Source organism: Pezoporus flaviventris, unplaced genomic scaffold (assembly GCF_033815535.1).
Source record: "Pezoporus flaviventris isolate CSIRO_AGI_PZ_B2104156 unplaced genomic scaffold, CSIRO_AGI_Pfla_v1 ptg000100l, whole genome shotgun sequence".
Lineage (NCBI taxonomy): Eukaryota > Metazoa > Chordata > Aves > Psittaciformes > Psittacidae > Pezoporus > Pezoporus flaviventris.
The window spans coordinates 3,759,876-4,020,071 of NW_026892648.1; the positions used below are offsets into that span (position 1 = coordinate 3,759,876).

The window sequence follows — 260,196 nt, forward strand, 5'->3', positions numbered from 1 at the left end:
TGAAAAAGGCTGCAGAGAACAGTAACACTGACAAATCTCTTTTCATCGGCTGAGAACAAACAGGGCAAAATAACCCAGACAGGATGGTTACGGAGATGTGGAATTGAAAAAGCCTTTCAATTCAATAATCCAGGACATTGTAAGGAATTTTAAAAAAAGAAAAAAAAAGTTTCTTTGGAAAAAGAAACCCTTATTTATTTAAACCTGACAACAATTCTGAATTTTTCAGGCAAAAGATGTCATCAAGCCTAAAAGTAGGTGGCAAAAAGGCCTACAGGAGTAAATCAAAGCTTGTGAATTAGCACTGGAAGTTTACATTATCACATAGTAGGGAAATCTGCAGTGCTGGTGTCATTGATAAATGACATTATTTAGATTATTTCATTTATCTTAAGTTCTCATATTACACCCTGTCAATCACCATTTCACTTAGATCTTTTTCTTTTTAGACTACCTCTGTCTCAGAATTATCTTTGTAAACTTTTTTTAGGCTAAAGAGAGCATTGAAACAAATCACTTTGTTTCACAAGCTTGTGAAACTTGTGTCACAAGCTGAACCTACATGTCTTTTTTTTCTTCACATAACTAGGGCATGCAGACACCTCAATCAGGATCCTATTGTACTTGGTGTTATAAACCCCCAAAATAAGTGAGCACAACGTCTCATTTGCAACCCTTGCTGCTGCTGCTTCAGCTGCAGCAGCATGCACCAGCAGGTTTTAAGGCTGCATTTCTCTTAGGTGAAATACACAGTCCTACCTATCGTAAGGTATACACACCTTTGTATAAAGACATACAAACCTTTGTAATATCTGATGTCATACCCGAGTCCAATGATCAATTACTCTTTATTTACTCAGTGCTACCCAGTGCCATGTTCCACCCACAGCTTCAGGAACTTTGCCTTTTCACTTACAGTTCTTACTGAGTACATGAAGCACACCAAGACATGCTGTAACTTCTGGACCGCATTCAGTGTACCTCTGCACAGGTTTACCTCCAGATCCTGGAAAGCGTGGTGTTCCCTAGTGAGATTTGTGGCCGAGCTGGGGAGAAGCCTGGTGTGCTCTGCAGAGAAACCACCTAGGGATTTGAAAAGAAGCTGCAGCTTTCTGTATGGTGCTGAAAACAATCCCTTCTGCTGGTCGTGACAAACAGCTTCAGGTACAAAAGCAGACACACAACAGCCAGGTAGGACCATTTCTTCATTTCTTCTTTTGGGAGAAAAGTGAAAACTTGGACAGGAGCCCAGATTCAATCTTTTATTTTCCTGTTTATTTTTTTCCCTTTTGCATACTGGATTATTCTGCACCTGTAAATACTGGTTCTTAATAAGGGATCTACGTATTCTTTATATAGTGCCAGCTTTAGCGAGTCAGTGACACTCCAAGGTAGAGCAAGTTGGGACCACTGCCACCAAAAGGAGGTAGACTTTGGAGGCTTTAGCAAAGCTCTCCAAGGTGAGTGGGAAAGCACATGTCCATTTTACTGGCTTTGGATCTAGGCACCTCTTTTTGCCCTGCTTAAAATTCCTGAAGTGAGAGCCAGGCTTCTCCTTCTCTGTGGAGGAACATTTTACCCTCATCATAACGGGTTTTGCATCATAACTGACTGTCTCTGGAGGAGAGATGTTCTAGCTCAAACTGGTAGGTGGACGAGTTAACGAGTGTGGTTTTCTGGCCTGTTGGAGTGATACTGGTCTCTCTGACAACTTGAGGGTGTGAGACTGAGACGGAGCACTTGGCGCCGCTTCTTTAAGACCCTTATATAGAAATTACAACATTAGGTTATTTTTGTTTCATTAAACTAGTATGTGACACAACACAAAAAGGCAAGGCCAAATCATGGACGCCCAAAGACTTCATGAAGGGGGGAAACGGAGCAGACAAAACACCTCCAATGTACCTTCTTAACTACAGATAAAAATAACCCTTTCCACCCAAAATCCTTGCTTAGCTGACATATGAAATCTTCCAGTGTTCCCCCATACCTGACACTGGTTTGACCTCTCAGCTGAGGAGTAAGACTCTCTAGCATGTACTGAAGGAGGATTTTCACAACAAAGCATTGCTCTTCTCTCTCTGCCCATGAAAACATGATTATTCAGGTGTCCTGACATAGGCAAAAGTCCCACAGAAGCCAGCAGGAGATTTCCTACATGTGGTCATCTGTGGAGGAAACCTTCTTGTTTTAGCTAAGGTGACCTTGCTGCACTAACCTATGCCTCTGCAAATGATAAGTTAGTTCAAAAATAGTATTGAAAGGAAAGGTTAATGCCATTCTATTGGCAATAAAAGCACTTTCTCTTTGCTGACTTGGTTGCAAACCGTCAGGGGAAACTAACACCACAATTCACGTTACAGAAGTAACTGTTTACTTCCTTTGGAGTGAATGGGTTACTTTTCTTAGGAATAAAACCCCTCTGTGGATCTCTGTTTAGTCTGACTTTCTGCTCTTTAGCTTTGGTTCTAGGTGTTAGCTTATTCATGACCTACTTATAGTTTAGCGTTACTGAAAAGTTTAGCGTTACTGAAAAGTTTAGCATTACTGAAAGTAATCCTATTCCATGTTTTAGGAAAAAAAAAATAGCTGGAAGGAAGGGAACACTGAAATAAGCTACTCTGCTGATACCAAGTAAATCATGCTGTTTGCTGGAAGTAGGGCTCTTTTCAAGTCAACCTGGAAAATTGCTTTCACTTTGAATGGGAATAGTAAATCATCATGGAACAAGACTTCCAGTATCTGAAGGGGGCCTATAGGGATGCTGGGGAGGGACTCTTCATTAGGGACTGTAGTGACAGGACAAGGGGTAACGGGTTCAAACTTAAACAGGGGAAGTTTAGACTAGATATAAGGAGGAAATTCTTTCCTGTTAGGGTGGTGAGGCACTGGAATGGGTTGCCCAGGGAGGTTGTGAATGCTCCATCCCTGGCAGTGTTCAAGACCAGGTTGGATGAGGCCTTGGGTGATATGGTTTAATGTGAGGTGTCCCTGCCCATGGCAGGGGGTTGGAACTGGATGATGTTAAGGTCCTTTCCAACCCTAACTATTCTATGATTCTATTCTATGATTCTAAGACAGATCCACAGGGTAAGATGGGTTGGTTTTCTGCATTAGAGGGACTACTCTGTGCTCACTTCATGCATTTGGCATGGTAATGTTTAGTCTGTATTGCCTTCCAGTTCCTTACAGTCATGGGTCCACTCTAGGACTCCTAGATGATTCCATATGGTCAGCATTGGCTCCAGGAGGAGCAGAATTAGGTTCTTGCACACGTGCAAGAGGTGCCATCACCTCACACATACAGAGGTGGTGAAGAAAAGCACCTGAGTCCCTGAAACCTGAGACTGATGCAACAGGAAGGCTGGAAGAGTTGAGTTCTGCTTTACTACCTGTAGCTACGTATATATTTAAATATGCTTATCTATTTAAAACCGATTTTCGCATCTCAAAGGTTTAACATGCAGGAGCACTGGAAAGAGGAATGCAGGTAGATAACAGTCTGTTCAAGACTTTGCTTTTCCCCATATGCTCCAGTGACAAACAGCAGCAGTTGAGGGTTGGGCAACACTATGGTGGATCCAAGGTCAAAGGTGGGTGCATGCCCTATAGACAGGCCTGATAACTGATCTGTAGATACACAAGACTCATTTTTCCTTCTCAGGGGCCCTGTACAGCTCCCTGCCTGCCCCCATGGGTTATTCAGTTATTCATTGCTTCCTTCCTACTGCATTGTTCATGTGATCCTGAGTTTACTGGGACTTGCAGCTACTGTGGATTGCAATTTCAGTGGCAATCTGAATTAACTACTAGTTTAACCTTAAGACCTTCGCTTTCTTTCCCCTGCCCTTTGATAAGAGCTGTTGTGTGCAGTTTATACTCTTGCTTTCGTCGGGAATGTTGCCAATGCTTTCCCCACCTGCCATTTCACTTCATGGACAAACAAGATTTAGTTTACTTTTCCACCTTAAATGTACAGCTTTGGCTTTACAACAGTACAAAAGATATTGATACAGGTGTGAGGGCAGTGAGAAAAATGGTTTTGCTTAGTTTATACTTGCCTGCAACGGAGTGCTGTCTTGGGTTAGCGTTGCTCTCCCAGCTATTCTCTTCTAGAACCCTTCACCCTTTGCGCTGTGTTCTTAGGTAGTCTCAAGGTAAATGGTCTCTGTCTCTGCCCAAAGGCAACAACCTCACTGAAGGCTGCTCACCCATACCAAATCCATCCAGGCTGGTGTGTATCTCCTCCTGAGTTGCTGTAGTTTGTAGGAACCGACATGTGAGCATAAACTGAAATTGATGGTGATTTATATTTATTTGTGGGGCTGTAAACCATGACTGCTCTGATAAACATCCTCTTCAGCTGCTTCTGAGGCAGATCAGCCAAGGCCTCAGCTGCTTGTGTTAGACTTCCAAGGTACCTTATAGGAACCCCCAAGCTCCACTCATAGTAACATTGGCATCTACCTGAAAACACATTAAACTCACTGTTTTCCAATGCTTTTCTTTACCATTTTATCTATCAAGCAATGAGTTTGTGTTTCAGTTGAGGTCTGACTCTAGAGCTGTTTTACTTCCTCCTAGTACGTCCCTAAAGTTTCTTTTTCTCACTTGTGAACCCTGTTGCTTCTGCTGCCTGGCCTTTGCAGCTCCATATAAGTGCCCTCCTTCTTCTTTTGAGTCTTCTCCTTCAAGTGCTGTAAGAGCCTCCACAGAGGCCCCTTCTTGTTCTGTTAACTAGAAATGCAAGCCAGTAAGCTGAACAAAATGGTAGGGCACTTGCAGGATGAGCTGCAAACTGAAACCAGCTCCCGAGAAATCAAAACCTTTCACTCGAAAACTTTCCTCCACAAAAGATAATGATTAAAGTAATACATACTTCGGTCTCTTTAAATTTCATGCCTCACTGGCATGGCTGCCTCATGTCATGAACATTTTGGGGAGTCTCAAGGTACAGATGTGCACCCCAGTACAGCTGGTCACTGGACACTACTTCTCACTCTGCTTGCCAGAGATCACGATTCTCTGGTTTGCCTCTAGTTTCCCTTTCAGTAAACCCTTGCTGCAAAGATGTGCTGCAGGTGGGCTGGCCAGGCTAATACATGCCTTCTTTATTTGGTTTACAAACAAAATTTCTTCTCAGCATTTTTTCCTGGAGTAGTGTAAATATGCTCTTCCCAAATATGCTCTGCAAACTCACTTGGGACACATCCTTTGCCTAACTCCTTTGTGCTTTATGCTACTTTTTCTCCTATGACCAAAAAAAGCAATCAGACTGCAGGAAAAAATTCATGCCCATGCCTTTCTGGGCAGACAGAACCTGTTCAGCAGATGGTATCCAAAGAAACATTCAGACCTCTGTCTGAGCTGTTTACCTCTCCGTACCACACTCACCTCCAAAGCTAATCCAGTCTCTCTTTTCCTAAGAGAAATCATGACTTTCATTTACTGACACAAGGCATTTATTCTGTTCTGATTACACCATCTTTGCAAAGGTCTTTAAAGATTACATGGGCTCTCTAGTACTTTGCTTCACTCCAGGGAACCTGACCAGGTATTAACGGCCCATAGAAGACATTTCTTCTTCACTCAAGCCCTGCAAATATCAGCTGTCAATCTAGCCTAAGCAGTTACATGGGCAGCAGTATGCCTAAGGGTAGCCTAAATGTGGAGATGGGTGATAGGTGAAGCATCAAAGACTTCTCCTTTTGAGATGTGACACATCTTGGATGAAAAGTGCTTTGTTGCTTGCCAAGATTCAAGGCAATAGGAAAGTTTAAAATGCAGATCTGGAAATAATGGAACATGGAACAAAAAGGAAACCAAAATAAAGCGCACCCTGAAGATCGTGCTTATGAGTACAGTTTCTTATTGGCTGTGCTAAGCCTCATTTTGCTTTCACGTCTCCTATTATTTTTTCATTATTCATGTCTCCTTTTATTATTTTAGACCCTGTCTATCTATCTTCTTGGGGAGAGGAGGCACCAAAAAAAGGTTGAACTTTTCTTTCTGTGCCACAGCAAGATAGAGGGCCGTTGGTTTTGTGGGGGGTTTTCACTTCTTTGTTAAGAAAACTCCTTTCTCCTTTCTTTATTTCTCATGACTAGGCGTTTGGTGCCACAAAGTACTGCTGAAAACTGACTGAATTCCCTTTAGTCTGTTAGTGTCTTTGAGTAAGTTTTCTACTGTCTGCCTTCATTAGCACATTCCTAGTTTCAGGCTGTGTGTCACTGCCTTCTGGAGATAGAGCAGTAAAACCTTGAAACAGCAAACATTCCCTCTTACGGGGCCCACAACTAATTTTACGCTGCAAGCAGCACATGAAAACCAAACATGCTAGGACAAATGGTAATGATGGGAATAGGGTACTGAATTTAAATACCTGCCTCCATTTCCATGTATCCCTTTGATTTTTAAAGGTCCCAGGTATCAGCGCTAGAATAATATGCTCCTGTCCTGTTTCGGAACCATTCCCCTATAGAATGTTGGTGCTGCTGCTGCACATCCCTAAAACAAACAGCAGCCTATTACCACTGAGCTCCTTCTGACCTCCCTGAAGCAGGCCGTCTTACCATCATTTAGCCAGCAAAAGCTGTAATAATATAATAAGGACCTAATGCAGAAAATACTGCTAGAAAGTTTACAAAATATAATTGAAACTAGAGAGAATTTTATGAAAGGCAGCAGGTTGCCTCCATATTTTTCCTGACAGGATAGATATGATTGTAACCTGGAAAAGAGACAGTATTAATATACATGCACATGGTGTATTTAATTTGGTATTATGGCTAAAGTGTTTATGGGCATAGTGGATGTGACATGATATTTAAAGGAATCCTTTCAGAATGCCACTGTTTGGTTTTTTTCATGTAAAGGATAATTAACTGTCAAAGCAGTATGCAATGCAAATCATTTATTATAAATAAATAAATCTCAGATCTCTTCTGTGATGCTGTAGGGAATGCAGAAGCAATCTGCTCCCCACAGATCCAGGGATCTCCCATCCTCACTACACATGCTTTGTGTAGAAAGCTGTGGAAGCGACAATAGGGACAGGGCTGCATTGCAGCAGTAGGAAACAGTCTGATGAGCCTGGTGAATGCTGCTCCTCAGTGTCCCCTATGCCTGCCATCTGGAAAACTGAATGGCAAATCCATTGCAGTCCAGCTCTACTTTGCATGTGGAGCTCTCTTAGCACGTGGCAATGATGTTTACAGAGACTAACCAGGACTAGAGCACCTCTGGGAGACTATAGGAGCTTAAACATTGTGTAGACGTTATGCAGCCCTTCTGGTGATGTTACACTGTGCCAGAAGTACAGTTTCTCCCACGAGTGCAGCCCGTTTTTCCCATATGCACAGCTCGTGGGAAGACTCTGTAAAATGCCAAAGCCTTTTGTTGGCTCTGCATGGGTTGGATTTCCTCTGTGTGTTTAATCACGGGGTCCCACTGAGGGGCATCCTAATTCCTCAGTGGTATGAGATGTTTTTTTTGATGTGTACTGAGGAGCGTGCATGTGACAGTGTTTGAAGTGTCACCAGATACAGCATATGTATTTGTGGCAGCTACTGCCTTGCAAATAACAGCGGGAGGTCTTGTGTAATACCCATATTACAAAGGGCAGTTTAGTTGGAGGCTCTAACAAGCTGGGCTGTTGCTTTGCCCTCAGCTATTGATTTTTCTATTCATCTAGGCATGATTATCTCTTAACGAGCCCTTCGAAGCATCCCCCCTGAGATTCCACTTTGTTCACTGATGATGATTAGGAAATATGTGCTAAAAGCAGTGTGCACACATCTGGGGTTTGGTGCAGCAGCTGATTAATCCCTGTGCTTTCCCCTTGCAGTCAGGCATGTGCAGGGTCACAGGCAAAAGAAGAGACGCAGATTTATAGTTCAAGAGTATGATCCTGAAACAGGTGGATCTTCATCAGGTCCCACTGACTTCTGTGTCCATCAAATCACCCAATTCCTCATGGAGTCACAGCAAACATTTCAGGTGCTTGGGAGACTTTCCCACTTGCAACAGTCCCTTCCCTACTACAGCAGTGAAATTTTTGGCCAGAAGGGAGTTTGTAAACACATGATCCCAAATCTGGTGGGAACTGAACCTCAGAGATGACACAATCTTGGGCCTTGTTCCCTGCAGAATTGAGCTCAGCTTTATCTCCTCTTCAGTGTAATCTGAGCAGATGAACGCAGATGAAAGCACTTTGACCAAAACGTTTTCATTTCTGCTCCATCTCCTATGGGCTGCACAGGGGACAATAAGAGACATCTTAATTTCTGTTTAAATCATCATGAGGTATCACCTTTGCAGGTGTTGGTGCTAGGAAGATGCTGCTGCTTTCTTTTTACAGGCAAGAGGCTGCCTGTTTGTGGATTTATGGTTTTCCCCAGCTGCTCATTGTTTGTTAAGGGTCTGGAGTACGGGGCAAGGGGCTCAGATGGAGAAAGGGAATTTGTAGCCACACAGCTTTCATTCCCTGCTGCAGGTAAGTGGCACTCCACTGAATCCTGATCAGTATGAGTCATGTTATTCTGCACACACCCACTGAAACCACGTTCTGACTGTTTCCGTTCGGCATGTACCCTACAGCCAGCTCCCAGCTGCTGGAGTAACCGGTGAGGTATGGGGATATTTTTGAATGAACTGCTAAACCTGCACACTTCGTTTCAGATCACACCCAGGAAGATGGGTGCACATGGATAGGAATCCAGAGCATCCCTTCAAACTGAGCTGCTTTGGATCAGTTCCTTGGAGATGCAGTTAAATGAACGTGGCTGAGGAGCTCCCCACAGGCAAGGACAGCCCTAGAGCAACTGGTCACTTCATGACACTGCCTTCCTGTGTCCATTTTGTTTTCCTCCCACAGTCTGGCCATGGTAACAGAAACATATAGGATTTCTTTTTCCCTTCCTCTGCACCACTCCATTGTGCTTTCTGCTGCCATCTGGACAGTTTCACCTGCCACATCCTCTGCAGGGATAAAGGACACTGCTCACACACGTCATCTTCCCTCACCTGTAATACAGTGTATTTTGGGACCTTTGGTCTTTTGATATTCACTTTATGATTGTGCTGGTGTTTCCTGGACTATGGCAATTTGCAGATTGGATGTTCCTCCTATGCTGTATTTTTAAAACAGATCTCTGATATTCAAGGGGTGAACATCAATGTCCCTGTTCATTCCTTTCAGTCCTGCATTTCTTATCCACCCTACCCTGACTTTCAACAACAAGAGGATGCAGGAAGTCTCTCATAGCAAGGACAGTTTGGACAAGATGCCCATCTGACCCCTTGTAACCATTGCAGGTGCTCATAACAACAGATATGTCAGTGGTCCCCAAAGTGAAGCATGCTCCTTATCCTTCACCTACACAAGGAGCAACTTGTTGGCCAGGATTAGTTATGAAATGGGAGAAAAGTTGGGATAAGTAAAGAATAGGCTATGGGAGGAGATTCGGTCATCTAACACTGATGCTTGGGGGTTTGTGAGGAAAACCTGTGACACCATGTAGAAAGGCTTTTCTGGAGTAGTGACTCCCATGGGTAGTATGAGCAATGCACTTGTGTTGCTGGGTGGAAATGATCCTTGAACACTGCACCTTGCTGTGGGGGGAGCCCAGCTTGGCTTGATCAGACACAATCAGCTCTTTGCAGTCAGAGGTACCAGCCACGGTAGAGCAGATCAAGCTTCAAACCTTGTAGTCCAGGAGTAGCAGGCTGCAGTTACAAGACAGTAAGGGAAAGCAAAGATCGTCAGTGCTGCTTTTGAGCTAGATAAGGTAGTTGGGAAAGCATCTATGTTGACAGTAATTTAAAAATAGCACTGACATAGGGAGGGCTTCTCACAAGGACTGATATTTATTTGCATTCTGCGCTGTGGAATGCTGCAGAGTATATTTCTCTCCCACTTCTTTCCTAACCTCTAGTTACCCTCTCCAGTTACCCAGGGGCATATTAAGCCATTCAAAGCCTTACTAGGTCACCAGGCATATTTGGGTCCCATGTGCTCCAGAGAGGGTCCTCTTCTCTCTCAGTTTTGCTGTTTAGAGGGAGAGCGTATCTGGTCCGGAGGATGCACTGAGGGCATCCCTTAAACATCCATGTCAGTAAGTCTTCAGGGCTGTATCTTGATCATAGCTGAAATACAGCACAGGCTGAATGACTGGAAGTCATTCTCCCAGACACAGTCCTAAGATAAGGTCTTAATGACATGAGTTTAAATCCATCCCGCCTCTGTAACTAGTTGGGGAAGTGGAGGGATCAAAGGTGAAGCAGCATGGTATGGAAGTCGCAGCCTGGCCAAGAAAACAGCTTGTTTACTGGAAAGACAACAGACTGAACTTCTTCCCAGAACTGTGGGTCACTGCAAACTCACTGCTGCCTTGCTGCAGCTGACCAGCTGAATCTTTTCCCAAGTCACGCTGGCTGCAGTGAGGGCTTGGACACCCAGCATACATGCACACCTCTTCTGCAGGCAGTGAAATTTAGACAACATCACAGGCTGCAGCCCTCCCTGATGTATTCAGAAACTTGCAAAGGAGGATGCAAACGGTGTGCTTCTTGAGAAGATGCTACCCAGGGAACAAAGTGTAAGGCAAGGACAAGAGACCTCAGGGCTCTGTTCATAACACTGAGTCACTCCTGCTCTTCTGAGTGCTCCTACATGTGCTGAGCTTCCCTACACAAGCAAGTTCTCTGAAGTCCATAGGGAAAGCATAGCTGAGGGAAAAAGTAATTGCCAATGTACGTGAGGTGTATTTCAGTGCCAAGAAAAATCATTAGCAAAACAGCCTACCCAACTGTTAACTATTTTAAAGTCTAGACAGGCCCCAAGGCCAGATGATTTTATGGTTGGGTCCGCTCTCATGTCAAAAGGAAGGAGATGAACTTAAGTCGAGGAAGGCAGAAATGACTGTCGCCAAGGTCAAGGTGGCAACAAGCAAGTACAAACAGCAGCAAAGACAGTGGGAGTAGTGAGGAATGAATCATCAACTAATATAGTGAAATGGGGGGGAAAGGCAGAAGAAAGGTCTAAGAACGGCGAAACTCAAGAATGAAGGAAGAACGAGAGGTTCTCCAAATATGTAGAAGGACCCAAATTAATCCCCATCCCTGTACTTCTGATTGCAAGAAAAAACATGGTATACGTGGCTGCTGCTGTTGAGATGAGGTGTTGGTGGTTAGAACATGAGAAATTACTAGCACAGGGGAAATTCATTATCAAGGTAGATGCTTTTCAGTTCAAAACCATCTGAAAATGACCTGGGTCATGAGGAGGTTAGTCCTACATGTCTTGTCCCATGTTGGCTGTTGTATGGATGTGTTGGAATTAGGAAGCCAATTTAATAAATGTTGTCTCAAATAGGTGTAGCCTGGAAGAATAACCCTGGAGCCATAGCAAAGGGACATGGGCTCTTGCTCCTTCAGAAATTGCTTGTGGTGCTATGGAATCCTCCTCATTGCCATTTTGCATTTCAACCTTTGTGACAACTGGAGTACTGGCATTGCAGCATCCAGGGTCCTCCATAGCTTTTCTCTTGACAGAAAATGTCACCTTCTAGGAAACACTCTTTGGCAAAACCTTGATTCTCATGCTACTATAATTACTTTGCTGATTAATGCGTTCAAGGGTTTGTGGGTAGGTTTGAAATTAATTCCAAGAGTGCATATAAAAGCAGTGGGGAAATACAGAAGATGAAGGAAAAAAAAAAAAACCAATTATAAATACATACAGAAATCTTTTATCTTAAAATTTATCTTGCTGCCTGAAACAAATTGGCATGTTTCTGGCAGGCATCACTGTCAACACAACTTAGGAAAGAATACGCTGATCTTACAACAACTGCAGTTCACAGGTATAGGGAAGTAGATGGATTAAGCTCGTAGTTAGCCCAGTTAGTCTTGTAGTATAGGTAGGTAGGTAAAATGCCAGGGGACTGGCACTGTGTTTTGAAGGGTCCAACTATTTGGAGCAAAATGAATGTCTGGTTCATTCAAGGTGGGAGAAGGAGTGGGAAGGTTTGGAGGCTCCTGAAGGTGCTGAGGGGTTTTGGTGAGGGGGTCCCCTTGACATCCGTGAGGCCAGTTGTGTGTCCCTGCGGGCAAGGGGAGGTCACGCTCTCAGGGATGAGCAAGCCCTGACGTTTCGGCTCCGAAGCAATCCTCCAGCTGGCCGAAGGAAGCTCTGCGGTTGTTATGCAATTCTGCTTTTTCTCTGCAGACTTTTTGCTACTCTCAACTATTGGAAAGTGGGTGAGGTGGAGACTTGGGATCAGCTCCTAGGACAGTGCCTCTGGGTTTAAGGAGTCCTGGCTGACTCCAGCATTACAGACTCAGAGAGAGGGGCTTCTCCTGGGAAATGGATCCCTCACCAAGTTCATCCTTTTTTAAAGCAATTTGATATGTTGGAGTCTTTTACTCGCTTGGTCTCCTTCTGAAAGCTTCCGCATCGGCAGGAGGTAGGTAAGGCAAGCAGCAGTTGCCTCTGGAATTAATCGGGGTGCCCCGAGCCCAGGTGCTCTGCTTTTCTGTTTTACTCTGTCACAGCGTGTTGGGCTGAAAACATTTTATTTTTAAGGGATCTACTGCACTCTCTCTATCTACGGGAAACAGAATTAAACTGAGGAAAAAAAAAAAAGTGAAGAATTTGGCAAGGAGCCACACAGTGACTAAAGTAAGAAGTGGGGAAGTTGCAGTAAGTTTAGTTACCAGGACATTGCATGGCAGAGCAGGTCAGTCCTGGATCTTTAAGAGGCTCAGAGACAAGCACGGGATGCCCTTCCTACAGCGCAAAGGAGCTTGGCTTCCTTAGGTGAATGTCCCGGCGCTGCGACTACGAGTGAAGCTGTTGGTCTTGGGAGGGGATAAAGCTGCGTGTAAAAATGAGAAGAGAGGAGTGTACCAGAGTGCTATGGAAGGCAGCAACTCTGTTGCTGTGACTTTTCTAAGCCTTCAAGGGTAAGATTTAAACGCTTTCCTTCCACTTGTTTGTTTTCCCCGTCACTTTTCTGGGTGCAGAAAACTTGCCCTTTTTTTTTTTTGGAGGTTTTCTTTGTCAAGAGTTTTGCAAAGCTCAACCAAAGCGCTTGGGGTTGAGCTTTTTCTCCGGGCGATCCGGTCGGCTTCTGGGTGGAGTGAAACGAGCTGTGCATGATCCCAAGCAGCAGCAGCAGCAGCTCGGGGAGGCTGCTATTGTTTGCGTTGTTTCGGGGGGGGGGGGAGCAGAATGCAGAAACCGGCTCTGCCTCGGCGGCTCATCGGTAACTTGAGCGTCACAACTAACTTTTGCTGGATGCAAATGTTTGACTGCCGTTCTGGTGTCAGCTTAAAGAGCATTTTAATGAAGACAGATGGCGGATATTGGATCGTTGCTTTAAAACGTGGCAGATAACAGGCTGAAGTCTGTTTCCCAGCAATTACAGCTAATTGCATTGGCACATTGCAGTGCAGGGGTAGGAGCACACAGTTTCGTGGGTTTGTGTGCGTATAGCTTTGAATAGCACCAAAAAATAGCTGGAGGGCTTGCTCACCTCACCCAGGATACCTCTTCAGGTGTTCAAAGAGCTGGGGAGGTTTCAGGGTTACATTAAAATTCTTCACACTAGTAGATTTAAACCAGTCACTGCTCCCTGTAAACCCTGATGCCAAGAATGACCATTTATAGCCTCCTAAATTTACACCAGGTTGAATTATGGCAAATGTGATTTCAGCCCTGAAGGAGTGTTATTCTGGGATTAAAATCTCACATTTTTCTTGTCCATGCTGCAGCTTGCTGTGTTTCCCCACTTGTAGAGCTGTGTGTGAGTGGTGCAACACGTGGTATTCCCTGTTTTGCTCTTGAGGTATTCAAACAGGATGTTAAAAGGGCTGGAGAAATACAAATGCTAATGCGTTTCACAGTTAAAATATGATTAGTACTAATTATTTCTAATGGCTGAAATTTTGTGTTTGCTTTCAGTAAGGGAAAGCAAATACATTGTGCACTTTGGATTCAAAATTTGGACATTTTGAATGAAACGGTTAATACAGCAGAAGTTTAAAGGGGTCCCTTTGCAAACATGCCTTTGTGATACTGTCCTGGGTTCAGCTGTTAACAGTTGTTTTTCTGCTTCTTAGTAAACAGCATTACAAGGTCAGTCTATGCCAGGTGTGCTAGGACTTCACATATCTCTGGCCAGAGCATTAGCAAACATTGCTCCAAACTGTGATGTTCCTCTCTGCGGTACCTGTAGTAAATGCTTCTTTCTTTAGTGCCTCACCTGCACCCCCTCAGCAAGTGTGCAGTGAAGGCACGGAGAAAACAGGGGGTTGAGGACCTAGTGTATTTTAAACCATGGATGCTTTCCAGTTTTGCCTGCAAATCCATTTTAAAGCAACAGGTTTTCAAAACTTAGGAACTTAGATTTGTTTCAACGCATGGTATTTAACAGTATTACTCCACCAAGGGCACTCATCAGCACAGGCAGCCTTGCTGTCACAATGCCCAATGCTTGGGAACTACTTTATCGTATACTGAGTCTAGCACTTCAGCCTGTGACTGTTCAGTGTTTGTGATTGTCACATCGTCTAAACATAGATAAAAAAACAGCAAAAAAAAAAAATTTAACTTTGAATCTTGCTCATGTGCAAAACCAGACCTGACTGGGAGAGCTGGTGACTGGATGTAAGGTATGCATTTTGGCTTATTTACCTGGGCACGGCTATTTAAGCTTTTTAGGGTGCATGCATACCACACTATGTGTGGTGGCAAAAATGACTGGATAAATCTTGGTTTACTGCCTAATTCTTCTGGTCCTTTGGTGCTTCCTTCTAGTATTCAGCACAATTTCCTGACTCCTCAGATCTGCTTTTACCACTGCTTGGGCAGGAATTTTGGTCTGTACTGAGCTACACCCTATGATCCAGATTAAAATAACCCTTCCAAAAATGATTGTGTTCAACACAGATCATTTCACAGAGCCTGGGAACAAGGTGATGGGAGCAGAAGCATCAAGTATTTTCTGATTCATATTTATCATTGTATCTGATGTGCTGTGTAGCTTTGTCCAGAGAAGAGAGGCCAAGAAACTAGCCATGTTTTCCATCTGTAACATCTGCTCTCTGTTCGTCTGAGTTCTGCTATGTTTTGTCTCATTTTGACTCTCACCACTGTGGTGGTGGGAAGTGCTTCCTTCCATATCCAGTCTGCAGTGCAGCCCTTAGCAAGCCATGGTTTTGGATTAGGCTTTAGCCCTAGCAAATTCCATGTGCTGTAGCTCATTGCTACCTGCCTCTCATGCAGGAGAAGCTTTTTGCACTTGTGTTCTCAAGCCTAATCTGGCTCTTTGTCTCTCTTAAATAAGGCTGCATTTGGTTTACAAGAAAGCATCCCTTCCCTATTCAAGATCTGTCAAATTAGCTTCTTGCTGTGGATATTAAATTGCTTAGAACCCATGATTAAACTGTCAGTAGCCATAAAGGAAGTGGATTGTCTTTGCAGAAGTGTAAGCCATAGCTAGACAATCTGTAGATAGAAAAGCCTTCTATAGTGAGAAGGGATAATTTATTCTTAGCTTATACTCCAAATCCTCATAAATGAGGAACTGTGAATTTGAACTTTAAATAATTTTTGCTATAGGCTCTGAAAACATGGGGGAGTAATGTGTCCTGTAAAGCGGGACCTGTGTAATTATTCAAACAGAAATAAAAATAAAAAAAAAACAAAACAACCATAAAATAATTGAGTGGAAAATGGAACAACAAAAATGTTCAGAGGGACTGTCACAGACTGTGGAAGGCAACTTGAGGAGATGGAAGCAGTGCTTCACTTTGCCTCTGAAAATAGCTGGTGCCAGTGAAAATGAAGGCAAACAGGAAATTGTCTTTTTTTCTGACTATAGAAAGTTTTTGTGTGCTTGATGGGTTTTCAGGAACAAGAGGCTTTGAAGGCATCTTACCAAAATTTGAGAAGTACTTCATGACATGTGGAAATGAAACGTGAAAGAGGTCATTTTATTCCAGAAAGTGCAAAGGGAAATTAAAACCATAGCAATGTATGTGAGTGATATTGGGCTGAAGACCCTTTGTTATAATTTTGGGACTGAAACTAAATACTACGTTTAAAAAATAGAGAGATTCATAAAGAAATCTGATCCAGGACATTAATTTTGATTGCAAGTGGAATCTGGGGAACAAAAAAATACTCTGGTGGAGATTGATAGATACAGGTGCAAAGTTGTTTGATCCTGCAGGTAGGATGGAGAGTCCAGAATACCCCAAGGAAAAGACCTGGGACTGGAAGACAGGCAGAGCTGAGGCCAGCCAAGAGAGCACATCTGTCTGTAAAAATCGTGATAACCAGCAGAAATGAGAGCAGTACCTGACTCACCCCCAAAAGGGACAAGGCCACCATTTGTCTATGTTTGTTCTCATGTTTGTAGCTGATGGCCAATGAACTCCCGGACTGAAAACAGATGGAAGTGTAAAGGTAAAAACGAGGTGTGAGCAGGCAGGCCCACACAGGAGCTATAGCCACCATGAGAGTAGTTTGCTAGGTGAAGGGGTATGAGGATTAGGTGTGTGAGTCAATAACAAAGCAGCAAAGGAAGATATTTGCAATATTATGAAAATAAAGGGTACACCTCAGTGCAATAGGGGTGTGTCAAGTGCTTAATGCCACTGTGTGTGTGCCCATTGAATACTGACACATTCTCATATGACATTGTGGTTTGGGCAAGCTAAGAACTGAGATTTGCATAAAGTATCGTGCCAGCTTGGGAAGGATTCATAACTCCTAGGCTTTAACTAAGTAAGCGCTATGCTAAATCTGTGTGATGGTGTACTGGAGAGGTAACTGGTACAAATGGATGTGACAAATTTATGACCCATATCTGCCCTAAAAGACAAGGCTTTGTAGGAATAGTGAGCCTGTACATATTTGTGCTGGCCATGGTGGTAATTTAAATTTGCTGCTGAGTGAAGATGTTCAATGAATGCAATGTTAATCAAACCCCTTAAGAATCTGAAGGAATTAAAGATGCCCTCCATGCCCAAATAGCGTATTGTTGCAGTCTTGTTGTCATACTGCAGTCACACCAGAAACCAGTGATTAAAGAATCACAATAATTAGCAAAAGACGTGTCAGAACTGAAGGAAGTTTCAGGTTTTTGTTTACAAGATGAGGATCATAACTCTATTGTTTCTTTCATGTTGTCACTGCTGAAAGGCGGCTTACAACAACCCTCTCTTCCCTGTTCCCTCACAAATGTAAACATCCTTTTTTTCCCTCTGCTAAAATTATATGCCTTGTCACTTGAGTACACATCTGGGAGAGGTTTGGTAGCTGGAGATAGCTTTTCTAAAATGTTTGTAAAATACAGCAAGATCTGGAGTTTAGAAGGATTGCCGTGCAATGATCAGAACCAGCCAGCATTGTGCATCCTTGTGCTGCCAGGGATTATCAGATCTGTGGCTTCTGGTGCTCTAGGAAATGTGAGGTCTTTATCTCTGGGTACGTTGTCTCACCTCTTCCACCATCTGATGGGGAGCCTTCAGTCCTAGTGAAGAGACTTTTGTAAGACATAATAGTAATCCTAAAACATGGTAGAAATATGTTGAAAATTATAGGCTGAGGTCAGTTAGGGGTGGAAAGCAAGGTTGGTCAGCAGGGTTGAGAAAGCTTTAGGTTGTGACATTGAATATTGTAACTTAAGTGGTTTAGTTCCATGGGCAGAGGACATTTTGGGGAGAGATGTTGGCAAAGCATTTTTTCTGGTTAGCAGAAACAATTGGATCTACATGAGTGAATAGAATAAGGGTCTCCTTCAAACACAGGGCACAGAGGGGCTCCCAGACGTCACAATCAGTGGCAGGCAGCACTGCACTAGGCTCAGTGTGTAGAATTTAGCTGGCTGGCTGGAGCTTACCTGCTGCTGTTTGCCTTATCTCAGGCCCATTGAATTGCAGCAGCTAAATATAGCATTGTGTTAGCATCTGGAATAGAGATCTGTGCAGAAATGTTTGACCTGTGCAATGATTGTGGTGCTTTCCTTAAAGTTTAACTTCATTTTATGAAAAGACATGAAGCCCAAGCATCACCAGGCATGGTCTGGTGATGTTGTATAAGGTTTGTGTTTGGGCAGTGGCATAGCCTGTATTCGCATCTGTGTGTTTCCAAAATATGGTATGCTTGTTACAGTCGTCTCCTTAGACACCTCTGCTCTGCACAGATAGCATAGGATAAAGTGCAAAATCTTCATTCTGTCATCTAGAAAACTTGTTCCAGATAGATCACTATTCCCTCAAATGTCTCTGCTTGGCGCCACTGACCAGTTAAGTAACTGGTACAGAATTCTTGTTGATTCAGGCTCCCAGTCAGCCAGGCATTCCAGGCAGTGCCAGCTAGAACTGTGCCCGTGGATCTTCACAGGCTGTCAGCATGAGCATCTCCCTTACATCCTTTAAATAAACTTGGATGCTTGGAACTGAAAGTTCCATTACCGACAGGTTTTGATGTGATTTTGTTTAGTTCTCAATTCCTCTGCATATCAGGATATACTGAGTGCCTTAAATGCATTTCTGTGCCTGGGTTTAGGCTTCTGGGCCAGAATTTTGCAGCTGATAGGGAGAAATTTTACCGAGAGCCATACAGGTTAGTCCACCCCAAGCACAGAGAGTGACCAGCAGATGGACAACAGTGTGAGCCAGCACATGTTGAGCACAGGCAGATGTACAGGAAACCTGTGTTTCCTGCTGCTTCCTCCTCTTCAGGGAAGCTGATCTTGACCTGGGTAATCACACAGCTCCTTTGCACCTTAAGGACAAGCTCTATGCATGCATTGCTCCTTATCACATCAGACCAAGGTTATAAGAATGTCTTTTTCAGCCTCTTCTTCACAGACCCCTTCTTTGTGCCATGTCAGGAGATGAACAAAATGTCCCAGGTAAGGTAGCCCACACTGATGCAGTGCAGCTTGCAAACCCGAGATGGTTTTGCATTTTAAAACACTCTATGTGATAAACTGCAGCTGTTGGCCACTGTGCTTAGGATTTGGGTTTTCCCATTTTATGGGTGCAGAATTACATGTATGTGTGGCATCATGTCATGCTGTGGGATAGAAACCCCCGTCGTGAATTGCTGTCTCTTTTCTCTTGCAGAAATTCCATGGATTTGGACTGAAATAAAGTTTTGGGATGTCTCTGTTTGGATTAAAATTTGGAAAGAAGAAACTGAGAGGTGAGTGCAGTCTGGTAAAGCCATTGTTAACTGGTGACAAAGTAAGGAATGTAAATATAACACAAGTGTGAGCCCTTGAGGTTGTGTTTGGGACCATGTCTTACACCTGCAGAGCAGGCAAGCAAAGAAACACTTCATTTACTTTTCCTGCATTTCATACTACGTTGATGAGTGTGTGGACTGTGTGCTAGTGAACGGGGGCACATGCTGTGTCATGGCACATAACTGGCTTGGGGATGTTGTGCTTTGGTGTTTCTCCTATGAAGATCTTTTTCGAGAGTCATGGGTGAGCAGTGCATACTGCCCTCTCCCAAGCAGTTTATAAAATATGCTAGAAGCAAGTTAGTGTGAAGGTCCAATGCAGCCTTTTGATGATGAAAGGCATTGATGTACTCCACAAACTGCATCAAGTTCTGGGCCCCTCACTACAAGAGAGACATTGAGGTGCTGGAGCAGGTCCAGAGAAAGGAAAAAGAGCTGGTGGAGGGTCTGGAGCACAAGTGTGATGGGGACCGGCTGAGGGACCTGGGGGGTTTAGTGTGGAGAAGAGAAGGCTCAAGGGGGACCTTATCACTCTCTACAGCTGCCTGAAAGGGAATGGAGTGAGGTGGGGGTCAGTCTCTTCTCCCAAATAACAAGTTGTAGGACAAGAGAAAATGGCCTCAAGTTGCATAAGGGTGGGTTTAGATTGGATATTAGGAAAAAAAAGTCTTCACTGAACGGGTTGTGAAGCACTGGAACAGGTTGTCCAGGGAAGTGGTGGAGTCACCATCCCTGGAGGTATTTAAAAGACATGTAGATGTGGTGCTTAGGGACATGGTTTAGTGGTTTTCTTGTCAGTGCTCATAATTTCTCTGTGTGTGGTGCATATGACATCCAGATAAATGGGTGTGAAGGTAGGAGCAGTCATTCTCTGCAGCACAATCTCACTTTTCAGCAGAAATCCCTGAAAAGATGAACACCTGGAGGAAGTCCAGCAGGAGGGCTATCCTTGAAGTGGGCTAGCTTCCTACAGCCTCTTAGGGTGCATCTTCTTCAGACTTTGCAGCAGGAGCCACTGAACTGAGTCTCGTGTTCTATCACTTTGCCTCCAGGCCCTGGGTGTGATCTCTGGTCAGGGAACAGGTCTGCAGACACTGTGAAGAGAAAAAGTCTCTAAACTTTCCTTTCCAGGGTGTTTCTCGCTGTATTTGATGAACACAGAGATTAGTGCCCTACTCATATTTTGGCATGAAATTATTTTTTCCAAACCTCTTTGAGCTCAGCAGACTGAACAGATTTTTTCCTAAGGGTTTATTTTTGCAATTGTCCTGCTATTTCCCCTTCCTGGCACAGGGCAGACTGTGAACCCTGGTGTTAAGATGGGGCATCCGTTTACTGCTCTGATAGTCCCAGAAGAGGAGGTTGTCTTTGCTCCTGAGGAATGATCTCTGCCAGCACCAGGTCTTTTTCTCCATCTTGGTTTTGGAAATGAGGGAGCACAGGCTTGTCTGTGAGCCGCTGTCCACCCAGGGCATCTCCACTTGTAAAGGGGTAGCTGTTCTGATTATCAGAAAGATTATGTTGCTGTACTAGGAAAGTTTTGTGGTTTGCGTGTCCTTGGGTTTTAGCAGAGAAGTGTTCATCTCCCCTTTCAGCCAGCTGCCTAAGAAACTCAGATCTTCCTAGGTGTAAACCCCATAATTTATAGGGAAAAATAATTTATTTTCACATTTATGCACATATTTATCCCCAGTTCAAAACCGATGAATTCAAACTGGAGGAAGTTCAGAGAAGGATAAGGGAAGCTGGAGTGATCAGGGAATGATGTGCTTCCATAACAGGAAGCTAAAGGAGCATTTTTTCTTTCCCTTTTAATTCTTTTGCCTTGCAACCCAAAAGCTGCGATTGCTTCTTGCAAACATTTCACTGGAATAAGTGCCAGGTTTGAAGTGCTATTTTAGTCCAACAGCTTATAAGCCTTTGTTTTGGAGGAGTCTGTAGGACTGTGCTGCCTGAGAGCCGGGGAATATCCCATGCACTCATTGGAGAGACAGTACTGCTGATGGGAAGACCATATCTCTCTTCTAAAAACAAAGCTGAATGACAGTTAACCTTACAGAAGAGCCATGATCATGGTGTGACTTCCATGGGAGGGGATGGATTACCTCAAGCATCAGCTGTTGAAACTGAGATCAGAATTGCTCCCATGAGAACAGTGATATTTTTCTGTTTCTCCCTAGCAAAGCATGTCTGTTTTCACATGAGCTGGGATGCAGGCAAAATTGGTAGTTTTTCAGGATAGGTATGGTTTAACAAGGCAGGGTACATCCTCTGAATTTCTTGGAGATAAAGGGTTTATGCAGATGTTCTTTATACAAGTAACCAGGGATGTAAGTAAAACTCGGCTGTGTATATCATGTCAGAGCACAAACACTGTTAGAGGAAACCAGTTCCTAGATGATCAAACCTTATGAACCTATTCAAGCTGAAGTGGGGAAGCACAATTTTTAGGTAAGCAGCAGTAATATTTCTCTGTAAAAGATGCCCAAAATCCTTTACACTGAGGTTAACCTACAATGAACATTGACGAAATGGGAGAGGAATGGGGACACTTTCGGTTCATGGTGTGTGTGGAAAGAAATAAGGATCATGCCTTGGTGATGGCTGATAAATGTGGAATGTGTCTGATCACTGGCTTGATCCCAAAGCAACTTAACTCAGGAATGTAGCTTTGTACCTTGAGGATGGGAATGGCTGAGCACTATCCATGAACCAAACAGAAATAGGGAATGTGGAGAACTCATCTACACAAATAAACTTACCTAAAGGTGTGTGCTTCCAGTCAATGGCAAGAGCAGTCATTGCTTCAGCTTCACCTGCAAAAGCCCAGCCTAGGGGCACTGTAGAAGGAAGAGGACAGATATAAAGCCTGAGCCAGGGCTTTTGGAAAGCTCCACTGGGTTTTAGTTCTTGCTGCAAGGGACAGCCTGCTCTTCAGAGTAACTTGGTTTTGAACATCTCTGGGCAGAGCTTGGCAGGGGAGCAGCTCCCTACAGAGAAGACAGCCCAAGACTGGCTCTGCAGACATAAAGCCCGGCTGCCTTTTGGGACTCTCATTCAGATCTGATAGGAAATGTCAGAATCATAGAATATCACTAATGTTATCAAATAGGGAAAACAAATAAATTAATCTAGCAGCCATCAGCATAGGTTACAGCAAAGGTGATGCTGTACAAAAAAAAATTGCTAGAAAACAGTATGCACCATACTCTTTCTCCAAACCAGTAAATGTTACTGCATACAATGCAAATGTAAAACAGAGTAATTTCCTGCAGGTACAGAAATGAAACTTCTTTTCTCAATACTGTGGATAAACAATTATTTTTTCCTTGTAATAGTAATGTTTCTATCGACCTATTACAGAGTGGGCCAGGAGAACATTAATGAATTGAGGGGTGAAGCGTACTCAAGGTCTGATCAGAAATGGTTACTTCAGCCAAAATAGAGGAGAAAAAAAAGAAAAAAAAAGAGATAAAGATGGAACACGGAAGTACAAGACAAAAGCGAATGAGACTTCTCACAAATCTTAGCAACACTTAGATGGAAATCAAATCTAAATGTAGTCCACTCTGCTTTTGAAGAGGCTTTTGTTCAGCTCCCAGATCTCGATTGCTTGACGCAGCCTCCTATGAAAGAATACTCAGAAGATGTCTTAAACAACACACCTATTTTTAGTGGTGGAGCCACTCTTAGTAGCTGTGTCTGCATGGGACTGATAACCAATCACTATCTTTGGAGGAAGTCCTAATCTTCCTTTGTATACTCTCCCTATATGTGTAACAGCATCCCTGTTTTCACATTCAGTTGTCCATATTGCTATTTTATCACCCTTAGTTCTAACATTAACAACAGCACCACATGCATCATCACTGTAGCCACCAAATGACTCCCCAATAAGGCGCAGCAGTGTCTCTAGCCAGAAGCGATCGAGGTCACTTCGCCTCTGCTTTTTGCTCAGTGTAGTTAGCCATCGTCCTCCTTGCTTGTTCTTTTCATCTTCCAACATGGGTTCAATCCTGTCCTTAAAGAGTGAGCAGTCACAACCAGGCATTAAATTACTAGAGAGCTGGATACGGTTGTATAAAGCTCAAAAGTCTTCAACAGTATCAAACCTTGAGATAAGACGAAGATTTGCTTGCCAAGTTTTGCTGTTGTCACTTTTAAAAAACTAGAGTGCCCATCTGTTTTGTAGTGGATGCTTAATATACTGCTCAGGGCTGGCAACCTCCTGACTAGGTGCTGCTGGCTCAGTTTTCTCCTCTTCTGAAGGCTGAGGTTTGGAAGTGGTTTCTGGTTCCACCGCTGCCATTTACATCTGTCTGTGGAAATGTTTTACCACAACAGACATTGAGTATGAAAAATATATTTATTTTCACATAATTTCCCATGAGGGAAATAACTGTGAATAGAAAAACTTCTCAAAGTTAATTTCAGAACTGTATTTATTTGTATGATTTTTGCAGCACTTCCTATCGCTGTGTATTGCTGTTATTAACAACATGTGCAATTGTGTCAAGCTGTGGCTTGACATGCCTAGGAGATACTGTTTTCTAGTAAAGGAAATTATATGTGACAGCCAGTCACTGTCAGACTAGTTTTTAAAATAAAAACAAGTAACTATTTCAGCTGCTTTATTTGGCATGCTGATATTCATCAAAATATTGTGAACTACAATTACAAAAACCAGGATACAAAGTGATTCAAAATTCTAACCCAAATCTGAAAAATAAACAAACCCCTAAGCTTTCCAAAATGAATAAGAAACAATTTCTACAGCTAATATATTTGGAAAAAAAGCACACTTTCATTCTGAAGCTGAGTGAAAGCAAACATGAGAAGGTGTAGATGCTTCTTGAGAAATAATCTGTTGCAAGGCACTTCTGAGATGTGTTGAGTCCCCACCCCTTGCCCAAAGCCAAAGCAATTGGTGAGATGTCAATGGGAGGAGGTGAAGGAAAACCAGGACAAGTATTATTGCAAGAAACGGGGAAAGTGACAGAGATAGCCTCTATCCCTCCCCAGAATAACCCAAAAGGGAATATTTTGTTATAAGTTTACATAGCACTTCTTCCATGCCTGTGTCCTAAGAGTGCTGTTTGAACACGAGTGTTGTACGCACTCTGAGGCGTCCTTTTGAGCTCTCATTTCATGTTTTCTCTCTCCTTAAGGTGATAATATCGAATACTGCTTTAGAAAAACGTCAGGATATAATACTGAATATTATGTTAATATTACTGGGCCTCAGGCAGAAGTAATTCCAGCTCACCCTCAAGGTTTCTGATTTCAGACCTTGTATCTGCTCTATGAAAATGAAGGTATGTCAGTACCTCACCTAAGTAAGTATTTTGTTAGTGATGACGGAAAAGAAACAATTTTGCATTAATACCAGGAGCATCTGAAATGTTTTACCTGTGTGAGAAATTCCAGTTGCCACGTGGTGTTTGTTCAGTGCTAGCAGAATGCTGAGCTCCCCACCAGGCACCAAAGATGCAGTCCAATGACCACAAAAGTGTATTTCTTGCATTTCATTTCTTCAGGAGGAAGAAGGATTCTTGTTCTTGGGGCAAAAAAAAACATAATAAAGAAGATCTCTGTTTACTAATGGAGGAACAAGCAGGCCAGAATAGGGCTAAACTCATTTATGGTGGTGTCTCTGAATGGTTTTGCTGCAGGGGTTTTTTTAAGTAAATCCCTCCTATTCAGTGAAAGCTCCTCCGTTTCAGAGGCGAAAATGCATGTGATCGCCAGCATAAATCCTCCCCAGCCACAGCAGCCAGAGAGGCTCCGTAGAAAAGGGGCATCTACACGTGAAAAGAAGTGAGGGTTTGGAGCATGGAGCCCTGGAGAGCCCCTCCTTTGAGTCAGTAATAAAAACCACATTTGTTTGCCAGGCAGCTGAGCATGTTCCTGCTCCAAGCAGGGCTTGGCTGTGACCTTCCCCTTGCCCGTTTTCATCCCACTGGGTTCTCACGGCTCCTCCTTTCCCAGCCATGCTTGCTGCACCCTGCCAGGCTCTGGCTGCAGTTCAGGGCAGGGATGGGCTTTGGTTTCATGTGCAGAACAGCAGGCGCACCAGCACCAGGCAGGTTGCAGTGTTAGGTTGACACTTGGGTAGTGAGGGTTCTGCTTCTGTCTCTGTCCCCAGCCAGCTGTGAAAAGTAGATCTCTGGGCAGTGTGAGCCTCAGACCTGTTGTACAGCTCATCCCTTCACCCACGTATCCTCTGATCCATAGCGAATGTTGACTTCCTGGGTTAAGATCCCTGGCTTTGGTTTCGGGTACAGCTCGCTCAGTGCAGCTCTCTTGCCAGCAAGGCACTACTGTATTATGAATGTGAAATCTGGTGATATCGCCACTGTAAAAAATAATCCTGCTCTCTTTAACCCAGTGGTAGGGACTCTACCCAGGTGCACCACATATAAATCGAGAAACTTGTTCCATGGTTCCTTTACCTCTCATGATTGAAAAAAGCAGCAATTATTGCTTTAAGGTACAAGGAGATTTTGCCTATTGGCTTGTGAAATCACCTCCCTAGGAACACCAATTTTAGTTGCCCAGTGTAATAGACATATAACTTGCCCTCTCCCATGGGGTTGCCTTTCAATGAACACCCTCTTTTTTTGAGGGGAAGATAGAGATACTGACACACGTGGTGGGTTTCAGTTATTTGTGCACACGGGGTAATGGTCTAGCAAAGACCTGGGAAAGGATCAGGATTCTCTGCTAGTGAAGGGATGGGGTGATCTCCTGGGTGCTGGATGCAAGGTGGCACTTTGTGCCACTGCTGAGAAGCGATACCAGAAGCTGGGTCATGCAGTGATGATGAGGTGCCCAAAAGTAAGGTTAATAGAATCGGGGGGAGATGGGATAGGAGGAGCTGGAAGGAGACACATCATGAGATTTGAAACAAGAAACATGCTGCAACTGGTGGAGGTCTTTTGAGACTGCTTATGGTCTGTTGCAGGAGAGAACTGAATTACAGTCACAGGAAGGTCAGGTATGTGCCCTTGGGAGCAGAACAACTGTTTTTCAGCTTTCGCAGTGTGGTATTGGTAAGGTTAATAGCTTTGCTAAGAACCACTCTACAAAGAAAGCTGGGGAGGTGAGTCTAGCCCCTGGATGCCACTCTGCAGCTGGTCCAGAGCAGCGTTCATGCTCCTGAGGTCACTTGCTTAAAGGGTGGAGTGGAGATTATTATGTCTACACAGTTTATGTTGTCTCTGTTCTGTTGTCAGGCTTAGTTACGCTGGCAGTCTCCCTGACTGGGCTGTGTTCCTTACATGCATGAGGTATCAGGGTCTAGTTTGTATATGACTTGGCAAAACCAGGCAGATCTTAACCTCCTCTTTCTTGGAGCTTCAAGACTTAGTACCTACGAAACCTTTCCAACAGCCTGCTGAAAGCATTGCTCTTGGCACATGCTCCTTAGCATAAACCAGAAACTAATTTCCAGGCTGTCTGACCAGTCTTGTATCTAACCTCTTGCAGGACTTTTCCATGCAGCAGTCCTAAGCTGGTGGGCTAGCCAGTTACATTTATAGCTGATTTTTGGCATGGGTTTAATTTGATTAAATACAGATGTTATTCTGTGGTTCAGCTCCTAAATCTGTCTGCTTGAGAAAACAGCCACTTTCCCAGTGAGTTGGTCTCAGTGGTTAGACCAAGAACTGGGCACTAAGCCATATTTATGTACACTGAGTTTCCACTGATGAATAATCTAAAATAGTTTTCAGTGGCAGTGGAATGATAACTTGGAGCACAAATCCCATTCCTTCTTTCCAGTAATTTGTGACTGGAGTTTGCAAAAGCCGATAGTTTGAGTTGCTTGGAGATAACAAAAAAAATTTTAAGAAATGAAAAATCTTTTCATCTGATAGCCCTTCAGGTTTCCCCTCCCTTTTTCCTCAATGCTTTCAGAATCAACAGGGCATGATAAGACATGCATGCCTGGATCTACAGCCAAATTACCCCAAGCTGTGGTTCCCAGGTGAAGCTGGTGCAATGCTTGACTTTTACTAATTTTTTGTTTATTGTGATCATCCAAGAGGCTTTATTTCAGTCCAAACAGTTCCAGAAACAAACAAGAGTTGTCTGTCATGATAGTTGAGAACTGTTGGTTTAGGAGGCACAACAGTAGGATAAAACCACTGAGGCAACATTGCCCTGTGCATGTGGTCAGTGGTGGTTCTCCTTTGGTTTAGCCTGACGACATGCTTCCTGATGTTGTTGGATGAGGTGCCCTTTGCAATTCACCGTGGTGGTTCTTGTTTTAACCAAAGGTATTGGATGTTATCCAGTAAGGAAAATGAAAATTCCTTGTATTTCGGCCTTCTTTACACTGCCTCTGAGGGAAATGGATGGCTACAGCAGGCCAGAGACTTCATTCAGTTTTGAACCAGGTTCACAGCTGGAGCCTTCAGAAATGGGTTGTCTTAGAAAACCTGCCCTTAGGTACTGCATGATCAGTCGCAGGAGGGCAATACTTTGAGTAAGTTTCATTTGCTGTTGTTTTTAAGATCCCTGCTTAACGTGAACTGCTTCATGTTTCTGTGCTATCCCTAAACTCTTTGCAGCTATTTGTGTGTCTCACATAAAAGCCATTCCTCTTGGAGAGTGCATCTCTCCCCACGGTGACAAGCCAGGCTGCTTTCCTCACCGGAGCAGATATACACGTTCTTTGTTTCTGGGAGCATGTGAGAGCCTTGAATTCTAATGCATGTGTTAAGTGTCTCTTCCATGGCGACATGCACCCTGGAGCAGGCTAAGGAAGGAGGACGGCTCCTCACTCCCCCAGTGAGCTGGGAAGAGCAAAGTTGCTCGGGCATATCCAGCCACTGCCAGTAGCACATGGATTTCTGTTTCTGCAAGCTGTCCCCTTGAGGGCTGCCCTGCTTACAGAAAACAGAAAGTTATTGAGGACCTTAAAGCCTTTCAGAAGCTGATGCATGATGCCAAGGCTCTGCCATGCCCTGTGTCTCATGTGCTGGCAAGGGAATAGGTACCCAAAGGGCTCTAGCCTAGATTAGCAGTTCTGGATGCCTTTGTGCCTCTCTGTCAGTCATGCATTTCTGTAGCTCATTCTGGTGAGGCAGTTGGGCAGGCCTGCTGGCTGGGAGCAACATGGACGGTGGTGTTGTCCCCTGTGAGAACCAGCCTTTCATTTCATCGCATTGCCGCAGGTTTTTGGTTTGCCTGTGCTACTCCACTTAAGAGCATGGCGCATGCAAACAGCTTTGCCTCTGCCTGGACTCTGTGAATGTGCCTCTCTAGCCTGGTAGGTTTTCAAGCTTTGTCATCTATCCCTATTTACATTAAAGCTGTTTATCTTTTCTGCATTGTTTATTCCAGGACTAGACTTGGAGACCCTGGGGAGGGGAAAAGAGTAGCACTTACTGTATGGGAGGAAATGTGTGAGTGTTGGGAAGTTCTTTTTTTAACAAATAGCTTTATCTTTTGACTGCTTTGATAACACTGGTTGCTCTCAGAAAAATTCCTGAAGGGGCACATAACACAATAGGTGAAGCCCTGCAAGCCTGGACCTCTTTAGCTCTGCTTCTGTTTTCCTCTGGGACACCAGACAAGTTACTCTGATCTCTCTGTACATTGTTCTCCCTATTGTGAAAGATGAGAAAAATGTGTCTGAGGAAAGCAGTGAAGGATTAAGCACTTTGAAGGTCTTGAATGAAGCCTCTGTGGTTGGTCTGAATCACTGAGTTGGGGCAGATGGGAGCTGATTCGAAAACGCCTGATGCAGCTAGATGTGCCAGAAGAGGGGGAAATCACATTTACCTGCTAACAAAGCTTTACATTGGTAATTGAGGCCTTGATGCAAACAGCTCACAGACACAAAAACAATGGTGATCTGGAAAAGGGCCTAAGAATTAAGGATGATGTTTAACTTACAGGGTAATTGGAAGGAAAGGAGGAAGGATAGAAGTTCAATACACTGAACAGCTTAGACGCTTGCTAATGCAAGAGTGAATAAACAGGAAGAACTAGATTTCTTAACACATCATTTAATAGGTGTAGTAGACACGTGCTGAGATAACTCATGAGGCTGGAATATTAATAGAAAAGAATTATTTCTTTATTCTGGAATGGTAACAGAGGTTTTCCTTGTATGTCTATGTGCTGAGATTCAGCATGGAGAAAGAGATGAACAAATTGCAAATCTCTGAGTAATGCTACAAGGATAAAGACAGGCATAGCAAACCAAGAAGGAAAGTGTTCTGTGAAAGAAACCAAACCAAACCAAAACACAGTTTTCTGAGAAACACGGAATGGTGATAAATGAAGAATTCTGGCTATGCAGAGGCAGAGCTGGAGGGGAACTTAGGGGAACACGACGTGTGCAGCTGGCACAGCATTTTCGTGCAGAGGTGGGTGATTTTTTGGAGCTAGAGAGGAACTGCTTCCCTCCAACAGGGAGGAGCTGCCTGGTGAAAGCAGGAGGGAGTGTAAACAGGAATGATTATGAAATGATGGTAAGATACTTAGGAAAAAGTGACAATAGCAAAGTGTTTAAAATGGACTTCAAGAAGGATATCTTCAGTAAATGTGAAGAGCTAGTAACTGAGATCTCATGGGAAGAAAATCTGGGGTTGAGGGAGAGTTAAGCAGAGCTGTTGCTTCCTTAAATACTTGATATGCAAGGCAGTTAAAAGTCACCATCATCCAGAGAAAGGCTTAGAAGGGTGAGTGAAATGGAAAAATCACAGACTCCTCATTCACTTCAGGCAAAGAAAGGATGCCCCTAGAAGGTGTAGAGTAGCTTGTTTTATCCAGCACAAACTGTGTGGCAAAGGTGAGAAAGAGCTCATCTTGCTTTTCTTAAAGCAAGAAAAAGCTATCAGGGATCTTAAGATCCTTTCCAACCCTAAGTATTCTATAATTCTGTAATTCTACATATAAAGGGCAATAAAAGCTGTTCTGTAAGAGTTGGGATCTCTGGGGTTCTGTAACACTCCTAGTAAGAGGGAGATCAAAGATGGCTTATGTCTGCTACTCAGTGAAAAAAAGCCTAGCAAATAATGCTGAGAAATCTGGGAAATGTCCTTTTTTTTTGGAGGAAGGAGAGTGGGGGGTGTGGAGGTAGGGGTTGATTGCTGTGTTGTTCTGTTGTTTTATTTTTATTTGGACATCTAACATAATAGTTGCCAGAAGGACAGGAGCAGGTGGAAGGCTTTGTATTGAAACAGAGTGGGAATAGGATGGCTAGGAGTGGTAGAGCATAGCCTGGAGCAACGCTGCCTTTGAGAGTTTCTGATGCACGGACAGATAAAGTTCGAAAGACAGGGAAGAGAGCAAGCATAGCATCTATCTTGAAACGGGGGGGAAAGAAAACCTGGGCAATTATAGATATATTGGCTTCACTTCTTGGTAAAGGCTAAAATAATCTAACTAACCACTTCAAAGTAACTGTAAGTGTGTTTGTGGGGAAGAGATGATTAACAGTCAGCAGTCATGAAAAGCTGCAATAAACCAAAATGAATTCTGTATTAGCAGTAGCCAGAGGGCTAGAGAAAAAGCCTTAGATAACTGTCATGTATCTTGACTCTCACTTGTGGCATATTTACAAGTAAACTGGAGATACATGCTTGAGGTAGAATCACCATACAGTGTTTACTAGAAAACAAAATGCACTGACAGTAGTTATCAATGACTGATTATGAAATTTGACAGATTCATCAGGGATGTATACTGAGTCTGGTACTCAATATTTTCTTCTGCTTCTCGGCTTGCATAACAAAGAACACACTTAGCGAATCTGCAAATGGCACCGTGCAGGCAGGAGCCAAAAGCACACTGAAAGATAGGGTAAGAATTGACTAGTTGGAAAAATGAAAACTTTGGGTGCAGTTCAGCAAGGACAAATGACAGATTTGCATTGCTTGATGAGGCATTAGCTCTGCCAGAAAGTGTCTGACAAAATGGATCATATTCTGGAGCGCCATCAGCTGCGTGCTGGTGGTGACTAAAGATACTATTTTAAACTACTTCTTGTTGAGTTCCTATGTTACATACACATTGTCTACAAGATAGGTGGAGTGTCTCTTATGCTTTGGTCAGCTTGGTAAGGCTTCAGCAGCAAACTATGGCCCATGCTGGCCACTGTGCATCTAGAATGAGGTGAATTATCTGGGAAGCTCATTGGAGAGCCACGAGTGATGCTACTTCTGACTGATTGACCTGTAAAAAGTGACTGAAGAACCTGGAGTTGCTTACCCTTGGGAAAAGAATGCTATAGTAAGGCATTACAGTCTTAAATACATAATGAACTTGTCTATGCTCTGTGTCCCGGGGAAGTAGCACAAGGAACTGAGGGGGAGTAGAAGAGCACATTTGACCATCCCAGAAGAAGACATAATTTATTTAAATTGGAGTAATGACTTTTATGTTAAATAGTGGGAGAAAAAATTCCCCCAGGAGAAGGACACTGCAGTCCTGGAAATAAGCAGCCTGAGCAACAGCCATCACTGAAGCTTTCTAAGACATTTATTGGGGGTGACAGGCACGACGCTGTCTGGAGGTAGAGGATAGATCTGATGGTCTTTCAAAATCCCTCCCAGTACTTTTTACTTTCATGATAGCTATGGTGGTGATGTCCCATCTGTGGAATGATGCTAGGAGATTCACTTGTACTGGAGAAAGGGCACTAACAGTAACCTGATGGCAACAGCTCCAGAGGCTTCAGGGTGAAGAGATGGAGCAGGGTAGGAGTAGTGAGCACCACTAGTTAAGTGTCATTCTTATCCAGGAGAAGCTGAACAACCCGTTAAACCAGTGCTGGCATTCCAGTGAGTGGAGGGTTTAAGTGTGCTATGATACCAGTCCGCAGTGCTGCTCTATTAGGGTCACCAGCCTCTCCATTTGCCTAACATGGGGCTGTTAGCCCAGAGCACAGATTTCCTGTGACATTACCTTTTGTATGCTCTGCTTGCACTTTCTGATATTTCATTAACACTTCTATTGACCTGCTTACCAGCAAGTATGCCTGATGTTTTTCCTCTTCTTTACAGAGGTAGAGAGACAACTTCAAGCAAACAACCGGGATTTTAATCTGCAGTTTGAATATGCTGTAAGTAACCAACATATGTTGTTTCATGCAGATGTAGTCACAGATGTAGCTTCATCTGCTTCATGTCTTGAATGTTGTTTCAAGGGAGGTGACGTGACTGCATGCTAATGACAGCCCTGCAAGCTAGGCAGACATGTGCCAGGTAAACCACCAGAGATGGTTCATTGCTGTCAGCCACAGGGAGCTCTGTCTCTGGAGTGAACACTGCAAATAGGCATATAATGCTGGAAGAGCATAAGGTGGTGACTTTACACACTTCCAGAAAACTATTTGTGAGTCAAAGCATTTGCAGGATCAGACTCCAAAGCCTTTCAGTAATGGAACCTGGGGCCAGTTTTCTGTTGGAAAAGTGTCTCCATTTAAAGTAAAACATGTAAGGAAATGTGTCAGTTCCTCAGCTCTTACAGTGAAATCCTCTCTGGCAGGAAGGTTTTGAATCTGGCCTTTGTGGCTTCCTGCCAGCTTTATTTCCAACTCCTTTAACAGCCTACTTATGCTTAAGTTGTACCATGAAATCATAGAATCATAGAGTAGTTAGGGTTGGAAAGGACCATAAGATCGTCTAGTTCCAACCCCCCTGCCGTGGGCAGGGTCACCTTATGCTAAATCATATCACCCAAGGCCTCGTCCAACCTGGTCTTGAACACTGCCAGGGATGGAGCATTCGTCTGTGACTCCAAGGAGCACCTCAATATAGGCTGTGACCCAAGTCTGCCAAGCTACAGTGCCAGAGAGCCCCTCGGGCAACTTGATTTTCAAAGGCTGTGGACCATTTGCTGATACCATATGTGAAGGAGAGAAAGCTCAGCCAATGGACCTGTACTGCTTGGCTGCAGGGTCAGCTTCTCAGTGAGGTGATCCTGAAGCTGCATTCTTTTAGTTGAATATTTCAGCTAATATTAAGATGTGTTTTTGAATTTTTGTCCTCTGCATATCTGAATTCCAGTGGTGAAATTCATACTTCAGTTTTACTCAGGAGCTCCTTTGAATCATGTTTTGGTTTAGGAACATCACAAGTGGTTTTTTGGCAAGAATTGAAAAAAATGAACATTTCAGAACACTGTGATTCCTTGTGAGATAGCAAGTCTGACTTGCCAACAGCTTTGACTAAAGATCTTGATGCAGCTGATCTGTTGGCAACAAGAACTAGGTGGTTTTCAGGGGTCACCTTTCATCCCTGACCTACCCAACAGAGGTTCGAGACTTCCTGGGCCCAGAACCCATTTCATGTGTCCTGAATGTGAAATGTATTGTAGTTAATATATGTAAAGGACTATGCAGCATGAATGCCTTATCAATCCTAGTGATCTGAGACTCGGAGAGTGCATTTGATTTGCACAGAACCTGCCAGTGATGTACTGGGGTGGGTATGGCCACTACATATGGATTTGTGATCTTTCATTGAATGGCTGCAGTGTTGACTATGTGCAGCAGTGGGGAGAGAAAGCAGAAGGGAGATGTACAGTGATGTCAGGGTAGGAAGAATAAGCAACCCTTCTGGTTCTGAGCCTATTTCTGTGAAAAGCCATTTCTAAGGCTGACTTATGTGTCACTGCTTCCCAGCTCATTGCTTACACCCCAATGATTTGCAAATAACCAAAGTTAAGGAGAGGACCATAAGATTGCTGGAGGGTTTCCATGAGTCTATTGATTAGGTGTGAAAGTGGAAGCAGCCAAAAAGCCGGCTCAATATAATCTGTTAAAACTTGACAGTAAGTTTCAGTAATCCTACCCGTCATTTTAATCAGCTGTGGCTAATGATTTCTAGAGTTGAGAGTAGATTGAGAAACTGTCCATAAGGAGTGAGGCTTTGAAGTGGTGAGTGGGTGATGAGGTATTAGAAGACTTTAGGTGATGATGCAAGCTTTGCCCTAACTGTATAGTTGTGCACATCATGTCCCAGGCTTCTTATTTCCAATAAGTCCTGGCAAAAGTTCAATTTGTTAAACCCACATTATCATGTTGTATGAAAAGGACAAATCTTGCTCATAAATTACTTCATGTCCCATGCTATAGTTTGCAGGGTGCTTCTGGAGATGCCAAAAAGGGAAGTAGGTCTCCTGGTACTCTTCCATCAACATAAGCATGATGCTCCTCAAAGTTAGCTCTTCCAGTCCTGTAGTTCACTGAAAGCGTCAAACCTGGCCCCTTCCCCATGTTCAGATTTGCCTTAACATGGTCGAGTTGCTCTGCTAAGCACTAGAATGTGGTCCAGTGAGGGACTAAGACCGAATGCCGGAGCCTGCCCTGGGGTGATCAGTCAGCTATTAGTTGTTAGTCTCAGCTGCCTCTTGGCATGCTGACATTTTCTAGACAGAGTAATTTCTGTCTCCTGCAGCCACAGTCCTCCCTCAGTATATTTTCCCACCCTCTCTTTTCTTTTTTTTTCTAATTTGACCTTTATACAAGCAAACAACAGAAGTGTTTGTACTGTCTGTTCTTCGTTGTGGTGCTCAGCTCTTTGTGACATGAGAATCAGCATACAAGGGCAGCCACGCAGTGATTTGAAGTCTTCCTTATAGGGCCATAGACCAGTTCTTGATCCCACAGCAAAGACCACTAATCCTTGTCCTCCTGCATACTTGTCTTCTCTTGAGGCAGAGGAAAGGTTGCACCAATAGGTATTGCAGCCAGATAAAAGGGACAACGGCCAGAAACTCTAAGGAAAAACAAACAATATAACAAAGCTTTGAAAACATTTTAGACAGTGAAAGCCACAGGAGTGAGGTTTAATTTACTTGGTAAGTTAAGGCTGTGTTAGCCATAAAATCTATAGAACCGGTTCTTGCAATAAAGCTAGGGGAGGCAACGTATGTTTCCTTAGGGTGAGGCAGTTGCTGAAAAAGGCCAGTAAAGAAAAGAAAGGGAAATGCAAACAGAGGTGTAATGTATTGTCTTACTGCTGCAGCCAGGCTGTATGCTGCAGCTGGTGTTCCAGGCTTTCACTAAAAAGAGTTTCTGTTATGTAGGTATTGATCAAAGGTACAGAGGTGCTTTGTCCTAGTTTAGTCTCAGTGAGAACAGGGAAGTGGAAAAGTACAATCAGAGGTGGTTGTGTTGTCCACGAATAGATGATGGTTATCGTCCCTTCCCAGTGCAAAGTCTACAGGATATCTGTGAAATGAAAAGAGAGTAGCTGAGAAAGACTTGAAAGCTCTATTGCATGTGGAGTCTGACATAAGTTCTGGCAGCTGCTGAAAGCTGGCCCTCCTGGTATGAAGCAAGACTCCCAGATATGCTCAAACCAGCTTTGCAGGAACGTGGTGCTCCACCGTGGAAACTGTGTCTCCCAGTGCGTGCAAGGGCATGTCCAGATCATTCAGGCTTGGACTTGGATAAGATTTGGGAAGGCAAACTGCCTCCCAGATCTGGGAGGAAATACATGCGATGCCAAGTTGCAGTGTGTCCCTTTAGCTGAGACGCTGCTGGGCAGGAGGGTTGGATAGTGCAGGAGGCTGTACTGATAGGGTGGGATAAGATTAAGAGGTGCATAGGAGGGTGCACATAGTAGAAATCACCTTAACACAGTCTTCATGGTGAGAATGAGGGACAGCTTCAGAGGCAGAACCTAATGCACCCTTGGCATATGAGATGTGTCACACGAGGCTGGAAGATTGGGGTGGTATCCTTCATCTGTGTGAACAGGCAGTAGAGACTGAGGGAGATAAGGGAAGATTTTCCTATCCAAAGAAGCATCTTATGTGTCTCCTGACAATTTTTGCTGTGACTAAATAATACGAGGTCCTGTGGTCAAGGGCAGCAGCTTCAAGCACTGGCAGTACTTGGCTAGGTCGGGATTTATTTGGACTCAGTGTGAAAAATAAAGCTGAAACTAGAGCTCTCAGACTAGAGTAATGCCAGACATCCTTGGCCTTATCCTGCACAGCGAGAACACCATAACCTAGAAAAAGAAAAGAAACTTTAAAACAAAGTGCTGTTCAGTTAACTGGAAGGGCTGAGTGCGAAGGTATGTACTACCCACCAGCTCACAGAATTAGTTAGGAATGACTCAGAAACCAAGTGTGAATGAGTGGTATGAAAAGGCAGTGCAGCAAAACACGGACTCAGTATAGGTCAGTAAAAATGAAAAGTCAAGTCCTTATCCTGTGTTTACTCACATTGCAGACAGGAAGATCCTTCAGTAAAAATGAAAAGTCAAGTCCTTATCCTGTGTTTAGTCACATTGCAGACAGGAAGATCCTGACTTCAGTAAAAGAGTTGCTTGTGTAAAGACTGAAATAAAGTGAAAAGCAGGGTGCCAGGTATGGTCCAGCAAGGTTTAAGGGCTTTAATAAAGTTTCTTATCTGAGGCTGTTCTGTCTGTCTGCACTGTCCCCAGCTGAGCTGCAGAGGGGACTGTCTCTTGTGGGTCCACCAAGATGGGCTTTCTGTCTGTCAACACTTTGCAGAAGAAAATCTCTTCTGAAGGCCTTTAATGTTTGCTCTGATCCCAATTCCCTTTAATTTCTTTGCTTTCACGTTGGAATTTAGCACAGCTGCACTGGGACGTCACAAAGAGCTGCGAAAACAACTTTGAAATTGGCTTTTAGACAATAGGAGAGGAAATGCAAGGCCCATGAGTCAATGACAAATTTCATCTTGGATCAGGATCTAGGGCCAAACCAGCATCCTTTCTATGGGACCAGAAGAGGATGCTGCTTAAGACTCTGCTTTTGTTCTCCCTGGTCACCTGATGAATTCTCTAGTGAAATAGGAGTGATGTATATAACCTCCTATGGCCAATGCACACTGCCCTGGGCTGGATCAGCAGCTGCATTCTTACCTCTGAAGTTTAACTGAAGAGCAAGTTGCTGTGGTAGTGTGCTCAGACTCTGCTCCACCTCTTCTGCTTGTGTGCTTCAGTCTCTGAAGGATGCCTGGTGCCTTACCCTCAAGGACCTTGTCAGTGTGGACAGGAGGGTGGCAACAGCTGCTGTCTTTTCCAGTCTCAACCTGCAAGTGCTTCCCAGGATTCACCATGCTTAAGGCTGAAGGGAGCGTTGTGTTGTCTGATCATGTGAAAAGTGGCCTGAGTAGCTTCAGAAGGAATAGTTGCAGCAGCACAGCACTGCTCGTTCTGCATTTAGGAAGGTGTCAGCTGGATTCTCCCAAAGACAGGCTGAAGCATTGTCAGGGAGCAGCAAGAGCAGGGCTGCTCTGCAAGAGGGGATGAGCTGTTGGCTGAGGGTGACTCCAGCACAGGCAATGCCCTCACTGACGAGGGGGTCAGCAGCAGTCCTGCAGCATCTGGTTAAGGGGGTACAGGGCAGGATGCTAGTAATGGGGCCCACCCTGCCCATCCCAGACAAGGTGAGTTGATGAACCAGGTCCTCCAGGGTCCATCTAGGGAACCCAGCCAGGGGCAACAGGAGATAGGGCTGAAGACAAGATTACACCATAGGTCCATAGAGGAGGCAGAGGTGAATAGGTCCACCTGGGAAACTAGGACAGATGTTAGGCTAGAGGCTGGTACTGCTACAGCATAGCTCAGGCAAAGGCTGGAGGCTTAAGTGGATGTCCTGGACAGGCAGTGCAGATGGAGATACCAGGAGAGGTCAAGGCCCACTAAGGCATATTAAGGCCCTGACAAGCACAGAAAGGTTGAGATGTGCTGGACATGAGCTGCCGTGTGGTCCATGGACTTCTTTGGACTGAGTCCTCCACTGTCTGTCTTAGCTTCAACTTCATGGAGACAAAACTTCTACCATACTGGTTGGGAGTCTGGTTGTGTCAGACCTTAACGATCAGAGTATGGTAATTTGGAGTTTGCTGACTCTGCACCACTTAGTAGTGGTCTTCTTGACGTCTTGACTTCTCCCTGCCCAGCAGCAGCTTCAGCAAAGTGGAAGGAGAAGTCAGTGTAGTTGAAGAAGACAACTAAGAGACAAGACCTTTAGATCCTGTACTTGACCTATCTGTGAGCAATGGCAAAAGATTGTCAAGCCATGCCACCTCTGTCTGCCTCCATGTCCTCAACTGCACCACCATGATGAGGACACTCACCGCAGTGATGATTAATGGGGGTTAATGAGTAATGGGATGACACCAGGAAGAAGAAACAGCACAGAAAAACACAACCAGTGACCACATTTTCCTAGAGATTTTCCTGGAATACCCCATGTGTGATGGGATCCTGGAATTAATTTCATTATTGCTGCCAAGAGGGGTCAAGAGGTTACAGATGTAAGAAATTCTAGCAGTTGTTAAAAAGAAAGAAAAGAAGAAAAGATAAGTAAAAAAAGAAGAATATCATGTGTTGCGTACAGATCTTTTTATTTCTGGTGTCTGGCCAGTCTTTTAGTTCTGGGAGTCAGGATGAGATCTTTATGGGGACCAGATGAACCCCATCGACATCCTGTTGGCCTTTTCAGTCTTCTGTTGAGCTGGGGCTGCTGCTCACTGTCAGGAACAAAGCAGCGAACTTGGTAGGATTAAAACTGATCTCGTCTGACTATTCTATATTCCTTGTGAAAACAAAGCCTTCATGGCACCACATGCACTGTTGCATGAGTGTAATAAATGTGTCCTTGAGCATATTTGTAGCTCTCTGTATGGTAGCTGCATGCTTTCAAATTGCACCGCTGCATTTAAACAAAGTGCCATTGAATCACACTCCTGCTGCACTTTGCGAGGCTTTATCAAAGCACTTGGGAAAGTCATTTCTGTTTCTCAGCTGCTTCATCAGGCTGTACTTTGTGCTACCCAGGCACCAGTGAAATTGCCATGTGCCATGGCACAACACCTCCCTGTGGTTTTCCCAAGGGTTTGCTAGGATTTGCTTTGGGCCGGGTTGTCCAGCTGCTAGGAACTAATATGTCACGGAGCCGGGGGTATAAATTCAGATAGTCAGTTCCTTGCCATACCCTGCCTTTTCCAGGGATCACCCTTTAGTCCCTGTAATCAAGCCACAAAAGCAGCAGTGTCTTTCATTTCCAGTGACTTTCACATCAAGGAGACGATTTGTTTGCTCAACGAACAAAGGCAGGAGCCATCTGCTGAATTTTGCTCGTGGTCGGACGTCACAGGCAGGCTTCTGAAAACACCCCCAAAGTAACAGCTCATCCACCAGATCTGGACTTGTGTAACTGTGGCGCGATGAGCACTATTCTTAGGGACAGCATTTCGGTGGAGTCACACCTCCAGGAGGTGTGAATCTAGCCCCTGAAAAGAGCAGATGAGAATAATCCATCACCCACAAACAACTTCGCTCTCATGTCAAGCTTCGCATCTGGAGAGCTTGAGGCTGATGGTAGGTAACCACACTTGAGTCTATTTGTTTAGGACCCAAGTGCACATAGGGGCTGCTCGCAGTCAATCAGAAGTCTAGGGCAGACCTGGGAGTAAGTATAAAGCTCCTGATTCCTGTCTTTGTGCTTGGCCCATAGAGCTGCTTTTCTTGTATGTTTGATAATTGTAAATCTGTAGCAGAACCAGAAGTTTTGGTAAAGCCTCTTAATACTTAATTCCTGCTTCTAAAATATTTGCTCTCTATCACTTTTCCTATATGGGAGTGTTCCTCACTGAAGGCAGCACAGAAGAGGTAAGGCAGGTGATATATTGGAGGCATTGCTTATAAAATGGTGGCTACATATGGACTGTTGAACACACTGTAGTGCTGCAGGTTCCCATCGTACCCCTCCTGCTGCACAGTCAGGCTCTATTACAGCTCTAAAGGAGTGACAGGGTGTGATAGTGTTAAGCATCGCAGAGCAGCACAAGATCAAGTGCAGAGGCCAACTGAGATTTCCCTGTAGTCAACTGAGAGCCTGAGCTGTCAAAGCGTGCAGCCCTGGAGTATTACAAGAAAACATAAATGATATCTTACACAGAGCTTCAACTGTATCAGCGATGTGGGAATGCAGAGCTTTGAACTGGAAAGGCTGAAGTTTTCCCTTGTTTGTTTTTATCATTTAATATTGATATTTGTTTTGTCCCTGAGGGCCATGAACAAGTTACTTGCTGAACTAGAAATCTTAGTGATTGTGAGGAATTCCTTTTTTTGGTGCTGAGTTTTGATTATAGATTCTAAAATAATGAGAAGATCCACCATAATACTCCTTGTCTTTACCCTGAGGTCTGTAGTGTGCCAATGTCACAAAAGATGGTGTGTGTTAAACAATATCATGATCCTGAACTAGTATGAAAAAAATACTGGGTGTCCAGATTTCTGCAGTTAAGCCTTTGGAAGCTGTTATGTCTGGGGTTTTTATCATGCCTAATGGCAATAGGAAACAAAATGAATGGCTTTAGTTCATTCAATGGTTTTCCTGACGTAATTAATGGACAGAAATAGAAGGCAGGAATTGAACTAAACCACTCCCATTCTTTTCTTATCCCCCTCTGAGATTTTTGCAGGCAATGATCTATAAACTGTGTGAGTGTTTACTGGGTAGTTTTTCCCATGTTATATATGACCCTCAGAAGTCTGTTGATGCACAAAGGTCAGGTCCCCTGCACTTACTCTTTCCCGCATTACTGTCTTTTCTGTTTTTTAAGTAAGTGACCATGATATTTTTCTGAAGCTTAGTGGTCAGGGAGCATCTTTAGAGCCATTTTTAATCAGAAAATCTGCCATTCTCTGTGTCTGGTGGACACAGATTTGTCAAGCAGTTTGGTTCTCTGTATGTTGGGTTTCAGAGGATGCTGCTATTCCATTGCTTCTGTTTTAACAGTGTCCATAGACCCTGCGAGCAGCACATATCCCATGGTGAAGAATTTTGAAATGAACCGAATCGTCAAATGAACAAAATGAACAAAAATCTAAATGAACAAAAATGTCATTTAGATCCACACTAGGACATGGCTGCATGTTGCCGGGAGATAGGCAATATCATTCATATGATGATTACTGATAAACATCTTTTCTTGCTGGAGTGCAATCAATGGGAGGATTTGGCTAGCTCTTCCATGAAGGGCGTTTCAATCTCTGCTCCTTTAGAGACTTACTCATTAGATTGTACAAGGGGTAAAACATGAAGTTAATGCTGAAGAATGTTGCCGTACTTTGTCTGGACATAGCAAAATCCAGTAGCAGCCTAAAATGGAATAGTTTCCCCCATGTACACATTATGGTGGTAGTCTTCAATAATTGGTCTAATGGTGGAAACACACTAATGTGTTTCAGTTTAGATTGTCATGATCCTGGATAATGCATGGATTGGAAATGACTTATGATTCATACTTAATAGCTCCTGTCCTCCCACCAGCTTAGCAATATCTAAAGGCCATTAAAATACTATATCTGTCCTGTTAAACCAATGAATCTGTTCCTGAATGAAGGTGCAGTATGTAATATCTGCCTCCTTGTGCTTTCACACCTTAGGCCCTGGGAGTGGGTTAATAGACATCTTCTAGAGACCTTCTAGGAGGGAAATTTTAGATGTGCTGGCAACAGATGGCATACATGCTTCCAGGACTAAACCAGGATGAGTGCTTGATAAACTTAATGTGAAAAGAAAATCTAGCACACCTTAAAAACTGACCGGATAGCCCAAGCTGGTGGGCTCAGGCTCTAAGCGAGCCTTTCTCATAGGTGGCAAGAGTTGGACCAGAATGTGCTTTCTTTGAAGAAGAAAACACCCAGTTCTTTAATCTCAACTGTGGGTCTTTCTCTGGTTTGAAGAAGACAGAGGGAAGCAGCCACTGCTTGTGCTTGGAGGGGTGTCTGCCTTAGAAAAGGAAACTGGAAATAGGGAACAAAACTGCAACTTCTTACTGAAATGGTGAGTTCTTGTATTAGTGGTGGCTTGCACAACACCAAAGTCAAGTGATCTTTGTGGAAGAGAAACAAGCCACCTCTCTGAGCTGCTGAGTTGAGAGGCTGCTGAATCAGCTAAAAATAATAATGTCATGTTCTGCTCCTGGGAGGATTTAACAGCTCCTGTGGGGTTGTCCAGACAAATGGTGCTTCAAAGTCTCAGGCGAGTAATAATTATTGACCTAGCATGTGTTTTCTAACACTGCTTTGTAGAATTTACCAACAAAATTGTTGTCTTCTAGATAGTGTTTTTAATTCTGTTTGTGCACCATGTACGTAGGAAGACTATTGATAAAGGGAAGATGCATCTTTGTGAGTGACTACATATACCTGTATCTACCTGCAGGTGCACTGGCATAAACTTAGAATCGTGTTTTCACCAGTTCCGATTGGAATTGTGTCTGTTTATCCAAGCTTGGCATGGTTGTGTGGGATAAAGGAAATGTTTATTGCACTGCTGATAGAAACAATGCTATTGCTAAATATAAGCAAGTAAAAACACAGTTGAAATGGGTTGTGCTGTAATTTTGTTTCCTGTTTTACCAATTCTATTTATTTTCCTTATGTCCTACAGAACAATTCAATTAAAACATCGAAATACAACTTCTTCACTTTCCTGCCTCTCAACCTGTTTGAGCAGTTTCAGCGAATAGCCAACGCTTACTTTCTTTTCTTGCTGATTTTGCAGGTATGAATTCACTGTGCTTTTTCTAGAAGACTGCAGTGTCTGTTATCAAAGCCTGTGTGTTGATAGTTGTAATAAAGTTCAAGCTATATCCCTCTTGTGAATTAACATCTTAGCAAAACCTTAAAGTATATAGAAAATAGGTCGGGCAAAAAAGCAATTTCCTCTCTTATCTTTGGATATGAGGGTTTGAACTAAATGAATAAAAAATGTAATTAAAGTTTTCAACAAATTGTGCACCTTTTTCATACCCTGTCCTACCACCCCTTTTTGTCTGCATCTGAGTGCTCCTGGCTGTCCTTGGATTTCCATTACTTATTCCTCCTGTAGTACAGAAGGAGGTTGTCTCTTATCCATAGTTTTAAAGCCAAGTTCCACTGGCAGTCTCAAAGAAAAAAGCATGAAGAACAAATTTGTAACCTGTACTGTTTTTTTTCTGGGAAGGAAGGAGTTAACCTCAGGGAGGCTCAAGACTGGAGCCAGTTTGCATGAAGCTGAATATTGCTGCTGCTGGCTCATCAGGGTGAGCAAGGTGTCTAACATGGAGCGTGCCACACACTGGCAACTCTGTTGAGCCCTGTGGCTCATAATGGCATTGGGTTGCACTTTGCCCATCATTGTTGGTAATACTACTCTGTCTGAAAGCTGAATACACTGGAGAAATTGATATCAGGGTTTCTGCCCCTTTGCACTTTGCTAGAATATGGATAAATGTAGTGTGCTCTGTTGTTACTGAGTCATACTGGGATGCACATTATCCAAAAAAGGGTATGATGTTGATTATGTTTCAAGTATGATATTTTGAATTTTATATTTTCAGTGCACACAAGTTTTCAAAATTACCCTTTTCAAGTGCTCTTTTTCAATTTCAGCTCAAAAAAAGCACAAGCAGCATGGGTTTTTTTAAGCTGTAACAGAGTGCATACAATCTTCTTTTCTTATTTACAGGGAGTGAATTTGGGAAATTTCAGCCCTCTTCAATTTTTCAAGAGTCTAGTTAAGGTGCCTTTTCAGCTAAGCTGACAGCACTATTCCTGTGTTGTTGTACTGCACTCTAGCTGTTTGTCTATCAAATTCATAGCATTTCAAACTATTTGCCTTAAATTAGTTCACTGTCTTTTGCTGAACCATCTAAGCACAACTGTATATAAAAGCATACAGCTTTTTCTGCTAGGTGCATCAAGGTGGGCTAGAGAGGGCAGCCATTAGTCTTTTGTGTTTGCATATTCCTCCACTTACCATTTTCCTCTCTTTCCACTGACTCCATCTCTCTGCCCCTGGAGTTCCTCTTCCTGCAGCAGGAGTGGATGTGATGGGGAGGCTGTGGGAACTCTGCAATCCACTGGGGACTTTGCAATTCTAATTTACAAACAACAATAAAGGGCAACCCACTATGCTTCCTTACAGCTCCATGTTTATAATGTACATTACAGCTTGTTTTTAAGCAAAGCATGGGTTCTCTTGCTCACCTATCTCTGTGGAATAATGTATACGTAATAGAGCTGCATTTCTGTCCCTATTCTGTGTTCAAGTACCATAGGAAAATGTTGCCTGCAGCTTCCACAGAAAACAGTGGCTTTTTCTGTCTTCCTGTCTTGGCAGGAAATCTCACAAGTCATATCTTTTCCTCCTACAGTTGATTCCTCAGATTTCCTCGTTGGCCTGGTTTACAACAGTGGTGCCCCTAGTGCTGGTGCTGGCTGTATCGGGAGTCAAGGATGCCATCGATGATTTTGTAAGATCTATATTACTGACCTGTACTTTGGAGTTTGCCTGTGATTCGTCAGCACAGTGACAAAAGCAAATCACTTAAAACAAAGCTAGTGGCAGGCAGCTGGAGAACTGGTCTGTGGCCAAGATGGGGTCTGAGACTAGATCCCCAAATCTATCATTTTTTACCTAAAAAGGAAATAGAATTTCCAAATCACTGAGCACACCAACAGCTGCATTTACTTTCTTTGAAACCACTCATTGTGTCTGAAAATGTGGTCACTGATAGGTATGTCTGTACACATTCATGAAAGTCTGATCTTAGTCTTCTACTTTGGAGAACTCATCCTCTGCCACCTAGCTGCAAAGCAGGTGGATAAAAACATGTGGTAGGAAGTAAGCTTCCATGTGGGACTTTTCAAACTTGTCCAGCTTTGGCAGTCTGTTCCCATCAGAGCTAATGGTCAAAGTCCCATTGACTTCATTGGGGTAATGTTAGAGCTGAGTTTGGCATCTGATTTTCTCTCATAATTAAAATAATTTTGATGCTCTGTGGAGACTTATTTCAACTTTGCAAGTAGGGGAGTGAGAGGTGGTGAGGTGCTCTCCCAGGAAGCAATGCTGGAACATCTGTGGCCACTTTCCATGTCAGAGCAGAAGAATGGATTTCTCTGTTGTGTTGGCAAAACCAACACCAGCTGAGTCAAGACTGTGCTAAGTGGCATACAAGGCTCTACTCTCCTTCTGCCCTCCCAGAGCGAGCCCTGTGTTGCCTGCTGCTCTTTGTAGCCCAGTTATGCCTTATGTTACTAGTGTAAATATAGGGTGGACTATGACTCAGTTGTAACTAATCTGCCGGACCCTTTCAAGCCAGCTGTGTGAAAACCTAAAACGTTAATGAACTACAGCTCTTGTGCACTTGTTTTCTTGGAAATACCTTTTAACATACTGATCAAATTTTCAGAATCGCCACAAAAGCGACAAGCACGTCAACAACCGCCCAGTCCAGGTCCTGATCAATGGCACGTAAGTCCTTTTTCTTTTGCTGCAATGTTGACTGGGAAGAGCACTTTATTAATAATATATATATTTATGTGTGATTTCCAAGGATCACTAAACAATTTAAAATTTAATTGCCTTTCACACCATTAATTCACTGTGCAGTTCTGGACTGTGTCTGGTTAACGGCTCCAAGGCACAGTACCACAGTCTGTACAGACGTCATGGCTGTGACTTTGCACTGACAAAAGGCAAGCTCTCTGTCTTCCAGGGTATATATATGTTTCAATGAGTGATACTTTGAGACCACTGCTTTATTTTATGCCTGACCCCAGAAGTGACAGATCTAATGAAAGGTGTCCCTGCCCGTGGCAGAGGGATTGGAACTAGATGGTCTTTAAGGTCCCTTCCAACCAAAACCATTCTATGATTCTATGACAATCAAGGTTATCTTCCTATATCCACTTATATTCACAGCATTTATTTCTGCATTAGGCAAAACCAGGCATTATCAACAAAGTATTTTAAATAAAGAAGCAGGAATAGCTTCCTTATACATGCCGTAATACTTTGAGTGTGTATAACAGTTCAGACTTAGATGTACTGGAGGCCCTTCAGCTGTGTGCTTTGGACATCGTACTGCTAGCACTGTCCTTTCCTGCAGAAAAAAATAGCAGAGGCTTTGGCTTTTGTGGGAGACAGATGTGCTGTTTACTTGAGGCTCCATGGAGCTGAACTGTGTGCGGGACACAGCTGTAGACAGCTGTGAGGTCTCTAGTGACTTTTTTTTTCTGTGCTATAGATAGCAGTATGTTGTGCAAACTCAGATGATCAGTTAAGAATATAACTTGAAACCAAAGAACAGGAACATACTTTTTGTGCTTTCTACTAAGTAAAAAAATTTTGTAGTTTCCTGTGTATTAGTTACTGTGTCTAGAAAACATACATTGAAATGGAAATCTTCTAATATTTTGCCTTTGTTCACAAACTGGAAGCCATAGGTACTGCCCAACTCTGGCCAACACTGAAAACACAAGGCTGAGCTGAACTCAAGCTTGTATACCTGGTCCTGTTTTGATACAGCTCTTGATACTTCTCCCCTCACTATTAGGCACATGTAAGCAAAGCATCTGCATTGACCTTCCTGACAGCCAAGCCCACACAGAGTCAGATCTCTTGTTCTGGCCCTTAGTAGCACATAGAAAAACTAACCCAACTGGCAATTATCCCAGGTGTTTGTAAAGTCTGTTATGCAAAGCAGAGAGTTTTTGCCAGAGAGAATGTAAGCTGTTTAGAAGAAAGAAGGGACTAGTCAGTCATAGAATTGTAGAATAGTTAGGGTTGGAAAGGACCTTAAGATCATCTAATTCCAACCCCCCTGCCATGGGCAGGGACACCTCACAATTAAACCATCTCACCCAAGGCTCTGTCCAACCTGGCCTTGAACACTGCCAGGGATGGAGCATTCACAACCTCCCTGGGCAACCCATTCCAGTGCCTCACCACCCTCACAGTAAAGAACTTCTTCCTTATATCCAATCTAAACTTCTCCTGTTTAAGTTTTAACCCGTTACCCCTTGTCCTATCACTACAGTCCCTAATGAAGAGTCCCTCTCCAGAATCCCTATTGGCCTCCTTCAGATACTGGAAGGCTGCTATGAGGGTCTCCACGCAGCCTTCTCTTCTCCAGGCTGAAGAGCAGCGCACACATTGCTATTGTGGCCTACAGTCTGGCTTCAGGAGCCAAGCTGAGTATCCTGTGTTCCCTAAGTAGTATTTGCTTTATGTGCCTACTTACTAGGACCTGTCTTGCAGGTTAAAGGATGAAAAATGGATGAATGTCCAAGTGGGGGATATAATAAAACTAGAAAACAACAACTTTGTGACGGTGAGTACAGCTTTTCTCCATCCTGCTCTCAGTCAGTCTCTGTAAATCTCTGTAATTACTCTCACCACTCAAAAGAAAATTAGTCAGTGGTGATGATAACTGCCTCGGAGACCTGCAGTGTGCAGAAACCGCAAGTAGCATTGCAGTGACATGCCTTCTGACCATGTGAATTCATGCCCAGTCTGTCTGTCTGTGTTCAGGCTGATCTACTGTTACTGTCAAGCAGTGAGCCACACAGCCTGACGTACATCGAGACAGCTGAATTGGATGGGTAAGTAAGCCTGGCTCTTGAGTGCAACCACTACTATCAGTGCAAGATCAAATCTCTGGTGACCCTGGGTGCTGCAGGCTTACCTGCAATATCTCTGGTAGCACACATTTCCTAATACATAGGATAAACTTTGGGTAGGTATCTTGAAAAATAACATCTTCTGGTGGATACTTTTGGCCCCTTTCAGTGCAAATACCGTGTGAGGAGGGGACTTTATCATAATTTCTTCTAACACAGAGAGTTAGTTAGAAACCTGTTCCTGCAGTATCACCGATCACTGGCAGAAGCTTTCTGTTTCTTGTATTTGCCCCTTAGTCTTTTCTCTTAGCTGGATTATCCTGGTGAGATAATCACAATGAATACCTCCAGTAATCTCCTTTGGACCATAATATTATAATATTAATGCGTGCACACTGCAAAGGCTTCCAATCATTGCTTGCTCCAGGGCATAACTGGCCAAAAGGCAGAGAGCTGCAACTGATTTATATAGAGCTCTATTAATTTATATAAACTGGAGCTGACCATCTTTATGGCCCAATTTACATTACCTTTTCTGCATTGCCTGGACCTAGCATCAGCTTGAAGAACTAAACAAGACCACAGATATCAAAAGTTGTGTCTCTCCTAGGACTCTACAGATACCCCTCTGGATTTTCCCTATCTGATTTCTGCTGAAAAGGAGCTTGTAGTTCCTGGCAGATGATTTGTGAACACTGAACAAATGCTGTGTTTCTTTGACATTGCATTTCAAACCTCCCAGCTACTCAGTTTCAGGATCCAGGATCAGAATACCGTAGGAGAAGATTCAGAGCTCTCCTATATGCTCAGATACCTCAGGATTCAGTGTGGTGTGAGTGGCAGGATGGACAGGGAGATAGATGCTCAGGGAGCTGAGATGCCTGGTCTTGTATTTGTGAAAAAGAGAAGACAGAGCCACCCTTTTTGGCACCATGGTACCATGTTCAGAATTCCTCTGGACCACCTGTCTTTGCCACTGAAAAAGACAATTACATCCTTTAGCCGCATAAAACAGGTACATGGTGGCATGGTCCCATCAGATGTCTCGGGAAGAAGGCAGTCCTCAAGAACAGAAAGTAGCTCTCGGGGAGCTTTCAGTTCACGTATGACTTTTCAGCTCATGTTTCTGTCTCATGTTATTTGTTACAGTGAAACAAACCTGAAGGTGAAGCAGGCATTGACAGTCACTGCAGAGCTTGGAGAAGATCTTCAGAAACTGACAGAGTTCAATGGTGAGTCTATATAGAAAGTTCATTTTCCAGAAGGTCTGCAGAAAACACCAGATTCCAAACAGTTCTTGGGAGTGCTGCTTCCTGCTGGGACTCCTCTGGTTGCAGGAAACTAAATGTAGTCTGTACAACAGATACCAACAGCATATGTAGAGAAAGAGGTCCATCTTTGCTTGCAGGTCTCAGTGCTGGGCATGGCTATAACCTGAAACTGCATTTGTGGCTATTTGTCTTCTGGCTGCACACTTTTCTCTATCATTTCTCTGTACATGTTGAAACTGCCCACCTTGAACCTCAGTAGAAGAGTTCCTGTAGTTGCACAGTGGAAACTGTATTCCCAAAACTTCATGCTTGATCTCAAATAATTTCATACTGCACTTTTATATTGATGCAGCAATGCTGATTCATCAATTACATTTAAATTCTGAGCAGGGGCACTTCCCAGACACTGTGCAGATCTGAGGACTAACTCTGTGCACCCACGACAGACGACTGCTTTCCAGCCTGATGCCTCACCTTGCCAGCATTTCTCTTCTTTCTCAATGCCACAATAAAGACTGCATTTTGAGATATTTAAAGACAAGCAGTGCAGATGTGGTTAATGGGCAATGTGTCCTTTCTTAGCACTGTTTTGTATATCAAAGTAGGACAGGACAGGACAGGACAGGACAGGACAGGACAGGACAGGATAGGATAGGATAGGATAGGATAGGATAGGATAGGATAGGATAGGATAGGATAGGATAGGATAGGATAGAAGGGGATGGGATGGGATGGGATGGGATGGGATGGGATGGGATGGGATGGGATGGGATGGGATGGGATGGGATGGGATAGGGCGGGATGGGATAGGGTGGAATGGGACAGGATGGGATAGAACAGAATGTTTCAGTTGGAAGGGACCTGCAAAGATCATCCAGTCCACCTGCCTGACAAATTCAGGGCTGATGAAAAGTTTATGTTGTTAAGGGCATTGTCCAAATACTTCTTAAACACTGACAGGTCTGGGGCATCAACCACCTCTCTAGGAAACCTGTTCCAGTGTTTGACCCACCTCTCAGTAAAGAAATGCTTCCTAATGTTCAGTCTGAACCTCCCATGGCACACCTTTGAACCATTCCCACACATCCTGTCACTGGATACCAGGAAATATATAGCAGCACATACACAGAAAGAAGCCAGACCTGTTTAAAACAGAATGCTCCATGCTCACACATCATCTGTCTGCAGAGAGAGGATGGGGGAACAGTCCAAGTGGTGTTAGTCATGCTCTGCAGTGCCCTGGCTTAGATACAAGGGCACAATTATGGGAAGAGCAAGTACGGAATGGGTGGAGTGAGTGCTGCTGTCCTTGGAACATCTCAAGGACTGCAGGATCTCAGGAAATACTTTTAGATAAAAAGCAAGAATAATTTTTTTTTAAATTATTTTTGAAATAACCAGGTGATTCCAGGACACGTGGTGGGGACTGTTTATGGTGAAATCATGCAAAGGCTTTTCTTATGCCTTCTACATTGAGGTTTTACACAATGGTGTGCATGGTCTCAGCTGAGTGTCAGCTCAGTAAATCAGAATTTCTCTAAAGTGACAGCTGAGTTTCTGAGTGTTGAAGGTCTTGAGAAAGATGGTCTTACAGGTGCAGTTAGATGCTTTAGGTTAATAGTGTCATGGTTTAAGTCCGGTCTGTAATTCAGAACCACATAGTCGCTCGCTCGCTCCCCCACTTCCTTCCCCCCCTAACTCCTGGAGGGATGGGGAGGAGAATGTAAAGAATGTAACTCCCATGGCTGAGATAAGAGCAGTCCAGTAACTGAGGTATAACACAAACCACTACTGCTGCCACCAATAATGATAATGATAAGGGAAATAACAAGGGAAGAGAATACAACCACTCACCACCCGCCGACCAGTACCCAGCCCGACCAAGCAGTGATCGAGCCCTTCTGGGTAACTGCCCCCAGTTTATATAGTGGGTATGACGTGCTGTGGTGTGGAGTACCTCTTTGGTTAGTTTGGGTCAGGGGTCCTGTCTTTGCTTCCTCCCGGCTTCCCCTCCTCCCTAGCAGAGCATGAGACTCAGAAAGTCTTTGGTCAGACTAAACATTACTGAGCACCAACTAAAAACATCGGTGTTATCAGCGCTGTTCTCAGGCTGAAATTCAAAACCACAGCACTGCACCAGCTCCTAAGAAGGAGAAAAAATGACTGCTACTGCTGAACGCAGGACAAACAGAGTGGTATGCCTTCATTATTTTTTTAAGGTGCTGCACTGTCAATTTGTAAGCAAAATCTTTAGCTTCAGTAATTTTTCAAACATTTTTTTGCATAATGCTTATCTAAGGGTACATCTTGAAAGTACGTAACGAAAAAAATGTTTCAAAATCTTTTGGAAAATGAAAACCTTTATTATCAGGTATTTATTTATCCTGTAAGTCTCTATTTTAGTTGTTTTGTAAGTAAAAGTGGCCTCTTCACAATACTTACACTGAGTAAAATGTTTCCCAGGATTATTTATGTTTAGCAGAGTACTGGGAAGAGTGCCTGGAATCATACCCAACAGTGCATTTCCCTTAGCAAACGTCTGCAGAAGTATTTAAATATTTATGTAACTCTTTATCTAATTATTTCTTAAGACAGGAAGAGAGGAAAGGGTTGAACAGCTAATACAGGCACTCAGTGGAATGCTTAATGTGAGTTGTGATCTTTGCTGACACTGTGATGGTTCAGATAAGGAAGATGCTTGCAAGGCACTGAACTTCTTTATTTGATTTTGGGAACTGGGACATGAGAAAGGAAAAAATACTTTCCAGTTACCTACTGCTTATCACATGTAGAACTGGTGGTCCTTAACACTTTTAGGTGAAATGCATTCCAGATTCTTTCTTGCTGTTCATGGGAGGAAGAGACATGAGGCATGGTACCTTGCTGAGGTACCTTCAGCTGCAGGTTGCCTGGGGGCAATGCAGGTATTTTGGGTGAATCTCCAGAGCTTCTCACTTTTTTATGACTAATGTAATAATCAGGATCTCTTCTGATAAAAAATCAGCGTATCAGTAACCCAGACTCAGCTACTTACTGGAAAGCAGACATAGATGTTGGCACACAAGGTACTTGCATGGGGATTGTCCCACAGCTGGGATTAGGAGATGTACAGTCTTCCTGGTGGGGGATCACACCAAGGGCTTGGTTCACCAACCTGTTGTTGTGCTGTGCTTCAGGTTGCACCGCAAAGACTGTTTCATCTGTGCTTTTCAAAGGGTTGCAAGGGCTGCAGTGGGACAGGCCTGGTTACTATAGACTTCTAGGAATGATGGAGCACAGATCTGATTGCTGTTGGATTAGCTAAGTGATAAAACAGAAGACCAGCATAGTCATTAGTATGAGCTCTGATGTCACAGCTGTCCCTGAACTTACTAATCACTTCATCTTTCACGTCTGATGATTTGTCTGAGCTAGGGTAGACCTACTTCTCTATGGAAAGAACATCCATTCTTGATTTCAAAATCTGCAACAGTGGAGACTACCACAACACTTAAAGTTGTATTTTTCTTCTGGACTTCTCTAGGTTTTGTTTCCAGTCTCTTGAGCCTGGTGTGTTTTCCCTGAGAACAGCTGGAAGAGCTGTATTCTCTGCAAATGCTAATCCTCATGCAGATATTTGCAGCCTGAGTTCAAAATAACTTTAATGTTTCTGCTGATTAACTGAACAGATTGAACTCTTAGATTCCCTTTCAATAGGCATATTTGTATTTTCTAGTTCTTTTCAATACATACATAGGGCTCTGGTTTGAATCATTAGATATCAGATGTAAATATTGATTTGAATAATATTTTTTGTACCAAAGTGCCTGTGTTTACAATATTGTGTGAAAATGTTTTATTACAAGAAATAAATATAAAGCATGGAGATAGAAACATGGTCTCCAATCACTTACAGCATCAGATACATTGCCAAAGAAGGTAGCAGTATTTTTTTCATTTGCCTCTGGGAGTTAAGTTATAAAGCAGGTGAAACAATAAAAAAAAATAAAGTGAGCAGAGGCACCTCACTTAATTACTCTTATGCAGCATTCAGGCTATGACTTTTCTCACTTGGACTCCCGCATAGAATCATAGAATCATAGAATAGTTAGGGTTGGAAAGGACCTTAAGATCATCTAGTTCCAGCCCCCCCGCCATGGGCAGGGACACCTCACACTAAAAAGTTTTAAAGAAAATGCAATAGGAATTATGTGAGGTTAACACTTAAAGTTATCCAGTGATATCCCACCACTATGAACTTGCTGGGAAAGGACTAAAAGTGCATTGCTGGATCAACATTTCTTCTCATCCACAAGAAACTGTAGAAACTTTGTTTTGGTATTCTACCAGTAAAATATTGCCATGTTAAAAGAATAGGATAATTCCAAATTCATTGCGATCCTTTAAATAATGACATGAATATGAGGAAGAAGCAATATGCCAAAGCATCAGTAAATACAAGATGGAAATGGTAGGGTCAGGAGTGGACTGCAGCTACCGTGTGAGATTTGGAACAGCTGAGAATGCAGTATTGACTGATATCTTTCTGGACCAAGATTTCCATCTTTGTCTGTACCTTCTTTTTATAGGTGAAGTAAAATGTGAGGCACCAAATAACAAACTGGATAAGTTCACAGGAACTCTTACTCTTCGAGGAGAGAAGTATGCCCTGGACAATGAGAAGATGTTGCTGAGGGGCTGCATTATTAGGAACACAGAATGGTGCTTTGGCCTTGTGATTTATGCTGGTAAGTAGTAAAAATCAATATGTGAATTGCAGAGCACAGCAGGAGTAGTAGGGAAGTATATCGCACCCAGCAAACACGAAGGAACCAGGTATTTTCCTCTTTAGGAATTAGGTTTCTACCAGGTACAAGAAAAAAAGCAAAACAAAACATGAGATCCCTTGGCTCAACTCTAGGCTGGAAATTGTGCATATTACAGGGGATTTTAATCTGACTTTTTTATAATGATCTATAAGAGAAAACTGGATTAAAAATGCTACATTACAACATCCAATTGATTAAGTATTTAAGGAAGCAGAAGTAGTCTTTTATTTCAGAAATGCATGCTGCAAAGTACTTGAGAGAAATCTTGGTCCATCAGCTTGAAAAAAATAAAAGAATTAAATCTGTTTAAGAATTAAAGCTGAATTATATCAGCCTTTGCTAGCACAGAGTGGGCCAACTGGAACTTTTCTTTCCCCCCACACTTGTTACAAATTTTTCACTCTTAACTGTTATTTGATTAAAAAAATCCCTATCATTTCTATATGATTGTAATCCATACTGGGATATCAGTTATCAATAATATTATTGTAGACCATTAGATCTATGCTTTTTACAAGCATAAACCTTCTATTGTTTCTCTACTGCTGTAGACATGTGAGATGGTGTATAATATGTCACCAATAACAGAGCATTGTCAGGTATTATGTGAAAAGTAATTAAACCTGAAAGGGAGGCTTGACTGCTGAAAGAAGAGAGCAGGGTCAGAATCCAGAATTAATGGCTATATGTGACTCTTCATACAATCTAAGGCAAATGACCTAACCTTCTTTGCCTAAGTTTCCCACCAGCACTGTAAGCTGTATGTACCTGCTTTCAAGAAAGCTGTGATGGGTAGTGATGCTGTAAAGTACACGGGGGTCTCAGAAGGAATCAGCTTTATAACAGCTAAGCTTTATTACCAAAATTAAGGGTGTGTTTCATCTCCAGGGCCAGACACCAAACTAATGCAGAACAGTGGAAAAACAACTTTTAAACGGACAAGCATTGATCGGCTCATGAATGTCCTTGTGTTACTGGTAAGTCTGATTTATGTATCTTCATTTCTTCAGATGTATTCATAATTTCGAGGTGCTCCACCTGTTTTTCCACACAAATGAGGAAATATCAAAAGTGACTAATGATAAAAAGAAAAATTATGTAGTAATTTGTTAGCAGCCTGAGTTCTGCAGCACCTCTGCCAGCCCATCTTGGAAAGCAAGGCTGTTACATTGGCAGCACTGAGGACCTTCTGAGCTTGTAATTTACTCTGATTTTCCTTGTTCTGCATTTTTTTGTGAGAATCATTTTGAAGACTCCAAATGCCTTCTTTCTCTAGTAGTTCTGTCATGTTCTATTTAAATGAACATTAGCAGTTCTCCCTCTTCCACCTGATTTCTTGGCATCTCTGCTGACACCTGCACAGGACTTGGTAATTGAATTTGTTAATTTACATGATGTAGCTCTGACTTAACACATTATGATAAAATAATAGACATGGTCTCATTAATACTCAAAAACTGGTGTTTTTAGCAGCTGGGAAATTTGAGAACGCTAATCTTACATAGCAGGCACTCTCCTCAAACTGGAAAACAGATCTGATTTGAGGGGAAAACTTGTCAGTGGTTTTAACAAATGGCAGAGAAATGGAGTAGAAGAAAACTGAATAGGGAATTTGGAATTTAGTGTTTGAATATGATTTGCCAAATCTCCTTTCACAAGTCAAGAGTCCCACCCAGAGATTCCAGTCTGCTTGGCCTCACTTCATGAACACAAACAAGATGAATTTACCTCCTGGCTCTGTTTAAAAAACTGAGCAAGTTGCAGCCAATTGCATCAGCCTCTGCCTGGGTTCTTGGGCTCTGATGGAGCTAAGGGTGTGTTTTTCTGCTTTACGCATTCTAAGACACCTAACATTTTGGTGTCTGAGTAAAGCTCTGTCCTACCCTCAGCACCAGGCTCTTTGCACGCCCAAGGGAATATGGCATCAGGTCCTTCCAGCTCTTTGGGTGTTGAAGGTCACAAAGCATGGTCATAAAAAGAGGCAGTATATTTTGCTCTTGAGTTTAGAAATATAAAGCTGCCACCACTTGCTATAAATAGCTTATTTTAAGTGTAATGAAACTTGTTCCACATTAACACAGACAAAGCTGTTTTGTGGCTAATTGTTGATAGAACTCCCAGGCCCAAAGCCGTATTTAAGCCGGGCTCACCAAAGAAGTCCTGGTTAAATGTTGTCCTGGTCTATCCCAACAAGGGTTAATGAGTGAATCTTTCCAGATGGCAACCATTGATGTTTGGAAGTGTTTCTCAGTGATCTAAGAGAGAAGTGAATGCTCCTCCACTGGGAAAGCACTAGTCATCTCCAGGAATTCTTTTTCTTCCAGAACCTGGTTTTCAGGAGGCCTGGGGGAGCACGTTTTCAGAGAAATAGGGATGTCACTTTCATCTCTTAAATAACTTTGTGCTTCAACACGAAGTGCCAGTAAAAAACCTGGGACAGTCCAACAGGAAATGTTTGTTGAAAGTCAGCTCCTTTACAAAAATCCTACCCAGTCCTGCAGAGGATTTTTTGCAGGCAGTGCATGGGCAGGACCAAGAGAGGGATGATGCTCATGCTGGGAAAACCCATGACCAGGCACAAGCCTATGATCAGGGCTTTTTTCACATCCTTCTCTTGCAGGGCTGTGGTTATGATTACAACACCCTGCACGCAGTTGTTTCTCCACACAGAAATTAATCTCCAGGGCCACTGTCAACTGCTCAGTTTTTTGCAGTTGTCTCAAACAGTACGTTAGTGAACTTTGTGTAAGCATGATTATTGCACGCGAGTTGAGTGTGCCGGATGATTTGACACGCCAAATATATATAAACCAAAATGTACATAAAGCAAGTGCGCCTGTAGGCAAGATCTGCTATGATACGGGATAGTTCAGCTGCTGTCTTGCCCTATATGTATTTCTGTTGCTGAATCACACATGATTCATACGTGTACTGTGATATTCTACAGACTGAAAATTTTTAGCCTGTAGGGCAGTGTGGAATCATTCAGGGTACAGTAGTAAGATCTTCTAATTAACTTCTTTTACAAGAAATTTACAGACAAGTTCTGCAGAGAGAAGTAACAGTTTTTACTTGACCAACAGAAGTATCTATTAAAATAGATAGAAATGGTAGGAAAAACTATGATACATAGTATGGTTGTCGTGGTTTAAACCCAGTCAGGTAATTCGTTCGCTCACTTCCCCCCCCTTTCTTGCCCTCCCCCTGCTCTCAGAGGGATGGAGAGGAGAATCGAAAAGAATGCAACTCCCACGGGTTGAGATAAGAACAGTTTAGTAACTAAGGTATAACACAAATCACTACTGCTACCACCAATGATAATAATGATAAAGGAAATAACAAGGGAAGAGAATACAACACCTCAGCACCAGCTGACCGATAACTCGCCCCCCAAGCCCGACCAAGCTCCGACCGATACCTCCTCCAACCCTGCAGTCTCCCAGCCCTTCCGGCTAACTCCCAGTTACATCCTGGGCATGACGTGCTGTGGTATGGAATACCTCTTTGGTCAGTTTGGGTCAGGTGTCCTGTCTCTGCTTCCTCTCAGCTTCCCCTCCTCCCTGGCAGAGCATGAGGCTCACAAAGTCCTTGGCCAAACCGAAACATCATTGTTATCAGCTCTGTTCCCGAGCCGAAAGTCAAAACACTGCAATGCACCAGCTACCGAGGAGGGGAAACATGACTGCTACTGCTGAACCCAGGACAATGGTACACAGTACCTGGAGGACCAGGTAAGGTCCTCCAGGCAGTTTCTATTACCAAGTTGCAGCCAGATATTTGAGGACCCACAGCTCAACTCTATTGAGATTGGATGTTCTGAAGCTATCTGCCCATGAGCACCTTGTTTAGGTGTCAACTTCAGACTTAAATCCCATGCTGTTTGAGGTCTTGTGTTACCAGATTGCCAGACTCTGCACTGTGTAATTTTGTCCTTGAAATAAAAGTGTCATAACTTCGCTGGTTTTCTTCTTTCAACCCTATGAACATTTTCCTGTGATTCATGCTGTCCAATCCAATTTCATAAAGGTCTTCTGATTAACCTGTATGTAATGAATTCCTTGTTTCTAAAATGCAATGTTTCCTTTTTTGTTAATTTTTTTGCTTGGTTTTTTTTTCACAGATCTTTGCATTTCTAGCACTGATGTGTCTTATTCTGGCCATTGGCAATGGCATTTGGGAGTATGATAAAGGCTACTACTTCCAAGTCTACCTGCCATGGGCAGAAGGTGTCAACTCTGCCTCCTACTCGGGCTTCCTCATGTTCTGGTCATATGTGATCATACTAAACACAGTGGTGCCCATTTCACTCTATGTCAGGTATGTGCTAGGAGCTCCTTTCATGTTTCATCTTAGAATTTAGACATTTAGCTTTTTGCCCTAGTTGGGAGCAGCATTTTCCCTAAACACAAATGCAACCTCATTGTGGATGACAGCACACAACTACAGCAACACTTTTCTTATTTCTGCTGCTTTGGAGGTCTGTAATAGGGTTGGAGAAGGGAGAGAAGTGAGTCCTGAAAGAGAAGATGGTTTTACATTTAAAGGGTAGGTGTAGGTTTAGGATGCTATAGGAGTAAGTCTGAAACCTGTGGTTAGCGTCTTGCTCTCTCCCACTTGCACTGCCAGAACAAAGTGAATGCCATGTTTTTTGCAGTGGTTGTAGGGCTTGTGTGAGGAGTGGATTGCCAGGTAAGTACGTGAAATCAGGTTGAGAATCCATAGTACTTGGTGCTACGTGAGCAGAGTGAATGCTGCCACTTCCTGGAGGATATAGTGCTATGTTGGTTATTGCAGATAAGCAAGTAGTAGTAAAGAGCAGGCAATGTGTCCATGATGCTCTCAAAACTTGACTGTAGGGTGTAGGCTAACTAGACCGGTGTAGTTTATCATTGGACCTAACTCTTCAGACAACTTTGCTACTAAGACTTTCTTTTGTTTTGGTAAATATGAGGAATTAATCCCGTTTCAGGTCAGTATGTCAGCCCCAAAGTGTAAATTCATGTAATCTGCAAGCTGATGTGTCTTCTTGGTTGTACTGAGCTACACAATGATTTGCTTGTTGTAGAGCTCTGTGTTGTTTGAGCTGTGGCTCTGCTCATCCCCCAGCCCTGGGGTCAGCCCAGCTCGGAGCCCTGCTGGAAACCAACCCCATCTAAGCATCACTCCCAAAACTGCACCGTGTGAAACCCATTGCTCCTGCCTTGTTTCTCAGTCTGGAAACTTCAGAAACTCTTCAAATACATTTGTAAGATGTTGCTTTAGAAATAAGGAATTCGCTGTAAACCTAACAGATCATTTCAGCGTGACATGCTTCATCATTGCATATAAATTGCATGGCTACAAGCCATTTAAAGACAACCTGATGAGTACACCCTGTCATTACTTTCAAAACTGTCTTCTAATCGCAGTTGTTAATGGTCATGCTGAAGATAGTGTCCCTTAAACTAATCAATATTCCATCACCTTCTCTTTCTGTTTCACCAGTGTAGAGATCATACGCTTGGGTAACAGTTTCTACATTGACTGGGACCGTAAAATGTATTATCCACCGAAGGACACACCGGCTCAGGCCCGTACCACTACACTCAATGAAGAGCTGGGGCAGATCAAGTACATCTTCTCAGACAAAACAGGAACTCTCACTCAGAACATCATGTGTTTCAATAAGTGCTCCATCAACGGCAAATCCTATGGTATGTCGTCTATCCATCTTATTCTCCAAGTTTTATTCTGTTGTGTGCCTCTTTGTTCACAGAGACTAAGTGTGATATCTAGAAGAGAGTGTCTTGAAAGAAGCTGCAGTGATCAAGCGAAGGGCTGACCATCAATGACATCACTTGCATATCTTAATAACCATTTTCTTATCCCTTGTTTCTCCTTTTTACCAACTTTTTACCTCCCTTTTTCTGCCCCAGTAGCATCCGAACTAAAGAACTAGCACCTCATTACTTTTTCCTCATTGGTCCCAGTTTTACTACACCTGTACTCAGATTTGGGTTTTTTTCTGATATGACTACCTAGGTAACAGCCTTTTATGGTACTGTTGACATGGTTACCCAGGTATTGCTAAGCTCAAAAAGCATAAAGGGGAGTAACTAACTCCCCCTTAACCACTTGTGAAATCAGCCATTCCTCAAGGGGTTATCTGCAAATTTTGTCAGCCTCTCACACTATCATCTCTTACATTCAGCAATTTCTCAGGTCATGAGGAGAGGTTTTCCACATCCCGTTCAGGAAGCTGAACCTTTGGTCAATGGCCTTGTCCTTTGGTTTTAAGCCCTGACATACTTCACCTACCAGAGAGAGAAAAGTTTGTAGGGAGCTGGAAAAAATGGGAAACAAAAATTCTTAGTTCTGTTAGATCCTAACAGAAAATGACTTAGAATGGCTCCCACATTGTATGGCCCCGGGCAGTTTTCTTCATACTGCTCAAGAAGTGCTAACAATTCGCAATCTGACTAATTGGCTATCACCATTAAATTCCTCAAGAGAAATTAGTCACATCTTATTCAGAGATTGATGCTTGTTTTGCCTGTGTCAGACCGACTGATGACTAGTGTACCAGAAAGCATGTCTTTTTTTCCTCAGTGCTATCAGCTAGCCTAATAAAAGAAGTCGTTTCTTCCTATAAATCTTGTTTTGTGTGTATATTTGGAGACCAGCATATCTCTAACATCACTACTATGCTAGCCAACATTAGTGCTGCTAAACAGTCTGAAAATACTGTCTGTTCCTTCATACGTTCTCAGTTGATGTTTCCAAAGCGGATGTCACCACTAGGATAGATATAGGGATGGGATTCAAGAAATGAATGGCAAATATTTAGAGGGCAGAAGGTCTACTGCATATAGTTTTTTAAATGCTTAGCTTCTTCTTAGGAATGTGCTTTGAAGCTGCTACTCACAGGCATATGGAAAGCCATGCCAGAAAGTATGAGTTAGTCCTGCTGCCATGGAAGGTGCACCGGAAGGTTGAGCTTCCTATTGGGAATGAGGTGTCCAAAAGCTTCTTAGTTACAATTCTCAGGGAATCAACTGATGTGCAGGTCTCAGGAGATATGACTTCTCTCTGTAGATGAGTTTCTTCTACACTCTCAGGGCCTTTGTGAAGAAGTACAAGTACCTACAACTGACTTCGGTCACATTTGAGGTTGCTCATGCAGATATGGATCTATCATCCATGCAATTCCCTGCATTTTAGACTTACTTCAATGCAGTGTTGAATCTGGCTGGGCTGAGCAGAGTCTAAATCTTCCAGGTGAAATTATTCTTCAGGTAAAAGAAGTTCCATTAGTGTTTTCTGGAGATGGCATGTCTTCCATGATGCTTGAAACACAGTCTCCAGTGACTATGTCAAGATACTTACACTTACTGAAGCTTTTCAATTAGACACTAGCTTCAACACACTTTGACCAATTTTTGCTGTAGAGAAGCTCAGAGACTACACTTACCTGGAATTTGCGTCTATAACCTGTCTTTCTTGATTGCAGGTGATGTGTACGATATGTCTGGGCAAAGGATAGAAATAAATGAGGTAAGTGCTAAAGTGCTATCAGGATCTGAGCTTTCACTGAACCTGCTGCCTGCCTAAGTGCTAATGGACACAACCTACACAGGCATAGTTCATGCTCTTGACCCTCCAAGAACTGATGCTCTTGACCCTGACAACAGGGATGTGTGTTATTATGGATGTCAGAGGATTGCCAGCATTACATTCCCTTCTAATGTCATTCAAACCTGCAGGCTGGGTAGCCTGAGTGCCCACTGTTCCCTTAGCTTCACACGACACCCTTGTGCATGCACAATTCCTCTTGAATATTTGCCCTTTGATGTTTGTTGGAAACTTGAACATTGGTGAATTTTATTATCCTTGGCAGTTAATTAAAGCTTTTGTTGGGAATCAGTGAGTTTAGTTCATGTTGCTAACAAGTTAACTGTCAAATTGCCCCTATGTCTGGGCACTGGGAAGTTTGAAAATAAGTGACTTTTCCGTTTCTCTCTGGCCCCTGCTTGCTGGCACAAACCCACATGTCTTGGATTTCTAAAATGTCTGAAAACTGCAGTAATCCAAGTAACAAACGTCAAGATGATGATGAAAATCCCACTCCTTATTCCAGTGCTTCATTTCCAGGCCATTTAAACCTTAAATTACTCAGTGAAATTGCCCATTTGTGCTGAGCTCTGTGCCTCCAGACTACCCTTTCTCAGGCAGCAAAAGGCAAAGGGCTGACTTGCTTGGGGAGACATGCTTGTCTCCTGCCAACTGCCTGCCCAGCAGCTCCTCCTGCCCATGATACTCACGGGAGCAGAGCCCTGCTGCCCACATGGTGTGGCAGTACCTGGACCTTGCTGCATAGGGGAGTGTGCGTGGGATGGGTCTGTGATCTTGTGGTAAATCTCAGCTTGCAGAGGTCAAAAGGATGCCTCCCACCCTTGGAAACAATGAGCTCATAGGGGATGGGGTGAGAGCTGGAATTGTCCTGGGCAGGCTCGACAGTGCATTCCTCCATGACACATCATGCTGTGAGCTTCTGGCCATTTCTCCAGTATGTTCCCCCCTGCTTGTTTTCAGACTAAATGTGCAGTGCCTGCAGAGTTGAACATTCACATCACTTCTCTGTATAACTATTTTTTCTATAACAGGATTTTTTCTTGCTTTGGTAGAACGAGGTGGAGAGCACAGCCTTTTGAATTGTTTTAAATTGGGCTTCCATGTTCCACTATCACAGGCAGCCATTGACATCAGGAGTATGATGCCTCCAAGCAGTCATGTGTTTAAGGCAGGCTTTTCTTTGCCATGAAAATCTTTTGTTGGGGAGTCTGTATCTGTAGGAGCATTTGCTCTTATACAGAGAGGCATCTTTCCCTAACAAGATTCTTAGTCTCAGTGCTGCTCTGAAAGGCACCTCAGGTGTTTGTCCTCTCCTGTTATTCAGTAGCTTTCCAGTTACTTAGGCTCGCCAATCTCTGTCATGAACAGCCCTGCAGGAGAGGGCCCTTTGTAAATATAAGGCAGAGAATGGGGTTACTGTGGGCAGGTATTGGCTTACAGACATATGAAAACTCGACAAATAACACTGAGCCATATTTTTGCAGAAGACAGAGAAGGTTGATTTCTCTTACAACCAGTTAGCTGACCCGAAGTTTGCATTCTATGACCATAGCCTGGTTGAAGCAGTGAAGCTGGGTGACATCCCAACACACAGGTTCTTCCGGCTACTCTCACTCTGTCACACTGTGATGCCAGAAGAGAAGAAGGAAGGTGAGGACTGTTGAAGACACCAGACTGAATGGTTATGTTCACCTTGCACCACAGTATGTCCTCTCTCCACAGAAGCTGTTACCGGTCCTTTTGGCTTCCTGATAATTTTCTGTAGTATATGGCTGCACATAAATCAAAGTCTTTGGAGATGCCACATGGGAAGAGAAAGGACCGGGGTCTCCATGCTCTCTGTGTTCCTGTAGTGGAGCTGACACTACTGCAAACACCACATCTCTGGAGTGTGGAAACTGCAGGTGCCACAGCTTCCCTGAGGTGGCATGTGGCTTGCTGCACTCTTTCTCTACTCTGTGCCAGGTCCCATAAAGTAAAGAACACAGAGTACCTATCTACTGGAGACTCAGTAGCTCCTACCACTCAGTGTTCCCACAGGTACTGAGTCAGCCTCCTGACATCCCAGACTGGGTAAAAACTGTGCTTTAAAGGCTAGAATCATTAATTGATACATATAAGCTGAAAAGACTGGTGAGACCGATATATGCAGATAGTTATACATGCTGGATAGAAGAATACATACGTAGTTGCATATGTAACCAGAAGGGGGTTAAACTCAAGGAAGTTGTCCTCTGAGAGATAATCTATTGGACTCCAAAGGGAGTGTTACACATCCCAGAAGAGCCTAAGGGCCTTCTTGCACTGGCCTGGTGGATGGGTTAATGGGACTTGATGGAGACATGTGGATTTAAGGTGGTTTTTTGTACTGCACCTCTGGGGATAAACAGAAAAGCAAGGGGTTAACTGCTATATAATGTCTTTGATTCTGTATTTGTCTAGCCTCAGAAACAAGGCAGAAGCCACATAACATATTTCTTCTTGCATGTCAGGTAACTTGGTGTATCAGGCCCAATCCCCTGATGAGGGAGCCCTCGTCACTGCTGCCAGAAACTTTGGATTTGTATTCCGGGCTCGCACGCCAGAGACCATCACCATTGTGGAAATGGGAGAAACAAAAGTCTACAAACTCCTGGCTATTCTTGACTTCAACAATGTTCGCAAGAGAATGTCTGTTATTGGTATGTTCCCTTTGCTCCCTTCTTTTCTTTCTCACTTTTTAGGCTCTCATACCTAATTCTGCTGTGATGCTTTTTCCTCATTCGGAGTTCTTTCTGAATAAGATTTACTTCTGAGCTCCTCAGATGGGCTGCTTTGACCTTTCAATTACACAGCAATAGTGCTAGATAAAAACTTAGGCAGGTGGGGAACATCGTAACATTAGGGCAACAGTGATGAAACAGACTTCTACAAACTCTACGCTCTTTAACGTGTCTTTCTTCCCTCATTACAACACAGGAAAGGTCTGCTTTCTAATCAGCTTTAAAATTATAATCAAAATCTAAGAAAGTGGGAAAGGAGAAAGCAAGGATGAGTAGAGAAGCACCCTTTCCTGGAAGGAAAATGCATGAATGATTCAAGAAATCTCATGTAGCTTTTATCAACCCTCCAGCACCCTCAGCTATCTCAGGAACTAGAATGTCATAACTTTAGGAAGAGAGTGGCGTTACCTTGACTGGCAGGAACAGTACGAGCTGCAGGATGAGTTCACTCGGAACAAATTGTTCTTGACTTTTGAATGCGGATGTCCAGCCTAAAGTGCTGCCTATAGCAAATGCATAGCTCAACCGAGCATCTGCTCAGATCAGTGTAATATGGGTACAGTTTTCTGTGCTGCTACAACTAGTGTGGACAGCAGTTGCATTATCTTCTTTTCTAAGCAAAGCTTGTCCTGATTCCTGGGAGTCTTTGTAAACCTGATGGAGTTTAGACACTCCTGAAAACCTTTCTTGTCCTGACAGAAGTGCTTTGAATCCTAAGTGCCTCCATCTGGGATCTGTACCATTTCTTTTTCCCTTCCTCATAGTGCGGAGCCCAGAAGGTGACTTGACTTTGTACTGCAAGGGGGCTGACACCATTCTTTATGAACTGATTCATTCATCCTGCGACTCTCTAAAAGAAGAGACCACAGAACACCTGAACGTAAGTGTTTTCCTCCACAGTACCTCTCTGCATCTGACGGTTTCCTTTTCTCTGGATATGGAAATGTACTTTGTGTCGAGATAAAAAACAGGTGCCAGAAACAGCACATAAGCACCAATTTTTTAATTGTGGAATGGAGAGGAAAATTAATGTATGAAGCCTTAGGTCTCAAATCAGTTGTCTAAGCATGGGCATCAGGTGCCATTTGAAATGCTCCAGGACGTCTGAATGGCACATACAATGCAGGGTGTTCAGAAGACCTGTATTTCTCTGGAGTAGCTAGAAGCCAGGCAGGATAACACATGAAATGAAACGACACAACTAAATTCCCTCTAAGTCTGCTGTTACACCATGTACACCCAATGCATGCCTTAGATTAGTGTAACTCAGGTCATCAGCAAAGTGCCACAGAGCTATTCACCTTCTTGTATACAACTGAGATTTGCAGTGATTGTGATCCAAGAGGTCTCAGTTAGAAGGGATCAGGTAGATGCTGGGACATATTCTCACTCACCTTCCGTTTTTCCTGATTATATAGCAGAATATTGACTGGGCAGCAAGAAAAATGCATCACTCAAAGTTTTGGCTTTTTACATTGTTGATGGTGTGCACTGGGAGGTGGTTACTCATGTAAAGGGATGCTTCGGCTGATATTTGCTCCCCCTTGTGAAGCCAGATCACGCTGGTACAGTGCAAAGCATGAAGTAACAGAAGGTTTTGCCAGAGGGGTTATGCAGTAGGAAAACCATCTCTGCTCACTGCCTGGGGAAGCCAGATAATGTTGCTGGCAAGGCAGAGGGCAGAGCGGAGCTGATGCACCTTTATGTCAAGCCTGGGGAAATACCTCAGTTTTCACAAATGGGTCTCTGTTATTCCAACACTGAAATCCATACCGTCAATCATACCTCCACAGAAAGCAGTTAGAAGGACTTGCTGAGAAGGACTTCTAGCAGTTAGAAGGACTGACTGTGCTCATGCTGTGGATTTCAGTCAGCATTTATACACTAAAAATTTTGAGCCCACGTCTAAAATTCAAGGGTGTATTCAAGGATGTTTACTTAGCTTCCAGTGTTCTGAATCTTTTGTTGAGGAATATGAACCTGGAAAACAAGTGCCTGGTCAATGTAAAGCTTTAGAACCAGAAAGTAGGAAGGCCCTTTTGAATTTGCTCTTCATAAGGACCATGGATAGCAATGATAAAGTGGTCTGGAACTAGTCTTCAAAGAGTACCCCCTGGTTTGTAATCTAAGGTGTGATTTTTTTCAGCCGTCCTCTGAGACCTTAGGCAAGAAGCTTTTACAGATAGCTGCTTGCTTTCCAAGGGTCCTTTGTAAGCAGACTGTCTTTCTTTGACCAATTCTGCCCTACCACTGTGTCGCAGGAGTTTGCTGGTGAAGGTCTGAGGACACTCGTGGTGGCTTATAAAAACTTGGATGAAGAATACTTTCAGGACTGGATCAGGCGTCACCATGAAGCAAGCACTGCCTTGGAAGGACGGGAAGATAAACTGTCGGAGTTATACGAAGAGATTGAAAAAGACCTCATGGTTGGTGTTTCAGGGAATCTGGGCCAAGCCCTGGGGGAGGCAGTGAGGATGGTGGTTTGTCAATAAACTGCTCAGTATGACTTCAGTAAGCATTGCTCTGCAAACAGCTCAGTGGGTTGTGTGACAGGAGCAGTTAAGAATATGGCAGTCCTGGGTTTTCACTGGCACCTCCATCAGGAGCCTGTAAGCAGAGTGTCAGCCACCAGTGTAGGGGAATGGTTTTATTTTAACTCATGTGGGTGTCGGAGTAGCTTTCTCGTGATATAAGTGACATACCAGAGCCTGAGGGAGATGACGTGGACACAAATATTTCATAGATATGCTTTGTATGTGTGAATGGCTGATCTATTTATTTTCCTGTTTTTGAAATGGCAGGCAGTGAATAATCCCCAGTGCCCTTCCATTTCAGAGAATGTCTTCTTTGTTCTTGCAGCCCTGGGCAGGATGGGAAGATGATGTCCATGAACATGTTTGTGTCAATTTGGAATAGGGCTAAACTGTGATCTTCAAGTCATTCTTCTCTCCCTGAGTGTTGTTACATCTTTTTTAATGCCCTGGGGAGGTCTGCCTGTGTTTTAGAGCTGTGAATAATGAATGAAAAGGATGTGTGGGATCTAAGGGGAAGCAATTCAGTTTTTGCACTAGCAGCAGTGCTTTCCTGAAATCCTGGAAATCCAGGGAGCTGCACCTTTGCTCCTTCCACTAGCTGTATGCTCAGGATGCCAGCAAGGCCTGGGATGGGACTTCGATGGGACAAAGGAGCTGGATGGGACAAAGGACCTGGGACGGGACAAAGTCCCAAGCCTGGGACTTTGAACAACGTGGTCTAGTGGAAGGTGTCCCTGCCAGTGGCAGGGGGTTGAAACTAGGTGAGCTAGGTCCCATTCTAGGATTTCATGGAGAAGCAAGTGCGAGCTGAGGAAATGCTGACCTGCAGAACTCTTATAGTCCATGGGGCAGAGCCTGCTGCCCTTCTGGGTCCCAACAGAGTAATGGAAAATGCTGATCCTCCAGTCCAGACAATATATTGTGCAAATGTTCTATGGGTCATGTTCAAAGCATGAAGGACAAGGAGATTTAGGAGGTTAAGGGCGTCAGCTGCTTTGCAAGAAAGGGTTATGAAGCTCATGGCTTGGATAAAGGAAAGGTCATGTGCTCACAGGAGGCAGAAGTCTGGTTCAGAACAGGTCTGGCTCACTAGACCTTTGTACTCTGTACAGGAGTGCCTTTACTTCATGAAGGTGGTCTGGGAAGAACAGAGAGTTGGCGTAGGAAAACCTGGCTTGTGACAGAGGATGGGTGTGATAGCCAGAGTTAGCAAGGAAATAGATGGGTGTAGAGGGCTGCCAAGCACCTTAGTCTGGTTGATGGGCAACAGAAGTCCCTGTGTGTGGCAGGCTCATGCTAGGGGCCCTGAAGGGGAGTAAGATAAAAACACAAGAGAATGGAACATGGTTGGATTTACAGAATAGTAGTAAAAATATTGATTGACCTAAAAACTAAGGAAGATCCACAGTGAGGAAGGCATCACGACTGTTCCTCCAGCTGCTCTTACGCCAGGTCATGGGCAGCTTGTCAACAGTATTATTGTGCCTTTCTGCAGCTCCTGAAAGACAGTGGCTGTGGGGAACGCAAGCCCTTATTCTCTCTTCCTGGGCACGTTAGACAACCGTGTCCATCTTCGGCCTTTCACCTCAGACTCAGGCTGAGGGTGAGGAGTGCTCCCAGGAGGTGGCTGTGTATGCTACAGGCATTTAAGCTCTTGCTAGCTTAATATACCAGGGACTGTTGCTGTAAAAAGTGGACCATGTAGTTTTGAGGACCCTATAATGAAGTTCTGTCAGAGCTGTTGTCTACGCTGGTAACATTTATAGCTGGTGAATGATGAACATCCCAGGAAGCCAAAAGGTATCTTGGGCTTAAAGCCAGCTTCTGAACTGAGTCTCCCAACAGCAGGAGGTAGGTGGTAGCAGATGCCGTCTAAATCTGAGCTAGCACTGAAACACCTTCATGCCCTTCTGACAATAGGTTAAAACCACCAAGTGTCTCCAAAATGCAGGAAAAGCAGTAACTTTAAAATAATGCAGGTTTGTGTCCTGAGCAGTCCGTGGTTTAGTTGTGTGACAGTGTGGAGCAGGGCAGGGACAGCTCTATTATGGGATAGAGACGATGTTCAGCAGCCATAGGACAGCTGCAGTCCAGTATAGCTAGGAGCAAGCTCCACGTGAGAGGATGTATATGGAGGTTTGGGGACACAGATACACAGCTGTTCCTGTCCCTCAGTTAAAGCTCTATCTGCTGTGAAAGCAACATGTGTCCCCTTCACCCTGTGGGTCTTCAAACATGTTGGCAAACAACTTCCTGCATGTTCATGGTTAGGGCTGTGCTCCGTACAGTAAATATGCTGAAGAAGAATGAAAATCAGCACAACCGTATTCCTGGATTTGTTTGCTTGAGTCATTACTTGGAAGTCTAATGCTTTCTCCTTTGCTAGCAATGGGAAGACTTACCAGTTCACTGACATTTTCTGTTAAGCTTCTAGGTGCTACAGCGATTGAGGACAAGTTACAGGATGGAGTCCCACAGACAATTGAGACTCTTGCCAGAGCCAGCATTAAGATATGGGTTCTCACTGGAGACAAGCAAGGTAAAGGGGCTACAGCTTTGGGTGTTTCTCTTCTCTCCGACCGGTGGGATGGTTCAGCTAAGACCCACGTTCTCATTCTTTTTTCTTTGAAAACTGCACAGAAAACAAACTTACAAGGCTTTGCTTCATTGGCAGCTTGGCGAATCTCTAGTTATCTGTAATTAGACCAGATAACTGTAGCTACTGCTTGTTCTCAGTTCCCATCCTGAGTCTGGAAGGAGTGTGAAGTCATCATCCTTTGCCTTAGGAGAGGTGGCAGAGAGCATCCCATAGACCCTGTCATGTGCTGTGAAAAGTTCTCACTTTAGTAGTCAGCCATCCTGGTGAAGAAGGTGGAAAAAAATCTTTCCCTGCTTTCCAGGAACTTATTTGCTAAAGTGGATGTTGGGTCTGTCTCAGTTTTGTCCTGGCGTTACTGATCCAGAATAAAAATGGAGGAAACCTAGACTTTTGGAGAAAGCATTCAGTTGGAAAGAATGGTAAATAGACTCAAGTGAATTCTTTTGGAGAAATAGTAACTTTGCTGAAACAGCAGCATTTCAGGGAGGCCAGAAGTGTTTGTGAGTAACTTAATCCAAGAAATGGGCAGAGAATTTTTGTGAAAAATGAAACATTTCATTCTGTTGTGTTCCAAATGCAGTAGTTTTGCTTATGATATGCCAAAATTATACTCCTTTTTTTTTTTTTTCCCCCTGAATTTTCTGAACAAAATGTCTTGATATTCTGCTTCAAAACTATAGTTTGGGGCTTTTCTGTGAGTATAGGGAGGGAAAGTTAAAAATCCTGAAAAATTTTTTTGGAATCAACTTGAAATACCTTTTATTGCTACACATACATTGGCCAAAGTGTGATTTAAGTTTTTTCTTTTTGGTTGGATAGTTTTTTTTCTGTGGCCTTTTGAAGCCCACTTAAGAGGAGATTTGCTGCAATGTGACTTTCCTTGCTGTCTTAAACTGTTAACTCTGAAAGGCTCAGAGCTCTTTTGGGTGAGAAAGAGAGCTTTCATCATGTGTTTCAAAAGGCCACAAGCTGGTAGGTGAGTCTGGGGCTGCTGAGATGATCCTCTTCCTGGTTTGTCTTTCCCAGAGACAGCAATGAATATCAGTTACTCCTGCAACTTGCTGAATGATGACATGGACGATGTTTTCGTTATTGAAGGCAGCACATCTGATGACGTGCTTAAGGAGCTGAGGTAAATGGCTGAAATACATGGTTTTACTGCTGCGCACTGGCATTCTGTTTTGTATTATTCCACATTTTTTTTCCGATGGGCTCTACTTGTTGCAGTTCATTCAGGGACCTTTGATAATCTCCCTGGAAGATCCAGCAGCTAAGCACAACGTAGAAAACTCATCTGAGGATAAACCCTGAATCTTCTTGATCCAAAAGGTCAAGTGTATATAAACGTGTAAGAAAGTGGAGTTAGGCAAGCAGTATCAGCTGGTATTTGACAACTGATTTAGAGCTACAAAGCCTTTAGCTCCGGCCTTGAGATATGCTGTTTCTCCACTGCTATTGCCATTCATAGAATACACAATTCATTTTGTCCCTGCCCATGCCAGTAGGTTGGAAATAGGTGATCTTAAGGTTCTTTCAAACCCAAACCATTCTATAATTCTATGATTCCATGTTACACATTTCAGTCCTGTGTCTGGATATGGTCATTTCCTAGTGTTATCTGGAAACCTACCTACCTTCTTCCCTGGCCTCAACAGTAGGCATGATTTCTTAGGTGGAAAATTGGATAGTTTTTTGGTCTTTTTCTCTTTAAGTAGGTGGTTGCCAGGTAACTTGTACAGATAATTTGGATTCGTTTTGGGATGTAGTCTTTCATGACACTCAGGTGACTCGTTTGACTTTAAATCAGCACAAGTTTAGCACACTTGTTAGAGTTTCAGAAGCATGGGATGATCTGCACAAACAGCAGCAGCTAAACTATGCATGTTGTTGTAGGGATAAAGGAGAAAGGGTAGCATACATTTTTTATTTTCATAAATATGTTTTAATAAAACATAAATACTTTATAAGCCTTTCATTATTATTCTGGAATTTTTTTTTTTTCTTTCAGGGATGCAAGGAAAAAGATGAAGCCAGACTCCTTCCTGGACAGTGATGAAATCAACATTCAGTTTGAAAAATCATCAAAAATCCCCAAAGTTTTACCTGATGAGCAAGCAAACGGGGTGTATGGTCTGGTTATCACCGGCCACAGCCTGGTAAGAAAAGTTCAGAGGCATGTTAGGGCTGAGTTCTCTGGAGAACTTGATGTGAATATCAAAAAGATGTGGGATAACCCCCTGCAGATGCCACTTAGTTCTTGACATGCTGGAAGTCTGAAAATGCTTCCTAAAAGTTATTCCTAACAGAAGATTAGATCCAGTGTTTTTTTGAGACATTAAAGGTGATGGGCAAGATTTCAGAAGACTGGAACACTAAAGAGTTGGCCTGATGTTAGGTGAACAAGAGGGGTTGAATAGTTGGATGAATTTTCATTTCCAGAAAGATGCTAGAAGAATAATCAGGTAATTTATGGCTGAAGCAAGCAGATACGATAACATCAGACATGGGTTTCAAGTATGCCAAGAACGTATTCTACTACATATATCCACATTTAGTATGTATTTAGTAAATGTAGCCATATTTAGTATTATAACAGACAAGTTTAACAGATAGAATATACATCTTATCACTTAAGTAATAAATTGTTTGATGTTCTCTCCCATGATGTTCTTCCAAGCAAACCGAAGTAATATGGTCCAGATGAAATTGTTAAGTGGCAGATGGAAGACTGCTTGGAAAGTGTAGCTTTTAAGGGCTCACTGTTGATCTAAAACAAGAATTAAGTGGCATCTGCAGGGGGCTATCCCACATCTATTTGATATTCAGTGCTTGCATTAAATATTTAAAAAAAGAGCAGATAATAGAAGGCTAGGAGAAACTGAGGCATGATGGATTTCAATGTTAGGTTTGAAAGCAATTTTAACAAATTGGAGAAAAGGAGAATGCAATTGAGTAAGAACAAAAGCCTTGCTCTCCACTTTCACTAGACACAACATAATCAACCAGACACATACAAATTCAGAGATTTGTATTTAAGAGCATCATCCATCCGTAAAATTTGTGAAGAAACCCTCCTGCTTCATTTGGCATCAGTAAAGTATTAGCTGAAATAATTACATTTATTTGGGCCATTTTCTCTGAGAAAGTGTGAACCAACTAGAGAGAGTACAAAGAAAACTGCAAGAGTAGTCATACATGATCTGGAAAGCAAGGGGAGAACTGAGAAAGTTAGGATTTCTTAGCCTAGAGAATACTGATCAGTCTTGGTAGTACTCTTCAAATAATAACAGGTAAATAAAAAAGCAATGGAATTAAACTGAGATAAGAGAGTTTGGAGTGAAATGCCTTCCTGGAGAGAATAGCGAAGCACTGGAATAGGTTTGCCATCATTGGGAATTTTTTAGACCAGATTAAAGAAAAAAAACAATTTAGGTACGTTCCAGCCTGTCTGTGAGAAAGGCTTAGACAGATCAGGTTTATTTGTGTCTTGTATTTTGCTTTCCCACACTGCGGGGAAAGTAAAGAGGTAGATTTGGAAAGAGACGGGAGGTGCTGCCTTTCAGAGACAAGATGCTTTTGTTCCCTGTGGTTGATACCTCTCTTGATGGCAGTCCAGCAAATCTAATCCGCAGCTCTTATACCAGCCCAGCAAATTGCTATATAAAAGATCTCATTTTACTCCATCTTTGGCCTGTGTGCCATGTATAGACCCTGGGCTAGATGGGACACTTCCAGGCAGCGTCTATGTTGTCAAATACCCTTTTTTACCCTAGCTCCCTCTTTAACTCCAGGGCTCTAATCCCCTTTAGGACCCCACTGCAAAACAGGCAAGAGCTCTATCACATCAGTTTGGTGCACCTGCATGGGCAAATCCTGTGACATCCCAGCCAGCCACAAGCCCCTGCCTGTTCCTACTCCATCCCCTCAGCCTGCAGCACAAGATCCCAAGTGTGGGATCTGCAAGCACCACTTGCAGCAGTGACAAAGCCTTCTTCTTATTTGTGGCAAACCTCACACTCACCCATAACCCTGGCAAGGAGATACGTACTGCACAAAGCAAATCAAATGTGGCCTGTGTGGGAGCAGCTGGTCCATGTAGCCCATAGTGGAGTGGACACAGCAGTTTCACCTGGACCATGGCTTTCTGCTGGGTGTCGACCACAAGGACAGCATGGACAAGACTATATGTTATTTATTTATTTCTGTGAACCTAGAGCTTGAGTAATGGTACTAGTGCTGAAACTGTCCCACTCAAACGCAGCATCTGTTCAGTGCCATATCCCTGCATGCATATGAGTGGGATGGCACCACTGGGGCTAGATGTGGTATCACTTAAGCAGAGCAAGGGAACACCAGCACATTAGCATCTGTAATGGCATCATCATGCAAGTTGACTTGTGTGCAGTGCCATTAATAGACTACATGTTAACATTTTGCTAGTGCTGTTGTGTTTGCGAGGATGTTGTGGCAAAAGCCATCTCTAACTGCACTGACTGGCTGGTACTAAAGCTGAACCACAAAAAGGTCTTTCTTATTGAGCAAGCCTGCCTGCCACTGACTGATGGGAGGAGAGCAGGACAGTGGTGACTCACAGCTATCTGTTTGAAGAAGAAAGAGTATCTGACCTCAGGATTGTCTGCCTTACGCAGACAGGGCCTGCTGTAATGGAAAGAGGAAAGATGAGGAAAGAGCCCTGTAGATTCCTCCCATGCACATTTACTAAGAGAGACCAAAGAACAGAGCCAAAAAGCATGATCTGAAAGAAATATGAAAAGATAACAGTGCTCCCTCCTCCTCATGCAGACCTGGAGGGGTGACCAGACATCCAATTATCTCTGTGCTTGCCAAACAGAAATAACACAGCTGACTGGTTTAGAGGGTCAGCACTCAGAGCAGAGTTGTGTTTCCTGTGGCTTTTTGTTTTGATTTGTCATGCTTACCTGAGCTCAGCTTTTTCCATGTGTTGTTTTAATTAACTGCTCCCTATTTGAAGCCTGTTTATACCACAGATCTCCTAGATCTTAAAAAATAAACCAAGAGGGATGAGCAAAGACTCTCCCACATGAAGATACGCAAGGCTGTCTCCGGCCCAGCATCAGCTTTGTTAATTTAGTGGTCTTGCCATTTGACACTTCCAACGCACCGCCAGGTTACATCAGCCAGAGCATCTGTTGTGCATATTCAGCTGTGGTGCATCCAAGATGCAAGCCCATGGGTGCACACCGTGTGGCATGATGCTGTGCAGTCTGGATGCTCCCTGCAACTGAATGGACAGATTCGCTTAGGGTATATCATGCCTTCCTCCTGCCAATGGAATAACTAGCACATTTCTCATTTCCTTCCCACTGCATCCTCTTTGTCAGGCCACGAGTTGCTGCCAGTCTGATCTGAACACTCCCTTTGCTCCTTCTCAGGCTTACGGGCTGGAAGAGAATCTGGAGCTGGAGCTGGTGAGAACTGCTTGCATGTGCAAAGTGGTGATTTGCTGCCGGGTGACCCCACTGCAGAAGGCCCAGGTGGTGGAGCTGGTGAAGAAGTACAAGAAGGCTGTGACCTTGGCAATTGGAGATGGCGCCAATGATGTCAGCATGATCAAAAGTGAGTGATGGACAACAGCTGGCATGCTCTGGCAAACTGATGATGTATTCAATGATGTATTTGCTCTCTGAGGTGGTCTAGCAGCAGGAACACATCTGGCTGCCCTCTGAACCATCTTCTTTGTGGCACCAAGGGGCTGTGTCTCGGTTTGGCAGGCTTCTACAGAGCACCATCACTATGGGCTACTGGTGTCTCCTGCCTTCCAGGACACACAAGAAGGGCCCTTTGCTATGCTCCCACCACCAGGATGCAGGAAGCCAAGGCTGCACTTGCTGGCCTTTTCTCTCTTTCTGCCTTAGAACAGACTAAAGCCCATAGCGGCTGTACCATGTCCACCTATGCTTCTGCATGACCACTGTCACAAGTGTGATACAAAGAACAAACAAGTTTGTTTCACAGTGGGCCTGTCTGCAATGCAGAAAGAAAAATCTTCAAGCCTCTAAATAGTCTGTATAATGTTACATGATTTTTTTTAACATTTCTGTGTGATAGAGGCATTTGTCTGTTACCTCTTCAGCTATAAATTATGCTCTTCTAGGTGCTTTCGTCCTTGAGCATCATTTGATGCTGCACTACCTCAGTGAATTTATCATTAAAATCCCCTAACTAGGTATAATTAAATTAAGATTATTCAGAAGGGCCTGTGCTAATCTTCCATGTGTTAATTTGCAAGAATTGATTAACTAGAGCCTTTTAATTAAGAAAGAAAAGGCTTAGTAGGGAGCTTCAAGGAAGATAAGTCAGGCAGTCAGTAAAGAAAGGGTAAGGAAAGTTAAAGTGTACATGATAATTAGAAAAAGACCCACTCCCCCAACGGAAGGGATGGGACTTTGGGACTTTATCAATTCACTGTTCCATGGAAAGCTCAACCTCCAGCCATCAAGATTGTTCTCATTAGTTAAAGCTGTATAATTAGCTGTCACATTAAACTTATGTCCGTGTTTAATAAACCCAAGTTACTATTTAAAAAGAGGTGGCTCTTCTATCTAATTATCTGATTGAACTAATGAAGCCCAGGACATGTAAAAAGGCTACAGTCTGCCTTGTAGCCCTGTGTCTGAGAAATCTGCAAGGAGTCTGAATATTTTGCTTCTCTAGAGTGATGTTTTACAGCTGCTAGAAGGACATGCACGCATGTAAATATGAGTCACAAGTCAGTACAAATTGAAGTTATTTTTTTGTAACAGTGGCTGTTGTGCACAAAAGCATTTATACTGCTGGAAAATGTCCACAAAGAAAAAGCTAATTGTCATGGAGGGTGTAATATCATTGAAATAACAAAAGCCCAGTTACTGGAAATGCATCACTACAGCCAAAATCACAATGCTGCTGAAAGAATTAGTGCTTCAAAGTGTTTTTTAATGTTTTTAAGAAAGAACTTTACAGATTACTTTCTATGAAGGCTGGGAGGCAATTAACACAGTGTCCCAGTGCAGGGAACTCATTTAAAAACCAGAATAATCAAAACTCCCAGTGCAATGACATTATCAATAACCTTTTCGTTGCAGCTGCCCACATTGGGGTTGGTATCAGTGGCCAGGAGGGGATGCAGGCAGTCTTGTCCAGTGACTTCTCCTTTGCACAGTTCCGCTACCTGCAGCGCCTGCTTTTGGTCCATGGCCGGTGGTCCTACATCCGCATGTGCAAGTTCCTCAAATACTTCTTCTACAAGAATTTTGCCTTCACATTAGTGCATTTCTGGTATGGATTCTTCTCTGGCTTCTCAGCACAGGTAGGTCCAACTTCTGTTTTATCATCATCGTGCCCAGCATTTTAAAAGGAACTAAACCAAGCTATTTTGCCTCTCAGTAGCAGCACACAGGTCTTTCTTCTTCAGCTGTACAAACACAAGGCAGGTACTGCTGCCTTCACTGTGCCTGAAGACATTTAGTTGCATTACAAAGCACATAGGTCCCTTGTGGGGTTTTCAGAAGGTTCAAAGTGGCTACAGCCATCAAACAAGGATACAGATTAGACAGAGGCCTGACTAGAGTGGGGCAGGTCTGTGTAAGACTTCTGCTTGCCCTGTTAGCACATTTAAAGCAAACCATTTAACCCTAGGATGTCTGTGTGCTTCAGCAGCTTGCAAAGAGGGGCAAATCTGCAGGGAAAAATGTGGTGTTAGTTGAAGACAAACCAATCCCCAACCAAAACCAGCCCCTGGGAAGCACAGATAGCTCATGAGATAGCCAGATGGGAACAGTCAGGATGCTCTCCATCTGCCCCTGTCTGCTGCTGACCGCTGCAGAGCATGGCCTTGCTGGGGTTGATCCTGCTCCTGCTGCTGCTGCACTGGGTGCAGAGCAAATCCAAGAGGGCTGGCCTGTCATGATCCTTACCCCATACACTCCCACATCTGGGCTGGTGAGCTTTAGTCACCTTATAGTCTGGTCTTGATAGCATCTCAAACCAAAATGCTCCATAATTTGTGTGTGCTGTTGAAGAGATGGAAAATGTAGCTTTCTACTAATGCCATGCTCTGTTTTGTTGGTTTTTTTTTAGACTGTCTATGATGAGTGGTTCATTACGCTTTACAATTTGGTATATACCTCCCTCCCAGTGCTAGGAATGAGCCTCTTTGATCAGGTACTGTTTCTATCACCCCTTGGATTTCTTTTATAGGAGCTTTAACTTCAGGTGCTTTGTTCCATGAAGCAAAAGCAGCTTACTTTTTGGCTAGTTACTATTGTGATAGCCCCTGCAATAATTTCCTGCCACTGAGATCTGAGAGCACAAAAAAGGAATGGACCAGGGGGAGATGGTGTATTATCCTGATGTGGCCTGTGCGTTTCAGTGTGTGAGGAGAGACTTTTGGGTCAGGCTGTTGAGTACAGTAAAAGTTGCCATTGTAACACTCCCCTGAAGTAATCACATCATACCAACTATGTTCCTGCAGCCTGGCAAGTGACTTTTTAATGACCACACAAAACAAAGAATGAGCTATATCTCTGAAGCCAAGTTTTCCATGCTCAGCCTTTCTAGTAGAAGTCATTCTGCAGTAATTTCACATACATATTTCTACCCCATTATTACTGTTCAGCAAGACATAGGAGAAATAAAGCTGTTTCTATATTAAGCAGGAACTTGCTACTCTGAAGTGGTTCAGCTTTGGATACTTAAGGGATCCAAATCAGACAGGAGTGCATCTGAGTCCAAGTGGACCCAGGAAAGGTATCTTCTATCCCTGGGCTTCCAGGCAACTCTCTGGAAAGCAGACCATGCATTCTGCTTAAGATGAAGTGTACCTTCATTTTTCTTGCAGCAGCAGCACTTGTCAGTTTTCTCAAGAAAGGTGAAATTCAACATGTAAAATATGTCTAGGTGACCTTGGGATGTGGCATGCTAGTCAGCACAACTGAGTGAATCGTGTGCTAAGCCTTTTCTCATGGAAATGCATGTTCCAGAGACATGACAACCCTAAGTGGTGTGAGGTCGGTTGGGTAGCTGCCAGCAAATCTGACCATCTTCTCTCTACCTTCAGGATGTGGATGATCGTTGGAGCTTGCTGTTTCCTCAGCTTTATGTGCCTGGCCAACAAAACCTCTACTTTAACAAAATGGTGTTTGTCAAGTGCATGTTTCAAGGGATCTACAGTTCCCTCATTCTTTTCTTCATCCCCTATGGGGCCATGTACAATACAGTGAGAAGTGATGGGAAGGCTATTGCTGACTACCAGTCCTTTGCGCTGATGGTCCAGACTTGCTTATTGATTGTGGTTTCTGTACAGGTAAGGCATCCCAGGTAATATTTTTAGGAATTAGTTGTTATGTTGTGAAGGCAGCATCTGGAGGGCCACCTGGAATCCTGATAGCATTGTATTTGCTGCTGCACGTTGCATTCTTGCAAAAACCAAGATTGACACCAGATTATTCTCCTCAGTTCATAAAATCAGCAGATTTGCTTGAGATCAGGGTGACAGGAAAACAGTCTCTGCTTTGAAAAGTTTGCAGTCATAGCAGGCAAAACAGGTAAAGCTGGGAATAGAGGACTAATTCCAGTTCTATGGGAAGGGTTTGAAGAATGAGACTGTCTTATTCTTCAGATTTGTCTTGACTGCTATCAGCTGGTTATTGTCTTGTCTTGACTGCTATCAGATAGTTATTTATAGTGTTTCCATTTTGGGGCTGTCTCTCTAGCCTGGCCCAATGCATGATGCAGATGCTAGGTCTGCAGCAAAGACTTGGGGGTTACAAAATTCAGGTGGTACTACCAGGATGAGATAAACTTCTTAAAAGTAAACCAATCAGTCACATATCCCTAGGTAATGATTCCTGCTGTCTGAGGTCTTGTAGGCTCCTTCTCCAAACTCTCAATGCTAGATCATAGCCTGGGTCTGGGGACATAAGTATGGCTTATTTGAGTTCGCTTGACAAGAACAGAAGAGCAAGGCAAACATGCTTGCCTTGAATGGTCTCCTGGCATCCAGGCATCTGTGGCTTGGTATTTCTTGAGACTTGAATGAGTAAGTCTTGGGGGCAGCTATATGAAGAAGAGGACAAGCTGTGTTCAACCCCGATCTGCTGAATAATTAAGGCACTGACCGTATCTGTATTGTTCCATTCTTTCAGATCTGCTTGGACACTTCTTACTGGACAGTTGTGAACCAGTTCTTCATCTGGGGCAGCCTTTCTGTTTACTTTGCTATCACCTTCACCATGTATAGTGACGGCATGTACATGATCTTCACAGCCTCCTTTCCCTTTGTTGGTAAGCCCTGGGACAAATCTGGATTGCACTCAAAATGGGCCTACTGGAAGGCTTTAATCTTGTCAAGTATTTCTAGTACACATTATTACCTCTCTAGAGGCAGTAGCAATGTATTGATTGTCTTTTCTACAAGAAATGCCAGGGCATTTCTGAGGTCTGCTGGGAATGCTTATTTTGAAACCCATCCATCTTGGTGAACATTTTCCTCATTCACTTCCTTACATAAAAATGCACATCTACATGCAGCCACAGGAATGGTCCTTTAAATAAACCTGGCCTTTAAATAAACCTGGCCTTTAAATAAACTGAGCTGTCTGGAATGTTTTCTGCTGCTCTTTCATGTTCTGTTTCCAGGTGTCCAATTTTTACAGATATCTAGAGGCATTTTATTTGCAGAAAGATGCATGTTCTTTTGTAAATAAGTTAACATGTTGGTACAGGAAAGCATAGGAGTCTGATATCCAGTTAGACATGTGAAAAACACTGATTACAGTGAGCCAGGTTAAGTGGCAAACTCCCAACAAAAAAACATCCAGTGATGACCTGTCCTTTGTATTACTGTACATTAAAGATTTATGAACACGTTCAAAAAGTGCAGGATAACATAAAAATGAGTCCACCTCATGAAATTTTGACCAGGAGGAAGCTGAAAGCTTAGCAAAGTATTTCCGATGTTTTTAACAGCCCTGTGCATCCGTAGCCAGTATTGATACAGCAGTGTTAGGAGACTTTACTTCCAAACTCCCAATGCTTTTCAAGTCTCAGATTGATGTATTAATCAGTTCCTTTATTTCTGAACAAATTGTTAAGCCAAGACTTGTTCTGCCCATCTTCACTGCAATACCAGGGTGATTGGCCATTTGAGAAATATTTGAGATGCAGGTCAGTTGGTTGCTATGTGTTTTACAAGCAGATGTCACATCCCCTGCAAGATAGCCTTTATTATCAAAAGCACTGAGTGAACACAGTGTCTGTTCAGTTTCCAAAGACAGGTGGAAACACACTTGCCATATCTCTATCTGCTGCTCAGCACATAGTCTGCTTAATAATGTCTCAGTCTGAAACTATTTTTAAGAAAAGTGTTTATAGTCTAGGCTGAGACAACTTGTTTTCTTTAATTTCAGTGGAGCTGTATTACAGCAGAATTTGGCCAACTAAAAAGAAAACATTCATCAACTATACTGCCAACAACATCATCATTAAGCCCTGTAATGAGAGTTTTGCAGACTGTTTGTTCTATCTTGCATTCCTTCAGTTTTGGAGAAGCCAAAAGTGAGCCCTGTGGTTTCAAAGAAGGTGGTAGTGTCACACCAGTACATGACAGTTGCTCTGCCAATGTACCCATCAGGCTACACTGGCTGTGCAGACACCTGGAGTAAAAATTGCTCCTCTTGTAAAGGGCTGTGATCCCATCCATCATCTGCTGGGCAGTCAGTCAGTACTCCATATGCTTCAGGAAATGGTGCTGGAAAGTAATAAAACAGTATTCCTGATTTTACAATAGAGTCCTGGCAAAAGGTGAGAGGGCAGGGCTGCTGCTGAAGAAGGCCTCCTGAACTATTGTATCAACCGTTTGCAGTGATTTGACTCTTTGTACGTAGTTAAGGCATTCACTCTGACAGGCTTGTGTCCCTGAGTTGTTGCTGCAGTTGTGTCTGGATGTTGCACCTTTCTTTGCTCATCTCAGACAGTGACATTAGTATTACTGTTCTTTCTATAGCAAATTGATTTCGTTGTTGGGGAGGGTGTCTTTTTTTGTACTTTGATCGTTTGCCAAGTGCCTCAGAATCACAGAGCGTGAAAGGTTCAGGTGACTGTTACAGTTTTAATCCTGCTTTTTGTTTTTCAGGTACAGCTCGAAACACTCTCAGCCAACCCAACGTGTGGCTAGCAATCTTCCTCAGCATCACCCTCTGTGTGCTGCCTGTAGTTGGCTTTCGATTCCTGAAGACTCAGTTAAGGCCAACTCCCAGTGATAAAGTAAGGAGATACCTTATTAAACAAGGAATCCTGTTTACTACCACCTAAGCTTCCCATGGAGCCATGCTGCATGGCCTTGGCATTGCTCAGAGAGTATGTCCCTGTAGATGCAAGTGCTGCCATCTGTCTGTCCGCTACTCCCTTGGGAAGGAGGATTGAATTCGGGTTTTGGCACAGCTCAAAACCATCTGCAACAGGGACCAAGGCTGAGATTATTTAGATTTGGATTAGATTGCATCGGAGCAAGGAAGCGGCACTATTTTTAGGTGCATGGTTTAAGGGCTGTGGCTCAGTGGCAAGGGAGTGGCGTGTTCCTCCTGACCTCATACTGTACCCTTTTTAGCCTGGCAAACCACAGCCCTTCACTCTCCACCCAGCATTACGTGTTTGCTATTTGGGCTTTTTTTTCACTTAAGAATCTACTTCGTTTGTAATCAGTAGTTATATGCCCCCTCTGAAACCAGAAAGAGCATGAAGATGAGGCCACTGGGGCTCGGAGACATGGAGCGGGCAGAGAGCGCACCGGTCACTAGTGCCGATGGACCCCTCGAGGATGTTTAAGCCTAAGCACTGCTCCCCCGGCTCGCTTCCGAGCAGCAGCATCTGCAAAATGCTGCTGCCACCTGGTGCTTTTTCCCTCTTCCTGCACTGAGCTGTGAGAAACCAGTGTTTGCGAACAGCCCCAGGGGATGCACCTCAGTGGCTGCCCTCATCATCCTTGGGATGGCTGTGAAGCTCCCCAGTGCTCCAGAACTGTTGGCGAATGAGTGCAGGGGAATTCTGAGCCCTTGTAGAGGTGGTAGGTGGGTGATAGAGAAGACTGCAAAGTCGGGAGGTCCTCAGGACACAATTAGAGGCAGTTCAGGTGTGTAAAAATGGGCTGAGTTTTCCCCTTAGAAGTAGAAGCCGTAGAACCATAAGTTCCAGACTGGTTTGGGTTGGAAGGGACCTTAAAGCCCGTGCGGTTCCAATCCCCTGCCATGGGCAGGGACACCTTCCACTAGAGCAGGTTGCTCCAAGCCCCCTCCAACCTGGCCTTGAGCACTGTCAGGTGTGGGGCAGAACTGCCTAGCAAAATTGCACCTTTTCTAAGTCCAACACAGTTATAATACAGAATCCGAGCCTCAGGGCCTGGGCTGAGCACTTCTCTCTAGTGAAAAATTACTTTACTTTTCTACCTCCTCTAGGAAGCAAATTGTCACAGGAGAGGAGCGTTTGGGTTTCCTAATGTATGGAGATCCCCAGCAAGCAGTATTGAGAGGAATTGGCGTAAGAAAACTGGAGAGGGACATTTTACAAGGGCCTGTAGTGACAGGACAAGGGGGAATGGCTTTGAACTGACAGAGGGGAGACTGAGATTAGATATTTGGAAAAAAAAATCTTCCCTGTGAGGGTGCTGAGGCGCTGGCACAGGGTGCCCAGAGAAGCTGTGGCTGCCCCATCCCTGGCAGTGTTCAAGGCCAGGTTGGACACAGGGGCTTGGAGCAAGCTGCTCTAGTGGAAGGGGTCCCTGCCTGTGGCAGAGGTTGGAACTGGATGAGCTTTAAGTTTTCTTCAACCCAAACCATTCTGGGATTCTGTGAACTTAAATAGAGACCTGGTGTTTAGAGAGGCCAAGTACCTACAACTGCCACTATCCCAAGCAAGAAGAACAGGGGTCTGGCACCTGGGGATTCTGCTGAGCCACTGGCACTCCATACTGGCGTTATGCCTTTAACAGCCCCTTTCTGAAAAGATGCTTGTCCTCAGATGATGTTGGTGGCCACCAGAGATCCCACTGCCTGCAAAAAAAGTGCATTATTTCTTTCCCTTCTACCAAGGACTGTGAGAATCTATTTATCGCCATTCTCATCATAAAAAGCTTTTATGTATCAGAGATCCCCTTGAGTAGTAATTAGTAGAAATTACTAGTAATTAATACTTCAGTAGAAATAAGCAAATTCTTAAATGTTTCTTTTTTTGTTTTTTGGACTTCCATCTATTGTTGAGGTGACTTCAACATTTGGTCTGAAGAGCCTAAAAGAGCTGCAGTAATACCCCAGCTGAGGCATCAGAAAGCTGTAAATCTTCTCCTCTCATGACTTAAAGATGACACTGCAATTATGCCTTCTAGAATAAGATTACCTTTTGCTTTTACCAGGCTGCCAGTTTAGTTCCTGCTCCACAACCCCTCCTGCCATCCCCCTGTTTTGCCAATCAGTTTTGGCTTTGGCCACCTGCTTCTGTTTCCCTTTGTTCCTGTGTTCCTGTGCTTGTGAATAACGATGCACTTCCCACTTTTTCCATCTTATTTTCTGATTCCAGGTCCTGCTCAAGATCAAAGAAGCCAAAAAGCGGCCGCCTCCACCCTCACCCAGGAGACACCTGCGTCGAACCAGCACCCGCCGCTCTGGCTATGCCTTTGCCCATCAGCACGGCTTTGGGGCACTCATTATGTCTGGGAGAAACATGCGGCCAAAATCACCTTTTGCCGCGACGGGAACATTTTCACCGAATAGTGACAAACATAAGCACAAAGGATTGTAAAAAAAAAAAACAAAAAACAAAAAACAACCAACCCAAAACAGAAAAAAAAAAAAACCAAAGAAACATGAAAACCAGCAACACAAACCAAAGTGAAGGGCTGTCAGGAGGGGGGGCTGTGCTCCCTGCAAAGCACAGAGGCAGTGGCTGCCCAGAGCCCTGCCCTCCAGGATACCAAATCAAGAACGTGCGCCTTTTTCACCCAGGTTCAGCCTCTGACTCCAGCTTCTCTTCCAAAGACATGTGCTGCTGCCAAGGGAATGCCGGCAGAATGCATTAGAGATGTTGTAGGTATTCCAGAGGGCCTCCCTGGAATGACAGAGAACATCCTGCAGGAGGCATCTCTGCTCCCTGAGATAGTTCATGGTGATTACTTTACATTTTTCTCCCTTTAACTACATACCTCAGAGCAAAGAGAAGTCTAGGCTGAGGAAAAGGCTGAATTGGTGATGTCCTTCTCATCTATGTGCCTTTGTTTCTATCGTGAGTAGACTCTGGGCTGTATTACTGGGGTGACAGTGTTGACCCCAGGTGTGCCTTAGGTCCAGCTGCAGAACCCCCATGTAATATGTGTAATTTTGTGGCCTTTTGACTGTACGCAGACACTTTGGAAGGCACGCGTTGCAATGGACTCCTTCCAAACAGTTAATCCCGTTTCTCATGAGATGGCCAGCGCCCAAGCACCACCCTCTTTCTGCATCTGCAGTCAGGAAGTGCTTAGAGAAACCCTTAGTTGGTCAAGGGACGAGGACTTGACATTCATCAGCCTGTCCTTTTTTTATCTGCATTGCAAATCTGCTCTTGCAAAAGGTCATTGTCCCTAGAACTCTCTCAGGTTCTGTAGCAGGTCACCAGCCATTTCATTTAGACTTTAGGTAAAAGGGCAGAAGCATCTCAGGCTCCCATGAGGCAATAAAGCCTGGCCCTGAGAAGCCCGTGTTGTGCTTAGGGCTCATCTGATCTGCCAGCACTGGGTGTCTCCCCCACCATAGCAGACTGAGGCACACGCACGTCTGACTCGATGGAGGTCACACAAGCAGTATCAGAGGCAGAGATGCTATTTCACGGCTAGCACAGGGTGTCCTGCCCTTTACCCCTCCCTGTCCTCCACCGGTGCTGTGGCTCAGCATAAGGGATGAAGCGTGACTTGATGACTCCTTCACCCTTCCCCTTGAGCCGTGTGGTGGAGTGTCAGAGGATCTCAGTGAGGGCTCAGGAGACCCTGCAGAGTTTCTGTGTACTGGGTAGTATTTTATTTAGGAACAGTTCATCTGTCATTATGAGCTTCAGAGAGCTGTAAATGCTCAGTCTGACTGCCAGCAGAGGGACCAGGGATGCGCAGGCACAGCCGAAGTCAGAGGGACTGGGCTTTGCTGGCTGTATTTTTATACTATGTCCATCATCAGTGGGGTTACTGGGTGGAAGGACAGTGTGTCAGTGTGAGAGCTTGTCCTACCAGCACTGCTGAGCTCTCTAAATGAAGCTTTTATGTGCAAAGGACTAAGCAGCGTTAGCTGGTGGTTTATTTTTTTCAGCTCCTTTATGCAGATTTAGATTCCTTGTTCTGAATTGGGGTTTTTTTTGCATGGTAACCATCTGGTATTTATTGGGAGTTCTCGGCATTAAGAGTCTCTGAACTATCGGTGGAGGCAGTATGTGATGGCAACAGGCCAGCCGCGTCCCCATTTCATCCAGTCTGCGTATAACACCTTGTGGCCTGTGGTCCCAGTTTCAGCAGTTTCTATGTAAAGATTGTTTAAGCTCCATAAGCTTTAAGTTTCTATGTAAAGATTGTTTAACTTGGCCCAGAAAAATACCCAAGTCTATTGCACCTGCTGCTTTTGGGGAGGCTCGGTGCAAACTGTGGCATTGGATTTCAGCAGTCACTGCAAAACTAGAGCTGGGAGTGGATGCAGGCTTCAGTGGCCAGGAGCTGCTTGATAAGGAAGGAGCAGATGCTAATCTGGCCATCTCCCCTGCAAGCAGATACCTAAGTAAAGTGAGAGCCTGCAGCCCCACTGGTGCTTGTCACCTCCCTCTGATTTACCATTCACTTCGCAGAGACAATCATGGCTTTCTGATGAAGATTATGTCTGTCGAAGTCAGCCACCCCGGGGCTAGAGGCAAAAGGGGAGTCTATGCAGGCAAGCAGATGTCCCCACGATACCCAGACTGCTCTGGGTGGGCTGAGAGTCCTACCGAAGTTGTTCCTAGCATGTAGTGCAGAGCAATATAACGCAGGGCACCACAAGCAGATCTTCTACGGGCAGGGCAAGGCAACTCTGAGACTGTGTCACTCTTCTCATACAGTTTATGTACAAGGCACTCACCTTCTGGCTGAAGGGGATTTGTAAATACTGCCTAGGACATGCTGGGGATAATAGAGCTGTTGGTGAGCTTGCTCCACATACAAATATTTCAGTGGTTTGACAAGATCAGCATTTGAAACACATCACCTGGCAGTGATGTCTGTCCTACATCACTCCTGAATTTGTAAAATGATTTCTTTTTAAAGAATAAAATGATAATATTAGGATGACCAACTCCTTGCCACTCTGTTATTTGGTCAAAGGAATGAATCAGCCTGCGGGAGGGAGGCTTATCCATATTCTTAGATGGCAGCCCTATGGTGGGAAAGCTGCCTTGAGGGTATTTCTTATGTGCACAGTCCCATGGAGGGTATCAGACCTCATGTTGTGGAATGTATGAAGATGATACTTTAGTCTTTTATGAAGTTTTCATATTTGATAGATCTGTCAAAATCTAATCCCTGGAATGTGTTTTTGGGGTGTTTCCCCCTCCCTTTTTCTCATAATTCTGTAATATAAAGGTTCATGGTTTGAATGCTGTGTTCTATTTAGGCAGCACCTAAATACTCACCAGTGAACTGGGCAGAAATTTTAGGACCAAGAATGATGGTGCTTTGATCATAACCAGTGATGAAACAGTTACTTTTCTTACGCTGAAGCAGAGGAAGGATTAGAGCATCTTCTCCCTCCCCTGAATCCAACAAGATGACACAAAGAAAACTCTTCCACTAATAGTGTGGGGCATCAGGTTCTTTTGGGCAGAGGCATGTCAAGGTACTTCTGGGAAGAAGCCCCTCAAGGGTGTTTTACTGGCTGCCCAGTGTCTCTCAGGTCATAGGTGTGCATCCGCACTTCTCCACTGACCTCTAGTCTGGAAGTTCTTACTCATGAGCAGCAATTACAGAACAGGAGGGCAAAGGAGCACTGTGTGCTTACCCAAGGTTCTCCAACTGTAGTGACCCTCAACAAATCTGTTCTAAGAATGAAGCCATCTGAGTAATGACCCATGCTAATTACAGCTGGAACAAAAACAGATGCATAAGGCACCTCTTGGATACCTGTGGGCAGAAATGCTTTGTCCTATAACCCTGTCAGACCACTGATAAAACTGCATCCCAAACCCAGCTGGAAAACCTCCTGTTCTGATGGTTGATTATTTTTCTCCCCCTCTAATTTTCAACCTGAATGTGTTCACAGGGCATTTGTTCTCTTGCTGTCATGCCAGCATTACCCTTTTGCTTCAGCAGTTTTGTTTGTCTCCTGTGATATATTTAGAGAGCAATTCTATCCGCTCTCTGCCCACATTTGGCCAGGCTAAACAAGCCAGGCTCTTAAGTTTCTTCTTGTTTGATAGGTTTTCTGTTTCCCCGAGGCCCTTTCTGCACCTGTTCATTTGAGTTTATCATTTATAAATGCGGGTGACCAGAGGCTTTTTTTGCATGCTGCTCCTGTCATCAATGCCTGTACAATAGCACTGGTATTTCACTGCCGAGTCTCCACAGCATTTGTTTTTCTTATCATCTCTGTGATCCCTAAAGCAACTGGAGCAGTTATTTTTCCTAACTTTACTGTGAATATGCAGAATTGTTAGCTAAATTGGGTCAGCTAAATAAACACCTCTCCTCTCTCACTGTCTCATTCCTGGTAACATGGGGAGGAGCTGAAGTCACCATAGAATAAGTCTGTGCATGTTAATGCTTTAAACCGGTGTCTTGTCCCCAGGGGCAAGCTTTTTCCATGAGGGCTGGAAAGCTCTTTTTACTACATCTATGTGCTGGACAATGTAAGTGTGCCAGAAGGAGGGAACTGTCATTCCTCTTAGCACCAGTGAATTCCCAGCCTCAGCTCCAGCGACCAGAGGACTGGGTTGATGCAGGGGTGGACATGATGCAGGGCTCAGAAGAAGGGTGCAGAGCCCCACAGCCTGGGTTTGACCTGTGGGTGCTTGTGGCTGTATCTGCAGCCCGGCTGCTCTTCAGTTTTTCCAGAGCTAGTCTTCTGCTGCCCTACTTTTATGATTCACCCAGAAGTAGGGAATGCTTCCCTCTGCCTGGCGCTGCGGAGGAGCAGCCTCTCTCTGCTGCTCCCAGCTTGAAGGGAAGTGGTTTTCATACCCCCTGTCTCCTTCCCAGCCTGCCGCTCCGGCTCCGTGGATCTGGCTGTACTGAGCTGTCAGCTCCCTGCCTTTCCACACATCGCTGAACCCTCTGCCAGGCTTTCCAGCTATAAATGGACGTGGCCTTTTCCAGCCCCACCACCCCCCTGACACCAAGAGATGTTGCAGGAAATCGAAGCTGGGCCAGGCTTCCTCTGAATTAGGAGAACAGACAATCCAACCACTGGCTTTTTGTAGGTTCTCTGGAAGCATTGTGTCTGCCTTTGGGGAGATGTCTGTGCCCCGGAGAGGGCTGTGCTGCTGAACTGATTGTTTACACTGAGTGCAAAGCTGGGGCAGACATACAGGAGCTATCTCCAGCCCCATGTGCATCACCCTACAAACAAAGCACCATCTGATCTGAGCACTCTGTCTCAAGGGAAGTCCAATGTTTTTGTTACTGACTGCATCCTGCCTCCACATCCGTATTAGGCACTAATAACAGAAGCCTTGCTTTTGCACATCGTGAACAACCCCCTTTTGCCTCCTTTTGGGATTAATGGCCAAGATCATGGGACCTTTTAAGCCTTATTGCCTTCTCTCTCCTCTGGGAGGCAGGGAGGATCAGTATCTTCTCATTCAGCCGGGAGCTGAGCCCTGAAGTATGCAGAACAAGGTGACTCAGGGAGTCAGTGGCTGCCCTGAATTTTAAACCGAAGTCTTCTGTGTCATCTGGAGTAGAGTGGTCCCCTCCATCAGACCTGCAGGCATCCAGGCCGTTCATTTCATGTAGAGTACAGGTCTCTATTTAGAAGAGTAATTTGTACTCTCATGTTGAAAAATTGTAGTCTGAAAGTCTCCTGGTTCACGTGTTTCACAGAAGCTGCTGGGCCAGGATCCAGTCTGGTGACCTTTTGCTTGCAGCAGTGGGTTTGCAACCTTTGGGCTTAGACAGCAACACCTGAAGCAGCTGCTTAAGAGGCTTCCTCACCTCCTGGCAATCCTCCCTCAAAATCCTTCAGGCTGTGAATAAGGGAATGTAGAATATTCAAAAGGTGCAAGCCTGGCTTATGGTTGCCCAGTATCCTGCTGCTTGCAGTTCTGCTTCTGGTTCAGTTTTTGCTGCGGCAGCAGATGCTGTCTGACACTTTTTTCTGTGCAGGATGCCTGGTATCCTCAGTTTTCTTCACTCAGTGGTTGGGTTGTGTTGCCTTTTGTATGGGTTGGTGAAGTTGTTACCTGGGCAGTGTTCAATAGACAATGCACAGGAATAAATCTGTTCTCTTTTTAGATGAGCTGAAGAATAACCCTGGTATAACCTGGGTTATTCCCAAGTTTTTATTTATTTGAATTTATTATATTTATATAAATAATTATACAATTTATACAAAATTATATTTATTTATATTTATTATAAAAACCAGGTATTTATATTACCTGGTAGCAGGTAATAACCCTGACTAGGCTATTACACAGGGGTTATGGTTCACTGAAACCTTCGATCTGCCTTTCTTCTGGGATTGCAGGCAATATTTTGCAAGAAACAGATGAGGGATAATGAAATGCCTCCTTCACCCTTCCCCATGCCATCGAGGTGCTGTGTGTCAGGGGTACGCTGAGCTCTGGGAATAAACGAAATGAAGATATTGTGTGCAGTTGTAGCTGCCTGATGCTCTTTCCTGTGGTAGGCTCTGCTGAAGCTGAGCCAGGCAACAGATCCTGCCGGTTTGCCAGCTCAACTCGGAGTGCGTCAGGGTAAACTTGGCTGGGATGAGTTCTGCTGCTTTATCTCTCCCAGATGTTCAGGGAAGCTCGTTACCCCAATTCTGCTTGGCCTTATGCAATCCACCTTCTGCTGAACACTTAATTCTCAGTTAGCTCTTCACCAAAGCCGTGGACACGTAGGAGGATGTTTTCTGAGGTTTGCTGGCTATAGGCCTCTGTCCCTCTGATTCTGGAACTCGAAGCCTGGTTGGGGTTTTGCTCATAACATCTACTCCCCATAGTTTATCCCCCTCTCCTTCCCATTCTTGTATGTACTTGGCTGGATTGGAAACGTTGGTTTCCACAATTCACATCAGATGTGCCTGGGATGGTTATTTGCTGAGCATCCTTGTAGCCCTTAAACCTTGCCCTGGACTCTGCACTTCTGACTGAGTCCTCGGTGGAGCTGTGCATGGGAGTATGTTTCTATCACCTGGCACTGACAGGTTCTTTCAGGGATCAGGCAGAATCATTACGGCATTAAATCATAGTTACAATTAAAGCTTTATTTTCATACCAGGCTCCTGGCACCTGGGAATCTTGAGATAGGGAGGGAGAGGAAGAAGAAACCTGTTTGGTTTGTCTAATTGGTGCACAGGACCTTCAGGACCTGATAATGAGGAGAAGGGAAAGAGCACCCGACCCGATGGGTCACAGAGAATGGCTGCTTCCCCCATAGAATGGTGTTAGTCGTGGCTGGGGCTCGGGAGCAGGAGAACTGGTCCCAGCATCTTCCTTAGGACTGCTCCTGTCAGAACAGCCTCCCCGTGGGCAGATCTAGGGTTGCTGTCACATTGTTCTGTGACACCGGTATTTGTTGGCACAACCTGTTAAGGCTGCTGTTGGAGGATACTGTCTTAGGGTGCTTTAACCTCTCTGCTAGTTCAGGTGCTTTGCAGAACACTTGCAGTGGTGGTGTCTCTTGGGTTGACTTGTCCACATCATTCATGAGAGCTTCTTGTTGGCTGATTTCACAACCGGTGGTTCGGACTGCACCAGGATCCTCCACAAATGCCAGGGCAAGACACTGGTTCAGACAGTGGGGTGTGAGTACAAACTGGTGTGCTGCTAACCTCATTGCAGCGATGGGGTGTGGAGTGTGGCCATCCTACTGCTGTAATGATTGTGCTACCACATACACAGCATTGAGGCTGTGCCTGGCAAAGCCTGTGGTGTATCTGGTACAGGTACCTACCTTTGCATGGCCCTGTGTCAGCACAAGTTCAGGTGCAGACCACAGGTGTTACAGCTCCACAGCTCCTTGCATTAGGCCATTGTAGCATATCCCATGAGATGGGGCATTCCTGGTCACTGTGCTTAGAGCACTCCTTGCCAAATGTCATGCTTTGCAATCCAGCAAAGCTCTGATACCTGCAGTGCCTGGGTCCTGCAAAGACCTCTGTGCAATACATTAAGCTGTGGTTTGGAATGAGGACTATAATATTCTGACGAGTCTAAGTCAACGCAGTCAGTTTAAAAACTACCTGAAGAATTACAGGAGTAACTTGCAAAGCTATTAGCATGGTAAAACAGCAAATAGGACTCCTTGCTGGTAAATGCCACATGTAATGGCCATTTGTGAACAGTTTCTCACTGCCCACAAGAAGCCCTTTGGAGTCATTGTGGATCATTATCAGAGCACATCAGCTCAGTATTCAGCTGTAGCCAAAAAGTCAGACCTCAGACATGGAAATAAAGAATAAATAAAAAAATGCTGGAATACATTCTTGTAATCTTAGGTATGCAACCATGTTGTGACTGGATATTGAGTACCACATAAAGTCTGGTCATTCTCTCTCAAAAAAAAATGACATAGACCTGGACATGATACAGAAAAAGAGAATGAGGATGAGTAGGGGACTCTGATAGCTTCTGCAGGAAGAGAGATTAAACAAGAAGTAGATGATAGTGGGAAAGTGCAAAGGCCTATAAAATAGCATACAGTGGGGTGAAGTTGGGTAAGGACTGACCTTACTCAACTTTGATATTTCTCAAAGCACAGAGGAAGCACATCCAACGAAATTATGTATCAGGGAAGAGGTTAAGGAAGTCCTTTTTCAACACAGTTGATTTGCAGAACATGTTGCTACGAGATGGCATGGAGGCTGAAAATACACACAGATTCCAGAAGGAACCAGACACCTCAATGGCAGGGGTGCATTTCAGACGTTGCTAAACATGGTGCTCAGTATGCAACCTCCAGCTCTAGAAGCTCCTTGGCTGCTGATTGTTGCAGTCTGGAAGAGTATGGCCTTAGGAGAGATCAGTCCATGCTCTGTGATATGAATATGCTGGTGCCAAAATGTCTAGTATAGAGCACTAGATGAGAAGACTTCTTGGTGTGGCCCAGTATGGTGGTTCTTGTTACCAAAATGTGCTCAAACAGTGGGGTAAAACAGTGGGGTAAGAATGAACTGATTCGGTTTTGGGCACTTCTGGTCTAATGGGTCTCCTGTGGGAGTTACACACAGGTCACAGATTTTCTTATACATTTTATCAGCAAATCTGGAAGCACTTGAAGGAGAAAGGGACTGGTGGAGCATAGCCCAAGCTCACTGTGCTATACACAGTTGTGGTTGTTGCAGAGTATGTCAGCTCAATGACTACTGCCCAGCCAGTCAGATGAGATGCCTGGTGTTAGCTGTCTGGTCCTGCATTTGCTCCCCCTTGGCTTCTGATTTAGGTTATATCCTAATGGAACAAAATCTGCATTCTCAGACCCTCTTCTTCATATAACTGTGGGTGTTACTGTTATCCACCCAAATGTCTTGTCCTATGGAGAGGGGAAAGAGCAGGATGTTGTGAATTCCGCTATCCTTTCCAAGTCCTATGTTGCAATTTCCTTCACAGGCTAAATAGCAGAATGTCTCCAGTCTCCCTCCGCCGAGAACTGGGAAAGGCACTGCCCTGAAAAGTCTATTTACTGGAAATGAAGTGGCTTAGATTCTCATTCTAGGAGCACTAGTAGGACTGTTATTTGTTGCTCACCCTGTTGAAAACTCATCAAACCAACGTTCTTTTTCTGTGGAAGCTGGCTGGACAATAATGGCTTTATGTTTTTTGTCTGCCGTTCAGCTTGCAGCAGGGGGTTTTTAACTGCTTAAGAGCGAGAATGGTAACACAGTGAGATTTTGGGAACACTGGATTTGAATCCAGTCATCTGGATTTGAATCATTCTACCTCCGCCTTTTTCCGTGAACCCAAGTCTATACGCTCACAAGCTCTAACGTTTGTGCCTCTTTCAATAGGATGATTAAAGAGTTTAAAGCCCCTGTTGTGCTGCCCAGTTCCCTGCAGAGAGAAAAGAAGTCTCCTGGCAGCCTCAAGCTGTTTTTAAACGAGACAAATGCTGGGGTGCCTGTCTGCCAGAGCCCCCAGCCTGCACACCGAGTCCCTTTTTAGCACGCTTCTCCATGCAGCTATATCTGGCTCCAGTTTTTTGCTCTGGGAACGTGACCTCATCGTTGTTTTTGTATTTCCAGTGATTCAGCCCTGTCCGGGGCAGGGAGGAGTCATTCCTGGTGCAGGCTGATGGGTGTTTGTGCGTAGCTGGAATTCCAGAGCAGTGCAACCCCAGCCCTTCCGCTGCCTTGACAGCTCAGCTGAGGCTGGTGCATTGCATTCCTGCCTGGCAGATGGCCTGGATGCAGCTGGTAGAGGGACCAAAGGTCCTGCTGTTCCAGGTAATGGGGGTCCCTGCCTTTGCAGCATACCTGCCGTGGTGAGGGTGACGAAAACTGCAGGCAGCAGTTGTATGCCTGGGGAAGCCACAAGGAGTCTCCGCTTTATGGGTGGAAAAGGAGCCTCGCAGAATGCTCGGTACTGTTCACAGGCTGACAGCATCCAGTAATGAAGTTAACTTTATAACATCTGCAGCAGCTTGGTAAGTGTCATGTTCCTTATTTCACAGCGGGGGAAACAGCGAAACTGAGGCAGCGAAAAGGGATGTGGTCTGCTGGAAGTTTTATGCAGCTGAGCTGGAAAAGCAAACTCCCATGAAGGGCTGCTGACTGTGCCCATCCTCTCCTGTAATGTCTGGATTCTTCCAGCAAATGATGAACATGAGCAGTGGGTCAGACTGAGGTGGGACAGTGCTTGTAAGAAAGAGCAGCTCCCAAACTGAGATGAGCGCAGGCTGTACAGATTGCTAAACCCCATTTTCTCTGGGTATCACTTTCATCCATCTCTCCAGGTGTGATCAGAAAGCACAGGGGAGAGCTTATAGACAGGGCTCCACAGCCAGGGTCAATGCCGTGCTTCTAGGAGGCTGTCACAGGGCTGTCACTTGTGCTTTGACAGGATTACTGTAGCTGCAGTCGTGGTGAGCCTTATTGCTGCCTTGATCTAACCACTCTCTACTGCCTCGTTTGAGCCGTGGGACGTTGTGAATGGTTTCCAGACCCTTTGGGATCATCTGCTGGTTAGCCATTCCCTGGCTGAGACCAGTTTGGCTGCAGAAGCAACTTAGAAGTTGCTTCACCCCTCAGGTAGGTATCACTAGGACATATATACCTATTACTTTGATGTCCGTGTACTTCCCTGATAGGTAGGTTTTTAACAGCACTCACTGATGCAATTGGCCTAAGTCAACTGTTTTCAAACCCCTGAGGCTTGGCAGTACATCTTTCAAAGGAGCACACACATACACACCACACACACACCCCCCAAGCTTCTACAGAACAGACATCAGTTGCTTCGTAGCCGCATGAAGTCCTTGTTCTTTGTCACTGATTGTACCCACAAGTCCCTGGTGTGAGCTTTATGCCTGTCTGGCACCACGCTTACTGAAAATAGGCTATGCCTGCTGTGGTATGCATCCTGGAACAGCTCCTTCTCAGTCTCTGCTGAGGTCTTTCAGTTCTCGTTTAACAGGCAGTGGCTGAAACCTGTGAAACGATTCTACTGCTGGCTCCAGTTGTGGGCACAAATGGAGTCAATGTCCCCAAACCCTTTGACACATTGGTGCTTTGCCAAGATAGTTCCCTACCCCCTATCTTCATTATTTGGTGTAAATGCAGTTGTGATACAGCTTCTAAATTATCCTAAAATGGCAGGGAAAGAAGAATCCTAGGGAAAGAAGGAGGTGCCAAAGACAGAGAGCTGGAGAGAAAAGGTAAGTCCCAAGAATGTGGAGCCCCCAAGCATGGGTAGAGGGCCTGAACAATGAGAATGGTCTCCTGCTTCTGTGTCACACGTATTCTCAGATGGAGCAATGCTGTGATCAGCCTTTCTCTCAGGGATGATGGGCTGCTTAGCATTATGTGCCGCAGCTGGGCAGGGCTGTGGCTGTCCCAGGTGGGGCGAAGGATGGAGAATACATAGGTCTGCATTATTGCTACCATGTGCTGTGTATGGAGGGTGCAAAGCTGGGGTGTCTCCCATCACTAGTGGCCACTTCACCCGATGGCTTCCCCTTGCAGCCCTGCAACCCCCCTGCCTGCACGGGCAGGCCATGGAGCACAGCCCCATCACGCTCGCTTCTTTCTGAGCGTGCTGTAAATGGCTCGCTGTAACACGAGCTGCATTTCTGCCATAGTCCTCTCCACACTGCATCTGTATTTACACACTGGGGCTCTCATCAGTAATCTGGCCCTTGCATTGCCCGCAGCCCTGTCTTTCCCCCCCGACCACAAGCACGGTGAGTGGGACCAGCACCCTGGCACTGCCGTACCCGAGGACAGGCAGGTGACTGGCAGCAGGAGGGAACCCGCAGCCAGCTCCTGTCTGGAAGAAGTGCCTTGTCATGTTGCCTGCCTCCTGCCATCCTGCAGCAGCGGTGGAGCTGCCTGCAGAGGCTCCCCGCAGCACGGCTCGCTGATCCCTGAGCCGGCACGGGGACAAGCGGGTTTTGCTTTGGATTATCGCCGGCTCTGCATGCTGTATTCTTCCTGCGGCTCTCAGGCTATTGCTGCGGCACCCGGCTTCCAGCTGCAGTGAGCTGAGCCCACCATCAGGGGAGATTGTATCTGGCAAGGTAGGAGATGATCCCTTCCATTTGTTCTGCTAAAAGTAATGTGGCCAGCCCTGCCCCTGCCTAGAAAGCATGTTCCAATGAGTGTTGTGCATGTGGTTTTGTTCTGCATTGTTCTGTAGCTCTGGGGAACAGTCAGTGTGCTGTGCGGGCTGTAGCCGCTATTACATGGGAAGAAAATGCGTATACCCTTTTTCTTTTTACCTACACATCCGAAAACAAAACTCTGGCTCCCTTTCTACCCCAGGATGCTGTGTGCTGAGGGCTCCAGAGCCTGTTTGTCTCAGCTCTCATTCAGCATCCTGTGCATGTTCTCCAGGTCACATCACCTGCTTCATCAGCCTTCATGTCTTCAGAAGACAAGAAACTAGACAGCAGTCTGAATGTGTCTTGGGCTAAAATAGGAGGGAGAAGAAGCTCAAGCAAGACAAAAATCAAGGAAGCTCAACAGGCATGGAAATGACTTTAGAGAATTATTTTTATCCCAGGAGATTAGACAGGGGAAGAGCTTCCTTTCCATGGATAGTCTCAAAATGGTGTTTGTTTTTCCTCCTCCCGTCCCTTAGGGCAAGCTGTTCTCATATGTAAAGGCCTGAAGCTGCTGTTGTCCCTAGGGATGAAGGACAGTCAGTCTTGTTGGTCTGGTGGTTTCTTTCCAGCAAACCTCACCTTCCCCTGTCACTGCACACCTTTACTGGGGCTGTGTAGGGAAAAGAGGTGATGACCAAGAAACCCTACCTCTTGCTGCAATAGCCAAGGATAGATAAAACAGGAGGGCAGCAGCATTTTCTTCTGACTCAGCAGGTGTTTAGGCAAAACTGTTCCTTTTTTAGCCCACAGCAGCTGGGATGTGCCTGCCCCTTTACACACAGCCATCATAGAATCATAGAATAGCTAGGGTTGGAAAGGACCTTAAGATCATTCAGTTCCAGTCCCCTGCCATGGGCAGGGAGACCTCACACTAAACCATGACACCCAAGGCTCTGTTCAACCTGGCCTCGAACACTGCCAGGGATGAGCATTCACAACCTCCCTGCCCAGCCCATTCCAGTGCCTCACCACCCTTACAGTAAAGAACTTCCTCCTTATATCTAATCTAAATTTCCCCTGTTTAAGTTTGAACCTGTTCTATCACCCCCAAGCTTGCTGTACTTGGGCTTCCCCCCTGTGTGGACAAGAGTGCCTTAAACAGCACAGATGAGGATACCTGGCCTTTTACAGGTGATGGTTCACTTGTGAAGACTAGCCCAAACAACAAACCATGTTTAGGGACCCCTGTATATTCCTAGTTGCTAAGCTGCAAGGAGGGAAGGGGGTCCTCTAGCTTTCCCTCTAAGCATATCCTACTGTGCTGCCAGTGGGTGTATAAATAGTGCCCACAGTATACTATTTTGGTGGCAAGCTCTTCCCAGGATTCATCCAAAGAGTTATGTGAGCAAGTGTTAAAAATATCACCAAGCCCTGCCCAAATGCTGGCGTCGTTTCAGCCAAAGTGTTGGGAATCTTCCATAGAAAGCAGACTTGGACCCTTGGGAGGGGGCAGCAGGAGGGGACCCAGCAGAGCTCCCCATGTTTTCCTCTTCTTGCTGCCCTGCTGACCACAGAGGAAACTGACCCTCAGGTTCAGCAGATGTGCTGGTCACCAAGAGGATGTGATGACTTTCACTTCTGGTTAGGTTATTTGCTACTGAGCTTTCCTGAGTGTTATCACTTGTCTAATGACAGGTACAGGAAATCCCAGGAGGGGCTAACCTGAGCTTTAATCCAGCCTCTGCCAGCTCCATGCTGGTGGTCAGAGCTACCTGCTTTGCTGAAAAGTCTTGGGCTATAGCAATGGCACATTTGGGGGTTCTGGCCCTGTGTTAGGTTTATCCCAAGGGCTGGTAGCCGGAGATTATTTGTTGTTGAAGGCATATTAAATCTGTATCTTGAATTAACAAGTATAGCTCTAGATGTTTCTTGCTATCCATATAAACACAAAAGTTATTCCAGAATTCTGCCTTTTTCATGTTGTGGTCAGTGCCTGTAGCTGAAAACCAGATCACACCATTTGAGGAGCTGGAAGCTGCAGTTTGTTTCCCTCAGGCTGGGTTTTGCCTGTTGTTGGCCAAGCCCTATGCTAAGTATGCAATTCAGCTACTCTCATGGTGCTGTAGCATCAGCCCCTGCTGTGTGCTGGAAAACAGCAGATTCTACTGGAAAGCACAGACCCCATTGAGTCCTTGTGTTCACTGTATGGAGCCCAGAGCTCACAGAAATGCTTCTTGGAGAGTTCAAGGTCAAAAAACCTCATCTGAAGACTGAGATGCTCCTTCCTGCAGATAGATGATGTGGCTCCACTTTTGCCTGGCCTAACATGGGATGTAAAAGTTAACCCCTACAGGAGTGGAGTGCCCATTGCTGTTAATACATGGAGCATTGCACATGGATGAAAATGAAAACAGATGAGATTTCTCCTGGTTACAAACCCAGGGACAGTGCTTACTCTTACCTATTTGCCCTGAATGGAAAGCAGAAGTGTCGTGGACATTGAAGACCTCACTTCTCTTTCAGATGCTGGGGTTCAGGACTACAGCTCTATAGCTCCTTGGCCTCCACATTTGCATCCCCAAGTACAGCTGTGCTAGTTTCTGGCTTTGTAGAAAAGAGCCAGATGCTTCTGCAATCTCAGAGTACTTTACTTTCAGAGCACTGGATTTATTTTAGGCTGATACAGAAAGTTGCTGTGAAAGCAGCAGGCATGCAGAAATTGCTAGAAAGGTCACAAGTGCTGTTTGTCACTTCATGCTTCACCTCCTCTGATACGGGATTACTAATTCTGCCAGATGTTCCCAGGGGTGGAGAGCAAGTCCCATTAGAACACCATGACCAAGGGTTTTCTCCAGCCATTGCACAGAGAATGAGAGCAGTTGCTCGTCTTCTGACTTGGACAATTGTATCTCACATGCTCAGACCTTCTCCACATCCCAGCTTTTTGCTGTGTGTCAAGATGCACACGTTGGTTTTGGAGTGCTTTCTTGAGTGTGTACTGAAAGCACAGATTTCAGAGTTGTTCTGAGATGGAAATATGTCATGGAGATGGAAAACATGTTTCTGTTTTTCCAGGAATATGCTCTGGGCAATCAGTCCTTCATCAGAGTCTTCCTGTTCCTCTGTTCCTCTGACATGTCCAGGCAACAAAGGAGCTCTGAGTCATCATCATTGCTGCTTACTATTAGGCCTGAGCAAATGCTCTGTGTATCATAAACCACAGAGCTCCTGAGGGCTCTTTAAGGGCTCTTTCCACCCTTGCATATTCTCGTTCCCCTGACTGAAATGTGTTTGGAGTGTATAGAGGCACATGACCTTGTTGTTGTCTTTAAGTACCTCTTTGCTGGATGTTTCTCAGTAACCTTCTGTGCGGTGCCATAGCCCCACAGAATGGTTCCCAGCAGTTCCTCAAGTGCTGAGATGTTTCTATGGGGAACCCATGAAGAGCTGTGCCCAGCCCTTTCATCTGCTCCACACGAGGCTGGGCCCTGTTTCAGTCTGTTCAAATCAGTCTAAGCTTGGTGTGTTTGTCAGGCATCTCCAGTGACCTGCTTTGCCTTCCTGGCCCGCCTCATCACTGGTGCCTGGACATTGCCTCTGCCAGCTTTTCTTTTCTGTTTTAAAGGTCATGGCAGGATTTTCTCCTGCACATGGATCCACTTTATCCCTGTAGCATTTATTTCACTGTTGGTCTATCTCCAATCTGAGCAAGACTGTTGCACACAATCAACAGGCATATACTTCCCATCTCTGGCTCTGTGTGCCAGCCTGCATACGGGATGTCCGCCTGTTGTTTGAACATGTCTTTTGGAGGAGGTAGACCTTGTACAGCTGGTTGCCTGGCAGCTAGGTGCTGCAAATTGGGCTCTTCTTTCCAATTAAGCATACACTGATAAGCACGTCAAGCCAAAAGGTTGTTTAATCATAGGCTGACCTGACATGGAGACCTCAAGTACAGGTAACGGATGGTCCGGGACAGCCTGCTCTGTTAGATGGGAATAGGTTAATAATAACCAGAGACAAACTTAGAAAGGTTCTCAGCTGTGGTCAAGGATCATCTTCAATAAGATCAAATTAATGAGAAAAAGTCTCTTTGCTGCAGTGGATGAAAGGAGGGTGAATCCTCTGGCTGAAAGCTGATGCTAAGCATATTCCATTTAGGAAACAAACCCAAACAAACAACCTGGATTATGCTTTTAGCAGCCAGGTGGATTAGCTATTGGATCACCTGGCACAGGATGCTTTTCCATTCTCAGGCTATCCAGGAGCATGCTTCTGTTTCTTCAGGTATTCTGCCTCACATAATAAACTGCTCTCAGCTTTTAATCCTGCATTAGAGGCTTCCTGCTCCTCTGAGTCAAACAGAAATCATATGAGAATAAAACCCCCAGAAGCCATGTAATTATAGTTCCCTGATCCAGGCATAGTGGACTCGGGCTACACTATTCCTTGTGTTTCTTCGTTTCATCTCTCTAGAAGCTCCCAGTGATTAGGACATTATCTCTGCTGCATCCTTCATCTTAGCAGTCTGGTTCCTTCCCTCTGTTGGTGTCTCCTGATGCCACGGCACACTGGGCTGGCCAAAACTCTAAGATGGACATTTGTTTGGTGGCAAAGCCAGAGAAAGAAATAGTTCCCAATTTCTGACACTAAGGGCCTGTGAAAATTAACAGGAATGCCTGCCTCTAGATAAGTATGCAAAGAGCATTTGAGGCAGACGAGACCATGGAAAATATTAAGAAAACCAGTTTTACCTCCTGAGTTGCTGTGTTTTATTTGTGGAATAAAGAATGTCTAGTTTTATCTGTTACATATGATGTCTAACCAAGACTTCCCTGGCTGCTCCTCAGGGAGCATATTTCTGTTGTTGAGGATATGGAGTACAGCTTATTACTTGCTCAGGGCAGCAGCCTTTTATACATTTCAGAACTACTTTAATCTACCCTCTAGCTCTCTACAGAGAACTAACCCGCTTGCTTTGCAATTTACTCCTTTCTGGTTTTCCTCGCTCTGTTTGAACTCCCACCAGCTTGTCCATGTAGGACATGTCCATGAGGCATGTGCCAGGGCTGGGCAGAGAAGAAGGATTACTCCATGTCTTGCATATGACATGCCTGTTCATACAGGCCTACATACTGTTTGTCTGCTTCAAAGCAAAATGCCATTATTACTCAAGTTCAGCCTGTGATCTGCAGTAACCACAGATCCCTTCTGAATGAGCAGGTCATGCATGATGATTATGGGTGGGGATGTGCAACCTGTGCTGTGTGAGGTGTCATGGTAATGATCATAATTTATGTCAATTTGGTGTTTATGTATAGACTTTATACCTTCAGCTAACAGTACTGGTACTGCAGACAATACAGATGAAAGGTATAAAACAGCTGCTTCATCTGCAAGCCAGCAAACTAGATGAACAAAGGGTGGACGGGGTCTCCAACGATTAGTTACAAGCCTCCATTACAGAGGCTTTTTAGAATGAATTTTCAGCAGTCTTTTTTCTCTTCCCTCTGCAGCTTTTCTATGTGCCTACTGGGATGTGGGTGCTCAGGAGCACAGGCAGTTTCTTGGGTGGCACTGGAGTCCTGTGCCTGCCAATACTGGGCTGTAGAACTGCTGCTAAGTGGGTGTTTTTCGAGTGTGCCTTCAATAGTCTTTTTTAATCAGAGAAGAACAAGCTGTCTAGACATTGCTTTATCTGTCACTGAAACGTAGCTATCTGGAGCCAGGTAGCACTGCAGACCATCACTGTGTGTCGCATTTGGGTGGTAAATGGAAAAACTTGGGGAAAATCAGTACAAACAGTCATAATTAATATCACATGTCTCTAATACATCAGCTGGTGTTATGTGCTGCCTGGGCTTCGTTGCAAAGGTGGGGGTGTTTGAGAGTAGGAAGGTCTGCTGGGAGCCCACTCTGTGGCAAGATGACAGATCTCACTGCTTGACTTCTCCTGTTTCTCTGAGCAGGGATGGCAAGGAAGTACTTTGGCATGGAGAGAGGGGCGAGTGTGGGTTTCAACTTGGAATACAGAGCAGTTTTCATGCTTGCTGTTGCCTTGGAAAACTGGAATATTTATGACTCAGTGCTGAAGCAGGAGGGCAGGAGGCCTTCTCCGTTCTTGGATGTGGCCTCTTCTGTGTCCAACAGTGATGTTTTCCTTCTCCTCTGCTTTCCCCTTTTGTGCTGCATCCCTTCCATTGCAGTCCCTGTGAGCTGAGGCTTGTTTGCTGTGCAGTCAGCCTCACTTTGATTCAGCCCCTGGAGTGGAAATGGAATGTCACTTTGGTGTACATCATGGGAAACATGAGCAGTCACCTTCCTTGAGCAGCGTGTGCTATGTACACAGGAGTATGTGGTTGTGCTTAGCATATAAACCGTGAACCATTTCATGGCTGCAGATTCAGCTCAGCATGGCAGCTTTTCAGCTGCTTAGTTGGAAATACATGGTTTTTATTTGAGGTCAAAATACAAAACAGTGAATACAGAACTGTGGCTGCCAAATCCAGCAGCTCAAATATAGTATGTAATGTGGCAACTCAAGGCTTTCCTTTTGGCACTGGGGAACTAATAAATTATGATGAAAATTATAGTTTAGGTAAGTTGTGCTGTGTAGCATTGATGTCATTTTGGAAGCCAATTCTAATAGAAGTGAAGCCAGTAACACCTTAATACCACTGTTGCCATGGGCTGCTCAGACCAATTGATTGCCACAGAAGGCGTATCTTTTTTGTCATAACACCGTTTCTGCTCCTTTTGCCAAGTCTTTCCTTGGTGAAAGAGTCTGTATTCCCACTCGGCATATCATCAATACCTGTGTGAGTGCTTGAAGAAACAGAGTTGGTCTTAGAGCTGAGCTCTTGCTACAGACACTCTGAAATCTCAGTCTGGATCAGTTATGTCCAGGTCTCTTTAATTTAAGGTTTTCCATACAGCTTCATGAGCTCAGGTTATCAGATTGAAGCTGAGATTTCAGGCATGACTCAGGAGCTGCTCTGTTTCTTTTTTGTCCTGATCTCCCTCTGCCTAAAAATGTTCAGCTATTTCTTTGTGCTCTTGCTTTGGCAGTACCAAGTGTTAGGGCTAAAAGATGACGCCAGGGTTGTAGGAACACTTGTCCCTTTCCCAGTCTTCTGAGTGATTCACATCTCCTTATTGCCACAGTCTCCTGGTGTAAAATGTTCATAGCAGCACTTTCCTAGAGAAAGAGTACAACCATAATAGAATCCTGGGCTGGAAGGGACTGGAGACAGGCAGGTGGTTGTGGGCTGGGTTTGGTTTTCCCATAGATATCTCACAGTATTGTAGAGGTATGTGGAACTCAGCCCAGCCCTGTTGGGGAGCCTTGCCAGCACTAGCCCTATCTGGTAGTTGTGACTTTTTATGGAGCTTGTGAAAGCCTCTGTTCCTGGGCAGTGAGGCATCAGCCACTAGCAATAGGAAGGATTAGACCTTTGGGTAGAAATTAAGGTAGTGACTGGGATGGAGGAACCACCTTGCTCAGTATGGTTTTGCCAAAATATGTTGCTTACTGGTGGTCGTCTAGGGAAGAGGGGCAGCAGGGCAAACAGGTATCATATCTTAGTAATTTTTTTCCAGGGGATTTGCTAAGTCTATTTATTTTATCCCTTTAGTGAGCTGAAATGGATCCCTCAAGTGCTTGCCCTGCCTCCCCTTGAACCAACATGAGCTTCTTGCATCCATACTACGCTTGAAAACCAAGAAGCAGTAAACAGACTGCAGGAAGATAACAGGAATGTTGAAAGAGGAACTACTGGTGTGAAGGGAAATTGTTGGAGGAGAGTAGTCTCGAAATGGAAGCTATCTGATACATTAGACAGTGCTCTGAGCAGTAAAAAGTAAGATTATACTAGTGATGGTTCCTTAAGACATAAAGCAATGAAGCATCATCAGAGGCAGTTGAGGATTATTCAGCGGGAAGAGCTGAGATGTCCTTAAGGAATAATACAAATGAGAACTGGATAGCTCAAAATTAGGTGGTTGTGTGCATCAGAAGTGGGCAAAAAGTGCAGCTCCAGCTGGGAGCTTACTGGGAAAAGAGAGAGACAGAGAGAAAGCCAGGGTTTATCAGTGCTGCACAGGAAAATTGTAAGCATCCAGTATGATGCAGCCATGAAAAATATAAATGTCATCCAATGTGACACATTGGAAAAAGTATTTATAGCAGAGATGGAGAAATTTTAGCGTATTAAGGCACAGTGAGACCTTGCTTAAAAGGCTGTGTACATTTCCAGTTGCTTTCTGAAGGCTGTATGCAAACTGGGTCAGGTCCAGAGAAAGGATGTGTATGATCAAAGAACTGGAGAGCCTACCTAATATGAAATGATTTAAGAACTCAAATGATATAACTTAAAACACAGGCTGGGTAAACACTGACGTTAAAGCTCATTTTTGGAACATGAGTGAATAGGGGTGAGATGTGCATGGATAAGTTGGAAATTTAGAGAATGTTCTTAAACATCAAAGGAACAAATTTAAGGAATTAATTCTGCTAGAAGGCAGTTAGTAAGCAACAAGACATGACCAACCTGGGGAAAAAAACAGCAGCAACTTCTTCTTTTCAAGCCCTAGTCCTGAAGAAATCAGTACTGCTGTTACGGGCAGCAGGCAGGGCTGACTGGGACAGGATCATCATGGGGGGTTAGTGAATCCTGCTGTTGTGAACATGTTTGCAACCAGCATATTCCCACAGACTACTGTGCTTCTCAGATGCCCTTGAAAGGCTGTTTCAGTGGGGACTGGCTGGTCATCCCTTGCGGAAGTGTGAGGACTGAGAGCTGGCATTGCCGCTATCCCAACATGTACTTTTACCAATCTGCTTGGATTTTTTGGCCCTTCACCCGAAAGCTCCTATATTTGTTCCCACTGAATAGAAAAGTTGTCAAGCACATGTTGGTAACGATCAGCCTGTATTGATCTCTGTGTGTTTGAGAGATGCTGATTGACCTTGAAGGGCAGGGCTTGCAGTGATGGGAAATTATTTTCCTTTCTGAGGATTTTTATAACATTCTCAGTATCTCCTGCTTTGCTGCTGGCCTCTGTGTTCTGGTCCCTCTTGCTCCAGTTTGGTAGAGCCATGCTCTTAGTTCAGCTCTGACCAACAGCCCTCTCTGTGGCACGGCTGAAACGGACTCAGTGGTAATAGGTGGGGTTGCCGTGTCTTGGGGATTCAGATTTCTGCCACGAGCAATGAGTGAGTGAGGTGGGATGGCACTGAGCTGTTCCTACCTTGCTCTTGAGTGTTCCAGCATGTGGGAAAGAGTGAAGATGTCCCTCCCTTCTGTGACCATGCTACAAATGGGGTGGTCATGATCAGCCAGAAGCTGTAGCTTAGGCATGTTCATGCTGCAGATAGCAGAAGTAAAGGCACAGATTGTGGCAATGAGCTTGCTGTTTCTCTTTGCTTGAGAGGCATGGACACACTGAAGGTAATGAGGGCTAGGTCAAAACATATACCTTTTAGGAGGAGACAGCAGGCAGCCCCCTGTGCTGGCATACAGCTGTGAGCTGTGGTGCAGAGGCAGCAGCCCTGGGGCTGTCTGGCTGTTGTGAGGGTGGTCAGATTGTACAGCATGCCTGACAATGATGAGTAATTAAAGACCTGTTTCTGACCAGTGCTTGGTGTCACAGCTACAGCCCTGGCAGCTGGCTGTCATCTGGGGCTAAGCTGTTTCCAGCTCATGGATCACCAGAGCAGTTCTGCAGCAAGCAGGTGGGAGGCTTGGGCTGCCGAAGGATGATTTTGCTGTATGATGTCAATAGAAGTGAAAAGGTTTCTTCATCCTTGTATGTGGGGGTGTGCTGACCCTAGCAGCCAGCTCCTGCATGGTACATGAAGGAAGGAGCCCGAGGCCAAGACAGAAATGTGCTGGCCTTTTTCCCACCTAGATGGTCTATATGTGTCTTGGTTGATGCCAGCAAGTGCCTCCAGGTACTCGCACAGCTCATGTCCAATGTCAGTGCAGCACATGGGGCTCTCCCAAAGTGGTGAGCTCTGCTGCAGCCCCACACTGGGAATGGAATGTGCCTCCTTACTGGAATTCGTGGGTGGGAGAATGTGTTGTGCATTGAGTTCTCATACCCCTGCACAACACCTGAGATGTCTGTGAGTAATGAGGCTGACATTGCTTCGTAAGCAATTTTGTCATGCCAAGCTGTGGGGTGCATGGGAAGCACCTCTCCCTACCTCTCCAGGCCCTACAGTAGCAGGGACCCCTGTTTACTGTTGAGGCAGACATGTTCTGGCACCTCCACATCCCTTAACTTGCTTCTCTAAGGAGTGCAGTCACCAGCCGCCTGCAGTATCCCTGTTCTATTCCTTGCATGAGACAGCCGTGCTCCCCTTCTTACACTGACTCATCTCTGTGATCAAAGAGAAGTCATCTCCTAGAAGACAGTCCTCAAGAAAGTGCTTTTTTCTTCCTCATTAACGTCTGTAATCTCTTTATACCTAGGAAGGTTTGAGACAGCGCATCATATTTTACTGCTGTTGCTGAGAGGGACAGATCCTAGGTGGGCAATGCAGCAAAGGGGTATTTGCTGCAGAGGTGCAATGCTGCATCAGCTTGGGGTCATAGGAACATGCTGAATGTGTTTGGGGGATCAGGATATAAACGTTTATGTTGGGAACAGATATGTAAATAAAAGAGTTTCTCAGGGAGCTCCCTTTCTGCTCATTGCTTTGTCTGGCTCTTAAAACAGCCCCCTGACTCCATCTGCTCTGGTGTGCGTGTCTGCTACACTGCTGTCAATGAATTGGTTAATGCCAGTGTCCTGTGGCTGGGACAGGGATGCAGGCAAGCACTCAGCCTGCCAGCATTTATACCTCCTGGCGTCAGCATTGGCAATGCTCATGGAGGACCGGGGAGGGCACCGAAATAGTTTCCATTCTCCTCTCTGCTGTGGGAACAAGTCTCCTGGGTAACAAACGCTCCTTGTTCTGCACAGAGCTCCACAGCTGAGACTCTCTGTCTCCTTCCTCGCTGCTGTTCCCCGACTGCCCCAGCTGAAGGGGCCGGAGACGTCTGCTTGCGCCTGCCTTAATTAACGCTGACAATACAATGGGACTGTCCATACGGGGGTCCAGGGTCTGCACACTAATGGGAATACAGTAAATAGTCTGATTTACTGCAGCTTGAGTGGAGCAGAACCTGCCACGACTAGCTTTCTGCTTGCTGTAATGGCCAGACATGGAGGTAGGTCCCTTGATCCTGCATCCTCCCTTGGGGCTTGTCCCTGTTACCTGAATGGTGTGGTCTTCTGTCTGTATGGTGTGGTTCCTGAGCATCCAAGGAAGGGCAGGCAGTGGGCTGGGGAGTGTGGAATACCACAGATAGGGCAGATGCATCAACCTGTCGTGAAGGACCTGCGGAGCCTGGGCTTTGGGATGGGGTGAGGGATCATTCCCAGTGTTTTGGAGGTAAGTAGCAGAGCCAGGTCTGTGGTCCTGCTCTAGTGTATTCTGAACACACTGCACAGCCTACACCCAGCCCAAGGCCCTTTCTTCTTGGATCTCTGCACTGGGGTGAGTCCTGGGCTCCTGCCTATGGAGCCTTTGGTGGGAGCCACCCACCAGCTGCTGGGTTTTCAGACAGAAATCTGATCTGAGTGTTAACTCAAGAGAGATTTTAAAGGTTTTCAGTGGTTTGGGATCCAAGACAATTGGCAGCCACATCCAGTAATGAGTCTAACATTTTTCTGGCGTGGTGTCCTGGGTTCGGCTGTAACAGTCATTTTTCTCCTTCTTAGTAGCTGGTGCAGTGCTGTGTTTTTGGCTTTAGTCTGACAACAATGCTGGTAACACACCAACGCTTTAGTTGTTGCTCAGTAATGTTTACCCTGATCAATGAGTTTTCAGTCTCAGGCTCTGCTAGTGAGGAGGGGCACACCAAGCCAGGAGGAAGCAGAGACAGGACCCCTGACCCAAAGTAGCCAAAGGGGTATTCCATACCACAGCACGTCATGCCCAGTATAGAAACTGGGGGGAGTTACTCCGAAGGGACAGATCACTGCTTGGGTCGGGCTGGGTATCAGTTGGTGGGTGGTGAGCCTCACTTGTGTTTATTGATTTTTTTCTCCTTCCCTTTTTAGTTTTATATTCTCTCCACTTGTTGTTTCCCTTCTCATTATTATTAGTAGTGGGTTTATATTATATGTTAGCTACTGGACTGCTCTGATCTCAACCTGTGGGGTTTGCATCCTTTAGATTCTCCTCCCCATCCCACCCAGAGTGTTTCTGAGTGGTTCTGAGTTACCTGCTGGGTTTAAACCACAACACGTAGCTTTTTATGGTGGCCTATCCAGAGGCACAAGCTTCTGTAAAGTGTTGTATTGTCTGCGCTTTTGTATTTGTTTCATTTGGTTGCTGCTTCGGGTGAACCGTGTAGTAGAGCACAAAGTAATCAAGCATGGGACAGCTCTCAATTTTGTTGAACTGTGTGTCTGTGTGCCATTTTTACCTCTTCTCTGTCTTACCCATTCCCCATGGAGCCTTGGTTTAGGAGATGAGGTTTGGTTTGGGCTCACAGGGGATGTTTTTTCCAATGTGGATGCTCTGCTTGCTGGGCTCTGCTTAGCTCAGGGCTGGGCAGTGGCTGTAGAAGCTGGGCTTAGGTGGCAAAGTGCAATAATGTGAGTAGATGGTTGTCTCAGGTCAGCTGCTCCAGTGCTAGAAACGTCTCTTCTGGCACAGCCTGGAGCACAGCTGAGTTTCTGGGGTGTGTGACCATACCCAAGCTATGGTAGAAAAGCAAGGGACACCTGTGTCCCTTGGTGAAGCTAACTGTAGGCTGCCAGGACCTGCACTGATTTGCCAATGGAACATGTTGCACCTGCCTCTGGTAAAAGGAGGATGATGGAAAAATCCTTTCACATGGCCCATGATAGCAGAGAACCTGGGCTTTGCAAGTGGCAATCACTTGTTGCAAGAAGGAAGATCTGCTGCGGTTTGCTTTGCAGAGATGCTGGGACTCAGCCCAGGTTATGGGCAGCACAATCTGTAGTTAATAGTGCTGGGATTGGCCTTAGGGGAGATTCAGGTTGGATATAAGGAAAAGTTTCTTCCCCAAAAGGGTGCTCAGGCATTGAACAGGCTACCTAGGGCAGTGGTGGAATCTCTGTCCCTGGAACTGTTCACAAACCATATAGATGAGGCCCTCAGTGACATGCTTCAGTGGTGGACTTGGCAGTCCTAGGGTAATGGTTGGACTTGATGATCTTTAAGGCCTTTTCCAACCTGGTTGATTCTATGATTCTATGATCTTGATCTGAGATTCCCTGTGACAGCAGGGACTGCAGACATCCTGCCCCTGACAGGTTTGTTTGGCACTGAGGGAAACGTGGTTGCTTGCATCTTGCTCTGGGGGTGGCTACGTTTCAGGGATGCTGTGCAGTTACTGTTAATGAAGCTTTTTAGGGTAAAGCACTACAGAAATGTAAAAGAAGCTTCAAGAAGCTTCTTGCAGTTTTCCTGGTCTCTCAGTTAAGTCCTCCCATCCTCCTGCTATGCACCGCTTTGGAGGCTAGCATTTTATCTCCAAGCATTCTAGCTGCCATTATCAGTGGTAGGAACATAGCACTCCAGTTCCTTTTGCTTTCTTTTGCAAAGGGATCAGGCAGCTTGCAGCCACACAGCATCTGAAACCCAGGCTTATCACAGAGTAAGATGTTGCAGCTTTACTCTACTGCATAGGCTTTAGCCTTTTTATTTCTCCTCATGCTGCTTTCCTGATTCCCCAATTACTGTAAGAATCAATCCTCCATCTTCCAGCTCTACTTACCCTCCCCTCCTCTCCATCTCTGCTCCCTCCCATCCCCTGCCTTGTCTGAGGTTCTGCAGGGACTGATTGCAAGCCGGAGCGGTGGTGCTGTGGGCATGCTTGCTTGCTCCTTCACACGCAGCAACGTCACAGCAGCAGCAGGAGCACTGGGGATGTGATTGCGCAGACCCTCTGCATTGCCAGGGATGCAGCTGTGAGAAAAAGATAAAAAAAATAAATAATAATAAAATTGGCTTTGTGTTTTCCACAGCATCCTGGTGGTAGAGCACCGAGGCTGCTGGAATCCAAGTGCTGGAGCAGCGCGCATTCAGTGAGACAGTGAACGGAGCATCTGTGGAAAGGTGAGATGGAGAAACAATTGGGGTGGGCATTAGTTGTACCGATGGTTTTCAGACCGTTCGTTGTCCTGCATGGTGGATGGTTTGTTTTTGTAGAGATTGACAGCTGCCCTATGAAGCACAAGGATTTTAGGATTGCTTTGTCTCCTTAGAGGCTGCTTTGCTTTGGAGCTGCTGGGATTCTAATGGATGCAAGCGAGTGAGGAGGCTGGTATTGATACGCAGAATATGTGTTTGTGCATTGTAACTATGAAATAGCGGTTGTCACGTCCAGGGCTGGTTGTGCAGAGGCGAGTCGTGCTTTCCCCGACAATGCCATCGCACAGCTCTCCATTGTGCCTGCCATAACAGCCAAGCCCACACGGATTGTTTTGGTCCCGCTGGCTACCGTGCTCTCTGTGCATCCCTGGCAGTGATGCTGGTGTGCAATTCAAAAGCTGTTTTGACAGACAGCGCTTCCATGAAAAGCCAGGAACAAAGGATACAGACAGAGGAAAGGCTGCTGTCAGTGTGGCTTTTGGCTTTCTTATTCTTTTTCTTTTTTTCCCCCCTAAATACCGGCAAATCAATTGCTGAAAAGGTGTTGGGTTAAAATATCCTGGCAGGTAAAAGCCTGCTCTTCTGCTAAGAGATTCATGGGGTCTGTGCAGGCTGAAGTCCTTTGTGTTGCAGAGGGTGTGTCTGTGCTGGCTGTGTAAATGGATGCTTTCTCGCTGCCTCTTTTCACAGATCGGATGAGAAAGGTTATCTAGGAATGGAGGAATTTCTGCTTTTAATTACTGAAATAAGGGGTTCAGGCTGGGTACCAGTTATTGGAGCTTAATTACATGGTCTTGTTATATCCAAATCCCTCTTTTCCTTCCCCGCCTTCCTTTTTCTTCCCTCCCCCACCCTCTGCACAAATCCTTCCATCAGACTGCCTCTGCAAATGCAAAGGGAGACAGGCTTGAACAAAGAGAAGGATATATGTGGGATAGGGATATAGGTGCTAGGGAGGCGATGTTCAGGATGACAGACAGTGAGAACAATAAGGCAAAGGTATAAAAGAATGAGACTTTGGTGTATGTGGTAAAGTGACATGGCTGTAGTGGAATGTACACACAGGAATGTGGTAACAAAAGAGATAAGCAAATAGCAGATGCAGTCTTTTGGGGTTGTGGAAGACGCTGAGCATGCAGGGTTGCAGTTGCAGGTGTTTGAGGAGAACGTGTGTTAATGCTAGTTACACTAATACTGGCTGTTGAGGAACAGATTGTAGAGGGTCTGGGTTGATGGGTGTCTTAAAGGTGTGCGGAGTATGGGGGAAGTAGAGATCTGCTTTTTTACCTCCAGCTACCTGCAGCCTTGTGTACCAATGTTGCTAAAGAGTGAGTTTGGCAAGCCGAAACTATTCACAAAAACTTTGTGCAGTTTGCCAATGTCCAAGAATAATTCAGATAAAGCATCTTTAGACTTAAAATGAGCAATGGGGTGGTAGGAAAAATGTAGATAAAATACTAAATGATTGGCAGAGGACTGTGGAGCTGAAGAGGCAGACATGAGGGGCATTGCAGAGCAAGGGGGGGTTGGGTCAGAGACCAGTGGTAGAGGGCACAGAGGAGGAAATTCAGGGCTGTCATTGTCAGGGAATGCAAATGTGTCATTTGCACTGTCATTCTTCAGCCTCTCACTGTGTTCCCTGAGATGGTCAGTGCTGTGTGCAGCCCCATGGGGAGTGCGGAGGGAGCAATCCTCAGCACAGCCTTTCATACAGCAATTTTCTTGGAGGAACCATTTCGCTGCTGCAGGTTCTTGGTTGCTCCCTCTTCCTCCCTATGGAGTGGCAAGCTCTCCTGGAAGGAGATAAACCCAGAATTTCAGTGCAGGGTGTCAGTGGGAAAGAGAGGGCTTCCACCAAAACCACAGAACAGATTGCATTCTTCTCACAGCTCTGTGCAATGTCCTGCAAACATCCCAGGGATCCCTGAACTGCAGCTCCTTCTCATCCCTATCTTGGCTTGGGACCTGGGAAGTCTCTCTGTGTCTCCAGGTCTCTGTCCCACACAGCCTGATGGGAGGAGGGAGTGGGATATGATCCTGCAGATGTGTCCCAGGTTGCATTTGTGGTGCTGCTGCAGAGCAGCACCTCTGTGCATGGTGCATTCCGGACTGGAGGACAGGACATGCAACAGGAGGATACCTCCATACCTATGAAGGATACACATACTTGTATTGGGGTGTAGAGAAAAACTGTGTACTGTTTTCAGGTACAGTGCTTACCAAAGGAGGTAATGCGGCCTCCTTTGCTGTGTGGGATGGGAACAGGCCCCAGGACATACAGATGTGCCTAGCTAGTAGGTACCACTCTTACAGGAGCATCTGTTAAGCAGTGAGAGTGCACAGATAATCTCCACCTTGAGATGCTTAAAAGATGGGCAAGAGCTTATGGTGACTGGAGCAAACTGACATGATTCACAGGAAGGAGATCTGTTGGTGCTGTGTGTCTTCCTCTCTGCATTAATGCAGAATGCTGAAGACAAAATGCACTGGACCTGCATTGCAGAATATGCAGGTGGCCCAGAAGAAGATGCTGTGGACTTAGGAATGACCTGCCCGCAGCTCCATTACCACTTCTCAGGTGTCTGAGGCTGTGATAACAAACAAAGAACTAATTCTCTGTCCCAGAGATCTGAATTTTCTTCCGGTCTGATAAGTCAAGATCTTACTCTGGTGTTAATCCTGATAGCCAGACAGTAGCCTGCCTTTTCCAACCCCGTGTTGTGCTTTGCCCCATTTTTCGTCTATTTCTTGGCCTTATTATTGTTTTCCAATGTTTTCTGAAAGTCTTATGTAGTACTAATGGCAGGCTGATAAATCTAATGTGGGTCACTTCCCCTCCTCTTTTAGAAGAGGTACAGACTTTATCCTTATTATTCACCAGCCATACAGCTTCCCTTCCCTCCTCTCTTCCCACACAGGTATTTTTATCAAGAGCCCCGTTGCCAGCTGTGATCATGCAACTCTTCTTTCATTGTTCTGCGATCGAGTATGTCTTGTCCTTCTGACTGGAGTGCATTCATCTTCCTGAATTGGTTTCCACTTATAAAGCTCTTTTCCTTTTCTGCACCCTCTTTTCTCTGTATTATCTAACCTGTGATTGCCGCAGCTTCGATTTTCTTCTTGCCAAACAGCACCAAAGATGCTATTTTACTTATGTCTAATACCCTTCTTGGTGTGGTTATTCATTCAGGTTGGTCAAGAGCTCTGCTCTCCTAATTTCATCACCTTGTTAGGTGATTCCAGATATTTCTTGTATTTATAATGAACATTCACAGTCCTTTGTGCAATACTTCTCCAAGCTCTTTGTTCTTGTTGGCTTTGTAACTGTTTTCCCTGATACACCAGAGATCTGCTCTTTAAAAATTAAAAAGGTTTCATTACAGAGCAGTTTGCTTTTTAACCTGCTGTTTAATACAAACTGGGTCAGCTTGAGATACTCAGTCCAAAGCCTTTCTCTATTGCAGATGCTGGGCGATAACTTGTCTCAGTAGACATAGTATTGGTGGTTAAACCCAGGAAAAGCAGACCAGAAGTGAGAGATGTGGGGAGTCTGTGCGGTTGGTTGAGAGGTTGTCCTGGGTTCAGCAGTAGCAGTCATGTTTTTCCTTTGTGTTAGCTGGTGCAGTGCTGTGTTTTGACTTCCAGCCTGAGAACAGTGTTGGTGAAGCCGATGTTTTCGGTTGTCGCTAAGTGATGTTTACCCTGACCAAGGACTTTGTGAGGCTCATGCTCTGCCAGGGAGGAGGGGAAGCTGTGAGGAAGCAGAGATGGGGCACCTGACCCGGGCTGGCCAGGGAGGTATTCCATACCACAGCACGTCATGCCCGGGGTGGGGGGTAACTGGGAGTTACCCGGAAGGACACGGGCTTCCGGGTGGGACTCGTTTTCTTGGCCGGTGGTATCGTATTCTCTTCCCTTGTTATTTTCCCTTATCATTGTTGTAGTTGATAGTAGCGGTGGTGATTTGTGTACATTGATTGCTGGACTGTTCTTGTCTTGGCCCGTAGGAGTTGCACGCTTTCGATCCTCCTCCCCGTTCCTCCGGGAGCGAGGAAGCGGAGAGCCCCGGTGGGGGGGGGACACGGACCCCGATTGTTGTCAGCTCGGCACCACTCACTGGGAGTGAGTGAACAAGTTACCTGACTGGGTTTAAACCACGACAGAGGTGGAGGATCAGAGGTGGAGGTGCCTCCCCATGAGGTGCAGAATCTTAGGACAATATTGCATGAGGAGATATTGTCCCTGTGTTTGTGAAGCCTTCAAAATACAACTGGTGGTGGGAAAGCTCACTTGTGTTCTGCCTATACTGCTTCCTGGGAAGAGTTGTGATGTGAATGAAGTGCTTCTGGCAGTTCAGTCTCTAAGTCCAAAAGAGGCAGAAGTTCACCCGATTCCAGAGTTATGTAAAAGGCAGCAGGACAAGGCTTGAAGGGGCTGAGGGAGCTTGGCTGGCAGGGGTTGAAATCCATAGGAGTGGTCAATGACAGCTGTGTTGGTAACTAGCCTCAGCAGGGATTTGTTGTGTTATCTGCTGAGCAGGTTCCCTGCATGCCCTAGCAGTCATCTGACAGCTGGTTACTCTCCAAAAGAAAAGGGATGTCAAAACTGCTCAAGACCCTGATTCTGCTCTAGTTTTCTCTATTGATAAAAGTGATTTTAATGTTCATTTTCTGAAAGAAGTGGGTCAAAGCATGGACACATCTGTTAAGCCTGCAAGAGCAGGCTTGTCCGCAAACTCTCCCTCTCTCCACCACAGTTGTGTTGCAGCCTCAGGGGCATTTAGACAATGTTTTTTCTATCCATCAGATGCATGCAAATATTTCTTACTGGAGTAGGCTGCTCATGATTGTATCAGCAGATAAGAGATAGAAACCCAAAACAGTGTAGTCGTTGAAAGTTGTAAATGGGAGGGAGACAGAAGGCAGAGCTATAATGTAGGTAAGTGGCCATAATACAGGTGATGGCTGGGGCTCACCCTCTGAGTTTGAACTCTTGGGAGAGAGACTGTGTTTTTGGTCTTTGTGCAATGCTGAGTGTGCGGGGCTGGCAGTACCTCTGAGTGATAAATACCTGAGTGATGGCAGCAATGCTTTGTATTGACGTTTGGCAATTGATAGGAAACTGGCACTGCCACCAAACTCTCTGCTCCAGTACAAGATGCTCTCTGGGAGCAGAGAGCAAGTGTCACTGCTCTGTTGTTGTGCTTTTTGGGCCAGTGTGATAGAGTGATAGAGTGATAAGAGCTAGCAGTTCCCCTTGGCAAGAGGGGATTTTATCCTCTTGGAGTTACAAGGGAAAAAAAAATAGAGCCTGGGGGGAAGAACTTGGCAAATATAGAACAGATATTCACCTGGTTCTTCCCTCAGACCCATTGGTATCTCAGATTAGACCATGCTTCTTGGGGAAGGATATGACACATGGACAAGGGATGGGTACCAGACTGGAAGAGTTTGCCTTCCAGCTGTGCGAGAGACTCACCTGAGCATCTGCGTCCCTTGCAAATACTCAGGAGCTCTCCTGCATACCAGAGCCAGGAGAAAAATCCTGCATACAGCTGAAGGAAAATGAATTTTTCACAAGAACTCAAGTTGTGATGTGAGGTTTGAGCTGATGAGTTGCTTAACTGTGATGCAGTTGACCTGTGAAAATCTGTGCTCCTGACTGCCGGCTAAGAGACTCAGTTCAGTAACAATTAGATAACCTCTCTCAGCTCCTTCTGACCTCAGAGAACAGGCTTTTCAGGTGTTATTCATCAACAGAGCAGGAAGTCCTTGCTCCCTACATAGTTAGATTAATCTCATCAGTTTTACCAGAACTACACATTGTTCTTTTGTAAATTGGCACCAGCTGCCTTCACTTCTGGAAAAGTGGGATCTAAATGCTTTAAGTGGGCAGGCTGTGCTCCATTCTGCTCTGCCTTCATTGGTGCAGGGTAAACCACATACTTACTCAATCTCCTTTTGTCTAGTAGGTCCAATTCACCTGGATTGTTTAGCAAGCCACCTTCTTCTGGTCCCTCTCTAAGGTTCCCATATTGAAGAGCAGGGACGCATGCCTCATGCTGCAGTGTCATGTGTTTTCTGTGGAAGCTTAGATAGCATAGCTTTTCCTCACAGATGTCCTTCTCAGCAGGGAGAATGACTTCTCTGGACCATTGTGCTAGTGTAATTTGCTGTTCTTAGTAGCGAGGCTAGTTCCAGTGTCTGCTTACACAGCATTTTTCCCTGTAGTCCTACCCTCAGACCTTTTCTAGTAACACAGGTGGCAGAGTCATAAGCTTACGTATGAGGAGATACAGTGGGAGATGTAAATAATTCATATCCCTGGTCCAAGATATTGTTGCCCAAGACAGCATATCTTCCTTGGCTTTTCCTAAGTCATTCTAATGACCAATACCTGGAATGACACACCTGCCCTAGGGTTTGGCTGGCTCTGGTTGATCTCTCCTTCACCACTTGTCAGTATGCGAGTTGTTGTGGTGACTTCCAAGGAATTTCTTGCCTGAATGTGGCTTATCATGAGTAGTTAGATCCTTTAGAAGAGTATCAAGAGGATTTCAGCATGCATCTGAACTTAACCATTTTCTAGAACTTGACTGTGAGATTTTCTTGTTCTAGAAAGAGACAAGAGCAACAAGCTGTTCTCTTTTGTCCACAGCCAGTGGCATCTAACTTCACCTATTGCGGAGATCTACCCTCCATCTGCTTGAAATGGCCGTTGCAGAGAGCATCTTCTTTATCCAGATGTTTCCTCCTGTGTTCAGCTCCTTTTCATATGCCTCATTTTCATTTCTGCAGGCACTTGCTATTTATAATTGCTGTATTTATAAAGCACTTTGAAGGTGATGACTGCTACTTATTACAGTAAGCCTGTCAGTCTTTTTTGTTCGTGTGTGCTGCACTTCCCTATTTCCTCTTAGGCTGCCTGGTTTTGGGGGAAAGCTGGGGCAGAGGAAAGGTGAGGCTGTGTGGAGCAGAAGAGGACATCCTTAGAGGTCTCTAAACTCTAGTGCAGTAAGGCTAGCCAGTTCAGGGCACAGTAACAAAGGAGGAGAGGAGGAACTGCCAGAAACAGGTATGTGCCAACACTGACAAGCAATGTCATGGGGATGGTTAATGCACGAAGTATCTGTACTTCTGTTGGTGACTTTGCATAAGCTTCAGAGACACCAGAGAACGTCCACATCTCCAGAACCCCAGCCTCCCTCAGGCTTTGTGCTACTGACATGGCTTGGTACTGCAGGGTTGAAAAACACCCCAACTGAAGCAATGCATTTGTATTTGGCCTGGAAGCACTGAGAGGTACCAGAACATGTTCAACAGCCCGTATTTTGGTCTGCTTGCCTTGTTGTCTGCTTTCCCACTGGCAAGAGTTGAGGTTGGAAAGAAAAACCACAACAGCTTCTTGGCCTGCCCATCAAAACAAAAGGGGAATCGTCTTTCACGGGGGCAAGCCACCAAACCTCACTGATTTAATGAAGCAAATATCATAATTTTATAGATATTTATATAATTTTAATACAGGGAAAATATCCTTCAGACATTCAGGGCCCTCTTATCTCTTGGAGGACTACAAAGAGAATTTGCACGGGGATATAAGAAACCTCTTCCCACAAGCCTATGCCAAGAATCTGTGTTATCTGAGGGAGAAAACACCCCCCAAAACATACTGCACAAGAAAAAGAAACTGCTTTCCTCAGAGAACAGATATGTAAGAAAAATCCACTGGTTTATTCTAGGCTAGTCTTCTTGTGAACCTCGATTACTTTTTTTTCTTTTTAGCTTGATGCTAAGTTATGTAAATGCATGTAACAGAAGACAGTCACACAAGTACACTTTGTCAGTTTCCAAATCATTAAACTGATTAAATTCATTAAATTGATTCAAACCCATTGATGTCATTAAACTGCAAGAAGAACCTGGATGCCACCCTGCTCATAAGGGACTTCACTTGATGAGCATCTACTTATGAATGCTAAGGTACCTAAAAAATGAGATGGAAAATGATGGTGCAGAATCTTCTAATGTTAATACATTAGGGAGCAGGGGACATCCCACTGTTCATTGGGAAACTGTGTGCAATTAGCTACCCCAGCTCATAAGCATGACTGCAGAGTTAGAGGGAACTGAGAAACTGCCAAGGAAACTACACAAAGTTCTGGAAAACTCTCATAAGGAAAGAGACTGAGGAAATGGAAATTATTTGTGTTAAATAGGAATCTGTGAGGTTTATGATATAAAATAATGAACAGTCTGGAGAAAGGCGATAACAATTTAAGCAGTGCCCTGCTTGTAACATGGAAGTATTCCAGGAAATTAAGGAGGATTATATGAAACTGATAATAGGAATAATTTTCACATACTGTAACTAATTAGTCCACGAATCTTGCTGTCAAACTTCAAAGCCCAACAGTATTCCCAAATGGCTTGGCATTTGTGTGAATAAGAGTACCCAGTGCATCTACAGTTGGTGTTCACAGATTGCAGAGTTTTGAAACCTCCTGGTTGAGTTGAGGCCCATCTCAGTGCAAGGCTTAAGAGAGACAAATTCTTCTTGTGAGCTGGAAGATCTGGGAATCTGAGGTGTCTCCTCAGCCCTCTCGAAGAGCTTTGAAGTGATTAAAGCAGAATGGTCAACCCTTCAGTAGAGTCCCCTGGGACTCTAACCTGCTCTTCCACTACAGAGCCATTGACTATCCCCATTTGCCCTCTTTTTTCCCCCTAGTGAATAGGTCTATGCATCCACTGCAGTCTAGCAAGACTTTCCTCAGTAGAAGACCTCGGTTAATCCAGGGTTATCAGATTTAGTTAGTTAGACCCTTAATGCTCTCTTGAGCCCAGTCATACCAAGCGTAATTAGCACATGAGCTATCTCGTGGAGCAATATCCTAAAATAAACTGTCCCGAATAGGGCTTTACAAGCTCAGTTTGGTTTGGGTTGCTAGCCCCTGAAAGGGAGAAGTTTCTCCTCAGAAGAAAAGTATGTGTAATCATTAGGAGTGTCTGGTCTGCTTCATAAGTATTTTATTAAGGTTCTGGATTGCCTTTTGTTAGTTCTGTTGCATGGAAAATATTCTGTTACGTAAATTGATGCTGCGGTTTCATCCAGATCCTCTTGAGTTCTGCCTTGCTGCTGGCCATGCTAATACACAAACACATCCCACATCAGGAAGGCACTTGGAGAGAGCTTGGTGACTGGACCAAGGATCTGGGAATACTCTTGTATGTGAGCAGAATGAAAAGCTTGGGACTTCTCAGAGAGCTGGTGAACATAGTAGAAAATATGATACCCTCCCAGCCCTAGCCCAAGGACAAGCAATGAATTCAAATGTGCATATGGTCAAAAGGGCTGATTGGGGCATGTAACCTGGTGTGGAACTCACTGGTTCGGGAAGTTACAAGCCCTAAAAGACGTGAGACTTCAGAAAAGAAAATGGGACACACTAAGGGATGTCAAGAATATGTCATAATGCTTGTATAGGCTCCTAATTTTCTGTGGGCAGGTTATGAAACCTGCTTCTAGACATAAACATTTTTCCCACCAGAATTTCACTTAAGTGAGATTCAGACAGCATTTTGGCATGACTGCAGAGGACCTGTTTGTTCAGGGGCCTGCTCAAACCAGGGTCAATGAACGCACAGTCATCAGGCAAATTCCCTTTTCAAACATCTGTGCTATAGGGTCCTTTCTTCCAGCTACCTTCAAGGGATTGCAAAGTCCAGCCTGTGGTCTAAAAGTGCTTGGATATCAGCAGCAAAAGTGTATGTGATCCTCTTGTCCTTCAGAGGGCAGGGTAAATTTCATGCATGGGTCTCACCAAATGCTGCCTTTATTGGGCTGATACTCAGCATTTTTGCTTTGTAGCATGCTATCACCCCCAAATCAGGGTGCTGCCAGCCTTCAGAGCATTGAATTGCTTATTGCATATTCCTGCTTTGAAGAGACCCAACATTTCTTCCTGTGTATACAGTTATTGCTTCTGATCTTAGCAGAACAATGTAGAGCTAGGAAGGGTTAAGGTTTCCTACAGTCTTAGCAGGAGTCCACTGTTGGATGTAGCTGCTGTTTGAAAAACCATTTAGATGTGACTGTGAAGAGAAACGTGTAATAAAACTAGGCTGCTGCTGGGATGTTTTCTGTTCTTGCTTGAATTTATTGCTCCTGATCTGCTTGCACACAGCATGTATTAAATGCTGTGTAGGATTGCATCATTTAAAAACAATTCAGCTCTGCAGATGCAGGCATTCTAGCTGCTCAGAACTGATGCCCATCGTTGCTAGGTAATGCCATACCTGTATTGCTTCTATTCACTGGGACGTGATTATCTAGTAATGATAGCAAGCCATTCACCACCGCTGTGTTCAAGGCTGAAAATATTCCTGCTGGGGCTTTTTGACATCTCTTGCTGCTTTATTTACGGTGGCTTGTGGAGTATTACTTTAATTATCTCAATATATTGTCCCTGCTGTGGTTTTACTTCACTCTTTCATAGCCACATTTGCTGCCTGTTCTGCTTTTGCCTTGCTGCTATGTGAGATTGTTACATCTGTAACCTGCCATCCCAGAAGTGTTTATTTTTCACTTGATAGTCATTCCTACATACCTGGGGCTCCAGGCTGAACAAACAGTAAATGTGATTTTACAGCCTCTTTAACTGAGTTATCTCAAAAGTGAGTTCCTTATTTGTGGGGCTTTCTCCAGTGGTCACTTGATGCTTTTGCCTTGCAGGAGGGTTCAGGATTATTTTACAGCTGTGATGCCTGCAAAACATGGTCTGGACAGAAATACAATGCCAGTTTAAATCTGGAAGAAGATACCTTCACTTCATACCTTCACTGCTTGAGGCATGAAGCCATGGAGCAGCTGGAGTCTGTATGGATGCTGACCTGTACTGCAGTGAGATCTTATTCACTGTGAAGACAGTCCTTCTTTGTCTCTTTTAGGGCTCTTTTCCCCAAGTCATTATGGTGACAGGGCATCTAGGACTACCTGACATGAAGCTGTCCTTATATGCTTTTTCTTTGTGCAAATGAAACTTCCTTCTGAAATTAGCCTTCCATGAGCCTTGGACAAGCAGGGCCTCTGCCTTGCCATGGTCTAGCATGCAGACAATAATGTCTGAAGCCATACGCCAGTAAATGTTAGGGAGGAAAGTCCTGATGGCTTCTTGGAAGTGATTTGTGACCTCTCATTGAGAGGTCTTTCCAAAGCAGTTCTAGGGATGATTCAGATTTTCCAGCAACCCCTGACATCTCTGGTGCTGTTGAGAGTATCTCCACCCATATGAAGCATCTCCATCCATAGGGATGGAGTATCCATATGGCTGGAGTATCTCCATCCATATGAAGCATCCATGCCCTCTTCACCTCTTGCCATCATCTCAGGAGCCTTTGCCACTGCAATGCACACCTGAGCAAGAGCAGCTGCTCATTCACCACTATATGTAGCCATATAACAGACTTCAGGAGCAGTTTTGCCATCTTGTATGCCTGCAGGCACAGAGAGGCGGCTTTGATTCATGTGCTGAGTTCAATGCCTGACTCCCTCAGCACGACACTTTATTACCTGCCCTCCTGTGGCTGTTGTGGTGGAGAGTTTTGTGCTCACAGCTCCTAGGCATAGAAGTTGGTGGGAAAAGTGCAAGTCTGAGACTCTGCTGCTCTGTTCCACCCACAGCTGCTGGCTAGGGTTTTGTCACTGACTGGTTCCAGTGATCCTCAGTTGTGCAGGTCTGTAAAAGGAGCACATTCATGAAGCAGCCAGCTGACAGCCCTGCCTTTGCAGCTAAGCCCTGGCCAAGGCCATGAAGTTAAGGAGTCTAGCTTGGCATCTTCAGCTGCTGGTTCTGCCCAGCAATTTTTTGTTTATGGGGTTTTTTCTAATTTATGTGTGGGCCCTTGAGTGTTCAGGGAGCCCTGCAGCAGCCAGGCTCCAGCACACAACCAGATCCATGTTTCAGAAAGGAATTGTGCAATTTCTGCTTTTCTAAGATCTTAAAGATGCTTTCAGAGTGCTTATGCAGAAAGGTTCTATAGAAACGTAGTCCCTTCTCCTGCTGCTCCTGCTACTAGAATGTCTGTGATAAGAAAGGATTTAGAGTGGCAGCAGTTTAATTCAGCAGTGATTTTGGTGTGTTATTAACAGCTAGAAACATCCGAGTCGTCTTCTCCTCTGCAGGCCTGCATGCAGTAATTAGGAGCATATTCAGTGGAGGCTGGGGCAGAGGATGGCTGGTAGGGAAGAGGAGGAGGAGCTGATTCCAGCCTAGATCACCTCAGTGGATGCTCATGAGTCAGGACCTGTAAGTGGCTCCTGCAGAGTGCCACATGCCAGATGATGAGTCACGGAGCAAGAGAGCACAGAAATGGGAGAAACTGGTTCGGTCACTGTCAGGATCATGTTGGCTGCTACGGATCTGCTGCTTGAGCTATTTCTGACATCTTGTGTAACTCAAAATGCCCAAAGCAGCTGGGGCTGCTTTTCCTCTGACTGGGAGGCTGCACCTGCCTCATGCTGGTTGTGTCATCAGCAAGAATATACATACTACCTATTGCTTATTTTCAGCCAGCCCCTTGTCCCTGACCTGCGCTGCTCCTCCTGCCCTGAGCGCAAGGGCTGTGATTGATTGTCACGTGCTGCAGTTTCCATTTTGAACACATAATCCTGTATCGTCCTGGGATGTAACAATACATTCATTAATCTTGGGCTTAGTCAGGTTGTCCTAGAAGCCTCTGGAAAAAGCCTTGGCCTACGCAGCACCTCATTGTGGAAAGAAAAGGGAAGTGATCTTTTCAGGAGTCACGCTTGCTCAGCACCACAAGAGGAACCAGCATGAGAAATCTCTGAAGTATTTAGTCTTTCTATCTTGATGCAGCCCACTTTATACACTGAGCTCTAAGATATTCACCCTGGGACCAGGCAGACCACCTTCACTATGCTCCCTGTTCCCAGAGGCAGGGAAGGAGAGCTGGAGGTTTAGGATGAGTCAAACAGCTAGTATTTCCTTTTACACCTTTTCTTTCATTACACATGCTAGATTATTTGCTAAAGCATTTAATGAAGGCATGAATTTGGCAGAGATGTGTTAGCTGGCAAGAAATAAATGGATGTCCAAACAAATACCACCAGCTAGTCCCACCTTGTACAGGCTTCCTCACCTCCACCCTGTTCTTACTCACCCTGATGGTTCAAATCCCGGGCCACTCACTCTGTGCCATTGAACCCATCCTCCTCACTGTGCTGCTCCCTGAAGGCTTTCCAGCTCTGAAATTTCCTGGGTTTTGTTGTTGGGTTGTTTGTTTTGTTCTGGGTTTTTTTGGGGGGTGTTTTTGTTGTTGTTGTTGTTGTTTATTTGGCTTGTTTTGGGGTTGTTTGTTTTGGTTTTTTTTTTACTCATTCAGTATTTTCTGGCAGCTTTTGGAGTGGCCAAGCTGGGGCAGAGACTAAGTGAGTGCATTACCTGGATCCTGGAAACTGGTGCTGGAACCAGTGGGCTGTGAGATCTCCCATGCTGTCTGAAGAGTGTCTTTCAGTCTAGTTTCATCTCCCAGCTGGTTTGCCTGGATGTGGACTTACAGGAAATAAACTGAACCTCCCTCTCCCCAGGGAGCAAAGAGGAGATGTTTGAACGTTGCCCCTGCCTGTAAGCTCACACAAACCATTGCTTTTTGCATCATTTCTGCTGGTGCTCGTTTTGTACAGCTGTGTGTGGTTTCTTCAGGCATGTTAATGCAAATGCTCTGCAGGAGTCAGGGATTCACATGGAACAACCCTCAAAGAATGAGCAGCTCAAAAACAAAAGGATTTTTGCTGGATCATCTATGAATCTGAACGACCAGCTTTTAACCCTGTTTTTTCATCTTTACCCTTGGGTGACGTGATGGATTGGGTCTGTCTGAGGAAGATGATGATGATGACAGTGAAACCATAGCCATTAAGAAAGAGGCAGCAAGAACCTTTACAGTTAAAGGTTTCCATTGGGCATTCAATTTTGTAGCTGAAATGACTGAGATTTTTAGAAACAGTAACCTGTTCAAAAAAGCCAGCCTTCAAAAAGCCAGCATTGCCTCCAGGATGCAGTTCTGGTGGTCTTGCTCCTGCCTTTCTATCCTCCCTGCTGTATGTGCAGTTTTTTTGCTTTTAAATCATACCTTATTTCTTAAATCTTCGCATGCCTCCAGCAGAATTGCATTACATTTCATGAGGAAACTTGCATGACGGTGTGTTGAACACTGTTGCTCCGTGCATGCAGCTGACAGTGCTGAGCAGAGCAGGGTATTAAACAACCAGTGATGGAACTCCAAAAGAGTGTCAGGAGCAGTAACAGACAAGAATGTGTTCAGTCTTTGAGGGTACAACAGAGGAGAGGTTTGGAGGTCTCTGTGTAGTGCTCAGCAAAGACTTAAAAGCATAAAGTGCAGAGCCTGAAGGGCTCAGCTCCTCATGCTGCTGCATGCCCCTGTTACCTGCAGGGTGCTGCCTCTTTTCTAAATCACAAACCCAGCTTGATAAGCAGCTGTCAGACCCATCCTTTGTTGCTCAGCATTCTCCTCCTTCTGTTTACCAAGAGCTTTGTTGCAGCTAAGGAGTTTCTGTCATATATATGTATATATACATATGGGGGTACAAGCATTGCTGAGCAATTCCACATCACACCATAGGTGTCTCACAAAAAGCCATCCTTCTCTGCTCCATATTATTTTGACTGGAATGGAGTGTACACAGGTGATGTCTGGCCTTTGCATTCTGCAGGTAACCCTTAGCACCCCAAGGAAGAGCTGACTGAATAAACAGCCGCATCTCCCATGTAGGAGCAGGTGGTGTCAGTGTGGAGAAGGCAAAGGATTTTGACATTTGAAGATAAAATGGCTGTTGTACTGATGCATCTGGAGTCATGGTGCCCCCTGCATGCCTCCCTGCCTTTCAGTACCATGACGCTCTTTTCTAGGCAGGGATCATCGCTGGATGCTGTGCTTGCTGTTGTACGTGTAGGACTGATCAGGATTCAATACACTGTGGGCTTGTTCTGTTGCAAATAAGCGGAATGAACTGATTTGGCAAAATGTGTTCATATACACACTACATATGCACATTGGGAAATTTCCCCTTGAAAAGGGGTGTGAGTGCTTTGCAAAGATTTGATCAAAGCCAGCAGAACCTGAAACTACTCTTTTTGCTGGATTTTACACCCCCGTATCAATCCCAGCCTACCAAACACTGAATAGGAACAGGAAGGATCCTTCTACAGTCTTCCAGAATCAGGGAAGGGAACGTCAAGGGATGATACAGCCAGGAAGGGTCCTCTGGAACTGAATAATCCCTGCACTGGCGATGCCATTGCCAACCTCCGCGCATCCCAAATACAGGACCAATCATGGGGTGAGAAGAGGGATATCTAGAGCACACAAAAAGCCATGCATATCCCTAGGGAAGCTATCAGAATGGCTCCCAGCAGGAGCTGGCTCTGTGCCACCCATGATATTGGGCCTTTGAGCCTTGTGCTGGGAGCAGGCTGTGGGTGCAGGCAGAATGGGCATCCATCTGCTGCTGCATCTGTGACAGCCAGTGAATCACAGTCCACCCGGGGAGCCTGTGCTGCCCCTGAGACCGAATAGCTGGGCAGAGCTGTGTGTTGCAGGCAGAGCTCTGGGAGGGATAGCTGGGAAATGGCCGTGTGTCAGCTCTCCTGACATTTTGCTGGCAAATGTCTAAGTGTGCCTGTGCAAGACTTGTCCTCCCACAGCAGAGCCTGCACCAATATGAAGTGTATGTCGCTTGTCAGCAAACTGGTGCTGGTGCTGGGAGCTGGCTCCAAGGCAGCCATTCCCCAGAGTCAGCAGAGACACAGCGCTTCAGCAGTGAAGTGCGCTCTCATCATGGTCTTCTTGTCCTCAAAATGATGCTTTTCAAGTGGTTGCATTGTGGAAACACTCAAGATATATAAAAGGCTTAGGGAGGGATGTGATTTAAGCATAACAATCAGCTACAAAGGCAGAGAGAGACAGGATAAATTGGGGCTTCTACATGTACCACCAGTGGTTCTCAAGGTCCAAATGGTGGGGGCATGAAGAATACCCCAGCTATAGAGTACCACTTTCATCATGTGTGTGTGCTAGGCACAGAGGCACAGGCTGCTGTTAGCCACAGTGATTCTTGAACAATGTGATCTGGGGAATCCTTGATGTAAAAGATCTCCCCCCCAGGAACATGGGTGGGCACAGTCTCATCCCTCTCAGCCTCTGTGATGAGTGCTGTGGGAGAGGAGCCAAAGACTTGTAAGACAGAGGAGTCACTGAAAGGGGAGTGAAGGGTGATATGGGCGTTAGGGGGACTAATAGGTGGGGGAGAGTTTATCGTGGCACTGTAATCCAGCTGGATGTTTTCCAAGTGGTCTTGGTGACCTCTCTGTGGAAGCATCCCAGTAGAAGCAGGCATGACTGTTAGGGCTCCCCAGGTAGGCCTCATGATGATCTCTGATATACCACAAGACTTGTATGAATGCTAACCCGGGTGTTTGCATTAAATCTTACGTCATTGGTTGTTTGCTGTAAATGCTAGGTCCGTTTCCATCTTTATATATTTTTTCCTGCCAGCATCATCCCATGTCTGTGAGAAGCACTACTATGTGTGGGAGGAAAGTGCTTCTTTTGATATTTATTTTTAGCATCTTTCAATTGCCATTCTTATGCCATGAAGCTGAAAGAGCTGAAGTTCCTGATCATTCTATTGAGCTGTCTCATTGTTTACTCTGTTGTTCTAACTTAATTTATCCCACATTTCTCGATTTCCCTCCTTGGTTCCCATGTGCCTTTGAAGCTCTGCTCCAAGTCTATTATCATCCAATCCATCATTGTCACAAATGCTGGGGTAAGGTAGTCAAAGATAGATAACATGAATGGCACTTTCTGGAGTCTAATGGGCAATGCTGGCAGCAGACCTGGGGTCCTGGAGGCCAGAGCTGGATCCTGGTATATGGTGTGAGGAGGCTGTGAGTACTGAGGATGCCCATATGAGATATGGGACGTGAATTGCCGACCAAGGGTATTTCAGCCAGGATTTTCAGAACAAGTGGGGGATCTATGAGAGCACTAAGTCAGCTTTTATTCCCCCAGGATCATCCTGGATCACTGTTGTCTTTTGTGGTTTCTCCCTCTCCTTGCTGCCTTATTTGCTCTCCCATACACTCCTCTGCATCTCTGATGTGTAGAAGGGAAGGCAGGAGGGAAACCCCCTTCAGAGTGCCCTGGAGGAGCCTGTAGGCTGTACCCCTGGGTTAGGTGGGGAAGGAGGAATGAACATCCTCTGTTTTTCCATAGTGAATGCTGGTGAACATCTTCCTCTGGCTTTATGAGAACCTGCTATGTACTGAACTCTGAGGGAGCTGGGGCTCCTAATGCCCTGCCTGTACAGTTGGGGCTGTGGTCTGTGGAGGTCGTACTGTTATCAAGTACAGCAGGTAATAAGATAACCAGATACAAGCCACAGGTAATGTGGCAGAGTGTCAGAGAACTGTGAACCAGTCACCCCAGATCACAAAAGGGACTACTCTGAGGTGAAGCTTAACCACCAGTAGGTCAGCAGAAGGCAATGTGCTGCATTGGACCTATGTAACCATCACCAATGGCTCCCCACGGCCCCACTGAAGTCATCCACTCCTTTTCACATAAGAAGCCCTTGTGTGCATAAGGGGTTGCATGCTTTGGCACGCTCCCCTGGCACCATTAAAGGTGCTCAGGACTTCATGGATTTTGGAGAGGAATGGTTGTTACTGTTTTCCCATTCCAGCCTGTTCTGGCTTTGCACTCTCTGCCTGGAACTGCGTGTCTCTGAGGTTGCAAGGTCTGGCAGCGCAGTTCACTCTTTGGGTCTTAAAGGGAAGTTCGAGGTTTCTAAAGAGAGGCAAATCCAGTGTAGAAGATAAGCTGCTTCCATCAGAGTGCAGCACTTCATGTCAGGCCCTGTGCTGTCTGCATATTTTCCTGCGAGAATACAGTGCCATCCACAGCGAGGTCTTCAGCTGGCCCAAAGCCTGTGCAGCCCTTTGGCCACTTGAGTGAAATCAGCTATTCACTTCAGATAAGCTTGAGAGGGGTCAGCTGAAAGCACAAGTGTTGTCCCAGGAGTCTGCAGGGAGGGGGACTTGTTTGTCTTACGTTGTGATGCTTTCCCTGAAGAAGGACAACTCAGGACTTAGTGCTCTGGTACTTGTGCTCACAAGGACCTCTCTGTTTGGCTCTTGTCAGCATATGAAGGCTTCAGACAAATCAAAGGTACTTTAAACAGTCACTGCCTTTCCTGAGAGGTGACTTCCTTTGTGTTTCTGTCTCACTCTCTAGGTATCTGAATTCCCTTATGAGAAGCGTCTTCCCTGCCTCTCATGTGAAGCCTTACCTGTCCATGGGTAGCACCAGCTTAACTGATGCCCTGAAGAGCATTCCCCACCATGGATAGTCCACCCAAACTGACTGGCGAGACGCTGATTGTCCATCACATTCCCCTGGTCCATTGCCAGGTCCCTGACAGACAGTGCTGCTCCATGAGCAAAAGGACCAACCCCTTCTGCCAGCCAGAGCTCAGCGTGACTCGGACCTCTGCCCTTCCGGACAGAGACCTTTCACAGACTGACTCCTTGGTCTACAGCAGCTTTCTCCACACCTCCGAAACCTCAGCAGATGCCTCAGACAACAAAGAAGGCAAAGGGAGGGATTTGATTGTCCCTAGTGTCAGTAAGAGACACAACCCGTTCTTGCTGACTGAGGGTGAAGACCTCGGCGTATTTGGGGATGACTTGGGCCAAAAATCTTTCCACCTTCACAACTCACTTGTGGCTGGCAAACCTCCCTTTCATCTGCACGAGCTGGCCTTGCCCCCTTTCCATCTCCACGACTCCAACAACATTGTGAAATCCTGGAACATGGCCAGCCGGTCCGGTGTGGTGGACGGACAAGAGGACAAAATCAGCAGTGACGACATCCAGAAGAGGAACAACGCGAACAGATGCCACCAGGCTTCCGAACGCATGGACCTGGATGATTGCAGCTGCCATCGTGGCAGCTCCTCCAGCTTCTCCTTTGATAGTGGTGATCAGGAGTGGAATCAGAACACGGGTGAATCCCTGAGGAATCAGGATGCTCTGCACAGCCGGACATGCAGCTGTTCCAGCTCGGAGCTCCCACACTGTCGTTGCTACAGTTCATCGAGTCAGTCTGAAGTGATTGACCAGCAGATGGGCTACATCAGTGACTCCTCCTGCAACAGCTCTGATGGGGTACTGGTGAATTTCAGTGCTCTCTACAACAAAATGAATGGGCAGTCTCAATCCAACCTGAATTCAGCCAACCTGTCCTGTGACTCTTCCTTCTGCAGCCACTCAGACACAGGGGCTTTTTACCTGGATTTGCATTCATCACCCACGGAATCCAAGATGTCTTGCGAGTCGCATAATCCAGAGAGTTCAGGGAAGGCATGTGGGTGTCAACACTCCTCTTCACCCGTCCTTGATGCTAACTGCAACTCCTACCACCTCCACTGTGAGCCTTGCACTTCAGAGAGCTCGGACCTCACTGCCTGCTTCCAGAGCCAAGCACGGCTCGTTGTGGCTACTCAGAATTATTACAAGTTAGTCACGTGTGACTTGTCTTCCCAGTCATCCCCCAGCCCGGCAGGATCTTCCATAACTAGTTGCTCGGAAGACCATACCAAAGGTAGCCCAGCCCAGGCCACTGAATACTATCTGTTTAGAAGGCCTGACTTGACTCAAGAAGAGGGCAATGTGGAGCACAGTGAAGAAGAGGTGAAGGGAGAATCCACCCAGAACATGATTGAGGGTCAGGTGTATGTGAACGTGTCACCACCTAACCTCAACACAAGCCGGCAGCGCTCCAGGAGCTATGATCAGAACCTGGACAGGAGTCCCAGTGGCAGGCTGGGCTCCTTGGAGCGCATGGTGAGCTGCCCGGTCAAGCTGAGTGAAAGCCCAGCAATACCCATCCAGAGCTCTCCCCCAAAGCGAGTGACATCTTTTGCTGAACTAGCTAAAGGCAGGAAAAAGAACGGCACCTCCCCACCACTCCGGTCCAGCGGTGATTCCTCCTTGGAGTTCTCACCTATCCCTGAGACACAGCGGGATTGCCCAACCTTCCTTGAAGAAAGAGCTCGCCGCAGCCAGAGTCTTCCACCCATGTCCTTCCTCCATGGCCTGAATCGGAGCTGTGAGGGCTTCTGTGTGAATCATGCTTTCGGGGACAGCCAGGCTTTGTGTTCCACCAAAGACTCGGTCTCCGGTGAGAAGGTCCCCAGTGGGCATGGGGCAGGTGAGCAAGCCTCTCTCTCCCTGCTGATGGAAGCAGATGCCAGCTTCTCAGGTGGCTCTGTTGGTGGCCACGGACAAAGAGATGTTAGAGCCCGAGCAGACGGTAAGGACCAAACCAGGTAGAATGGAGAAGTAAAAGAAGTGCTGCTCTTTGGAACATGAGAGTAGCATCAGATGAATCTACATAGCAATGGGAGACCAGTGCCTGTGCAGCTTGTTTCTCAGTCTACCACCCCCCGGGACAAAGCCCTACTGTGCTTATTTCAGTCCCAGATATGGTCCTAGATCAGTGTCTTGTCTCCTTGTATTTCTAAAGCCTCTTACGGTTTTGTGCAAACCTCTATCATGTAAGGGAGGACATGTCATTACAACTTGGAGGATTGTCTCCCCTCCAGGGTGCTGTACTCCCCCAGTCCATGGGAATCACTCACTTTTAGCTCCTAAGACAGAGGTGTGAAGATGCTCAGTGGAGTCATTCCCAGAAGATGAAGGGAAGAGAGCCACTGAGGAGCTTTTAGCCTTTCTTCTTCAGAGCTACATGTGACAAGGGTGGAGAATGATAGCCATCAGTCTCCTCTCAGTGCAGGGTCAGGGATCTCACAGTTTCTACCAGGATTTAAATCATGAGTCTTGCAGAGATTAGAGCAGCTGTGAATCTCTGCCAGAATATCTTGGTTGTACCCTCCTGCACTGGACTGCAGCAAAAGTACCCATGGAGGGTAATTGTCATAGTTACCCCTGCAGGAAAGCCTGTAATGCATGAATTGCATGAATTGCTTTCCACTTTGATATTGCTATCGCTTGCCCTTGTGAGGAAGATCTGTGACAGCCCTATTAGAGATATGGCCACTTGTCCAGCATGGCAGACCTCTATCTCTGCCTTAGACAGTTCTTGTGCCTGTGTCATAGGTGACAGCCTGTCTAAAAAGCACTACACAGCCCCTAACATGCCAAGGACCAGACTGTCTTCATTTAATGCCCTGTAGATTTCTGGCAGGAGTTAGGAAGAGCATGGCATTCATTGCCATGGCAGGTGGGACAGATTTTGGCCTTTGGAGCAAGAGTCTTTTAGGTACTGTTCAGTTTGTTTATTGAGTCTTGAATGTGTGCTTGGTGTGGAACGGTAGGGAAGGCAGCTGAGAGAAGGCAGCAAGGGGGAAGCCCTCTCGGTTTGCAGAGAGAGCGTTTGGAAGTAGCAAGAGCTGTTCAGGGAGGAGTAGACAGATAGGAGCTCTCAGGGAAATATATCCCAGCACTTCCTCTCTGCCCTGATGGAGATGCAAGTCTAGAGGGTCTGAGAATGGACTAGAAGGAAAACAAGCCTAAAAGCTAAAAGCTAGCTATAGGAAGAGAGGCCTAGCACACCCCACAGGCACCAGGTAACACCAGGGCTGTGACTGGGATGGGTCCTTTGTCCCAGGATTTGCTGTGGGCTGGAAGAGTCAGGGGGAAGCAAGAGAGAAGGTGCTGCACTGCACTGGGATGCATTGCGGCTGGTGATCAGGGATCCCAGTCAGCCCCATGTGTGCACCCAGTGTTGTGTGTGTTGTGTACTGTGTCACATTTCTGTGGTGTACCTCGGGATATTGTGGCCCTACCAGGAGCTGGAGGCATGCATACATAGGAGATCAGCCTAGAGCGTTCCCTTAGGACATCCCTACCCATCATTTGATGGAGCAGACCTGTGCTTTCCAGTGTTGGAAGCTCTCCTGTTTCTGCTGTGATCCTGATTTGGTTGGGAACATCCTGCTTAGGTCTGGCACAGGCAGGAGGATGAAGGGAGTTGTGTGTTCAGAGAGGGAACCGTTACAGGGAAAGAAGAGGGAGGGAGAAGGGAAATCCAGCAGCCTTTCCAACAGCACCAAGTGCAATGTGGGATTCAGAGCTGCAGTGCTATTGGAGCAATGCTTGTTCTCAGCTAGGTGAGTTCTCAACATGTGTGGGAAAGGACAGTCCTTCAGCATAAGTGATCTTGCAGGTTGAGGGCAGGCACTTGGGGCCATGACTTTAGGCTGTCCTGGGAGGAAGGGATAGTCAAGGAATGTGAAGCTGGTGACCTTACCAGGGGAGATAAGCTCTTGGTGCAATGCTTATATCACACAGCTGTCAACAGCTAGGAACTCTGCATTTGGGGCCACATGTCTTTACCCTGCCAGCTTATGATCTGTGTAAGCAGTTCAGTGTTGAACGACTCTGCATGTGCCTCTAGCTCATCCTCCTGAAGCTGACAGCACATTCCCTTTTGGCTCTGATCTGTTGGTCTGATGATGTTTGTCCCTCTGCCCATCCTTACACCTTGTCCCCCTTTCTCTTCCCAAAGGTGGTGGCACAGACAGCAAGCCCGTGGTACGCTACAGCAAGGACCAGCGTCCCACGACCCTGCCCATCCAGCCCTTTGTTTTCCAGCACCATTTCAACAAGCCACCCAAGGCCCGTGCCCTGCACAGCCATTTCGCTTCCAGCCTTTCCCAGCTCTACAGCTTGTCCAGCAACCGGCCTGCCAGCCAGCAGATCTCCTCCAATGCCCAGTGCTCAGCCTCGACCACCTCGGCGGAGCAGGCAGCAGTGTCGAGGAGCCAAGCCCACAGCACGCTGCTGACCCAGCGCTCGGTGGATGGAGCTGCATCCCGCAATGACAGCAGCATTAAGAAGCCTGCCCCCGAGACAACCCGGCCGTCCCCCCTGGGCAGTTACTCTCCCGTGCGATGCAACGTGCCTTTCTTTCAAAGCGTGGACTCCTCTTCCTCACCCACCTTGGAGAGAGCTGAAGAGACCCAGCCCCCCAGGAGCCGGTCCTGCCCCATCTCCGCCAGCCTGCTTCCCACAAGGTCTTCCCCTGCTATCAGTGCCATGCAGCCCTCCCAAGCCACCAAAGCTGATGCCCTGAGGAGGAAGGAGAACCCCAAGCTGGTACCCAAGAAGGAGGCAGTGATGGAGCCAAGCCTACCACACTCTGAGTACCGACTCCACAGTGGGTCCCTGCCACCCCTCTCAGGGGGTGGTATGAGCAGAGCAGGAGGCCATGCAGATCCCCACTGGAGAAGTGGCAGTGAGACTGCCAGTTCTGGTCCCCTGAGCAGCATGGGCATACGGCCTGTCAATGGTAGGTACCCATCTGACAGGAACATCTCCAGCTCCCTATGGCTATGGCTGCTCCCTGTAGTACCATCCTCTCTTAAATCCACAACCCAGGGCAAAATTGCCCAACAGCCCCTGCCATCTCTTTTGACTGCAAAAGAAATTCCTACACTAAAAGCATGTATTTGCAGTCCTGATTCCTACACTGTGTGTCTCTGAAAGGACAGCATCCACTGCTGATCTCACAGCATCCCATGCCAGGTGCTTGCATCCCAAGCCTGCCTCCTATATGCCTGCAGCCATGAGGCCACTCAGGCTCCTGCCAGGCTGTGGGTTCCACCTCCCTCTGTGTATGCATGCTAATATAAACGCTGCTGGACTTTTAACTAATGTGCTCTCCCTTTCTCTGTCCTTCCTCTTTCTCATCTTTTCTCTCCCCATTTCCCTTCCACGTGTGCTCACATCCTCCCCTCCGGTGCTCACTGCCGGCGGCACCCTAGCGAACCACCTCTCTCCCCAAGCGCTGAAGTGGCGCGAGTACAGGCGGAGGAACCCCCTGGGTCTGGACCGCGTTTCAGGGCTGCCCAGCTTAGGAGGCAGCCTTGACAGGAGGCAGCAAGAGCCTCGGCTGAACCGGGGGAACCCCATCTTTGAGCTCCCTGGCACTCTGAACACCAGCCACTTCCACTGCAAGCTGAACGGTGCGCAACACCTTTCTGCTGGGCGGGCTTGGGAGGTGTCCTTGGGGCTCAGGGTCACTATCCCTTGGGGCTTCAGCCTGGCTTCATAACTGCTCTGCCCACTCAGAACAGGAGGGATGATGCATCTGCTCACAGTGGGGCCGAGGGGTACAAGAGAAAGGTGAAAATTACCTCACTGATGGGTATTAATCTGTGTGGAGCATCCCTTCTTCTCCATGACCTGAGAGCAGTCAGGTCCATCCCTGGGCAGGATTGAAGGAAAAGTGAATGGTCCAAGACCCTGCTCAGACCTAAGCAAGTGCTCCTGGACTGTCTCCAACTTGTACTTCATGTCTCACACAGGAGCTATGGCCCTTAGAGTTATTGTATCTGTGCCCCACAGTGTCCATCCATCTGCCCCAACCCTGGCAGCATGCTATGCTGTAGCTGTCATGGGCAGCTGGCAGCACGGTAGGGCTCCACTCAGTCTTCTCCATGATTTGACTTTACCATCTTCCCTGATCTACAAAACCTGTGCAGGAAGGGCTGAAAGGGGCAGGCTGGTTTTGGCTGAACCCTTGAGAGTCCTCCGGGAAGAGCAGTGTGGTCTATCTGTGGGAGGGTGAGAATTCTTCAGGCTGTCCTCGAGTCATGGAGAGAATTTTCCAAAGCTTTACACTTCAATCTGTCAACCCAATCGGTTTCTCCATCTCTCCTCCATGGGAAGATGCCTGGCACAGCGCCAGGGAATCAACCAGATGGAAATCAAGTATATTAAAGAGCTCCTGCAGTTGTCACCCCTTGAAAACAGAGGGCATCCCAGGGGACAGGCAGAAGACAAGTAGTTTGTTGCCTGTGAATACCTTTGTTTTGTGAACCCACTTGCTGGGGCTATCCACACAGCAGCCTGAGAGTCTGCTGCAGTAAGGCTTTCCTTACCACCAGCTCAGGAAGGTTAACCTCCCACAGCATCTTCCAGTTCTCATGGGCCTGCAGTGAAGATGTAGCTAGATGTTGGGAGGGCTGTGGGTTGAACTTTATATTGCAAACCATTGCTAGGAGAGTAACAAGACTGTAGCCTTGTTGTCCCAGCCTTGGACAGGCTGGTGAAGACTGCAGCTGGTGCAGGTTTCTTCTGGGAAAAGCAAACAGTGTGGGAGAGGTTTTGGTATAAGGGCTTGTGGATGACTCTTTTCTCCCCTGTGTTGGCCCTGCAGGACAGTCTATGAAGCAACTCCAGCTCACCTACACTGACTTCTTCCCTGACTACTTCTCACTAGCAGAGAAACCCCCGGCTGAGTTCTGCCTCTCCCCAGATGGCAACACAGAGTCCATATCCATTGACTTGCTGCAGAAGAAGGGTGAGTCCATGAATCTCTCACCCACGCGAGTGTGACATAGTAACGTATGGTGAACAGTGCTTCTCTCTGTCTCATCTCCTCTCATCTCTGTAGACATAATGGTTCCTTTCCCTGCCCTTCTCTTCTGCAGCATCATAAATACATGTCCCCTGGACTGATGGCTGTTTTCATGGCAGGTTCATGTGGTCTCTGCATCATGCAGTGTGCCACAAAGTATGTTTGAGCTGCTTGTTCCAGGAAGTATGATTAGAAAGGCTCTTGAGCCCACAGGAAATGAGCAAGCAGGCGGGTATGCTGTTACCCTTGTCTCAGTATACAAGGGTGTACCTGTGTGATGCTGCAGATGTGCTTGCCTGAGATTTTGTACTTTAAAAGGTCTGCATGGTAAGACTGGTAGTCCTGCATGGTAAACTATTTATGCAAAATGATGGAATAAAGTATTCAAAGCAGGACAACATATGGTTGTGATGAGACCCATGCTAGGGGCAGGGTTAGGGGCTGAGTTGTTCAGACCTGATTTGGTATAATTTCAGAGGTAAAGGATGTCCTGATGAGGAGTTACGGGGGACTTTGTGTGTTTTTGGAAGAGTGGGCACTTGCACTAACACGGGCTTGAAATGCCCCTGCCTGATTTCTTCCTGAAATGTTCGGTCTGGATCTGTCCTAGAAGCCCCTCAGGCACCTCTCTTGACTTTTTCTTCCCCTCTAGGTCTGGTGAAGGCCATCAACACTGCTGTTGACCTGATTGTGGCTCACTTTGGAACCAGCAGGGATCCAGGGGTGAAGGTATGCCATGCTTTCAACATCATGAGCGGCATGGAGAGGATGGAGAAAGACTGCTCTCTCCATTCTCTTCCAGTCAAAACCTGCAAGGTATCCAGTGAAGGTAGTAATACCAAGAATGAACCAAAGGCAATAGTACGCCATGCAGCAGATAGTAAATCTATGACTATTCTCACTGCATCGTGCTGAGGATGCTAAAAGGGTATGTGGATTTAAGAGAAGATCAGAAAAAAATGGGGAAGAGAAATTCAGTGAGGTCTACTAAACACACAGGAATAATTTCCAGCATAGGGAGTCTCTGAGTTGAAAGCAGTTGTAGGCTGCAAGAGTATTAAGGGCAAGTATTACATATGTTTGCTCTAATTTGACTCTTCTTGTGTACTCACTTATGGCTCTTTGTAAGAAAGAACACCAGCCAGCAGGACTTCTTGTCGGATGCAGTATGGCAGCTCTTTTTTCTTATACAGGGGGGAGTTGTGTCTCCCTCTTCCATGATCTCCTATCCTGTTCTGTGTCACAGGGCTCCATAATGACAAAAAAAGTCATCATTCACTGCTCATCTGGGGCAGGTGGGCATCCCCGCATGGCCCTTACCATGAACCCACTGGCTTCACAATGCACCTAGGTTGCCTGGTTGTCTTTAGCCCATGCTCCCCTCATCTCCCACCTCTGAAACAACACAAAAGCAAAGCAAGTTGGCTGCTGTCTGTGCCAGGCAGTGTTTGCAGTCTCATGACATGTGGCATGATTGTGATGTTGTCTAAAAAGTGGGATCATTACCTGGTGTGCAAATACCAGTGCACACACAAAGTCGAGGTAATTTATTGTCAGCTCTCTTGCAAAATAGGGTGCTAGGTGCAAGCTCCACAAAGCTAGCACACCTTAGTTTGTGTACATCAGGTTATATACATTTCAGAGAATGAAGAAATTACTTTTCATCGGTAGGAAGTTATCAAATATATAATTAATTAGTACTTTCTCTTCTATTGGGTAAATTGCCCTCGCTTGTCATGTAAATGACACGACAAACGACTGACACAGGTTTTTCCAGTCCTGACCTGAGTCAGTGGTCACAATCTCCTCCTGCCACCTTTAACTTTCACCCAGCTACTGCAATTTCTTACTATTTGTTTTTCTAGTACTTCTTCTGTCTTCAGCACCTTTTGGTGCAGATGTTCTCCCTTTATCAGTCATTCAGTTCTTCTTCCAAAGTTAAGGTAGTTACTAAGGAATATATTCATATATTGCTTATACAAAGTCTTGTTCTATTAAGTGATGCTGTTAATCAGCCAGACATTGTTATTGCCATGGCAAATTCCATTCTCAGTGAACATCAGTGGTGCCTACTCTCAATAGTGAAGGCTCTGCTTCAGCCAGGGGACTCTGGGGCAGCAATGTGACACTATTTGGACATGACAACTGCTCTGAAGAGCCATCCCCAAAAAGAAACCTGACTGGGACAGATTCCAAACCCATTCAATCTTATCTCAGAAGGCAGGGTAATTTGCCGCTAATTACAATTGTTGTTGATGCAGAGATTGCTGTGCAGGGTAACCAGAGCTGTTGGGATTTCCACAGCTTTCTAAGGCTTCATATGAATTTCTTACTCTTGCAGTGTTGGTTTGGGGAATACTTGCAGTATTCCCCCATTCCTTTACTTACCAGATAGCACTTTGGTTTTGACCTGGAGTTCCGTGATGCAGCAGTGTGACAAGGGCTGAGCATTCACCTGTCAAAAGGCAGCACCCATCCCTGATGCTCCTCAATGGATCTGATGGGATTATTCCTGACTCAGAAGTTCAGCCTCAGTTCAGGGACTTTGTGGACCTGTGCCAACTGGCCAATGTAATTCCATCTCAGCTGGTAAAATCTACACACTGAACACAGCTACCTGGACCACCAACATGATGAGCAAGGCCTGGGGCTGACCCCTTTGGATACACCCCTCAGCAGCCCAAAGACTGTATGCAGCAGGATATGCCTCTGTTCTGCGGATGCTAGACTCTTACATGCTTCCTCACTTCAACCTGAGCTCTGACCATCCATTTTGCCCTCACCATGTTTATTTATAGTAATCCCTAGGAATTATAGCGTGACATGTCACTGAGCTAAGTGTTCCTTAACCCCAGTGCTGGTAGCTTGTATGTGACTTGCAGGATGCTTCAAAAATAGCAACAAGAAAATCTGCAGCAGAAAAATCCCCTACTCTTTTCTTCCTCCAGCAGGACAGCCTTGTTATAGGCAGAATCAGTCATTCCTTCTAATTGGGATATCCTCTTCCCAAACTGGGGTATTGTCTTCCCGAGATGTTGCTTCATCCCACCCTGGGGCAGACTTTGCAGGGATCAATCCAGAACTGGTGTATGAGGCAGCAAAGGTGAACGGGAAGGGTCCACTTGTTCAAGGAGCTGCAGAGCATCATCGCAGCCTGGATATTGCCTGCTGGGTGCCTAGCAGGCAAGTGGTGCTGGACTGTTTGCATGCATTTGTACCTTGTAGAGTACTTGCCAACACTCTCCTTGTTGCCTCTTGCCCTTTAGGCCAAACTTGGGAACAGCTCCGTAAGCCCCAACGTGGGACATCTCATCCTGAAATACCTGTGTCCTGCTGTCCGGGACATTCTAAGTGATGGACTCAAGGCTTATGTCCTAGACATGATCATTGGCCAAAGGAGGAACATCCCCTGGAGTGTGGTGGAGGCATCCACCCAGCTAGGTATGGAGGGAGTGCAGTGATGCCCATCACTCTGCGGTACTCCTGTGCTGTGGTGGGGAGGTACTGGGGAAGGTGGACTATAAAGGTGGGAATGCAGACTATTACCCATCTTTCTGCATGGAATAGGGTGCAGCCTTGCAAGACAGGAGAGCCACTGCTCTATTCTGCCCAAATATTTATTGTCATTTACCCTGAAATTTACGAATTCTCCTATAACAGGATCTAGCAATAAAAGAACCCCAACAAACAAACAAAAAGAATGCCCCTTTTCACCCTCTGTCTCCAGGGTGTTTCTGGACCTTCATCTTTAGCCCTGCACAGCTACTGTATAAGGCAGAGTTGTGCTCTAGCCTGTTCTGTAAGTAAATTGGCACTCACAGCTCTCTTGGCTCAAGCATGTTCACATCTGTACCCTCTGCTAGCACCAGTCTGCACCCTGGATTGTGGCTGCCATCCAGGATAACTCCTTTCTGAGGTTACAGATGGCAGAGCCACACTGATTTCTGCATCATGAAGAGCTTACATCCAGGGCTGGGAAATATTCTAGCCTGTCTGTGTCAAATGTGTAGCTCTGTGGTTTTCTCTGTGACTGCATATACCCCAGATTATAACCACCCAACACAATTCTCTGTTTACCTGCTGATTTTGAGTCAAGGGCTGTGATTGTCCCTGAAGTGTGGCAGGCAGGTCCTTGTGGTATTGAAACTCTCCCAGAGTTTTGGAGTGTCGGTCTGGGACAGACCACAAGCCATCTCTCTTGTGGAGTCTAACTGTTGGGATGGAGTGAGTTCACCTTGGTGTTTGGTGAAGAGGCAATGCACGTACAGGCACAGGCACCCAGACAGACCCAAAGACATCTGTCTTTGCCTTGATGCTGCTTTCCGCAGTGCGGTTTTGGTTTTGCTGACCACAACTAATCTCAGCATCTTACTTCCTTCCATAGGCCCCTCTACCAAGCTGCTGCACAGCCTCTATAGCAAGATCAGCCAGTACACAGAGCTCACCAACCACAGCATGAGGTTCAACGCATTTATCTTTGGCCTCCTCAAGTAAGTAGGCTCCTTGGGTTGCCTGCATGTCACTGTCCTAGTCCTTGACTGCAGGCAGGCAGAGTTGCCAATGAAAACACTTAACAAACCTGGTCAGTTGCTCCCTAGCTATAGGTGAGGAAAGGAGGAAGCCGTGAGCCTCAGGGAACACCAGAATGATTAAAACCTACCCTGCCAGTCCAGAGCTGAGAAGGGATGGCTGTAGCCCACTGGAGAACATTGTCAGCTTGTTTTAGCCCCATTACATTAGGTGGGCATGCTCTGTCTGTCAGGGTTTATACAGTGTTAGACATAACGTATACACAAATTACTCCTGGAAATCACACCTTAATCACTGCTACCTGGAGCTGTAGTGAATCCCAGGGCATGAGGCTCTGAAGGAGAAATTGCCCTGGTCCAGGACTCAAGGCTGGCTCTTCAAGGTTGGATAAGGAGTGTGCACACTACACACAGTGTCAAGCAGAAGAAGCCAGCAATGTCTTTCTGCTTGCAAAGGCATGAGTGCTGCTAGGATAGTATTTTCCTATTCCTCTCCACAAGAGAGCACAGCACAGCAAGGGCAGGGGCAATGGAGTCCCCAGTTATCTCCAAATGTTGGAGGACACTTACAAGCAGCAGCTAGCTTTGCCTTGGTCTCCCTACCAAGGGTGACTCAGCTCTCCCTGCTGGCACAAGGTACCAGCATATTTTGGCCCAAGCCTTCAGTGGTGGTCTTATGTTTGTTGATGATTTGCTTCTTCCATGTGAGCTCTTCTCAGCAAAGCTAAGTTCTGTCAAGGGCATAGGAGCTAAATGATGAGGAAACTTGCTGGAAATGTGGCTTTTAGGGCATAAGCTGCACGATGCCTCATGCAAAGCAAACTGGTTGGACCTGTGGCAGGCTGGGTGTCTGCGGTCAGTGCATACAGATAGAAGTGAACAACTGTCCTTTCACTAAGTCTTCAGGTTCACAGGTTCGTGCTGTGCAAATGCCCTTTTAAAGCCACATTTCCTTTTCACAGAACAGCAAGGATGAAGGGGATGAATTGATTTTCATTCTTTCTTTCTCTCCCTGCTCGTTTTCCCTTCCTGCAGTATCCGGTCCTTGGAGTTCTGGTTCAACCACCTCTACAACCATGAAGGTAAGAGCCTGAGGGCTGTGGGCTGCAGTGGGAGCCAAACTCTGCGCAATGTAGAGCGCAGGAAGGACATGCATTTCTCTTCCTGGTCTCCCAGCCTAGGCTCCTCTGAGCTGAAAGATGAGATTGTACACAGCCCCAGTGTAACAGGGAAGACCTGGGTGGAAATCCAAGCTCCATGTAGCTCCCACCACATCATTCCCAGCTGCAGTTAGTACCTCAGGCTATCACCTCCAGTGAAGATCCCTCAATCTACCCACAGGAGACCCTCTCTGAATTTCTGTGTTCCCTGCCCAGTGCCTGAGAGCTTAATATAGGTGGAGATGCACACACTTCACTGAAACCATTCAGGCATGAGAAATGGAAAGAAATGGAAACAAAAACCTCCTGACAAACAAAAAGCAGATTTTACTGGATGTATCTGGCTTTTTTTCAACGAGAAATGTTTCTAGAGCATGCACGTAACCCTAGAGCAGCACAACCAAGCTGCCTGGTGCCTAGAAGCAACATGACTGAGTGCTAAGTGCACAGTGAGACAGGCGCTCCCAACCTGATGGATGCCTGAGAGTGCTGCTGGCTCAGTCCGTGCTCAGCCCAGACCTCTGCAAGAAAACCCCAGTATCTCCTGGGGACTGTCAGCAGACATTTCCCAGGTTTTTCTGGGCAGTCAGCACTTCTCTCTGGAGCAGACAGGAAAGTAGACTTCCCTTTATACTGAGCAGTGTGGCAAGAGAAAGTATCCTGGTTTTCTGGAGCAGAAGACGACCACCAGTTTCAAACCATCATTAAGAGCTGGAAGTGTGAGCTAAAGCTAGGGCTATCAGGATGATGAAGGCCTAGCAAAAGGGTTGGAGGTAAGGTGCAAGTCCTGTCCCATAAGTTTGTTATCTCGCAGAGTTCATAAATCCTGCTCCTAACTCAGTCCCTGGGAGTGAGACCTGGCAATAAAGGTGAGGCAGAGGGTACTGCAGATGTGGCCAAGTGAAGTGAAGGATGAATGCTGCAGGTTGAAATGCCAGTCCATTTTCTGTTAGGATCCACAATGCAGCCCAGACAGGTCCCTGGGAAGATTATTAAACTGTCCCTGACACCTCTCTGCAAGGGACTGGTACTGGTGAGATCTGCATCTCTTTGTTCATCTCCAGGAGGTGGGAAAGAGAAATTTAACTTGTGTTGGAAGAGACCTTAAAGCTCATCCAGTTCCAATCCCCTGCCACAGGCAGGGACACCTCCCCATAGACCAAGTTGCTCCAAACCCTGTCCAACCTGGCCTTGAACACTGCCAAGAATGGGGCAGCCACAACTTCTCTGAGCAAAATTGATGCTCTTTACTCACACACTATTCCCATGGTATTTTGTGGCAGAGGTCATCCTGGCGGATGCTCTGCCAGGCAGGTCCTGGCTGCAGGCACAACTGGAAGCAGGATATGGGCCAGTTTGCTGAGAGCTCGCAGAGCATCTGGTGCTCCAGACCCAGTGTTGAGCCTCACACTGCAGCCACAGCTCTGACCAAAAACAAACGTCCAGCTCCTTTCCCCATGGCTTCAGCAGCTTCTTGGTGGCTTGGCAAAGGTGCAAGGGCCCCTGCTGTAATTAATGTCTCTTGCCCTACAGATATCATCCTGGCACACTACCAGCCGGTGGGCTTCTTGTGCCTCTCTCACAGCGTGTGCCAGCCTCTTTTCGAGGAGCTCCTGCTCCTGCTCCAGCCTCTCTCCCTGCTGCCCTTCAACCTAGACCTGCTTTTCGAGCACCACCTGATGCAGATGGGCAAAGAGCAGCAGCAGCAGAAGGAGCTGCTGCGTGTGAAGCAGGACCTGCTGCTTTCTGCACACTCCACGCTGCAGCTGATGCGGACGCGGGGCAGCAGCGAGGATCCAGACGGATGCAGCACTGCCCCTGAAGCATGCAAAGTGGGTACCAGGGATGGTGACACCTCACCAGGCCACAGCCCCCAGCAAGCTGCAAAAGAGAGAGTCAAGGGGGTAGGGGCTTCCTGCGGGGATGGTGACAGGGAAGAAGAGAGGAAGAAGATGAGAGAGAGCACGAAGATGCGAGACAGCACATGGGAGGGAAAGAAGGACAAGCAGGCGGGCTGGTGGTACCAGCTCATGCAGAGCTCTCAGATTTATATCGAGGGCTCAGCTGAAGGCTCAAAGTTCACCCGGTATGAGAAGAAAAAGAAGGCTTTGAACACTGTGCCCAGGTCAGGGGAAACCCACAAGGCACCACCTCCCCGTGAAGGGGTGGTGGAGGGTGCAGAGGCTTGCCCCATTGCTGAGGGCAGCTTGGAGGGGAGGCCCAAGGCTGCCAACAAGCCAAGTCCTGAAGTTGTGGAAGAACCCTTGGAAAAGCCCCAGCAAGTACCAGTAAACGAAGAGGTGAAGGAATGGAGCTGGCCCTTCTGGATGGGCAGCCCCCCAGATTCAGTGGTTACAGAGCTGAAACACAGCAAGGAGAAGGAGGCTGGGACTCAGCAAAGAGTGGGAGCAGCAGCAGCAGCCCCCCAAGAGGCGAGCAGCCCCAGTGCATCAGAGAGCAGCCAGCCCATCAAGTGGGGACACTTGTTTGGGTCCCGGAAGGTGCAAAAAGAGCCCAGGCAGCCTAACAGGTAGGGGCAGGGGTGGCTTGGGGCTGGGGAGGGCTGGTTAACCTGGTGCTGAAGCAGTGTGGGTGGAAGCCAAGACAACCACTGGGGTATACCACAGTGGTATATCAGAGAGAGTATGTGAACAGAGGGGTTTGTGACCCCTGCCCACTCCTGCCATCCTGCTGGCCTCCCTTAATTCCTCCAACACCACCACTCCTCTTGGGTCCTACCTTTGCCTAATCCATCTCACAGCTCTTCTGCCTCAGCTCTACCACCACCTTGGCTCTTAAGCCCATTCTGCAGGGGAAGGGACCCTGCTGCATGGCCCTCATCATCACCTCATCCCTCCCCAAAACACATTCAGAGAATAGAACATGAAGCCATCCCTACTGCACACAACAGGTCAGGAGAAGGCACAAGGTCACCCCATGTACCTGAGACCTCCTCACACTGCCTCTCCATCTCTACCCTTACTGCTTCTATGGACACTGCAAATGTCCTCCCCAGTCTAGGCCATGGTGTGTCTGGAGGATGCTGATGGTATGTCTCCAGGAGACAGACTGGGAACCACAGTGCATGGAGCCAGATCTCTAAGGCACGACTGTGGCTGCTCCTTACCCCCAGGTACGCTTCCCTGCCACTACCTGCTCTGTCTCCTTATTGCAGGTTGCCCTCTGGCTGGCTGAGCTTGGACAAGTCCGTGTTCCAGCTGGTAGCCCAGACTGTTGGGGCAAGCATGTGGCGAGAAGCAGCTTCTGAGCCGGAGCCCCCTCAGCCAGAGCCATCTGAAGAGACCCCCGTGGCACAGCCAGCCCAGGGGCTGGCTCCTCACTCTGCCTGGTGAGTGTCACCCTGTGGTGCTGGGACACGGTGGGTTGGGGCTGTCATGGCTCTGCTTGTTGCAGTTTGCTTTGCCCCTCATGGACCAGGGGATGGTTTGGGGCAGGGATGCAGCTTGTGCATCCAGCTGCATCACTACGATCTGGAGGTGAGGGGATCTGGGAGCCTGGCTGGGGAGGGAAGCAGGAGGTGGTTTCCTTGCTCCTCTGTGCTTGTGTTGGTCCCTGGGGTGAATGTCCTGTGGTAAGCTAACATTTGCGTCCCTCTGCCTGCAGCATGGTGAAAGCCCTTTGCCATCACATTGCCACCGAGACAGGACAGTTGAGCTTCAACAAAGGGGATATCCTGCAGGTCATCTCCAAGGTGGATGGTGACTGGCTGCAGTGCAGTCTCGGCTCTGAGGAGGGACTCGTGCCCATCATGTATGTCACCCACCCGGAGGATGAGGACTATTAACGTGGCTGGGGGGCCAAGCACAGTACCAGGGGCTGCTTAGGCTCCTCTGGGAAAGCCCACCCTGCTTAGGGGAACAAACACAGCTTCTTGCTAGTTTCTTACCTTTCATGCCATTACAGAATACAGTAACCATAGGTGGTTCCTTCTTGCTCCTCCTCATGCAGCTGCCAAAGGCCACTTGGCCCCCAGGGTCTTCTGCAAGCTGCACCTTGTATTGCCAGGCATTGCCGTGCATGCAGCCACACCGGGGACCACCTGAACCCCCTCCACCCCACATCATCTCCTGCACCCATAGGCCATGGACTCGTACATAGCAGGAATCCAAGCAGACCCTTCTGGAGCAGCACCCCAGCTCAGATTCATGCTGGAGGGTGCAGGATGCTGGCTGTCCCCTCTTTGGGGGTGGCAGTGCCGTCTGCAGCCGTCAGTATCCCTGGCATCATCAGCCACAGGGTTGGGAGCACTGTGTGTTGGCAAGGTCTTTGCAAGTCTGGGCTGATGGGTTGCACAGCGGCTTGATTAGGGGCTGCAAGGGAGGCTCCCCCACACTGGAGCAGCCCTGTCCTAACATGTTATAGCGGTTCCTGCTGCGTTGTACCTGGCCAAGTGTCCTGGCACTGCCACACTGCAGGGCTGTGCCTGGCCTGGGGATCGGGACGGGGTACAAGTGTGTGTGCAGAGCAAAGGGGTGCGTTGAGTCGTGAGGAAGGAGCATGGATGTTCAGTGTTATGTAGGTCTGGGATGGGTAGTGCCACCCTGTATGGAGATGGGTGCTGTGGGGCATGGTCCTGTGCCCTCCACGCTGAGCACGGAGCCTGGGAAGCCCTGGGATGCTCAGAGGAGGGGGACTGGAGGGGAGGGGGTGAGGGCAGGGTCCCTGACTGGGCTAGGGATGTTCTTTGGTGTTGGGGGCAGTGCTCCCGGCAGGTAGATTGGAGGGTGCTCCCAGAGGGAGATGGGGAGATGGGGAGGGAGAGGTGGTGCTCCCCTTGGCATAGGGTTTCTGGTCTTGGTGAGCAATGCTGTGGGGTGGGAGGGACAAATGTTGTGTACGAGCAGAAAGGGCTGCTGGGGATCGTGGGGTGTTTGGTAGACGCAATGCCAGTCAACCCTTTCCTTGCCATGTTTATGCCACCTGTTGGGATGGGGATCTACATTGGCCCATCAGGTGGAAAAGTGTTAATGGAAGGCCATGCCAGTATTTGGTGCCTTGGCTGGGTTGATGCTGCTTGCAGTGTCATGCCTGGGCTGGCTTCCCCATGGCAAGGGACCCTGGTCTTGCAAGGTTACCTCCTGCTTGTACATCGCTTAGTGGACGTTGCACCATATTTAATTTGTATTTCCCTGTTAGAACAAGGTGTCTCACCTTTATTTATTTCTTTATTTATGATGCATATTAATAAAAAAGGTGCTGATTGAGCTCACTGCTGCCCAGCCTTGTGATTTCAGCTCATCCCTGCAAAGGGACCGATGGGACACTGCACAGGTCTGCACAGCAGGCTTTGTCCTGCCTCCACCACAACCAACACAAGACCTTCAGAAAGAGACAGATTGCTCCCAGCTATCAATCAATCAGACCTGTCAGTTCAGGCTGGGGAGGGGGCTATATCACCTCACCAGGTATCTTGGGAGGCAGTGTTGTTCAGGGTTCCTTGCCTTTGTTCCTTGTGCATGCTCATAGGGACCCAGGCAGTGGAGCTCACACCATTTCACTTTGGCATCAGCTTCCCTAGGGTGCTCAGGGCACTGAAAGGTGTCCATAGGTGCAGCCACACTGGAACTTGTAACCTGTGGACATCAGGAGGAAACCCTGAGCAGCATGGGAAGGAGGTGGTGAAGGATGGGTTGCAGGGCTGGGACACAGAGCCTGGGATAACTTGTCCACAAGGGTCAGTGGCTGCAGGCTACCCACAGAGGAAGGGCTCCAGGGCTTTTAAAGACTTGCACAAGCATTGGATTTCTAAGTCCAGCAGGAATGAGCCCTAAGAGCCCATCTCTTCACTTTACGCCCCAGGAGCTCCAAGGAGGAGGGAAAAGCTCTGCTTGAGGCTCCATCATTTGCTGCAAGAACACCACACTGGAGTTTGTTGTATCAATGTGGACAAACAATTTGCAGTGGTGTAGTGAGTCAAAAAAGCTTTAAAAACCAACAATCCATAAATGAAGCAGCATAAGACCCAGTCCTGGCTTGAAGAGGCACGGAGCAGCTAGGGCTGGCACATGGGATGGTTTAGTTAACCTCTCAGAGGGGGTGGTGGTCAGGGCTGTTTACAAATTACAGATCCAAGCTGCTCTCTGCACATGCACTGGCCCAAATGGGGAAGAGGGCTGTGTGCTGCATGATGCTGAGTCAGCCCTGGGGAACGAGAGGGGATTTACAGCCGCCTGTAAATCCCTGGGTGCTTGCTGCTGGGACAGCCTTGGATGCAGGGGATGCAGGGTGTCAGGGGGTGGATTTGGGGCTGCTGCTGCTGAAGTCTTGTTCAGGGTCATCTGGCTAAACTCAAACAGGTCCTGGTGGTGGCCGTCAGCCTGTCCCAGTCAGGAACTGCCGCAGGGCATGAAGTCCATGAGGCTGGAAGGCACACAGCAGTGCAGAGCAGCCGTTCGCTAGCTAACAGGAGTCCCCGGCCTCTTTACTGCACCAGCTAAAGCCCCTTCCCAACATCCTGGTTGCAAGCTGCCTGCCAGGGCCAGTCCCATGTTCCCCTGCCCACCACAGGCACAGGGCAGAGCAGTCACCACCCCAGCACCAGTGCCCACCTCGTACGTCCTGAGGTGCAGAGCAAGGCCAGAGGCAGCTCTGGACCAGCAGCAAGATGCACAGTCTGTCCTGCCCATCGCATGTAACCTGTGCAGGGTCCTGGAGCAGTGTCAATGCCCTCCAGTCCTGCTCCTTGCAGGCGGCTCTCAGGTGCTGCTCAGGGAATTTGCTCCTGGCCTCCTTGCAGATCTTGGAGTAGGTCTTAGCAAAGAGGTGCAGGACTCTGGGAAAGAACGCTGGGAGCAGAACATCTGGCATGTGGGAAGCAAAGAAGAGCCCTTAGCAAACTGCCAAGCTGCTCTGGGGACAGGCTGGGAGAAATGAGATGGGAGCACACGTTTAGGCAGGACACACAGCCAGAGGTGGGATGGGGATGGTCATGGAGTGAGAACAGGCAGCCCTGGGGTGAGCACAAGGCCCTGGGGTTATGCAGCCACAGCAAGAGAGCTGTCTTCAGAGGGGGAACCCTATAGGTGAGCCAGGACGCCGCAAACAGTTTCCAAGGAGAGACCTGCAAGCCATGCTTGCAAGACTCATGGGGAAGCAGAGGGTGTCTCATCAAACAGACTCAATAGCAGTCAGTATCAGGACTGCAGGAGGAGTGTGACTGTCACATCATCATGACTGCTGCAGCATCCGACAGAGAACAAAGAAGGCACCACATTAACACAGCAGCTTTTCAAGGAATCATAGAATCACAGCGTGGTTTGGGTTGGAAAGGACCTTAAAGCTCCTCCAGTTCCAAACCCTGCCATAGGCAGGGACAGTTTCCACTAGACCAGGTTGCTCCAAGCCCTGTCCAAGCTGGCCTGGAAGTGTCAGTGTGGTGGAAAATGGGTTCATGCTCTGCTGGGGCTCTTCTCTTGCAAGGGCTGCAGGCAGTACCGAGTCTGAGGACAGCAGGGGGGCAGATGTCTGCACAAGGGAGCACGGGTTGCAAGCAGGAATGTGTGCATCCAAAGTAAAGGCCCACATATTAGGGAATTGAGGGGAATGCCTTTCCTTCCCACACCCTTCCTGGCAGCCAGACCCAGCACTCACCCTCCCAGTGTGACAGGCAGTGGCACATCCCCAAATCCCACACGTTTCCATGCAGCAGCTATGCCATACAAGGCAGTGACCGCCAGGCTGGGGATGGGCATGTCGGTGGCTCTGACACCCCTGTGACCACTGTTTTGGGGACGTCAAACCATGTATGAGCACATGAGAGCTTTGTGCATACTCAAAACACCCAGGGCTCAGGCTAGCCCTTCTGCAGCATTGCCTGGGGACAGCCCAGCTCCTGCTCCAGGCTTACAGAAGCTGCTTCCCTGGTCCCTGGCTGGTGTGACCCTGCTCATGGCAGGAGCAGTGCTGAGGCAGGAGCAGGCACATCCCGGTTCCCTTTCGGTCGAAGGACACACGGCTCTGCGGTCATGGCATGTCCTGGGACTCAGCACTGAAACAGGTGCATGCCGTGTTGACTCACTTCCTTGGCCCCTCACTGACTCCCTCTCTGCCTCAGTGCCCCCATGTGCACAAGGAAACCCACGGGGTTTCTCTGAATGAACCTCAGTGTCAGCACTGCCCTCAAGCAGCCTTCACAGCACAGAGCCCCTATTTCCCCTTGCTTCAATGCTCATGGGGCAAGAGCCAGTCTCTGTGCACCAGCATCTGCCTGTGGTCCATGGGTGACAGCATGGAGATTTGGGTGAGGTGCTGCTCCTGGAGAGCATCATGCAGGGAGCAGGGCATGCAGGTGCAAGCACCAACTTCCTGCCGCAGGCAGGAGCAGGTAGGAGCCCTCTCTCCAAGTGGCCCCAGCAATAGGGTCCCCACTTTAGGAGAGGGATGCAGACCTTTTTGCACCACAGACAGGCCTTTGGGAAGAAGAATCTCAAACAAAAGGAAGAGACTGGATGCAATACTACCATTGGCTGCTTTGCAGTAGCAGGCAGAGACAAGAAAGGCATTGATGCATGGCTCCTCCAAGTGTGCCACAAAGCCAAGGGGGAAGATAGGGAACTGAGCACCATGCAGGACTGGAATAAGCATGTTCTCAGGAAAGGGATGCCCGATAGTGATGGCCACAACATGCTTCATTTCCATGACCCTGAATAATCACCAAAGACCGTAAAAATCCAGTGGCATCTTGTTTATCTTCAGAAAGGGGAAATGTGTGAAATGAGGAAACTCGGATAAAATGAAGCTAAAAGAAGCAACATGGTCACATAGTGTCCAGCAAGCTTTCAAAGATATAAGGCAGCTGTTCACGGCTTTTGGTATCAAAAGGTAAAGAGAAACCAGCATGGGTAACCACTAGGGCCAAGAGGTTAAGTGGAACAGAGAGGCCCCTTCAAAGAGTTGTCTAGATGACAAAAAATAGCATATAAGATGTAGAAGTTCAGTAAGACAAACAGGAAAAAAGAGCAAAGACCAGCCTGCAGAAGCAGCCAGCGGTCCTTTCTGCAAGCACTTCAAGAGTTTCAATTCTGACACAAAGTCTGTAGGGTCAAGGGGAGAGCATGCCCTTACAGAGGAGAAATGACATCCCCCAGGGTGGCAAGATGGCTGTGAGACGTGGCTCAAATGGCAGCACACTGTGAGGTCATGGCAAGGTGGGACATGTGCGAGGCAGAATGCCTGGATTCTGGCACCACATCAGGATGGAGCTCCCTACCTACACCCTACACAGATAGACCCTTATCATCTTCCTGCTGTGCCAGACCTGTGCTCTGTGATGGGGTGTCACAGTGGGACCTGCCAAACCCAGAAGCCCCAGGACACCTGTGTCCTGTCTTGTTGCAAACAAGCTAAAGCTGACTTTGTGGCTTTGGGTTTGCCTTGTGCAAGCAGAGCATGCAGCTGCTGGACCCACTGGGGAAGGTGGCACTGGCTTGGAACACCCCTCTACCCTCCGTGCAAGAGCCCGCGTTACTCCGAAGGCTGGATTTTTTCTGATGTGGAGCAAAGGGAAGTGTGAAGAGTGAAAGAGCAAGAGGGCTTCCTGGCAACTGCTTGGGCCACACTTCCTCCATGGCTTTTGAGGTTTCAGATGGGGCAATGAAGGGCTTTTGGAGATGCCGTATACCCTTAACATAGCTGCTGACAGCCACTGTGTGGGCAGTGGTGCACAGAGGGATTGGGGATGTGATTTTTTTTTTTCAGTCTTTTTCGATGTATGGGATTTCTCTACTGATTTTTCCAAAGATCTTCCAAATGAGCAACCTATTCCTACTGATAGTGTGCTTTTGTAGTCCTTCAATTACTTCTTGAAAGACCCACAAGCATCAAGGGGAAGGGGGAATTGATATCTGAGTTGCTGGCTGTGCACTTGCAACCCCAAGGCACTTGTTAACATTTCAGTATGGTAAACTTTCTATGGGTGAGCTTCAAATCTGAGCAAAGGGCACAAAAAGCCATGTTCCTCAGGGAGACCAGTGGCCCTGCCAGCTTTGTTGCAGGAGGAGGTGAAGCACAGACAAGATTGTGAGGATGACACTGCATTTCTGAGCATAAAGGGCATAAGGAAGTGGCCAGGCAGACTCCAGCTTTGTCCCTAGATGTAAAAGACTGATGGAGGATCTGCCCTCGAGCACCATAACTGCAGAAAAAGACTTGTACCACATTGTGCTCAGATTTTTGGTGTGGCTGGAGTATTTGGAGAGGGCCAGCTCATGGTGGCCTTCTTCGTGCTGCTGAATAAAGGTGTTGTAGGGTGTGCAAATCAAACAAAGCATGTGCATCAGTAGAAAGCAAAGCCTGACCCCAGGCTTGGGAGTACTGGGTCTTGCTGAAGAGCAAAGAGGAAGGCCATCACAAGGGGCTGCAGCCCTGTAGCGAAGCCTCAGGAAAGATGTCAGAGCTCGTTTTAATCGCTGCTGTGTGTTTTGGCTGGGATGCAGACCAATCACATCCAGCTGGAACACAGATTCACCAATTCCTGCCCTGGGCCACCTCAGGTCGGCTGCCCCAGCCAGTGCCACCAGCCTCCAGCTGGACAGCATCACCAGCAGCCACCTCCCTGCCCACTGCTGTCCCTGTGCCACCTTCTCACCTCTTCAAGGCCATTCCTGCACCCAACATGTGCTGGTAACACAACCTGCTGCAATACTTGGGCTCCAGGTCCCCAGGGCTTTCATCAGCTTATTCCTGAGCATCTGCTCTCAGCCCAGTCATGAGCACCAGCCCCTTCTCACAAAACCACATCTTTCCTGCCCATGGCATGCGCTGTCAGGTAATTAAAGCAATCAGTGCACTTCAGAAGTCCTTTCCATCACAATCCTCATCAGGCAGTAACAAGGTGAGAGTTGTCCTGCTGCAGTCTCTGCCTGGTTTTACTGTGTGTGTTTATGGAGGCTCCATCTTCCTGAAAAACCCCAGCTGTGAGCGAGCACAACTCACAGGTCCTCTGGGGACTGTCGATATCTGCGCTGGGAGAGGAAGCAGCAGCCCAGCTGTTGTGGCTGGTAGCATCTCCTGCCACAAAGCCTGAAAACTGTGGTTCTTAGGGCAGCACAATTGTGAAAGGGGCGTGAAGCTGCCCTTGTGAAAGAAAAGAACGAAAGCAGCACTTGACACTGGCAGAGGTTCTCTCTCCAATGAGGAAGCCTCTTGCACTGTATGTGATTTCTGTTTCCTTTGTGGGCTCGCACCTCTTGCAATCAGATGGGTGAGCTGTGAGGAGCCCGGCGCGGCTGACACCTCGTCCTGCCCTGGAAGCATAAACAAATATGGCCCTGCCGCGATGGATCTTTCTCCTGCTCCTCACACCTCTGCTGGCAGCAAAGGAGGAGGAAGAGCAGAACCCCAACATCTCTGGAGAAGCTGAGGAAACAGGTAACAAGGGTTCATTCCTGTACACACAAGAGAAGGTTTTGCTGCCCTCCTGTTAGGTTGTCTTTCATCTTTACTGCATGCAGGATGTATCAGAGAGGACTGCAGCTGATGTCCATACCTGGGCCCAAGAGATCTGGGTATTAGTTGGGGTTTTGAGGTGAAGCTCTGTTTGGGCATGGAAGGCAGAAGACCTCAACATGATAGAAAAGCCTCTGCAGGGTCCGTAATGTTCCTCTGAGGAGTAGGCAGTGTCCTTGGGAGCACAAGGTGGCCACATCTCCTTGCACATTGCACTGATGCCACATCCTCACTGCAGTGGAGATGGGTGCTAGTGCCCAGCAAAGACATAGGGAGCCATAAGCTGAGTCCCTGTGTATCCAGGAGGCACATGAAGCGCTGGGATTGCTCTTTAATGGGCTTCCTTGGTGCTGGAAGTCCAGGGGACCCCCAGGGCTCTGCCAGGCTCTTCCTGCACAGGCTGCACATTTTCATCTCAGCAGGCTCACATGTTATTTCACCTGCAGGCTCACATGTTATCTGACCTCTCAGCAGGTTTGAGATGTGGTTCAGGGGCTGTAACCTTGCATTGTTCTGCAGCTGTTTGAACTGGAGTATTTCTCTAAGCCAGTCTTTGATAAAAATCACTAAATTAGCATCCAGCCATGTCCCAGTCCATGGCGAGGATGTATCTGGGCTGATGCAGGCTAGAGAAACCTGATGATTACATATGGTATGATAGAGGCTGGGGAATGGGACCAGCACCTTTGGCTGCTGGTGTGAAGTGACGGCAGCACGTGTACTATGTGGTATGGGCCATAGGAGCCCGTTCCCAAGGGAAATGTGCCTCTGGTTGCAGGGATTGTGAGCACAGCACGCTGTTACTCAAAAACCAAGGGCTAAACCTGCAACAGAGGACATCCTCCTGCCCAGAGTTGCTTCCCCTTGTCCAGATCCCCCACTCAAGCTGCTACCAGGACAGCGTCTGCAACCATGCCCAAGGGTGGCTCTCCAGGTTGCTTGCACAGCACACACTGCAGCCAGGACCTGTCCCCACCATGTGTGGTGGGATGCAGCGGGTGGGCAGCAGACTTGATGTGCCCTCCACATCTCAATCCCCCAGCTCATCCCTGGGGCTGCCTGCGGCAGAGATGGTATTGCTGAGTTTGCACTTTGTTGTTTGTGAAAAGAGGAACCAAGACAGAAGAGAGTTGTCAGCCGCACCCAGCAATGCGGGCAGCCCTGCTGCATCCTCTGCACGTGGGCTTATCCCATTCTGGGACCTGCGCTTTATGGATTGGGGGCCTTCTCTTTGCTGAGGGACAGGACAAGGGGGATGGCCAGGATGGGGCAGGAGGGTCCCTCCCATCCACATTAGGGTGAAATGGCCTCTATGGGGCAGACAGCAACAGTGGGGCAGGGTAAAACTGTTGGGTAGAGACAGGGAACACAGGACATGACTTAAAGGTCTCTTTTTCCAGGGGTTCCTGAGCATCTCCCACGACCCTTGCAGACGTAGGGTGTAATCAGGGAGGGGCAACAGCCAAGTGAGGACTGGATAAGCTGCTCCCCCTCACACTGTTGACCCTTTGCAGAACTTACAAAGTTCCCCCATGCTGAGGGGACCAGGGCGCAGGGTAATGTGGGGCTGTCCCCATGCAGCAGGGCTCCTGCCTGCCCAAATCACAGTGCCAGCTCCCCCCAAGCACTGAGCACTGGCAGCACTGGCTCCTGAAAAGCCACAGGCATGGCAGTAGTTTTAGTGAAGGGCCTGGCATTTGCTGAAGAAATGAGAGCAGATGGCTGAGGAGCATCCCAGGGATGAGGGCATTGTTCAAGTAAAAGCAGAGCAGCTGCAGGGAGAGGATGTGGTTGGTGCACGTGGTGCAAGTGTGAGCCAGCACAGCACTCCTCTCTGCTCACCCCATCACACCATGCAGGGTGCATTGTCTCACTGTCCTATTGTCACTTTATTGTCCTGCTGTGCTGTTCTTACAGGGGTTTTCTCCCACCTGAGATGCTGCACCTCTGTGAAAACCTCGTTCCCTTACAGTCCCAACATGCTTAGGAGGCAGGTGGAGAAGTTTCTAGGGAATGATTTCCCTGCAGAGGCAGGGTCTATGACCCAGGCTGGCCCTGATCCCTTTCTCATCAGCCTTGCTTAACATTACATAGTGATTTAATTGCAGCTGCCAAGGTGCTCTAACTAGGGGCATACTGCAGTGCTCGGTGTGTAGGAGGGTGCTGGGTAAAATAAAGCCACACTCAGCCTGAAAGGTTTTGTGTCAGTGGGACTCTGATTTCAAACAGTGCCTAGAGTAAATCCTGTTGGGAGCACAAACACTAAGAGATGCTGCAGAGGAGTGCCTTGGGGCTCAGAGCTGTGTGCTCCACCATGCTCGTCATTACCAGAGCATTACAGATTCAGGAAACTAGTATTTCACCTCCTGTCCTTCAATCCATGTCCAAGCTCCTTTTCTATGGCAGAGCAGTACAGGTTAAAGTGCCACCATTTCCTTACTCTTCCTGCAGTGGCTGGTTCTGTGATCTGCTTTGCCACCTCCTTTTCCCAACACTGCTCCCAAGCAGAGCATCTCAGAGGTGCCTCTGCCCCTTCCACTCTCACCCTGCCCATCACTCTCAAAGACCCACCCAGCACCTTTGGTTGCTAGTGGTGAGTACAGAGATGCTTTAAGACTCGTGTGTGTCTTCTCAATGGCTTGCAATATCACTTTACATGGTGGAAATGGTGGTTGCTTTTCTTAGCAAGCATATGGCATTAAACACAGCAAGACTCCAGTGTGCTTTGCTGTCGTCTCTGCTAGCTGCTGAGCTGCTGTGGGAGAAGGGTTGAACTTTCCCTGCTGCTCCTTAGATTTCCCCTTGTCTTTTATTCTTTATGTATGGGATAATAGAGTGCAAGAAAGTACACCTTTTGCTGGTAAGCAAAGGGCTGACCTGAATTACCAGCATAGCTATTTGTCCTGATCCTCCCTGACATCTGCTTCTGGTGCATGCTGGGGCTTTGTTTTGCCTGCCAGGCTCATAACTCCTTTGCAGCAGGGACAGGCAGCCCAGATATTTCTGTAAAATGCTTTCTATATTCATGGGTATTAAACCATATTAACAAGGAGGGTATTCATTTAGTAGAATCAACTGGAAAAAAAAAAACAAAACCAACCCACATAACAGTTAATCTCTGACTACAAGAGGCAAATAAGCTAACCTTTTGTTACCACTCCTGCCTAGGCATTTAGCATTGTCCATTTTGCAGTAAGCACACATTGCACATTGTAAGAAATGCCTGTTTGATCACATCTACACCATATTTTCCATGCTGAAATTTCACTTGTCTCAGCCTCTTTCCTATAGCTGGGGGTGGAGAACCTGTGGGCAGCTCTCTGCATACCACAGTTCAGGGTGAAAAACAGTGTCTGATGACAGTTTCTTTGCTCTCCCAGATGCTGTTAGTCCCTATGAGGCCAGAAGCTGAGTGTTTCTTTCCCCTTTCTCTCTGAACACCCTCCCTTTCCCAGCAGTGCCCCATCCCCCTGCGCACAGATATGTGCATCCACCTCCTTTGTACTAGTGGTGAGCTCCAGACTGATGGAGACTTCCCATAGCCACCACCAAAGCACACAAATGGGTTAGAGCAAAGGCTCCTTTGCTCCAAGGAGCTCTTTTCCCATGGCAAATGTTACGGGAAAATGTAAGAAAGAGGGTGATGACAGAGGTGTCCCTCCCCTAGCCTGTGTATCTCGACTGCACCCCACAGTCATGGGTTAGTTTCTCTCAATGAATTTCAAATTGTACTCATACCCCTGCTATTGGGCTTATTGGAGAAGCGAGGTTGAATTAGATGGTATTCAGCAACGTTCTTGAGACAAAAACAGATGCGGGCTGAAAGTGTCTTCTCTTCCCCTTTCTGCATGGAAGCAGAGACTTCGAGGCTTTACCCTCAAGCAGTCATCAAGAAATGCCATCAGGAAGGGCTCTGAGTGGCTGCAGGTGCGTGAATGTAAATGGTGTCAGTGCTGTAACACCCTGCCTGTTGTCAGTTCCTCTGCATGGATGGCATGGGCGCTGGTAGAAGGATGCTCTGTTTACAAGGAGCTTTGGCAGCCTCCCAGGCTGTCTCACTGAGGTACACTACCCCTTTGCAATGCAAGCAAGCTCATTTTGTCATACCCATCCCTCTGTCAGACAGCATTAATCCCCAGCCTAATTTCTAAGGCTGGTGCACTCTCCTACAGCAGCTCCCTCCAGGCTCCTCTGAGGATGGGGCTGAGCTGTGGGCTCTGCCTGCCCTTTCTGATCAATCCCACACAGGCTTCGTGCCCTGTCCCGTGTGCTCCATGCGCAGTCCAGGTCAGGGTGCTGTGTCAGTCCCTGCCCACACCATGAGTGAGCATGACATGACCACATCTGGCAGGCCAAGGTGCACAGGGGAGCCTGTAGGGAAGAAAAAGGGAGACCAAATGACCGCTCCCATAGCTCAGAGGGCCCAGAAGGGAAAGGACAAGGTGCAGAGGACAGGCATCCCATTAGTGCTTGCATGGGGCTCAGTGGGCACAGCCAGGTACAAAGAGGGATCAAGAGGGTTTGCCTGCAGGACTGCTCACTTGTGCAGTCCTTGTGCCTTTACCAAGCCTTTTTCACCTGAAAAAAAGGAAAAGATTCTATCGTTCTATGCTGACATTTCTGGCAAAGGGTTGGGGCTGATAAATGCCCAGCTTAACAGATTTCACTGGAGACCTGACGGAGTTGGCCAGCCTAGTCAGAAATGTGTGGCTGTTGTTCCAGCTTAGTCCAAGGATCCCTTCACACCCTCTTCCAGCTTGGTATCTTTACACAGCACCTGTTTACTTACACCTTAGTGAACCACTGAAAGTTAAGGGAAAGACTGAATCAATTCCAAGTGCCTGCCAACAGTAATCATTACAACACTACAGACTCCTAACTTCAGCATGCAGAAGCTTCACCTTTCAGTAAAAAAAAAAACACCATAAACTTTAAACAAAGAGCAATTCTCTTTTGTACTACAGCAAGTCTGCACTGTGTGACACCTTTAACACAGCAACCATGAGAAGTGGCTTTTTTAAACTCACTGTTACCCCTGGCCTTCATAAGGAAGCACCACGCAAGGCCAAAAACCTCTAGAGAGGTTCATTCAATCAGTGGCAAATGCTTTGCTACACAAAAGGCACTAAATGTGTTGATGAGCAGCTCAGAGAGGGCTGGGAGCAAATCAGAGCTCTGGCATACAGCCATAGCCAACCCTGCCAGCAGAGCATCAGCGTTTGTAGGAAGACACTGTCCCAGACACCTCTTGAAATCTGCATCTCTGTTACATGCAGAGGAGAATTCACCTTTACCTCCTCATCTCCTGCCCTGCAGGTTGCCATGTTCTGCGCTGCTGGTGGGGTTTGTGTCACTGCAGGGATGGTAACAGCCACCAGGAGGTACGGAAGCACTTAGAAAAGGAAAAGCAATGCAAAATGAAACACTATAAATGCCTTCATAAGTAGCTGTCACCTGCCTGAAATAATTGCTGCTCTATTTACCATTTTGGTGGTATTTTATTTATCTTGTTTAATAGGCAGGGGTCTTATTCTGGCTGAGGTGATGCAGCTCTTGTGGGCTCTTAGCCTGCTGCATGAGCAATACAGAACAATCATGGTTTCCTGGCAAGTTCTAATGCTGCCTGGGCATTGTGCTGGGAAGGAGTACAAATTCACTGTGCCTGCCTGGATGCAGCCTGATAACTTTGGACAACGGCTGAATATACTTACAGCTTTACTTACAGCTGAATTTGTTCATAGAAAAAAGCTAACAGAGAGGTACATTTCTTACTACATGAAAATTGGTACCTGGTCAGAGCTCGAGACCCACATTAGTGCCATGCAGACAGACAGCAGCACTCCTGTGTAGGAACTAATGGAAAACAAATATAGTGATTTACTTCCATCAATTGCCCAATCTGCACGTTTCAAAATGCCACTAAACATGCAGCAGGTTAAATAATATGTACCTGCAGTCCCTGCTGAGTCCTTTTTGCCAACCCAGCTGTGGGAGTGTTTCCCCTCCCTGGTAAGGATGGGAGTGATATGGGATGGGAGGTAGCCGGTCCTAGAAGCCAGCGGGTATTTTGTGCAGGGCATGGAAAGGATTAAATAGAAAGTGTAACCTTGCAGAGCAAAAGCAAACTGGCAGCTTGATTGGGCTTTTTGCTGCAAATAAGTGCTTATGTGGGTATAAGCAAGTAGGGCTCAGCAGGATGATGGGGACACAAGTGAGTGATGCCAACAAGGACTCAATGGCTCTGGTGCCACAGCCCCTGTCTTTGGGGCAGAGGGCAGCATCCTCCAGGCAGCTGGAACACATTGGCTGGGACCCCTCTGCAGCACAGAGGGGCTTTGGGTACATTCCTGCACTGCAACTGAGGGTGCAAGGGGATCAATACACCCAGGGCTACATTCTGGGAGGTGATTATCTGTGCCACCCCTCTGCAGTGATGGGGACCTCGTCACCCCCCGCAGATGCTTCTGGAGCCCAGTGATGCTCAGGGCTCTCCCTCATGGCTTTTGCACACAGGAAGATGTAAAGCTCCCTCTGACTGGGACTCCAAGCTGCGGCTGGCCCCATACCACAGCAGCTATGCCCTGAACGACTTGGTGCAGCTGAGCTGTGCTGGGGAGTACATGCCATCAGTCTCTCGGATCAGATGCACTTCCAATGGGACCCACACTTTTTGGAACACGACTGCCACCTGCAAGGATAAGCAGAGCATCGCTCTGACCCCACTTACCTGTGGTGCAGGTTAAGGGTGCTGAGCTGGTGGTAGACCCTCCGTGACTGGGTCGTGCTTCAACCCCACTGGGGTGACAGTCCAGGAATGGGAGACCTGGATGTCTCAGCCTTCCCCACTGTCCTGGCAGTGTCAGGGCACTTTTGTCTCAGCACCCTGCCATGGGCAGCTACTGGTGTCTGTGGTCCTGGGGAGGGGTTCAAAGGCAGGAACAAGGGTCCCAGCACTGACTATGTGTCCCAGTGGCTGAGGTGGTGAGAGTGGAAGGGAGGAGCCCAGTCCATGGACAACTTTATCTAAATGGAGCCTGACTGGGGAAGCCTACATGTATGTGGGGATAGATGGGACTGCTCCTGCAATAGATCTCTCTCCTGCTACCTTCACTAGGTGCAAAAAAGGGATCTGGAGTTGAGTGTGGTATCAAGGGAGCTGTACAGTGTCAAAATGAGGGCAGTAGACCCCTTAGCAGGCCCCTTTCCATCCTGCTTACACTGTCTCCTGCTCCTCTGGGCAGAGAAATGCCAGCAGCCCCAGTGGGATTCAAAGCTGCACTTTACCCCACACAAGAGGTTTTACAGGATCAGTGAAGAGGTGACACTGAGCTGCTCTATGGAGGATCCTATTGCCCTTGCCGTGATCAGATGTGCAAAAGGAGCATCTCCAGATTCTAAGTATGACTGGGAGATGGACAGTCAGGGAACATGGCATGGGGTGGCAGAGAACCTGACCTGCACCACAGGTAAGTGGGGAACAGTAGGCCCCCCTGCTACATGCATCTGTTCTTGAGGAGGGACCTTGAATATCCTGACATATCCATGAGACACCTTGGCCACAGCTCAGAGACAGCCCCCAGGTGGGAGCAGACTCCTTTAGAAGCCTTTAGTGTGGGACAGGTTTTCTGACTGTCCCTGCATCTCTTCCCAGTCAATTCCTGAGTTGCAGGACATGGGGAAGCTGGAGGAGGCCAGATCCTGCCCCTCACTTCACCCCTCTCCCAGTGTCCTGTATGACCACCTTGCCCAGGCACACACTCCTGCCCTGGAGATATCAAGTTGTCCTTCCCCAAGGTCAAATACGTGCAAGGGAATTTCTGCAAGCGAGCTCTGTAAAACCAGTCTATGGAAATGCCTGGTGGGGCAGGAATAGCACAGGTGCCTGGATACACCTTCTGAGGTCCATAGAGTGTATAGGCGATGCAGCACCAGCTCTCCCATGTCCCCTCTCTACCTTCATCCTTGATAGCCAGTCATGATGCTGCCAAGCTGAGCAGCACACATGCCACTGTCCCTCCTTGGTGCTGTGTTGCCCATGCAAAGTGTTGAAGGAGGCAGCCCAGTCAGGAGACAAGAGACAAGGTAGTGCCAGATGCGAAAGCCATATGGGCAAGCCAGCAGCTCCTGCAGTGGTTTCTGAGCAGGGCAAGTGTGGAACCCTGCAGATGGGTGCCATGGCATGGGGAAAGTTTGGGGACCAGCACTGTTGTGCCCACGGAAGTGCCATGATCCTTGCTGTGCCTCCCTGGGTTGCACAGGTCTGCCTGTCCCCCTGCCTGCCCTTGCAGATGAGGAAACCTGCAAATGCAGGAGCTGGGTTGAAGGGACTGAATTGAGCCCTGGGTCAGCCCCTGGTATCAAGGCTGTAGGCTGAGGGGGATGGAACTGAGGGAAGAGCAATGCCCCTCCTCAGGTGATGGGGATGCGGGACTGGCCTGGGCAGGGGCAGAGTTGTGCTGAGTGTGCAGGTGAATGAGCATGCAGCCCAGTGCTCAGGTGAGATGGGAGGAGAAAGACAACATGGGAACCTCCCTGGTTGAGGCTGTGGGAGATGGCTAAGAGTGTCCACAGACAGAAGTGGGTGGATAGTGGAGGTTCATGGATGAAGGATAACCATGCTTCAGGTACACAAGGAGAACCCAATCCCAACAAGCCTTACCTATGGGTGATGTCCTAGCAGATGGGTATTTCACCTTCCCTCTCCCTCCAGGGCCCGATGGATCACTGGGGATCTCCCTCCCATGTCCCTCCTCAGCACCTCCCACCCCAGCTAACATCCTCTTTTCAGATCCACTAGAAACGTGCCAAAGGCCCCAGTGGGACACAAGACTCCAGCTGAAACCAGACCAAGATAGTTACCAGAAGTATGAAGAAGTGATGCTAAGCTGTCTTAAGGGTTTCCAGCCACCCTTCACCCATGTCAAATGTATAGGAAAGAACATGTCCAACAGCAATGGGAAACCTGAACACAGAGAGGTTTGGCTTGGAAAGGACAGCAGAGGCCAGTGGAACCACACTCAGGACAGAGTGGAGTGCATTGGTAAGGGTAGCATCAGAAGCTCTCTTGGTTGCCCCGCTCTGCCCCTAGCTGAATGATTGCTGATATCCCACCACCACCCCCTGTCCCAGATTGTCACCCCCCACTCCATCTAACCCCTACTTTCCCCTATAACAGAAACATGCCAAAGGCCTCTGTGGGACACAAGACTCCAGCTGGCACCAGACCAGAGCAATTACAAGAAGAATGAAGAAGTGATGCTGAGCTGTCCTGAGGGTTTCCAGCTACCCTTCACCCACGTCAAGTGCTCAAGGGTCCAGTCTGTCAGTCATGGGAAGTCAGAAGTTTGGTTTCGAAAGGACAGCAGAGGCCGGTGGAAACGCATTCAGTACGAAGTTGTGTGCATCGGTAAGAGAGGCATCAGGAGCAGCATGCTGCTTTGCAGGGACAGGATGCTAGGAATCTGTAGGGGTGAGAATCAGCATGGGAAGGTCATGGTTTTCCCTCGGGGCCAGGGCTGGGGGGTTTGATGACTGTGGAGCAGTTCCTGCAGTTAAAGGATGAACGTACATGTTGTGCTCTGCACGGCACCTAAGGCTGCCAGCGACCACACACCTTAGGGGGAGAGAGGGCAGAAGGATCTCTTTGTTGCTTCATGTGATCTGTGATGAAGGTGTCCCAGGAGGGGACACACTATGCTGCACTTCCCTCTCTTCCCTGCACCACATGTACTGATGTTCAAACAGTCACAGACACTTGTCTGGCTGTGGGAACTCTCCCAAAACCTCATGTCCAGCTCCTAGGAGCACGGTGACACCAAACTCCTCCTACTCCCCTACCAGGGAGCAGGAGTGACGAGTTTCGTCCATCAGAAGGCATCTTGCTGCTGCTTCTCCAGCTGGATGTGCCTGGGTGCGGGCACTGGCCGGGTGCCTGTGGTGGGGCAGGTCAAAGACTTGTGGCCGTGGTTGTGGTGCTCAGTAGGGCATCTCTTGCCTTCTGCAACAAGGGCTGTTTGAGAGCAAACCTGACCATGAGCGGGCTGACACCAGCACATCTGTACTGCTTTGTGGCTGTTCAGAAGACGGTCTGAACCTTGTGAGATCCCTTCTCTGACCCTCTGGGAGAAGGAAGATTGCATTTTAAGCTCTTAGAGGCTGCTCAGAGGCCTCACAGAGGCTGGAACAGGGACACGCTCATTCCTAGCTGCCAGCCGGTACGAATCATTGCCTTCTCCCACAGCAGTTGGCAGGGAGAGGCTGTGCCTGCTAAGCCCAAGGGATGGTGAATGTGGTGAGGAGGGGATGTGGAGGATGGAGCAGGGCTTCTGGCAAGAAAAAGGGGCAGGAGTTGCGGTGAAGCAGGTGATGTGAATGGAGAAAGCATTGCTCATCCCCATGCCCCAGTGCACTGTGGCATGTACAGGAGGAGAATTAGTTGGCATCTCTGGTCCCTGTGGGAGGGATGAGCCATGGCTGCAGAGACATGCATCCCTGCAGGGCCGGTAGTGCCATGGCCCATCAAGGGCAGCCTGAGCCGTGGGGGGGACATGTCTGAATGGGGGCCTGGAGGGGGGCTGCTGGTGCGGGCTGAACGTCCTGGGAAGCTCCGTGCTGTGTGCCATGGAGGAGAGAATATGGTGTCCTAGGACACAAGGGTGGATGGGGAGATTCATGGCTGAGTGACCCTTCAGGCTACAGGTGCACAAGGAGAGTCCATCCCAACCAGCCTGAGCAAAAGGTCTCATGCTGGCAGCAGGACATGTCACCTTCCCTCTCCGCCCAGGGCATGATGGGTCACTGGGGATTTCTCTCCCATGTCCCACCTCAGCACCTCCCACCCCAACTAACACCCACTGTCACCTCCACAGAAATATGCCAGAGGCCTCGGTGGGACGCAAGACTCCAGCTGGCACCAGACCAGAGCAATTACAAGACAAACAAAGAAGTGATGCTGAGCTGTCCTGAGGGTTTGCAGCCACCCTTCACCCATGTCAAATGTTCAAGGGAAGTCCAGTCCAGCAGCAATGGGAAACCTGTGTACAGAGAGGTTTGGCTTGGAAAGGACAGCAAAGGCCAGTGGAACCGCACTCAGAGCAGAGTGGAGTGCATCGGTAAGGGAGACATCAGGAGCTCTCCTGACTGCCCCTCTCTGCCCATCCTGTGTGGTGTCCTGGAGCTGCATCTCTCACTTTGCTGTCAGGGAAGATGAGCATCTGTGCAGAGGGAATGATGGGGAAGGCGAAGTTTGGCTGCAGGGCTGGGAGGGGGAGGGAAGGCACTGACCCTCTTGCAATGTCTCCTCCACAGAGGTGCTCCACATTGACCCCAGGACCCTGGAGGTTTCCAGCACCAGCATCAAAGTGAACTGGTCCTGCCGGATCCCTGAGGCGTGCTCGCACATGCGGGCCACGTGCCGGCTGGCATGGCCTTCCTCCCCTCCCTGTGAGGCTGAGGAGGTGCTGGGAGAGGAGATGCTCCATGGGCAGGAGGGGACATTCTCCTGCCTTGCTCTGCAGCCCTTCACTGAATACAGTGTCACCATCTCCCTGCTGCCCGGTACCATCCTGTTCACGTGGCTGGTCAGGACCACGGAAACAGGTTTGTATTCACAAGGATAGGAGATAAGGAACAGGTTTGGGATATGTCACAGGGGAGGGTGGATTGATGTCCTCTTTTCCCAGAGTGTTGTCTCCCTGCAGCGGTGTCCTGGGAACGGGGCTGCTTGAATGCTGTGGGGGTCTGGAGAAGGGGCGGTGTGGGGCTGCCTGTGCCCTGCTCTGTGATCAGCTCCTGGTCAGCAGCCCCACGCGTGACCCCATCCTTCTGCGTTTCCAGTGCCGGACAAACCAGAGAAGCTGTGGCTGGATCCCAGCACGGGGTCGCTCAGCTGGGAGCCGCTGCCCTCCTGCAAAGGGGAGATCATTGGATACCAGGTACCAGGGGACCTCGGGCTGCCTGTGTCCTCCTTCCCTTGGCACGTGCTCCTGCATGGAGCTCACTGCAGGCAGCATGGGGACGGTGGGGATGGAAAGCTGTGATGGCCCATGGTTCCCAGCCAGTTGGGGGGAATATGTAGCTGCGATGAGCAAGAGCATTTTCTGTTTCACCCTCGACATTCCTTGTGGTCTGCAGTTGCCTGGGGAGGTGGTGGATGCTCCGTGCCCTCTGGGCTTCCTCGCTGGGTGTGCTCAGCCTGGGGTTGTGCAGACTTTGCAGCTCGGTGTGCCACACTTGGTGATGTGCCTCCTGCAGTGGCCTCCCAGGGTTTCCTGTGCCTCTTGTGTACTTGTTTCTGGTTCCTGGTACAGCGATGCCTGTGGTTTGTGCTGTTCTCTAGAAAAGCCTTTCCTCCGGCAGAGCTGCATCGTTTCTTTGGGCTTTCTTCAGTGCGTGAATAGAAGCTCTGGGTTGCTCTGCTTCTTGGGCTTGGGGCTTCCCCCAAGGTGCATCTCTGCTTTCTAGTACCCCTACCAGTGTGCCCAGCTCCCTCTCTAAGGACAGACCTTTCTGTGAAGTGACAGGGATCCTGACGACAAGCTGTTTCTTTGTGCCCCTCTTGAGAACCTGGCAAACAGGGGCCCTGACGGCATGGATTGTGCGTCTGTTCTAGCTGGTTCCCCGCTCCCAGACACCTCTGCAAAAAGAATCCTTTATTCTGCCTTCAGTTAGCTCCTTTTTTGCATATTCCCAAGATGCAATTTCCATAAAGACCCTGACAGAAGCGAAGATGGCCTGGAATCTCATGAGAAATTCAGATGTCGCATTGGCATATGGAGAGCCTCCATCTGTATCTCTTGCAGGCAGTCTGTCCTCCTCTTTTGATGTAGACAAAGCCTTCACAGTCCAACCTTGCATGGGGAGAAGGAGAAGTCAGGGTTCCCCTGTGGTGCTGTCACCAGTGCCTGCTGTTGCAGTGCCGGACTGGTGACCTGGCCCCGCGCTCGCCGCACCCCTTCAGACAAGCAGCCTCCCTCCTGCCCTCAGCTCCTCACCCAGGCTTGGTCCTGTGCTCACAACCGCTCTGAGAGCTGCAGCGCTGGCTCCACGTCCCTGCTCTCCTCCTCCTGTCTGCTTTGAGCTCCACGCGTGGGGCCAAGGCTCCTGCTGCTTCCTCGCCAGGGGCCTGGCCCAGGCGCAGCGAAGGGGCCACTTGCAGGGCGCTTTGCTGCGCCTCGCTGCGCTGCGGGCAGGCTCCCGAGGGCAGGGGGGAGCCGCTGCCCCAGCGCCGCCTCTGTCCCCAGCTGAACATCACGGCCAGGAGCGCGCAGGACCGCGCTTTGCTGGAGCTGGAGCGGCTGCGGCTGAGCAGCTCCGTCACCGCGCACCCGCTGCCCGCGCACGGCCCCGGCACCAGCTACGTGGTGACCGTGCGGGGCCTCACGGCCGCCGGCGCCGGGGCTGCTGCGCTCCGGGAGTTCCCGACCAACCGCTCGGGTAAGGCTGGCGCTGTCCCCCCGCTCCCTCCGGGGCGGCCGCGGCGGGCGCCCGGCTGCGGCAGCTCCCTGTGCCCGTCCCCGCCGGGGGCACCAGGAGCTGTGCTCTGCAGCCTGCGCTGCCCGGGGCCGGCCCTGCTCCTCGCACAGCCCCTGGCTGCTGCCGCTGATGCTCGCCCGGCTCTGCCCCTCCAGACGCCCCGCAGCCCCTGCCCGTGAGCTGCCGCGGCGCCCGTGACATCTCCCCGTCGCAAGGGACGGCCCTGCTGCCCCTGCGCCCCATCGCCCGGCACCACGAGCCGCCGACGTGAGTGCGGTCCCGGCAGCTCTGCTCGCCTCACCCCCCGATGGCTTCCCCACCGCAGCCACCCCCGTTCCGCTCTCCCCGTGCCCACCTCCCGGCTCCCTCTCACCGCCTCCTTGCAGGGAGCACCAGCTGCTCGTGGCCGCCGTGCACAACAGCACGACGGTGGAAGGCGTCTGCTCCGCTCAGCCGCAGCCCTTCAACGCCAGCCGGCAGCCCGGGGCCTACGTGGCCGCCGTGCTCAACCTCAGCACCCCGATGGACTTTGTGCTGGGCGACGGCACCCGCGGGCAGGGCTACCACAACGCTGCCCTCCGCCCGGGCTGCAGCTACACGGCCCTGCTCCGCCTCGTGCGCCGCTCGCAGCAGGTACCCTCGTGGGGTCCTGCTCTCTGGGGACGCTGCCACGGCATTCGGTGGCCTTGAGTGGGAGACTTTTGCCCCTGGGGTGGGCACTGGGGCAGGAGTGGGCTGAGATCTCCCTCCCTTCCTCCTTCGACAGGCAGAGAAGTTCACCTGCATCTGCTACAGCTTCTCTGTTGGTAAGTGGGTTCCTCATTCCCTGTGCCTTATTCCTGCATGTTCCCTTTTCCCAGCCTGGTCACTTCCTGCAGAGAGGTGCAGGCCAAGTGCAGCAGCATTGGATTCTCTGTGTCCTACTTCCATCTTCGTGTAAATGCTCTGCATCTTGAGGCTACCTATTGTACATGAGCTTTAGCCAGCCTTGGGCCACTTGGTCAGGTTGGCACCAATGGCTGCTGGACTATGCATCATCTGTTCCATCATCACTTATCACATCTTAGTCCTAGTGCTCCCCTGGTTCATGAGACACCCCATAAATGCAAACCTCTTGTCATGCTCTGGTTGTGCCTGGGGCAGTCAAGGAGGGAGGTAGGGTCCACACTGGAGGGTATCACACCAAGCTAGCACCTACTCTTTCCTCACCAGCTTTGCTATTCTCCAATACAAAGCCTATGTTGGGAGATGAGAGAAGATGTTTTTTTCACTCCATGCCCTTATGCAATCTCACAACACCTCGTTCAGGCTGTGTGGGAGCCTGACACTGGCATGTGCTGGTTGCAGGACAGGAGCCGGTGCCTCTGCTGAGCAGCATGTCCGTAGCTACAGCAGTAGCACTGGTTGTCACACTCCTGGCACTGGGGATTTTGCTGCTGTTTGTGATCTTCAGGTCAGTATGTGCCTCCCCTCTGCTACTCTTTGTGAGGCATCAGCCCCTTGCACTGCCAGGGAGTGCCCAAGCAGACCCTGAGATAAAGCAAGGTGGGACATTGGGCTGTTGCACATGCAACAGCCTCTCCTCTCTTTCTCTTTTCTGCTGGTCTATGGACCTGATTTGCTGTTTTGCAGGAGGAAGTTCCGCAGCTCAAAAACCTCAGACAACAGAGGCACTATCCCCCTGAGAAGATATCGAGGAGGTGCAGTATGACAGTGTGCCTTGTCTGGACAGGGTGTCTTTTAAAAGCTCAGGCAGGGTGCTTACAGGATCTGTTAAGGTCCTTACATGAACGAGGGGATCAGAGCTGGCTGCCACGGGGAAAGGGACACCTCCCAGAAGAAAGGGACCCGTGTGGGGAGGGATAACCTAGGGTTGGAGGGGTCCTGACCACTCTCATGCTAAGCTGGCCTCATGGTCTCTGTAGGTGTGAGCAAGATGAACACGCAGATCCCGGTGGAGGCACTGCTGGAGGCTCTGAAGAGGTTTAAGAGGGCAGAAATAGAGGCAGAGCAGACAGAGGATGAATCAGTTGACACTCATGGTGCGGGGCGTCTGGGGGAGTACCAGGTCTGGTCTAGTTTTGCTTTACCACCCTGCTACACTGCCCTCACAGCCCTCACACCTTCCTTGGGAGTGTCATGTGGTTGTCCAGAACTCATGCCAATGTAGAGTGGGCTTGTCTTCTTCCTCTGCAGCAACTCTCCTCCAGTTTGTTGCATCCCTGCGATGCCGGGAAGGAGCTGTGTAATCAGAGCAAGAACCGCTACAAGAGCATCATCCCATGTAAGCAGGGGTTGGCACAGGCACTTGGGGTGGTTGGGGAGAACACGGTGCTGGGCTGTTGTAAGTACCCCTCCAACTCTTCAGCAATGCTGAGCTCCTCACCTCATCCTCTGTGGCTACTGAAACCAAAAGGGGTTTTCCAGAAGCATCATGTTGACCTCACTGTTTTATATCCAGTTGTAGAATCCTTATTCTGCTCCTCAAATCTCCCTGCAAGCTTAGTAATTCCTATTCCTATTCCTTCTGTTAGTCATTGCTGAACACTGCTGTGTCCCATCCAGAGGTGGCTATTTGTGGGAAAGCAGAGTGACCCTATTTCTACCAAACTTTAAAGATCCTCTGGGCTCCACATAGCGTGGGCATTTGGTCATTGCACTGTCTTCCCCAAAACCACACTGCATTTCCTGCTGTGCCACATCAGCTTTCATCTCATTAGCTATTCTTTACGTCTGAACATGTCCTGATGCCTGGAGTGCTGCTGAGGAGGGAGCTGACAATCCCAGATTTCCTAAATTTACATCCCTCTCCTTAAACAGTCGCTTTGTTGCTGTCCCAAAGAGACCATCCCCCAAATGCTGCCTCCCTTCTCTTTCAGATGATCACTGCCGTGTGGTGCTGCAGCCCTCTGACACAGGGAATGGCTACATCAATGCCAGCTACGTGGATGTAGGTATTGGGGAATTGCTGCCTTGAGGAGGGTAGAAGTGCCTGGGGAGGGTAGAGGTGCCCCACCTCTAACAAGAAGGGGCCTGTGTGAGGAGACAGGAGCTGAGATGCAGCCCCTGGGTGCCCACTCTCCATTATGGCAGGAGTGGTGTTGTGACACAATGTGCCAAGACCCTGGGCTCTGATGACTCTGTCTTTCATTTCATTCCTCGTTAAACATTAAACCCATGTGATTGGAGATGTTTTAACCTCTCCCCAACAGAGCTACCGGAGTCCACGTTTCTTCATTGCAGCTCAAGGTGGGTGCTCCCAGCCCTCATCTCAGGAGGTGCCAGTCACTGACACTTTGGGGAGTGGGGATGTGGGACAGCAGATTAGTAGCAGTCAATGTCTCAGCTCAAGGTCCTGTATGACCTGCACATGTCTGTCTTGGAAAGAGGTTACACTCTGTGGCAATTTGGCAGCATCCAGCTACAGCTGAACCCTGTACTCCACAGGCTGGACAATGGTCTTTCTACACACAATATACATAACCCTAACCTCAACGCAAACGCTAAAACCTAACCCTAAAAACTAAACCTAACCTGAAAACCTAACCTTAACCCTAAACCTAAACCTTAAACCTGACCTTAAATCTAACCTTAAACTCTAACCCTAACCTAACTTCCACCACCCGTTTGGTGGCTGGAGTGACAGGGACAAACCTGAAAATGCCTGACATGCCTGCACTCAGTGCACTCAGAGACAGGTGTCTTCCAACAATGCAAAGCTGGGATGGGTTAGTGTGCTCTGTGCAGCATGCAGTGAGGAGGTCTTACGCTCCTTGCAAAAGCTGCATGAATACTGTTTGGGAAATAGGATCCTAAATGTGAGAGCAGCTCACAGTCCTCTTGAGTGTCTGGATGGGGAAGCCCTGGAAGGAGCAGTGAATCCCTGATTTACCCTAGGCTCCTTCTTCCTTGTCTCAGTTTCTAACATGTGTGATGAAGCCAAGGTGTCCAGTACATCCTGCCAGTGCCCAGGCTGTGCAGAAGGAAGCCTGGGGATGCTCACAGCCTGGGAACATCTGAGTTGTTCCTGGGAATAGCTAAACCCCATGGCTTGGACACTGACACAGGGTTCTCCTCTTTCCAAGGCCCCTTGCCTGGGACAGTGCTGGATTTCTGGCAGATGGTGTGGCAGGAGAAGACTTCAGTCATTGTGATGCTGACAGGCTTAGTGGAGCAGAACAAGGTAGAGAAACCATCTTAGCCTGGTCTCAGCTTGAGCTTCCACAAAGCCCAGGCTTCCCTACCTGCTTTGCTTTGCTCCTAGTGCATCTATCAGGGAAGGCAGAGAGCAGCTCTGCACCACTGCTGGCTTGCAACGCTCCCCCCCTGAGTCTGCTAGTGCTTAGCGATCTCACTGCTGTTGACAGACCAAGTGCGAGCAGTATTGGCCTGAGCACGAGCAGGTCTATGGAGATCTCACTGTGACACTCAACAACACCAGGACCACCACGGGCCTTGTCACACGCATCTTCTCCCTGCAGAAGGTAAGCCTGGTGTATAGCTGAGATGGGGATGCAGGGTGCTTTTGGGTTTCAGCAGCTGGCAGGAGCTGTTGGCCCAGAGATGCTATGGGAAGCCCTGCTTGTTTTCTGCACCAACAGGGCAGCATTGCTATCACTGGATACCATGCTGGGGCATCAGCCCCACAGGTTTCTGTGCCAGGCAAAGGCAATTGGTCAGCTCCAGTGTTCACCCCAGCTGAGTCTGGGCAGATGATACACATGGACAGACTGTGCATCCTTGAGGGCTTGGAGGAGGTGATCACAAAGGGCATGAAAGCAGCTAAAGGGTAGGAAATGGCATCTCCATACATCTAGGATGATGGGTCAGGTGCCCTCCTGTCTCATGGGCCACTCTGCAAAGGGTCCACGGTGAACCCTTGGTCATTCACAGTTTCTAAACCTGAACAGACAGTCCATGGTTTAAGATAACATATATGAAGACATTTGTCAAGACGGGTACTTTTGCTGAAGCTGTGCCTGAGATAAAAAAAAACAGAAACTGAAGGAGTAGCAAGGAAGGGAAAACAGGTACAATATAAAGAAGTTACAGTCATGCATATTCTTGTCATTTCTTGTCTTGCCCGCAGCAAAGTGTAGCTGGAAGGTAAAATTCCAAGAGCACCTGATGGTGAAACATAGCAGTTCATCAGTTCAGGCCGAGTGAATGTGATGTTTAGGGAAAAATACATAACGGGCTGATAACAAAAGTGACTACATTCACATCAGTGCAGTACCAGCCTTAGGAAATACCTTATTTGAGCAAGCCAGGAGTGTTCAATGTCTATGGAATCATTGTAAACTCTGGATTTTATATTTTTTCCTTCTGGGGCACAAGCTGCCTTTAGTGATCTGAGTTCACTTTTCACAGCACAGGGGAGGAGAAAACTAGGTGAATTTTGTGGCTATGTGCTGGGTGAATTTGCTCTTTGCTGTCTAATAACCTATAGTGGAGCATTCATTGCAGTGAGGGTACTGAGGGGAACACTGAGTGCTGGTATCCCCGTGAAGTGTTGTTTTCCTCTGCTCCACACTTGTTGGCATGCAAGTTTCCATGTTTCCTGCTCCCAGCCACGTCTCCCTCTTTGCAGGCAGGCTGTGCTTTCCCAAGGGTGGTGGAGCAGTTTCACTACCTGCTGTGGCCAGACCATGGAGTCCCCAGAAACTCTGCCCAGCTCCTGTGCTTAGTGGATGTAGTGAATAAGAGGGCATTGGAAGCGCCGGCTGGCCCCATAGTGGTGCACTGCAGGTACTGAGTTGGGAGATGTTGGGTGCTAGGAAAGCTGGCCAGGGCAGCCCTGACCCCCAGTTGTCTCTGTCCTCAGTGCAGGGATTGGACGCACTGGTACCTTCATCGCCTTGGACTTCCTCCTGAAGATGGGGAAGGCTGAGGGGAAGGTAGATGTGTTCCACTGCGTGCAGAGGCTGCGGGAGCAGCGCATCAGCATGGTGCAGACCAAGGTGAGGAGAGCTGTCTGTTCCCTGCATGCTGTCAGACTGCAGATCTGCTTCCTACCCTTCCCAGGGGCTGTGGCGTGCAAACAGCACTGGCCATACTGTTTATGGTCTAGACACCGAGACTGGAGCTGCCAGGTGATGGAGACTGCAGGATCTTGTTTTCAGTGCTGTGTCCAAACCTAGTCAGGATCTGCATTTCCCTGAGACCCTCTGAAGTTCCAGCAGCATTCCTATGTACCAGTCATCCATTAATATATTAATTGTAGTATGTATAGAATTAGACAAGAAGCATAAAGAGGCCTTCAGGTTTTCAGGATTTCTCCCCTAGTGGCACCAGCTGGGCATCAGTGTCCAAGCTTGGGGACTGTATACTGATGCTCAGTGCTGGAACTCTTTGGAGGTCACCAGCTTGGGCAGGATCATGCAGCTGCTTGTAGTTCACTGGTTTTCTGGGTTTTCTTCCCCAGAGCAGGGGTCTGGTCTGAGGGGGAGCATTAAACAACAGGAAGATGGTCTTGCCTGGGTTGTTGCAGTTTCTTAGAGCAGGGCTGCCTGCACTGGGAGGTGTCTGACCTAAGAGACCCACAGCAGGAAAGTAAAGGGTGGAGCTGGCTTGTTTCTGATTGATGCCAGCTGTTTGGAGTCCCAGGGCTCCTCATGGAGCTGCTCCAGACTGCAGCTGACCCGTGTCCTCATGCAGGAGCAGTACACCTTCCTGTACGAGGTGGTACTCGAAGGCTTGCTCTGCGGCAGCACTGGGGTCCCAGTGGAGAGCATCGCCAGCCACGTCCACTGCCTTCAAGAAGCTGAAGCCTCAAGGCACAACAATGCCCTTGAGAAGGAGTTCAAGGTACCACCAGGATCTGATGCACTGGGGCTGGTCTGTGGTGCCTCCTACCAATCCCAGCTGTGGCATGGAGAGGGGAGAGCATTCCTTTGGGGTGGCTGAAGAAGAGGAAGAGCTGACAGGCAGGACTTGCTTGGCTGAATCATCCCTACAGGCCGTTCAGAAGTTTTCTGAGTTGTTCCAGCTCCTACCATGCAGAGAAGCAGAGAAGCCCAACAACCAGCCCAAGAACCGCAAGCCAGGGATCCTGCCAGGTACCACTGGCAGGGCTGGACAGCCTGAGAGTAGGGTGGGGGGTTGATGCTGCCCTGCTGCTTCCCTCACCAGCGCCATGCCACTGGCAGGTTCTGCCCAAGGTCCAATTGGCATTTTCTGGTTGGTAATAAATAGAAGGCTGGACTCTCCATGAGAGCACAACCCTACCCCTGCTTCCTTCTGGGCTTGCAGGAAACATGCATTCACAGGATAAACATGTCCCTGGGTCTGTTCTTTCCCAGTGGAGAAGCCCAGATGAGACATCAAGGAGAAATAACGAGGGGGTACCTGCTGTGCCTCTATGCCTCTGCCTATGGGGTTTTGGACATCCTGTGTCAGGCAGCCCTGAGCTGTCATGGCCGTGGGGCTGGTGGTGCCTGTTCGTCCAAGCCCCTCCAGCCCATGCCACAGGACCCCACCACTTGCAAGGAGAGCCCCATGCCTTAGTGGAGGGAGAGGTTGGCTCATCACTTCTCTCTGCCCCTGGCCTCCACAGCGGATTCCTGCCGGCCCATCCTGATGTCCTCGCTGAACGCAGACGGCTCACCAGCTTACATCAACGCTGTGTTTGTCAACGTAAGGCTCCAGCCCCAGTGGGAGGTGGGAGATGCTGGGAGCAGCAAGGATCCCCCCAGGGTACCACTACTCAAGGCAGGGCTGGGCCATGCCACACCGGTTTGAGGTGTCCCAGACCTGGGGCTTCTTCAGTGGCTGCATCCCAGCGGCTGGGGCCCTGCTGCCAGGAGGTGGCCCCCGTGATCAGCCTAAATCCGGCCTGCACAGGCAGCTCAGTAGACAGCTGATGGCTTTTGCCTGCTGGGATGTGATGAGCTGGGTTGTGATGAGCTGAGGGTCAGCTGGGTGCAAAGCCTGCTCTGGGCAGGAATGGGGTAGGATGCATCTCCCTGGGTCCTGCCCTGGTCCTGCCGGCTGTCAAAGGGGCTCCCAAGGGGTGGGTTGTGTGACCTTTTCCTTCCCCACGTCCCCGTGTGTTTTGCAGACATACACTGAAGAGGACAGACTCATCATCACCCAGATGCCCTTCCCCACCACAGTGGTGGATTTCTGGGCTCTGGTCTGGGATTACACCTGCACAGCGGTGGTTGTCCTGAACCAGCTGCAGGAGCTGGATGAGGTCAGCAGCATATGAGCATCCCTGCCCAACCCTACCTCCCTCTGAGGACAAGCAATATGCTTTCTGCCTTTGCCCCTTTGCCTGCTGCAGGAGCCCACTGCCATCTTGTGGGCTCCATCCAGGGGACCCCTGAGGACACCTCAGAGGTGGGGTGTCCCCTGTCTCACAGCAAGGGAGCATCCCTCAGGGTTTCCTTACCCTTGCCCAGTGTTACTCTTCTGGCTGCAGCACCATGGGCTCATCCCCAGCAAATGGCAGGAAGAGCACACACGTGCACACTGTGGCTTATGGACAAGGGACTGGTGTGTGCACACCCACGTGAAGGCTGAGCTCTGCCACATATACAGGTAGGGGCTGTGTGTGATCACACGTGTATGTGTGTCTCCAGACATACACAGAGTTCTGGCCCATGCAGGGCGAAGCTGCCTATGGCCATTTCCATGTCCACCTCATCTCGGAGGAGCCTGGAACTGGCTTCACAGCCTGGACACTTGCCCTCACCAACAAGCAACAGGTAAGTACTTTGCACAGAGATGGAGAAAGCCCTTTGAGAATGGCCTTTGCAAGAGCTGGGAGGACCTGCCAAACTCTAGCATCAGCAGGCTTTGATCTGGGGACAAAGTCACAGCTAAGGATGGCCGGGGCAACAACGGTCAGAGGGATGTGATGGGGGCCTGGAATGGCACTGTCCAGAGCAGGACCTTTTGCCCTGGGAGAAAGGTTAGTCCGAGGAGGGTGAGGCTGCAGGCAGAGGTATGTTTGTGTACCTTTCGATATGCTTGTGTACCTTTTAATATGCTTGTGTACCTTTCGATATGCTTGTGTACCTTTCAATATGCTTGTGTACCTTTCTAACTTGGAGGACAGCAGCCAGGGGTAGAGTTTGTGCATCTCATGATGTTTCATGGATGGGATGAGCTATTATGGGTAGCTGGGCACTGGGCTGGCATGAGTCTGCGCTGAACCTGATGCTTGTGGTCTGTACATCTCCCAGTCCCAGAGCACTCAATGGAGAAGGGCAAAGTCTGGGACTGGGCTATCCCACTGTGGAGCTGCTCTCTTGATCCGGTGTGCATGGCTGAGCCAGGACTAACACACTCTCTCCCTCCTTTCCTGCTGTAAAGCAAACGGGTTTCTTCCCTGCCCAACCCAGTGTCTTTCTTCCCCACTAGCCCAAGAAGCCTCCCCTGGAAGTGTGGTTCTGGCAACTGAAAGACTGGTCCATGAAGCAGCATCTTCCCCCACACCCTGCCACCATCATCAGCCTGCTAGGGAATGTAGAGACACACCACCGGCAGAGCCAGGATGGACATATCCTCATCACCTGTTGGTGAGTGATGTCCCCGAGAGGAGCAGCCATGGCGCAGAGCTAGCTCAGACTAGGCTGCAGCAGTGAACTTAGGTCACAGCTCAATCTTGGGTGGACATAAGGACATGAATGAGCTGTGTTCAGGAAAGAAGGCTTCCCTGTGGAGGCTGGCTGGATGCAGGATCTGTGGACAAGATCATCCTGAGAGCCTGCATGTCTAGTGGGACACCTCTGAGGGTCAGCCCTGCTCTCCCCTTGTTCTCCTCTGCAGGGATGGTGCCAGCCGGAGCGGGATCTTCTGTGCTGCTGGTTTCCTGTGTGAGCAGATCCAAAGCGAGGGGCTGGTGGACGTGTCCCAGGCTGTGAGGATGCTGAAGAGACGGCGGAGACAGCTGATTAAAGATGTGGTAGGTGTTGCCTTCAAACCCAGACAACAGGGCAAGACCAGTGCACAAGCTATATCTTGGACTGTACCAGCAGCTGCCCTAGCACCAATGTGCTCAGATCACCCTGGGGCTAGCAGGGGCAGATGAGACCTCTGAAAACCCTGTTTTCTGCTGCTGCTGCGACAAACACACTGACTGGGGGGCAGGTTCTGCAGGACTGGATGGCCACCAAAGCATCCTGCTTTGGTGCTGCCCTTTCTCGTCCACTTGGCCAGCTCAGTTGGGGGCTGCACTGGTGGGTGCTCAGATGCCTATCCTGCACCCATTCTGCACAACTGCCTATCCTGCACACCATTCTGGGTGCTAAGAGCCATTATAGGGTGAGCAGCCTGGATAGGAGTGAGCAGTAAACACTTCATGCTATGGATGCTGGCTCCAGCAGTGGGGAAGCCCAGCCTTCTGCTACACTTATGGTTCCTCAATGGGGAAGGTGGGCTTCGCTGGGAGGAGGAGAATGAGCTGTACGTATGCCTGACTTGCTCAGGAAGCTGTTAGCAACCAAGACTGGCTTTCCATTGCAGTTGTTGGTGTACCAGGTTCTCACATGCATCCTTCTGTCCACAGGAGCAGTATGGTCTCTGCTACGAACTAGCCCTCAGTTACTTGAATTCATTTGAAACCTATGGGAATTTCAAGTAGAGGCATGGCCACAGCACACTTCCACCCCTCCACCAGTAACAACGGAAACCACAGGAGACAAGAAGGGTGTGCACAGCCCCAGGATGCTTTAACTCCCATGAGAAGCCACCCCAAGGGTCCTCTATGGCTGGAAAGCACTAGCTGGACCATCTCCAAATTGTGGTGAGGCTTTGAAGCAGGACCCTTTGCCCAACCTTTGCACAGGAACTTACTGGAATCACAGACTGAGTATGCAGAACAGAGCAGCGGCACCAGGACTTGACCTGTTTGTGCCAGGGATGAAGAGAATCAGGCTCCCTTGTCCCTTCAGGCAGCCCCAGGGAAGTGGCATCGCTCTACCAACACCCAAACAGTGTTCTGCCAGGGGAGTGTCAAACTGCTGTAAGATCCATGGGGCTCAGGAGGATCTGGCCCAATCTGCAAGAACCATGAAGCCCAAGGCCAACAAGAGTCAATGAAGGGACAATCCACAGTCCTTTCCACCCCACACAATCCCTTCCTGGAGCTCAATCTTTCTGATGCTGGTCCAGGTGCCACAGCCCTGCTAGATCCCAAGAGGCTCCCTCAGCATCCTGTCTGGCTTCACCATGGCTAGGTGGTCTGGCTCCCAGGTTGCAGCAGCTCAACTTAAACATCTTGGATGTGGTTCCAAGCAGGGGCTGCTGCACCACAGAGACTGGTTCTACCTTTGCTGCTCAAGGGTCCTCAGAGGCGGGACTGACCCCACGGCTCTGTTCTGTGTCTCAGCAATAAAGGCTCTGTGCCAGCCATGGTGGTGGTGACCTCTGATCTTCACTTTTCTCCCAGGTTTGACCTAGTACGGGGGCTGCAAGGGAGTTGAGAGCACACAGGTCCCTCAGCTCTGGCCACAGCATGGGGACAGAACACACTCCTGCCCAAGATGTGTGTAGAGGAACATCACCCTTCTCTGGCTGCCACCATGCACCTCACCCAGACTCATGTGAGATCTGCCCAGTGTAGCCCTGCGGGTTGGAAGGCCTGTCAGGCACTACTTAGGGATGTGGGGCACAGCAGCCCTGCTCATGGCTTCCCCTCAACAAGGTGTAGTTAGCTCTCTGCAGGGGAGTGTGGCCCCACATGGGCAATGAGGAGACAGGCAAGAGCTGTAGTGGGGCAGGCAGACCGCTTCAAACCACAGTTCTTTATTGGCTGTTCAGACAGAGCAGGCAGAGTCACGAAGGCAGCTCCAGCAGAGCCCTGGGTATGGCTGAATATCAGCAGACAGAGCAGGAAGAGGAGTTGAGAACCCAGGACATGACAAGAGCATGGACCATCCTTCAGCCTGAGCCCATGCAAGTCAGGGACTGGGAAACTTGTTCCTCCTTCCTGGAAACAGAAATGAAAGCAAAGGCTAAAAGAGGAAACTACAGACATCTGCATTTAAAGACCTTAAACATCAGTAAGTGAGAGCTGGGAGGTGAAGGGCGTGAGGAAAGAGAAAGCTCACAACCCACTTGGCCTCCTGTTTTGCTCTAGCTTTGCTGAACTGAATGGGACCCCCAGTGCTGGTCACAGTCACAGGAGCACCAGCGGTCCCAGCAGCCATCAGCACTGGGCTGGGGTCATCCTCCCCATGTTCTTCACTCCCTCTCTGCTCTAAATGTCTCCTGTGGTCCTGGGCAGGGGCTGCAGTGGCTGGCTTACAGCTTGGTCACCTTTACCTGTGGAGACCAATGGCACCCAGGGCAGAGGATGCTGTGTGCCCTTGGGCTGCATGGGGAGCTCACAGCCTGCACACGAGTGTCTGAGGCAGGCACAAGGCACTGGGTGCCTCAGCCACATCTGGCTCAAAAGGCTGAGCCAACAGACACCCTTTGGGATGCCTGTCTTGGCTGCCCCATGCCCCTGGTCCAGCCTGGGAGCACTGCTTGAAGCCAAGCCCTGCTTAGCAGTCAGAGCCACCCTGACCATTCCCAGCTCCAGAAGCCTGGAGAAAATGAGGGGACATGTCAGTGATGGAGATGAGTACATGTTTCTCCATGCGAGACTTTCCTCACGGATGCCACTCAAGTCTTACATCCCTGTCTGTGATGGTGGTCCAGGGAATTGCATTTTCCTACCTTTTTAATTATCCTCCTTAGCTTTTCCAGGCAGAAACTTCCTTTTCCTAGAAAGACAAAGAAGAGTCGTAAGAGACTGGTGTTGCCCACAGACCTGCTGAGCCTGTCCCTTTCCTACTCACCTGGAAACCACGAGCCAATGGATCCCTGCAAACACCAGAAGGATACCCAGCAGCACAAACACCCCAATCAGAGTCCAAAGCCAAGGACGTGGAGATTGCTCTGCAACTAATACACAGCCAGGAGTGGGTGCCACATTTTGGGCCACTTTCTGGCAATGGCCCAAACAATGGAAAAGGATATGCACAACTGTGTACATGTGTGTCTTGACTTAGGTTTGTTCTGGGATGGAGGACCACCCCATGTACTGGAAACAAAAGGTTTCCTCTGCCCCTCAAACAGACCCCATTGCTCCTGTGCTCAGTCAGATGCTCTCAATGGGAAGTGACCAGGCTGGGAAAAGGGAACATGCAGGAATAAGGCACAGGGAATGAGGAACCCACTTACCAACAGAGAAGCTGTAGCAGATGCAGGTGAACTTCTCTGCCTGTCGAAGGAGGAAGGGAGGGAGATCTCAGTCCTCTCCTGCCCCAGTGCCCACCCCAGGGGCAAAAGTCTCCCACTCAAGGCCACCGAATGCCGTGGCAGCGTCCCCAGAGAGCAGGACCCCACGAGGGTACCTGCTGCGAGCGGCGCACGAGGCGGAGCAGGGCCGTGTAGCTGCAGCCCGGGCGGAGGGCAGCGTTGTGGTAGCCCTGCCCGCGGGTGCCGTCGCCCAGCACAAAGTCCATCGGGGTGCTGAGGTTGAGCACGGCGGCCACGTAGGCCCCGGGCTGCCGGCTGGCGTTGAAGGGCTGCGGCTGAGCGGAGCAGACGCCTTCCACCGTCGTGCTGTTGTGCACGGCGGCCACGAGCAGCTGGTGCTCCCTGCAAGGAGGCGGTGAGAGGGAGCCGGGAGGTGGGCACGGGGATGGCTGCGGTGGGGAAGCCATCGGGGGGTGAGGCGAGCAGAGCTGCCGGGACCGCACTCACGTCGGCGGCTCGTGGTGCCGGGCGATGGGGCGCAGGGGCAGCAGGGCCGTCCCTTGCGACGGGGAGATGTCACGGGCGCCGCGGCAGCTCACGGGCAGGGGCTGCGGGGCGTCTGGAGGGGCAGAGCCGGGCGAGCATCAGCGGCAGCAGCCAGGGGCTGTGCGAGGAGCAGGGCCGGCCCCGGGCAGCGCAGGCTGCAGAGCACAGCTCCTGGCGCCCCCGGCGGGGACGGGCACAGGGAGCTGCCGCAGCCGGGCGCCCGCCGCGGCCGCCCCGGAGGGAGCGGGGGGACAGCGCCAGCCTTACCCGAGCGGTTGGTCGGGAACTCCCGGAGCGCAGCAGCCCCGGCGCCGGCGGCCGTGAGGCCCCGCACGGTCACCACGTAGCTGGTGCCGGGGCCGTGCGCGGGCAGCGGGTGCGCGGTGACGGAGCTGCTCAGCCGCAGCCGCTCCAGCTCCAGCAAAGCGCGGTCCTGCGCGCTCCTGGCCGTGATGTTCAGCTGGGGACAGAGGCGGCGCTGGGGCAGCGGCTCCCCCCTGCCCTCGGGAGCCTGCCCGCAGCGCAGCGAGGCGCAGCAAAGCGCCCTGCAAGTGGCCCCTTCGCTGCGCCTGGGCCAGGCCCCTGGCGAGGAAGCAGCAGGAGCCTTGGCCCCACGCGTGGAGCTCAAAGCAGACAGGAGGAGGAGAGCAGGGACGTGGAGCCAGCGCTGCAGCTCTCAGAGCGGTTGTGAGCACAGGACCAAGCCTGGGTGAGGAGCTGAGGGCAGGAGGGAGGCTGCTTGTCTGAAGGGGTGCGGCGAGCGCGGGGCCAGGTCACCAGTCCGGCACTGCAACAGCAGGCACTGGTGACAGCACCACAGGGGAACCCTGACTTCTCCTTCTCCCCATGCAAGGTTGGACTGTGAAGGCTTTGTCTACATCAAAAGAGGAGGACAGACTGCCTGCAAGAGATACAGATGGAGGCTCTCCATATGCCAATGCGACATCTGAATTTCTCATGAGATTCCAGGCCATCTTCGCTTCTGTCAGGGTCTTTATGGAAATTGCATCTTGGGAATATGCAAAAAAGGAGCTAACTGAAGGCAGAATAAAGGATTCTTTTTGCAGAGGTGTCTGGGAGCGGGGAACCAGCTAGAACAGACGCACAATCCATGCCGTCAGGGCCCCTGTTTGCCAGGTTCTCAAGAGGGGCACAAAGAAACAGCTTGTCGTCAGGATCCCTGTCACTTCACAGAAAGGTCTGTCCTTAGAGAGGGAGCTGGGCACACTGGTAGGGGTACTAGAAAGCAGAGATGCACCTTGGGGGAAGCCCCAAGCCCAAGAAGCAGAGCAACCCAGAGCTTCTATTCACGCACTGAAGAAAGCCCAAAGAAACGATGCAGCTCTGCCGGAGGAAAGGCTTTTCTAGAGAACAGCACAAACCACAGGCATCGCTGTACCAGGAACCAGAAACAAGTACACAAGAGGCACAGGAAACCCTGGGAGGCCACTGCAGGAGGCACATCACCAAGTGTGGCACACCGAGCTGCAAAGTCTGCACAACCCCAGGCTGAGCACACCCAGCGAGGAAGCCCAGAGGGCACGGAGCATCCACCACCTCCCCAGGCAACTGCAGACCACAAGGAATGTCGAGGGTGAAACAGAAAATGCTCTTGCTCATCGCAGCTACATATTCCCCCCAACTGGCTGGGAACCATGGGCCATCACAGCTTTCCATCCCCACCGTCCCCATGCTGCCTGCAGTGAGCTCCATGCAGGAGCACGTGCCAAGGGAAGGAGGACACAGGCAGCCCGAGGTCCCCTGGTACCTGGTATCCAATGATCTCCCCTTTGCAGGAGGGCAGCGGTTCCCAGCTGAGCGACCCCGTGCTGGGATCCAGCCACAGCTTCTCTGGTTTGTCCGGCTCTGGAAACGCAGAAGGATGGGGTCACACGTGGGGCTGATGACCAGGAGCTGATCACAGAGCAGGGCACAGGCAGCCCCACACAGCCCCTTCTCCAGACCCCCACAGCATTCAAGCAGCCCCGTTCCCAGGACACCGCTGCAGGGAGACAACACTCTGGGAAAAGAGGACATCAATCCACCCTCCCCTGTGACATATCCCAAACCTGTTCCTTATCTCCTATCCTTGTGAGTACAAACCTGTTTCCGTGGTCCTGACCAGCCACGTGAACAGGATGGTACCGGGCAGCAGGGAGATGGTGACACTGTATTCAGTGAAGGGCTGCAGAGCAAGGCAGGAGAATGTCCCCTCCTGCCCATGGAGCATCTCCTCTCCCAGCACCTCCTCAGCCTCACAGGGAGGGGAGGAAGGCCATGCCAGCCGGCACGTGGCCCGCATGTGCGAGCACGCCTCAGGGATCCGGCAGGACCAGTTCACTTTGATGCTGGTGCTGGAAACCTCCAGGGTCCTGGGGTCAATGTGGAGCACCTCTGTGGAGGAGACATTGCAAGAGGGTCAGTGCCTTCCCTCCCCCTCCCAGCCCTGCAGCAAACTTCGCCTTCCCCATCATTCCCTCTGCACAGACCCAGCAGAGATGCTCATCTTCCCTGACAGCAAAGTGAGAGATGCAGCTCCAGGACACCACACAGGATGGGCAGAGAGGGGCAGCCAGGAGAGCTCCTGATGTCTCCCTTACCGATGCACTCCACTCTGCTCTGAGTGCGGTTCCACTGGCCTTTGCTGTCCTTTCCAAGCCAAACCTCTCTGTACACAGGTTTCCCATTGCTGCTGGACTGGACTTCCCTTGAACATTTGACATGGGTGAAGGGTGGCTGCAAACCCTCAGGACAGCTCAGCATCACTTCTTTGTTTGTCTTGTAATTGCTCTGGTCTGGTGCCAGCTGGAGTCTTGCGTCCCACCGAGGCCTCTGGCATATTTCTGTGGAGGTGACAGTGGGTGTTAGTTGGGGTGGGAGGTGCTGTGGGACATGGGAGAGAAATCCCCAATGACCCATCATGCCCTGGGCGGAGAGGGAAGGTGACATGTCCTGCTGCCAGCATGAGACCCTTTGCTCAGGCTGGTTGGGATGGACTCTCCTTGTGCACCTGGAGCCTGAAGGGTCACTCAGCCATGAATCTCCCCATCCACCCTTGTGTCCAAGGACACCATATTCTCTCCTCCATGGCACACAGCACAGAGCTTCCCAGGACGTTCAGCCCGCACCAGCAGCCCCCCTCCAGGCCCCCATTCAGACATGTCCCCCCCACGGCTCAGGCTGCCCTTGATGGGCCATGGCACTACCGGCCCTGCAGGGATGCAGGTCTCTGCAGCCATGGCTCATCCCTCCCACAGGAACCAGAAGTGCCTCTCTGACACTTCTGGGCTGCATCAGTCACTCCCTCAACTAATTCTCCTCCTGCACATGCCACAGTGCACCGGGGCATGGGGATGAGCAATGCTTTCTCCATTCACATCACCTGCTTCACCACAACTCCTGCCCCTTTTCTCTGCCATAAGCCCTGTGTTAGCCCTGCTCCATGAACACCCTTCCCCTGATTCACAATGCATGAATTCATGCCTCATTCATGCCTTCAGCATCCAGGGCTCAATTGGCACACAGGCCTGGTGTGGGGCATGACCCATTCCCAATCCTCCAGCCCAATCCCATCCTTCCCACACCGCTTTTAGTGCACCCACAGGTTGTGCCCCCAGAGTGTCCCAGACAGCAGGCACCCCAGCTCACACAGCCCTCAGGGCTGTGCAGGCACTGAGGATGCAGATCTGACTTACAGCAGGAGCAGCACTAAAACGTTCCCAGGGAAGAGGAGAAAATACTTCTTACCTGGTTTCCTGGGCATTCCTTGGGCACTGGGATGAGGTTCTTCCTGGCCCCGTGCTGCCAGCAGAGGTACAAAGACCAGGAGAATCCTCAGAGCCAGCAACTGCAGGGCCATGCCAGTGCGAAGTCCCCAGGGAGGACTGAAATCTCAGCCCAGATCGCTGCCTCTGAGCCCGGGCATCAGTGACTGGCTGCAAGACTGGCACGCACAGGAAGGAAATAGACACATGGGGAAACCTCCTGAGCTACAGATGTGTTCCTCTTCTGGGAGGGAACCTCCCAGCAGTGTCAGTGCTGCTGCACTTTGGGGCACCCAGGGGCACCTAGGCTGCGGTACTCAGCTGAAGAACTTGTCACCAAGATCCCAGAGTTTCCACCCAAAACCCTCCTGGTTACCACCGTGCATTCAAGAAGCACTGCTCCTATTTCTAGGGCAATATGCATGTGTCCCAGTGTGACCTTGTGGGTTTTAGTGCTGTGATGAGTCACTGCGCTTCCCCTCAAGGATCACAGGAGGTGGAGAACCTCCAAGAAAGCACTTGAAGAGCTGGCAAAAAGCTGGGGTAGGAATGGGGGTGCAAATTGTGAGGCTGAACCAGCCCAGCTCTCTCAGCCTGCCTCCATAGCAAAGCTGTTCCATCCCTCACATAATCTCTGTGGCCTCCTCTGGTCTCTCTCGAGCAGGTCCACTCCTTGCATTTCACATCCCCATTCCTACCCCTGCTTCCTGCCAGCTCTTCATGTGCTTTCTCAGAGGTCCTCTATGTCATGGGGCATCCCAGATGCCAGAGGACTGGGAGATCAGAGGCAGGGGCTGCAGAGGAGCAAGGACCATGCTTGTCCCTCCCCTTGGCCTCAGCACGCTCACAGCACACACTCCTGCCTGGGATGAATAGAGGGGAGCAGCACCACCTCTCACTGGTTCCCAGCACACCCCCATCCAAACACGTCAGAGCTGACCAGCACAGCCATGAAAGCCTGGGGAATCTCCAGGCCACAGCAGCCCATGGCCTCCCCTCAGCAAAGTGCACTCAGCTCAGCACCTCAGGGCAATGAGGGGACCAGGCAGCCCCCTCCACACCACAAGCCCTTACTGGGGGCCCAGACAGAGCAGGCAGAGTGACATCCACAGGGTCTGAGTCCTAGGGGGTGCAAGAGCCCTGTCTGGATGGGTAATGGTCACCCCAAACCTTCACATCTACTTTGACAGCACTGGCCACTAAGCTCACACCCTACTCCATGCACCCAGCCTTTTAACACAAAACGAGCTTGCCTTGTCCTGTCCTGGTGGATGTATCACCTAGATTTGCTCACCAAGTTCAAGCCAAGTTCATGAAGAGGTATCAGGGTAGGAGGTGGCCTCTCCTAAACTGAGATGAAACACATCTCTTTGTCTACAACTGCCCACTTCCTACCCAGTATACATGGGCTTCTTCCTACACTGGAAGAGGAGCATCACCACACTTCCCTTATCTGGTAGGAGACTGTCACACCATCACCTCAGCCCTGCACTCTGGCCCTCCATCGCAAAGGAGAGTGGCCACAACCCCCATCCTTTGAGACCACATGTGCTGTCCACATAGGAAACCACTTCCCCTGCAGCTGGGTCTCACAGCATGCTCAGCTCACACACGGCATGATGATACACATTACAGGGACTGTGAGAATGAAGACCTTGTGCCCACAGTAGGAGAGGATCTGGTTCGAGACCATATTAAAAACCTGAACGTGCACAAGTCCATGGGACCTGATGAGATCCATCCGCGGGTCCTGAAGGAGCTGGCAAATGAAGTTGCTAAGCCACTGGCCATCATATTTAAAAAATCATGGCAGTCAGGTGAAGTTCCCAACAACTGGAAAAAGGGAAATATAACCCCCATTTCAAGAAGGGGAAAATGGATGACCCAGGGAACTACAGACCAGTCAGTCTCACCTCTGTGCCTGGCAAAATCCTGGAGCAGATTCTCCTGGAAGGCATGCTAAGGCACATGAAAAACAACAAGGTGCTTGGTGACAGCCAGCATGGCTTCACTAAGGGGAAATCCTGCCTGACCAATCTGGTGGCCTTCTATGATGGGGCTACAGAACTGATGGACAGGGGTAGAGCAGTTGATGTCACCTTCCTGGACTTGTGTAAAGCGTTCGACACTGTCCCACACGACATCCTTGTCTCTAAATTGGAGAGACATCAATTTGATGGATGGACCACTCGGTGAATAAAGAACTGGCTGGATGGCCGCACACAAAGAGTTGTGGTCAATGGCTCCATGCCCAGCTGGAGACCAGCAATGAGTGGTGTCCCTCAGGGATCGGTGTTGGGACCGGTCTTGTTTAACATCTTCATCGCTGACATGGACAGTGGGATTGAGTGCACCCTCAGCAAGTTTGCCGATGACACCAAGCTGTGTGGTTCGGTTGATACCCTGGAGGGAAGGAATGCCATCCAGAGGGACCTCGACACACTTGTGAGGTGGGCTGATGACAACCTGATGAAGTTTAACCATGCCAAGTGCAAGGTCCTACACCTGGGTCAGAGCAATCCCAGGCACAGCTACAGGTTGGGCAGAGAAGAGATTCGAAGCAGCCCTGTGGAGAAGGACTTGGGGGTGCTGGTTGATGAGAAAATGAACATGAGCCGGCTTCAGGGTGTGCTTGCAGCCCAGAAAGCCAACTGCATCCTGGGCTGCATCAAAAGGAGCGTGACCAGCAGGTCAAAGGAGGTGATCCTGCCCCTCTACTCTGCTCTTGTGAGACCTCACCTGGAGTATTGTGTGCAGTTCTGGTGTCCTCAACATAAAAAGGACATGGAACTGTTGGAACAAGTCCAGAGGAGGCCATGAAGATGATCAGGGGACTGGAGCACCTCCCATATGAAGTCAGGCTGAGAAAGTTGGGGTTGTTCAGCCTGGAGAAGAGAAGCTGTGTGGAGACCTCATAGCAGCCTTCCAGTATCTGAAGGGGGCCTATAGGGATGCTGGGGAGGGACTCTTCATTAGGGACTGCAGTGATAGGACAAGGGGTAACGGGTTAAAACCTAAACAGGGAAAGTTTAGATTGGATATAAGGAGGAAATTCTTTCCTGTTAGGGTGGTGAGGCACTGGAATGGGTTGCCCAGGGAGGCTGTGAATGCTCCATCCCTGGCAGTGTTCAAGACCAGGTTGGACGAGGCCTTGGGTGATATGGTTTAGTGTGAGGTGTCCCTGCCCATGGCAGGGGGGTTGGAACTTGATGATCTTAAGGTCCTTTCCAACCCTAACTATTCTATGATTCTATGATTCTGTAACTAAAAGCCTTGACACTCCTGAAGCCTTTGACTCAGTCCAAGCCTAGGTAGGCATGCCCAGCATGTACCTTCTCCCCTCCCATCATTAACCTCCCCGAAGGAGCCCATATGCCCTCATAGGGTGACATCCAGGCTTCTTCCCACCCTAGAAGAGTACCAAGTATTTGACCAGGGACAGCCTCTGCTATGGGAAAATGAGCCATGCTTCAGAAAGTACATTCCACCAGTGGGGAGAATCTTCCTTCCCTGTTGACAGTTGTCAGGAAACAGGTGTGGCTGTCCCCAGGGTGCTCTGCCATGTGGAAGGCTATGCAGGAACACCCTTACACAGAAAGAGGATGGAGGATGGAGTAAGAGGACAGCCTGGCTCAGGCAGGAGGATGACAATGACCTGCAATGCAAGAGGACACAGTGACAAGGAGGTTGCACTCCCAAAGGAGTAGAAAACAACAGAAGCCAGCCAGGAAACAGCTGGCAAGGCCAAGGCACAAGTGGTGACACAGTAAGTGAGAGGAAGGGGAGCACAAAGCTCTCTCAGGCACAGCCCAGTGGGAAGGTGAGCAAAACTGGGCCATAGGCACTGTCAGCAATTAATGCAAGCCTTTGTTGTCTAGATCTGGTCTAGAAAATGCATGTGGGTCATTCAGATGTTCATGGCTATCCCTGAACAGCAAGGACACAGGTCACAGAGAGAAAGCGGAAAAAAGCCCATATCTATGGCCGGCATGATTCCTTGATGGCACCTGAAGAGCACTGACTGCAGCAAAAGCCTTGCTGGGGCTTGGCTCAGCATGAGGCCTTTTCTGTCAGTGCAGGCAGAGGCAAGCTCTGCTCCTGCCTGCAGATCTGCTGGGCTACCTATAATCCAGACTCCAGTGGCCTCCTTCAGTGCTGCAGCTGCCAGCGGCACAGCAGAGGATAACAGCCAGAACCTCAGTTTGGTGCCCCACACCTCTTCTGCAGACACAGATCCAATATATCTCCCCCCATTAATATCTCTACAAAGCCCATCACAGCCTCCTCCAGCTCAGGGATGGGAAAAAGGGACAGGAGCTGCTGCTGAGCTGGGGGGAACAGGCTCCATCCTGCCCTGGGTAGCTGGGGGCTGCCCATTGCAGGAAGGGCAGCATCCCTCCAGCCATGGTGATGGGTAACATGACTCATGGCACACCAGATGACTTGGCAAACCGCTTTTGTTCTCATTTCTCACCTCAGCCACCACCCCCAGCCCTTTGTGTGAAGAGCAGCTGCTCCTGCTATGCCCCTCAGGGACCTCAGCAGGTATCAGCAATCCTAGAACAGCACCCAATCTCTGTAAGCCCACGTTGTCCATAGGAAGAGCCCAGCAGGGACTCAGAAAGTGCCACCAGCACTCCTGGCATGGACAAAGAACAGAACACTGTTAAACAAGCATCCCACCAAACTACAGCCTTCCCAGCCCCAGGGACTACAGGAGAGAGCAGCACTCCAGTTTACACAGGGATTCATCTCACAGCTCCTCACGCCTGTTGAACACCACCACTACCGTGCTCCCCTGCAATAAGGATGCTGCCTGGATTGCCCCAGGAATGCATCACTGCTCTAATTGCCCAGGCTTCATGTGTCCAGATAGGAAAGGCATCCATCTGCTGCTTCCAGAGACTTTACCCACTCTCTGGAGGGACACCCAACTCCCAGCATACCAAGGCTTGCTGCCCTCCATCCCCACATAGAGCTTCACCACACCACAACCTGATGGATGCCCAAGTATCTCAGGAGTGAAGCAGACACCAGCTTCAGCCCTCCCCAACACAGCTGCTATGGGCTGAACAGGGTAAGGCCATGTAGCAAATACGCAGGTAGAGGAGCAGTAAAACCTTTTCTGTAAAGAGAGAGGTGGAAGCTGCTTTTTCCTGCTTCTGTGGCTTCCCCCTAGCTCTTGGAACCAAGGTCCTTCTGCCCCCTTGCAAGCAGCAGAGGCGCAAGGACCAGGAGAAAGGCCAGAGTCAGGTATCACAGGGCAAAGAAGAACTTGCTCTGAGCCACTCTGTAAAGGTATCCATGTAACCCAGCACAGGAGAGGTGCAGACCCATACAGCTGGGACCAGTTAACCCAGAGTTTCATGGCAAATCCTTCCCAGGAGCCACCATCCTCAGCACTGCAAGACAGTGCTTGGTGAATCTACCTGCATTAGTCCAGTAGAGCAGCAACACTGACAGGGTTCTGAAATCTAGGTCTCTCCTAAGGTCCATTCAGGAACATCAGCTGTCTCACACACAGCTGATGTGAGATTAATGGGGTAAAGACTTCCAGCAAGCTCACAGCAAGAGGAGCAGCACCACTATGTCATGTCCACGCTGTTTCCTTGGGGTTCCCTGGGCTTTGGGAGCCGGGCTTTTTTTATCCCCGTGCAGCCAGGAAAGGTGAAAACACCCAAGAGAATGGCCACAGCCAGCACTCACTGGGTAATGTATCATAAAATCCCAGTGATAGATGTAGAAATTCTCACTGCCACTCGTTAACATATGAAAAACAGTGAAAGAAAACAGCCAAGCTTCCAAAAGGTACATGTAGTGCAAGAGGCATCCTAGCACAGCTGATGTATTTCTTCTCTTTTCCCATATCCTGAAATGCACTGGAGCCTAGAAATCTGTGTTTGGCCTCCTCAGAAATTCATCATTTTTTGAGATTTGTTGTCTTGGTGTATAGCATGCACTAGAAAAAATGATGTAGAAATACTGAAACCCACTGCACTCCATCATACGCCCCGCTCTTACAGTCTAACATTAGAGCTGTTAGTTAAATTGATGATGCCTTACTTCACTGGGAACCATAAAGCAGAGTTCAAATGAGAGAAGGTTTCCAAGGGACTGTCAAGTCAACACAGCAACTCACGAATCCAACTCGGCATGTCATGATCAACAGGAGACAATGAGCTCCAGCTCTGTTGAGACCTCTTGTGTGCTTCCAAGAACACAGCATGTGTGGGTTGCTCATAGTCTGCCACTTTTACATACCACTTTAGCCCTTGCAGCAGGACTAAGTCTCATAGAGCAATCTCAACAATCTTAGAGGCTTTCTAATACAGATTTCCTGTATTAGTCTATTCCTGTGTCAGACTTCACAAATATGTTTGGCCTTCATCCCCTGACCTATCCCATACTTGTCCTTGTGGAAGCCTGGTGTATCTATAGACGATCAGACACAGCCATGGTGACAGGGTAAGCTGAGGCCAGGCTGGGATGGGGGGTCAGGATCAGGCCTAGGAAGGGTAACCCAGTCAGATCCAGGATGGCCAGGCAAGGGTCCACTTCCCACAAAGCACCAGAGAAGGACCCCTTGTGATCTGCGGGTGCCCACATGCTGCTGCTTCCTCTCCAGGACACAGCCACGGCTGTAGCCCGTATTTTGCCAGAGCCCAGGGGCTCTTCTGGCAGGGAGAGCTGGAAAATTCACACAGGATCCCAGCTACATCCCAGTCCTGAGCCCTTGCTGTGGGGTCTTCCTCACCCCTCCAGCAACCTCCCCCATCCCACCAGCGCTGAGCCTTCTTCCACAAAGGGATCTTGCCGTGCTATCAGGAGGACAAAAGCCATGCACCATGCCACGCTGAGCTTAAGTGTGGAAGGTGAAGGCGATAGGATTTGCATGAGAAAGACTCTGGGAACAAGCTCTGAGGCTTTTATACCGAACATGCCTTAAGTTGGAACGTTGAAAGACAGGAAAGGCAAACAAGCAAGCCTTGGGGGGATTAGCCAGGATGTCTTTGTAACCAGGAATCTCAGCCGGAGTCTGGAGGACGTGGGGGACGTGAAAAGTGAAGCAAGAAGAGGAAACTGTCGCGTGAACAACGCGTGATCAGCATTGCGATTGGACTATTTACCTGGGGGTTGGTTAAAGAAGCCAATGGGATTGAACGCGGGGCGCTCTTGCGGCTTGGGAAACACCGAACAAGGGGATAAGAGGGCTTCATTGTAATAAAGTTTTGTCTCAGTATCCTCCCCGACCTCAGTCCGTGTCGTGATAACGCCACAAACGGCGCCCAACGTGTGGGGCACGAAAGCGGTGGCGTAGCTCAGCCGAGCTAAGGAAATGCACGCTGAAAGGACGAGGGTAAGTGTTTGAGAACGATAACAATATATATATATATATTTTATAACAAAAGAACAACAAAATGTTTTACAAGTCTTTGTTAATATTCTTAAGAAGTATGGGGAAAAAAGTAGATGAGGAAGCGTTGAAACGTATCCTTCTCTGGGCATCAAAAGCCGATCCATCTATAAATGCTGCTAATATTTATACCCCGGAGATTTGGGATAAAATTGACTTAATTTGTGGGACTGTGCCACCAAAGATGATAAAGTTGCTGCCACTTATCGAGCCCTTTGCGAACTATTTTTGAAACTTTGCAAGTTCATGTCGGCTCGCAACCACAGGAAGCAGAAGAGGCACCGTCATTTCCTTTACCACCGCCCCCTTTGCCGGACTCTGCCCTGAGGTCAAAAACTCACTCTGCTGTTGCTGGTCCTGCGGTTCTGCCGCTTGGTAATGCTGATGCTGACAGGGATGGTCCTTTTGACCCAGGGCCTGTTGATCCGGAAAAGGAGCCTGATTTATATCCCACAGACCCCCATGATAAATGGGCAGCTGTAAAGGGAGAAGCGAGACGGGCGGGGGATGCAGATGTATTGCGTGCTTTCCCGGCGGTGTATGTGCCGGACCAAGAGCCGCGGTGGGAAGGTCTCTCGTGTGCTCTTAACTAAGATCAGGGGAACAGTGACGGACCATGGACTCGAGGCCCCATGTACAACTCATTTGATACAGTCTGTCTGTGATGCTTATGTATTTGCCCCAAATGATTTCAAAACGTTGTTCCGCTTGATAATGACGGACATACAATACACTCGCGGGCGTCCAGGCTGCTGAAAACTTAGCGTTGGGGGCGCATGACCCATTGAGAGCGGTCGCTGCCGATGTATTACTGGGGTAAGCTGATTTTGGCACCAGTGCTGCGCAAGCCAGGATTTGCCAGGCGGGCTTGCAGCAAGTTAAACAATGGGCACTGCGGGCTTTGAAAGCTGTCCCTGAAGCCGGTAAACAGAGACAGCTTTTTTCCGAATCAAGGGGCAAACGAGCCATTTATGAAATTTCTAGACCGACTTAATGAGGCTCTGGAAAAACAGATTGATAATGAGCAAGCACGTGAATATATTTTCAAACAACTTGCTGTTGAAAATGCGTCTATGAATTTCGGGTCTAGACAACACGGCCTGTCTCTGATTGCGGAAGCATTTGCGGCATTGCCGGTTAAGTCACAGCAGTGCTTTTCGTGCGGTCAGTACGGCCATTGGAGACAGAACTGTCCAAAACGAAAAGGAAATAATAAAAAGCTAGCACCTGGAATCTGCCTGCGCTGTCATAAAGGGCGTCATTATGTAAATCAGTGCCGATCGAAATTTGACCGGGATGGCCAGCCTTGACCGGGAAAACCCAAGCGGAGCGCTGCGATGGGACGCACCATGACAACAAATTGCCCTTCCGAACGGCCCCCTCACGGAGCTGCCGCAGTTTGCGCACCAGAGCCGGAGTGGACCTGGCCACCTCGGGAGAGACAATAATAATTCAAGACGCATCGGTTGTGCTTATTCCCACTGTCACATACGGCCCACTCGGGCATGGAAGGGCAGCACTGTTAATTGGACGAACTTCTGCAGCAATAAGAGGCCTTTTTGTGATGCCAGGAGTCATAGATGCTGATTTTGAAGGAGAAATTAAAATAATGGCGTGGACTCCAATGCCGCCGAATGCAGGAAGCCGAATCGCACAATTGTCTGTTTTTCACCCTAGTCACCACGTGCTGTCCACACCATGTAGGGGTCAGGATGTTTTGCATCTACAGAGGTGCCTGAAACTTACTGGGCCCAACAGTTAGCTATGGACCAGCCCCAGTTGTCCAGTACTTTAAAATCGGGAGGGACAAAAATTACTTTGTGAGGAATCGTTGATAGTGGAGCAGATGTTACAGTCATTTCTGCGCCACAGTGGCCCTATCATTGGCCTTTAATGGAAGCGCATGCTTCTTTATCACAAATTGGTGGTCATACCTTTCCAAAACAGAGCAAAGAGCTTGTTATTTTCGGACCAGAAGGAAGATTTGCCTTGATCAGGCCCTATGTGTTACCTGGATCTCCTGCCCTATGGGGCAGAGACTGTTTAGGCCAATGGGGAATGCACTTGACCACAGATTCTTCCTAGGGGCCACTGTTCTGCAGCAGGTCCCACCTTTAACCTGGAAATCAGATGAGCCCGTGTGGGTAGATCAGTGGCCCCTCCCAAAAGAAAAACTGCTGCAATTACACGTATTGTAATTGCATATGTGACCACTGAAAGCTGGTCACACAGTCCCCACAACCAGCCCATGGAACACTGCTGTCGTTGTAATTCAGAAGAAAAATACTGCTTGGGGGCTTTTACATGACCTAAGAAAGTTAAATGAGATCATTGAGGATATGGGAGCTTTACAACCCAGGCTCCCCTCACCAACAATGTTACTACAAACTTGGACTCTCATAGTCATTGACTTACAATACCTCTTGCTCTGAAAGATGCACCACGGTTTGCCTTTTCTGTACCTTCTGTCAATGCTACAGTGCCATTTCAGGGGTTCTAAAAATTTTAAACAGGGGAAAGCTCATGTTAAAGTGTGTAACCTTGAAATTTATGAATGGGAAGGCCTGTTCCCTTTAATAACCTGGGTACGAGGTTATGCTTGTGTTTCAACAGATAAAGGACATCATTGGGTCCCTGCACAATAGGTTCGTCTGGTCTTGTCTTCTGCCTCTGCATCACAGGAGGATTGACCCTACTGTGGCTTCCCTCCCAGCCAAAAGAAAACATCTGGGTAGCATTAGCCAGTGTGACAGGAAGAGACAACCCTGTGCCAGTCCGTTGCCACACCTATGAATCCTTTCAGTACACGCCTGGTAGGACTGCTGTTGGACGACTGGATGGAGGCTGTCATCCCCTCAGCAGCCCAAGCAACGGCAGCCTCGAACCCTGTGGACACATGGGATGGCTGGGTGGTGCAAAGACCAGTAGCCTTTTTAGAACCACAGGAAATTGGTTTGTTAGGATCTGTGAAAGACGTGTTTATATTTCCATTACACAGGTCGAAACCAATCAGTGCAAAATGTTAACTCTTCTTTAGCTGTTTATTAAAATGCTTCTGTATGGTGTAGTTATATTTCTGTTAACCTTTCTTGCTCTTCTAATGCATGGATATCACTTTCTCGAGGTTTCCTTTTAATCTGTGGAGATCGAGTGTGGCCTGGCATCCCTTCTCACCTACGAGGAGGCGCTTGTAGCCTAGGCAGATTAACAATGTTAACCCCAAATATTTCTATGCAAAGCAAACAAATGCTACATCCAATGCTCTTTCCAGTCTCCTTGATGTAGATTGCATAAGACATGCAACCTTACAAAATCAGGCTGCCATAGACTTTTATCTCCTTGCCCATGGTCATGGGTGTGAGGACTTTGAAGGCCTGTGTTGCATGAACCTTTCAGACCATTCTGAATCAGTTCACAGAAGTATACAAACAGGAGAACTTCAGGTTGAGGATGACTGTAACCCTTTTTCAGGTTTATTTGTTGGACTAGGAGCATGGATGAAAAAAATTAGTGTATTGGGAACTTTTGTTAGTGTTTATTAGCTTATTAATTTGTATTCCTTGTTTAATGAAACTTATACAATCTCTTACTGAGCAAGCCCTTAAGCAGGTATTGGTAGTAGATGTATAAAACAAGGGGGAGATGTGGGAGGTGAAGGCGATAGGTTTTGCATGGGAAACGCTCAGAGAACAAGCTCTGAGGCCTTGGTACCAAGCAAGCCTTGTGGGGATAAGCCAGGATGCTGTTGTAACAAAGAGTTTCAGTTGAAGGCGAGAGGACATGGGGAATGTGAGAAGTGAAGCAAGAAGGTGAAACTGTCTTCAGGAGAACAGCGTGTGCTCAGCATTGGGCTATTTACCTGGGGGATTTTTACAGAAGCCAGTGAAATTGAGCGTGGCTCGCTCAAGCAGGTTAGCAAAGTACCGAACAAGGGGATAAAAGGGCTTAGTTGTAATAGTTTTGTCTCAGTATCCTCACTGACCTGAGTCCTTGTCATGATACGCCACACTTAGGAACCCTGCAGCCTCTTCCTCAAGCTGACAATGAAACCCAGACATCTTGATCTTATATAGCATGTCCCCACCTAAAGCTGGCAGGACAGCCGCACACCTGTGGAGGCAGGAGGAGGATCCCAGCAGTGACAGCATGGTCATGATGGGTTGTCACAGTCTGCTTTGGACCCAAAGCATCTGGGAGGTGCGCTGGAGAGGGGTGGCATCGGCGCATCTCTGCCGTCACCCAGAGAGTGGCCAGGGCGGGCGCGCCCCCTTGTGGCAGTGGGCACCCTGAGCTGCCATCGCTCCTCCCGAGGCAGTTTCTGGAGCCAGCGGGTCTGCCCGCGGTCTGGTCTGCCCCAGGACCAGGGCCTTATAGTGGACGTGTGATGGGGGTGCAGGGGTCCCAAGGAGGACACTCCTGGGTGCTGGGCAGGGCTGCAGCAGGCCGTGGGGGGATGGATAACTGCAGAGTCACAGAATGGTTTGGGTTAGAAAGGACCTTAAGCACATCCAGTTCCAACCCCCCTGCCATGGGCAGGGACACCTCACGCTAAACCATGTCACCCAAGGCTCTGCCCAGCCTGGCCTTGATCACTGCCAGGGATGGAGCATTCACAACTTCCTTGGGCAACCCATTCCAGTGCCTCAGCACCCGCATGGTAAAGAAATTCCTCCTTATATCCAGTCTAAACTTCTCCTGTTTCACTTTGAACCCATCACTCCTTGTCCTGTCACTACCGTCCCTAATGAAGAGTTCCTCCACAGCAAACTTGTAGGTGCCCTTCAGATACTGGGAGGCTTCTATGAGGTCTCCACACAGCTTCTCCTCTCTAGGCTGAACAGCCCCAACTTTCTCAGCCTGTCTTTATAGGGGACCTGCTCCAGCCCTTGATCATCCTTGTGGCCTCCTCTGGACTTGCTCCATGTCCTTCTTGTGTTGGGGACACCAGAACTGCCCACAGTGCTGCAAGTAGGGTCTCACAAGAGCTTCCTCTCTGTTCTGCCTGCTACAGCACCCTCTTTCCAAGGGAGGGAGCAGGACCTGCTGCCTGCTCTCCACAGTGAGCATCTCCCCACCTTCCTGACTCCATCTGTGTGTACCCCCCATCTGAGTACCCCTCTCCAGAGAAGCACGGACCCAAGCCAGTCAAGACTCTCTGACTTGGCACTGCTGTCGTGGCACACATCCCTTTGCAATGACAGCCAGCCCATGGCCCCCCAGCCATCCTGCAGCACACACCTACACCAAAAACACCCCACTCCCTTTCACTGTCAGAGTACAGCCCTCTCCCACCCAGCTGTGCACTTGATGACAGCCCGTAAAGATATTCTTAGCACACAGAATTGGACATAAGTTGTTTGCAGCTGGGAGCAGGGTGGAGTGAGGCTGGGGAGGCGTGGGATGCTGCGTCTTGGTTTGAGGAAGATGTGGTCAGCAATGGGTTTTCCAGCTCTGACCTCTGAGCACTTCCACGTGTGGTCCAGACGTTCCTGCTCCCATCCCCAGGGCCGTCTTCATCACGTCCTGCCCTAGTTCTTGGACAGGGAACCAGGAGGTGGGAATTGTAAGATCTGGAGCAGCATCTCAGGTCAGATTAGTTTGCCCCCAAGCCCTTCTGGCTGAAGGTGCTGCTTCTCTCTGCACCAAGATCAATACTCTTGACCTGCCCTTTCTGCACCCGTGTTGCATACCCAGATTCCTGCTTTTGCCCTCTGGCATATTGTGCCTGTGGTCTCTCTCGCTCCCCAAATGGGACAGCTCTCTGTCTCCTAGACAAACCCTTCACTCTGCACCTCCTTCATTACATAAGCCTTTCCACACTGCTCTCATTCAAGTGTTCCACCCAAGCCCATGTGCTGGCCTCACTCATCACAGCTCTTTCATAGGCCTCTGATGGTGTACATGTGGTGGAGTCATGAGTGTCTCCTTCCATACAGAGTCTTAAATAAAGGGGTTGGCATTTCCACTTTTCAGTTCTCATCCCGTACAGCTTCCTGAGGAAAGCAAATCCTGAGGAGCCGCCTGTGCCACCCAGGGTAGCTGGGAACAGAGAAGTGCCCAAAATATCCCAAGCCCGGAAGGAATGGGATGAATAGGGAAGAAAAAGCCAAGCAGCTGTTTCCCTGGTGAAATGGAGCCAGTGGCTGCTGAAGGAGGGGAAGATGGCACATCTGGTGATGTTAGCTGGTCTTCTGTGGGCTGTGCAGCCACGTTGTCCTGCATGGTGATGCACCCATCATGCCTTGGAGGAGGCATCACAGATACAGGGGAGACCCAAGCTGGCACAGCTCCCGCATGATGCATCCCAGGATGCATGGCCATGTCCTGGCCATGCAGTTGCCATCATCAGAGCACAAGCCAAGGTCTGGTCTGGACCCCCCTCACCCCTTTCCTGAGTGTGCAGCCCTGCTTCTGACCAAGGCTGGGTCTGAGCAGTGTAGGAGAAGGAGGGAGGAGGGCACTGTGCCCTGGTAAGTCAGTGAGAGTGGTAGGTATGGCATGGTGCCTGGAGCCCAGAGAGCAGCTGCCCTTTGTGGTATAAATACGTGCATAAAGTCACGTGCGTCTCAGCCCAGGATCAAGCCAAGATCCTGAGCACATCTACAGCAGCACCACAGCTGACGGGAGGACAAAGGGAAGGTCCCGTATCACGCAACAACCTCCCATGAAGAACCCCCACTTAGCCCTGTCCGTTCCCTCTCAGCCCGCAGAAATCCCATGGAGCCCAGGGCTCTGAGACAAGCAGGATGGGGAGGCAGGTTCCGGAAGGGAGGCAGTGAGGAGGGAGGGTGGATGCTGCTTCACCCTTCCACGCAGGAAGTTAAATCTCTGACTGGCACTGGAAAGAGGAGATCAGCATCCCTCTGGGGAGCGTGGCAAGACAATGCCTGTGATGGCCCTTCCTGAGAGTCCAGGCTGCAGGGCATCCACACAGATGCTCCTGAATGTCCCATAAGAAAGGACTCACCATGCATCATGTTGTGACTTGCATCCCAGGTGCTGGACCAGTGGTGACACGCTTGGCTCACCCACAGCCTGCAGCACCGGCTGTAATTACCCCAGGACACCAGTTTGTCCAGTGCTGGTGCAATCAGCCACTGCAGAGCAAGGGCTCTGCAGGGTGGGGCGCCCAGCCACCCATGACACAGGTGGACAGAAATTAGGCCACGATAATCAAAGGTATTAATTGTGCGGTGGTGACATGCAGGTGCTGCCTGGGAACAGGGCTCCAGCATGCAGGGCACAGCAGGATCAAAGCCTTGTCCCATTCATCTCAGCTCTACATTTTGCTGGTGCCAGCACAGGTCCCAGGTCAAGGCAGCACTGCCAACACTCATCCAAGCTCAAGCATGATTTGTTTCTACTGCTGCTGGCCAGGGACAATCAGCATCACACGTTTGCACTAACATAGCTGAGTAGGACCTGCTCTCCATCCTTATTTTCATAAGAACACAGGTTCTTCCTTGGCAGAATGATGATGGCACTAAACTGTAGTTTCATAGAATCACAGAATGGTTTGGGTTGGAAAAGGACCCTAATGATCATTTAGTTTCAGCCCCCTGCCATGGGCAGGGACACTTTCCACTAGAGCAGATTGCTCCAAGCCCCGTCCAGCCTGGCCTTGAACACTGCCAGGGATGGGGCAGCCACAGCTTCTCTGGGCACCCTGTGACAGGGCCTCAGCACCCTCACAGGGAAGAATTTCTTCATGTCTATTCCAGGTTTCTGTGTATGGACAGCTCTGCTCCCTCAGTGCTGTGTTGTACAGACATCACCGCTTAGAACAACACACACCTCCTTCCCTTTGTGTTTGCGGAAGATCCTGGCACAGCATGTCTGTGCCAGACCTGTCCACGTCTGGCCGGGTACAGGAAGGGTTTTCAGCCCCGTGGAGCATGGTGACTCATGGGAGAGGACTGTAGATGTGAAAGCCTGGCAGTGCTGCTCACAGACCGTGCTAAACCTAATGAGATTTTCAACAGGAGGGAGAAGCAATAAAGAGCTGTGATTGAATCGGCTGCAAGCAGCAGCATGGCAGAGACTTCCACACTGAACAAAGCATAGCTGCCTTCCCTCCCTGCAACGGCCATGCTCCAGCCTGTGTTGTCACACAGGGTCTGGACAGGGCATGGGGACAAGGAAAAGGGCTGGGAAGTGCCCCCAGCCACAGGGAGCTCCCAGTCTTGCTGGTGCACAAAGAACTGGCCATAGAATCATAGACCAGTAGATGCAGGAAGGCAGGCACGCAGCTCAGCTATCCTTTCTGCCAGGAGGTGGCTGTGTCCATGTTTCCTCCTGGGAATGGTCCTGGCCCATGACCTCCCTTGAATCTGACCTATTTAGACAGGCCAAAAACTGTGTCAGGGAGCCAGACGAGTGGTGTGGATAATTAAAGGACTGCTGAGGCCAAAGAGTTACTCACACAGGTGTGGCCTGAGTGACCACTGGCTCAAAAGGTCCCTTCCAACCCCAAAAAAGTAGCTCCTACCTCTTGCTCAGGCATCTGAAAGGACAAGCAGGGCTCCACTATCTCTGCTTGGGGATAAGGCAGCAGAAGGGACGGGGACTTTCACCCATGCTGCTGTGGTGGGATGCACCCTTCCCGAACAGAAGCTCAGAGCTGACAGGTGAATGGTTCTGCAGCCTGATGCATTGCTTTATTGCAGAATGTTTTCCTTTTATCAGCTCTGAGTAGGGAAGTAAGGAAGGATAAGGAAGCCAGGGCAAGGCTGAGGTTGTTGGTTTGTTAACATAGGGTCTCTGGGGCTGGGTTGTGCGTGTGGGTTTGTTCTTGTGGGTGTCTGGCAGGCACTGTGCTGAGCTATGCATGCCCTCACTGGCCTTTCCCTCCACACTGCTGTGCTGTTCCTCCCTGCAGCAACATCAAGTCTTGCAGATCAAAGGGCCGTGATGAACCACACAGGTGAAGAGCCAAGACCCATTTCCCCTAGGCCAAGACCCACTGAGCAGTTTCAGCCCTGCTCTCCTGCAGCTGGTGCTGTGGGTCACAGGGCTGCTCCCACCAGCTCAGCTGATGCTAGTCCTGAACCTACTCTGATGTGGTCCAGCTCAGCCCACACTGCAGCCAGACCAGGTTCTTGGCATCTCTATTTCTGGCTTACATCTGGCAGAACCACAAGCACCTCAGGACACTGTGCTATGGCTAGGCAGTATTACTAATAGCTTGGCAAGATGCAGGAGATGGAGTGAGGCTGGCACAGCCTCCTGGGATGAGTGTGGAGCTGCTGAGAGCCCCATTTCCCAGGGCCACGTCAAGAGAACAAGGAGCAGTTCTGTTTCCTGATGGCACCCCTGTAGGATGGAAGCATGGCAGGCATAGGAAGATAGGCTGTTCAGGCTGGTTCAGGAGCAGGCAGGGTGGAAGTTGCTGGAGGCATTGTCCCTATCAGTTTGGCATAAGGTGACCAGCTACTGGTGACCAATGAAGCTTTCTGCTTTGCTGGTGTTGTGCTCACCTGGCTGCATGTCACAGATGGTGCAGGCACGACCAGAGCTGCCTGTCCCTCCTTTCCAGAGGTCGATGGCTTTGTTTTATCAGTGTTCTCAATGTTTTCATATTCACAGCCCACAGGGCTTCCAGGAGTTACACACTCAGCTGGGTTCAGGCATCTGCTACTCAGTCCCCTGACACCCTGGCTTTTTTGAGGAGAAGCAGGGAGCAGGGAGCTGAAATCACTGCCCACCATTAAGAGATAGGGATGGGATGCGGATGCTGCCTCTGCAGATGTGATAATACCAGCACCCAGGCATGAGAAGCATCAACAGGAGATAACAGGAGGCAGTGAGCAAATGCTACTAGGTGCTGTGCTGACTGCTCGTAGAAAATCCATGACACAACAAATATTTGCAGCTCTCTTGCTGCAGACAAGCCCCTCATTGGCCTTGCAGCTGGAGTGACAGGTAGGGAATGGGGGGTCAGACACGTGCCTGCATGATGAGGACCTTTCCAGTTTACCAGTCCCTGCTGGCTGCTGGACATGGGCTGCTGCAGCTTGCAGCCATGGTACAGGCATTCACCAAGCTCAACAACACACAGCACAGCGTGATGGGAAATGTAGTCTTGCTGCATCACCTGCACTGTGTGCTGTTGGACATAACCCGGCTGCACATGAATCACTGGGGTTGGGACCTTCTCACGTGTACTCTGGGCTCCTCACACTGACGAGGCCTCCTCAGCAGGTTGGAGCAGATGTTGCTGTGCCCCCCTCTCCTATTTCCTATGGGGCAGGAGAGGAAGATATTTGTTAGGGACTGCCTATCTCATGAACATGCAGGGCACAAGCAAGCGTGGAGATCTGCTGGGTGATGTCTGGTGGGAGAAGAGCAGAGGTTGCCAGGGGAAAGGATGAGGGGGGATGCTTGGGACCAAAAGGCTGCACCCACATGCTGGGAGGAAGCACCAAAAGGAATCATCAGAGTCAGTCGATGCTCCTTGTTCTGCTCATCTCTGGGTCTGCACAGCCCTTCCAGGCTGGAAAACCCTCCTGTCATGAAGCTTTGTGCTTGCTCTGACACAGCTTCACACACTCCCCACAGTCATCCCGGACCTCCCCCCACACCAGCAGCCATTGATTTTGCTGTGTGTTTGCAGAGAACAAGCCTTAGGTATGGATGGTGTCATGGTTTAAACCCAGCCAGCAACTCAGAACCAAGCAGTCACTTGCTACTTGCCCTTCTTCCCCTGGGCAGAATGGAAAGGAGAATCAAAAGAATGTAAACCCGTGCGTTGAGATAAGAACAATTTAATAACTAAAGTACAGTAGAACACTACTGATAATAATACTGCTAATAATAATAAGGCAAATAACAATGAGAGAGATATGAAACTAGCATGGAAAACTGAAAACAACAACAAAAAAATCAAAGTAAGTGCTACTGAGCAGCAACAAATCAGCATTATTGCTAAAGGCAATTATTGAAGGCAAAACAGCACCAGCTGCTAAGAAGAAAAATAACTTCCCATGTGAAAACAGGGCAGATGGGCTCTCACACACTGGAAAAGTGAGAGCAGGGGAATGCTATAGGTCTGGGTCTGAGCAAAGGCAAGCTTACTGCTAGCTGATCCCAGACAGAGCTGTGCTGCAAGGACTCAATGCCAGTGTGGAATAGAGGTGGGAGTGCAGCAAGGACCAGTTTTTCTGTGTGGAATCCCCTCTGCATCCCTCACCACCCTGCACCCATATCCCATGGCCTTACAGGTCACCCCCATCCCCTGCACCTCTCCAGCACCAGCCACCCTGGGCTGTTTGAAGGCTCTCACCCATGCTCTGCCTGTGTGATGCACCATCACCAGCAGTCATGGAGAAGATGTCAATCCCTGAGCCTTTTCCCTGTGAGAAGGGGGATGGTGCAGAGTCCAGAAGGAGAAAGGGAAGGAGAACAAAGCCTCCTTCTTCTCCCACCTGCAGCTCCACAGAGCCATGGAGACCTTTCTGCTTGTCCTCACTGGAGCTTGAGCAGTTTAATTCAGGGTTTGCTGCAGGCTCAGCCCTGCCTGGCTTCTCTCCAGCTGCTCAAAGTGTACCTGCCTGCACCACAGGAGGGACTGGGGCAAGGAGACCTTTAGCCATGTCTCAGATTGAGCACTGCTGTGCCAGGCAAGAACACAGTGTGGTGGAAATAGCACAGTAGAATTACAGGCACTCAAGGGAGAAGGGACAGTACATCCTGCCATGGCAATTTCCATAGTCAGAGCCATCTCCAGGGCTTTAATTTATCTGTTACAACTTAATTGGATTTCAACCCAGTCACTCCTAAGCAGCAGGAGTCCTAAACAGGCACTGGTCCTGAACTTCTCTCTGCAAGATGCCTCATGAAGACTCCCCATCTCTGCTGCCGTGCCTTAACCCTCAGTGCTGCTGCTCACATGTACTCAAGGGAAAGGGAGAGTCAACATTCACTCTCCTGCTGCCCCATCTAAGCTGGCTTTGCTCCTCTGAACAGCTCCCAACACCACTGACGAGCTGGTTGCTGGGCTGTGGGCACAGCAGGATGCCCAGATTTTGGGTACTAGGGCTGAACCCAGGCAGGGAAGGCACCCACCCGAGCAGCATCACAGTAGAAGGGCAGAACCTGCTGCCTCCCATCCCCACATGCGGATGCTGGTCTTCTCCCTGTGCCCACCACAGGAGGCCTGTGAAGCTGCTCCTGTCATTCTGTTGTCAGCAGGACAGACACATGAGGCCCAGGAAACCCACGAATGTGGCTTGTTGCACAGTGTGGTTCCCCACAGCTACAGCAGCCTCCCTGGCACACTCCTGGCAGGCAGAGGCACCAGGCTGCAGCAGTACTGGTGAGGAAAGGGGGTAGCTCTGACCCCATGAGATGAGGACTGGCAGAGCCCTGCCCCCTACTCTGCCTCCGTACACATAGAAACTTGCCCTGCACAGACCCACTCCCTTCCGTGGACCTCGAAGAGCAGAATGCCATGTATTTTTGGGGGGGGGGGGGGGGGGGGGTTGGAAGGAGGCAGGGGGCTATAAAGAAGTCAGAGGCTCTAGTCCACAGGGTTACTCACCCTCCTGGGACAAGGAAGAAAACCCAGAGCTCATGATCTGTGGTGTTTATCCATGGTGGCACCTGGAGCTGAGCACCGGCCAAAACCATGCCACACCACGAGACACTCCACGTGGTTGCTGGAGTGGTGCTGGGCTCGTGGAGACAGCAGAACCTCATAGGGAAACCATCCCTGGCAGTGTTCAAGGCCAGACTGGACGGGACTTGGGGCAACATGCTCTAGTGGAAGCTATCCATGGCAAGGGGTGAAACTGGATGAGCTTTAGGGTTCTTTCAAGCCCAAACCATTCTGTGGCTCTATGAAAGGGCTGAAACAAAGCAGTCACGGGGTGGCTGTGGGAGCAGGGCAGCACAACACGGTTGTGGCAGCTCCCTCGAGGCGGCTGGGGCAGGGCTGGGCCAGCACAGGTGGGAGAACGCCAAAAAGAGCGGCAGAGAAATGTGTGGGACAGAGCAAGGGCAGATCCAGCTGCAAGGGAGTCCCTGGGCACGAAGGACAGGACAGAACGGCCTTGGAGCCAGGAAAAGGCCTGCGGGGGAGCAGCAAGCAGAAGGAAAATAGGGAGAAGTGTAAAAGCTCAGAATAGGGAGAAACATGAAGGGGTACAACAGGCACTGGGCATAGTCACTGAGAGGCTGTCTTCCCTGCTCCTCCAGAGGACAGACCCCATCCACACAGGGTGGGTGCAGAGGGGAAATCAGAACCCCACATCCACAGCATCCCTCCATCCTAGTGATGGCTATGAGGAGGCATCCCAGCCTGTACCAAAGGGACCCATTCTAGCAGAGGCAGCTTGTGCGGGGAAATTGGACCCACTACACTGTGGGGCTGCGTAATGGGGAGGTCAGATCATAGAATCACGTAATCATGGAATGGTTTGGGTTGGAAGGGACCTCAAAGCTCATCCAGTTGCAATCCGCTGTCAGGGGCAGGGACACCTTCCACTAGAGCAGGTGTCCAACCTGGCCTTGAACACTGCCAGGGATGGAGCAGCCCCCACGTCCTTGGCATACTCGGGGTTATCGCTGAGGCTCCGCTGGGCGCCGCCGTGAGTCCCAAGGAGTTAAGGGCTGTCCCCGCCCCAGCTCGGCTCCGCCCCGCTTGTGCGAGGCTCAGGGCGGCGGGGGCGCAGCTCCGGGCCGCGGCGGGGGTCGGGGTGCTGCTGCCGCCGGGCCATGAGCGCTGAGCCGCTCGCCCCGCGCCGCCGCCGCCGCCGCCGCGGCTGAGCATCGCCCCGGTGCCGGGGAGGGCGGCGGAGGGAGGACGGGAAGGGGACGAGAAGGGACGAAGGGAAGGCGGCGGCGGCGCCCCGGCCGCGCCCGTGCGGGGATGTGAATGGCGCTGGAGGTGCTCGGCGGGACCGACATGGAGTGGGAGAAGCTGCCGCGGCGGCCCGGGGAGGGCGAAGGGGAGGCGGCGGGGCCGTGGCTGGGCTGCGGGCGGCTGCGGCCCTCCTCGTACCGGGCGCTGCGCAGCGCCGTCTCCACCCTGGCGCGCATCGACGACTTCTACTGCGAGAAGATCGGCGCCGGCTTCTTCTCCGAGGTCTTCAAGGTGTGCGGGGAGGGAGCGGAGATGGCGGTGTCACCCCGGCGTCCCGACGGGGCTGGGAGTCCCGCCTTCGGGCTCCCGCGCAGGCCCTCGGCGGGGTGCGGGACGGGGGGTTCAGGACCCCCCCCCCTCCATCCACCGTAGCTGGGCGATGGGGATGCGGGACACGGAGTGCGGGGAGCCCGGTCCCTCCGGGGTGTTCGACCTCCGTCCCTCCGTGCAGGGGGAGGGGACGGCAGCGCCGGCTGTGTTTACCTCCCGGGAGGCTGAGCGCTCCGAAGCAGCGGCGGGGAGGGCCGGGGCAGCGGTGGGGTGGCGGGCAGCGCGGTCCCGGGGGCCCCCGTCTAACAGCCCGGCAGGCCTGGACTGTGCCTATGGCAGGGGATGGAGGTGATGTTTGCAGCCGGGCAGGGGTGATTTCCAGCGTTGCTGGACCTGTTCCAGCCTGTGCTGGGCGGGTGGATGTGCAGGATGCTCCACGGGAGCTTGGGGCACCCTGAATGGGGCTGGCCGCGGCTGGGACCCCGTAGCTGTCTTTGTCCTCTGCAGTCTCGGACTGACGGAGTAGGAATGGCTGCATGTGGCTTTTACCCTGGTTAGGGGTGCATCGGTGCTGGTGGGGAGCTTAAGGTCCCAGCAGTTCATGGTGGTGTTACCCTGCCAAGAGCCCAGGAGCTGTGCTGTGCCCCGCTGCCACAGCCGCCTCTCCCCGTCCGGGGGGGGGGGGGGGGGGGGCGTGCACTTGTTTTCGTCCTCGGCATCACTTAAGGCACCACAAGCTGCTGGGCAAGGTCTCCTCTTAAGCTGTACTCCTAGTGGCTTCACCGCCCTCAAAGGGCAGCTTTGGGCTGGGCAGGACCCCTGCCACCTCCCACCACAACAGGGCATCCATGTCCCAGCAGGACCCTGGGGTCCCTTCTCCAGCCCTGCTGCCGTTCCTCATTCAGCAGGGAGACTCAAAGATCTGGCTGCTGGGCAGCCATGAGAGAGATGCTCTGCAAGGGGCCATGGCAGGCATGCAGAGGGGTCCCTCGTCTTCATGCTCTCTCCTTCCCTTGCAGAGTCTTTTTGTTGGCTGGGTTCCTGCTATCGATCTCTGGCTTGGAGCATGTGGCAGCACCTCAGAGCAGAGGGAGGCATTTAATAATGCCAGTGTGGATATGGCTCTTTAATAATGGATGCTCCCATGTCTCGGACAGGCCATGGTCTCTCCTTGCCTTGCTGTTTGTTTTCCCAGGTCCTGCGGGAGCCACAAAACACTCCTTCTCCAACCTGTTGTTCATGTTCTCATGAGACCACTTCCATGTGGGATTTGGGGGACAGGTGGAGGTTGGGGGGGGGTGGGAGCTGGATCAGGCAACAGGAGCTGATGATGTGTGTGCTTGCTGAAGAGGAGGCAGGGCCAGGAGGGGGCCAGATGGGGCTTTGTGGTCGTGTGGTGGGTTGAGTCCAAGAGCTCAGCAGGATGGTGGGGCAGGCCCGTGATCTGAGCTGGGGTTTGGCTGCCTGAGCGTGCGAGGAGGATGGAGCTTGGCAGGGCAGCACAGGACCCGGTTTCCTCCCACCGCCCTTGTTCCTGCTGTTGCTTTCCATGGCCGTGGGCACTTGCAGCCCCCTCTTCTTTGTGGCTGCTGCCTCATTCCAGCCTTGGTAGGCACGGGGAGGGGACCTAAACTTCTCTCCCTACGCAGGTAGCTCAGCGCTGGTGTGCACACGAACCACGATGCTAGAGCACTGGTGTCTGTCTTACCAGCATTAAAACCAAAAGGACTCAGTGTGTCAGAGTCCTTGGGTTGAGCCAAGTGCTTCTCCAGAAGGGCTGTCAAAGACAAACGGGAGACACCAGTGATGAAATGATGCCCTGGGGGTTGTTCCCAGCTGATTCCCCTCTGTGCTGCAGTGAGTTTCCTTCTGCAGCAGCTGGTTCTCATTGCCTTTCCCTGTGAGATTCCAGAGGTAGCAGGCCCACCCATTTTCCAGGTGGAAGGAAGCAGTGCAGTGAGCCACCTCTCCATGTCTCATCATCAGTCCATTGGACTGAGCAGATTGGCTCAGGTGTGTTTGTGCCAGACATCATCTCTTCCCCAAATCCTTCTCTTTACCGAGCGTGGTCCGCAGCAGATGCAGGGCTGCAAGCAGCATCCTGGCTTCAGTCTCTGGGGGCTGTATTCAGAGGTCTTCACTCATCCAACTCTGCATTTTATGTGCCCCACTCTCACACAGCCTCTTGAAGATACTGCTTCCCACAGTGCAGACCATTGGGAAAGCACCCCATTTCCATGGTGCTGGGGCCAGGGGGGAATTGGCAGCTCCCAGAGTGGACAGAACCTGGGAGAAGGCTTCAGCATTACTTCCCACCAACTTCTGAGGTTTTGCATTTACTCCCAGTTTACCATTGCAACTAATGACACAGCTCCCTCTTATCTGCTGCCCTTCATCAGCGGACCTTGCATTGGTTTACAAAGGAGGGTGGAGCGGCGTGACACAGATGGAGAAACCAAGGCAGGTGGGGAGGAAGTGGATTTACCAAGGTCAGCCAGCCATGGGAAGGCTGGGAGCAGCCCTGGGCCTGCTGTCGGCGCTGGGGAGACACGGGTGCTGGGCACGTGTTGTGCTTGTGTTAGCTGGCGACCTGCTGGCGCCTCTCCTGCGTTGTCACGGGGTGTGCTCTAGCCTTGGTGGTGAGCACTGGTGATGCTCTGGTGCTGCTGGTGTGCCCATGGAGCCACTCCTGAGAGCATGGGATGCTCAAGCATTTGTGGGGAGCAGGTGGTGCTGTATGTGCCCTGGTGCTTTCACTGCCCTGGAGGAACCTGTCTTGACTGATTCTGCCTTTTCTGTGCAATGAACAGATTTTCCAGTCCCACACGGTAGAAGACCTGTTGCACTGCTGGGATTCTCGTGGCTGTGGGATTACTGGTGGTGTTTGTAGCTCATTTACTTGCCCCCCCCCCCCCATCTTTCCCTGCTGGGCTTTCCAGGCCAAGGGCTGCAGGATGATGTCTCTGCATGACTGCTTTGCCAGCGCCAGGGTGGGACAAGGGGATGGATAAGCAGCAAACGGGGTGCAGGGGAGCTGGCTGCTGAGACCCACAGATGGGGAGGTGGCGGTGGTGTTTTCACCCCATGTCTAGACAGTATCACCGGCTGTGGGGAGGGAGCAGGCCGTCTGCTCGCTCTGATTAGCATGCTCTTTAAATAAGACTCTAATTTCCGCTGCTAAAAGAGCTTAGATCCCTTGTGCCCAGGCTGGGGCCCGCAGCCAGCCCTGTCCCATCCCCCAGCCCCACGTGCTGCCAACAGATGGGATGGGGACCGACGCTCCACGGCACCCCAGCTCATGGGTACCCCCATGCAGCACACGATGGAGGGGCTGTGTCGCATCATGAGGGCTTGCATGGTGTCTGGATGGAGGATCAGTGGCTTGTCCTCCCCCTTCGCCCCAGCATGGCTGCCTGGCTGAGCTCAGCTCTCGGGAATGCGCTGGGATTCCTGGGCTCCATGCCAGAGTGTGGAGGGGCGAGGGGGGACCCAGCTGTGCTGCCCAGAGAGGCTCTGCTGCCCGCTGCCTTCCCTGGGTGACAGTAGGAAGGAAACCCCTTTGGCTATGGGCTGCATCCTGCCTGGGGTCCTGGGCTGCTCCCTTTTCTGCCCTGCCTCCTTCCAGAGGGTGCTGGGCTGGTGCTAGCGGCTGGCCAAGCTGGGTGAACTGGTCAGCACATGTGGGAGGCTGTGGGCAGCACAAGGGGGCATAACCCCTTCTAGTGGCCTTGAGCATGAAGCATGTGAGGGGAACAGCAGGATAGGACCTTGCAAGCAAGCTCGGGGTACTGGATGCCCTCAGAGAGGTTATGCCCCATGGGTGTGGGGCTGGGGCTGTCCTTACAGCCCTCCATGCCCCTGGGGATGGAGTCGCAGAGTAGGGCATCAGGACAGGGCTGTGCTGACATGGGAGAAATCCTGGGGAAGGGACTTTCACCAGACCTTCCCTGTCCTCCAGGCATTAGACCCTACATGGCTGCACTCACCCAGCCTATTGCAGTGGCAGGAGGCTTTTTAACCAGAATGAATCCACAGGCACATCCTGACCGTGTGGGGCTGAGCTGGGGGCTGCTCCCTCATGCACAGATGCCATTGCTGGCAGGGACACAGCCATCCTTACAGTGCATGGCCAGTGGTGTGCGTGCCACACGGCATTCCCATCGTGGGCGCATGGCTTGGCGCCGGAGCATCGCCGCCCGCAGACATCCCAGCAGGGCACAGTGCTGTGGAACGAGGTCCCGGCGCCTGGCAGCTGCCTGTGCCAGCCAAACCGACCCAGCCAGTCCTGCCGGCGTGGGAAGGGAAGAGAGTAGTGCTGCCATTGGGAATGCTGGGCTTTGGCACCCAGCGCCGGGGGTATGGAGAGGTTGGGAGCCCTGATGTTGTGTCTGATGCTGCCTTGCGTTTGGGGATGGGGTGGAAAGAAGGAAATGATGGTGGGCAGGAGGTGGGGGGGTCTTTTCCCTGCCTGCTGGTGCAGATGTGGGCAGGGAGCCCTAGGGCATTGTGCCAGGCCCTGCAGGGAGTGGGGTGAGCAGGGAGGTGGGCATGGGGAGGAGTTGTGTTGTCATTAGATGGGGCACCATGGGTGCGTGCAAGGCTCGAGAAGCTGCGATCCAGACATGTGGACCACCCGAGAATGGGCTCTTCCAGAGCCCAGGAGCTTTGTGCAGTGCTCAGCAAGGAGGAGGCATGGGGAAACCCATCCTCCCTTCTCCTTTGGTGTGGCAGTGGGCTGGGATGGGGATCCAAGGTGGCCAGAGTGTCCCCTCACCTCTTGTTTGTCCAGGATCCATCCTGATCTCTGCTGCCATGTAGCCACCATGCAGGTGACACACATGTAACCGGAGTGGAGAGCCACGGGCTGGCAACTACTGAATTACTGAGCCTCTCCATGAACTCAGCTGCTGGTAACACAGTGGGTTTGGGTAGGGCTGGGCTGTTGCCTGTTGTACCACTCTGCCTGTGGCTGGGTTCGCCATGGTGCACCCAGACTTTCAGATCTTTGTAAAGCACTAATTTCCCCCTACACCTTTTGGTGGGGAAACTGCTGCCCATTCCCTGCGTTTTGGGTGCTGGATGGGTCCCCATCTCAGCATGCACCCTAGGGTAACTGCTTCCTAAAGCAATGCCAGCTGTGGGATGGAAAGAGAGCCCCGGAGGGCTCAGCACTCCAGGTGTTGTAATGGGGACAGAGGCCAAGCTGAAAGCAGGATGGGGGGCACTATAGGCCCTACATCCACCCGGCGCCCCATGTTTTGCCCAGGGAGGTGAGGAGGGGCTGGCACCAGCACCGCAGCCTCCACCAGCATCGACTAAAAAGGAGAAGAGCAGGGAGCTGACGGCAGCGCCGAGGAATGCCTGCGCCTCCGTGATCGCTCCGTGTGTGTGGGGGGGCAGCTGGGATCTGCTGGGTTGTCCCCACAACCGGCTGTTGCTCCGAGGGGGGGGCCCATCCCACCCCCAGCTCAGGAAGGGACACTCGGCACTGGTTCAGCCTCCACGCACACCCCACACCCCAAACCCCCCCCCCATGGTGCTGGGACAGGGAATCCCGTGCTCATCCCTTGTCCCGCACGTGCCGGGGGTGAAGGACCGGAGTGTTCGTGCTTGGCCACACTCCCAGCTGCTGTTCCTGGCCAGGGACCAGGCTCCAGCTCGCATGACAGCGTCAGGCTGGGGACGGCTAAATATACAGCCTTATCCTAGCGCTGTGCCCCACCAGGCTGGGGTCATGCTCTGGAGCAGTGTTTGGTCTGGTTCGGGGGGCAATATGCACCCTCTGTCTTCCAACCCATGCTGGTAGGGTCTGGCTGCATGGTGCTGACCCAGAAGTACCCTGGTTTTGTGATGTTTGCTGGTGCATCCCAACCCTGCATCTGCCTGGCCTTGCAGCAGGGTTGGGGTCACAACATGGAGATGCCACAGCCTCTGGGGGGAATGGATATGGAATGGGGGAATGGGAAGAGCACGACAAGCAGGGTGCCCCAAGGAGGATGGGATGTGCATCATCAGCATTGGGGGGGGTGCTGTGCTGGAAACGCCCCCCCCCCACTTAGGTCTAGTGATCCCTGAGGTGCCCTGTGCCTCATGTGCAAGGGTGCTGCAGGGACACATGGGTTTCAGCCTCTCTTGCACACCCTGCCTCTAGGTACGGCACCGCCAGTCGGGGCAGGTCATGGTGCTGAAGATGAACAAGCTGACCAGCAACAGGGGCAACATGCTGCGGGAGGTGCAGCTGATGAACCGCCTCTCGCACCCCAACATCCTCAGGTAGGACCTGTCGTCCCTGTGTCCCCTCTTCCCCAGCCTGAGGGATTTGGAGCTACTGCTGGCTCTGGATGAGCTCCTAGAGCTGGTCTTCACCATGGCTATGCTCAGGTCCCCTCTGCCTTGCAGGTTCATGGGGGTGTGCGTGCACCAAGGACAACTGCATGCGCTGACGGAGGTGAGAGCAGAGCGATGTCCGTGAGTCTTGGGGGTCCTGCAGGGTTGGGGAGGGGACAGTGATGTGGGAACACTTTCTCAGCCCATGGCATGCGTGTAGGGCAAAGTCTACTGCGGGGCAATGCTGTGGGGTGATTGGGAGGCATGTTGGGATGAGATGGGCGTCTGGTTATGGGTGGAAGGGGGGGCATAGAGGTGCAGTGGCCCGGCTCTTCCCATCAGTACATCAACGGTGGGAACCTGGAGCAGCTGCTGGACAGCCCCGTGCCCCTCTCCTGGTCCATGCGTGTCAAGCTGGCCCTCGACATCGCCCGTGGCCTGCGCTACCTGCACTCCAAGGGCATCTTCCACCGTGACCTCACCTCCAAGGTACAGCATGCTCCAAAGGCATCCCAATGTCCTCATCCCATACCCACATTGCTGGCTGTGCTGTGCTGGCTGCACCATCCCGGGAGCAGTGAGGATGGCGCAGTCAACGTGATGGGTCCTCCTGTGCCCCCAGAACTGCCTTGTGCGCTGCGAGGCCAATGGCTACACGGCAGTGGTGGGTGACTTCGGCTTGGCAGAGAAGATCCCCAACTACAGGTACGTGGGCAGTGTCCACCCATCTGTCCCCGTCATTATTGTGAGGAGTTCCCAGCCCACTTGCAGCAGCAGCTGGGGAGGGAGGGACATTTGGGATGCAGCTGGAAGGGCAGGGATGGGAGCAGTGGGGGTGTTCCCCAGTGGTGGGGATGTGTGGGGCCGATGGACATGTCTGGGGCTAGCTGTGAGGGGAATGGAGAGGGTGTGGGTATGGACAGACAAGTTTGTGGGCCCTTTAGGGAGGTTTAGCCCGGGGAGGGAGATGGAGGTGGTGGTTTGGGCTGTCCCAGTGGGAGGATGAGAGGGCGGACAGGGGGCTGCGGGTAGCCCCTGATGTCCCACCATGTCCCCCAGCGAAGGCAGCGAGAAGGAGCCGCTGGCTGTGGTGGGCTCCCCGTACTGGATGGCGCCTGAGGTGCTCCGAGGGGAGATCTACAACGAGAAGGTGAGGCTCCGTGCATGCCATGCCTGGGGCTTTATCCAGGCTTGTGCTGCCAGAGCTTTGCAGCTCTGGGTCTTCACAGAAGGAAAAACTGGGTGGTGGGGTGGCAGGGCCCTTGGTATGGCTCTGCAGGGAGGAGGGAAGCTGTGGGTTCGTGGAATGATGGGCCCATCTCATTGGGGTTGCAGAGCCCCCCATCACTCCCTTCTCTCTGCAGGCTGATGTGTTTGCGTACGGTATCATCCTGTGCGAGACCATCGCTCGTGTCCCTGCTGACCCCGACTACCTGCCCCGCACTGAGGTGACTCCCTGGGATGGCGGGGAACAGTGGTGGGCAGCAGCACCGGGACTGGGACTGCTTTACCAAATGAAGGGGACCATTCTGCTGTGCTGGGTAGAGCCCCGTGTGCAGGAGCTCCCTGCATCTCAGAGCAGGGGTGCTGTGTCCTGATTGCTGCCCAGGCAGGGATGCTCTCTGCCTATAACCTGTCCTCGGAGCCCATGGTCAGCCTGGGTGGGAGAAGGGGACACTATTGAAGCAGAGAGCCGTGCTGTGTCTCAGCATCCCCCAGCCTTGCCCCAACTTGGGGACCCTCCAGAGGGGTGTTGCCAGGTCCAGTCAATGCAGGGAGGGGGGGACCTGGACATCCCAGATCCCATGTGGTGTCCAGGGGACCCAGCCTCACTCCTCTTCTTTTCCCTGTCTCAGGATTTTGGTCTGGATGTCACCACCTTCCGCACCATGGTGGGCATCGACTGCCCGGCGGCCTTTCTCCAGCTCGCTTTCCACTGCTGCAGTGTGAGCCTCCCATCTCCCCTGCCCTTCCTTACCTTTGTGCATGGGGTGCGTGGGCTGCTGCAGATCTGACTGGGAACCCCTCATCCCCACAGATGGAGCCCACCTCCCGCCCCTCATTCCTGGAAATCACACAGTGCCTGGAGGGCATCCTGCATCACCAGCTGGGTGTTGAGGACACTGGGGACACCGTCTTCAGCATTGGGGAGAGCCTGCCCATGCCTGCGACAGCAGCCACACTTACTGGTAGGTGGGCACCCTGGGGACAGGCCATGGGGGTGTGCAAGGAGGGGGCATGTTCTTTACTGTGAGGGTAGTGAGGCACTGGAATGGGTTGCCCAAGGAAGCTGTAAATGCTCCATCCCTGGCAGTGTTCAAAGCCAGGCTGGACAGAGCCTTGGGTGACATGGTTTAGTGTGGGGTGTCCCTGCCCATGGCAGGGGGGGTGGAACTGGATGATCTTAAGGTCCCTTCCAACCCTAACTGTTCTCTGATTCTATGTGGGATGTCCCATCCTATCCCGGCAGCTGTAGGGGAAGGAGACCAGAATTGCATGAGTTCTGTACAGCGCAGCCTGTCACTTGGGGTGCACCTCTGTGTTGTTGGGTGCCCAGCACCCCATAGCACGCCACACCAGCCTCTGGTGACCCGCTCCCGTGCTCACATCCAGGGGTATCCAAGAGGGCAGCCAGCCACTCCGAGCAGTCACCCCTGCGCGAGCTGGGGACGCAGCACCTACAGCCGCAGGACCAGCGCCTGTCCCGCAGCCAGTCTGACGTGTTCCCCCCGAAATCACCCACCCTGCTGCAGCCGCTGGAGCCTTACAGCGGGGCCAGGACCAAGGAGACGTCCCCCCGCATCAACCCCTTCTCCCAGCGCGAGGACCTCAAGGGGGGCAAGATCAAGCTCTTCGACACGCCGAGCAAGTCTGTCATCTCCCTCACGTTCGACCTGCCCCCCCCTGCACCGCTGCAGCTCAGCACCCCCGTGACCCCCGAGCCCGCCGTGGAGGTGCAGTGTGACTTCTCGGCCCCCACCGCTGCCCCCCGCAAGTGCCACTCGCTGCCCACCTCCCCCGAGCTGCCCCGCAGGGGGGGGCTGGAGCTGGAGATGGGGTCCCCCCACCCCACTGGTGACCTCCAGCCCCCAGCTCTCCTTCCACCTCCAGCTCGGGGACGATCGTCTCCCCCCAGCGCCAGGCCATTGGAGCGGATGGACTGCAGCCCCGACAGCCCTCACCCCCCGCCGCTCCCCGTGTTACCCCCTAACAACAACTTCATCCGCACGGCATCCTCGGGAGCCCGGCTCTGGCAGCCGGAGCCACGGGCCCCCGACAGGCTCCTCTTCAACAACAACCACGTGGTGATCAGTAAACCCCTTGCATGGGGCAGTGAGTTGGAGCACGGCTTCTCCGAGCTCAGCATCCCCTGTGCGGCGGCGATGGAGAGGACGGACCGTGCGGCCATACTGCCTGGGCACGGCTCCGGTGCTGTGCTGGAGCAGGATGAGGTGCTGCCTTGTCCTGGGTGCTGCCTGACACTCTTCAGCTTCAGCTTCCTCTCTGTCTGCCACCGGCCGGCACCCAGCCCACCCCACTACCAGAACCTCAACTGTGAGTCCAAGAGCCTCTTCTGCCACCAGAAAGCCGCAGGGCCGGTGCTGGCGGAGCCCAGTCTGAAGCTGCCAGAGGCATAGACCTAGTACCGGGGTTCCCGGGGAGCGGGGCTGCGTCCGGCTGCCCCACAGATCCCTTGGCACAGGAGCCTGCTGTGTCCCCATGGTCTGCCCTCACTGGCTCAGTGCTTGGTGGCCACCAGTGGCTGCAGTGCCCCATGCCATGGCTACTCTGGTGCCACTGAGGAGCTCGGGCACCCATCCCACCTGGATGGTTCTCGGGGGTCTATGGGGAGCTGTGGGGTGGGCTGGGTCCCTGCTGGGGACTGAAGTGCAATAACACCCCCAGCCCTGAGCGTGCTCCAGCACTGTGTGGGTGGCAGGGCTGGTGCCCCGTGGGGCTCAAACCCTGTGTGCAGGACCCCCCCTTCCCCAAGGGCTCACCCCTCTGCGGGCTCTTGTGGAGGGGTGCACAGCAAGCCTGCTCCCCTGGGAGAACTGGGAGCTCCTGTACCCAGGGGGGGTGAGCAGGGCTGGGGGAAGAGGGGTCGGGGTGTGTATGTGTGTGTGTGTTGGGGGACCTTGTGGGGCTGGGGGATGTCCCCATGCTTCCCTACAAGTGTGGGGAGCACAGCCGCCCCCTGACACAGGGAGAGGCTAGCAGGAGAGGGGCAACGCACATGGAGCAGTGCACGGGGATGATTTGCCAGCACTGGGGTTGCCCCTGCCTGCCCTATGCTGGGGTTGGGTGCTGAGCCAGCACAGCACCCACTGTCCCCCCAGCACATAGGGTTGGGAGCAGGGTGCTGGCAGAGGGGGGAAGGAGCTGCCCAGCCCCTGGCAAGGGTGGGAGCCAGCTTTCCTTCCTCCCGCACAATGCACTGGTGAATGCTGAACTCGTGGGTTTTATTACTATTAATAATAATAATAATTGCTAGTAATATATACCCGGCTTATTTAAAGTGTTCAATAAAAAAAATGAATGTCCTAGAAACTCTGGCTCCTGTCTCTTTCCTGTATGTCTGATGCAGCCCTGAGAGTTTGCACAGGCTTGGCTGGGGCTTCTGGGGAGCCTCCTGGGGACCACAAATCAGCCTGGCTCAGGCCAAGATCTCAGTATCCCCAAAGTGGCCATCTGGGTTGAAATGGCTTTGAGTCCCCTTTATTATTTAGGTTCTTTGGGTTCATGCCACTGAGTCTATGTTTGTGGTGGTGCACAAGAAAGCAAAGAGCAGACAAGCCCCATCTCTTTATTGCTACAATTGGGTTCAGCCAGCGGACAAGACAGAGGAGTGACACGTGCCACCTCCAAAATGCCTGCCTTTAACACCCAAGCAAGCAAGCTAATTCACATAGCAATTAATCAACTATATATGGCACTCATGAGCCCATAATAAACTGAGGACATTTTCGCCTGGTTGAACATGACTTCCTGTGCTCTCGCCTGGTGGTGATGTTACATCAGGGCTATTTTGCTTAATCTTCGCATGTGCATGTGTGTAGTGACTATTTAAAGTCCTGATACCTTCCTTGTCTTGCACGTCGGTCGAGCGCAAGTGCCAGAGTTGCTTTTAGGAGGCACCATCACATCGTGCAATCGTAAAGGTCATTCCTCTAATTTCTAATTAGCAAAAACCCAACAGCCAGCGCAGTTGAGGTGCAGCTTCCCTCCTTGGGCGCTGAGGATGCTGCTTCCTCAGTTCTGTGAAAGCCATGGCCAAGCTGCCCCTGTGATGGGGCCAGGCTGGAGGTCCCTGCAGTGGGGAGAGGACCCGTCCTGATGTGGGGCTGTGCTGTTCCCCAATCCCATGTCCTGATGTGCCAGCACCACAGCTCTCTCTGTGCTGGGGGTGTTGCAGTGCTGAGTGTCATCAGCTCTTGCTCCACTCTGGACTCATCATACACCAGCCCGTGTGCTCCGAAAGACCTAGTGTTCCTCATGCAGGTGTGGGGCTGGGCTGTAGGGCCCATACTGCTCTGCTAAAGCACATCAGCCAGGGGCAAATGGCCACTGCTGCCGCCTCCCCAGCCCGTGTGGTGCTGGAGCATCACTGGGGAGCACTGGGAAAGACCTGGGTAGGGGTATGTAAGAGGGAAGCAGGTTGCTCGCATGGATGGGACATCCCAGGAAGGGGTGCAGTGAGGCTGAAGCAAAGGCTGTTGTGGGGTGCAGGTGCTGGAAGGGAAGGCAGAGGGTGAGATGCATGCAGCAGGGCTGGGAAAGCAGCCTGCAAAGGGGTTTCCCCCATCTTGCCCCTTTTGCTGCACCACACTTGCTGGGGTCCCCTGAGCTACCACAGTTCAAAGGCTCCCATGGCAACAAAGGGATGGAGGTAGGCTCTGTCTGGCCTGCATCCCTTTCCATCGGATAGAGTCAACATGGCAGGCTCCCCACTTTTTCCCATACTCCCCCCCGTGTGCCCCATGCCCCTCAGGCTCGACAGAGCCTGTCTTGGGCACACTACACTCACCACAGTGGTGCTGGGCCAGCAGCCATCATCCCATGAAAGGGTTGCTTGGCCCCGCTGCCTTCTCACAGATCCAGAGGTGCAGGTCATCGGGACCAGCGCACTGAGCAGGTTTGATGTTCCCACGGCTTATTATGGCACAGGACCCATTTGACTTCGACTGCCACGGCCTGGATGGGGAAACAGCACATCAGGGGGCTGCCCTATGCACCACCCTCTGCCGAGGCTGCCTCTTATGCCCTCACAGAGGAGGGGTTGAATGCTGCGGTCAAAGGGGGGATCCCCCAGCCCTCCCCTACTCATTTCACAGCTGAACCCTCAGCAGATGCATCCCTGCCCTTCCCTGGGCGGCTGAGAAACCTTGGTCCTGGTCCTCCCTGAGGGCACGTGGATGTCAAGAGGAGCTGCCCAGGGCTGTGGGGCTACAGTGGGGTGCAGACCTCACTGTGAGGATGTGGATGGAGGGGCACGGGCTGTGTACCCAGATGGGTCTGTTCTTCCCCACTGCTCTCAGACATTGCAAGAGGAAGCGGTGGTGAGCTGCGAAAGGGGTGCACGTGGCAGGGAGCCATTGATTTTCCCTCCAGGTTGGAGCAGGGAAGCACACAGGGAATAGAGGTGGTGCTGGAACCGTTTGTCCAGACCTCACATAAAACTGGCGGTTTCTTTGCCCCCTCTCGCTGCCTCCTGCTGGCACATACCCTGCACATGTCCTTCCAAGTCTTGGCTTTCCATTTGCACCTCCTCTAAGCATCTCATCACACCACTATGCCCACCTACCCTTGGCCTCAACTGCTTTGATGCTCTTTGTGCTTGTGCCTGGGGCTGGTTACCAGTGAGATTCAGAATATTTTCTAAAGCTACGATGGAGGAGAGGGGTTTTGACAAGAGGCTGTGCTGCCGGTACCTTTCATAAACGGAGCCATCCACCCAGAACCAGGCATCCGAGACCCCCTTTTCATCGGGGTCCCCTTCCTCCAGCCAGCCGTAGTCATACCAGGGGAAGATGGTCTTCTGTAGCCCAATCCAGTACGGGATGTCTGCGTTCTTCAGGAAGGTCTGGGGAAGAAGAAAAAGGGCCTTTTAGTGCCTTTGTATTGTGGGGTTTGCAGGGGCTGGTGATCTCCCCAGGAAGCCCCTGGGGCTGAGACAGGACAGATGGGCAGCCCTGGTGCTTTGCTCCAGTTTGGGTTCTGTCCCAGTGTGTCAGAGCCTCTGTACCCCATGTCCGCCACCTGCTATGTGCTGCAGAGATCAGCCTTGCACCCTCCAGTGTCTTGGCAGGCCAGGGGCAGTGCTGGCTCAGCTGAGGACCCCAGGGCTGGATGCTCTCAGCTTCCACAGCATCCTACCGGCACAGTCCAGCGACTCCAGGATTTGGTGATCAGGAGCTGAGAATATTTCTTCTCACACTCATCTCTGCTGTCCTCCCATGTCTTCTTCTCTGACGAGATGAAGAGGCACTTGCCCCTGTACAGCAGCCAGCCCAAAGGGCAGCAATCTGGGGGCAAGGGCACCGCTCAGGTGCTTGCTCAGCCACAGATGCCTTGCATGAGGACCACGAACAGCCCCACATCACCCCAGCAGACATCACAGGCTCAGTGTCTCATCCAGACAGCTTTAGACTGCCAAGTTCCCACCACGTGGACAAAAGAGCCAGTGGGGTGCCAGTGCCCTGACACCCCTTGTGCCCATCCACCACCAACCCACCTATGGCCGTGCAGGCGCGCAGGCTGGCCACGGTGCTCTGGCTGCTGTTGAGCTCTCCCTGCAGGCGCTGCACATCCCTGTGCAGCTCGGCCAGCTCCTGCCTGGCGCGCCCCAGCTCCGTGTCCCGCAGCTCCAGCTCCGCTCGGCTCCTGTTGCCGTCCCACCACGCACGCCCCAGCTCCCCTCTGGCCCTCACCAGCTCCAGCCGCGTCTGCTCCAGGCGCTGCTCCTGGGCGCTCAGCTCCTGCTCCAGGCGGCCCTGCTCGGCCGCGTGCTCCCGGGAGGCGTCCCGCAGGCTGCGGGTGACCTGCCAGTCTGGGCACAGGCACAGGGATGGGCAATGGGAAGGAAGCGGGAGGCAGTGAGAGGCAATGAGAAGGCAGTTGTAGTGAATGGAAGGCAATGGAAAGGCAGTTGTAGTGAATGGAAGGCAACAGGAAGGCAGCGGAAGGCAAGAGGAGACATCAAGAAGGCACTGGGAGGCAATGGGAAGGCAGTCGTAGTGAATGGAAGGCAATGGAAAGGCAGCGGGAGGCACTAGAAGCATCGGGAAGGCATTGGGAGGCAGTGAGAGGCAATGGGGAGGCAGTTGTAGTAAATGGAAGGCAATGGGAAGGGAGTGGGAGGCAAGGGGAGGGAGTGGGATAGCCCAAGCAGGGGGATGTGGAATTGATCCTACTTGAGAAGCAGGGTGGGCAAGGCATGGCAAGGCAGGGACATGACTATCCCAAAGGATGGGAAAGACACGGCAGGGAACTGCTCAGGACCTGGCAGGGGAGATCAGGTCAAGGCAGGACAGGGGGTAGGAGCAAACAGAGCAGGGCAGGCGCAGGGAGGATGCAGCAATAGGAGGCTGACCAGTGTCTGGAAGGGAAGGGCAATGAGCAGAAATGGAGAGCAAGGTGCAGAAGATGAGTGACAGAAGGCAAGCTGGACACACATGGTGTGTGAGGGATACAGGCCAGTTTGTGGCACAGCACAGTGACCCAGCCATGAGGAGTGTGCCTGGGCATGCTTCTATCACACCCCTGCTCACCCACAGCAGCATCCCTCTACCCATGCTGCCCAGCCACCCCAGCCCCACAACAGCTCCCCCCTAGACTCACAGCAAACCCCCAGTGCCACGGTGGCCACCAGCAGCAGCAGGCAGGTTGTCATCAGCCCTGCAGGGAGACACCACCGACAGGACCAGTGCCCTGCAAGACACCGCAGACCACAGCAGGCATCACTTGGTGAGCCAGGAAAGCTCCGTCAGCCCACAGACCCACTGCATGGTGACACCAGTGCCATGGTGTGGGTGCTTCCTCTCTTCAAGAATGGGAACAGGAACACCCCAAAACACCTCCCATACCCCGTGCCAGCATCTCCTGGGCTCCAGCCATGCACTCACCTGTGCTGGGCTGGTCCTCAGACTCATCCTGTGCCACCGGCGCTGTCTGCGTGTTCTCGTAGGGGCTCTCTGCCTCATCTATGCCGAGGACTGTTGGAGGAAGGGAGAGAGGCTGAATCCACAGGGACGGACATGGCAGGGCAGCATGGGGATCCCATGGCCTCTCACCTGCCTCCAGCACCTGGCTGGCCATGCTCTGGCCCCCCACCACTTTGGCAAACCTCAGGTCAGCATAAACCATGCTCTGGGACATGTGGGTAAGCCCTGAGCCCTGCTGGCTCCCACCCTGCCCTTGGGATGCCTTCGTGTGGTGGTCCTGCTCCTCGGTGGTTGCACCGTCCCGCAGGGGTGCAAAGGAGAAGTGTGGGCAGCACCTGCAGAAGCAGAAGTTTGCTCTGAGCTGCAGCAGACGGAACCAGCGAGGCACGGCTGTGGGGACCAGCACCCTCCCATTGGTCCAAGCACCACTGGCCCATCCCCTCCCACACCCCAAAAGTGCTCACGGCCTCCACAAGCACATGGCAGGGTCAGGGCAGCACGACCTCAGGTCAGGGCAGTGGTAGAGTAAGGGTAGACTCAAATCCCTGGGCCATGGGAGAGCTGGGGACCAGCCTGGGCACAGTACCACACTGAGCCTGGGACAGCCCTGTGGAGGGATGGAGGTCTTCATGGATGCTGATGTCCCCTTCTGGCCTCTAGGAATGGGAATTTCCCTGTGATGTAGCTTGTAGAGCTGCCTCTTGTCCTGTCCCTGATCCCCTCCTAGAAGAACTTGGCTTCATAGAATCATAGAATCAGAATGGTTTGGGTTGGAAAGGACCTTAAGATCATCCAGTTCCAAACCCCTGCCATGGGCAAGGACACCTCACCCTAGACCACATCACCCAAGTCTCTGTCGAACCTGGCCTCAAACACTGCCAGTAATGGAGCATTTATCACTTCTTTGGGCAGTCTGTTCCAGTGCCTTACCACACTCACAATAAAGAACTTCTTCCTTCATCAGCATCACCTCAGACCCTCCCAGGAAGATGCACAGAGCAACAACAACAGCTTTGCCTTCCCATCCCCAGACGCAACCCCAGCACTCACAGCATCTCCTCCTTGGCCCCATCCTCCAGCCCCTCAGCACCTCTGAGGTCTCTGCTGAACTGCATCCAGAGAAAGGCAGGTTTCAGAAAGGGCACTGAGGTGGGGAACAGCTGGGCACATCTGGACGCAGCCAGTTCCTGGGACAATGGAGCAGTGCAGAAGTGTTGTTGTGTTGCAAGGCTGTGCTCTCCATTATCTCTGCAAGAACAGGAGAAGTCCTTCATCACTGGAGAAAGTTAAAAATCATGGCCAGCTTTGAAGAGGACGGAAAGAGGTTTGCAAAGCCAAACACTGAGCAGCTTCCACCCGATACCCAGGAAGAAGATGGAGTATATGCTCCAAGGGAACATAGTAGTAAAGACCTGAGGAGAACATGGCTGAGGATGGGGGAAGCTCAGCAGGATTTACCAAGTGCAAATGGCATCTACCTGCCTGCTGCTGTCAGAGCACCGGGCTGAAGACTGTTTACCATGACCCATTGATGTCTGGGACATGGCTTCCCCTGTGGTCCATGCTGCTTGCTGGAAGAATGCGAAAGATGTGGCCAGGGAAAGGAGAGAAGAGCAAGAGTTCACGCTGCAATGTGGAAACCCTTTTAGGCATCAGGCAAACATTTATGCACAACAGTGACACGTTGTTGTGGTTTAAACCCAGTCAGGTAATTCGTTCACTCACTTCCCCCCCTTTCTTGCCCTCCCCCTGCTCCCAGAGGGACAGAGAGGAGAATCGAAAAGAATGCAACTCCCACGGGTTGAGATAAGAACAGTTTAGTAACTAAGGTATAACACAAATCACTACTGCTACCACCAATGATAATAATGATAAAGGAAATAACAAGGGAACAGAATACAACACCTCAGCACCAGCTGACCGATAACTCGCCCCCCTCAGCCCGACCAAGCACCGACCGATACCTCCTCCAACCCTGCAGTCTCCCAGCCCTTCTGGCTAACTCCCAGTTACATCCTGGGCATGACGTGCTGTGGTATGGAATACCTCTTTGGTCAGTTTGGGTCAGGTGTCCTGTCTCTGCTTCCTCTCAGCTTCCCCTCCTCCCTGGCAGAGCATGAGGCTCACAAAGTCCTTGGCCAAACCAAAACATCTCTATCAGCTCTGTTCCCGAGCTGAAAGTCAAAACACTGCACTGCACCAGCTACCAAGGAGGAGAAACATGACTGCTACTGCTGAACCCAGGACATTATCCACCCCTTATTCCATACCATTCACGTCATGCTCAGATCCCACATTTTCAATATACCATCACTCTTATCTCAGTGCACTCTTATCTTAGTGCATGGACCAGTCCCTATAAAGCTGCTGCGTCCATCTGGTCCATGTCAGGCTCCATCTCTTGTAACAGTCTTCCAGAGCAGGAGAGACTGTGTGCAGTGTTCACACTCGTGAATAACCTGGGCAATAGTGTCCATTGTTAAGTCCACCCCTCGATCATGAGTCCATCTCTGTGTTGCACCTCTGCTCTGATGGCCTGAAGTGCCATGGGCCCACCAGGCTTAAAATAATTCACTGTCCCCTTAAGCAGTTTCTGCAGCTTGTTGCTGGGGACTCCATACAGCTGCCTTCCATCTCCGATGCTTCCAAAGCACTGGGGGGGCCCAGTGGACTAGATACTTGCCCATACTGTCCCACATGCTCTGCCACTCATGACTCTCCAGCCTTGGGGAAAACCTCTTGGTCCCCCTATATTGTCGTCTAATCCCAGACAAGACCCAAACCTGACTCTGCTTAACTTTTGAGATCAGACAAAATGGCTGTGGGTAGAACACAGTCTGTGTGTGTGCCAACATGCTGATCCCCATCACAGTCAGCAGGCAGGTCCCAAGGATACCCAAAGGCCATTCAGTGCCTTCAGAACTCTCAGTTGATGCTGCTGTACTTGTCACTGGGGCTGGTGTAGCTGCTGTGCTTGCCGGCTCTCCCACCGCCGGCTTCTCTTTTCCTGAGTCCAGCTCTTCCTCCTCTGCCTTGCTGGGAAATGCTGCGTGGTCTCCTGCATCCTCCTGGGGCTCGGCGGGTGGCTTCCGGGGAATGCTCTCGGCCGTCGCGGGGCTCGGCTCTTCCGCGGGGCTCGGCTCCTCCGCGGGGCTGGGCTCCTCCGCGGGGCTCGGCTCCTCCGCCGCCTTCTCCCGCTGCTCGGCAGCCGCCTCCTTCCTCTCCTCGACCGCCCCGACCTCCTCCACCGGCAGCCGTCCCCTGGCGGCCTCCGGCCCCGCTCCCGCCGCCGCTTGGTCCCCGGGGCCGCTCTCCCGGGCCGCTTCAGCAGCCGCCGGCTCCCGGGACCGCTCCCTCTCGGCTCCCCGCAGCCTCACGAAGATGGAGAGTAGGGTGAGGGCCAGGGCGGTGAAGAGCAGCCGGACGGCCAGGTACAAGTCCACGGCCACGTCCGTCCCGCCCTGCTGCTGGAGCCCGCCCGTATTACAAGCCATTGCCATAAAGCACAGCGAGACAAGAACCTTAGCCCAGGCCCCACACTTGATAAACACTAACACAGCGAATACCGGCTCTAAGTAAGTTACAACTGTCTGAAGCTGTGAGATCAACAAGAACAACTTTGAGAGCCAATAAATCAGCATTGTGACGAGTGACTATTAATCCAGTCAGATCTGTCGTTATCTCAACCCTTCGTGCCCCACGTTGGGCGCCAAAAAGAACTGTCGTGGTTTAAACCCAGTCAGGTAACTCGTTCACTCACTTTCCCCCCTTTCTTACCCTCCCCCTGCTCCCGGAGGGACGGAGAGGAGAATCGAAAAGAATGCAACTCCCACGAGTTGAGATAAGAACAGTTTAGTAACTAAGGTATAACACAAATCACTACTGCTACCACCAATGATAATAATGATAAAGGAAATAACAAGGGAACAGAATACAACACCTCAGCACCAGCCGACCGATAACTTGCCCCCCCCAGCCCTGACCAAGCACCGACCGATACCTCCTCCAACCCTGCAGTCTCCCAGCCCTTCCGGCTAACTCCCAGTTACATCCTGGGCATGACGTGCTGTGGTATGGAATACCTCTTTGGTCAGTTTGGGTCAGGTGTCCTGTCTCTGCTTCCTCCCAGCTTCCCCTCCTCCCTGGCAGAGCATGAGGCTCACAAAGTCCTTGGCCAAACCAAAACATCGCTACCAGCTCTGTTCCCAAGCCGAAAGTCAAAACACTGCACTGCACCAGCTACCAAGGAGGAGAAACATGACTGCTACTGCTGAACCCAGGACACACGTAAACCCCGGAGCAGAATATAGAGAGGGAAAAACACTGTCCTGGAGGGGGCCAGCACCATGTGGAAGCAGGATCTCAGGTTGACTCTCAGTAAGCTGACCCTGGCAGCCCTCCCCAGCACCCCAAACCCAAGCGCAGCACAGTGCAGCCATCCCTGGGGACCCTGAGCAGACTCAGGGTGTGGAAGGGGACAGGATGGTGATGTCAGGGCCAATGGTACGGCACAGGCCCTGAGGTTGGGATTTCCTGCTGCACCTCAGAGCAAACTTACACTTCCGCAGAAACCAGCTGCACTTCTCTCTTACACCCCTGAGAGACCAGGAGCCGCCAGAGCCATCGCGGCAGCAGAGAGCATGGCCCAGAGCGTGGTCTACGCCGACCTGAAGTTCGCAGCATCCCCGCCGCTGGCCGTGCCCTCCTGCCCCGCAGCCCCCGACGAGGACGACAGCCCCTACGAGAACGTGCTGCTGGGGACGGTGCCTGCAGAGCAGAGCCCAGGTCAGAGCCCGGCCACCGACACGAGGATGCTGAGGCGCAGGGTGGGCAGCGGGGGGCGGCAGTGGGACCATGGGTGATGCTGTGCTCACAGCTCAGCTCATCTCATGTCACCTCTTGTAGGGCGATGGCCCCGGCGCTGGCGTGTCCCCATGGGGCCGCTGGCCACCAGCCTGCTGGTGCTGCTGGTGCTGTTGGTGGTGGGCACTGTGGCCCTGGGGACCTGCTGTGAGTCTGGGTGAGGGCTGTGGGGTGGGGGGAGATGAAGGGGAGGATCAGGACTGGGTTTGGGGTTGGTGGGGGGTGTCAGGGCTGAGGGGCGCTGGGGCTGGTGATCCAAGGCTGGCGTTGTTTTTGGCTTGGCCACCCTGAACTTCCTTATCTGCCTGCATTGTTTTCGCCTTGCCTACCACTGCTTCTCACTGCCTATCATAGAATCACAGAATGGTTTGGGTCACAAAGGACATTAACATCACTCAGCTCCGACCCCTGCCTTGCCCAAGACCATGTCACCCAAGGCTCTGTCCAACCTGGCCATGAACACTGTCAGGGATGAACCATTTCCCAGTTCTCTGGGAAACCACTTCCAGCACCCTCACCTCTTCCCACTGCCTTCCCACTGCTTCCCAGTGACTCCCATGGCAACAAATTGCCTTGCAATGCCCCCTGCTGCATCCCATTCCATTCCAATTGCTTGCAACTTTCTTCCCACTGCTTTCTCATCACGTACCCGCTCCCTTCCCATTGCCTCCCACTGCCTCCCACTGCATTCCCAGTTCTTTGCCATTGCTTCCAATTTGCTTCCCACTCTCTTCTCATTGCCTTCCCATTGCTTCGCAATGGCTCCCACCGCCACTCATTGCCTCCCTTCCACTTACCACCATAGACCCTTCCCTTCCCTTCCCGCTGGCACCCCAGGACAGTCTCTGCCCACATCCCGACACTCTCATCCCATGTCCCTCGCCATGGCCGTGGGCGCACGGGTCGGTCGCTGCTGCCCGTGCCCGGGCTGTGCCAGCGCCGTGCCCATCCCTGTGCCTGTGCCCAGACTGGCAGGTCACCCGCAGCCTGCGGGACGCCTCCCGGGAGCACGCGGCCGAGCAGGGCCGCCTGGAGCAGGAGCTGAGCGCCCGGGAGCAGCGCCTGGAGCAGACGCGGCTGGAGCTGGTGAGGGCCAGAGCGGAGCTGGGGCGTGCGTGGTGGGACGGCAACAGGAGCCGAGCGGAGCTGGAGCTGCGGGACGCGGAGCTGGGGCGCGCCAGGCAGGAGCTGGCCGAGCTGCACAGGGATGTGCAGCGCCTGCAGGGAGAGCTCAACAGCAGCCAGAGCACCGTGGCCAGCCTGCGCGCCTGCCTGAACACAGGTAGGGCCGTGCTGGGCTGCGGGACGGGCAGGGATGCTGCCGGGGAGACGAGGGGCTGATCCCGGCCAGGACGGGCCCCCCGAGCATCCTTGTGACGGCGAGCGCCTGAGCCGTGCCCCTGTCCCCAGAGTGCTGCCCCTCGGGCTGGGTGCTCTACAGGGGCAAGTGCCTCTTCATCTCCGTGGAGAGCAAGACGTGGAGGGACAGCCGTCAGTACTGCCAAAGGATGTCTGCTCAGCTGCTGGTCCAAGGCGACTGGCCAGCGTGGACAACGCCGGTACAGAGCAGAGGGGCTGCAGCACCCCAGGGCTGGGGGCAATGCTGGGGCGGGCAGATCCAGCAGCAGCAGCGCTGCGGAGGTGCTGGGGGCCACCACCAGACCTGGGGCTCTCGGGCACCCAGTGGGCTCTGGGCAAGGGCAGCCGGTCAACAGCTTCTCTCCCCCCAACTCTTTGAGCAGGGGAATGGCGCCGTGTACTGGGTCGGGGAGAGATACAAAAGTCATCTCGATTCACGTGAGGACAAGTATGGATGGCAATATAAAGAGTAAGTTGTTCCATCTCGGCCACCTGCATCTCTCGCAGCTTCACCAGCCACGGGGAAATGCGGTGGGCACTGCCCTGGCGTCTGTCCTTGACATGTGACTGATGCTTGAACGAGGGCAGTGGCCGGATCCTCCTGGCCAGGCTAAGGGACCCTGAGGCTGCAGCTGTGTGGGGTACAGCATGGTGGCAGCAGGCTGAGAGCATGGTGATGGCACCTCTCACGTGCGCCCTCCCTTCTTGCAACAGAAGTTGGACCTGTCCAGGAATATCCTATGGTAAGATGGAAAGACTCGAATGCTCGAGAATACTGCCATGGATCTGTGAGAAGCTGCCAGATGTGAGGAGCACGTTCAAGACCGTCCCTCCTCTCCCCGCCAAGTGGTAACTCTGGAACACCATCTCCACCATACATCTGAGTGATTGGAGCTCAGGGTGCACAGCAGAGACACCTTTTCCCTCCTGCACAGCCACATCCCTGTGTACTGTTGTCTCCAAAGCTATTGCACTGCAAAGCTATTTTAAAGGTATACGGATTCATAGAATCATAGAATGGTTTGGGTTGGAAAGCACCTTAAGATCATCCAGTTGCAACCGTCTGCCATGGGCAGGGTCACTTCACCCTAGACCTTGTTGCCCAAGGCTCTGTCCAACCTGGCCTTGAACACTGCCAGGGATGGAGCATTCACAACTTCCTGGGGCAAACCATTCCAGTGCCTCACCACCCTTACTACAGTAAAGAACTTCCTTGTGCCTAACCTGACCTTCTCCTGTTTCACTTTTAACCCATTACCCCTTGTCCTATCACTACAGTCCCTAATGAGGAGGCCCTCTCCAGCATCCCTATAGGCCCCCTTCAGATACTGGAAGGCTGCTATGAGGTCTCCACGCAGCTTCTCTTCTCCAGGCTGAGCAGCCCCAACTTGCTCAGCCTGTCTTCATATGGGAGGTGCTCCAGTCCCCTGATCATCCTCGTGGCCTCCTCTGGACTTGTTCCAACAGTTCCATGTTCTTTTTATGTTGAGGACACCAGAACTGCACACAATACTCCAGGTGAGGTCTCACAAGAGCAGAGTAGAGGGGCAGGATCACCTCCTTTGACCTGCTGGTCACGCTCCTTTTGATGCAGCCCAGGATACGGTTGATTTCTGGGCTGCGAGCGCACACTGAAGCCGGCTCATGTTCATTTTCTCAAGGATCAGCACCCCCAAGTCCTCCTCCCCAGGGCTGCTCTGAATCTCTTCTCTGCCCAACCTGTAGCCCTGCTTGGGATTGTTCCAACCCAGGTGTAGGACCTTGCACTTGGCATGGTTAAACTTCATAAGGTTGGCATCAGCCCACCTCACAAGCGTGTCGAGGTCCCTCTGGATGGCATTCCTTCCCTCCAGGGTATCAACCGAACCACACAGCTTGGTGTCATCGGCAAACTTGCTGAGGGCGCACTCAATCCCACTGTCCATGTCAGCGACAAAGATGTTGAACAAGACCGGTCCCAACACTGATCCCCCAGGGACACCACTCGTTACTGGTCTCCAGCCGGACATTGAGCCACTGACCACAACTCTTTGTGTGCGGCCATCCAGCCAGTTCTTTATCCACCGAGTGGTCCATCCATCAAATTGATGTCTCTCCAATTTAGAGACAAGGATGTTGTGTGGGACAGTGTCGAACGCTTTACACAAGTCCAGGTAGATGACATCAACTGCTCTACCCCTGTCCATCAGTTCTGTAGCCCCATCATAGAAGGCCATCAAATTGGTCAGGCAGGATTTCCCCTTAGTGAAGCCCTGCTGCTGGCTGTCACCAAGCACCTTGTTGTTTTTCATGTGCCTTAGCATGCCTTCCAGGAGAATCTGCTCCAGGATTTTGCCAGGCACAGAGGTGAGACTGACTGGTCTGTAATTCCCCGGGTCATCCCTTTTCCCCTTCTTGAATATGGGAGTTATATTTCCCACTTTCCAGTCATCAGGAACTTCACCTGACTGCCATTTTTTTTTTTCAAATATGATGGCCAGTGGCTTAGCAACTTCATTTGTCAGCTGTTGCATTCCTCAGGGTCCTTCAGGACCCACAGATGGGTTTGACTGCAGTCACTGCAGAATGCCTCCAAGCGGGAGATGGGAAGGTGCTGCATGGGGCCGCGCGGCCCTGGAGTGCCCAGCAGACACCGGCTCCTGGGGCTCCTCACAGCCTGTGGGGACATGGGGACAGAGTGCGCTGCCTGGGAGGAGCTGGTTCAGCCCCACGCACTGCACAGCAAGAGCAGCCTCAGGAAAAAAAAACATTTGCAAATAAAAACGCTTCTGCTTTTCTGATCAAGAGGTGTCTCCACCCCACGGGGGTTTGGCCAGGGCAAGGCAGCAGCGAGCCCTCACTCTGCTGCTGCCTGGGGCGCCTGCAAGCATGGCCCAGAGCGTGGTCTACGCCGACCTGAAGTTCGCAGCATCCCCGCCGCTGGCCGTGCCCTCCTGCCCCGCAGCCCCCGATGAGGACGACAGCCCCTACGAGAACGTGCTGCTGGGGACGGTGCCTGCAGAGCAGAGCCCAGGTCAGAGCCCGGCCACCGACACGAGGATGCTGAGGCGCAGGGTGGGCAGCGGGGGGCGGCAGTGGGACCATGGGTGATGCTGTGCTCACAGCTCAGCTCATCTCATGTCACCTCTTGTAGGGCGATGGCCCCGGCGCTGGCGTGTCCCCATGGGGCCGCTGGCCACCAGCCTGCTGGTGCTGCTGGTGCTGTTGGTGGTGGGCACCGTGGCCCTGGGGACCTGCTGTGAGTCTGGGTGAGGGCTGTGGGGTGGGGGGTGAAGGGTAGCACCGGGAGTGGGTTTGAGGCTGGACAAGGTCTGGGATGCTGGGAGGTGTCGGGGCTGAGGGGTGCTAGGGCTGGTGATCCGAGGCTGGCATCGCTTTTGGCTTGGCCACCCTGATCTTCCTGTCTGCTTGCATTGCTTTCCCCTTGCCTACCACTGCTTCTCACTACCTATCGTAGAATCACAGCACCATAGAATGGATTGGGTAAGAAAGGACCTTAACATCACTCAGCTCCAACCCCTGCTTCACCGTAGAACATGTTGCCGAAGGCTCTGTCCAACCTGGCCTTGAACACTTCTAGGGATGAAGGATTTCCCAGTGCTTTGGGCAATCTGTTCCAGCACCCTCACCGCTTCCCACTGCCTTCCCATTGCCTCTTAATGACTCTCAGTGCCACAAATTGCCTCCCACTGCCTTCCCACTTCCTTCCAATGCCTCCCACTGCTTCCCATTCCATTCTGATTGCTTCCAGCATGCTTCCCACAGCCTTCTCATTGCCTACACATTCCCTTTCCTTTGCCTCCTACTGCCTTCCCAGTCCTTTCCTGTTGCTTCCAACTTCCTTCCCACTGCCTTCTCTTTGCTTTTCCATTGCCTTTATATTGCCTTCCATTGCCTTCCTTTTACCTCCTATTGCCTCCAAACGCCTTCCCATTGGCTCCCACCGGCACCCAAAAGCCTTCCACTTACCACCATAGACCCTTCCCTTCCCTTCTCTTCCCGCTGGCACCCCAGGACAGTCTCTGCCCACATCCCGACACTCTCATCCCATGTCCCTCGCCATGGCCGTGGGCGCACGGGTCGGTCGCTGCTGCCCGTGCCCGGGCTGTGCCAGCGCCGTGCCCATCCCTGTGCCTGTGCCCAGACTGGCAGGTCACCCGCAGCCTGCGGGACGCCTCCCGGGAGCACGCGATGGGTAGACGTGCTGGGCACTGCCCTGGCATCCATCCTGTCTCTGGGATTGGGTTGTTGTGCCATTTTCTTCTGATGTGTAGAGCACTGTTGTATGGCAGGACAGCCAACAGCTCTACTTGTAGGTGCAGTCCTTGACACCAACATCTGCCCTTTAGCCATAGACAGAAGTTGCCATTTCACCTGCAGTGGGGAGATGCTCCAACAAGTGGTTCCCCAAGGCAGGGTCCCTGTCAGAGCCCTGCTCCCACATTGTGCACTGCCAGATCTTCAAGTGACGCAGCAGGAGGCTGGGAGGAAGGAATATGGCCCTTCCTCAGACTCTCCTGCCTGCCCCAATGGCACCGGGAAGAGGCATCCACAGTGAGGATACTGCTGCTGCTCCTCTGAGACATGCCCTCTCTCCTATGCAAGCTATCTTAGATCTTGTTTTATCTTATCTTCTTAGGTGCCCGCTGTCATATAAGGGGAAAAGGCAGACTTCAAACTGACGGATAATGTACCAGTGGATCTGTGAGCAATTCCTGAAGCTCAGCAGAGCATCTGAGACTCTCCATCCTCTCCTAGTGAAGAACTGACTGTACACTTGGTCACAGCACATGGAGACAGGAGCTGAGGATGCACCCTGAGACCCTCCCCCTGTGCACGCATTGCAAAGCGCTGGGAAAGGGTGTCTGTATTTTAAAGTAGACTCATGGAAATAGACCTTATTCCCCTCTCTCACACTCAAGCTTACACTTATACCACCTTGCACCGTTCCTCCGAGTGTTCCTGTGCCAGCACAGCTCACAGTAATCCAAGACTGATACAGAGCCCAGCTCCTGCCTTCTGTGCTCCCCAAGGTGGCCAGCATGCACTGGTGCTAGATGTGGCGTTTGCATCTTCTTGGAGCTGGGGGATGACAATGCCAGAGATGTCCCTGACCTCTCCTCCTCAAGGAGTCCTTTGGATTTACTGTCTGTTCCTTTTCTCAGCACTGGCAGCTCCCATCCTGCCCTTCATCCTGCCTCCATCACCTGCCCAGGTCTTTGGGCTGGGCCTTGCCTAGGGAGGATGCAGGCAGCAGTGCCTTCAGCATGGAGAAACTGCTGTGGAGCCCTGAGACCCTGTGGGGTGTATGGGGGAACCCTGAGACTACAGGAGGAAAAGGCACTGATGATTCCTGAGACCACAGGGGTTGGAGAAGGGAGCCCCATGGCCATGGGGGAAATGGGAGTGCAGCAAGGAGCCTTGAAACAGTGGGAGACAGGGGGAAGCACTGGAGAGGCATGGGAACACTGGGGAAAGGGGACACTCTTGCCACCATGGGAGAAATATCCCTAAGATCATGGTGGGATCTGAGGTGCCAAGGGGGGTGATGAGGGAGCTCTGTCCCCACCCTGGTTGTGGGGGGAGCCGGGGGCAGGGGTGACCCTCCCTGTGTCACTCAGCATTTCTGCAGGGGGAGGATGAGTTAGGGACCCCTTTGCTAAGCTGAATGTGAGCAGCTCCCAGGGGAAGAGGTGTGGAAGGAGGCTGATGGAGCCAGCCCAAGGCACGGTGAGGCTCGGAGGTGGGGACAGGATTGCAGGAGGTCCCTTGCAATCTCAGCCAGCGTGCAAAACAAGGACTTGCCATGCCTGGCGTATCCTGGGGAACTCATACTTTCCCTGGTGCCCAGATAGGAGCAGGCTCCCTGCCCCTGGAGCCCTGAGCTCCAGCCACACAGCCCACAGTGTCGTTGGGCTCTGCCACCATAAGGACATGCTGCTGTCTAGCCTATAGCTCATGGGTCCCCAGGCCTGTTCAACATGGCTGATTCCTTGCCCATCTTGACAAGTCAGGTTTCTCCTTCCTTCCCAGTGGGAGGACTCACCCTTTCCCCCATCCGACATCAGCTGGCTCCATCCGTGTTCCTTCAGGCCCCTCTGAACACCAGTCCTGCCCTCCGGTATACCCATTACTGCCCAGTTTGATATTGCCACCCAGCTGGCTGAGACCATCCCCATCCCATCATTCCAGGCACTGGTGAAGGCTTCAAGGAGCACCAGCCCCAGGCTCCACCCCACAGGGATGTTGCAGCTGGAAAAGGTGATGCTGACACCCCTTGCAGCCCTCCTGCCACGCAGGTTTCCACCTTCCTTCTTCTCCTCTCCTGGTCACATCTCTCCACTCTGCCAGCAAGTAGACTATAGGAAACCATGTCCTAGACATCAGAGGTTCATGGTAAACTTCCCCCATTGCTCTCCTCTTGAACCCAGCCCAGTATTCCCACCACACAGGTAGGTTGGACAGGCATGACTTGCTCTTGGTAAATCCTGCCCGGCTTTCCCCATCCACCAATATGTCCTCCCTGGGCCTGGAGCACTGCATGGCCAGGAGGACGTGCTCCACAGTCTTATTCAGATCCGGGCTGTTCTCTGACTGGGAGAACAAAGGTCAGCCCTGGGACAGGCTGTGGCCAAAGGCAGGTGATGGAGAGGAGAAAGGGTAGGACAGGAGCCAGCAGCAGCCAGTGACAGAGGAAAGGGGCAGCCAGTAAAACCAAAGCATTCCTTGAAGGGGGCCATCTGGTGACACCAATGGCGCCACATACCCGCTTTCACAAGGTGCAAGAGACACCTCTCTAACCGCCCTCAGCAAAAGGCAGCAGAGGTAAGCAGGGCTCATTACTGGTGTCCCCTCCCTGGGTCCAGGGCTGAAGGGCAGGGGCTGGGGATGTAAGCATGAGCATGAGTATAGAACACGGAAATACAGTCTCTTTTCTGTAAGCCTTGTTGTGAAATGCAGACCTGTCCCAGTCTGTCCTCCACATTAGAAAAAATCAGGGCAGTCATTTGAAGGTCCTAACAACAAAAAAATGAGGAAGAGTACAACTAAAAGCAAGGGGCTTCCTCCTAAAATCTGTTGTCCCCACCCAGAACCGCTCTGCTGTCCTGCAGGGGGCTCAAGAGGAAATGCACTCGCACCATGAACAACCGGCTGGTGCACTGGTAAAAAAGATCCCTACTTGTGCTGCCAGGAAAGAGAGGCGGGTCATAGTAGTAGGGACTACTTTGAAAGGGACAGAAGCACTGATCTGTCGGCCTGACCCAGTCTCAAGGAAGATGTGTTGCCTACCTGGGGCACGGATCAGGGATGTTGCTGAGAGGCTGCCTGCCCTAGTAAGTCCCACTATTACCCACTTCTAGTGATCCATGTGGGTGATAGGGATAGAGATAGCAGGAGCATGGAAAGAAGGACTACAGAGCCCTGGGAGAGGTGGTTGGGGGCTCTGGAGCTCAGACAGTCTTTTCATCATTTCTTCAGGATAAAGGGGAGGACCTAAAAAAAGCTAGAAGGATTAGCCAGGTTAATAAATGGTTAAAAGGGTGGTGTCAGGGGTTTGGGTGTCTTGAACAAGGGACCCAAGTTTGTAGGCCAGGTCTACTGGGGGCTGGTGGAGCTGCTCTGGTAAGAGAAGGGGAAGAGCAGTTTTGGTAGGAAGCTTGCCAGACTGGTCAAAGATGCTTTAAACTAGATGTGTTGGGAGAGGGGGGCATCATTCCATCCCAACACACCCAGTCAGTTGCCAGAACCTATAATAAAAGCTCAGAGCAATGTAGATATATTCCAGCTGCTCCAGCCAATGAGCCAGCTTCATTTGGAGCTCGGCTCAGATGCCTCTATACAAACGCCCATAGCATGGGGAACAAACAAGAGGAATTAGAGATGTGTGCACATCTATGGGGATATAACAGGCATCACAGAAACATGGTGGGATGGCTCCTACAACTGGAGTGTTGGAATGGAAGGCTACAGGCTCTGTAGAAAAGACAGGCCCGGCAGGCGGGGAGGGGAAGTTGCCATTTATGTTAGGGATAAGCTGGAGAGTATGGAACTTTGGCTGGGGAGAGGGAGCAGTTAACAGAGAGTCTGTGGGTCAGGGTTAAAGGGAGAACAGCTACAGGGGACATTACTGTGGGGATCTGTTACAGACCACCTGATCAAGAGGACTGTGTGGATGAAGCACTCTATAGACAGATAGGAAAAGCCTCACACTCACAGGCCCTTGTTCTCATGGGGGACTTCAACCACCAATATCTGTTGGAGGGACGGTACAGCCTGGCACAAGCAATCCAGAAGGTTCCTCGATTGTGTGGAAGACAACTTCCTTCTGCAAGTAACAGAGGAGCTGGCAAGGAGAGGTGCCATGCTTGACCTCGTGCTCACCAACAGGGAACGGCTGGTTGGAAATGTGACTCTCCAGGGCAGCCTTGGATGCAGCGACCACGAGATGGTCGAGTTCAAGATCCTCAGGACGGTGAGAAGAGCGTGCAGCAAGCTCACTGCCATGGAATTCAAGAGAGCAGACTTTGGCCTCTTCAGGAACCTGCTTAGTAAGGTTCCATGGGATATAGCCCTATAAGGCAGGGGGGCCCAAGACTGTTGGTTCATATTCAAGGATCACCTGCTACAGTCTCAGGAGTGTTGCATCCCAACTACAAGGAAGTGCAGCAGGAGGGCCAGGAGACCTCCTTGGATGGATAAGGAGCTCCTGAGGAAAATTCAAATGAAAAAATAGGCTTATAAAACGTGGAGGCAAGAACAGGTGGCATGGGAAGAACACAGGGATGTTGTCCGAGAAGCTAGGGACCAGGTTAGGAAAGCTAAGGCCCAGTTAGAATTAAACTTGTCTAGGGATGTTAAGGATAAAAGGAAGGGATTCTACAGGTACACAGTGAATAAAAGATAGACTAGGGACAATGTAGGCCCCCTCCAGAAGCTCTCGGAAGAACTGGCTACCCTGGATTTGAAGAAGGCTGAGGTTCTGAATGACTTCTTTACCTTGGTCTTCACTGGCAAAGGCTCGGACCACACCACCCAAGTCTTGGAAGGCAGACACAGGGACTGTGAGAATGAAGACCTCAGGCCCAGTGTAGGAGAGGATCTGGTTCGAGACCACCTTAAAAACCTGAACGTGCACAAGTCCATGGGACCTGATGAGATCCATCCGTGGGTCCTGAAAGAGCTGGCAAATGAAGTTGCTAAGCCAGTGGCCATCATATTTCAAAAATCATGGCAGTAAGGTGAAGTTCCCGATGACTGGAAAAAGGGAAATATAACCCCCATTTTCGAGAAGGGAAAAAGGGATGACCCGGGGAACTACAGACCAGTCAGTCTCACCTCTGTGCCTGGCAAAATCCTGGAGCAGATTCTCCTGGAAGGCATGCTAAGGCACATGAAAAACAACAAGGTGCTTGGTGACAGCCAGCATGGCTTCACTAAGGGGAAATCCTGCCGGACCAACTTGGTGGCCTTCTATGATGGGGCTACAGAACTGATGGACAGGGGTAGAGCAGTTGATGTCATCTACCTGGACTTGTACAAAGTGTTCGACACTGTCCCACACGACATCCTTGTCTCTAAACTGGAGAGACATCAATTTGATGGATGGACCACTCGGTGAATAAAGAACTGGCTGGATGGCCGCACACAAAGAGTTGTGGTCAATGGCTCAATGTCCGGCTGGAGACCAGTAACGAGTGGTGTCCCTGGGGGATCAGTGTTGGGACAGGTCCTGTTCAACATCTTTGTCGCTGACATGGACAGTGGGATTGAGTGCGCCCTCAGCAAGTTTGCCGATGACACCAAGCTGTGTGGTTCGGTTGATACGCTGGAGGGAAGGAATGCCATCCAGAGGGACCTCGACACGCTTGTGAGGTGGGCTGATGCCAACCTCATGAAGTTTAACCATGCCAAGTGCAAAGTCCTACACCTGGGTCAGAGCAATCCCAGGCACAGCTACAGGTTGGGCAGAGAAGAGATTCAGAGCAGCCCTATGAAGAACGACTTGGGGGTGTTGGTGGATGAGAAAATGAACATGAGCCAGCTTCAGTGTGCGCTTGCAGCCCAGAAAGCCAACTGTATCCTAGGCCGCATCAAAAGAAGCGTGACCAGCAGGTCAAAGGTGATCCTGCCCCTCTGCTCTGCTCTTGTGAGGCCTCCCCTGGAGTATTGTGTGCGGTTCTGCTGTCCTCAACATAAAAAGGACATGGAACTGTTGGAACAAGTCCAGAGAAGGGCCATGAGGATGATCAGGGGACTGGAGCAACTCCCATATGAAGACAGGCTGAGAAAGTTGGGGCTGCTCAGCCTGGAGAAGAGAAGCTGTGTGGAGACCTCATAGCAGCCTTCGAGTATCTGAAGGGGGCCTATAGGGATGCTGGGGAGGGACTCCTCATTAGAGACTGTAGTGATAGGACAAGGGGTAATGGGTTAAAAGTGAAACAGGAGAAGGTCAGGTTAGGCACAAGGAAGTTCTTTACTGTAGTAAGGGTGGTGAGGCACTGGAATGGTTTGCCCCAGGAAGTTGTGAATGCTCCATCCCTGGCAGTGTTCAAGGCCAGGTTGGACAGAGCCTTGGGCAACAAGGTCTAGGGTGAAGTGACCCTGCCCATGGCAGACGGTTGCAACTGGATGATCTTAAGGTGCTTTCCAACCCAAACCATTCTATGATTCTATGAATCCGTATACCTTTAAAATAGCTTTGCAGTGCAATAGCTTTGGAGACAACAGTACACAGGGATGTGGCTGTGCAGGAGTTAAAAGGTGTCTCTGCTGTGCACCCTGAGCTCCAGTCACTCAGATGTATGGTGGAGATGGTGTTCCAGAGTTACCACTTGGCAGGGAGAGGAGGGACGGTCTTGAACGTGCTTCTCACATCTGGCAGCTTCTCACAGATCCATGGCCATTTTCTTGAGCAGTAGAATCTTTCCATCTTACCATAGGATATTCCTGGACAGGTCCAACTTCTGTTGCAAGAAGGGAGGGCACACGTGAGAGGTGCCATCACCATGCTCTCAGCCTGCTGCCACCATGCTGTACCCCACACAGCTGCAGCCTCAGGGTCCCTTAGCCTGGCCAGGAGGATCCGGCCACTGCCCTCGTTCAAGCATCAGTCACATGTCAAGGACAGACGCCAGGGCAGTGCCCACCGCATTTCCCCGTGGCTGGTGAAGCTGCGAGAGATGCAGGTGGCCGAGATGGAACAACTTACTCTTTATATTGCCATCTATACGTGTCCTCACGTGAATCGAGATGACTTTTGTATCTCTCCCCGACCCAGTACACGGCACCATTCCCCTGCTCAAAGAGTTGGGGGGAGAGAAGCTGTTGACCGCCTGCCCTTGCCCAGAGCCCACTGGGTGCCCGAGAGTCCCAGGTCTGGTGGTGGCCCCCAGCACCTCCGCAGCGCTGCTGCTGCTGGATCTGCCCGCCCCAGCATTGCCCCCAGCCCTGGGGTGCTGCAGCCCCTCTGCTCTGTACCGGCGTTGTCCACGCTGGCCAGTCGCCTTGGACCAGCAGCTGAGCAGACATCCTTTGGCAGTACTGACGGCTGTCCCTCCACGTCTTGCTCTCCACGGAGATGAAGAGGCACTTGCCCCTGTAGAGCACCCAGCCCGAGGGGCAGCACTCTGGGGACAGGGGCACGGCTCAGGATGCTCGGGGGGCCCGTCCTGGCCGGGATCAGCCCCTCGTCTCCCCGGCAGCATCCCTGCCCGTCCCGCAGCCCAGCACGGCCCTACCTGTGTTCAGGCAGGCGCGCAGGCTGGCCACGGTGCTCTGGCTGCTGTTGAGCTCTCCCTGCAGGCGCTGCACATCCCTGTGCAGCTCGGCCAGCTCCTGCCTGGCGCGCCCCAGCTCCGCGTCCCGCAGCTCCAGCTCCGCTCGGCTCCTGTTGCCGTCCCACCACGCACGCCCCAGCTCCGCTCTGGCCCTCACCAGCTCCAGCCGCGTCTGCTCCAGGCGCTGCTCCCGGGCGCTCAGCTCCTGCTCCAGGCGGCCCTGCTCGGCCGCGTGCTCCCGGGAGGCGTCCCGCAGGCTGCGGGTGACCTGCCAGTCTGGGCACAGGCACAGGGATGGGCACGGCGCTGGCACAGCCCGGGCACGGGCAGCAGCGACCGACCCGTGCGCCCACGGCCATGGCGAGGGACATGGGATGAGAGTGTCGGGATGTGGGCAGAGACTGTCCTGGGGTGTCAGCGGGAAGGGAAAGGGAAGGGAAGGGAAGGGAAGGGAAGGGAAGGGAAGGGAAGGGAAGGGAAGGGAAGGGAAGGGAAGGGAAGGGAAGGGAAGGGAAGGGAAGGGAAGGGAAGGGAAGGGAATGGTCTGTGGTGGTTAAGTGGAAGGGAGGCAATGGGTGCCAGTGGGAGCCAATGGGAAGGCGTTTGGAGGCAATGGGAGGTAAAAGGAAGGCAATGAGAGGCACTGAGCAGTTAAGCAATGAGAAGGCAGTGTGAATGTATTTGGAAGCAATATTAAGGAAGCTGAAAGCAGTGGGAGACATTGAAGGCAGTGGAAAGGTAGTGGAAAGGCAGTGGGAAGTAATGGTGAGGCTGTGGGAGGCAATTTGTGGCAGTGGGAGGCAATGAGAAGGCAGTGGGCGGCAACGGGAAAGGAGTGGGAAGGAATGGGAGGCAATAGGAAAGCAGTGGAAGCAGTCTGAGCCAGTGGGAAGCAGTGAGGGTGATGAGGTGCTGGGAACAGGCTGCCCAAGGAAGTTCTGAACGCTCCATCCCTGGCGGTGTACAAGGCCAGGTTGAACAGAGCCTTGGGTGACATGGTTTAGTGTGAGGTGTCCCTGCCCATAGCAGGGGGGGTGGAACTGGATGAGCTTTAAAGTCCTTTCCTGACCCAAACCATTCTATGATGCTGTGACTCTATGATAGGCAGTAAGAAGCAGTGGTAGGCACAGGAAAAGCAATGCAGGCAGACAAGGGAGCTCAGGCTGGCCAAGCCAAAAGCAATGCCAGCCTCAGATCATCAGTCCCCAGCACCCCTTGGACCCAACAACCCCCAGCATCCCAGACCTAGCCCAGCCTCACGGCAGGTCCCCAGGACCTGGGTAGTTCCCAGACACTCACAGCAAGTCCCCAGCGAGTGGATAGCACCCACTCCGGGTGCTACCCTTCATCTCCCCCCACCCCACAGCCCTCACCCAGACTCACAGCAGGTCCCCAGGGCCACGGTGCCCACCACCAGCAGCACCAGCAGCACCAGCAGGCTGGTGGCCAGCGGCCCCATGGGGACACGCCAGCGCCGGGGCCATCGCCCTGCAAGAGGTGACATGAGATGAGCTGAGCTGTGAGCACAGCATCACCCATGGTCCCACTGCCGCCCCCCGCTGCCCACCCTGCGCCTCAGCATCCTCGTGTCGGTGGCCGGGCTCTGACCTGGGCTCTGCTCTGCAGGCACCGTCCCCAGCAGCACGTTCTCGTAGGGGCTGTCGTCCTCATCGGGGGCTGCGGGGCAGGAGGGCACGGCCAGCGGCGGGGATGCTGCGAACTTCAGGTCGGCGTAGACCACGCTCTGGGCCATGCTTGCAGGCGCCCCAGGCAGCAGCAGAGTGAGGGCTCGCTGCTGCCTTGCCCTGGCCAACCCCCCGTGGGGTGGAGACACCTCTCGATCAGAAAAGCAGAAGCGTTTTTATTTGCAAATGTTTTTTTTTCCTGAGGCTGCTCTTGCTGTGCAGTGCGTGGGGCTGAACCAGCTCCTCCCAGGCAGCGCACTCTGCCCCCATGTCCCCACAGGCTGTGAGGAGCCCCAGGAGCCGGTGTCTGCTGGGCACTCCAGGGCCGCGCGGCCCCATGCAGCACCTTCCCATCTCCCGCTTGGAGGCACTCTGCAGTGACTGTGGAGTTCTGCCCTCAACATTTCTCAGGACAGATTCCCAGGGATGTCCATGCTGGAGCTGCATGCTGCTGGCACAACCCATGTGGTCTATATCAAAACCGTAATAGCCCCCAGGGCCAAGCCCCTCCAAACCAAGACCCTGTAGACCTTTTAGACTCTCACTCATCACCCAGCCTCAAGGCAAAGTGAGGGCATTTGCTGTGACCTCCTCAGACTGGATGTGAACCAGCGGACAAGCTCCTGCCCAGCCCTCCATGTGACCAGGGATGCTTACCGAAGCAGAATAAACCCTGGACAGCCACCACCACAACCAAAAGCCCGGAGCTTTGCAGGGATCTGCTCCAGCCTGCACAGGAGCTTTTCCAGGCTGCCCCCAGGACATGAGGGTGCTCAGATCGATGCCACTTCTTCCAGTGCTGTTTCCCACCCAGCAGCAATGCGATTGGGTCTGGGCACCAGAGGATGCACCTCCATCCCACCGCCCTCATCCCCCAAAACCAGCCACAGCATTCAAGTGCCAGGATTTATTGGCAAATTGCAGAGATCCAGCGGGGTGAAGCGTCTGAATGAGGAAGCAGCAGCACCAAAGGATGCCTGTGCATTGGGATGGGACAGGCTGGAGGTCCCCATGGTCATCAGGGGCCAATGCAGGTGTAGGTGGTGTTTCCCCAGAGGAGGGTGGGTGGCGAGGACCGGACCCACTGCAGGGTGGATGCGCGCTGCTCACAAACCCAGCCCAGGGCTTCCCCACACAGACCACCTGACAGCCCCAGCCCTGACACCCTGCCGCAGGCCAGGAAGGAGCTGGTGGAGCGATGGATTGGGAAGAGCCTGCAGGGAGAGAGAGGGCAGAGATGGGATGGACAGGAAGGACTGGGGTTCTATCATCAGCAGCTCCTCAGGACAGTGATCAGGGATACTATGGGGGCAAAGCTCACCCTCTCCAGGGAGCACTGTGCCCTGACACCCTCTGCTTAATTAAGACACATGCTCTGATCCTCCCGACCCTACCCATGCCTGTTTGACATGCAGCTCCCATCCCCATCATGCACACAGCACCCCCAGGTCCTTCCTGGCAGGACTCAGCACCAGCTGCACTAAGAAAAGCCTGAGAACCTGGTTTGAGGGAGCCATCCCAGCTCCTCACCCAGGTGGGATGTGGGCACCATCCCTTCCCAGTGCAGCCCTCAGAAGACAAGAGACAGCCAAAATGTGGAGCACATCTGTGAGAGACTGATCTGAAATCAGACTCCACTGCCCACTGTATCAAAGACGGGTCTGAGAAACTGAGCTGGAAATTCACCTATCTCCTGTCTCAGAGATGAGTGGGAGGAGTTGAGATAAGACTCCAATATCCATTGCCTGGGAGAAGGGTGTGAGAAGCTGAACTGGAACTCGACCACCCATTGCCTGAGGGATAAGTGGGAAAGAGCTAAGACTCTTCCATCCATTACTTTGAGGACTGGTGTGAGCTACTATCCCAAGGATCGCTGCAGACACATGTGTGTCAAAGAGCTGGCTGCAAGACCAGGGAAACTGGTCCACCAGGAATATGTAATATGTGACATGAACAGAGGTACTCCCCCCAACTCCTGACAAAGGGGAAAAGGTAACCACCAAGAGACACATCACCAGGAGCCACATCACCAGCGAGCCATTACCATGAGGATAGCTCCAGAAGGACACCTCCGTGAGTACACTGTCCATCGATGAGTACTATGGATCCTGAGGGGCACCCTCCATGAGACATCGCCATGAGACACACTCCATGGGGTACTTTCAAGGGGTCTCAAGAAGGATGCCTCCACAAGGACACCCAGCTCCAATGGACTCTTGGGGAACACTCTGCTCCGATACCGACTACAAACCCCGAAGAACTTCCACCACCAATGATGATGTCAACGGATCCCTGGGACACCATTGGATCCATGGTGGCGACTCTCTCTCTTCCTCTCTCTCTCTGCACCCCGAATCCTTCCTTCATTTTCCACTTTTTTCCCCAATCTGTTCTATCATTACCCCCTTTATTACAACAATTTCCCTTTTTTATAACTCTCTTTTTGAAATTTGTAATAAACAAAGTGTCCAGTTATGGTACTTGACCTCATTTGTGTCTTAATTTCAATCTTGGGATCATGACATGAAACATGGTCTGGCACTGGGTTTTTTCTCCAACTGGACCCTGACAACATCCTCACATGTAAGTGGGCTGCCTGTCTCCCCATCACCTCCTCAGCATCCCTGGCTAGGGACAAGCAGGGAGCCTCACCCCTTCAGTGCAGTGCCATCCAGCCACTTCCAGTCAGACCTGGAGCCATCCCGCTTCAGCCCCACGTGGAAGACCTCTGTGTTGGCTGTGCGCATCAGGAAAGCCTAGCACAAGAGAGGACCTGCATGAGCTACCTGGGGGGAAAACCCAGGCCCCTCCCAGTGATGGGGGTTGCAGAGTAAAGACACAGCACCTCCAGCTCTCTATCTGGAGGCTTAGCTAGGCTTTGGGCATGAGGGTCAGAGCCAGGGAGCTGAGATGGGTACGCTCACCAGGGTGGTGTTGGCTCGGATGGTGACCAGCTGTGCCCCTCTGGAGCAGCAGTCCTCTCTGCTCTGCTCCCAGCTCTTCTTGGTGAAGGAGAAGTAGTAGCACTGCCCCGCATCCCAGAGCCAGCCAGCTGGGCAGAACTGGCATCGCCCTGCACACCAGAAACACAGCTTGCAGCCCAAGGCACAGGACAGTGACAAGGGGCAGCCAGAGTATCAACCAACCCAATGTACTTCTATGGATACCCCTTGGAGAGGACCCTCTGCTTGCCCATGCTCTGGAGCCCAGCTCCCGCATCCAGTGCAACAGGCTGGTTACATGAAGGTGATAGTATCGGGCAGATGGGTTAGCGAAGGGAGCTCCAGGTTTGGGGTGGTGATATAAACATCATTTGCAAAGCACAGGGAAAGCAGTCAAGATTTCAGCTTCACCAGAGACTGGTTGAAAGACAGCCCCCAGTGCCATCCAGCACATGGAAAACATGATCTTGGTGCTGGTGGAGTGCCCGGGCAATGCAGAGCCATGCTGGGGCCATCTCTTCCAAAGGATCCCATCAGGGCAGCCTGTTAGCAGCACCATGGTATGAGCCAGGGGAGAGGCAGTAAGGGTGAAGGAAGACTGGTGGGAGGCACATTCTGGAGCAGGGACAGGTCCTGACTACTGAAAAGAACACCCAAGCCCCCTCCAAACCCTCTCCAAGCCTCACACAGGAGCCCACCAGGTTTTCCTACCTCGCTGCATCTGTCGCCCATAGCTGGGGCTCTCCTCCCCGCTCCAGGCACCACAGGTGCAGCTCGCCTGTTGTCCTAAATCTACAGAAGAAGAATAAAAGAGTGCCACTGCCAACCCTGTGCTCCTGTTCCCAGCAGCACCAAGTGGCCTCTCCCATGGGACAACCCCCTTTAGGTGACCTGCCAGCCAAGCTCGACAATCTCCTTGTGGGTTTTGCTGTGCCTGGGAGCCCATCACAGAACAGGCTTTCGGGGAAAGTGCTTCTTTCGGTTTCAGTGTCACCACTCTCCCTCCTGTCTTCATGTCACTGCCATGTGATGGAGCAGGATGTCCTGACACAGTCCCCAAGCCCACGCCGTTCCACCGCCTTCCTCTCCCAGCCAGGAAGGCACAGTCTTGCTTCACCAACTTTCCTGCTTGCCCCAGAACCTGCAACACCCTCAGCCCCAAGCAGGAGGATGCTTGGGACATGAGCTCTGTCTGTTGGTACATGGTCCCCATGGTGCCAACCCCACCACCCCGACCAGAGAGCTCCAGGCACAAGCAGGTACTCACAGTGGAAGCTCAAGCTGATGAGGATGATTTGTGCCAGCAGAAGCAGCAGGGAGAGGACAGCCAGGCTGAGGGCAGCCCAGCACCAGGGCAGCCGCACGGTCTGCTGGGGAGCTGAAAAACAGAGTTAACCTCGACTCTGGGGGCTTTGTTGGAGCGGTGGGGACACCTCCAGCCAGGAGATGTCTGTGAACCCTGGTCAGGGTCTCAGGAGGCAGTTGGGGAACCCAGGAAAACTGAGGGAGAGCCCGTTTGCAGCACCTTGATCCTATTAGTGTCTTGCTGCAGACAGTGCTTGGCATGAGGCAGGTAGAGCAGAGTGGGGTGCAGTGAGCACCCCCTGACCTTGAGTTCCTCCTGTCCCCTGCCCCATGAGCAAGCAGAGTGCAACAGTGCTGGAGAAGAGCTGTCTGCGAGAGGGTTCCCAGAAGAGGGGGTCAGGGGAATGGTCCCAGAGAAGGCAAGGGGCTGCAGAAGGGCAGGGGACCCTCCATGGTGCCAGGGACTGGGAGCAGCTCACCATTACCTGGGGTGGGAGGCAAGCGCAGATCAGCGTACGTGACCCCCTCGTCCATCCCTCCCTCAGTCTCTTGCTCTGCACCCACAGGCGAAGAAGCAACCCCTTCCCAGCCGCTTTTGGCAGCTGGCTGTGACGTGAAATGGAAAGTGTCACTTCCTGGTGGGGTCCCCAGGGGCACCACCTGGGACAGAACCCTGGGGGGGTCACAGTGATGACAGTGACCGACTGGGGGAAGGGGAAGCCCCACGAGGCTGGCACCCAGACATTCCCTGCATGAGGGAACCCTGCACCCACACTGTGGGGCAGGGAGCTGAGGGGATGGCTGCTAGCTCAGACATGGGACTGTAGAATAGAATCAGAGTCATTTGGGTTGGAAGGGACCTTCAAAGCTCACCTAGTCCAACCCCCTGCAATGAGCAGGGACATCTTCAATTAGATCAGGTTGTCCAGAACCATCCAAGCTGGCCTCGAATGCCTCCAGGGATGGGGCATCCACCACCCCTCTGGGCAACCTGTGCCAGTGTTTTACACCGTCTTTGCAAAGGATTCCTTCCTCACATCCAGCCTGAATCTGCCCTCTTCCAGTTCAAAACCATCACCCCCAGTCCTATTGCAACAGGCCATGTGAGAAAGTTTCTCCCCATCCTCCTTATAGGGCCACTTCTAAGAACTGAAAGGTCACAGCATGGTTTCGGGTTAGAAGGGGCCTTTAAAGGTCAGCTAGATTCTTGTGCTCCCCACCACAATGTTGGGACAGCCACAGCCCCCCAGTGCTCAGCCTATCTGCCCCGCGGGGCTGTGCATCCTTGGGGAGCAGGGCTCTTTCTGCATCCCACGCTCCGCACTCCGAAAGTAGCAAGGCCGCGGGGTGTTTGCTCTCACACATGGTTCCTGCTGCCTTGTTTGCAGCCCAGCCCTGGAAAGCGGGACACTGGGGTTCTCCACCCCATCCCAGAGCCTTGAGTGCTGCCGTGATGGCCATGGGGGGGAGGGCAGGGTCCCCCAGCCGCGGGAGAGTCCCACCCGGGGGACAGCACCGCTGCAGCCGGGCAGGCTCGGACCACGGCCCCTGCGCCCAGCCGGACGGCGATGCGCTGGATAGCGCGGCCGGGACTACGTTTCCCAGCGGCTCCTCCCGGCGCTGCACATGCTCCGTGCGGCTTCCCGGCAGCTCCCGGTGCGGCGCCCGGTGCAGCGCAGGGACGCTCGGAGCGGCTCTGGTGCTGCTTCGGGTGCAGCTCCCGGTGCAGCCCCCGGGAAGGTTCCCGGTGCGGCTCCCGGTGCTGCTCCCGTTGCTGCTCCCGGTGCTGTTCCCGTTGCTGCTCCCGGTGCTGCTCCCGGTGCGGCTCCCGGTGCAGATCTCTCTGCGGGTCCCGGTGCGCTGCGGGCGCAGCAGACCCTCGGGGGTGCCGCGCCGCCGGGCCGGAGCCGAGCTTCCCCCGCCCTGGCAGCATGCCCCGCGGGCGAGCCTGGACGCAAGCGGAGGTCAGCAGCCTGCTGGCGCTGGTGGGGGGCTCGGGGGAGGCCGCCCTGCTCATGGCTTCCACGTCGCGACCCAACGAGGCGCTGTGGAGGGAGATATCCCAAGGGCTGGCAGCGGCCGGGTACTCGCGCAGCGTCGCCCAGTGCCGCTCCAAGTGGAAGGCGCTGAAGCAGGCTTTCCACTCGGAGCGGGAGACGCGCCAGAGGGCAGGACACCACTCAGACCGCCTGCCTCCGCACTACCGAGCCATGAAGAGCATATGGAAGGCGGCCGGGCGGCCCGTGTTCGGGGAGCGCAGGATGCCAGGTGAGTGCCGGGATGGGTAAATGGGTTTGGCAGGGTGGCTGAATGTGGGATACAGGGTTAGCACTGGTACTGCACGGCCACCCGGGGTCTGCTGACGGTCTCTTCCTCTTCCTCTAGAAATGGCGAAGCTGCCCTCTGGGAAGCGCAGGTCAGCCCATGCTGCCTGCTCTTTATCCTCACCAGAGCCACCAGGTACCTGTGGGCTCAGGCAGCCGGCGTGGGGCTTGTCCTGGCTGTGGGGTGTCAGGCACCCCTTGTGTCCTGGTTGTTGAAGCTCTTTTCTGCACCCACTCGCCCTCCTGCAGAGCACAACGTTGACGGGGACACCCCGGGAACGTTGATGTCCCCACTGCTGCGGTGTGTAAAGGACGAGCCAGAGACCCGTAAGTACCGGTCTGCCCCGCTGCACCGGGCTGCACGGCCACGGCTCCAGCCCAAGCCCATGTCAGCATGGTGGGAATGGAGGGCTTGAAGGGCTTAGAGGACTGGGGGTCCCATCACGAGTCCCTCAGCAGGGGTGTTGGGACTTCTCTGTCCAGGGGCTTTGGCTCCAAACCAGTCCCAGAGCATGATGGGTTGGCTGGGACAGGACAGAAGGGGTTCCCCAGCTCTGACCCAGTCTGAGGGCTGCCTCATGGCTTTAGGTCTCTAAAGGATGAGGCCAGGGGGCTCTGGCAGCTGTATAGCACTGCAGGGCATGACACCCCTTCCTCCAGCAGGTCCTGGCTTCCTGCTTCCCTGGTAACACCATAGATCTTCAGATGAGTTAGGGCTGGGTGTGAGGGCCAGAGGTGCTGCAGCTCCCCTGCCCTGCAGCCCACCCAGGGGCAGATCCTGCATCCCTCTCACTGCACATCACAGGGGTTTGGCACAGAGGTGATACAGATTATGTCCCTGGATCTGATTTGTGAGGGCGCCCCAGCCAGCATCCCACACTGGGTAATCGCCTTCTGTCTCCCTAAATTCCCCCTGCAGTTTCAAGTGGATGTGGGATTCTTCTTCACTTCCAGCCCTAGTCTGTTCTGTAGCGTTGCTGCGTGCTGCTATGCCGCTGCTGCCTTCCAGCCCAGAGGTGGCTGCATTGCAGTGGTGGGTGAGTGACTCCTGCTTTTGTATCTAGCTTGTGAAATGCTTTGGGGCCCTGCAGGGCACTGTGGAGCTGTGGCTAAGGCAATTCGGGCTGCGGGGATGACCGGACAGACCCTGGGCTGGTGGTGACCCCCCCCAGCAGGTTCCATCAGACGGCGCATCTCTCCTCTCTGCTCTCTCCCAGCAGTGGATGGGGACCGCGTCGCTGGAGGGCCACCCGCTTCCCACACCATGCCACGTAAGGCTTTCCTTGCCCTGCTCAGTGCAGTAAACCCCCTTGGCCCCGCAAGCAGGGTCTGATACAGTTCTCATTGCAGACGCCCGTCACTGTTTTCCTCCCCTTCCGTTCCTGGGTGAGTACCATGCCCTGGCCACCGTGCTCAGGTGCCCTGGAGCAGGAGGTAGATGCAGCTCACAGTCTGTGTCTGCTCTCCTTTCAGGCTTTCACACTGCCCTGAAGCAGGAGGGAGTTGAGCAAAAGGCTGGTAAGTGTCTGTGCCTTCAAGCAAGTCTCCCTGCCCCATGGAGCGGCTGTGTCCTGCCCATGAGGACAGGGGGCAGGGGCTCCTGCGGGCACTCTGGTTACTTCCTCTGTGCCAAACCGTTGTGGCAGGTTTTCCTGCAGAGACATCCCTGGGGATGGCAAGAGGAAGCCGAGCGCTGCCAGCGGCCACCACAGCCCTGTGCTCCCCGGGTATGGCTGCTGTGAGTGAGCAGCCAGCAGCGGGTGAAGAGGCATCCAGCTCCAGCCTGCACGGTGGGTCCTCCCTGCAGCATCCCAACGGGGGGCTCCCGGAGCTGTGGGGAGGGTTTGCAGCCACTGAGCTTCTCCTCATCACAGGCTCCGGTGTGGCGGGCCTGCTCCAGAACGTGCAGCAGCTCCTGGTGCAGATCCTGCAGACATCCCGGCAACAGCAGGCGCTGCTGGAGAGCCTGGCCAGCGACACCGTCTCTCACCTCCACCTCCTCTCCCACAGCCTGGTGCAAGTGGGGGAGACTCTGCACCAGCTCCTGCTCCGGCCACAAACTCACCCAGGCACCCTCGGCCACTACATGCCCCATGTACCCCTATTCGAGGGCACCAGGGTGCCCTGCTCCCCTGGTGATGCCCACACCTCCCCAGATCACAAAGAGAAGCCTCAGGGGTTCCCTGACACAGGGTGCATCCCACCGTGAGCACCACCATCCGCGTACCCAGGGACGATAGTTCACTCACAGCCACAGATCTTTATAGCAGAGGCACCGGATGTTTTGGAAATTTATAGAAGAGAGACATTTTAATACAATTAAAAATAGGTTTTGTACCAGTGATGACAATCGACCAGTTCTTTCCCCCTCCTCGGGGGATGTTCCCCTTCTCACTTTCGAGATGAGCAGAAGGGAAACTTGGCTATTTACAGCCTCCGAGAAACTCCCAGGCCATGCACCATGACGCAGAGGTACTTTCTTCACCCCTGCCCCACTGTCTGATGTCTTCCTGCTGCAGCTGGGCAGGACTCCAGCCTGAAGAACATGCTCCTGGGGCCGTGGAGGACAGGGGAGACTGCATACAGCACAGGCTGCATGGTGTACGCTAACCTTCTGCAAGGGAAGGGGCCATGATGGGCAATGCTGGGGAGGCAGTGGTGTTGCAGCTGTGGTCTCTTGGTCACCAGGTCCTTGGTGGGTCACATCCAGCGCATGAGCTGGTGCTGTCACAGCCGATACCGTGGAGTTGGCAGCATGTTGTTGTGTGCCCTGTCCTGCTCCCAGGACTCAGGACGTAGATCACTGTCAGCAGTAGTTGCAGACATGGCATGGCACGCTGTGCTTGGCAAAGTGGTCACTGGCTCTTGCACAGGGTGCCCACATCCTCTATGGGATGGGGTGGATGTACTGGCTGCCTGCAGAATCTCTTGGCAATGTCCTAGAAGAGAATGTAGCTGATGGCGCTGGTGTAGGGTGGATAGACATCAGCATGGCAGTCCTGTCACACCACATACCACTTGTTGAGGGGTGACCTGCCCCTTCTCCCAAAAGAGAGACCCCATGTAGAGGCTGGTCCACGCCACATCAAGCCCAGCCAGGAAGGTGGGCAAGCAGTCCCTGTTGTCGTATCTCCTGAGCATGTAGCAGGGCTGGCACTGCTCCGATGCTATGCATCACCTTCAGGGTGAGGTTGCAGATGTCCCCCAACTCCTGCCCTTCCCCACATGTGGCCAAGCCATGGAGAGAGGCCAGCGGCATGGCCAAGAGGGTTCACCAGTGAGGTGGCTGGGTGCTATGACACCAGTGAGGTGTCCTCTGTGCTCCTGAGCATGGAGCAGAAAGCTCTGCCTGCAAGTCTCTTGGTGTTGGGCTGCTGCCCGCAGAGAGGTCTGCCCTGGCTTTCCTCCTTGGGAGACGACCAGGGTGGATGAAAGTAGGAGAAAAGTGGGATCGCCCTTCCTGACCCCGGCTGCTTGCCAGTGAGGTTGCAATTTGAAGGCATCTTTGGGTTGTGGTTGCCCATGCTCCCCACTACCCGGCTGTTCTCCCAGCTACCCAGCTGTGCTCCCATCGTTCCACTAAGCTCCCCACAACCCAGATGTGCTCCCATCATCCCACTGAGCTCCCCATCACCCAGATGTGCTCCATTCATGCTACTGAGCTCCCCATTACCCAGATGTGCTCCCATCATCCCACGGAGCTCCCCACCACCCAGATGTGCTCCCATCATCCCACTGAGCTCCCCATCACCCAGATGTTTTCCCGTCATGCTACTGAGCTCCTCATTACCCAGATGTGCTCCCATCATCCCACTGAGCTCCCCATTACCCAGATGTGCTCCCATCATCCCACGGAGTTCCCCACCACCCAGATGTGCTCCCATCATGCTACTGAGCTCCCCATTACCCAAATGTGCTCCCATCATCCCACGGAGCTCCCCACCACCCAGATGTGCTCCCATCATCCCACGGAGCTCCCCACCACCCAGATGTGCTCCCATCATCCCACTGAGCTCCCCATCACCCAGCTGTGCTCCCATCATCCCACCGAGCTCCTCATCACCGTGCTGTGAGAGCCAGGAAACTGAGTTTGTCTCAAACACTCTTAAACCGAGCTTGCCTCAGACACCATTTACATTCAACCATGGGAGGCCTGCAAGAATTATCATAATCAAAGCAGACAACAGGGATGTTGGTTTCAATTCTGCATAGGCAGGATCATCCCGGTCCCCTTGTCTGAAGCTGATAACCCTCCACAGGGCTGTGAAAAGTGCTGACTCAAAGGATGGGGTCAGATAGCGAACACACTATGAGGGACAGCAGCCACCCAGAACCCCAGCTTTGGAACCGTGCATTCACTAAAGTACATCCATCATTATCACAGTGACGCCTCTCTGCACTTTGCACGCAGTTATGGGTAACACCCCAAAGAACCCGAACAGGCTCAGAGGGTGAGCTCCCACTGCTGCAACACCCTGGGTAATGGCCAGTGAGATGCCCCTGGATCCATGAGTGGCGACTATCTGCTTGCAGCTTCTCTTATCTTATCTCTCTCTCCCCCTCTCCTCTCTCCCTGCATTGATCTCTCCAGGAATAAACACTGGGGTTTGATAAGGAGTTTCAGGGTCAGGCCTCCTTTGTGCCTTCATTCCAATCAGGCGACTCATCTATTGATTCTGGCCAGGTCTGAGTCACGGATGTGTTCCAACCAGGCCAAGACACCATCCTTGCTTCCCTGCCATCCTGCTGTGCTCCGCACTGGAAGCTGCAGCCTTGTCCCTCCATCCCCCATGGGACTCCATGGCACCCATTCCCTGAGCCCTGGGGGTGCTGGGGCCATGGGGCAGGCTGTTTCCCCACACAGAGAGGGGCAGGAGGGGGATCGTGGTGAGGGTGCCCTAGGATGAGGTACAGCAGGAGGCTGACTGCAGGAGTGTGGGGTGCAGAGGGGGTTACAGAGCTTGGGGTGGCATTGGGGGTGCAGTGGGAGACAGCAGCCTGCAGAACCGGGGACCAGGAAGGGTAGGTTGTGTGACAGGGAATGTGGGGTGCAGTGCAGTGTAGTGGGGTGCAATGGATATGCAGTGTGGATGCAATAAGGATGCAGTGGGGTGCAGTGGAGTCCAGCTGGGGTGCAGTGCGCATAGAGTGCTGTGCACAAGGGGTGCAGAATAGTGCAGTGGTTTTCAGTGGGGATGCAATGGGTGCAGAGGAACTGCAGTGGAGTGCAGCTGGGGTGTAGTGGGATTGCAGTGGGGTGCACTGGGGTGAAGTGGGAGTGCAGTGGGGGCTCAGGGGTGTGGAGTGGGTTGAAGTGGGGATGCAGTGGGGATGCAGTATGGGCAAAGTAGGATGCAGTGGGGGTGAAGTAAGTGCTCAGTGGAGGTACAGTGGAATGCAGGGGATGATGTGCGGGTGCAGCAGGGTGTAGTGTGGTGCAGTGGGGATACAGACAGTATGGAATGGGGATGCAATGAGGGTGCAGTGGGTTGCATCAGGGTGCAGTGAGGTTTAGTGGGGTTACAGTGGGGGTGCAGTGGAGGTGCAGTGTGGTGCAGCAGGGTGCAGCGGTGTGTAGTGGGGGTTACAGAGGGGGTGCAAGGGTGGTACAGAGGGAGTAGAGTGAGGTGTAGTGCTGTGCAGTGGGGTGTAGTGGGGTGAAGTAAGGTGCAGTGTGGATGCAGTGGAGGTGCAGTGGGATGCAGCGGGTGACATGGGGTGCAGCAGGGTGCAGTGGGGGTGCAATGGGATGCAGGGGCGATGTGGAGGTACAGTGTGGTGCAGTTGGGTGCAGTAGGGATGAAGTGCGGGTGAAGCGGAGTGCAGTGGGGACTCAGAGGGGCAATTTGGAGGTGCAGTGATGTGCACTGGTGTACAGTGGGGGTGCACTGTGGTGCAGTGGGATGCAGTGGGGTACAGTGTGGTGTAGCATGTAGTCTGGTCCAGTCTGACCCACAGTTGGGGCATCGCCACCCCTTGCACTGCCCCCCCAGAGCACAGTGTCACCTCTCAGTACCAACGGGGTGAGACCAATCGGGAACTGCCCCATAGCCAGAACAGTGGTGTTTGTAGTGGGTGGCTGGGCAGGCAGGGGGTGCTCCTTCAAAGACACCCTCTGGCACTCACACTGCCCCTTCTCTGCCCAAACATGCCCCCAAACACTTGGTCACAGGGGGATGTCAGGGGGCAGTGGGGCACGGTGGGACCCCAGACCCTTTCCAGCAAGCCCCAAGCCCTAGGATGCAGGCACCAAGCGGTTACAGCAAGGGAATTGGGGTTGGCACCAAGTGGGTGCAGTGGGGAAGGGTCTGAGCGAGAACCCCCCCCCCCATTGCTGGGGTATCCATCTGAAATGACCCCTGTGCCTGTTGGGATCCCTCCTGCTCCAGATACAGGAATGTGCCTGTGCTTCAGCGGGAGAGCGACAACCAGAACATGGGGTAAGCCTGGGGAGAGGAAAACAGGCTCCTTTGGGGATATGTAAAGGGTCCAGGGTGGAAATGGAGGTGAAAGCAGCAGATCCCAGCACATTTCAGTGCTGCCAACTGGTGGTCCAGGGAGCGTGAGGGTCCTGCCCTAGGCAGCAAGGATGGGGATGGATACGGCTCCTTACTCCTCCACCCCAGACAACAGCCTGCAACAGGGCAGCCACAGCACATCGAGCAGTCCCCCTGTACCCTGTCAGCCATGCAGACCCCAGGGCAGCTAAAACTGACCCCTGGGGTAGTGTGGGGAGGATTCCTTCCTGGATTTATCCTGCTCTGGAATAAGGCAAAGCTGCACTACTCTTGATCCTCTCCTTCCCACGTGGCCTGCCCAGCCCAGAGCCTACCTATAATGACTATAGGAATTGGAATAATAGAATAGAATTGCCAGTGGAGCTGGCAGTGACCCCCCTGTTCCGAGCCACCGCTGGCACACCATGTCCTGAATGTGATGCTGTGTGCCTCCTGGATCATTGTCCCATCCTGCAAAGCAAGGGCAATAGGAGTGTGATCCCAACAACGGCCCTGAGAGCACCTGTGTCATGGAATCACAGAATGGTTTGGGTACGAAGGGACCTTGATATCACCCAGTTCCAACCCCTTGCCATGGGCAGGGACACCTTCCATAGAGCAGGTTGCTCCAAGCCCTGTCCAGCCTGGCCTTGAACACTGCCAGGGATGGGGCAGCCACAGCTTCCTTGGGCAACCCATTCGAGTGCTCACCACCCTCACAGTAAAGAACTTCCTCCTTATATCCAACCTAAACTTCCCCTGTTTAAGTTTGAACCCACTACCCCTTTTCATACCACTACAGTCCCTAATGAGAAGTCCCTCCCCAGCGTCCCTATAGCCCCCCTTCAGATACTGGAAGGCTGCTGTAAGGCCTCCACACAGCTTCTCTTCTCCAGGCTGAGCAGCCCCAACTCCCTCAGATGTGTTCTTTGCTTCCCTGTTCCTGATGCTCAGCCCTGCGGCTTTCCCACTGCACCAGTCTCCTTCTCCCCTCACTCACACTCACTCTTGGGAGAGGATTCACTCCTCCTCCTTTGGGCTTCCCAAAGGTTTCCCACAGCAGAGCCTCAGATGTTCAGTTCCAGGAAAAAGCAGTTTAATAACCGAGTGTGGTGCGGTGTGAAGCCCAAGGCTTCAGCAAATCTAGCTAAGCAAGTAAAGCTAAGCCAATAGCTCACTAAACCACAAAAAAAAAGGTAACTCTAAGTGACTCAAACTATTTTAAACGTACTTATTTAAGCTAAATAACATCTTTCAATAGTCCTCCCTTTGTTTTTATTAGACATTCCTGCTAATATGGTGAACAAGCTTCACATCTTTCAAATCATGCAATCATTCTCAACAGTTTCACATACGAGGGGACTATTCTGTCAGTAACAGGTACAACATGGCCAGACTAGACCACCATTCTCTTTTATTTTATACTTAACTATCCTGTAGTAGTCACTAGGGCTGAGATAGCATTAAAACATTCCATTTCATTCATGGAGTGAGAGCCGCCCTGAAGAGGAGGAGCTGGGGGTGCTGGTTGATACAATGCTCCAAACAACCCAGCAGTGTGCGCTCGCAGCCCGGGTCAGCTGTGTGCTGGGCTGCATCAAAAGGAGCATGTCCTCGGCATGGGCTGGGCACTGTATGCCAGCAATTTCTTTAGGTAGTTGGATTGATTCCAAGTTATATATTTATTCTCCATTGGATAGTCCCTTCCCTGGTAATGTGATAAACCCTTGTCCTTTCCATAGCATTCCAATTGCATGACATACCTCAAAGGCATACCAAGACTCTCTACAAATATTGACTCATTTACTTTTTCCCAGATGTATTGCACACATTAAAGCTGCTACTTCTGTTCCTTGTGCACTCATCATTGCTGGGAGAAGTTCAGCATCTATTACATGTCCTTGGCTGGCCACTGCATATCCAGTCTGTCTTCCATGCAGGTAATAAGAAGAGCCACCTGCAAATAGAGTTAGGTCTAGATTCTGCAAAGGAACACTGGTTAAATCTACTCATAGTTTATTTGAAGTGTCCATCACCTGCTTCCACTGTTATTCTTCATTTTCAGGTAAAGGCATCAGGGTTGATGGACCCAAGGTATTACATCTTTTCAGAATTACATTATCCGCCATTAAAAGGATCAGTTTGTATTTGTGTGCCCATTGTGTTGATAAGGCTTGGGCTGCATATTGTTTTAACAATATTTGCACCTCGTGTGGGATGTAAACTGCTACAGGGTGTCTTAGAATGAGGGGGCAGCTTTTCTCTAACATTGTGGCCACCGCTGGCAGTGATTTAACACAGACTGGTGCTCCTGTTGTAACCAGATCTAGTTGCACAGAGTAGTATGCAACTGGTGTCTGGAGCAGTCCTGATTTCTGTGTTATCACTCCACTGGCTATTCGTTTTTGTTCATGCATGTGTACACTAAAAGCCTTTGCATAATCTGGGAGGCCAGGAGCAGGAGCTGATGGCAAAGCCCCTTTTATCACTTTAAAAGCTTGTTCCCTTCCCAAACCCCATGCAATAGGTTCCACCTCCTCGTTTCTTGTTGCTTTATAAGAATTCTGTAATTCTCCTAACCCAGGAATCCACGGTCGACAAAATCCCCTCACAATTGTTCCTTTGTAATTGAATGCAGAAGCATCCATCTTTCTGGGTCTATTCTTCACTGTTCTTCCCTTAGGATAGACCCTAAATATTTAACTTCCTTCTGCACAGGTAGAGTTTGGAGGGAGATGTGTGATGACCTTTCTCTGCTACAGCAGTGCATAGAGGTATAATATCTTTTACATAGGCATCTTCATCTTTACTTGCTATCAGTGTGTATCAACATCTACGTGTTGTACAAGAGCTGATTCACTCAGTAGTTTTATGTCTTTCAAATAATATCTCAGTATTTGCAAAACTTATGTGCAAGGTGCCATATATATATATATGAGACCTTGCAAACCCTTATGGAAGACATGACCAGGTTAATTGTTGTCCTTTCCACATAAAGGCAAACAAAAATTGGCTGTCTTCATCTGAAAGGACACTAAAAAAGCCAGCAATTAGATCAATCACAGCAAAGTATCTCGCACAACGTGGTACTTGCAGAAGTATGGTAGAGGGATCATGCACCACTGGATGAGGAGCCATTGCATGCTGATTAATTACCCCAGATCTTGCACAAAACAGTCTTTTGGATACTTATATTCATCTAATCTATTCTTTTTAGTGGGACTATAGGAGTATTATATGGTGACTCCTTTTTCAAAATTCCTTGGACTAAATACCATTTTATTTACTTTTGAATGCTCTTCTCAGCTTCTTGAGGAATAGAATTATGTTTCCTCCCTTGTTTCCATGTTTATAGGTTGGGCTAAACTAGTAATGCCACCTCAGTGCTAGTTTTACTGCACAGCTTTGTTGGTACTGATTTCAGCACTCCAGATACTTTTGGTTCATTTTGTAAGCCTTTGGTGATCACACTCATCCCCATAATTATTAAATCCATCTCTTCAGGTGACAAATGTAATTCAACATCCAGAGCCTGCAAGAGACCTCTCCCTGGCAGGCACTGTGGGGAGTCCTCTGCTAATACAAAATGCTTCCATATACTCATTTCCTATTATTACTAATGAGGGCTTAGTCAAATTCTGCTCCTTTTGTCCTGTGAGTCTATGTATTAAAATTCTCTCTGTAGTCCTAGAGGCTCCTGGGGTAAAATTCAGAAGGAATAATGTGTCTCCTGTATCTACCAGGAATTCAACCTCGCACCCTTCAACTTCACTTACAGTATGACCGTGTGGGTCCAATTGTATTAACCATGCATTAAAAATGTCTAACTTTTCTAGTTGTCCCCAAAAAATCCACAGGTTCTTATCCTCTCGTCATTGTGGTTTTGAGTCTTCCTGGTGAATTCTCCCGGGTCCTTCCCTTCTGCCCTTTCTCATGGCCAGAGTGGACATTATTGCTTTATATGTCCTAAATTCTCACAGTAATAACACTCCCTTCCAGTAATCCCTCCCATTCCTCTTTTCCTATGTCCAGGTCTTAGTTCAGACCTCATATCTGGGCTTCTCCCTCCGAGGTCCAGGTCTTTCACTGGTAAATTCCTTTCTAAAGCCACAGCCAGTAAAATTACCTCCTGTTCTTTTGGTTTTTTCCTTTCTTTAATCTGCTCAGCTTTTTGCCTTTCCTCGCCCCCATCATGTACAAACACACTAAAAATCTTCTGCAAATTCTCTCTCTGACACCCAGGCATGTGTTCTTTTTAGTATTTCCGTATATCGGGGGATGCTTCATCCACAAAGATGTTAATTGCAAGTGCACCATTAAAATTCTATGGTGTCATTCCTCCATATTTTCCCAAAGCTTGACAAAGCCATCCCTGGAAATCCCTAGGATGCTCGTTGGGTCTCTGCCTGGATTCTTGTACTTTAGTCCAGTTCATTCCTCATTCCCCAAATGCTCTGATAGCTTCCACTGAATTCTGGAGCCTTGTCTGACAAATGCCTCAATTCCCTATGTTATTATAGTCCCAATTTGGATCATTTGCTGGCCTTGGGTTTCTGTTACCTCCAATTCAGCATCCTTATTAGTTATTTTATCTCTCTCATCTGGTTGGAATAATTCCCTCCCAACTGGGATTGTGCCCAGTAGACATGTTGGAAAATAATTGAGCACATTTCCCAGCATCCTCGCTCTGTCTTGGCATTTTTAATTCCCCATAGAGCCAAGTCACTAGGATTCCAAGGTGGATTAGTAAGAAGATGCACTACAGGTGAAGCTCTGTCTGCTGCCCCAGTGTCATGGCAGTGGGATTACGCAGTACATTAGAAGCCATAGAGTAGAGTCCATCAGCCAGCAGAGCAGAATTGGAAGACAGAGACGGAAGATTAGGTAGGACAAGTGAAGCTGAAGACAGGCTGAGAAAGTTGAGGTTGTTCAGCCTGGAGAAGGCTGCATGGTGACCTCATAGCAGCCTTCCAATATCTGAGGGGGGACTGCAGGAATGCTGGAGAGGAGCGCTTCATCAGGAACTGTAGCGATAGGACAAGGGGTGATGGTTTCAAACTGAAACAGGGGAAGTTCAGGTTAGATGTAAGGAAGAAATTCTCTACTGTGAGGGTGGTGAGGCACTGGCACAGTGGGTGACACCATCTAGTGTGAGGCATCCATGCCCATGGCAGGGGGTTGGAACAAGGTAATCTGACTGTCTTTTCCCAAACCAGTCTACGATTCTATGATTATCCAGAGCTTTGTCCAGGCCAATAGGCTCAGCTACTGCAAGTGTTACCTTTGGTAATGTCTCTTTCATCCTTCACCCGTGCTATGCATTTTCTCCCCCACCCCCGAACATGCCAAACAGACCAGTAATCCATGTGTCCCAGGAACCTATCCTCTAGCTGCTGTCATAGAAAGGTAAGTCTGTGCTGGTTGAAAGAACTCTTGTGGGGGCCACTGTTCTGCCAAGGTCCCATCTCTAATTATAATTGGCCACTCTTCTCAACACAAAATATCTGTGATAGATCTGCTGTACCAGAAATTCTCTTTCAATTTTGTATTGCCTCAGCCGAGGGTGCCCCCTTCTTTGTGTGGGTTATATTCCCCATTACCAGCAAAAACAACTGTCAGGGAAACCCTTCCATTGAGTCTCCAGGTTCAGACACCCTTGCTTTCTAAACTCCCCTCAGAGAGGAGTTGAGGTGCAACTGGATCCTGTCTTAGTCCCAGACTTGGTTAACAGTTTATGTCTAAAGGATTGTATTGCTAGGAAGGACTTGATCCCACTGCTGTGTGCGCTTTACACTGATCAAGCCACACACCCCCAAAGCTGCAGCAAAAACTTCTCTATCTGCACTAAATGACTCAAACTATTTAAAACTTACTTATTTAAGATAAATAAACATCTCTTAAAGCTGCTAAAGCCCCCAGACTTGGCAAAACACAGAGTCTTGGCATTAAGTGCAGTCGCCCAGGACCTGAGCCTTGCAAAATCCTTCTCATCAACTCCAAATGTTGAAGGAGAGGTTTACCATGAGTGCAAGTGTGACTCTCACTATAACCCCACGCACACACCGCTTCCACCTCCTCATGCCTCTCCCTGTGCAAGTGGTTGTCATTCACACCCAAGAGCTTTCTCCTAGGATGCTGAATGCCCAACCTGCTGCCAGAGATGGGTCTGCAGCCTCTACCAGCAGGGTATCTGGAGGGATGGACACCTCCAGACATGGAGATAACCCAACTGGCCCTTGGGCAATACTCTGTTGTGCTTTTAAACCCAATATGTTTTTCAATAAAAATGGAGTCACTTTCACCAGCAACTCTTAATTCAGCATAGGTGGGCGAGAAGGCAGTGATGGAGTATTTGAGTTCATGGTCATGCCCTGAAGGTGT

General features: G+C 49.9%; 10 protein-coding genes and 1 pseudogene across 21 annotated transcripts; 6 read left to right on the forward strand and 5 right to left on the reverse strand.

Annotated features, from left to right (window-relative positions):
• The first annotated feature begins 1,056 nt into the window (after positions 1-1,056).
• Positions 1,057-86,606, forward strand: LOC133281569 (phospholipid-transporting ATPase FetA-like). 4 transcript variants are annotated; one of them, XM_061477293.1, is made up of 28 exons: positions 1,057-1,191; positions 19,144-19,222; positions 32,284-32,342; positions 42,674-42,787; positions 44,421-44,519; positions 45,459-45,520; positions 47,309-47,381; positions 47,582-47,652; positions 48,820-48,902; positions 53,510-53,668; positions 54,638-54,726; positions 57,870-58,066; positions 59,234-59,442; positions 61,239-61,282; positions 62,845-63,010; positions 63,853-64,041; positions 64,887-65,002; positions 66,384-66,548; positions 69,084-69,195; positions 70,282-70,387; positions 71,264-71,411; positions 74,670-74,853; positions 76,362-76,585; positions 77,356-77,439; positions 78,335-78,580; positions 79,422-79,560; positions 81,410-81,540; positions 83,845-86,606. In XM_061477293.1, the coding sequence occupies exons 2-28, from the start codon at positions 19,180-19,182 to the stop codon at positions 84,064-84,066; spliced, it is 3,534 nt and encodes a 1,177-aa protein (XP_061333277.1). In that variant the 5' UTR covers positions 1,057-1,191; positions 19,144-19,179; the 3' UTR covers positions 84,067-86,606. The 4 variants fall into 4 exon arrangements, with proteins under 4 accessions (XP_061333277.1, XP_061333278.1, XP_061333274.1 ...); XM_061477294.1 differs by lacking the exon at positions 1,057-1,191 and adding an exon at positions 12,219-12,471; XM_061477290.1 differs by lacking the exon at positions 1,057-1,191 and adding an exon at positions 12,219-12,467.
• Positions 22,709-23,573, reverse strand: LOC133281493 (eukaryotic translation initiation factor 4E-like; annotated as a pseudogene).
• Positions 86,607-93,767: 7,161 nt separating the features above from the next.
• RUSC2 (RUN and SH3 domain containing 2) lies at positions 93,768-146,809 on the forward strand. 5 transcript variants are annotated; one of them, XM_061477275.1, is made up of 13 exons: positions 93,768-94,114; positions 110,282-110,372; positions 128,744-130,822; positions 133,040-133,822; positions 134,298-134,498; positions 135,695-135,838; positions 136,548-136,624; positions 139,162-139,336; positions 140,280-140,385; positions 141,460-141,506; positions 143,118-144,114; positions 144,760-144,933; positions 145,209-146,809. In XM_061477275.1, exons 3-13 carry the CDS (start codon positions 128,851-128,853, stop codon positions 145,387-145,389), a joined length of 4,857 nt encoding a protein of 1,618 aa, XP_061333259.1. In that variant the 5' UTR covers positions 93,768-94,114; positions 110,282-110,372; positions 128,744-128,850; the 3' UTR covers positions 145,390-146,809. The 5 variants fall into 5 exon arrangements, with proteins under 5 accessions (XP_061333259.1, XP_061333261.1, XP_061333260.1 ...); XM_061477277.1 differs by lacking the exon at positions 93,768-94,114 and adding an exon at positions 95,892-96,205; XM_061477276.1 differs by lacking the exon at positions 93,768-94,114 and adding an exon at positions 107,204-107,448.
• Positions 146,810-152,700: 5,891 nt separating this feature from the next.
• On the forward strand, positions 152,701-177,883 carry LOC133281573 (receptor-type tyrosine-protein phosphatase alpha-like). 3 transcript variants are annotated; one of them, XM_061477299.1, is made up of 27 exons: positions 152,701-152,972; positions 160,292-160,516; positions 161,839-162,090; positions 164,358-164,648; positions 164,886-164,983; positions 166,292-166,484; positions 166,679-166,790; positions 166,910-167,156; positions 167,290-167,329; positions 167,871-167,976; positions 168,156-168,223; positions 168,449-168,591; positions 168,720-168,807; positions 169,403-169,473; positions 169,736-169,772; positions 170,609-170,706; positions 170,891-171,007; positions 172,114-172,271; positions 172,348-172,483; positions 173,181-173,330; positions 173,482-173,581; positions 174,079-174,158; positions 174,583-174,717; positions 175,106-175,231; positions 175,890-176,047; positions 176,298-176,433; positions 177,037-177,883. In XM_061477299.1, the coding sequence occupies exons 1-27, from the start codon at positions 152,867-152,869 to the stop codon at positions 177,109-177,111; spliced, it is 3,546 nt and encodes a 1,181-aa protein (XP_061333283.1). In that variant the 5' UTR covers positions 152,701-152,866; the 3' UTR covers positions 177,112-177,883. The 3 variants fall into 3 exon arrangements, with proteins under 3 accessions (XP_061333283.1, XP_061333284.1, XP_061333286.1); XM_061477300.1 differs by having other exon boundaries at positions 152,702-152,972; positions 161,848-162,090; XM_061477302.1 differs by lacking the exons at positions 152,701-152,972; positions 161,839-162,090 and adding an exon at positions 163,834-164,161 and having other exon boundaries at positions 160,455-160,516.
• A 425-nt stretch (positions 177,884-178,308) lies between these two features.
• LOC133281574 (uncharacterized) lies at positions 178,309-184,207 on the reverse strand. The gene is given in 11 exon segments (XM_061477303.1): positions 178,309-178,458; positions 179,193-179,239; positions 179,315-179,420; positions 179,700-179,739; positions 179,873-180,119; positions 180,216-180,336; positions 180,531-180,723; positions 182,032-182,129; positions 182,367-182,657; positions 182,864-183,106; positions 184,011-184,207. Coding segments are annotated over 10 exon segments (1,494 nt in total). The 5' UTR covers positions 184,123-184,207; the 3' UTR covers positions 178,309-178,458; positions 179,193-179,196.
• A 20,950-nt stretch (positions 184,208-205,157) lies between these two features.
• TESK1 (testis associated actin remodelling kinase 1) lies at positions 205,158-216,462 on the forward strand. The gene is given in 11 exon segments (XM_061477137.1): positions 205,158-205,533; positions 211,724-211,845; positions 211,972-212,020; positions 212,242-212,388; positions 212,522-212,604; positions 212,959-213,049; positions 213,264-213,347; positions 213,756-213,845; positions 213,938-214,120; positions 214,411-214,476; positions 214,479-216,462. Coding segments are annotated over 11 exon segments (2,193 nt in total). The 5' UTR covers positions 205,158-205,314; the 3' UTR covers positions 215,538-216,462.
• A 335-nt stretch (positions 216,463-216,797) lies between these two features.
• CD72 (CD72 molecule) lies at positions 216,798-221,399 on the reverse strand. The gene is made up of 8 exons (XM_061477138.1): positions 221,193-221,399; positions 221,025-221,114; positions 220,741-220,830; positions 219,635-219,949; positions 219,277-219,425; positions 218,832-218,983; positions 217,928-218,094; positions 216,798-217,632 (listed from the first exon to the last, which is right to left on the reverse strand). The coding sequence occupies exons 1-7, from the start codon at positions 221,275-221,277 to the stop codon at positions 217,953-217,955; spliced, it is 1,023 nt and encodes a 340-aa protein (XP_061333122.1). The 5' UTR covers positions 221,278-221,399; the 3' UTR covers positions 216,798-217,632; positions 217,928-217,952.
• A 4,240-nt stretch (positions 221,400-225,639) lies between these two features.
• On the forward strand, positions 225,640-227,758 carry LOC133281528 (B-cell differentiation antigen CD72-like). Its single transcript, XM_061477183.1, has 4 exons — positions 225,640-225,848; positions 225,969-226,073; positions 226,894-227,208; positions 227,337-227,758. Exons 1-4 carry the CDS (start codon positions 225,704-225,706, stop codon positions 227,756-227,758), a joined length of 987 nt encoding a protein of 328 aa, XP_061333167.1. The 5' UTR covers positions 225,640-225,703.
• Positions 227,759-238,490: 10,732 nt separating this feature from the next.
• On the reverse strand, positions 238,491-240,899 carry LOC133281529 (B-cell differentiation antigen CD72-like). Its single transcript, XM_061477184.1, has 3 exons — positions 240,446-240,899; positions 239,024-239,338; positions 238,491-238,912 (listed from the first exon to the last, which is right to left on the reverse strand). The coding sequence occupies exons 1-3, from the start codon at positions 240,564-240,566 to the stop codon at positions 238,491-238,493; spliced, it is 858 nt and encodes a 285-aa protein (XP_061333168.1). The 5' UTR covers positions 240,567-240,899.
• Positions 240,900-241,248: 349 nt separating this feature from the next.
• On the reverse strand, positions 241,249-245,652 carry LOC133281525 (killer cell lectin-like receptor subfamily G member 1). Of its 2 annotated transcripts, none has more exons than XM_061477180.1 (6): positions 245,474-245,652; positions 244,957-245,067; positions 244,401-244,481; positions 243,672-243,820; positions 243,400-243,503; positions 241,249-241,961 (listed from the first exon to the last, which is right to left on the reverse strand). In XM_061477180.1, exons 1-6 carry the CDS (start codon positions 245,526-245,528, stop codon positions 241,766-241,768), a joined length of 696 nt encoding a protein of 231 aa, XP_061333164.1. In that variant the 5' UTR covers positions 245,529-245,652; the 3' UTR covers positions 241,249-241,765. The 2 variants fall into 2 exon arrangements, with proteins under 2 accessions (XP_061333164.1, XP_061333165.1); XM_061477181.1 differs by having other exon boundaries at positions 241,252-241,961; positions 245,480-245,648.
• A 1,149-nt stretch (positions 245,653-246,801) lies between these two features.
• On the forward strand, positions 246,802-249,660 carry LOC133281524 (uncharacterized). Of its 2 annotated transcripts, none has more exons than XM_061477178.1 (7): positions 246,802-247,262; positions 247,380-247,454; positions 247,568-247,645; positions 248,536-248,589; positions 248,792-248,836; positions 248,965-249,108; positions 249,193-249,660. In XM_061477178.1, exons 1-7 carry the CDS (start codon positions 246,926-246,928, stop codon positions 249,525-249,527), a joined length of 1,068 nt encoding a protein of 355 aa, XP_061333162.1. In that variant the 5' UTR covers positions 246,802-246,925; the 3' UTR covers positions 249,528-249,660. The 2 variants fall into 2 exon arrangements, with proteins under 2 accessions (XP_061333162.1, XP_061333163.1); XM_061477179.1 differs by having other exon boundaries at positions 248,539-248,589.
• Positions 249,661-260,196: the final 10,536 nt, after the last annotated feature.

Excerpts from the sequence above, each read along its gene's own strand:
- LOC133281569 (XM_061477293.1), top strand. The coding sequence starts at position 19,180 with ATGTCTCTGTTTGGATTAAAATTTGGAAAGAAGAAACTGAGAG. Across the intron at positions 19,223-32,283 it reads TGGAAAGAAGAAACTGAGAG|AGGTAGAGAGACAACTTCAA; the intron begins GTGAGTGCAGTC and ends TCTTCTTTACAG. Across the intron at positions 53,669-54,637 it reads TGGCCTTGTGATTTATGCTG|GGCCAGACACCAAACTAATG; the intron begins GTAAGTAGTAAA and ends TTTCATCTCCAG.
- RUSC2 (XM_061477275.1), top strand. The coding sequence starts at position 128,851 with ATGGATAGTCCACCCAAACTGACTGGCGAGACGCTGATTGTCCATCAC. Across the intron at positions 134,499-135,694 it reads CTTCCACTGCAAGCTGAACG|GACAGTCTATGAAGCAACTC; the intron begins GTGCGCAACACC and ends TTGGCCCTGCAG. Across the intron at positions 144,934-145,208 it reads CTGGCTCCTCACTCTGCCTG|CATGGTGAAAGCCCTTTGCC; the intron begins GTGAGTGTCACC and ends CTCTGCCTGCAG.
- LOC133281573 (XM_061477299.1), top strand. The coding sequence starts at position 152,867 with ATGGCCCTGCCGCGATGGATCTTTCTCCTGCTCCTCACACCTCTGCTG. Across the intron at positions 152,973-160,291 it reads TGGAGAAGCTGAGGAAACAG|AGAAATGCCAGCAGCCCCAG; the intron begins GTAACAAGGGTT and ends TCCTCTGGGCAG. Across the intron at positions 174,159-174,582 it reads TCAACGCTGTGTTTGTCAAC|ACATACACTGAAGAGGACAG; the intron begins GTAAGGCTCCAG and ends TGTGTTTTGCAG.
- CD72 (XM_061477138.1), bottom strand. The coding sequence starts at position 221,277 with ATGTCCCAGAGCATGGTTTATGCTGACCTGAGGTTTGCCAAAGTGGTG. Across the intron at positions 221,115-221,192 it reads CAGCCAGGTGCTGGAGGCAG|TCCTCGGCATAGATGAGGCA; the intron begins GTGAGAGGCCAT and ends TTCCTCCAACAG. Across the intron at positions 219,426-219,634 it reads GCGCGCCTGCACGGCCATAG|ATTGCTGCCCTTTGGGCTGG; the intron begins GTGGGTTGGTGG and ends CCTTGCCCCCAG.
- LOC133281528 (XM_061477183.1), top strand. The coding sequence starts at position 225,704 with ATGGCCCAGAGCGTGGTCTACGCCGACCTGAAGTTCGCAGCATCCCCG. Across the intron at positions 226,074-226,893 it reads TGTGGCCCTGGGGACCTGCT|ACTGGCAGGTCACCCGCAGC; the intron begins GTGAGTCTGGGT and ends GCCTGTGCCCAG. Across the intron at positions 227,209-227,336 it reads GCGCGCCTGCCTGAACACAG|AGTGCTGCCCCTCGGGCTGG; the intron begins GTAGGGCCGTGC and ends CCCTGTCCCCAG.
- LOC133281529 (XM_061477184.1), bottom strand. The coding sequence starts at position 240,566 with ATGTCACCTCTTGCAGGGCGATGGCCCCGGCGCTGGCGTGTCCCCATG. Across the intron at positions 239,339-240,445 it reads CGTGGCCCTGGGGACCTGCT|ACTGGCAGGTCACCCGCAGC; the intron begins GTGAGTCTGGGT and ends GCCTGTGCCCAG. Across the intron at positions 238,913-239,023 it reads GCGCGCCTGCCTGAACACAG|AGTGCTGCCCCTCGGGCTGG; the intron begins GTAGGGCCGTGC and ends CCCTGTCCCCAG.
- LOC133281525 (XM_061477180.1), bottom strand. The coding sequence starts at position 245,528 with ATGGACGAGGGGGTCACGTACGCTGATCTGCGCTTGCCTCCCACCCCA. Across the intron at positions 243,821-244,400 it reads TGGGCGACAGATGCAGCGAG|GGCGATGCCAGTTCTGCCCA; the intron begins GTAGGAAAACCT and ends TCTGGTGTGCAG. Across the intron at positions 243,504-243,671 it reads TCCGAGCCAACACCACCCTG|GCTTTCCTGATGCGCACAGC; the intron begins GTGAGCGTACCC and ends CTCTTGTGCTAG.
- LOC133281524 (XM_061477178.1), top strand. The coding sequence starts at position 246,926 with ATGCCCCGCGGGCGAGCCTGGACGCAAGCGGAGGTCAGCAGCCTGCTG. Across the intron at positions 247,455-247,567 it reads ATCCTCACCAGAGCCACCAG|AGCACAACGTTGACGGGGAC; the intron begins GTACCTGTGGGC and ends GCCCTCCTGCAG. Across the intron at positions 248,590-248,791 it reads CGCTTCCCACACCATGCCAC|GCTTTCACACTGCCCTGAAG; the intron begins GTAAGGCTTTCC and ends CTCTCCTTTCAG.